Source organism: Emys orbicularis, chromosome 16 (genome assembly GCF_028017835.1).
Source record: "Emys orbicularis isolate rEmyOrb1 chromosome 16, rEmyOrb1.hap1, whole genome shotgun sequence".
Lineage (NCBI taxonomy): Eukaryota > Metazoa > Chordata > Testudines > Emydidae > Emys > Emys orbicularis.
The window spans coordinates 30,591,715-30,880,072 of record NC_088698.1 but is presented as its reverse complement, the minus strand read 5'-3'; the positions used below and the strand labels follow the sequence as shown (position 1 = coordinate 30,880,072).

Here is a 288,358-nt window from a genome sequence, read left to right as displayed (position 1 = left end):
TGATGTACGGCTTTGTTACCAGACTCTTTAAATAGAGGTTACATATAAATGACGTCGGCCTTGGGACATATGAGCATCCCAAAATAGTATGCAGTTATTATTAATGATTTGTAAAGAATGCTCCTGTTGTCTATTCAACTCACAGTCGGTGATGACTGGATACGTTTGTCCATTGCTATGAAAAACTGTGCAGTGGTGGGTACCAGCATCTTGGGCCCACGCCTGCAAACCCTCGCTCAGCCCCGACTCACGGTTCCTACTCACAGGAGCACTCGCCTTGATTTCAGTGGCTCTGAGCGCGGGCTGGCTGGGTTGGGTCATTTTCCAAGCGCCATAGAAAAGGCTCATGAGAGACAGGAACCAAATGCCACAGGGTGCTGTCTTGGCCCTGATTTTCATCCTTGCCCCTCCCCTGCATTGCCTCTCCTTTAATGGCTCTTCCAACACTTTCTGCTGTGCCCAGTTTTAACCTTTGCTGAAGCAAATTAAAGATGTTAGCGGAGGGGCCGAGTCAGCGCACTCAGTTCCCTAGAGGGGATGCTAGGCGAGGACCACCCCGGGATGTGCCAAACAGCTCCAGGTATTTCCCTCGCCCAAAGGTTTCTTAAAGCCTCGAGTGAATGTGCTGCTCACAGTTACATACCTTCTCTTCCTGGGGACGTCACAGCTATGGCAGGAGGCGGCCGTGTGACCCATTTTACTGGACTCTAGAAATCCAGTTACGGCCAGTTGGTGACCTGCTGGAACCCACAGGCTGTGCCAATACCAACATTTCTTCCAAAAAATAGTTTGTGCTGAGTAGATTAAAACATCTTTTAACTGAACATTTACCAGCATATTGAAAAACACATGGCTCCAGCCCCCACCTGTTACATGAAATCCAGATGCTAAAACACATTTTCTAAAAAAAAATCTCCTGCTTCTATCGTGAGGAGGGAAATTTTGTTGTTCACTTTTGCACTGATTTCATAAGAACATCCGCAGCAGCTGATCTTTGCAGTACTAATATAATCTGGTGCTATATTTTAATCCCATTAGGTTGCCATGTGGTTACTTCTAGTCCTCCTGGACTATGAGGAACAGATGTTCCTTAATTGGCATTTCTGCTGCCCAGGAGTTTACATTGCGGAAAGACTTTTCCTTTGTGTTTCAGGTTGACATGCAGTGTAAGATCCTGCAGTTTAGTTTCATGACCTAAAATTATATAATGGCATTGGCTGCCCTTACTCCAGTTCTCCGCCACAGCTGCTATTTGTTCTACCGTGCCAGTGGCACTAATATTCGGTTGAATGTTTTAGCACCATGAGTAGGTCATTGGGAGTTTGCTGTCTCTGGTTAGGATTTAATTGCCAGCTGTAGAAGTGTAGGGGGGAGCAAGTCCAGGAGGAGCTGGCTCCTTGCCGAGCGGAAAGGAGACATTTTCTTGCTTGAGATCAGTTTGGATTAAGATGTGAGATCTGAAGGTTGATCAGATTGCAGAAGCTGGGGCCTAGGGGAATTTGGCATCCAATTCAATGGGATCTGGGCATCTAACTACTTCAGGCTCCTTTGAGAATCCCAGTCAAAAGCTTTGAACCCGACCTTGACCTTGACCCTGCAACCCTCGTGTGTGTAAAACTCCCTTCGAAATCGGTAGGAATTTCACGTGTGCAAGGACTGCAGGACTGTCGCATGAACATCCGGTGTAATAAATACATCTCACTGCACCTCTTCCGCCCCCCAGGGGATACAGCTACCTGTGGTGGAAGCAGGACTATAAGATGCTTTAAAAGCACAATTACTTGCTCAAGCAATGTTACTCCAAACAGGAATTTAGCCAGGACACCACGATCAGCTTCACAACAGCCGCAAGAAGAGCTGGGGGAATCTTTGTGACCACAGTTAACTATAACTTGGATTTAAACAGGACGTAGCATTGCGAGAGACCTTCTGGGTCATGGCGTTCAGTCCCTGCTACCGCAGGCAGCCCCGTCAGATCCTGTCAAGTGCCATCACAAAACGAGTCAGGTTGTTGGCTTCTTTTGGGAGGCTGGTCCAGAACCTCGCTCCTCGGATGGTTAGAAACCTTCTTATGCCACCTGAAAGATGGTAGCTACCACCGAAGCACAGCACTCCCTAAGAGTAATGGGTCAGATTCTGAACACACTTACCCCAGTGTAAATCAGGAGTGACTCCCCAAGGAGTGATACTGTTGTAAATCTGCTGTGAGTGAGATCAGAATCAGGCCCAGAGGCCTAGGTCAGGCATAGCTGACAATCTGAAAGCCAATTGAAGTACATAACCCAGAGCCAGATAAACTATCCCCTACAGAGACCTGCCCCGTAGAGGACAGGAAATGCCATGGCTCCTTCTCCCCTGGCAACACTGGGATCCAGAACCCCCCTCCAGGGGTTCTCCTGGCAGGAGCAAACAGTGCGAGCGCCAGTGTAGACGGGGCGCCAATGATTCAACCTGAGTCATTCCAACCTGCCCTGAGCAGGGTTATGTGGCACAATGGTTCAAACCCCCACCACTGGAGCCACAGCAGTGGGAAATGTTCGGACTAGAAGGCTAGTGTAGACGGGCCTTCAGCAACAGACCCTACATACACTCAGCCCTTCACAGATCTCTGCTCTCCTCTAGCTAATCCCCTCCCAACCCCTACCCAAAAAAGCCACCAAGCCACCATTTTCTGCCATCCCTTTATTCACGCTGCTTGCTCTTCTGCCCCATCCCCCACCCCATGGCTGTCCGGTCTGCCTAGCCAGGAGGCTCTGTCTGGGTGTCTCTGCAGTGCCCAGTGGGCCCTGGGTTTGGTTGGCACTTCCACAGTAAACATAATAAATAGTAATAATGGGCCCAGGCCTGCCCTGGCCCCATGGACTATAAAAAGGGGCTTTGGGTGGGGTTTGATGCACCCCAGCTGGAGATCAGGCTCACTGCTTGCATGCAATGGAGACTCTACCACGTCCATCAGGAAGCTGCTCCTGTAGTTAACTGATTTCACTGTTACAAGGCTGCACCTGATTCCCAGGTTGTATTTTTCCAGTGTGAGCTTCCAGCCACTGGATATTGGCTTTGTCCCACTAAAGTGTCCTATTGCTGCTTGTCATCCTCTTCCCAGCTGTAGCACTGAGCATCGGCTTGGCTAGTACCCCAGTTCTCTCTAAGGCATGACCACCGACTCTTCCTAAGCTATTACTAATTGCAGCTTACAGCTCACTGCGTCCGTGAAGTGGGAGTCAAAGCTTACACTGGTGTTTGGTTAAAAACAACTGAACTCATGAATTGTATTGGAATAGTTTCCTTCTATCCAGCCCTGGTGTTTCCCCATCAAACCTGCCTGGAGAGACAGGAAGGCGCAGCCTGGCTGCTAGTGCTGCCGGACTAATAATTTATTTTCCAGCAAATAGATTCATCAGCTCTCTGAAAGTCATATGTGCTGGAGGGCTCTTGAACACAGAGTCCTGGGGTACAGTCAGGTCATTATTTCCCTATACAGACCATTGGTTTTTCAGATTAATAAAATATTTTGGTTTTCTACTCACTGTTTCATAATCAAGTCTTGGGGGGCGGGGGTGGAACCCCTCCCCCCCAAAAAACCTGACACTAGGGTATGGGGCAGGAGCAGCTTCACTAAACCCGTACACTACCGTTATAATCCTCTCATACATTTTAATCGCATTAAGTCTCCATGTGGCTATTTCCAATTCTGGTCTTTGAATAGGAGATGTTTTTTAATTAGCATTTCTCCTGCCTGGGCATTTTTTGTTAACATAAGGCCAGGCAATTGTAAGGCTCTCTCCCCCCCGCCCCTTAATACTAATATTAAGAGTGAAGATGGAAAGAGAGGGAACCAATGAAGCCTGACACACCAGTCTAAAACCTGCACCAAATCTATTCATCTCTGCTCCTGTTACTACAGCAAAACTGTCGGCAAAGAGGCGTGTTCAAATGTCCTTTGGCTCACTGAGGCATTAGTTCTGATTTTGGCCAGGATTTAACAATACAGCAAGCTATAAATATTAACGGCATGCTCTGATGACCTGGCCAGTCACCCCAAGGATAGGAGACATTGTACTTCAGTGTGTCACTAGCTCCAAAGAAGGTAATGGGTCCTCTACCCAAGCTGGGGCAGCGATTAGTCATGGCTCATTTCCTTTTCATGTTTAATCCTATGTTTGGGCTGCAGCATTCAAAGCATGAAATGGAAAATTACTGTCTTTGAAAAACACTTTTCACATGAACCCAGAACCATAAACAAAGGTGGATTTTATGAAAAATAAACTGAGCTGCGAATGGACACTTGCCAGGGCAGTGTGGCATTTTGACATTGTTTCTAATAATGGCCAAATATTCTTTGCTGAGCCTTCCCATTACTCCACAAGAACTAAAGCTGTGGTCTCTCTACGGTCTCAGAATCCATAACGTGTGGAGTCATACCCTGCAAACCCTTGCTCAGATTTCTATGGATTTCCCCCCCCCCCCCTCGTTTTCTCAAATCACTATCCTTAAGGAGAGGAAAAAATTAGGACTTCCTGAGAACTGGCAGCAAGCCCGGAGTGGGTTCCTTATCTCACCATCAAGATGGCAACCTGCACTGAACCCCTCCTGTTCGGCCCCAGAACCTGGGCATGAATCTCAGAGAGGTCACGTAGCACACGCAGGCAATGAGCACTTTCTCCAGCCACCCAGAGCTTGGCTAATAAACCTCTCTGCTCTCTCAAGCCCTGAGCCTCTCTGAAGCAGGTATTCAATTAGGGTTACTTATGTGGTGGAGGAATGGGCAATGGGATGAGACCAAATTTGTGCTTAAAAATCATTCATTTTTAAAAAATACTAATAAATATTGGGTTCCTTTTACTGTCTTCTGGTTTTTGAGCCAATAGAGGTCACGTTTTCAAGCTTTTCTCTGAAATCTGGAGGGATAGAAACTTGCTTTAAAAAAAAAAGAAGCAGCTGAGATTCTGCCATAATCCCATGATCCCACAGTCTAGAGCTTTAAGACAAACACCAAATATTGTGAGACGTGCAATAAAATGATGAGAGTTGAGCGCATTTTGGTGAAAAGGGCTGTTTCCTGCTGCATTTCATGTCTAAAGTGCCTAGGCTGCACACCAGATAAACTATCCCTAGTATGGTTGGAAGTAAACATTTCATATTTTAAAGATTATTGCTTTCATCTGATTGTTTTTCTGACCGGGGCTTGGTATTTAGCACAAATTCTTAACATATGGCACAAAGCAACACTCATACAAACGCAGTAAGTTTAGGCTCAAGAGACACAGCTTTGCTAAAGACAATAGAAGCCTATGTGAATACATTTGTATTGTCACCTTTCTTTTAACGAAACTTGTTTTCCCATCCAGAGAGACAATCCATCCTCCAGCTGATGCAGTCTCATACTAGTGCACCTTTCAGGTTAAAGCAAAGGCCAGTGCTTTTGACTGAAACTATTAACAAAGTGAGCAGGCAAATGGAAACAAGCAGCAGCATAGATTATTTAGTCCAAATATACATCTTGATGCACTTGATTCTGTTGCATCATCTTGCTGTTTATGCTGCTAATCAAATGTGTGAATCCAAAGGTAAGTGAAAGTGGCACTACTTTAGAATGACCGCTGGAGCCTGCCAAGTATCTTTGTATAATTATTCCACAGGCAGTTCTTGCATGTTTCTTGCTAGCTGATCAAATCCATTCCTGCACCTCTTCAGTTGGCAAATCTGGGATTTTAACAGTTGCCCAGGATTAATTTGCAGTGGCAAAACAGGCCACAGAGGGAGGGATCACCCAATGACAACTACTTTCAGCTCACCTGAACACCTGACGGGCCTGAAAGTACAACAGAGCCTTCCGGAATGTGATGAAAAGAAAGCAGCAACCTTGGAAAACTTGCCGGGGGAAGGTGGAGTTAATGGCTTGTTAAAGTTACAGGGTCACGTCTTGTCCTGACTGGCTGGTGAAAAGAATGAAATAGACTTGAGGGTCTGCGGAACAGCTTTACCCCTTGAGCCTATTGGAGTAATAGTGAAGTCACCCACCACAGGCGAGAGGTGTGTGTCTTCGGAAATATGTACAAGTGGAGTGACATCGGTATCTGCTGTTACTGACAAGCCACTGCTCTATTGGCATCCCCTCCCCGATCAGGCAGACGGTGCAGCATGAATGGGTTTGGGGGCGGGGGGGAGTCTACTGAATGGGAGGAAAGTCAAAGAGATGTAGGCTGGGCGTGAGGGGCAGGGTTTTAACCAGCTTTGTGACCAAGCTAGGCACCATCACATGAGGTAGGAAAGGCAGGACGCCAGCTGGAGGGGCAGGGAGTGGCAGATGGCATCATACTGATAAGCATGGGAGTGAGATCTTGTGCTTTTGACTGAAAAGTGGCTGAAATGCACATTTCTCTGGAACCCAGTGATGGTTTCTGGTGAGCCTGGCTCTGAGAGGCTGCACCTTTAAAACAGAGACATCTGCCCAAAACATGCTCTTAAACATAACATCCCATGCATAGGGCTAGTGGCATTCCGTGTACCATCGCAAAGCAAATGCAGAAAGTGCCCTTTGGCCATCGGCAGCAAATTCTGCAGCTACCTGGCCTTAGGGACTCCCCACCTCCCTCAGCTATGGAACTTCCCGACTACAATCAAAAGCAAATCCCTCCACTAGACGACTGAAACCTGGAGAAGGCAGCACGATTTGTCCTGTTGCTCCCCCTGAAGCTATCAGTTCTAACATGCAGCGAGTCATGGGGAAGCAAGGATGGAACTCACTGATTTGGAAGATGCCACATCCGCCTCCTGTCCAAGTCTTATTTGCAGCTAGCCCAGTGTTGTACATGTGACCTGTTGTACAGAAGGTTCCAGCTTAGCCACACAGACATACATGAATCCTTCATCGGTCATCGATTCTAAGGCCAGAAAGGACCGTTGTGAGCATCTCGTCTGACCTTGTTCACAGCACTGGCACTAAGACCTCCCTGAATTAATTCCTGGTTGATCAAAGGCAGATCTTTTAGAGAAACATCCCATCTTGATTTAAAGATGGTCAATGATGGATAATCCACCACAACCCTTGGGAAATTGTTCCAGTGGTTAATTACTCTCACTGTTAACATTTTGCACCTTATTTCTAGTGTGAATTTGTCCAGCTTAACTTCCAGCCCTTGGAGCTTGTTACACCTTTGTCTGCTAGACTGAAATGTCCTCTAGTGTCAAATTTTTGTTCCTCGGGTATGTCCCAAAGCCTCTGAAGCTTCATCTGTAAAGAGAAAAAGATGGAGTTTGCAGGAGCAAGGTAAGGAAAAGTCCACAGCAAATGAACCAAAGGTCTGTTTCAGCCCCAGTCTCTCTATACTCTGCATCCACAAGTCTGCCAAAGTTATCAGCAATGGGTGAGGTTAGTGAGCTGATCTGAGTCCCCCAAGCCAGTGACAGGTAAGGTAACCACCCCTTGTTCCCCGTGGGTAAGGATGGGGATGGAGAACTGAAGCCCAGGGAGTATTCACAGAGGGCGACAGCAAGGCAAGATGCTTCAGCCACAGGAAAAGTGCAACCATCAACGCACAGACTGTGGAGGTGTCTCTAGCAGCTTCCACCCAGGTAAGCTACAGACATTGGCTAACGAAGGCCCATTACACACCCGTGAGCCAAAGCGGGGGACCTCCTGGCAAACCAATTTACACTAGAGAGGTCTACGGGCTCTTCAGCCATTAACTCAGGTGGAGGATGCCCCTGAGCTGGGCCTGCTAACCACGCTGCATGTGGCTAGGGAGGGGGAAAGCTCACACACCCAGGCGCCACCTTGTTAACTGCATCAGCCCTTTACCTGGCCCCCTCCTGAAAATGTTCTTGTTTCCCTTTCAGCCACAGTGCCTGGCCCCATCAGCTGGAGTTTGGCTCCTAAATACTTCTGAGGATCTGGGCCTAATAGACTGGCTGACTCGATTGCTGCACATGTCCCATTCACCATGCAAAGTTAAGAAACAATCCACAGAGAAGTCCTTAGAATGAAAATAATTGAAAGCACCTCACCAGAGAGACTCCTGTCAAGAAGCCATCCCTTTGTAGGAGCTCCAGGAGGCACCTGGTGCCAACCAACACCCCACAGGGTTGCTATGGCAGCAGTGAAGGGTGTTCCTTCAGGGGCTAGGGCAGACGGGTACAGCTGAGCTCGCCCCATGGAACGGTGAGACAAACTAACCGACAGGTGGAAGCCATTCTTTTCCACCTATGGCAGCCAAAGGCCCCTGGATTTCTCGCTCACTAGCTGTGGGTCTAGAGATACTCAGCACATGCCAAACCCAAGGCAGCAATGAACAAATCCTGGGAAGCAGCACCACAGTCTCAAAGAGATGTACTGGGACATTTTGCTACTTCAAATAATGTGCCATGCCTGCCCCGTGCCTTTGAGGAAGGTGACTCAGGCAGCGTGCTGCTGGCTGCATGTTGATGTAAACTAGATGTCAGCGTTGTGGTAAGCAAACAGAAGAATGCACAGAGCAAACTAGCCGTTGCATGCAACAGCTGCTGCCCCTTCAGCCAGTCTCAAAGCCTGTCACCAGGGAAGATGTAGAACGGCCCCACGTGCCCACACCTGCCCCTGGTGATGCAGGAGGCACCTTTAGTAGACGTCTGGTTTGAAATTCTCTGGCGTGGAGCCGGCTATGATGAATGATGATACAAGATCATTTTCTGTTTTCTGACTCCAGGCAGACAGCTCAGACCCAGCTTGCATACCAATTACACCATATACCGAGCAGGGATCCTGACAGGGCCATTCCAGCTGCTGCCGTCACATGAATTAAACCTGCTCTAGAACCAAGATTCTTTGGCCAGCACAAAGGGCTTGACAGAGCTGTAAAAGGGCAATGGGTGTGAGCTGGTGTCTGGATCAGACACTTGCTCAGCAGAGCCAGAAGACAAACCTGTGTCCCACCCTGAGACCTTCTGAGGTGGCCACTCAAGGGGTGAGCCAAGCGACAACTGCTGATAATCTCAGGCCGATCAGCCCTCTCATTTGCCTGTAAATAATGAAGACGGCACAAGCAAGTGTGCTTTGAGGTGCAGTGGGCATGAAACAAGTAAGCGACAGTAACCCAAAGCCCTGGGTGAAATACGTTATGGAGACAGCGAGTAGGATGTAAAGGGCTGGGAGACACATGCTTGAATGATAGTGGATAACCAAGAGAGTTTGCTCTTTTTGCTGGCACTGTTTAGGTTGTTAGCACTGTAGAGAGAATCCCGGGCCTAACTGTGTTTACACAATGCTTGGCGTAACGGGGCTCTGATCCTGACTGAGGATTCTGGCTACCACCCCAATGCAAACAACATCATAATAACGTCCATGAGACAGCTTTCAGCGTGCAGAGCAGAACACTCCCCGTCCAGTATCTACTCTGGGGTGTATTACCTGGCATCCTGGAGGCTTTTGGAGAGTTACAAGTGTCACAGAGCTTGGTTCTTTTCTGATCTTCCCTGGTGTGAATCAGACTTGAATTTGCCTCCTTGAGGAGCTTTTTAGTAGCTAGAAAGCCTTGAAGCTATGCCCACCCGGGTGGGCTTGCCCTAACTAATGGATTCCCTGAGGTAAGGGCAGATGGCGCAACATTTGTTATCCACGTCTGTTTAAAAACCCAGCCATCTGGGTGAGGGGCCTCTCTTCTGAGTGGGTCTCCCTCCCAGGAATAGAATAGCAGCAGTGATACTACGAGGCATGCCAGGGAAATCTACAAAACCCCATCTGGGGATCAAAGACTCAGTGGCATGTGTCAGTAGGCGCAACATGTTTTGGCTTTGTTCCTTGACCGGTGCATCAAAAGCCAGACGGGATCATCGGTGCCAATATGGATCCCGGGGAAATCACGATTGCTGGGCAAGTGACAGACATGGAAGTGGGGTTGTTACAACGCATGGGAGAGGGGTACGTCAGGCAGAACAGGGAATCGGAGACACTGGTAGGAATGGTGTATGAACTGGGGGCATCCAAATGAAATTAAACCCAGGCTTTGCCAATCAGCGATTTTTTTATGGGCATGTGCCGCTCCCCTCCTGAGGCAGTAGGACTCCTATGTTCACGTGCCTAGCCCAGAACAGGCCACAGCTTTGGGAAACTCAGTTACTTGGACAACAACATGATATGAGCCCTCATGCAGCATTGTTTACCCTGCAACAGTGAACGGATGCAGGAGAGGCAGGTGGAGTAGGCGCTTGCTATCAGCGGCTGAAGGTGAGATCCCTTTGCTACAAAGCCTTAATCCTGGCACGTCTTTCATCAGTGGGGCCCTAATTCCCTCTTCTCTTTCAATGGGGAGAGTGGGCAAGAGGCGTCCTTGGAGGCGGAAGCCAATGCCGCTTTGTGAAAGAGCTGGAAGACGACGTTCGTTTAGATCCTAGAAGCCAACTGATTTCAACAGGGGCAGGCCTGGGCTTATAGCGAATGTGCCTCACCTTGCTCACCGGTGTGACACGCCCCAGATACATCGTCCTGGGGAACCAGAGACCCAGACCCACAGCTGAACTTCAGGCTTCTTAAAGCTCCATCTGTCCTTCTGCCCATCGACGGCCAATGCGACAAGCTCTTACATGCCTAAGGCACTATTGCACATGGGCCTCGCTGAGCCCTAAGCTGGATGACTAACCCCTCTTCACAGGGGCCGTGCGCAGCTACTGAGCGTCTCACTGCAGATGTGCTTGGTGACGCTTTCGGAAAGGCCACAGCAGTAAGGGAGGGGAAAGTGAACTCAGCAGCAGCACTTTACATAGGGGATAGCTCAGTGGTTTGAGCATTAGCTTGTTAAACCCAGGGTTGTGAGTTCAATCCTTGAGGGGGCCACTTAGGGATCTGGGGCAAAATCAGTACTTAGTCCTGCTAGGGAAGGCAGGGGCTGGACTCAATGACCTTTCAGGGTCCCTTCCAGCTCTACGAGATATATCTCCATATATAATATAGAATTCTGGTGTAAAGTGTGTTTGTGTTTTCTCAATGAAATCTGGGGATGGATGGGGGGGGTTTTACAACTTGGCCTAAAGCAACAGTGATGCTCCTTTTCAGCAAAGCACATTGAACAATCACGCCAATGTGCCTGGTTATTAAATAGACACAACTAAAATGTTAAGGCTCTAATGCACATATCTGTCTCAGTTCTGTCACTTGTTTGCAGCAGCAGCAGGAGTAAATCATAGGCGTGAATGAATCAGCTAGGATTAAATAAGAACCAACTCAAGTCTTCAGTGAAAACTCAAGCAAAGCCTTTTCGGAGGGCTGAACAGGTCTGAACAACTTTTCCAGCTTTTAGCTTGTTTCTATGTCCGCAGAGAACTCAGGACAGACTAGCAGAGGCTACTGCAAGCCAGAACACAGGTGCATCGGCACAGCTGGGCCAGGGGCCCAGCCCTGGAACAGGTGCTGCAGGGCAGGATCAAGGTGCATCGGCAGACGTCTGGAAGTGGTGCAGACCAGCCCTCTGGCTGAGCGAGGGGCTAAGGCTGGACTAGCAGGGCGGGCTGCATGTCAGGCCTGAGTTGCATTAGCAAAGTTGTGTGAGGAATCCTTGTACGATGCCTATCAGCATCAGGGTGGGCTCAGATCAATCTTATTAGCCACGCTCACTTTCATGAGCATCAAATATACGCCTGCATTTTTTTTTTTTTTTACAAAATCTGGTCTTAAAAACTGTGTCTAAAAGTCCATTCTGCGGGGCAAGGGGAATGGGACAAAAAGGGAACAGCGAGATCAGTGTCAACGAGACATGAAGAAAGCCAAGACAGCGGGCCAGATTCTCTCTTCCGTAAATCGCTGTTCCTCTGCTGACTTCAATCCAGCTTCACTGAGATACGCTCCCTGAAGAGCCAGGCTCCGTTTGGCTACTTACGAGTGTAGCCTCGCTGACCCCGCAGTAGAGGGTTAAACATTGCGGAGAGTCTGTGGAAAGGCAGGTGACGCCTGTCTCTGTCTTACACAAACTACCTCTGGATTATGACCTGTAGAACTGATGTCAGTGGGTTTTGTTCTTTGCCTAGATCCGGGCAGGCTGGATTTCCTTACTGAGCGTTCTATGATTTATTTGTGGGGAGGATTTGTGAGAGCTGCCCAGGGCCAGGAGTAATGCTACCCAGGGCACTGGGCGGCAGCTATTCAGTATCAACAGGGAGCCCGGAGGGAATGGCCAGGAATGACAGACTTGATCTGCTGACTTGGGGGAATGGGACACAGCTCGGAGCAAAGCTGGGTCACTGAGGATTCACGAAGAGGGTCACGGGGTCAGTTTGCTTGAAGTCTCTGAGCTGAAAACATAAGGGAGGGAAACGTGGGAATCATGTATCTGCGTCTCAGGGATGCGTCCGTAGCTGCACCGTGCAGCAGCCCCCAGGGAAAGCTGCAGCGCTAGGACTGAGAAGCAGATGAAGCCCTGTCCAAGCTGTCGGAGAGGGGGACGCCCCATCCACAGGGGAGATGGCAAGACGCAGCTGCTGAGGCTCACCCAGGATCTACAAGAAAACAAGAAGTGCCTTGAGATCTGGCTTAATTCCCCTTCACTGGCACGTGGTTAAGGGTTACGGTTAACAGCGGCGAAACGTGCTAAGGAGGAGCAATGCAGAGCAAAACCAACCGGACTCAGCATGTCACAGTTCGAGTCAGGAAGGCTGCAATCCCAGACCAGTCAGTGTTTGCTCCTACAACAGCCCCTGCAAATACCATCGTTAGTGTAGCAGTGACCTGGCCTCTCCTTATTCCCAGGGAACGAGCCAGGCAGCCAGAGTGCGCTCTCGCCAGGGCAGGGACACAGGAGTGAGCTGGGAAGCTCACGGCCATTAGCACTTTGTGCTCGCTCGGAAGGCGGAGGGGCCTGGGCCCTTCTCCTCCCCTGGCCTGTGGAGAGGACAGGGCTGGGCCTGGAGCACTGAGCTCACCCAGGGTCAATTACGAGGACAGCAGGGGCGTCTAGCCCTGGCCTAGCCCTGCTCTGCTCTGGTGCCAGCATCAGTCCTAGCCCGGCCAGGCACCCTCCTTGCCGGAGACACAGTAAAGGTTGGTTCCTGCCTCCTTCCGATGGGTGTGATTGTCCTGGGTCAGGAAACTCTTAAGGGGCCAAACAGAAACCTGGGCGGAGCATCACGGCCGTTGCCACCGTGGCCGAGGTCACCTAGCGACAGCCAACTGGAGCTGCGGACCACGTGGTGCCTCACAGCTGGAGGGGGCACTTCCCCAGCGAGGAATATGACGCTGTGACAGCAGGCCCAGTCCCCTGGCAGCCTGAGGCAGCGCAGGCTGCGTGGTAACACCAGGAGAGGAGATGCATTGCTCTCAAGGAGAGCTGAAAGAGCCTGCGCAAACAGAGAGGGGGGTCTGCATGAGCAATGGGTTGGGATCTGCCCAGGGAGCCCTCCCACATCCCAAGGCTTGTACGTCGAAGGGGAGTTTATTGCATTTGCTTTCGTTATTCAAGCTGCAAGAGGGCAGCTCAAAATGCAGTGCAACCATCCGCCCCTCCTCCAGCTCCGGACTCCCATTGGTAACAGGACAGGCCCCATTCTCCCGGGAGTGACTCCCTCCCAGTCAGTCCCAGGCTTCGAGAGCGATCAGGCCTGATGCTTCAGAGGCTCCAGAAAACCGGCCACATCGGCAGGTCCTTCCATTCCTGCTCTGCTCTGGGCTGGGGCAGGCGGCAGTGGCTAGCCCTGCTCCAACACAGCTCTCTACCAAGCAGCCATGCCAGGGTCTTTGTTTTCATCTCATTGACGTTCTCTGACCCAAGCAGGGAGGTCAGAGCGGACCCAGTGAGATCAAAGCCCGAGCAATTGGAATCCCTGGGGGTTGGGTGCATAGTCGGTCACATCCCCTGTGAAACCCCCTGCTGTCCCTGCTCAGGTCCTCGTTTCGCTGCAGACGGATACAAGATCGTTGTGGTGCGCAGGCAAGCTGGGATCAGCCCCAGGGAGGGAGACACATGCCACCCGGAGAGCTTCCGCTAGCACAAAACATAAAAAACAAGAACACCTGCTGTGTGCACGAGCTACTTCTGGGTCCACTCGGCAGCCGAGGAGCCAGCAGCTAATTAGCTCTGCCGCCCCACCTCCATCAGTTAAATAATTCAGGAGGCTGGAGAAGCGCCCGCATGCTGACAGGGAGACGGGCTAGTGGCGTGCACGGCCTGCAGCACAGTGCACGTCTGATGGCAGAAGGCATCACAGCACAGAGCAGAATAGTGACGGGGGAAGCAAAGGTTGCCAGATGAGAATGGGATTGTTGTCATGCAGGGTAGATGGGGACACCGGCCGTGGAGAACAGGGTGCAAACACCATCGGCTGGGACTCGGCGGCAGGCAGGTCTAAGGAGGTCCGTCTGAAGGGAAGGGACTCTGAGAACAAGAAGGGCTGGTTCACACCAGCCCCTCTGAATTAGTCCATCGACTCCCTCCCAGTCTTCCTCAGACACAGCGTATTCAGCTTGTGAGCAGTTTGTTCACGGTGCGGCTCTTTATTTTCCTATCATGTGGCTGTTCTCACACACAGAGGAGATGCAGTAGCAGCAGATTTCTGTATCCCATTGTGCTACAATAGAAGCAGGCTGGGATACAGAAATTTATTTATTCAGGGAAAAGGTTGTTTTCACCAGTTGAAGTGAGAAAGGCACCTCCAATTCATAGCCAAAGAGACAAGCTGGGGCAACCAGCTCCCACCCTCTCTACAACAGAGCTTGTGCCACTAGTTCCATTAAAAACTCCACTTCACAGCGTTTGCTTCCAGCAGAAAGTGTCAGCTCTGAAATAATTTTGGTTCTTCCTTTTTAGGGAAATTCACAAATGTTCATGTGAAGCCCAGAGCGAGACAGGGAAGTGCCAACGTACAACTGACTGAAAGAACAGCTGACGTTTCAAAGCAACATTTGGCCAATGATTCATTCACGACATTCCCCTGTTCCTTTGGGCATTTCCAAAGCTGCTTGTTTGCACAGGGTAGAATGGTTCTGAGGCACCAGGGGACCAGCTCCAAGACACAACAGCTGCATGAGTTCATGGGGCAAAACTCAGGAACCCACGACCATTCGACGCAAGGAACAGCAGGAGGTGGAGAGGATCGTGTGCCAGGATTTCCCTTTTTACTATCATTTGTGCCAAAACGTCACAATCAAACATGTAATCAAAGCCGGTCCCTCTGTTCCCTGAGCTTTCATCCACCGGAGCAGTGCCCAGGAGGAACCGCTGCAGGGGGCGTGAGCCCTGCCACTAACCCGAGTGCTTCACACTCTGAGTGGGTCGGCCAAAGAAACAGCAACACTGATTACGGAATCGTCTCCCGATGGCTGGGGTGGGAGCTGCCCTTTCAGTCTCTCCTGGACCAAGTACTACAGGGCACATAGTGGCTAACCAGCCCCTGGGAACCAGCCAGATGGGACCAAATGGATCTTTTCCCTTCCAAAGGTCAATGTCAGTTTTTGCTTACTATGCCGGTGGCGGGTACTCACCTCTGCAAACTATGGGCGTAGTTTTGGGGGGGAAGTAGGGGGGTATCACCCCCCCCAAACTGCAAGCTTTGGGCAGGTGCAGAATTTGCCCCCCCACGGCCCCATTGGCCTAACTGGAGCTGCCCCTCCCCAAATATAGACGTCAAACTACGCCTATGCTGCAAACGATGACAGGCCAGAGAGGCCAAGCACGACAGTGCGAAGAGAGAAACACGAGCAAGTGAAAAGCAAAGGCACCACTGAGTACGAAACAGTGGATTTGCCAACAACAGGGGACTCCTGGTTGGGACTGATCAGTGACTGTCCTGTTCCCTTTGTTAGGTGCCGCCCTGTGACTCCCCCAGCACTTTGCATTGCATCTGGAAGGGGAAGAGCGAGTAGGCAAATAAAGGGAGACATCTCCGAATGAGCCAAGTGAGACTCTCCTTCCCCACGCCAATGATGCTAATTTCCTGCTAGCCCCTGACGCACAGCACTGCACAGTCCCTTGGCTCCCACGTCCCCCTTCCTCCAGCTCCTGTGCCTGCTCCCACCTCTGATCCCAGCGGGAACGCGCCTTCATTCCTTTAGCCCCCGAGAGCCACCCGCTCTCCCGGCGGGCCCTGGCCCTCTAGCACGCACACAAGTGCACAGAGCCAGCGCCCGCCCCACGCCGCACAGCCTGCCATTAAAGAACGTGGCTTAAAACGATGTTAACGGAGCGAAGAGCTGAGGGCCGCAGCGGTGCCTCTGTAGCGCGCTTGCCATCTGCTGTCACACGCTGGGAGTATTAAGTCCAGCTGGGGAAGCCAATCGCCTGCGGAGCCACACGGCAAGAAAGGGCCATTTCTCCTTGGGGACGAGGGATTTGAAGAACTGCGACAAGAGCGGAGTTCATCTCGTTTTACAACAGCCAAGTTAGGCCCAGGAGAGGCAAGAGCCAGCCTGCCCTATCGCCTCCAGCTGCACCCCCTGCACTGGTGTCTTCCTTGGCTGGCCATCGCCTGGCATTGAACTTTGGCTGGGCTCTGCACTGGGATATATGTGCACCCAACAGACACACTGTTCCCTTCCCCCACCCCCTCGCAGTCTCAGTCGTGGCCGGGCAGTTTACACCTCGTGCCGACGCTGGTGGGGCAGGTGGCTGCAGTGTCATGTTTCTGGTCCCAATCCCAAGGGCATTGCTGGCATCTCTTATGAGAAATCCTCCATCCCCCATGTCAGCCCACCTCGGTCCTTCTCCTACCCCTCCAAGAGGCTATCCCAGCCAGCCAGGCAGCACAGACTGCATGGTCTGGCCAGTTCATCTAGCCCAGCTCTGCGTGGCTGGCCCGACCCTGGGCCGGAGGGGTCTCAGGACACACCGATCCCCTGACTGCAGAGTCTCCCAGCCCCACAGAGCCCCTGGGAGGGAGCCCAGCTGGCCTATTTGGAGCGATTAGTTATTTGCTGTTATTTGTGAAGCACCAACAACGTGCTGGATGCTACACAGGGCATGGGTATGGGGCAGGCCCCGCCCCGAGGGGCTCACAGCCTAAAAGACAACACAGACCCTTCCACTGCTTTCATGTCTTATCCCTTCCAAAATGCTGGGCAGGGAGGGCACCAGGCTGAGGTGTGTTAGTGCATGTTGGTTTCATGGGGTCTGGACGTGGATGGTCGTTCCTGTCCCAGGGCACTGCCTGGAGACGCCATGGAAAGCAGAGTGCGAGAATGAAAGCAAACGGGGGAGCCTCGCCAAAGCCGTTTCCTTGTCCCTTACCCGAAGCTGCTGTCTGGGACGGCTGTAGAAACCCCTTCAGTTGTCCATTGGCCTGTCTTGACTCGGAGGTCGGTAGAAGCCAGCTTTTCCTGAGCAAGTCAATGACAGCTCCCAGCAAGTGACGGTTATCTGCTGCAGTCAGACAACTGAAAACTTAATCAGGACTGGAGGTGAGAAATCTCGACTGGCTAATGTTATTGCTTGTATTTGTCTGGCGCCCGTGTCAGATTCACTGTGTGTCTGGCAGCGCAGCAGTAACACACAAACTGACTCTCCCTTCAGCAGTGTGACAATAAGCAGACAGCGAGCTGGTAAGAACTGTAGTGGGGGAATTCTGGCCTCAGCTCTCTCTTACGGACCAATCTCTCTCTCACGGAGAAGGACAGCAGGACCGGGGCCAGTTCTAGCAATACTACTCTTAGTCCACCCAATTTACTAGGTGATGCGGGACTCTGTGTAAGCAGCCTCTGGGGTTTCATTGTTTGTGTGATGTCAGAAGGGCAGCAAAATCTGAGTTTGTTATGACACATGAAACAGATGTTTCGCTGAATTAAGAAAAACAGTCCGAGATAAAGCAACAGAGAGTCCTGTGGCACCTTTAAGACTAACAGAAGTATTGGAGCATAAGCTTTCGTGGGTGAATGCCCACTTCATCAGACGCAAGTAATGGAAATTTCCAGAGGCAGGTATAAATCAGTATGGAGATAACGAGGTTAGTTCAATCAGGGAGGGTGAGGTGCTCTGCTAGCAGTTGAGGTGTGAACACCAAGGGAGGAGAAACTGCTTCTCTAGTTGGCTAGCCATTCACAGTCTTTGTTTAATCCTGATCTGATGGTGTCAAATTTGCAAATGAACTGGAGATCAGCAGTTTCTCTTTGGAGTCTGGTCCTGAAGTTTTTTTGCTGTAAGATGGCTACCTTTACATCTGCTATTGTGTGGCCAGGGAGGTTGAAGTGTTCTCCCACAGGTTTTTGTATATTGCCATTCCTGATATCTGACTTGTGTCCATTTATCCTCTTGCGTAATGACTGTCCAGTTTGGCCAATGTTCATAGCAGAGGGGCATTGCTGGCACATGATGGCATATATAACATTGGTGGACGTGCAGGTGAATGAGCCGGTGATGTTGTAGCTGATCTGGTTAGGTCCTGTGATGGTGTTGCTGGTGTAGATATGTGGGCAGAGTTGGCATCGAGATTTGTTGCATGGGTTGGTTCCTGAGTTAGAGTTGTTATGGTGCGGTGCATGGTTGCTGGTGAGAATATGCTTAAGGTTGGCGGGTTGTCTGTGGGCGAGGACTGGCCTGCCTCCCAAGGTCTGTGAAAGTGAGGGATCATTGTCCAGGATGGGTTGTAGATCACTGATGATGCGTTGGAGAGGATTAAGCTGAGGACTGTAGGTGATGGCCAGTGGAGTTCTGTTGGTTTCTTTTTTGGGCCCGTCTTGTAGCAGGAGGCTTCTGGGTACACGTCTGGCTCTGATGATTTGTTTCTTTATTTCCTTGTGTGGGTATCGTAGTTTTGAGAATGCTTGGTGAAGATCTTGTAGGTGTTGGTCTCTGTCTGAGGGGTTGGAGCAGATGCGGTTGTACCTCAGCGCTTGTCTGTAGACGATGGATCGTGTGGTGTGTCCGGGGTGGAAGCTGGAGGCATGAAGGTAGGTGTAACGGTCGGTGGGTTTTCAGTATAGGGTGGTGTTAACGTGGCCATCGCTTATTTGTACTGTGGTGTCTAGGAAGTGGACCTCCCGTGTAGATTGGTCCAGGCTGAGGTTGGTGGTGGGGTGGAAGCTGTTGAAATCATGGTGGAATTCTTCCAGGGTCTCCTTCCCATGGGTCCAGATGATGAAGATGTCATCAATGTAGCGTAGGTAGAGAAGGGGCGTGAGTGGACGAGAGCTGAGGAAGCGTTGTTCCAGGTCAGCCATAAAAATGTTGGCATATTGTGGGGCCATGCGGGTGCCCATGGCGGTGCCACTGGTCTGGAGGTATATAATGTCACCAAATTTGAAATAATTGTGCGTGAGGATAAAGTCACAGAGCTCAGCAACAAGTTGTGCTGTGTCATCATCTCCTCCCTTGGTGTTCACACCTCAACTGCTAGCAGAGCACCTCACCCTCCCTGATTGAACTAACCACGTTATCTCCAGACTGATTTATACCTGCCTCTGGAAATTTCCATTACTTGCGTCTGATGAAGTGGGCATTCACCCACGAAAGCTTATGCTCCAATACTTCTGTTAGTCTTAAAGGTGCCACAGGACCCTCTGTTGCTTTTTACAGATTCAGACTAACACAGCTACCCCTCTGTTACTTGAGTCCGAGATAAGAAAATTAAAAGGAGAATGGCTATTCGCAGGCCCCAATGTATTGACTTTTGCTACAAGATTGCACAGGATATCATCGTTGTCATGGCAAATCCCAGCGGGACATAACCTCCCCTTGCAGATCAAACGCCACCTGGATCAATCTCTATGCAGCTCCTTAAGATGGTCTAGTTGGACGTTCAGTCTGTGCCCGTCACTGGTGATCTTATTGCACCGCCAGAGCTTCTGTGGGTCAAGAAATCCTTGACAAAGTAGTGGCATTCCTTGGTAAATGTGCTTCATCATTCATTGATCTTCCCTCCTGATAATATGCCCATACCGAGAAAGCCATCAATACCTACCCAGTTCTGGTGGAGACAATGTCCTCAGTGCTGATCTTCTCCTGCCACTTAATGTGAAGCAGCTAATAAAGATGACGAGAATCGAAAATGCCAGTCCGCTGGTTCAGTCAGCTACTGTGCAATGGATCTGTTAAAACCAAGGCTATGGAGTTCTGCAGCTTCTTCCACAACGACTTGATGACATTCCAACACTGAACCCATTCGGCCTTTGCTTATGCTCTCAACCAACATGTTGGAGCTAAGAAAAAAGTCAGGCTACAGTTTGAGTCCTCAAACTGCTGTGAGCATCTCCTGATGCACTGATCCATGGCTGACATTTGAAGGGCTTTGGCCCCAGCACTGAGTTGGCAGCGGATAGCACCAGTCACCTAACAATGCCATTCCTCATCAGATGACCGAGAAAACAAGCCTTCAGTCTCTAATGCTTCAATGGCCGTGAGCCATTGGGAACGGAAAGCTGTCTTGTAGCTCAGCTCTAATAGGAGCTTTTGGTTGAATCAGTCTAGCTTTGGCCCATTAACTGGCTGTTGAAGTCAGAAGTACAGTTTTGTCAGCAGACGCCAATGGTCAGTGCCAAGTTCAGCACCTCTACGAACTGGTACATCCATGCTGGCTGACTGGTTGTTAACAAAGACACAATTGGTAACCGTCCTTGTGAAACCATCTGGGCTGGACCAGGTGTGCTTGTGACGGGTGATGGAAGAGTGAGACCGCAGTCACCATGTCATTGGCAGACACAAATTCCAGCAGTCACTACCTGTTCCTGTTCTTCTGCCAGCTACCAAACTTCCCAAGTGTACTTGCCCAGGTGCTGTCCCCTTTCCGACCCTCTCACTAAAAGCAGGGTTGCATTAAGGATTATCTGCTGCTGCTGGTAAAACCCATCTGCAGCTTCATCACTGGCCGTGGTGTAGGTGGGACTGTACACAGCGGTGATGGTAAGACATCCACAGCTGGTACGCAATCAGATGCTGTTAAGTCACTCAGTAATCACCCGCTAACCCTGCAATGTCCATCAGGCATAAAGCGAAGGTACAACAGCCACACCTTGCCAGAGCAACCCCTCGGGAGGCTCAGAACAAAGACCTATTGTTGCATTTCTGTTCCCAGCTTCCTGGCCAGCACACTCAGAGAGAGCTCAAACATCGATTTTCAACTGCTTGATGCGAGGACGACTTGAGTTGTTTCAGACAATGTTCCAGGTACCAATTTTACATATGCACCAACACTGGGATGGCCCTTCCACAAGGTTTCATTGGTCATTTTTGCCTCAGTGGCAGAGACAAACTCCTGGCCATTTTGGCTTCGAGGACAACTGACCAGATTGTCACAGGTTAAAAACACCCTCATGCTACGAACGTACCTAACCCTCAGGCAAACACCAGAATTTGACTACTACATGTGTTCAGAATTCAGATCCAAGCACAGCAGCGAGTGCCCATGTCAGGAATTCAGAAACTGAGAGATCGAATGGTTCAGGATATATGCAGAGATGGTACCTAATCTCTAGGATACCATGACAGTCTGCTCAGCAGCCTCCACACACACACCCGCCTCAAGAGACGGAGGGCCACATTCAGAGGTAATGCAAGTTAAATCCTCTTTATGCTACTTACACCCATATGGCTGATGGCTAAGGCAGCGTGAGTGGGTGACGTTTGCATGCCACGGCAGTAGTTGCAGGTGTTAGGAGGTGGAATCAGTTTCAACTTAGCCCTTTCTGGCTGCTCAGTGTGTAAATTACACCAACTGAGACATCAGCCCAGTGGGTGTGAGTAGCTGAAGGAGAGGGAGGGTTTCACACCACCTCTGAATGGGACTGTCTGTGTTCCAGTTACCGGAAGAATATTCTGGCATTTTAAGAGCAATTCAAGCTATAGGAATGTGCTGCCTTAATTCTTTTTAGACTATGGGGCTTTCTTGCCATGGTCCCAATTTCCCCTTTTCCAGAGTGCAGCCTTCTTGTGGAAATTGCCACTTGTTCATGTAAAAACGCAGCAACAATCTGAAGCAGCTCCCTTCCATTCCCCCAGCTCACCCCAATCCACTCAATCATCTCCCAAAGACCATGTTCTCCATTCTCCCAGACATGGTGCAACCTCGTACACGCACTTCAGCCCCTGCCCTCAGCCCCCCAGCCTGCAGGGACAGCAAGGGCCAATGGAATCACTCCGCATTTACATTGCTGCTGGGAGCACAGCTTCAATCAGCTCTTTGGGTTTTCCCTTCAGCTGGGGGAAGGCAGCAAGTAAAATCCAAACCCCAACCACCACCCTCGGTCGCCGGTGACGGGACACTGTGTTGAACTGGGCCAGGCGCTCAATAACATCTAATGTCAAATTAAGCAGCATTGGGTGAGGCTGTGGTGACACACAGTGGCCACCAAGAGAATTTGGCTTCCTGAGCAAAGACTGCATGGAACAGTTACCCTACGAAGAGCTTGTAAAGCATCAGACGAAAAGCCAGGGAGCAGGGGCCTGGCTATCCTGACGCCTTGCCCCACACAACGCTCGGGGCATGTGGGTTAGTTCAGAACATCCTGGGCTGGTACTATGTCTAGGAGGAACTCGGGAGAGCATTTATAGCTCTTGCTATTAACAACAACCCTCTGCACTTCTACAGGCACTGCCACAAGCTTCAGTTAAGTCTCACCGCACCCCGGTGAGGCAGGTAATTATTATTTTGGTCCTGTGACCAATGGCGGATGAGAAAGGCCCAAAGAGATTAAGTCAGTTGTCTAAGGCCAGTGGCAGACCCAGAACGAGAACCCAGGAGTCCTGATGCCAGACTCCTTGCTTTAGATAACACTGCTGCCAAGAATTGCCTGGATCCTGAATCTATTTGTGGGTCTTAACTCTGCTGTGAAAGTCAAATCCCTACACTTTAACTGGGCAAATGGGTTGGTTTGGAAAAAGGCCTTTCCCCCTGTTTTGTTTAGAAGCTCTATTGCATTTGATAGCCGACATACAATAATTAATATACAGAGAGAGATAGTGAGACACAGAATAAACTGAGACCTCATCCAGAGTGTAAAATATCTCCGTGGAACACAAGCAAGGAGTGATTCTACATTATGCACAGGAAAAGCCATGCTTGGCCGCACTTCCTGACGGAGCCACTACAGGGGTTAGTTCTCTCGACTTCATAGTATTATGTAATGCAATGTGATTTTGTTACTAGGTTAACTGACTGACAGGGCAAAATTCCTCCCTCGTGCAGCCCCTGACAGCAATGGCCCAGGTGAATCTGGCCTGTCTTCCAACCCTGGCTTGCATATCTATGGCACTAGCTAGCAGGAATATGCTCCAGGGTCATTCTAGGGGTGGCTCACCCTCTTCCCACTGAAATGCACAAAAACGCAGCAGCAACCAAGCTCCTGTACCACTCTGAGCCCCATGGCAGGGCTTTCGGGCCCAAACTGTGGCAGGCCAAACACCAGAACAGTCTGAGGGCATCGCGCAGGCCGGTTAATCTGCAGAGTCCTGGACAAACGGTGGCCACCGTTCAGGATTCCTATTGAATTCAGTAGCTCAGACCCCTGGAGGGAATAGCTGTAAGCTCTTGGTTTCCTGTCTTATCACTGCTGGCTGGGGGGTGGAGGTTTGGCTCCCTGCCTTTTATTCTTCATTTTCAGTCACTACTGCCTGGGGGGATGGGGGGAGGAGGAACTGACCCAACTCTCAGTGCAGGGGGTGGGGGGTGTATAATGACAAGCGCCTTTGCCCTTTGTTAATGCTGGGCCTCCACTCCACACCCTGGAGTCTCAGAGGAGCACATGGGCTCTGAGGAGCTCAGAACTAGCAGCCCCCACCAGCACGTCCCCCAGTGCAAACACAGAGAATTATTTCAAGTGTCTTAACCCCCCCACCCCCGAGAAAAAAGGTGCCTGACGCGATCGAGCGTTTGAAACTCAAAGCTTTATTCAGTTGCTTCAGCAGCAGCAGCAGAGCAGCATTCATCACGCAGTGGCATGTTGGAGAGCGAGGCCATCGGGAAACAGCAGCAGGTCACATAAAACTGGTTCTGGTTTCCTTCTCCTCCGGGCACTCGGGGGGGGGGGGGAGCTTCAGTTGGTGGGGTGAAAGGCCCCTCGCTGATGCCACTGCATATCCCGGATGCGCCTGACGGATTGAATCTGGGGGTGCTGGGCACCAAACTCTGAGCTGTCCTTATAGTCCCCTTTTTCAAACAGGTACTGGTAGCCTCTGTAACCGGGGTACTGGTATCCAACCCAGCTGCAAAGGGAAAGCCCAGCCAAGTCAGAGACTGGGAGAACCCAGGCAACAGGGAAACCCACCCGGGACAGCACCCGGTGTCTCCTCCCACACAGGCAACCCTGCCCCACTCTGCCCTGTGGGTGGTGAATCGAACTCCATTCCTGGCCTGGCTGGGGCAAGGGGATGTGCCCCGAGGGCTCTCACTAGCACCACTGCATCGGCCAGCACTGCCCTCTGCTTCAGAGCCATTAAAGCTCTAGTCAAAGCCTCTGAGTGAAAGGGCTTCCAGTGCCCAGAGGAGTCACTGCCTTGGGGCTGACCCCGCTTGGGAGCTTCCCTCCTGCCCTGCTCCATCCGGCAAGGGCACTTGATCCTTGACCCCCTCACACACCTCACTGGCCTCAGGAGGCTCCGTGCATCAGGGCAAAAGGTTGTTTATTCTCCAGCCCTATCTAGCAACTTGTGTTCTCCTGCTCAGCTCCGGGCCCAGAGCAGAGGGCTGAGCAGCAGAGATGCTGACTGCAGGACAGCAGTTGTGCCTGGAGTCTAACCACCTGGGTTAGGGTGTTGTTATGGCGACACCTTAAACTGGAGACAATTCGGGCTCTAGGCACAGAATGTGATGCAATCGATGATTCTGTCCCTCAGTTCCTAGATTCCAAGTGCAGGGAAAAGGAGACTAACAGGGTCATGTGGACTTGCCGCCCCAGGTACTTACGTGCCACTTTGCACGCGCACAGATGACACTTTTTCCTGGTAGCCATGAGCATGGAAGCTGGGCACATCGTCATCTATGATCTCAATCTTCTTGCCGGTGAAGCTGGGGTTTTCATAGAGGACGATCTTGTGTTCCTGGCTGTCCTGAAGAGAGGAGAGATGTGGGGTCAGCGTTAGCCATGGGGCCAGGCACCTTCCAGGAAAGTTATCAGGGAGTCGGAGAAGACGGCTCAAGCCTCCAAACAAAACTCAAGTGCACAGAGAGTGGGCCCAGGTCAGCCTCGTCAGGAGGAGCTTTGCCTGCTCGCAGGAGGGGGAATGCTGACTGTGAGCAGACGTGTATAGTGATCATCCTTAGCCGTTCACCAACAAACTTTGGTGGTGGCAGGTTGCCCCATAACTGCCCATTCTAGGGTTCCCTCAGACCTTCCTCTGAAACATCTGGCATTGGCTGCTGTCAGAGACATGACACTGGCCTAGATAGCGCCTGGTCTGACCTGGGAGGACATTTCCTATTTTCCTATGGACATACAACTTTTCAGTGGAGATCTGTGCACAGGTATATTCACAAATATGGCGACTGCAGGAGCTGCAGGCATTTGAGGACACAATGACTTGCCTTTTTTTAAAGTTCAGAACAGCTGGTTTTGTCCAGGATTTTGGCTCCAGCTCTCAGTCTGAGAGGACCCCGGAAGAGGCTCATGATCAGGTCTTTGCCTGACCAGATTATACTGACCGGTGTCTGACACAAGCACTCTCACCACTTTGATGGGTCTCAGGGCGCCAATGGTGTCGCTCCTCCGGCTGTTGGTCCAGGAATCCCAGCGGGGATACTCGCCCTTTTCAAACACAAACTGCTCCCCTTTGCAGTTTGCCTGTTCGTAGCCAACCCAGCTGGAAAAGAACAAAATACAAACATTGGAGATAGATGGGCAAAGCACCAGAAACTTCCATTTCTGAACCATCCCCCAGCTCCTCAGCAGACGGCCAGAGAAACGCCCCTTTTGCTGTTTGCCTGGAGGACTCAATTGGCTTCCTGGGTATTTATTTACTATCCTGGGTGTGTCACACTATTCTCTAAATTAAACACTAACCAGTATTATACTGTTCTGCCACAATGTCAATGTGTGTAAAATACCTTATTTAAGCTAACTTTAGCTATACCCAACAGGACATTAAAGGATCATATGATGAACACATCTGGTATGTATAAGCAAGCTCTGTAACCTATCCGTATCTGGTATGGAAGCATGACATGGTGTCAGAAGTAAACTAAGAACAGAAACAGAAGTAAAACAGCTACAACAGTTGCAAACCCAAGGAACAAAGGTTGCAGGATCTCATCAAGCTGCCACTCTCCAATGCCCCAGAGAACTTCAGCTTAGACAAACGTTCATAATGGACAGATGAAACAATGTTTTGCAATATTTTGCATTGGTACCAAATGCCACAAAGAAACTGGAGATATAGAGGTATCTTTTTTAATTTATAGTATGGGGAAGCAGACAGAGCATATATTTAAATATTTTGACTTTACTATAGACAGACAGTCACAAAGATGACTATGAAAGGGTTCTGGCTATATTTGATGCATACTTTATATGTGGTTTATGAAAGCATGTTTTTACCAGAGAATTCAAGAACCAGGGGAAAATGTTGAACGTTTTGTAAGAGCTCTGCATACATTGGCTGAAAACTGTGATTTTGGGGAATGCAAAACATGAAAATATCAGACACAGGCTGGTTATTGGGTTAACAGATAAAAACCTTTCACAGCAGCTACAACTGAAGAGAGTTTTAACCATAGCCCCAGCTATATAGAAAGCAAAGCTGTCTGAGCTGGTGAGACAGCAAAACCAAGAGCAACTTGCCAAACTTGAAAAACAAGAAGCTACCTTAGAAGCCATTAACAGATGCAGCTTGAGTGCTAAAAGCCATTACTATAGGACCCCTGAGGTGAGCAGAGAACTCCCAGGCTAAAAGGAACAAATTCCAGTCTACATGCACAAGATGTGGAAAAAGTTGCATCCCAAGTGATGATGCATGTCCAACCAGAGGCACACGGTGTAATAAATGCATGAAATATGGACATTTTGCTGCTGTTTGCCACACCAAAGCAGTCAGGGAGTTGACTCATATTACAGACAATCCAGAGTCATTGTTTCTGGGATCTAACACTTGTGATGACACAGAACCTGCCTGGAGATGAAACTGAATATTCATGGCAAGACTATTGACTCAGGAGCGGACATCACAGTCATCTCAAAAGGGACTTACAGTCACCTTCAAGCCCTCCCAGAGCTGAAGTCACCTGGCTCAGCTCTGACTAGCCCTGGAGGGATTCTGAACTGCATGGGCCAGTTCACCATGGAAACAATATACAAAGACAAAAACCTTGCATTCAGAGTGATTTGGATCAAAGGATCAAAGACCAATAACTTTCTCAGGGGCAGCCATGACAGGCCTAGTGAGAAAGGTGGAAGAAGTCAATGGAATATTTGGCGATACTGGACTTTGGGAAGGAGATCGAATACAAATCAACTTCAGAGACGATACTGAGCCATACAGCATACAAACACCTCTACCAGAGAGACCATGGAAGAGACTAGCTGCAGATATAGGCAAGTTCAGAGGACATCATTTCCTGGTCATTGTGAACTATTATTCCAGCTGTGTAGAAATAATGAACTTGAAAGACCTAACATGTCACGGTGTTATCAAGAAACTGAAGTGCACTTGTTCTCTATGTTAAAACGCTAGTCAGGGATAAGTCTAGGTATGGTACAGCTTGCAATTCTCTGCTTTTAAGCATGCCAGGCACCTGGGACTCTGCTGATTGGTGCAGCTCATTCCATATTGTTACTTATGGGCCAAATTCTGGCAGGCACAGTGCATAGGCATCCATCAGAACCAGCACCACCAGCAAGGAGCATGTGTTGGCAGCCAGTCCACTGTATCCTGGCTCCCCAAAGAACACAAAGCCTGCCCAGCCCCCCCCCCCCCCACAGGAGCTGTCCCGGGGATCTACAGAACAGGGGTGTTATGCAGATTTAGAGAGATCCTGTTCCTGACCCACACACGAGCCCTGTGTATGCTCCAGGCACCGAGGGACAGCGAGCGAGCGAGCTCCACCAGCAGTGGGTGTGCTCCCGCTTTGTAGCCATCACACTGACCTCCATTCGTTGGCCTCAGGGCTGTGACTTTGGAAAAGGAACTCTGTTCCCGAGGGCCAGATTTGGGAAGGAGCCTGCTCCCAATGACTCGGGGAAGGAGCCTGCCCTGTGCAGAGTGCGGCTCCGCTTCATCGCTCCTGTTTGGGGCGGAGACGACTGAACTGGGGGCGGAGACGACTGAACTGAGGGGGGAGGGATAGCTCAGTGGTTTGAGCATTGGCTTGCTAAACCCAGGGTTGTAAGTTCAATCCTTGAGGGGGCCATTTAGGAAACTGGCGTAAAAATCTGTCTGGGGATTGGTCCTGCTTTGAGCAGGGGGTTGGACTAGATGACCTCCTGAGGTCCCTTCCAACCCTGATATTCTATGCTTCTATGAACTGTCAGGAGAAAGCAAGGGAGAGGCCTCTCTTGGTGAGATTGTTTTTCCGAAGAGACCCCTGTCTTCACAAAGCCCTGCCCGACTCTGATCAGAAAGAGAAAAGCCGATACCCACCCCAAGCACGCAGGGGGGTTGTATGTAAACAAGGAAAACAGAAGGGTCTGAAGAGCTGTGCAGTAGTGGGGCAGTAACGACGGCACATTCCCTGCCCCTGCAAGGGAAGGAAAGGGAGTTGTTGGAGCCAGCTTAATGGCGGTGTTAGTTCGGGAGCCCTGGAATTCCTCCTCTCGTATAAGAAGTGGGGGGTCTTTATTGCAGAAGCTCAGTGCTATTCAGTGGAGTTCATGCTGCAGGACAGGAAATGCTGGGCACCGAAGGTGGGATTTTCCAGGCCCTAGGACTTCCCTGGCCCCAGGACTGAGCTTACACAAAGAGTTGTGCTGAGAATTGGGTTTTTATCGACTAGGTTACGGAGCCTCGTGCCCATTAGCAAGCCTGTATCTCCATCTCACTCTCGCTATGGCTGGCAGCGGGGGCGGGGGGCGCAGCACAGACAGCTGAAGTCATATGTGCAGCCCCAGGCCATCAACCATAGAGGGAAATGACAAATGATCAGGGCAGGAAGCTACTCGCTGCAAAACACACAGTAAATTTGGCCAACTACAGCAGGAAAGCCAAGCCTGATTGCTACAACTATACTGCATTTCCTGCACGTACACACACACACACACACACACACACACACAGCAGCATGGCCACAGCGGCACAGGGTGGCACCTTGGGTTAGCTGCCTGAGCAGAAACCTGCCCGGAGCCCCCAGTATGTACTTGGGCACCGAGCGCGAGCAGCCCCCGTGCTGTCCAGGTTACGCTGCTGTTTCTAGCCCACTAGCATGAACAGAGCTAGCGTGTGTCTGTCTACCCGCTCCAGGAAGCATGCGCCCAGCTGCAGTGTAGACACACCCTAAGAGAGTTAGCTAAATCCTGCTCTTAGGGACCCTGGTGTAAAACCAGTGTGAGACCACTGGAGTGAATTTGTTCACGAGGGCACCAATGAGGGCTGAGTCTGGCCCAGCACCTGTCAGTCTGGGAGGTGCTCAGGGGGTCTCTTTCCATAATTCCACCCAGAGGCTCAACTGCTGGGATGTCTCCAGGCTGAGGAAGCCTGGGGGGGATGTCCATTCAGTAACTTACCTCTTCAGTTGATCTTGTTTTACACTGAACAGTTGTTTCTGAGTCACTATCACAACTGCCCCTGCCTGACACACCTACTGGCCCAGACTCACCCACGTGCTTTCATTCCCACCGTCCCACGTGCAAGATACGTACGGTCCAGAGTGTACTAGGATGGAGCCAACTTTCTCCATTCCGGCCTCCTTCAAATTGGAACAAGCTGCGTTAAGTTCATGGCAGCGACCTTGGAAATTCTCTTGCTCAAAGACGACAATCTGACACCCAGAGAGAGAGGAGAACAGCAGCTTAGCAAAGGGGGGTTGAAGCCCTGCCGTCCATCCTGCCCGCGAGCACAGGGGTCTGTGCAGAACTGTTCCCTACAGTACGTTCTCTTGTGATTTCTCTGTGTCAGTGTAGGGAGGAGAGACTCTGGCAGCCCCATCAATTCTGTTCACACCCAGGATGGTGGAGGTTAGAGCTGGAAAAGCACCATTTACACCAGTCCACTCAGCCCATGTCCCTCAGCCAGGGCAAGATTCTTCCCTGCATCTTCAAGTGTTTGGCCCAGGCTCCTTTAAAAGGGCTAAGTGACTCCCAGCATGGCCCTGGGGGAGGGCTCTGGATACCCATCCTGAACTTTGGCTTCTTCCATTTCTCTGAGTTACAAACTACCCCAAAGAACCCGCTCCTCGGTCTTGGTCCCTGCAGAGTGTTCTATGTCTCTGTGGTTGTTATTTGCCCAAAACTATAAATGTTGGGCCAAATTCAGCCCTGGTCCAACTCTGTTATCTTTAGTGAACTCAGAGCAGGCACCACTTAGCCCATTTACCATGAGCCTCCGTCATTGGTGTTGCCCTTCTCTGAATTCCCCAACTCACCCACATCCTCCCAGCACCCAGGTGCCCCGAGCTGAGCCCATATTTCACAATGAAATGATCGGCTAGGGCTGGGTTTTCAAATTTGCCTGAGCCTCCTCAACAATTTGCTTTCAAGTCACAGATCTAAATCACCCCAACTGTGGCAACCTTTCCTTCCCAATGCAATTCAACCCAGCGAAATGAACAGGGGCTTAGGGACGGGCGTTACGTGTTAACACATCATCCAGCGAGCCGGGCTCTGCCGGCTCAGCACAGGCTTGTGGGTCAGTGGAGCAGAGAGAGGAAAATCTGTTGTGTCTGCACACAAAACAGGACGAGGCAGCTCCACTGAAGTCAATGGCAGCCTTTCCAGCCACTTCGGCAGGGGGTGGATCAGGCCCCGAAGGAGGGGAAGGCTCCCGCCGACTTGAGCAGGATCGTCGCCCTGAAGTCACAGAGGTCACAAACGGAGTCCCTGGGTCCCAAGATGAGGGTAACATGAGGTCGGGGCTTTCCCCCTCCCACATACAGGACTTGATCTAACACATGAGGTCCCACCTTTTCTCTGCGGCAGTTAGACACTGGGGGTTGGCCCGGGCCAGCTGACTCGGGCCAAGGGGCTGTATAATGGCGGTGTAGACATTTGGGCTCAGGCTGGAGCCCGGTCTCTAGGACCCTGTGAGGTGGGAGGCTCCAGGAGCTGGGGCCTTAAAGGTAAACAACAAACACCCCCAGGAGACTTGCAGTAAAATCACAAGAATTAACAACCCTGAATAGTTCTGACACCACCTTGTCCCCCCTCCCAGCCCCGCTGAAAACCCCTCTTGCTGGTATTTCTGCTGGGGATGGCAAGTCGGATCCATCAGGGTACAGATCAAAGGAAATGTTTGACACAGGCCCGGGCTCCAACAGAGCTAACCTTGGGGCACGGTCCCATTTCCTTACGTACAAGCAGGTTTAGGAATTACTTTCTGCAAAGCGCTGCTGCTGTTCGGGCAGAGGCTTTGGCTGATTCTAGGATAATTTGCAGGATTTATAGAGTTTCCCTTGGGGGTCCCCCCCTAGGAATGGCTGTTCAATAGGTCACTTGTTCTCACGCTTTACTATGAGGCCCCCTTGGACAGCTGCTTACTACTGACCTGGGAGTAGCTGGAGTGGGGAAGCCTCTTTATTTTGTCCCACAGCTCTGGATTCTTGCCTCCTGGCGGAGAGCCTCGGGGGGTGATGGCATTCGGTGCTGCCATGCATGCTAAGCAGCTGCTTATGGGCTGGCACTGGGGCTCAGAGGGCGCTGCCAGGTCACTACAACATTCCTAGCTGCTATGAAAGGCAGAGGGGATTTTTAGGTACCAGGGCAAGCAGCTGCTGCCTAGGGGAAGGCATTCTAAGCAGCTCGGCCGTTCATATTCCAGCCTGGTCCCTCAAAGAGAGGAGAGCACCTCCTGGCATGCATGGAATTGGGGGAATGGATCCGCGCCTGCACACTTTCATGCACACACTCGTTTATGTTTCTTGGGCCCATATCGCGGGGCAAACCCAGCTATTGCACAGAGCACTCACTGCACAGCGTAAAGAGAAGCACATACTGACCTTGGAGCTGGTTTGCTGTTGCTTAGAGGCTGGCATCTGATGGTCTGACGCCATTGTGAAACTGAGAGCCTGGGAGGGAAATTCAGACAGTTAAACGTTGGTCTTGATCATTATAACCGGAATTCTGTTTGGGTTCGTACACCCGCACCCATCCCCCCCAGCCCACTGCTCCACGGCGATCCTCTCCCTTCACTTGATTGGCCAATAAATGCTGGAGGAACCCACTGGAATTACCAACACTGGGGGTTTCTAAGCACGGTTTCCCTTGAATCCAGGTGGAGCAGGACCAGCGGTGCTGGAGGGTCTCCTTCACCCATCTGAACTGTATCCCTGTGATGGGAAGAAGTCCCTGGTGCTGGAATTTGTGCTAAAGCTCTGGGTTTGCCTAGAATACAATGATTCATCTGAAGCGGGGAGAGAGACCATCCAAACCGGCTGCAAAGGGATCGCAGTGGGAGCAAAGACTACAAACTGCGGCTCCCTGGACGCTATGGACAGGCTGGAGGCAAGTGCCTGTTATATTGTTGGTTCTGTATAAACGTAATTAGCGCTTGCCCAACAACGGAGTGTGCTAACCCCCCCCCCCATTAAAGTCACAAGGGCAGCGCAGTGGGACCCTGGGCGGGGGCGGACTGGCTTTTCCCTTTGGGACTCTCCAGCCTTTGTACCACATCAGCCAGGGTCCTGTATTCTTCAGCCATGAGTCTCTGGTCCGTGGCAGAGTAAGGAAGGTGACAGTCTGTGCACTGACTTGCTATGGTTTGGGGCCAAAGCCCAGTCCAGGCCCATCTTGCACCGTCAAGCAGTACAAAGTCTCCATTGGTTTCAGCTGGGAGGTCAGCCGCTGGCCAGTCTTACGCAGGCAAACTCCAGCGAAATCGACTTGCAGTTGGCCTGAGGAAAGCTTGCACGAGACCCTCCGAATTTTGGCCCAAACAATATTAACAGCAATGCAGGAGGGGCGAGCCCCGTGGGCTTTGCCTAACCATTTAAGGGCTTGGCTAATGCAGTTCAAGTTTCTGAAGCTTTTTCCACCACCCACCTCAGCAATTTAAACCCCCGGAGAGCCTAACCCGTAGGGCAGCCGGGACTGCGTGTCCGGGAAAGACACATCCCAGCTTCCCCGGTTGGCACCAATGGAGCGGCAGATGGCGTGCGGCGCACAGCCTCACCGTGCAGGATGGAGCGGCAACGCCTCCTCCTCTGCCCCGCCCGGCACAGTCTCCCCGGAAAGGAACTCGTGCCCAGTAATGGTCAAACATGAGGAATTTTCAAAGCCATCACATTTGAGTAGACTCGAAGTTACGTGAAACAAGTGATTCCTGCTAAAATTCAATGAAATAAGGGTCAGGCTCCTGACCAGTCATGAAATCACTGTCGCTGTAGGCGATCAAAACATTGGTATCCTCTCTTATTCACCCTCCTGGACGTACACACCCGGGCATCTCTTGATTGCATTAATGCTATGGACGGTAGGTTAGTCTTCAGACTATGCGGCTTTGGATTGCAATGGAAACATATCCAAAACCAAAAGAAGGACAATAAATAGAAAATTCTTACCAGTTATACCAGTACCCGCTTGAGCCAGTGAAGGGGCTGGGGCCGAGCGGCAGAATTTATACCGCGCCTCAGCAGAATGGTGCCAAAACTATTTACAAAACAGTTAAAGCATGAGACAAAGGGAGAATGCTGGATAAAAGCTCAATGAAAACCAAGGTCAGCTGATCCCCAGCAGCCATTGTCTTGCTAAACCCCCAGCTGTAGAATTATTTCATTAGCTTTCACATTCGGAGCGGCCTGCTTTGTTGGGTGTGTTGGCCAGGAGATTTAGAGTTTGCATGCATCAGCCGAACCCAGGCCAGGCCCTAGACCCTCGCTTTCAAAGAATGTAACAGCCAGCCCTGCTTCAGGATTTTTGGAGCCAGAGACTTTATCCCTGTAACAAACTGACGTCCCCGCCCCACAGTTAGAAGTACAAAAATTGCTGAAGTCGGCTGGCTGCGTGCACAATAAATAACTGGGCCTTTCAAACAAACAGTAAATGTCTGCTGTTGCCAACGTGATTACTTTCAGCAGAAAGAGAAAGCTGTGTATGTAATGCTTTAAACATAGCGCCGAGAGCACATTTCACTCATGCAAGTGGGGCAGAGATGGCTGTGGCGTGCTGTGTGTTAGGACAAGGAGGAGACTGACGTGTAGAGCTAGTACTTGCCAGTGCTTTCTGTGCCAGGATGCAAAACAAAGCCACGGACCAGATTCTAATCTCAGCGACACTGGTGTAACTCTGGAGTAGTGCCACTAAGTCACACTGCTACAGGACCACTGTGTAAGGAAGATTAGAGTCGGGTCTGCAGAATACAGGCGGCTTTCCCTTCTGCCATGTCAGCAGTGCTAGAGACATACACTCGGTGAAACACACTGGGATTCTTCAGGACTGAAGGCCCTACAGCGCAGTATATTCCAACAGCTGCCCCTTGTAATGCCACTGTACAGCTGAGTTCTTTTTAAAAAAACACTTCTTATAACTAACCGGCCTAGGAAGCATAGTAACTATGCCTCATGCTGGGTAACGTGATCTTCTTTTTCTCGGTCAACTCCTTTTTAGCCTCTGACTACAGCCTAGCAACTCCCAAAGTTCAGCACCTCTGCATGGAGCCAAGGCGATGGGTCAGTGGAAATAAACCTGAAACGCGTCCATGCGGGCGCCCCTGAACAAAGGCAGAGACCAGCAATTGCATGCACATGTCATCCTGGAAGGGCTGGCGGGAAAGCTGCCTTTCCGATGCCGACCTTTGTTTGGATACGAGTCGCTAGTGAGCAAACAAAGACGTGTCCGTGCTGGGAACAGAAACTTCTCAGGGATTCCATCTAGAAACCAACGACCTGAATCCCCTCCCTGCCACCAATGTGACTGAGTTATGCCAGCGTAAGACTTATGAGCAAGAAAAGAGCCAGTTCCCTGCCCCATGTGCTATAGCCACCCAGTGAGAAAAATTCCTATCGTAGGAGCTCAGTGCCGCCCTTTCTGCCACGTGAGAAGTGGGCCGGAAGGCTCTCAGAGGGTTTGCACAGCAGTCAACGTTCTCAGCGGTATTGCCATTAAACTGGGTGCGGGGTGGGTGGGAACTAGAGTGATGTGGTTTAAATATCTGGTAACTCATGAACTGCCTGGGCTAGCAAGACACTCCCCGGGATAGACAGGTCATTTCTGACCATCTCTTTAATGGCTCATGCCAGGGACAGACAAATACGTGGGGAATAAGAAATGGGGAGGAAGCAGGGCTTAATTGGTAAGGAAAGAGGTGCTGGGGCTCAAGCAATGCTTTTACTTTTGTAACTGGTGCAGCAAGTCCAGAGGCGCCGGGGCTCTGAACCGCCCGGCCCAGAGGCGCCGGGGCCCTGAACCGCCAGGCCCAGAGGCGCCGGGGCCCTGAACCGCCAGGCCCAGAGGCGCCGGGGCCCTGAACCGCCAGGCCCAGAGGCGCCGGGGCTCATCCCTGACACAAATTAAGCATGGGGAGGAAGGAAACGCAAGATAAAGGCACTGATATTGTAGCAGAGTTTTGTGCTGCAACACCATTCAAAACATGTCAGAGCCTTTTGTTGCCCTGTGTGGTCGCCCTTCATCTCCACAAGGGCGCAAGATAGTAATTTGCTTTCCTGTTTCTCTCAGGCGCAGGAAATCAATCTGCTTATTTAGTCTAGCAGATCCTCATGCAAGCTCAGGGCTAAGAACTTGGGAACAAGCTAAGCAGTGAAGGCAGGTGACTAGCAGGCCCGTGGAATTGTTACCGGCTCTGGATGAAACCCCTTCCTCCTTTGGGTCTCTGACATGAATGCAACTCCCCCCAGCGAGTCACATTGCTGTAGCCTGGGTCTGTGGCCCCCAGAGACAATGCTGCTTTGCACAGGAGATGTGAGGGGACGTGCCCTCCTGCTAGGAAGAGGCCACTGTGGTTAAACCAAGCCTGGGTGAGGTAGCGACGGTGCCGTATGGCGTCCCACGTGGCGTCCCACGTGGCGCCAGCGGTTTCCATGCTCGGCTGGCTGCTGCCCCGCAGGCTGGTCGCGGATGCGATGCTGCGAGGTGCCACGTTGCGCTCCATGGGCGTCGAGGCTGCTCAGCCCCTCTCGGGCTTTACCCACCCGCTCGCCAGGCAGGAAATGTGGGGTGGAGAACCCTGCCAGGCGAGGCTGTTGCCTGGCAACCTCTAGCTCCCGTGAAATTGCCCATTTTGGAGGCACCAGAACAGCCCTCACTAAGTTACCATTTCGGGTGGCTCTGCCGTGGGCTGATTCGGGCGAAAGGCTCCTCCTCCCACTGCCAGTGCACTGAGCCGCCCAGCTGCTAGAAAAGAAATGACTCACGGGCCATGTCTCAGGGGAAAGTACCCACCCCGCCACCCCATCCCTCCTGAGGGACTCCGCCGCCAGCCAGCAGGACGGGTCTCTCCAAAGGGAGCTCCCTGCTCTGAAAGGCGGGGGCACGACCCTGCTGCAGCTGGTATTTGACGGGTTCCCCCCAGGGTGCCACTTGGAACTGGGGTATCACTGAGCCTGCCTGACCCACCAGCCTGGGTTCCTTTTACACTGCGCTGCTGAAGCAGGCCAGCCAAGCCCTCCCTCAGGCGTCAGACTGCACTTTACTAGCCCACAGGGGCACGCCCAGCTGCAGAAACACACAGACTCTGAGATCAGCTCTGCGTGGGAAGAGCACAGCACTCAAGAGCTCATCCCCTCTGGAGTGTAAACCCAAAATTGTATCGTCTTGCGCTGCACAGAGACCTCCACAGCGTAAGCTCATGAAATTCACCCCCTCCCTCAATGTGGAGGAAGATATGCACAGCTTCTCCCTCCCCCATTATGAATTCCACAAACTGGCTTTAGAGGAAACAACAAGTTTTTGTTTCTTAGATGCTTACAGCAGTCATCTTGGTCGAGGATTCGGTGAAGAACAAACCCTGATTATGTCATTCCCCTGCCTTAAATAGGTTTTACACATGGCAGGAATCCTTTGTCTTCCAGTCAGTAGCGTAGCTAGTGGGGTACAGGGGAAGCAGCCGCTTCCCCTCAGCACATTTTCCAAAAGCGGCCGCCTTAGTTAGGGGTTACCATGGGGCCAACGGGCAGGGCTGAAATCCTGCAGGCAAGGGGGGGGGCAGGGGCTGGACTCTGCGGTGGGGCGGGGCAGCGCCAGGCACAGGAAGCGGAAAGCTCCAGCTCCGCGTGCTGCTGGGGGGCGGTGCCTGCCTTTGCGTGGCCTAGCCCAGGCTCCCCAGTCTGCCCACCTGCCGGCGCTGCTGGGCATGTCCACCTCCAGCGCGTCGCCCCGCGCACGGGCTCTTCTGCAGCAGTGTTTGGTCTCCCGGCTGCAGGTGAAGCCCCCCGAGCCGGGCTCCGAGGCCAAGTGGGTGGAGGTAACGTGGGCTGCGGGCCGGCCAGCTCTGGCGCTGCGTTTGCAAAGCCATCACACCTCTCCTTCCTGGCTGCTGCTGCCTGCCGCGGGGCGTGGCCAGAGGAGGAGCCAAGGGGGGGCGCCTTTTTTATGTTTGCTCCCCCTGCTCTTAGACCCTGGCTACGCCACTGCTTCCAGTGTGGTTCCCACCACTGGTCAGTGGGAAAGTACTAGTATTATTCATGGAGTCCAGTATCAAGTGACTTGCTCACATGATCTTTCAGCCATAACTCAAAGGCTGTTTGCAGTGTCCCCAAGAAGGCTTTCCAGGTATGTGGGAGATTAGCATCGTCAAAGACACATTGTTTTCCCTAATGGCCCTTCCAACCAGCAATCTAGACTGATTGCACACGGTCTAGTGGGCGTTCCCCAAGTGTAAACGCATTTGTAATAGTTGCAAGGACAATATTCCTAACTTCCGATACCAAAATGATACATGCATACAAATAGGATAATCATATTCAGTAAATCAACCTTTCCCATGATACCTCACATGCCCCATCTTGCAGAAAATATGCCTGAGTTATGCCACAATCATATTATAACAAACAATATCTCTATGACGATATGGGGTGTAAAGCCACACTGTGCTCACAGAGTAACAGCTCTACACTGGGCCGCTGGCCCAGCTGGACTTCCCCAGGCCGTGCACACCAGCCAAGCAGCTTGCGAGAGGCAGTCAGATCCTAAAACAGCCTGGGATCATTTGTAATGCAAATAGCTCCATTCTCTGCAGCCAGGTACCTCGGCTGACAGTCAGTAACTGAGCTCTGCAGACCGCAGGCCTTCCCATCTCCACCACTACGGGGGCCCCTTCCCCAGCACGGTCGCTCTATCAGCTGCCACAGCAGCTGCACTCTGATTTACAGTCACTCAAATAATTCAGCGTCGTTCTGTACTCAGGGCTGTGCTAACACAGCTGCCCTTCCCTGAAGGGCGAGACCAAAAGGCAAATGCAGGGGTGTCTGCTATGACTTTCGCAATCCTGTTTCTCTTTAGGCTGCGTTTTGCAGCCCCTCTCTCTACTATCACATGCAAAGCAGCGGTCCCGTAGCTGGGAGGAGATGCCCACAATACATCCCCCTGGAGCCGCCGGCCTGCCCTTGAGTCGGCAATGGCCCGCCGCAGGAGCTCGGGTTGCCATCTCGTTTTGCATGCAGGCAGCGTGAGCTCTGCGAAGCGGCGGCTGAAGGTGTGTTATTTTTGGAGCGCTGCAGCCGTTATGTAACAACGAGCGTGATTGTTCGTTTCTCCCTTTTGTTCCATGGCTGCTTGTTGGGCACACGCTGCTGCTGGAGCAGTTCAGAGTCTGGCCGCCCAGACAGCTCCTCTGACCCCCCTTAGGATGTCATGGAGGCCTCGGCTTACCTGGCCTCAGGGGCGTTCGGGGGCAGCGCTGGTCAGGGGGTTCACACTGTTAAATGCCGGGGAACACGCACCAGGGATTTGTCTGGGGCCGTAGGTACCTCCCACGCCGCACTAGCACCAGTGCTCACTAACAGCAGCAGGACACGGTTTTACGAAAGGCAGATCGTGCCAAACCAACCTGATCTCCTTCTTTGAGACAGTAACAGACCTTCTAGATAAAGGAAATGCGGTGGATCGAATATACCTCGATTTCAGTAAAGCGTTTGATACGGTACCGCATGAGGAGTTATTGGTTAAATTGGAAAAGATGGGGATCGATATGAAAATCCAGAGGTGGATAAAGAACTGGTTAAAGGGGAGACTGCAGCGGGTCGTACTGAAAGGTGAACTGTCAGGTTGGAGGGAGGTTACCAGTGGAGTTCCTCAGGGTTCGGTTTTGGGTCCGATTTTATTTAATCTATTTATTACTGACCTCGGAACCGAATGTAGAAGTGGGCTCATAAAGTTTGCGGATGACACAAAGTTGGGAGGTATTGCCAATTCGGAGAAGGATCGTGATATCCTGCAGGGAGACTTGGATGACCTTGTAAACTGGAGTAATAGTAATAGGATGAAATTTAATAGTGAGAAGTGTAAGGTGATGCATTTAGGGATGACTAACAAGAATTTTAGTTATATGCTGGGGACGCATCGGTTGGAAGTAACGGAGGAGGAGAAGGACCTCGGAGTCCTGGTTGATCGCAGGATGACTATGAGTCGGCAATGTGACGTGGCCGTGAAAAAAGCTAATGCGGTCTTGGGATGCATTAGGCGAGGTATTTCTAGTAGGGATAAGGAGGTGCTGCTTCCGCTATACAAGGCGCTGGTGAGACCTCATTTGGAGTACTGTGTGCAGTTCTGGTCTCCCATGTTTAAAAAGGATGAACTCAACTGGAATGGGTACAGAGAAGGGCCACTAGGATGATCCGAGGAATGGAAAACCTGTCGTATGAAAGGAGACTCGAGGAGCTCGGTTTGTTTACCCTAACCAAAAGGAGGCTGAGGGGGGATATGATTGCTCTCTTTAAATATATCAGAGGGATAAATACCAGGGAGGGAGAGGAATTATTTCAGCTCAGTACTAATGTGGACACGAGAACAAATGGATATAAACTGGCCGTCGGGAAGTTTAGGCTTGAAATTAGACGACGGTTTCTAACCGTCAGAGGGGTGAAGTTCTGGAACAGCCTTCCGAGGGAAACAGTGGGGGCAAAAGACCTCTCTGGCTTTAAGATTAAGCTTGATAAGTTTATGGAGGGGATGGTTTGATGGGATAACGTGATCTTAGTCAATAGGTCAATAACATGCCATCGCTGGTAATTAGTATCAATGGTCAATGTGGATCTGGCTAGAGAATCTTGCCCGCATGCTCGGGGTTCTGCTGATCGCCATATTTGGGGTCGGGAAGGAATTTTCCTCCAGGGTAGATTGGCAGAGGCCCTGGAGGTTTTTCGCCTTCCTCCGCAGCATGGGGCAGGGGTCGCTTGCTGGAGGATTCTCTGCGACTTGAAGTCTTTAAATCATGATTTGGGGACTTCAACTGCTGAGTCAAGGGAGAGAATTATTCCAGGAGTGGGTGGGTCAGCTTTTGTGGCCTGCATCATGCGGGAGGTCAGACTAGATGATCATAATGGTCCCTTCTGACCTTAAAGTCTAAGAGTCTATGAGGACCTGTCGGGCCAGCTGCATATGGAAGCCCACGTAGGCCAAGCTCACCCCAGAGCCGAGAGCTCTGTTAGCCTGTGCTGTGGGGCCAGTACGCATAGGGAGAAGGCGGTTCTCAGCCTTTCCCATCCTGGGCTCCCCTCACATCTAGCCAGGCCCACCTCCCACTTGGGCAGGGGGGTCATGCCCCCCAGGCTGGGAACCCGTGCTATGCCAGGAGGTAAGGAGGGCAGCTCTCAGAGCCGCTGCATTGGCGCCTGCCCCCCAGGACATGGCCCTCGCCCAGCGGCCGACTTCTGAACACAACACCGGGACAAGCCAGGCCACAGCAGCCTCCAGCTCCGAGCTTTATTGAGAAGGTTTGACACAAACGCCACGGGTTATAAATCACGTCCTCCTCCTCTTCCTCGGGCGTGGCTGCGCAAGGCGCCAGGGTCCCCTTCAGCTGGTCTCAAAGCAGCCGTGTTTGTGCCACTGCTGGTCCCGGACACGGCGCACCGACTGGATCTGGGGCTGGCTGGCGTCCCACTCGTTCCAGTGCTGGTACTCGCCCCTCTCAAAGACGTACTGGCGGCCTCGGTAGCCGGGGTATTCGTAGCCCACCCACCTGCGGGAGAGGGAGACGAGCCTCAGCACAGCAGACGGGAGCTCCAGGCAAGCTGCCCAGCGCGGGGGCCTGCTGACACAGGGGGGCAGCCCTGGCTCCCAGCCATCGGCCTCGCTGCTTCACGGGCGGGCCTGGTGCCTCTCCCGTGGCTGGGCTCTACCCGGCCACGGAGCTGGTGGTGCTGCTCCAGCCCCCATGGACACAGGGACACAGCTTCTGGGAAGCGTGGGACCTGCCGGGCCAGGCCGAGCCAGGTAACAGGGGCTGGAACAGGCTCGGGGGTAGCGACGGGGGAAGTTGGCGCCTGGACAGGGCTGCACTTGGCAGGGTTAGATGATGTCGTCTCCCTGCAGCCTCCCTCCAGCTCTGCCGCTGGGCCCTGGGGGCCAGTCGGGCCAGCCCTCTATTTCACCCCATGTCGCAAAGCGTGGGGGGCGTCAGCGTCATTCCCTGATCCTGCCACCCACGACACCGTACGGCACACCCAGGGCCTGGCAGCACGTGCCTCGCCTCAGCACCTCCCGCCTTCCTGTGTCGGCCGGGCCTTTCCCTGGCTGCCTGAGCCACTCCGAGCCAGCCTGGCACCCCCAGGGGCCAACAAAGCTGCCTGGACCTGCTGCTCAACTGCGAGAGGAGCGGTCCCTGGGAACCTGTCCGCGGCTCATGCCAGGGGACGATTAAAGGAATCAGCATCATTCCCAGACGGGCTGGAGCCATTTCCCATCGTGGCAATGACACAGGGAGAGAGATCAGGCCCGGGGGAGGCTGCCCCCCACTCGTGCAGGGATCTACAATACAAACCCAGGTCCTTCTTGCCCCCGCCTTGGGGGGGGGGGGGAGGCTGCTCTTTGCATCCACAGAAAGGCCGCGTCTACCGGCTGCTGCCCCAGCAGAGCGGGAGGCCAAGGGCCATTCCCCCATCAGCATGGCTCTGCTCAGGGCAGCGCTGTGTACACACGCCTCCCGCTGTCCTGTGCACCCCTGCGGGGGGGGCGGGGGGGGGACCACAGCAAGCACAGAATGGAAGGTGCTCAAAGCTCCAGGAGGGGACGGTGGCGTGCCTGGCCAGGAAGGGGCAGGAGGTCTGGGGGAGGTCAGGGGTGTGCGCTATGCCCCAGGAACCAGCAGGGAGCAGAGAATGGGCGCCAGCCCCCAGCCCCTACCCACCCACGTGGACCAGAACCGTAGGGACTTCCCTCTCCCTGGGCAGGCGTCAGCAAGGCAGGAAGTCACACACACACACCCGCAACAGCCTGGGGCACCAGTGGAATGTCCCCCCGCAGAGTGAAGCGTTCTCACCCACCCTGACCCAGTCAGGCAGGGCAAGGAGGCCGGGGATGGGGAACGGCTGAGATGTTGCAGCCAAAGTCTGGGTGTCCAAGGTGAAAATACCCAAGAACAGACCAGCACTGAACCCTAACCCTAGCCTCCGGGGCAAACCCAGCCAGGAAAGTCCCCTGCCCAGGGCCCGCGGCCCTGCTTTCCTTCTTCCATCGGTTCATTCAGGCTCTTGGCCCTGTCACTGGAGCACCCACAGCCAACTCCGAAACAAAGACAAAGCTGTGCAAGCCCCCCAGGGACGGGGAAAGAGCTCTAGGCACCTGGGATCTGTATCTCTGCGCCCACGCTAGGGGCTGCGTGGTAGAACACCCCCCAGACAGTTACTGCCGTGCAAAGCCTGGGTGTAGCCAGGCCCCCAAGGAGGTGCTCCGTCCAGCCTCCGGGCCATCACTGTCGGGCTCCCTCCCTGCGGGCTGCCAGACCTGGGCAAAGGGGGCAAGTTCTGCTCCTGCGTCTCTTTGGTGGCTTGCTGGGGGTTTGGGGAGAGTTTTCACCCCTGCTCACTGAGTTGGATACAGGTTGTATCAGGCACCCCAAGCCCCTCAGACAGGGGTGGCAGGTCTTTATTTGGCTATTTACTGAAACCTGCGCTAGTCTGTGTAACCATGTGTTCCCGGCCCTCCCCCCCATGCTCCGCCCACCCGCTGCATCAGGTCTGTAATCAGCACGTCACTTCTCTGGGGCAGTGTGTCTCCCCTAGTGTGTGTACAGCCCGTGCCCAGCTCAGCGGGAGCATAACAGCGGCGCTTTGGGTGCTAGCGTCACACACAGGCTGCCCCGGAGCTGGGGGCTGGCCCAGGAGGTCTCTGCCCTTACGTTCCGTTCAGTGCTTTGATGCTGGCCACGCGGTCCTGGAACCCGTGAGCCCAGAGGCTTGGCACATCGTCATCTACAATCTCCATCTTCCTCCCGTTGTAACCGGCGTTTTCAAACAGGTGGATTTTGTGGTCGTGGCTGTCCTGCAGTGGAGACATCCAGCAAGCAAGCTGCTCCCCCCCTGCCCTGCCACCCCTCCCCAGGGACCTGCCGCAGCCCCCTGCTGTGAAGAAGCCGGCCAAGCCACCCCCGCTTGCCTGAAGCCCAAGAGACCCTGCATGCCCCAGCTGTCGAGGACGGGAAGTGCCTCCACACACAGCCGGCACTGGCTGGACGGAGCAGGAGGCTCGGGCGTCCTGGCAGATGCCAGGGCTTGTTTCTGGGCTGAGACAATCGCACACGCTGCAGCGCGTGGGAGCGTCACGGTGGGAGCCAGACCGGCCTGGTGCTACCTCAAGGGATCCCAGGCTCTGCTTGCTGACAGGAGCTGGGAACAAAGCTGCCGAAGGTGAAAGAAACGCAGGGGTGCGAAGGGCCCCCACCCTTCTAGCTGGCGTGCACATCCGTGCGAGACGCTGGTGGGAGGCAGGCCCCAGCCCCCTTAGCTCGCTCCGGGTGGAGCTATGTAGGGGAATGGAGTCAGGAAACGCCATGGTGGGGGATGGGAAGGGAGGGGGGTTAAGTTGACATGAAATAGCCCTGGGGAGCGTGTCCCCTCAAGGGCAGGGCTCACAGGAGAAGCATCTCACTGAGCAACGTGGGGCCGCAGGCCCAGGACAACCCCTGGGGGCTGTTAACCCCCACGCTGTGCACCCTCGCTGCCCACTCCCAGCCGCTGGGAGCCCCACGCCTCTGGCTTGCCTTAAAGGGGTTCTCTGTATCCCCCTCCCAGCTCCGTGCCGGCCCCACTCACAATCAGCAGGGGGCGGACGGACATCAAGCTGTCACTGCTGTGGCTGTTGGACCAGGAGTCCCAGCGCGGGTAAGCTCCCTTCTCCAGCACGAACTGCTCCCCGCAGAAGGCCTGGCGTTCGAACCCGAGCCACCTGCAGGGAGGGGGCGGGACACAGACACAGGGCGTGGGACTCCCGCTTTGGGGCTCCCCAACTGCTCAGGACGGGGCCAGGTTTTTCAGAGGGTGTGTAGCACATCCCCGACACCAGGGTGGGGAGTTCCCCTGGCAGCAGCTGCCGCGGGCAGCCTCAGAGAGGGATGGAATTTAACAAGCCGAGCACCCCACAACAGCACGGATCCCTGCCTCCTAGGATCAGCCCCACGCACATGGCTGGGGGAAGGGTCTTCACAGCCCAGCTGAGCCTCCTGCTGCCTGGGGCTGCATGGTCCCTTCACTCCCAGCACCTGGTTTGTGTTTCCCAGGCTCTTCTCAAGGGTGCAGAACAAGGGCCCTGTTAGCAAGAAACTCATCCTCTTTCTTTGCCGTGGGGAGCCTTGCCCTCTCCCCTCCTGCATTTGAAGGGCACTGCCCCCTACCTCTGTGGGGCTCATCCTCCTGCTCTCTGTACTTACGGGCCTGATTCTACCTGGATCGATCCCACTTTCTCCAGCGCTTCCTCCGTCACATTCGGACTTTCCTCTGTCAACTCACGCTTCTTGCCCTGGAAATTCTCCAGCTCGAAGATGGTGATCTGAAAGGAGAGGTGATGCTCTCACACCTCCACTGACGCAGCCTGGCCCGAGCCGGGCACTAGCGGGAAGGGGAGCTGGAACACAGGCCAGGCTGGCACAGACAAGCTAAACAAGCTCTGATGTGCAGGTGGAGGCGGAAGAGGGAGGAGTCACAGCACATGCGCTTCAGGCCATTGCTTCACCAAGTCTGCTCCTCCTGCTCTGTCGCCCATGGGGGAACCCATGGCATTTCCCTTCCAGAAAGCCAGGCCTGGCACTGGCGATAACGCAGCTGGACGGACGGACGGACACACACACACACACACTTCAAACACAAACAGCAGCAAAGCAGGCTGGGTGTCTACGGCGCCTATTTCTGCCTTTGCTTGCTAGTCAGTCTCCTTACAAATGAACCTGGCCTTCCTAGTTCTGCAGCAAATCGTTCAGTATGGAGCCACTCCCATTCGCACAGTAGGTTTGAGCCATATGAGTCGCACTCCATGGTAGCTGGGCAGCACTACGACCGGTCTGAATTCCTTCCACCCTGATCAACAACTTGTTCCAATTCACAAACTGCATCTGCAGGGGGGGATGTGCTTTGCGCTTCACCTCCCCGATGGCGAGTGCCGGCATCACTCATTTCTGACATGCAGGTTCTGGCGAGATGGATGGCTCCAGTTTTAGCTAATAGCCAAGTATTGACCACGGAACGTCTATTGACAGCAACAAGGCGTGATACCTCATCTGTACTTGACTGAAACACTGACCACAAAGTGAATGCCTGTCTTCAGGATCATCCATTCAAATGCAAGACCCAAGATCCACACCACTCACTCTAACAACTCACCCGGGACTCTGCTCTGGTCTGTGGTTTCCTGCCCCAGGGGCTGGTTCATTGTAAATAGTTTCCCACTCATCCCTCTATCTAGATCCACGAGCTTATCACCTGGGTCATTAACCCCGACTAGCTCGGAATGGGTTTAATTTTCACCTGGGGTCTGCAGGGCTGAGCAGCAGCCAAACCTCAAACCGAACAAAGCTCCCCAGGGCTGGGATTTGGTAACCAATTCAGACAGAGCCTTGGGGGCTTCGGGAACCCTGAATTCCAGAGTCATGGGGTGAGCTAGAGGGTTCTGCGATGGAACCATTCACGAACACGTGGGACCGTACACTCTCTACATGGCTAATTGGGAGTTTCACTTTGGGCGTCACTCAATCCTTGGTGCGAAAGATCGGACAGACCTTTGGGAAAGGAGTCACTGCAGGAGAAGGTCCCACAGACTGAGAACCCAACACAGCTCACCCCAAATGTGCCAGCTCAACCCTTTCCCAAGAACCATCCCCAGGAGCCTCTTTCCAGCCCAAGCCGCCAGCAATTAGCAGAAATCTAGGCCCGGGGCAGTGAGAGCCCGGGGAAGGCCATTCAGCCGTCCAAGCCTTCCAGAAATGAGCCCGGTCTCCCGAACGCTGTTGCAGCGAAGGTGAACCCAAGAGCACACACAGTCTCCTGGGTCTATTCCTCTCTCCCAGCTTCCCTGGCCAAGAACAGCAGCAGAGCATTGTGCTTGCCACCCGTGTCCTCCAGCTGAGGGGAGTGTGCTTGCCACTGCAGACTTGAGGGACAGTGCGGACTGCTAGTAAGGGGTCGATTCCCTGTGTAAACAGCTATCAGGTGGCAAATGGGGTCTCTGTCTCAAAAGATGGGTAACGACTGCTTCTGACATTGCACTGAGGGCTACCACTCTAACGCTGCAAGCACATCATAATGTGCCTCTTACTCCTGCACTCCCTGTGGAGACCCTGTATCTTTCCCCCGGGTACAACACCCACACATCGACAGACCCATTGCTCTAGCATAATGTGGAACCCCCAGGGACCGAAGGACACTGCCCTATTCCTTCGCACGGTGCAAGATGGAGAAAGGAAATGCAGCACCACAAGAGCTGAAGGGCTGCGCTGATGTTCTTTATTCACAGTCTGATAGCAGAGCCGTTACCTCTGCCCTCCCACACCGGAGGGAAAAAAACACACAGCAGAAACACTGACCTGCGAGGTAGCATTTGCATTTATCATCAGGGACTTTACCACCACTCCAGTTCGACAGAATTACGCTTCCGACAAAGATAGCCAAACTCTGCTGGGCTATAGAATCTGCTTTCTTTACCAGCCAGATAATAAAAGCTAAGCACAACAGTAGTAAACAGATTACCAGGAGATTCTTTGGAACTGACAGACACAACAGAAAGCATCTCCCCTTTCCAGCAGCACGTCTGGCAGAGGTACTAGTAGTAACTCATCAGAACAAAGTCTCACTGCGTGACACTCGGAGGCTGGAAAGATCAGCTCTGGCACACAAGGAACAGATTTAGCACAGAACTGGGTAATGCTAAAACACTGTAAGCCTCCAGGCTGCTCGCTTTTTAGCCACACAAGCTACAGCATTCCACGTTAGTAAGCGGGAGTCCACTCAGAGGCCAGTTATGTTTCGAGGGTGATCTGGAGCAATACGTAACGTTAGTCTGTGACTGGCCATCGCTTTTATACCTTGTAATTGCCGCCTATTTCGCCAAGGCTCTCCCCAGCAGCCATTGGCTCGGGGGGACTCTGCGGTTCAGTCATTGTGCCTGAAAGTCCCAAATGGAAAAACGTTAACACTGTCACCCTGACAAAAGTTGTACCATTATTTTATGAAAAATTACAGCCGCTGCTTCTCTTTCTGGCTTTCATTGGGAGAACAAGCATGAGGTTGGGTACAGAATTTTGACTGGAGCATATCTGTGCACTGCATTCCTAAACCCACTGCTCCATTCTGAACATCCCATCTGGCCTCCTGCGTAACAGCCCACAGACCCTCAACCAGTGGTCCCTGCATGGAGCCCAACAGCCTGTGACTGCATCAGAAAAACAGCCTCGACGAAGATTGAAAATGATGGAGACGATCACCACAAACCCCTGGGAAGCTATTCTGGTGGGTAATTAAACTCACTGTTACAAATCCGCCTCTTATTTCCAGTTAGAATTTGTGTCGTTTCAGCTTGCAGCCGTTGTCTCTGGTTAATGCTTCTCTCTCTTCTTGTGCAAAAAGCAATCCCAACTGTAATCACAACAAAGCACAATCCCACCCGTGGGGTAAAATTGCTGGGCCCGTTGTAGGCACTCAGATGTTTCAGTGATGAGTGCGAACATAAGAACCTGGACAGATACATTCATTCTTTTCTTAAGACAGGGCTTCTGATTTGAATGTGCCACAGCTGGCTAACTTTTCCTCCCCCCACCTCCCCCCTCTGCCCTCTTTTTGAAGTAGTTTTAATTTAACAGGGCTTGGAGGAGCCAGTGGGCAGGGAACATAAAGACAATGAGTTCAACTAGTGTCCTGGTTAATTAAAACCCTGTGGTATCATTTCCCCCAAATTTTAACAAAATATCCTGTACAATAAAAGACCTTTTCTAAAACTCCTGTGCTGATTGCTAAAAACCCAGTCAAATTCAAGCAGAGATGCTGCCACTACCTCTTCTGGGGGTTTCAGTTGTGACAGAGTGTGATCAGGGGACAGCACTATTTATGAGTTGTTTCTGAACAGGGCAGCACATTTTGATGCTGATGCAGCAGGTATGTCTCCTGAATTCCATCCATTAGGTTTCACTTCAATAGCGAGGGCTTGCAACGGACTATGGAAACATTATTCAAATTTCTTCCGGCTTTCCCTTAAAAATATCCCACTCAATTTGCAAAAGATTAATATTGAACTTTGCATCAGCATGTTCCCATTGCTGCTTGCCAGATTCTCCGGAAAACTCCTCCTCTGCAGTTTATTGATGTGTTTACACTGAAACCCAGGACAGTGCAAGGCAAAAAACTCATGCAAAATAGTTACAGTATGTTTCAGGCTACAGAGCGAGGCAAGGCCTGGGGGCTCCAGCCCACACTGGCTCCGTTGTAGCTCTAGTGAAGTGGGGGCTCTTTACCCCAAAGTATTGCAGGGTATTTTGAGGTAGTGTTGCCCAGTGGATAGGGCACTAGACTGGGACTCGGGAGACCTGGTTTCTGTTCCCAGCTCTGACACTGATCTGCTGGGTGGCCTTGGTCAGTCATTTTCCTTCTCTACGCCTTTTCTTTCCTGCCCTGTCCGTCTTGTCTATTAGATAGACAGCCTCTGCCCTGAAAAGCTTGCTATCTGTGTGGCTGAACAATGCCGCTCCACTCTCATTAGGGGGCTCAAGGCACTACTGGAAGGCATAGAAGTGGTCTGGAGCCGATTTGCAGAGCACAGCGATTGCATTATACGAAATGCTGCTACAGACCTAGAACAGTGGCTTTTCGGTCCCTGGAGCCCGATGGCTCCACATGACCAGTGTGCTCCATCTAAGCAGCTGCGGCTCATGTTCCTATTCACAGGCTAATACTGCATATCACTCGGGTTGGCCTGAGCCCACTTAGAATGGAGAGCAAAGCCAGCATGGCTGTAAGGACACAGACCTTCCTGGTGCCAAAGGGACCCATCCCCCCAAGTTCCCCATGTTAACAGGCTGTTCCGTACACCCTTCCCAACCACCCGTCTCTTTGGGGTCTGTGGAGCTGCAAGGACTTCTGAGAGCAGCTGGTGGGGCTCACAGGGTTATTGGCCTTTGAGCTGGGCAAACTATTCGCAGCAAAACAACTCATGAGACAAACATAACGAAATGAATCGCTAAAGCCACTCCATTCTTTGCCCTGATCTTGGGGGGGGGGGCGGGGGGGGTTGCTTTAGTTTTTGTTTATTTGCAGAGTTGGCATGAAATCTGGGCACCAGCCTGCATGGGAAGTAGGGTGTCAGATAGGAGAGGGAAACAGAAAAGCATTGGAATAAGACACCTACTGCAGCATCTCTCCCAAGGGTCTCCACTGTGTTCATGGGAAGCATTATGGTAACGACAATATCACTAATGTACCTTAGAACTGGTAAACTTTCTGTCCGAGGCCAAGATACCATGGCAAGAAGCGTGGTCGAGGCAGGCAGACTGGGACAGTGGTCATGAAGCAAGCTGGTTGTTAGTCTCTAAGGTGCCACAAGTACTCCTGTTATTTTTACAGGCTAGGGAGAATTTCTATGGCAATATACTCCACGTGTTGGTTAATAGGAACTGATAAAGCTTAGAGTTTGATACGGCTGCCTGTCCCTGTACTATTTTAGCACCTAAATGGGCAGGGGAAGGTGAAGTTACTATTTCAAAGGTACGTCTGTCATTTCTATTTTCAATATCACTTCAGATCAGGCAACAGGCAATCACACGCAAGGGTAAAACTGGGTTGTGCGTGAGGTTACACAATGACCAGATTTAATGGGAGAATGGCTATGCTGGGAATTGTGGTATGCTGAGATCATTAAAATGTCTTAGCAAAGCAAAAGCATCCATTAAATACAACTGGCATCCAAGCTTTGTACTCTAATTTATTGTCATTGTTTGAATGCAACACATTTTGTACATGCAAAGATCCACCATGGACAGCAGTTGACTGTAGTTCACTTTTATTGCAGTTCCTTGTCACATGTTCATCTGCTTTTCTATTGATATGAAAACTCTTTGTTGTAAAATATAAAATTACTTCTATACAGAACACTCAGGGGAGGGACTGGAATGGGATTCATTTGTATCTTTTACCAAATAAGACACTATAATTTTCTCTTTTTTACTTTAAAAATATAGGTACTTTCCCATATGTTCATTTTCTTGGTAACATTTATTTTTGCAATGACTAAAGTGCCCCCAAATCCTGCTTCATTTTCCAAGTTCATGGAATATGGATATAGATAAGGCAGTTGCAAAACATCACAGAGGGTAGGGATAATATATTGTACTGATTTTTCTTTCCTAACAGAACTCAATTTCCTCATGCTGTCAGCTTCTTTAATCCCTTTGAGAAATGCTCATAGCACACTGTTAGAAAATATCATCTTTTGTAAATATCTGGCAACGCTAAACTTGGAATCATAGTCATACAAGTAGATACACAACAGACAGAATATCTGTATTACTTAGGAAACTATGTAGTACAAAATATTTTCTATAGCACAACATATTTATTCCTTGTGTGATCCATATTTACATGTTCTATAAGGCTATGCAGAATGATATAAAAGTTTTTATCTATACAATAGCTCCTTTAAACAGGCTTGATACAGTCAGCATGTTCAATATGGTAAGAAGAAAATCCATAAGCCACACAACCTTCCCCTTCTCCCTTCTCTCCAAATCCCATCAATAGGATGAAAAAATCATTTCAACACATATTTTGGTACAAATATTTTCAGCTGAGGGATCGGACAGACCAAACAGTGGTTTGAAGTGCTTCAGAGAAAGCACATTGATATGAGAAATGATTTCCAATCACCCTGGAACTGACATATTTCGCATACGGCTCATCACACACTCTCCCTGCCCTGTATCACCGTAATCAAAAGCCTGCATTGACCACACCACCTTAGACTCTGGTATCCTGGATGACTGAGGAGTCGGAATATTGTACTCATTGGTCCATATTCAAACCCGCTGTAAAAGGCAGCACTCCACAGATGTTAACGTGGTTGCAGCCAACCAGGGAAGCCTGGTCTTCACTCGGGGGGGTGGGGGGGAAGATGTGTTCTTGGCTCCAGCAAAAATCCTACGTAACTAAAAGTAGACTCCTAGGGAAGAAGTCGATTCAACAAACAAACTGCCTTGTCTTTACTAGGACTGTACTTCAAGTTAGCTAGCTTGAGTTCAGAACATATCTTTTTCCTAGTGAAGACCAGACCTTACCCCAAATCTGGATTTGTCCCTTCGTCCTTGGGTCGGGTTAATTAGCAATGCACTGTTAGCACCTTGCAAGCTTAGCTGCAGAAGTGGGCTGTGAGCTCTAAGAAAAGAGGACATACTTTGCCAAAAATAAAATAAAATAGGGGCCCAGAGTTAACATGCAGAAACAGTGGAGACCCTTTCTAATCTAATGTTTAAAGGCCAAATGCCGCCTTCGGACATTGGTGTAGATCTCATCGAACCCAGTGACAGCATCACACATGTGCCACAGGACAGAATTTGCCTTACCCACCCAGGTACTTAGCTGATCCTCATCACTGTAGTATCGGAGTGCCTCTGAGATAGGTTTAAGGAAGTGAGCTCCTAACACTATGTATGGGGTGAGTAAGGGTGAACAATATGGTCTCTTCAGTTAAACAGATGCTGTAATGTTGTATGAAGGGCAAATAGGAGAGAAAGGAGTTTTCAAGATAGTGCAGAGTTCCACATTCATAGATCATTCCCGAGTGGCCATGTTAGCATACACCCTGCCCCACAAGGACACGCTGGCTTGCTTTATATTGTTTATTGTATTACTTACATTCAAGAATATTAGAAAAGAACATTTACCTCCAGGCAGAAATTGTTTCATGTTTTAAATATGAACCTGTGCAAAAGAACTTAAAGATTGTCAGCATTGTCAGCTACATCCTTTCCCTCCTGAGACGGCAGATTCTCTCTTGCGGTTTAACCTGCCTGAACTGTCCAATTGCAGAAGTCTGGATCAGTGACAGTTATCAGTTCAGGTACAGCTCAGCCTGACTGAAGGGGTTTTATACTTCGCTGACACGGAAAGGTATTTGTATGGTAATAAGAGACACTGGGCCCAACTAGATTGACAGAGGTTTAACAGTCTATGGGACTGACCCATTTGGCCTACTCGAAGAAAACCAAATTTCAGTAAGTTAGCAGTGAACCTTTACACCCTCAGAACAGCCATAGTGAACATATTTGCATCTCCCAAATAATTACATTCCAGTGACTTCCATTATATTTTACAAAACAGACCATGCCGAATTCATGCCAATTATTTTACACAGGACACCTTCACACAGCTCCTTCTCTTATCCTATAGAACACGTTGCTTGTTCATTTCTAAAACACATTTCTATCATCACAGAATTGTAACATTTTGGACATTTGGCGCAATGGGAGTTTGGATTGATCAACTCTTTTGGTTCCAAAGATTCAAATAAAATGTGTGACAGGCCCTTCAAAAGCCAATTACACTAGTTTCCACTGCATACCTTTAATGGTATTGGGCATAGCCCTGTACATAGCCAGGATGCAAAGCGTAAAGAAGGCAGCTAACATCACTGGGTGCCTAGATTTTTAAAGGATTCCAAACTATTTATAGTAAACTTATCCTAGAATTGTTCTGATTGCTATTGTGCTATTTTGGTTCAGCAGGGCTCTCCATGTAGCAACTTCAATTAAACCACATCCACGGTTTGCTACCTTACACATTGCAGACATATTAAGTACATGTGCAAACTTGTAAAATTCATGATAAACTAATTGATAATGCTGCTCTGGATAGAATAGTTGGGCAAAAGTTTGCAAACATATGTGGACATATTAGAGAAAGTCCAGAGGAGAGCAACAAAAATGATGAAAGGTTTAGGAAACATGACCTATGAGGAAAGATTGAAAGAACTTGGTTTGTTTAGTCTGGAGAAGAGAAGACAGAGGGGACATGAGAACAGTTTTCAAGTACATAAAAGATTGTTACAAGAAGGGAGAAAAATTGTACTTGTTAACCTCTGGGGCTAGGACAAGAAGCTATGGGCTTAAATAGCAGCAAGGGAGGTTTAGGTTAGACATCAGGAAAAACTTCCTAACTGTCAGGGTAGTTAAACATTGGAACAAATTGCCTAGGGAGGTTGTGAAATCTCTCTCATTGGAGGTTTTTAAGAGGAGGTTAGACAATCATTTGTCAGAGATGGTCTAGATAATACTTAGGCCTGTCTTGAGGACAGGGGACTGGACTAGATGACCTCTCGAGATCCCTACAATTCTATGATTCTATGATCTGTGAATTAGTAGCCGGCAGTTTCTGATATACAATGCTTCTGGTAATTTGCCAGCAATTACTAGGTGATCAAAACAAAATACCAGAGTGTGGAAAGCTAAATCTCTGTGCAAGCAAAAAGCAAGTTTTTTAATCTTACACAACCATGTTAAAAATGTTAAAATGGAAAGCAGAAATTTAGCATCTTTGTGTACAGCAGGTAATACAAAACCAGTAAAAACACTGACTTAGCATATACTGTACTAACCTCAAGATACACAGCCATAAACAAGGTGAATTTGCAAAACGAATAAAGGAGAAGAAAAGGCCAATTGGCGATTCCAGTGAATATGAAATTTACAGACTTGTACTGATTCTAAAACATCAGTGGATTAAAATTCTAGGGGAGGATTCTCCTAATTTCAGTGAAAAAAGGGGCATTAATGACCAATTTCCAAGTTCCATACACCAGCCTGATTTACATTTACTTTTTGAAACTATTGATCTACTAATGCAGCTGTGGGATGAAGAGCAGATAAAACTGTGATGGTCTTAAATAAAAAGAACAAAATACTTCTGCAAAAGCACCTTGTATTCAATGGCAAATGCCAAACACCAGCTATCTCCATCTATCACACTTACAACAGGTGTTCAAGTAAAAGTGAGTTAAGAGTTAAAACTTACCAAAAAAAAATCATACATGAAGAACATGCTGCAGGTAAGAGCTCATTCCTGGCTCATATTAACAGCAAGTTTTAATCTGTGATTGTTAAAGTAAAATAGTAAAAAGTTTCATAAGCATTATTTAAAATTAAAATGGAATTTATCTAAAGAAAGAGTTTTACAGCATGTTATATGTGTAATAAATATTTATGATGTCAATAATTACATGGTGGGAACCTGGAGTCACAAGAGAAAATAGATATTTAATTCACATACAATACGAAGAAATAAAAGATCAGAAAAAACCCACTATCCCATTCAACCTTATCCTAAAGATTTTTTTTTAGTCATACATATTTAAGATTAAACATTTCTCACTAGCAGTAAAACTACAGTAAATTTCAGTGCATTGTCCATGAAGAAATGGAAACATATACTCATTCAAAGGGCTTTGCCAATATGCAAAACCAATCCCCTCAGTGTATCAAAATGCACAGCAAAAACACTGCAGCTAACAATCTAAAGAGTTTGTGGCTTTCATTTTGTTGCATCAGGAAGTGTTAGACAAAATGCTCTGACTGTCATTAAAGAGACACTATCAAGTTGCTCAATCCTAAAATTAAACCTCCCTCAGTGTTTTTATGGTCACAAGGAAATTTATCTGGGTTTTGAATATCTTAAAAAAACAGAAACAAAAACAAAAAACAAAACAAAAAAAGCCACCCACACGCTTAGCAATGGAAATTAAAAGTGACCAACATTCTTCTGTCACACCTAAAAACCCTGCAGCTAATACTGTTCAAATTGTACACGCCAACACCATCAAGAACATCTGGTACACAACTGACAAAACAAGCTGGCTGATGCATTACAAGCACAGAAAAATACAAAGCTTGCCTAAAAGTTACATTTCCAAAATAAAAACAGGTCCCACACCACATAAACAATGGGCAGAAAATATATACAACTAGTTTTAAAAAGCAGTCAACAGTGTCTCTTTAAGAGTTTGGACAAATGCGCTCCTCTGGAAGCTTTTCTCCCTTCCCCTTATGGGCGACGGGGGGAGAGGGGGAGTTATCCACATGAAAGAGGGCAGAAGTGTGACTCTGTTCGGCAGTAATATTTGAGAATTCACTGACCTGTGGAAGAAGAAACTGTAAAAGCAGTGTCTCTGGCATTGTCACCTCTCTTACATGGAGCAGGGCAAAGAACTGAACAAAGATATTTTTATTTTGAAGTGGAAAAATATTAATTTGCATTTCTATAAAATAAGGGGTGCTACTGTTAGAACTCTGATATATGGGAGAAGAGCATACTGGCCATCTCTTGACATACTGCAGTTATTTACTGAAGTACGGGCCGGGAGTGAAATCACCTCATTTGTGACTTCTTTATGATAAGAGTTGGCACATGGTTTATGGCAGCTAACAACTTGATGGATGGCAGACAAAGGTTATCCCTTTGGCTAGCAGGTGCACTGTTGTGGTAGTACCACATAAGACAAGCCTTCTGAAACGCTGAGCAGAAAAAGGGAAAATGCGTGCAAGTGCTGGTGCCTGATTTTTAACATTTAATTTAAATAACCTTTCAGCAGGAGACAAGAACTGTGTGTTTTGTTCCCACAATGCAACTATGTGCAGCTTCATCACATTTGACTGTTGAGGCCCAAACAGTTTGCCACAGAAGGTTACGAGAATAGCAGAATAGAAAGAGCTCATCTACTTTGATTCAATTCTCCTTTCCATGTCACTCACTCTCCTTATCGGAGTCCTGGGCGCGCCTACCTTACAGAATGAGCTTTTCTGTTAGCGTAGATTTTTAAAGATTTTCTGAAAAGAGCACTTGGGGAAAAGAAAGTAACTAATACATATTTTAAATACAATATCCATTTATAATTTACTTATAAATGGACTTCTTGGTTTAAAAAAATCTTGCCGATTTCAGAATCTGGATCCAAAGACATCAAAACTCTTTTGATGTGACTGTCACAGCTGTGTTGTGATGTTAGTATTATCTACATTGTTAACATACCAACATTTGGTCTTAAAGTAAAATATATAGATCATTTCATAAACAGTTGAGAAGTGAGAGATTGCATTTAGGTTATCCCACAAAATCAGCATAAAAATAAACACTTAAAATTGATATTTACAAAGGTAACTAATAAAAATATCCAGTGAGACAATCTGAGGTGCTTCTAGAATGACATTCAACAATTACCTGGAACCCTCATATTGACAAGACTATACATCCTTCTCGTCTCTTCCTTTTTAGTAATAAAAACAATATTTACATCTATTTTTAGAGAATTGGTTGACATTATTGCTTTATCGTCTTAAGAATATGACATTCTAATGATGCAATTACACTACATGCTGACAGACCAGACAATCCCAGTTAAAGAATGAAAAATTAACATTATGCTCAATCTAAAAATCAACTTGATCTGCCTGATCAGCAGATCATGTGCAAGCATCAGCCAATCAAAAATACCTTTAAAAAAATATCAGTCAAGTTTAATTTTTTAATATGGCAGTAAACATGATTTGTTCTTTCACTCTCTCTTCCACAAACTTCATTCTGAATATGAACCACTATTAGTTCACAAGAAAGATGATTTAATTTAAAATTTTGTTATTTTCATAAACAAATACAAACCCCAGCCTTTCCACTTGACACGCCTACCAGCATTCACATGCTTGAGTTGCTGAACATAGCTTAATTCTGCAGAGATGTCATCTTTGTTCGAAGGCAAGGGGACTTTTTGTGATGCGCCGTATATCCTAGAACAAATGTTACCCTCAGGCAAGACCTTCTGAAGTGCTAACTATACTGCATCATCTCTTACTTCAAGTAGTTCTAAAGTGACTATATCCTTCCCTATCTGAGAAGATACAGCTTTGTATTTGTCTATGAATATTAAGCAGCTTGCTCCACAAAGCAGGAAGGCACCATGCACATAGCAGTCGAGGCAGGAAGCAAACAGCAGCAGCATGATGTGAGAATTGTAGGTTCAGATGAGTTAAGGCTTCTGTTATACTTCTATGTCTTTTCCTAGTCATAATCAGGGTCTGAAAAGGGGGGAAAAAACAGAAGCTCTTTGAATAGCTGCAGTATGACATTGTTCATAAATTTAACCAACCCCATCACCCTCGGGACTCTCAAGTCTCTGTGATATGTGTGCACCATCAATGATGTTCTTTGCATGTTGCTGGTGCAGCAGCAGCAGCCACAAGCTATTTTGTGTTATTAAATTGCATATGAACTATTAAGAGCATCACTGAAACCAAGTGCTCCAATGGTTTAAACATCTCTCGGCAGAACCTGCCCGTTAACCAATGACAACACTTAGTAGTAGGACTCTACATATTGTTATAAAATTAGCAGACTAATGAATGTTCTAATAATAGAATTGCCTGCCGAGAAGATAATAGTGCCTTCATCTGGGCTAGTAAATAAGGCTACACAACAATAAGGGAAAGGGGGAAACTGCATAATCTGCACAGTAAATTCCAATGAAATCTGATCTGCTTCATTATGGAAATATTTTACTGCCTTGGACATGGATTGCACAGTTACATACAACGTGTGTATACTCTATGCTTGCAGAGTCCGTGTACAGACATGTTCAGAACAGATTTTCCAGTCAAAGCTTATCATTAGCATCAGCTTTAAGGGGCTTGAGCACTGCAAAGATGTGTCTGCTGCATGTCCATCCACATGGCTGTACCAGTCACAGAAAGAGCTCACCCATGCCCTGTGGAAATAGGGTGGGAATACTGAACATACATTGTTTCTGCCAGGCTGCAAGGGCTAAAGGTAACTGCATGGTACTTTCTCCTTCAGCTAAGAATCTCTTTTGGCTGAAAAGACAGGAGACTTCACAGCAAAGCAGTCACATGCAAATGCTACAGAGTAACCCCTCTGTTTTTGCTGTACTGTACCTTCTCAAACCTGATTCTCGTGCTGGCTCTGCCTCTTCTTCGATTTCAGCTCTTTCAGCCATTGAGGAGACATTTCTTCTGACCTAAGGACACAGCAAAATAAACTTTATCCTTCAATGACAATCCCTCATTACAGAAACAAAAACAAAATAAGCCATATCCTTCTAGGATCCTAGCAAGGAAGTGAACAGCTATTTCTAAATTTACTGCTTGCTGGAATTTAAACTCCTCTCTCACCTGTTCTCCTTCTCGGCACTAGAGGGCAGTACCCTGCCACCAGGAGCTCCTTGCTGGAATTGGGATTTAAATAGCTGTGCAGAATTTATTTCACTGGGACTCTCGGGCTCTTGTCTTTTCCGAAGCTGAGCCTAGAAGAAAGGTTTATTTTTAAAAAAGCTGCTTTTAGATTTCCTTGGAGGACAATCTGATCACTCAAATCATTTCACTGGCTTGTGAAGCAACAGAAAGCACAAGTCTGAAATCCATAAACTGCATACATTCATAATGGAATTTACCATAAATCTGAGCTGTTTTGAAAACATACACAAACTATTATGAATTTAAATTTCCTTCTAAACCACTGCCAATATTTCTATCAATAATACAGGGTCAATGAGAGAAAAAGCTATTTACAACATCACTATAAATTTCTTAGGTCATCTAACAGATCATCAGTTTTTCTCTTCTGAACTGTTCAAACTTCATTGCACCGTGACGCCCTTCTGACAACAAAAATTACTATACAACCCCAGGAAGGGGGACCAAAGCCTGAGCCCCCCCGAACCTCACTGTCCCCGGTGGGGGGACCAAAGCCAAAACTCAAGGGCTTCAGCTCCAGGCAGAGGGCCTGTAACCTGAGCCCCACCGCCCAGGGCTGAAGTCCTCAGGCTTCGGCCCCGGGAGGTTGGGCTCGGGCTTTGGCCCCAGCAAGTCTAAGCCAGCGACCCACTTGGGGTCCTGACCCACAGTTTGAGAACCTCTGGGTTAATGTATAAATTGCCCTTTCTGGGATTCTTGCACCTTCCTCTGGAGAGCATCTGATGGTGGCCACTGTCAATCATGGGATACTGGACTAGATGGACCCCTGACATAATCTAGTATGATTGGTGTATCTTCACCTTGAGAACAGAGTGGTCCATGCCTGGAAAAACAGGAAGCCTCTGAGGTTGCATAGCTGAGGATCTCTCAGTTTGGTGTATTTTTTCTTCCTCATCAGAATCTTCCTGTTTTGTAGATTTCTCTTCTAACAAAAAGTACAATGACCAGATGTTATTTCACACCCAGACACATTTAAATAGAAACAAAGCAAGTTGGTCAGCAAACTTTCTGTCCATGCCTTGACCTCATAACCCTCTTCCTATGTAACAATGTAACATAATAGAATCATGAAGACTTAGTGGAAGTTATTTGACATGATTTAGCACTCATACCATAGCGATGGGCACATTGTAAATACCTAATGGTAGAGAGAGACTGTTTATTAGGGCTGTAAAAGGGCAGAATTGTACACTTACATTAATTCAGCTATTGCTTCTGAATTGCTCAGTTTATACATTAAAGCATAAAAGCATGTGTGTATGTATGTTACAGTTCAGTTTACAATAGCTCAGTTCACTCACATTCACTGGCCTCTTACTTGGAAATTACTTTACTACATTTTGGCTTTGCACAATCATCATCAGAGGTCACAGCTTGAACCAAAAACAGCTGTAGCTTTGTAATATTAACATTTCTGAGTCAATGTCTTCAAATAAACACTGCATTTTGTATTGAGTCAGGTCAGTAATTGTGCATGCAAGTGCAGCTAGTTACTAGTAACACGAGAACAGAGCAGCTGGCACACTCAACCATGCAATAGCTGGGACAACTTGCTCTTCATCTCCCTCAAACAGAAACCAGCAGAGGGGCTAGTTTGATCGTACACTCTTCTCTCCCATCCACTGAGCCTCAAGATCCGTCACTGTATTCTGTACTTCCCTGGGGAGTCCAGAGGACTGCAGCCATAAAGCTCGATGCATAACTATGGTCAGCTGACTGAGAGAAGACTGTACATACACTTTGACAATCGCCTTTGGTGACGAGGGCTTGAAACTGGTCCTTCTGCTCTTGTGGCAAAAGTAAGAACATTTGCTATAGTTCATAACGTTGTACTTTGCCATTAAGGCATGATAGCGGACTACTCAGGAACTGTAGGGCAGCCAAAGAGTAGCTTTTGTGGCCGAGAAGGTGCAGGAGCTTAAGATCATTGTTATGAGGTGTTGATCTAGACCACGGGTGGGCAAACTTTTTGGCCCGAGGGCCACATCTGGGTGGGGAAATTGTATGCAGGACTATGAATATAGGGCTGGGGGTTGGGATGCGGGAGGGAGTGTGGGGTATGGGAGGGTGTGCGGTATGCAGGAAGGGGCTCAGGGCAAGGGGTTGGGGTACAGGAGGGGTGCGGGGTGCGGCAGGGGGCTCAGGGCAGGGGGTTGGGGTGCAGGAGGGTGTATGGGGTGTGGGAGGGTGTGCTATATGCAGGAAGGGACTCAGGGCATGGGGTTGGGGTGCAGGAAGGGGCTCAAGGCAGGGGGCTGGGGTGCACAGGGGTGCGGCAGAGGGCTCAGGGCAGGGGGTTGGGGTGTAGGAGGGGTGTGGGGTGTGGCAGGGGGCTCAGGGCAGGGGGTTGGAGGCTCAGGGCAAGCGGTTGGGGTGCAGGAGGGGTGCGGAGTGTGGGAGGGGGCTCAGGGCAGGAGGGGTGCGGCAGGGGCTGGGGGCGGGGTGCAGGAGGGGTTTGGGGTGCGGGCTCCGGCCCGGTGCCGCTTACCTCGAGCAGCCAGCATGTCCGGCAGTGGCTCCTGAGGGTGGGATGGGGCAGGCGGCTCTGCCACGCGCTGCCCTTGCCTGCTGGTACCACCCCCGAAGTTCCCATTGGCCGAGGTTCCTCGTTCCCGGGCAATGGGAGATGCAGGGGGCAATGCCTTCAGGCGAGGGCAGCGCACAGAGCCCTCTGCTCCCGCCTCCCTCAGGGGCTGCAGGGATGTAGTGCCGGCCACTTCCGGGAGCAGCGCGGGGCCAGGGCAGGCAGGGAGCCTGCCTTAGCCCCGCTGCGCCATGGGGCTAGCAATCCTGCGGGCCGGATTGAAAGACCTGACGGGCCAAATCCGGCCCGCGGGCCGTAGTTTGCCCTCCTCTGATCTTGACCAACGTTGCCTGCTTCTCTCATTAATGGCATTGACTACCAGAGACTTTGGGGTGAGATGGGAGAAAAGGCACTCTGAGCCCGTGGCTGGTACATAGTGCTTCTTGTCAGCCTGCAGGCATGTAGGCAAGGCAGTAGCTAGCGTTTGCCATAGTGTACGGGCTGGACGCTATAGGGCATCATTAATGGGCAAGGCTATCTCGCTTTGAGAAGAGGTATGTACAACATGCACCGGGAGTGCTGTGGTTCTTGTATCTCCTCCAAGGGATCGTTAAAGCCTCAGCCGCCTCCTTCATCCATTCTTGGAAGTCTTTGAAGTCACCCATGTAGGATGGGGGAGGGGACATAACTGCCTTGTCTCGTGAGGAAGAGGATTATTAAATTGTTGGGCCTCCTCCTCTGCCCTTAGCTCTTGTTCTTCTAAAGGATCTTCCTTGGGAAGAGGGTTCTGGGGTACCAGTGGGGACACTCTATAGAAATGATCACCAGACAGGATCCAAGGGTTCCAGAAAGCCCAAAGTGGCAGGGCATAAGGAAAGGGAGAGGGAGCCTTCAGGATGCTCTTACCAAGGCTGACGAGTCCTTAGGATACAGCACAGGAAAGGTGGTAGAATCCTGTATGGAAATGTCTGAGTCTGGGAGGAGCTAAGGGTGTCGGTACCCGTGGTCAAGTTGGTACAGGCAGTCACATTGGTACCGGAGACCAAGATTTTGTGTGAGGTTGCAGCAGCACTAGAGGGTACGCCAGTACCTGAGGGTACATCAGTACTGGCAAAATTCCTTCTTGGCACTCCTCAGGAGAGGGAATTTGGGCTCTACTGACATTTGGAGAGCCTCTTGAGAAAGAAATCCAACCAGTATCAGAGCTCTTAGACACTGATCCTCAGGTTGAGATGCGTCAAGTGGTACTGGTGAGGGTATGGATGGGATGGTCCGTACGCCCTTTATGACCATGGCTCAAGGAAGAGGTGAAAGATGCTTTCTTCAAAGAGTCCCTCCCTATGCTTGCAGGGCTCCAATGGAGGCTACCACTTGCTTGCCGAGAGACTTCTTGGTACACAGTGTGCTAGAAGCCTTTTTTGGAGGTACCAACCTCTTGGTACCAGAGGAACTATAAGCCTCGGCATTACCCATCTTGTGAGGCCAGCTCTCCTTATTTCCTGGTCTCTGGGCCAATTTCTCCCATCTGGGGATCAAGGTATTTTCTTTTTAGTAGATTTTGAAGTCTTCAAAGGTGTCCCTTCATCTCTGCTCACTGGAGCTGAAGAACTCACTGGAGTGGCCTGAGAGGCTGACTCCAGTGTATGGGTGAGGGGGTGGAAAGGTGCAGGGGAAGATTTGGCCTATGAAGTGGCGGTGGGTCTCAAAGTGAACGCTCGATAAGGAGCAACTTCAGCCTCTCTCAAGTTCCCGGATCTGCTCTTGAAGCTAAAGCAGACTTGCACTTTGATGGGATGTGAGACTCTCTGAGACTGCTGGAATGCCCATCCTTGAGAGGAAAGGACCTGTGTCAGGTCTGTCAAGGTTTGAAGCCCAGGGTTTTGGGCACGCCCAAGAAAGAAAGGTGGCAAATGAACAGGGGCCAAGGGCAAGAGGCCCTGACCATGGAACAAAAGGGGGGACCCGCTAAACCACAGAACTTGTGCTGGGGAAAGAAAATATAAAACAACAAACTAAAATGAATGAATAACATTAATAAAATAATAGGAACAACAAGGAAAAAAACAAGGCAGGTATGCTAAGTTAGTGGACATCTCTAGCCACAGGTTGAGAAGGAACTGGAGTCTACCTCTCCCTGTATATCCTCAGGCTATGTAGGGCACAAGCATGAATCTGCACACACTGCTGACAAAAATCTCTGACTGAAGATGCGCAGGCACGCACACAACTATAGTGGAGTACCCACAGGGACATTAGCTCAAAGAAGAGAAAAGATTCTATGGAGGACAAAATATATCTCCAACCCCGCAGCACCATGACTAATTATTTCACAGGACAGAGGGATACCTGTGGAGTCTTTAAACATCCAAGTGCTGTCAGTCTCCTGCATCACAGTGAGTTTGTTTTCAGACTCTATCCGTCTGCTTCTCCTGAGCGAATGGGAGCTAGGTGCCCGGTGGCGAATCCTTTTGCTGAGCTGCACACGGGTTTTCAGGACACTGGAATCCAGTATAGAAGTTTGCTTTTAAAAAGAAAAATGTTACCCTCAAATGTGGGAATTTCAATTAGTCTGAAAATAGGGTGGTTCGTTCCATAACTACTTCAGGTCTTATTTTTAAGCATAACCATATTTCAGCTTAATTAAGACTACTTTTGTTTTAATGATTATCACCGTTATTTTAAACTCCAATTAAATCAAATTCACTCAGAGTGCTGAGATGCTGCACAGTAACGGATATGGAACTACAGGGGTTTCCCATTTGGACAGTTCCCTGAACTCTGCTTAGTTCTGGATGTTTGAGCTGCATCACTGCAGAGTTATTTTTCAATAACCAACTTATGATAATCTGTGTGCTCTTACTAGGTAACAATGGCCATCAGCCAATCAGAAGGCAGGGACTTGCAAAACCATAAAGTGATTATGCAACTCTCTCTCCCTCGGATAGTCTGCTATATTTTCCCAGCTCGGATGGGTCCCCATCCTCAGAAATGTCAAGCTGTTTGCCAGCAACAAAAAGAATGAAAGTTAAATACCATGGCTTTTGGCAAAAAGGAGCTGATCAGTTATTTAAAACAATGCCATCTCCATGCACAAAGGAAAACGGAATGGATTACAGTAGAGCAAAAGTAGAGCAGTTGTATTTAGTGATATAATTCATTGCGGATTATAACCGAGTCTTTTCCCAGAGGCCCTGGGCCCTCCATTCTCCCCTGAAAGCTTCTATTTTAAAACAAATATTTTAAAAGTTCTCAGTTCAGAAACTAACCAGTCACCCAAACAGCACAGGGGCCTTCTGGACTTCGACCGTTCTGCTTGAAGTCATCACTGTTTTGAAATGGCACTGGCAGCTGCTGGGAGGATGGGATCTATGGTCCTATAGCAGAGGCCACGACAAGGTACCCTACACCCAGAATCCACTGGCAGTAAGGGGTGACACCGCTGTGCTGCACTGCCCAGGATCTGGACTATTATCCTTAGTTATGGGAATAGAAAGCGTTAGCCTCCTTCAGACATTTTACAGTGCAGTCTGTTGTTCAGCTACACTACTGCTATGCAGGTCAGCGACACTAATATGTAAATAGATGCATTGTAGCGGCTTCTGAGACACTCTACGTTCCACCTTCCCCAAAGCTGCAAATTCTACTACAAAACAAGGGGGAGAGTGTGAGTGTGAGTGTGGTTAGCTTTCTACAGTATCTGCCCCTAGCTAACATATAAGAAAGGACGAGCAACTCTTATTCAAGATAAATTCTTAATTCACAGAGACTGTACCTGAAAGGAGAAATCCACATTATCTGTAGGTATGCTCTCATGTAGCACTGAAGCGGAGTACAGTCTGCATGACTAGGCACTATATTACCAACATTCCTGTGCAATTCAGGATTCTCAATTTCTCAAAAGATTCTCTTTAAACTAAAATCATTTTAGGAACAGGATTTTTAAAAGACTGCAGAAAGATGGTCCCATTGTCAATTAGAAAAGTAGTATTAAAATCCAATATCTGTAGCTTAATCTGCATTTCTCACAGCACGGTGAAGCACCAGCAATTTGTATCACTTAACTATGTTGTCTCAGAAATGTATGGCTTCCATTTCCTAGAGACATTAAACTCTTTTTCACAGCACATCTCCTAGGAGCAGACTGAAAAATGACCAACTGAAGTGCAAACCATTGTCCCTTTGGACTCTTTTAATAGAATTCACACAGACTTAATAGGAAGGGCAGTCACAAGAACTTTCATTGTAATTTATCTTGAACTTTTCACACAAGAAGTCAATGAAGAAGCCTTAAAGGATAAAGAAGCATAGCACAAGGTTGAACATAAAGTTGGGAGAAGACATGGCATAGCATTTTGCTAACAGTATAGGTAACGTACTTGAAAATGAACAACTCTTTCCCTTTATGGAGACTTACATCAATGAAGGAGAAGTCAATGGTTTTCTCCTCAGGGTAGGTATCTGGTGGAAGGGGTCCCACAATACCATCAGTTGAATCCATATCAGTGCTGGAACGGTCCAAACTTGTGCTCCTTTGGTCTTTTGAGGAATCGTGCTGATCGATCATGGAGGCAGGTTCCGTTTGAGAAGAGAGAGAAGACAGCCGGCTATTTGGTGGCTGCTTCCTTGTTGAAACAACATTGCTTTCTGAGGAAGGAGACTCAGGCACAAAGCTGCAACACAAGAGAATGAACTCTGAGGCAGAAGGATGCATGAGCGAACATACCTGCAAGTATATTTTATACCATGCATACTCAAAATGCAATTGTGATGTATTGCATGTACAGGAACATGCATGCAGCCATCAGACTATATAGTCCTAGAACTAGTGTGCGGCTTGAGTCATAGGGATAATGGATTGAGGCTGAGGTGAGGAGGCCTCTTCCATAAGCCCCAGAGCAACTACTGTGGCCACAACTGCAGCCACAAATTTATACCAGTCCCCGTGGCGGTGGCGGAGAATGGCAGATGGATCCATAAACCACAGATCCATTGGCCCTGGTCCCAACCCAGCCCCACAACTCCCTGGAGTGCTGCACTGAAATAAAACTTTGCAAAGCTTCACAGTATACAGTGGTTGTGGACCTCCAAATCCAGCCATGCTTTCTGCAAAGGAGCAACACCAGTCCCACAAGACCAGGTCTTTGCACCGCCATAGATGACAGACGGGATGTGGCCCTTAATCATTCAGAGTGAAAGCTGAAACCACGTCTAGAGGTAATAAATGTATCATTTGGAGACACTACAGGCCAGCAGAGAGGGGTGAATCATTTTCATTGTAATAACTTTTTCACCACAAATGGCTTCACTTAGGATTCACCTACACCAGTGGTACGTGTACCCCTGGGGGTATTCAGGGGTCTTCCAGGGGGTACATCAACTCATCTAGATGTTTGCTTAGTTTTACAACAGCCTACATAAAAAGCACTAGCGAAGTAAGTACAAACTAAGAAAATAAGCAATTTTTCAGTGATAGGGTGCTGTGACACTTTTATATTTGTATGTCTGATTTTGTAAGCAAGTAGTTTTTAAGTGAAGTGAAACTTGGGGTATGCAACAACAATCTGACTCCTGAAAGGGGTACACTAATCTAGAAAGATCACTAATCACTGGTCTATGCATAAAAATGTGTGTGAACTTAAAATAGCAGGAAAGACACAGCAACTTTGCTTTTAACTTGGGTTCAACCCCAGGCTGCCCTGTTATACTTGAGCTGCTAATCGGAGTTTCAAGGCAAGTTGCCATGTCTTCTCTGCTATTTTAACCAGAGCCAGCTAATGCAGGTAGGCTAATCCGAGTTAAGGACACCCCCCCCCCTTTTTTTGTTTTGCTGTGTAGACATATCCGCTAAGTCGGTGGTTCTCAAACTTTTTTTTCCCCGTTGACCACTTGAAAATTGATGAGGGTCTCGACAGACCACTTAATCATCTTTCCAAATATTTTTTGTACCATTTTACTCCTGTAAAACACTTTGGATAAAAGTGCTATATATAAAAAAAAAAACTTTATAACAATTAACTTTTTTTGTTCTACAAATAAAAGCACACAACTCATATTTTCATATAGTAGTTTCACCTTTCTAATGTGATGGATGTGCCCTCTCTTCCCCTCCACGGCAGCCCCCGAGCTGGGAAGGAGGTGGGTCTCTCCCTCTCTCCCCCGCCATAGCAGCCACAGAGCTGAGGCTGGGAAGGAGGGCAGTCTCTCCCCGGCAGCCGCAGCCCTGGAGCTGGGGAAAGTTGCCTTTCTCTGGCCGCCGCGGCCCTGCACATCCCAAATTCCCCCCACCCCCTCTTCTCACCCCACTGCCCCCTCCTACCTACCTCCATTCCCTCCAAGGCCACCACCTCACCTTACATGTGCGTCTTCTCCGGGGTCCTGGCACCTAATTAGTGAAGCCATGCCTGCGTGGCTCCACTAATTAGGTGGGTGGCCCTTCATTCTCTCGTGTGCAGTCGCCCAGGTGCCCACCTTAGAGGGAACTATCCACGGACGACCTGAATGGAGCTCGCGTACCACTGGTGGTCCACAGACCACAGTTTGAGAACTTCTGCTCCAAGTATCAGAATTACACAAATAGAATACATACAGATAAATGTAAAATTTCAACTCAAGGCATAATTTTGTTTACAGCAAATGTCCAAACAAATATCTGTTGTTAGGTTCTGCACAATGAAGCAAACTGTCTAGCGATCCTGAACCAGGTTCCACATTAGATGCACAAAAGGGACAGACCAGATGAGTTAGAACTGCAGCACATTTGAAAAAAAAACAAGTCAGAGGGATCATGCCCTGTCTACAGGCCTCAGGAGCAATGAAGCTGAAAAAAGCATTATTTTCCTTACTCGTTTGAGTATGAAGTATCTGTATATGGATGAACATAGAGAAGTAAGCCCTAGTCTATTTTAGAGAGGTTCTTATACTGTGCTCATAATGGTAGTATCTGAGTGCTTTCCAGAAGTACATTAAATGATGTGTCTAACATGTCACGTGTTTGTTCTCTCGTTTTCTCCCCAGGGTAACAAGTGTGTGCAGGGGAGTGTTTTGTTTGGGAATTTTTACATTCAACCGCCCCCCCCCCCGCCCCCCCAATATATCTTAGACAAGGCAAGGTGAAAGAAATGTGCCTTGCACTCAGAGTGGAGGGTGGTGAGATTTGTGATGATCCTTAGCTCCGGTGGGAATTCATTTCATAGTCTTGGGCAAGCCCCTGGAAGTACCTGTACTGTTTGCTCAGTACTTAGAAAGCTCTTTGAAGGGGCAGTGAAGAGTTGGGCTGTGAGTAATTTCAGCTACTTCTAACTCAAAGGAAAGTGAAATAGTGTCAGCAATACAGTGAAATTAAATGTTGTCCGATTCTGAGCTGCTTAAGTCACTGGCCTGACCAAAGGTCAGCACTTCCATGACTCTCCGTTGTCAGGGCAGGTGGGAAGATGCTATCCTGTGATTGGGAGGCATTAAGCTTAAACAGCATTAGGATTTATTTTTTGTCTTTCCTATCTGCAATTATATTTGTTACTTAAGGTTCGATCTAGTCAGAGAAATACTGAAGGGTTGATCCCTCGATAGGCAACCATCAAGAGTTTAACCACTCAAGAAAATGAAACCAACACTGGCCTGATGAACCATAGTTGCAGAGGTGGGACAGAGGGGATCACTAGGTTAAATAAATCCTAAACTATTGTGGAATTTAGCAGTCGTAAGCAACAACTTGAACTACACCTGGGAGTAGCAGATAAGCAGGGCAGGGCACAGCATGCCAGTGTTATATATACTCATCACAGTTCGCCCCACTCAGGATCTGTATTGACATATTCTGCGCTAGCTCAAGATTCTGGGTTCTTTTAAAGAGTATCCCCTAAGTACAGCACACAAACGACTAGCCTCAAGATTAAAAAGGTGTGAATCACTAATGTGAGGTCAGTACCAGAGAGGAAGGGCCACAGACACCCAAGAGTACTGCGGAAAGGGATCTGGGGGTCATAATGGACCACAAGCTAAATATGAGTCAACAGTGTTGTTAGTGTAACACTGTTGCAAAAAAAAAAAAAAAAAAAAAAAAAAAAAGCAAACATCATTCTGGGATGTATTAGCAGGAGTGCTGTAAGCAAGACACGAGAAGTAATTCTTCCGCTCTACTCTGCGCTGATTAGACCTCAACTGGAGTATTGTGTCCAGTTCTGGGTGCCACATTTCAGGAAAGATGTGGACAAACTGGAGAAAGTCCAGAGAAGTGCAACAAAAATGATTAAAGGTCTAAAGAACATGACCTATGAGGGAAGCTTGAAAGAATTAGATTTGTTTAGTATGGAGAAGAGAAGACTGAGTGGGGACATGATAACAGTTTTCAAGTACATAAAAGATTGTAACAAAGGAGGGAGAAAAATTGTTCTCCTTAACCTCCGAGGATACGACAAGAAGCAATGGGCTTAAATTGCAGCAAGGGAGGTTTAGGTTGGACATTAGGAAAAACTTCCTGTCAGGGTGGTTAAGCACCGGAATAAATTGCCTAGGGAGGTTGTGGAATCTCCATCATCGGAGATTTTTAAGAGCAGGTTAAACAAACACCTGTCAGGGATGGTCTAGATCAAGGGTGGGCAAACTTTTTGGCCTGAGGGCCACATCTGGGTGGGGAAATTGCATGCAGGGCCATGAATGTAGGGCTGGGGCAGGGGATGGTGTGTGGGAGGGAGTGCAGGCTGTGGGAGGGCGTGTGGTGTGCAGGAAGGGGCACAGGGCAAGGGGTTGGGGTGCAGGAAGAGTGCGAGATGCAGGAGGGGGCTCAGGGCAGGCGGTTGGGGTGCGGCAGGGGGCTCAGGGCAGGGGGTTGGGGTGTGGGGTGCAGGAGGGGTTCGGGGTGCGGGCTCCGGCCCGGCGCCGCTTACCTCGAATGGCTCTGGGGTGGCAGTTGCGCGCAGCAGGGGCTAAGGCAGGCTCCCTGCCTGCCCTGGCCCCACGCCGCTTCTGGAAGTGGCCAGCATGTCCGGCAGTGGCTCCTGGGGGTGGGATGGGGCAGGCGGCTTTGCCGCATGCTGCCTTCACCTGTGGGTTCCACACCCAAAGCTCCCATTAGCTGCGGTTCCCCATTCCCGGCCAATGGGAGTGGCGAGGGGCGATGCCTGCAGATGAGGGCAGCGCACGGAGCCCTCTGCTCCCCCCTCCCCCAGGGGCCGCAGGGACGTGGTGCCGGCCGCTTCCGGGAGCAGCGCGGGGCCAGGGCTGGCAGGGAGCCTGCCCTAGCCCCGCTGTGCCATGGGGCTGGCAATCCCGCGGGCCAGATTGAAAGCCCCAACGGTCCGGATCCAGCCCGCAGGCCGTAGTTTTCCCTCCCCTGGTCTAGATAATACTTAGTCCTGCCATGAGTGCAGGGGACTGGACTAGACGACCTCTTGAGGTCCCTTCCAGTTCTATGCTTCACTGTGGCAATGTGCTACCATCACATGCTGTGGAATACCATGCTAGTTACAGAGTTTCAATTTACTTTGCTTTCACTGGGTTTTCAAATGGTTTTCACTCCAGTTCAACATTAGGAGCATTTTGCCTCTCTAATCATTCTAATAAAGAAAAACCCCTCCACTTTATTCTGGGGGTATTTCAGTGAGTCACTCACCTTGCCCCACCCCAACAAGCAATTGTTTTTTAAAACAAATGATATGAAGTTACTCATGTTCAGCAGCAGATGGCATCAGAACCTAGAATTGGAATAGGAAGGTCTTTAAAGGCAGATCTTTTTTAAAAGACACACTTTAATAAAACAAATACCAAGGTTTTGAAGACCTGTGGGTGATCATTAGCAGCAGTCACTCAGTCCTGGAAAACCTCCCCCCACTCCAACCCCAAACTTAGCTATCAAAGGAATCACTGTACATCCAGACAAAGACTTATATTGGTCAGTTATCTTGCATAACCATTGTGGGACACAGGGTTGGTGCAGCATTTGATGTGGGAGGAGAGAAGTGGAAATAAAGCAGTTTCATGGTGTGGCAAAGCTGATGTGGTGGTTTTATTTTTTTAAATGAGAAGCACTCATGGCTCAGACTCATTTCTGCTAAGAGTCCTTTATGATTAAGTACCTGCTTTTGAGAAGTTTCTAGCTAAGCTATTTTAAGAAACAAAAAACCTTAAACTGTGTGCGCGTGCGTGTGTGTGTTAAATATACATATGTGCACATTTTTGAAGAGCAGCACTCAGTACTTGGTGTGATTGACATTGATAACAATCTTGAAAGGAAAACATTCAAGAATGTACTGTTGGAAAAAAGAGTTTTTATCAAGCAACAGCAAACATGTTAATTTCCAGGTTGGCAGGGACTGGTGGCACTGCACAGGCAGAGTTTCCAGCAGATAAGCAGAAGAAAGGTCTCTTGCTTCCCTCAACAGTGGCCCTGCTCCCAGCCAATTAAGAAGTGGTGCTAATGAGCTCCAGAGGGAACCTTGTCTAGTATTCTTTATTAGGAAAGATGGTTGGTATCTGCAACTTTAAGCCTTCTGGATTCAGAGTGTGGAAGAATGCAGAAATGTGCGAAGAGAATTTTGGGACATAGCACCTTTTGTGGAATTTAAGCTACACATTTAAAAATCTTTTCTGATTTGTAAGTCTCTGGAAAAGTTCTCCCATACCACACCCTTGGACTGAAAGTGACGTAGGTGTGAGCAGCCTTGAAAAGTGAAAATGTTTTGCTTCAACAGTATTAGAAAATACAGTTGCTCTCACTGGATTAAACTAATTAGTGGCTTCCTCATCACAAACTTTTGAATAGATTCCCTTTTGGAGTTCCTGCACAATTACAACATCATTACATTCTAAATATTGTGACACAGCTCATCAATAAGAAAATGACAAAGATAACTGGAGCACGAGAATATATTATGCAGAGTAGATTTTTTTCCTCCCCAACACCACATTAAGTAAAGGAGCCAAATCAGAAATTAAAATCTACAGTATCGTTTAGACTAGATTGCAACTTCTCTGGGCTAAAAATCTGTATGCTTGCATGTTCTGTATATCACACAATTATTAAAATACCATATCAGTGCTCAATACTGTATATGCCTTTCACAAAGCCTGTCTGTTCCTCTAAAAAGTAAACCCAACATTGCCATACAAAGTGCACCCAAACGTAAGAACAGGTACCATACAAATTAAGCAATGAATATTTTATTTTCATTGTTCATGTAAAAGGTCCTAGCAATTCTCTAAATTGCTGTAAAGAATATGCTGCTTTACTCAGTGCAGGAGATTGTGTAATACCAGAGTCCGGAAGTGTAATACAGGGGACATCCTGTTTTAACTTGAATACCTTTGAAATCTATTAAAGAGTCAGAGTCAACTCTCTGTATCTACACACTGCAAATAAATAGCCACATATGATGCAAAATAATTTCCACTTAAAGATTTCAGTTACAGGATATGAAAAGGTAAATTCATGCCATTGTAGCTTACTGATATTGGATTACATTCAGTTTCTTTTCTAAAACTTTCCAGTAGTCCAAGGAAATGGCTAAAATGTTACCTGGTATAAAATCAGAATATTACAATTCCATTATGTAACTAATATGTCTCTCTTTTATAGAAGAGACTGAATTTGACTCTGAAGACTATCATTTTTAAATAATTACTGCAAAGAAAGATTGGGATAGCTCACTGAAGAACTTGAGAAGGTTTATACAAAAAATTCTCTTTATTTAAAAAGAGAAAATCTGAATAATTGAACCATCACTACCCATTTTAATGAACTATCTGCTAAACTGCATTACAAATGAGACTCTTACGCTAGCTCCAGCAGTGCCTAGCTCCACTGGGAGAGGATCTCTAGTTCCTCTCTCGGTGAAGCGTACCCATAAACAGGGCCCTGTGTATCTGTGATTTTGCAACTACTAATTTTGCCTTGGAATTCCCCTCTTGCCTCAGAATTGTGCTTCAGAATCTTCACTGTCATTAAAAAAAATTATGTTCCTAGCCCTTAAATTTGGGGAGATAACCTTGAAAACAGCAACAGAGCATAAATCAATGCAGGGATATCGCCGAGACATTCCTGAAAAGGACTAAAACAATGGCTCTTACAGAGCTGTCTTGTTCATCTGAATCAGGGCCCCATGGGGTATGTCTAGACTGCAGTGAAACACCCGCAGCTGGCCTACGTCCGCTGTCTTGGGCTGGCTATAAAATTGCAGGTTAGATGTTCGGGCTTAGGCTGGAGCCTGGGCTTTCGGACCTTCCCCCCTTCCAGAGTCCCAAAGCCGAGGCTTCAGCCCGAGCCAGAACGTCTACACTGTGATTTTCATAACCCCGCAACCCAAGCTCCACAAGCCTTAGTCAGCTGACAGGGGCAAGCTGCGCATGGACTCCATGGGAAGGGATGCAAAACCATGCTCTGAAGTATCCCTAGCCTCTGTTTGCCAGAAGCTGGGAATAGGTGACAGGAGATGGGTCACTTGACGATGACCTGTTCTGTTCATTCTCTCTGAAGCATCTGGCATTGGTCACTGTTGGAAGACAAGATACTGGGCTAGATGGACCATTGGTCTGACCCAGTATGGCCGCTCTTACGTTGTTATTCAGTGGCCACAAAAACCACCTTTTCCCTGAGATACCAAAAATTTCAGCATTATGGACACAGAATTCACCATTTTGCTGCAGCCAGGCACCCAACATTTTATTTTCTGTCTGCCTTGCCAGGACCAACCTGAAGCAGCAGCCTCTTGCTCTCCAACTTTCCCCACTTGGAGGAGGTCATTAGATTACAGTGCACGCTTCCTGCACTGTTCCTGTAGGCCAGACAGCTGGAGCTCAGTTTGCAGACAGGATGTGGGGAGAGCCAGAAGTGTAAGCTGTCAAGCTGGTCTGCCTGGAGAATTAGCACTGCAGTTGAGGTCCAGAGAGCTGGAGAGATGAGCTGTTGAAACTGGCTGCCCAAGAGGTTCCAAGCTGGACCACCTAGACAACATTGTGGTAGCCATGGCCCAGGGAGCCAGGCTGTCTGGAGAACATACCGAAAACCCCATTCTCAAAAATAATCATGGTTTGAATGTGAATGAGTATTTTAAACTGTGTCTCATAGGAGTCAGTATATATTTGAGGTCAGGCCTGGGAATGAAGGATACGATATATCACTGGACGAGAGCAAGTTACCCTAAATTCCTCAGCAGGTTTTCTTGCAGCAGAATTTGGTCTCATTGTGCCATGGAATACAGCCCCTGCCCTGGCCATAATCCCGCACCTCAAATAACTATAACTGCTCTCTACAGTTAAATGATTGATATACAATGCAACTACTCAGGTAACTCATCACCACGCTTTTGTACAAAACCTGTTCTTAAACCCTCAAGTCTTAAAAGCTTACCCAACCATAAAAATAAACAAGCCTGCAACAAAACATCCAGCAAGTTACTGAACTACATTTCCCATAACACCTTAAGGCTAGGTTAGGAGTCACACAGCCATCCCACATTTAAAAAACCCACCCCTCAGACATAGAGGCCTTCTAACTATGAGGAGGAAACAGGGTAAGACTTCTAGCTCCATTCATCATCCTGTTCCATAAACAAATACAACATTTACATACAACCCAATAAAATCTGATGTCCTTTAACAAGCACTCCCTAATTCTCCACCCCTCAGTCTCACAATGGCTATGTTTTAAGCATCTCCTTTTCCCTCAGGAATAACTTTTTACACTCCGTGCACCTTGCAGGAGCACTGGTATCTAAGCACGGCAGGAGGCGCAGCACAGGAGGCACCAGGGTGGGGGATGCACACAGATGGCCTTTGCTCTTTGTGTTTCCCATACCCTGGGCTGCTCTGGAGGCCAGTCCCCAGTGTACCCTGGAGCAGCTTTGGAGGTAGCTTTAGCTTACACCACCTTGCCCACAGCCATCAAAGGGCTACTTTGCAGCTCAGGATTGCTGGAGCACAGAGCCCTTGGGCCAATCTCCCTGCACCCAACAGCATTGTCTGCCCCCGCACTACACAATTCCCCTGGGACATTCTCTCCCTATCTGCCGAAGGAGCTGTCTAAAAGAGGCATGGCAGGGCAGGGATCTGGCCAAGAAATTAAATAAAGCCATTCAATCCCAAACAGAGAAGACCAAGTTAGCTCGTGACTCACATGATGCACAATATGTTTTTGCAAAACAAAGTAAGGTGTAAAATTAGGTTTTATACAAATACAGCTTGAACATTTGGAAGAGTGTGCAAAGTACATTAAAATAAAACACAACCAAGAAAAATTGACAGAACAAGCCCCAAGAGAGCAGGTCTCGATCAGGAACACAAACAATATGGAATTAAACATGCAAAGATGGCTGAAAACAGGCCAAGGCCTAAATCAGCTAGTTGAGAGTCGTTTGAGAGAAAACAGTGAACAATGAGGCAAGCTAATGGTTTAAAGCAGAAACACTTTCCCTTTAAGAGCAGAGAAGGTTCATATTTAAGATACACAAGCTTTTTTATTAAGTGTGAAGCAGATTGCCACCACAAAACTAGGAAACCTCGTTTCTTTATTACATCTGTACGGTTAGAGTATTTTTAACTGTCAGGCTCCATAGTACTGAACATTTCTATTAAAAGATAAACAGCAAAAGTTTCCACCATTCCCTCCCCGCCACATACCTCCCTCTAGCTCCACTGCATACTAAGAAGATCTGAATCATGAACAGAATATACAGGTAGCTTTATATCTTCTAAGCAAATCCAGTATTTGAAAAATCAACTCCTCCATCTACCTGTTGAGTCCTGAGTTTGGGCATCAGCGTTCCCCCCTGCAATGAATGATGGAATCACCCTACAGGAGAGCAGGGAGGGCAGCCAAGTGCCTAGGAGCCCATCAAGGCATTTCCCGCTCTCCTTTACGGGTGATCTCAACATTTGCTGCAGAGGAAAAACACCCCAGCATTCAAGGCTTGACAATTCAATGCCTAAATAAATTAACATTTTTAAGGTGGCCTCCTTTTCTATCATGGGTTAACCACAGCCACAATCCAGCTTTGAAATAAATGTTCAACTGGTCTTGCTTTTGAATTTGAAAGGAAGACGCCTTTGTTGTTGGAAACTGATTTCACAGAGAAGGCAGCTGCAAAATACTTAATTAAAGTTTAACTTACTGAAGAGATTTAGATGTTGGCATATCATTTTGTCAGCCCATCAGGCCTTCTCAACCATAAAGCTACCCAGCCTTAGCACGCATAAAATATTTATATTGCACCATCTCCCAGATGCAAAACATATTCTGAACACAAGTGACGTTAGAACTGCAGTAAGACTCGGCGTTAAAACGGTCATTTCTACATTGTGTTTAGCATTTAAGATATTGCACTGACAGACTGATCTGAGACCAAGACAATACCTAAACACAAATAGGTGAGTGAGCAAGCTTACAATTTTCATTCCACGGGGCCCTGGCTTTAAATGGTATTAAAAATGAAAAGTTGACTTTGATAACTCACCCACCTTGCTGCTGGGCACCTCAGTTATAACCATACTATGGGACTTAAATTCAAGATAAGCCAAGGTTGGGTACACCTTAATACAGCAGAACACCACCACTTTGACTGGAACAGAGTGCTTGAAAGCATCAATTAATGGACATGCTGCATTTACCACTGTAGAGTGTTTGGGATTTAAAGGGTTGTTATAAGCTGCTATCATCTTATTCTGCAGAATGTTTATTTAGATATCATTAATTGGTATGGATAGATACCAGAATTTATATCAAAGAAGGCAAGTAAAACAGCTACTATGCAAGTGCCTTGTGTTAGAGTAATTTGAATCGTCTTGTTAAATTAGGGTGACCATATTTCCCTATGCTGAATACGGGACACCTGGTAAAATTACTCGTATCCAAGCGAGTTCAATGGCACTCAATCAGAAGGTCAGGGGTTTGCTACAGGAGTGGGTGGGTGAGATTCTGTGGCCTGCGTTGTGCAGGAGGTCAGACTAGAAGATCATAATGGTCCCTTCTGACCTTAAAGTCTATGAGTCTATGAGAACTATGCAGTACAAACATTCAAATTAACATCAAGTTGACTGGGCCCCTGTTAAAAAGAAATACTGCATAGTTGGATTCTTTTTATTTACCTTGTTATCTTTAAGGCTGTTATCTTTAAGGCAGGGAGAGGTGAGACACACACACTCCTGTACACCTCTCTCACAAGGGGGGGGGGGGAGGGGACACCGACCAACCCAACCCTCCCTGCCCGGCACTCTCCGCCCTCCATGCCTGGCTGGGCCCCTGGGACGAATCCGCCTCTCCTGGTACCTGGCACTGCATCTTCCCAAGGCAACACGGGGGGGTACACAGAGTCACATATCCCCCTCCCCAGATTTCTGCCAGGGTTCACACCAGAATGTGGCCAGCAGCAGCCTTTCGGCGCTGTGCGGGAGGGAAGGGATGGGAGCTGCTTCCAGCCACGGGGGGCGTGATTACTTATCCTGTGTCTTTGCAGAGCTCATCTCTTGCCCCCCCCCCCCACACACACACACACTCTCCCCTGTGGCTGGAAGCAGCTTGTCCCTTCCTGCCCACACAGTGTCGAAAGGCAGCTAACACCTTCAGGCTGCTGCAGGCCACCGACATAAGCCAGCCGCCTCCTGTGCCCCAGCTGCAGTGCGGACAGGAAGGGGTTAAGCCCTTAGGATGAACTGTGCACCAGGCCCAGGGAACCTGACTGCAGGGGCTTCAGCAAACCCCACCACAGAGGTGGCTCAGCAGGCGAGGGTGCCTAGGGGACGGAGCAGCCCCACTCTCCCTGGGGGCAGGACCTAGGGCAGGGGGCTGGAGGGTGAAGAGGAAGCTGCTGTGGAGCCTGCAGGGTCAGGGCACAAACAGGCTCGAAATCGCTTCCCCCCCGTCACTCCAGGGCTTAGCTGAGGGGTGAAGAGGCTTCCCCGTGCCAGCGCTGTGTGGGGCTTTGGCACATGCAGGGCTTAGCTCCTCCTGGCCAGTGCCCCAGGCCAGAGGGTCTTGGGCTTTCTCAGGGCGCTGGCTCAGCCAGAGGCAGTGGGGGAAGGAAGGAGCCTGCCAGCCAGGCTGTTGGTGAGCTGAGAACTCTGACCAGCGCTGGGAGTGGGACACGGACTACTGGGGGGGATGTGGGGCAGCAGCGGGGCTTGGGGTGAAGGGGCAAAGCAGGGAGGACAGCAAGAGGGGGAGCACGTAAAGGGTCGATGGGTGGGCAGCAGAGGCAACACGTAACCGGCCGCCGCCTGGCGCCTGTCTGCACTCACCAGCCACCGCAACTCGCAGCCAGTGCCGTCGAGAAACGGGACCGGGGGGGAGGGGAGGGGTCCTGCTGGCTGAGAGCCCGCACACAGCGCGGGCTCTGCTGATGGACCAGCAGGGGAGTGGCCAGCCCTGCGCACTGCAGCTTTGCCCCACCACCAGCCTTGCACACCCGTCCCCATCATCGGCCACTGGACCCTCCCCCACTCACCGCTGGTGGGCAAGCGGCTGGTGAGCAGGGATGCGTCCAGTAGCAGGACCCACCAGTACTGATGTGGGGGAGACAGAAAATACAGGACAATTTGCCTGTTTTTAAGAAAAAGTCGGGACACCTGCAGGAGGGCTTAAATATGGGACTGTCCCTTTAAAAACGGCACGCCTGGTCACCCTATGTTAAATGGTCACTATCTAAATAAATGTGTTTTGCTAAAGCCAATTGCAAGATAATACATCTGGAAACCAAGAATGCAGGTTATACCTAAAGGATGAGAGACTATTTTGGAAAGCCGTGACTCAGAGAAGGACTTAGGGTCATCATAGATAATTGCCACAGCACAGCACAGTGCAATACCATGGCCCAAGGGTTAATGTGAACCTCGGATGTATCAAAGGGACAATATCAAACACATGTAGCGAAGTGATCTTGCCTCTGTACGCAGCGTCAGTAAGAGTACTTCTAGAATAGTGCGTCCAGTTCAAGGAGGACGTGGAAATGCCGGAAAGTTAAAAGGAGGACCACAGACATAATCCAGGGACTGGAAAGCAATCCTTATGTGAGCTCAATTCATACAGTTTATTGACGAGGTAACAACCGCTGTGTGTAAGTACTTAAACATGGATAAGATATCTGGTAGTGGCAGGGCTTTTCAATCTTGCTGACAAGGCATAACATGGTACAATGGCTGGAAGTTAAATTCAACCTCAAAATAAGATGCAATTTCCTAACAGTGAGGGTAATTACACATCAGCCCAGCTGACCAGGGGAGGTGGTGGACTCTATCGCTTGGAGTCTGTAAAGTGAAATTAGATGTCTTTCTAAAAAGCCATGTTTTAATCCAGCCTCTGGGAGATTTTCTACAGCCTGTGTAGTCAGACTGAGTGGTCGTGGTGGTTCCTTCTGGCCTTGGAGCCTGTGAATCCCCCTGTTCATTCCCTTCTTTCAGCAAACCCCACAGAGGTGGGGAAAACAGGAGTGCATACATTGCCCTCAATATGCTCATACCACTTGAAACTCTGCCTTAAGACAAAGATAATCAAATCTCGTGCATCAGGTCTTTAGCCCATTGCCTGCCAGGTTCGGAAGGATTTCCCCCAGCTATCCTCCCAATGCACAATTAGCCAGATGTATTTTAGGGTTTGGTTGTTTCTTTGTCTTCCTCTGAAGCGTCAGAGATTGGTCACATATGGAGATGGGACACCAGATGGGGTAGTCCAGCGCTCTGAGGTGGTATACAGAATCCTCTTTCTTAGACTCTTGCTCCCATGCTCAAGGTTAAACTAATCACCAAATTTCATAGTTTCATAGATTCCAAGGCCAGAAGGGACCATTGCGATAATCTAGTCTGACCTCCTGTATAACACAGGCCAGAGACCTCCCCCAAAATAATTCCTAGAGCAGAGCTTTTAAAAAAAAAAAAAAAATCCAATCTTCATTTTAAAATTGTCAGTGATGGAGAATCCACCACAGTTCTTAGTAAATTGCGCCAATGGTTAATTACTCTCACTGTTATAAATTTGCACCTTATTTCCAGTCTGAATTTGTACAGCTGCAACTTCCAACTATTGGATCGTGTTACATTTTTCTCTGCTAGATTAAAGAGCCCATTATTAAACATTTGTTCCCCTTATAGACACTTATAGACTGTGATCAAGTCACTCCTTAACCATCTCTTTGTTAAGCTAAATAGATTGAGCTCTCTGAATCTATCACTGTAAGGCAGGTTTTCTAATCCTTTAATTGTTCTTGTGGCTCTTCTCTGGACCCTGTCCAATTTATCAACGTCCATCTTGAATTGTGGACGCCAGAACTGGACACAATATTCCAGCAGCAGTCATACCAGAGCAAAATATAGAAGTAAAATAACTTCTCTACTACTCGAGATTCCCCGGCTTACACATCCCAGATCACGTTCGCTCTTTTGGCCAGAGTCACATTGGGAGCTCATTTCAACTGATTAGCTCCTGATCTTTTTAAGTATCACTGCTTCCTAGGGTAGAGTCCCCCATCATGCAAGTATGGCCTACATTCTTTGTTCCTAGATATATACATTTACATTTAGCCATATTAAAACCAATATTGTTTGCTTGTGCCCAGTTTACCAAGTGATCCAGTTTGCTCTGAAGCAGTGATCTGTCCTCTTCAGTATTTATCACTCCCCCAGTTTGTGTGTCATCTCTGCAGGTGGGAAGGAATTTGTCTGCTGGTCAAACTGGAGGTGTTACACCTCTCTCTGCAGCAGGGGCATGGACCACCTGCTAGGAATATCTGGACATATCTCATTAAACCAATTCCCTGCCACTGCAGGGCTCATGGGCATTGGTGGCACCTCAATCTTTCCTGTTCTCTGCATGTAGCACACAACAGTTTGGTCTCCTGAGGACTGAAATGTTTGTGTGTAACTGGGCTCAGTATAGGCATATCTGGGCAAAGTTTAATGGCCTGTGATATATAGGAGGTCAGACTATATGATATAATGGCTCCCCTTCTGGCCTTAAGCACTAGCACCACACAACTAGGTCATCACTCATCTAATTTACAACACTGAAGTCTGGTTTTGGTCTGAAAAGCAAGTACATAAAAATGGCACTATCTTGCTCAACAGACCCGTTCCCTACATGAATTCAATCATAACTGCTTGATCTACTAAATGAGGCCATATTTTTACTGCTTTTTCCTTCTGTAGTCACCAAAGAGTGTAAACTAGATTCTATTCTGGCTCATACATGAACAGAATTATTAATTTAGTTCCAGTTGCAGGATCTTTACTATTCAAGAATTATGTAACTGGTGATCATGCATGAGCCAGAAGGAACAGCTCAAATTTCTGACCCCAGTTGCAGCTTGCTGTGATAGTTTTTAAAAAGAGGTTTTTCCACTTATAAACCAAGCACATTTGATAGATATGTCATTCAGACACAAACATGGAACTTCATAATGCTATTTTTACAGTGACTGTTCACATTTTAAGGAAAAAGAAGTAATTGGATTTCTCAAAATCTCTCAGGACATGTCTACACTGGAGCTACAAGGTGTAATTTCCAGCTCAAGTAGCCATCCCCATGCTAGCTCAATCACTTCTAAAAGCAGAAGCATATCTACAGTGGCATGAGCAGCAGGATGGACCAGCCACCAAGTACGATCCCATGTGAGAGCACGGGTAGGCACTCAGATGGTTAGTCTTTCCTGCTGGGGTTATACTTCTATTTTTAGTGTGCCATCTCAATCAGAGCTAGCACAGGTATGGCTAATTGAGGCATAGCCTCAAACAGTCCACTGCAGGGGTCGGCAACCTTTCAGAAGGGGTGTGCCGAGTCTTCATTTATTCACGCTAATTTAAGGTTTCGCGTGCCAGTAATACATTTTAACGTTTTTAGAAGGTCTCTTTCTATAGGTCTATATTATATAACTAAACTATTGTATGTAAAGTAAACAAGGTTTTCAAAATGTTTAAGAAGCGTCATTTAAAATTAAATTAAAATGCTGATCTTACGCCACCTGCCTGCTCAGCTCGCTGCCAGCCTGGGGTTCTGTTCACCTAGGCCGGCAATGGGCTGAGCAGGGCCTGCGGTCGGGACCCCAGACCTGGGGGAGGGGGGGTGTTTCAGGGGTCAGGGCTGGGGGAGGGGGTTCAGGGCAGAAGGCGGAGTGTGTGTGGGGGGGTTCAGGGCAGAAGGATGGGGCTGTGGGGGTGCAGGGCAGAAGGCTGGGTGTGTGTTTGGGTGGGGGGGTTCAGGGCAGAGGGCTGGGGTGTGTGGGGGTGCAGGGCAGAAGGCTGGGTGTGTGTTGGGGTGTGGGGGTGCAGGGCAGAAGGCTGGGGGTATGGGGGTTCAGGGCAGAAGGCTGGGGGTATGGGGGTGCAGGGCAGAAGGCTGAGTGGGGGGGTGCAGGGCAGAAGGCTGAGGGTATGGGGGGTGCAGGGCAGAAGGCTGAGTGGGGGGGGGTTCAGGGCAGAGGGATGGGGCTGTGGGGGTGCAGGGCAGAGGAATGGGTGTGTGTTGGGGTGGTTCAGGGCAGAGGGGTGGGGGGTGCAGGGCAGAAGGCTGGAGTGCTCGGCTCGTGGGGGTGCTCCCAGCCCCCTGCCCTGAGCGGCTCATGGCAGGGGGCTGGAAGGGATATGCCCTGTTCCACCCCCTTCCCCCAGGGTCCGTCCCTACCTCTCTCTGCGTCCTCTACGGAGCTGTGTGCACGCTGCCACTCTTCGCCCTCCCCCTCGCTAGGGCCATCAGCTGATTGGCCAGGGACGGAGAGGAGGAGGGGCAGGAAAGCACCACGCTGGGGGAAGAAGAGGGGGAGGGGGGGAAGCTTGGCTGCCGCAGAACCAAGCTTCTGCCTCCTGCCGGGGAGAGCGGTGGGCGGGGGGGCTGAGTGGGGCTGGGGGCCGGGACCGCGGCAGGGAGCTGCGTGCCACTCAAAATCAGCTCGCGTGCCGTGTTTGGCACGCGTGCCGTAGGTTGCCGACCCCTGGTCTACTGTAAGCTAGAGAAAACATATCTAAAGGGAAAATACAACATGCAATACCCATCCAAACCACTGGGGACAACACAGTCAGCCTTCCTCAGTCCTACCTGTCCCCACTGTGGCGCTGCTCACTCCAGGTACCATATTGACTGTCAGCCTCTTGCACAAGAGTATCGGTGTCCTTGGCCTCTGGGGGTTGTCTGGCAAAGCACTGCCTCAGTTGATCCTGCAACACAATAGAATAGAAGTTTAACATGAAACCTTTACTAGTTTGGTTAAACAGTTTACTGAGTTAATTTATGCCAGCAGCTTTCAAATCCATAAGTCTAAAGCTGAACGAGAGTAAACTTATGCACAGAAACACAGTTTAACTAGTAAAATGTCTATAAACACCCAAAGGTTAGTAGGGTCTCTATGAAAGATGTGCTTTATTTTCATGGGCAAATCATTGGGGCCTGAAGCAGGAAATGATTATTTTGTTTCATTAACTCAAAGATAGATGGCTACAGTTAATGCCTCTTCTAGTTAACAATAGTTAGTAATTTTTGGAGGGCATCATGTAAACACACATGATTCTACTGAGGGAATAACAGAAGTTGTGTACTTTGTCCTCACTTCTACATTCTTCTATAGGAGTATTTCGGCAGCATGGAAGCTCCTTGAAATAAAATGATCTTGCCTGACAATTGCACCTGTTTGGCAAACATTGCTCTCTTGCTCATTCCTTCCTCACTTTTGTTTATAATGCTGCAGAATCATTTGATGGAGCGCCACTTGATCCACTTCCTTGTTTGTGCAGTACCATCATGACTGGCTCAGTAGGAACGTGCATCGCTTAGAAACTGATGTTTGTTAATTAACTGCTGCCCAAAGTCAAAGGAGGAAGCAGAAAGCTTGCTGTGCAGGTCCACACAAGAACCTATTGTTTTTACAGACTACATTTTTTGAAATATATTCTGAATCCATAGCCTTTCCTCCATATGATCATAACTATTTGAATAGGTTATATTTGGAGTCTCATTTACTTGTCAGTGTTCCTTTTAAACACTGGATTGCTATTTTATTAGCTTTTAACTTTTTCGTTATAAATCCACAAGAACATTTAAAGCTAACAATCCTCTGAGGGAGAGAAAACAAACAGTACACAGTATCACACAGCAGTGAGTTTTCTTCAGCCTTTATACTCTAGTTCCATATGTCATTAAAAACAAACTGCCGTTTTCTTTTGAAGTGTCATTTGTAACTGTGTGAAACACAGCAATAGAGTCTGACGTGAAATGACATTTCCAAGTGATCCTCAACAAGTCATTTCAACCACTTTTTCTTCTTCTCATTTCTGCACCGACTCACAGTGTCGGAAGTCATTACACACTGACATTTTACATCTGCATTGTGACATTATGTCTAATCTCCAAGTGCACTGGAAGAGAATGTCACATGTGGTTAATTTTCAATTTGAAGCCATAAACGTAGTGAGAATACTCTTAGTCATGTGTGTCATTTATTGTTCCTACAACATTTGATCACAGAAATTAGAAACAAGAGACTTAGAGACTCATCTTGTTCCTCCCTCCATCAGTGCAGAAAGTGCCCTAAAGCATAGATGAGTGTTTTGTCTTGTTAAAGTGAGGGAGGGGAGCAGGTGCCTTAGGAGGAAAGTGATATGGATGCTCCTTAGGGTGAGAAATTATTCAGCAGCATCCACCAAGTCAGTGAAAGGTGTCAGAGTGACAGCTCTGGAGCCCCAACCTCTGTCTAGCCACAGAACTGCGAGCACAGCGAGCAGCAGGAACAGTTTCTTGCCATAGCTTCACTGAGATGACACCAGCTGATGTGGAGGGGCCATCCCTAGGAGTAGAAGGATAATTCAGTCTCCAGGACCATTTAGTACTTGACCTCTCTCGAGGGACTGCCAAAGTTGCCAATCAGCACCTAACATTGAGTGTTGGGGGGGTGGCAGCTGTGTTGTGGACACTTAACCTGTATGCAGGGCCAACGAGAGGGGAGGGAAGCCGGTACAAATTACCGGGGCCCAGCGGTCCGGAAGGGGGCCCGGCTCCCCCCCCCCCGTTGTCGGCCGTTTAGCCGGTCTGCCCTTGCTGGGGGACCCGAAAAAATTCCGGAAGGGGGCCCGGGGCCCAGCTTCCCCCCCACCCCACCCCCGTCGGCCCTGTTTAGCCGGTCCGCCCTTGCTGGGGGGCCCGAAAATATTTTTTCACCGGGACCCGAACCCGCTCTCGGTGGCCCTGCCTGTATGAGCTGGATTAAGACCACCTAACTCATTTTACACGGGCCAACCAAAAGCCAGATGATGGTTATGATTGTCAGTTACCAAAAGTCTGTGTAGGATTTGAACCAGCAAGTAGAAGTGAAAGGCTCTCCCTGCCATTATCAATCTCCAGACAATTGAATTCTGTCACTTGGACAATTAGCTGCTGAACAAAAACCAAAGGACGCTCATTACTTTTTGAGCATGCTCAGCAAATACCAATATAAAAATAGTACAGTACACTGACAAAGGCAGGAAAAATAGTTTGTATAGGACAACACTTTTATGAAGATGAATGGCACATTGGTTCACTTCTATAGGAGTTGTAGTGTAGTCACAACTGTCTCCACAGAAAATTTTAAGATGTACTACGTATAAGTAATTACACAAGAGGGGATAGGAGTTTTATAACTGCTTGCAGAACAGTCAAGAACACAGTTGCCATGAAAAGAAAAGCAGCAGTAGAAATGCAAGCCCAACTGTGAGCCTTTGGATCTCTCACATTAAAAGAATACTGTCCACACGCCTCATGTTTGCACTACAGGAATCAATATAGAATTCGCCAATGGTTGTAATAAAAACTGTAAAAATCAACACATCCCAAGATGCACTTGCGTATGAGCCGTACACTGAGAGCCGTGCACAGAAATTGGTTTGTGTCCTTGGTGCGGCAGAAGATTCTCATGGACGTCTCTGGAAGCTGTGCTATATAATGAATGCAATATAACAACAGGCAGGGCTGGCGGCCCCACCCATTATTAAGGTTGCCTGAAAATTCCCTTTGTATGGCTCTGTTTTCAGTTGCTTATAACTTTGCCAAACTTTAACCCTTCAGGCTGCAGTTTTTCATGCTGTGTGTGTGTCTGTCTCAGGAATCTTGTGAAAATAAATCCATTAGCGTTAGGGAAGTATTCAGATACTCTAGAGCTGAGCCCCGTGAGGAAATAAATAATTCTGTGTTCTGAGCAGGGTTTGAATAGTGCGCAATAACTAAGACCTAGGGTCACACATTGAACAATTAGAATATTGACTAGCTGCTCATTAAGCAAGCACCATCCATCCAGTGCCCTGAATAAGGCAGGAAAAATAGTATGTGATCATGCAATTAAAGACTGTATCATAGCGCACAATGCATGCACACAAGAGGGCTGAATGATGGTTGCATGGGCAACCTTAACTCTGGCATTTCCTAACTTCTGAGAGCTTGACTTTGCATCCTTAATAATGTATTTTAGCAGTTTGTGCCTGTAATAAATAATAATAATCTCTTCTAAAACGTTCATCCATAGTTCTCAAAGCGCTTTATAAAAAAGTATAATTATCCCCATTTTTGGATGTGGAAAACTAAGGCACAGGGAGGTGAAGTAACTTGCCCAAGACTATATACGCTATGCAATATAAACTGAATGTTATTCTGGATAGTAAATGTACTAAATGATAGCAAAGGGTTCTTTTAACATTTGATTGGCTTGCTATAGGTACCCATCTTCAAGTTAGTCTTGTGAGGCACTCTGAATGGTGTTTTATGGAAAGCAGAAGTGTAAAAAAAGTCTTACATTCATTTTCAGTAAGCACTTCTCTGAGTTCCTATAAACATAGGTATAAAATTACCATATATCCCGGTTATTTTTCAGCTGAAGTCACAACACTGATTTAGTACATTCAAATATTTGCTTTGTTTTTACATTTCCTCAATTTGCTACGACTATGTACTTGGTAATGCTGTAAAAAACCCAAATGTAATAAAACAATATTTGGGATGGAAAAAGCAGAGACATTCATAACTGAAACTTCCTACTTCACTGCCTCCCAACTCTTTTCCTTGGATGGTAAAAACAAGCAAACACAAACATTTTCTCCAAGGTGGAGGCAGGAATCAGAATCTTAACCTCAACTGTGCCTGTCATTTGTTCAGTTATATGGCAGTCACAACTTCTCATTAGTCAGCAAACTCTGCATTTAATAAATACACGGGGCTAGATTCTCAGCTCCAGTTTTGTCCCCTTGCACCACCCGAGCGATACAATGGGGATATAATCCAGGCAGCTGAGAATTCCCCCAGCAGAATTAAGGGCAGAACACTTTCCCAGTAGTAGTAGTAGTGTTGCATAATGACAGATATTAGAAGGTGTTTGATAAAAAGCAAACCAGATTAAAGTGTAGCTACAATGGAATGAATTAGAAGGGTAGTAATAGATATAACTGAATATCCTTGCCTTTCTGCATTGTATCTCTCACCTTTCATTTTCAAATAACTGTCTAGTGAAGCTAGCAGGTTGTATTACTAATAGATAGAAGTGACAAATATGAAGGAATCGATCCTCTTTTGGGGTGGGGGGGAGAAATGGGTCATATTTGATGTTGTTGATATCCTGAATTTGCAGCCGACAGATGTAAAGTTACAGCTATAACATCCTACTCCAAAGTAAGCCACTCTAGTGCCTTCTGTTTCCCAGTGGCACTGAGTCATCCATTGAAGTTAGAAATTATGTATCATGTACAGACATGCTGGCTCCTTCTTGCATTCATTATCCCAAACGGCCAACAAACATTCGTATTTTCTTTCTAGGGTAGTGTTCAGTTCCATGCCATTTCCTTCAGTATATAATCCTTGAGGAGGATACCTGCATGATTTTCTGCCTGTTAGGACTGGTCTATACTGGAAAATTTTACCAGCAAAAGTTCTACTGGTGTATTGCTGCCAATATAGCTACTTTGGCAGAGTGTGTTCACATTTGGCTGCCTTTGCCAGTGCTGTATGTCCTCACAGCATCAGGCTGTACCAACACAAAATGTGTTGCGCCATGGGTAGACATCCCAGTGTACACCAGCACCATCAGCTGACGCACAACCTTGTGGGAAATTTTTGCAGTGTACTGTGGGATACAACCACTCTTATAAGGGATTGTGGGAATTTTACCCCAAACTGTCACAATTCTCTCTGCCCCATCCCATAATCTACCCTTTTGCACTAGTTTTACTCTTTCTGCCATCTGACCACAAAAGACATGGATGCCACACAGATCATTGGCGCTCTCGTCTATTTTGAGGACAGGGCAACTGATTCTTGTGTATTTGCGGAGCCACAACTACCACCACAGTGGCCAGTCATGCACTGGGAATACAGAGGTTGGGTGGATGATACAGACGGTGAATGAAACTGATCAGCTTCTTCATGTATTTACTGACTAGCTGTGCACAGTTGAGTGGTGATTCTGGGTCGATGAAAAAAGCAGCAAATGGTGGGACCAGATCATGATGCAAACTAGGGATCACCAGCAGTGACTGCAGAACATTCAGATGTGGAAAGCCACATTCCTGGAGTTGTGTGCCAAGCTCACTCCCGTTTTGCAGTGCAGACACAAATGGGAGCTGCTGGGACAACTGAGAAATGGGTGACACACTTTCTGGAGGCTTGCAACTCCAGATTGCTATCCTTCCATGGGCAAGCAGTTTGGTGTTAAAAATCTGCAGAGGGGCAGTCATCATCCAAGTGTGCAAGGGGAGGATACATCTTAATACTTTTGTTTTCATAGATCTCAATGCTTTAAGAGTAACGTTTCTGTGGCTAAAAAATTCCTTTGTTAAGCCTGCGTTGCTTGCGGTCCTGCTACATTGTCCTTAAAGGGGATAAAGCAGAAGCCTGGAGTGCCCGCAGTCTAGGTGGAGCTCTAGTGGCACATGTATAAGTGACTGGTGGGGATGGGGAGTCTCAGACACTGATTTCAGCATGTAGAGTGGCTGAGCCCCATGTCCCAAGGAAGGGTGGGGTATGGAGTCAGGTCATAACACACAGTATGGAAGGTATCAGTATGGGGAAAACAATGGACAAGCTAAGCAAAAGTGAGTAGCTGAGTGGGAAGCGTACTACCTCATGCTCCACTTAGCCATCTTTCTCCTTTCGTGGAATATACAAACTGCTAAAAAGCATAGCGGGCAGGGAAATGGAGAGTAGCTGCACTAAACAGAGGAGAGCAAGTTATTTATTATTTGCTTGGCACTGACAATATGCTTGGTACTGTACAAGCCAAATAAAGAAAGTCTCTCCCTTGGGAATTTAGATCAAAGAACCAGACACAGATGAGACTAGACAAAATGGGAGACCCAGAGAAATGTATCTTATTTATACCGGTATATGTCTTATTTATTTTAAAAACCCAACTGTTAACAATTCTAACCAAAAGCTTGATTGCAGCTAGTTCAGAATAGGTCAGCACTGTCCCCAGTTCTTAGTTCCAACCCATTGTTAAACTCTTGAGATAACGATTCACCTGACATTACGACAGGGCTTCCCATACTTTTTCCAGAATGTGAATCTCACCTTACATTGCATTATGGACACTTCCCCTCCCTCTCATGATCCTGCTGATTGAAATTGCTTAATTCCCCTGCTACAAAAAATTACTACATACTTTTATCTATCTTAACACAATTTAGCAGCCAGAAATAATAAGGGGAGAGTGAGCATGTGACCAGATGGCTCTCTAAAGACTACCAGCAAGCGCTCCATGGACTTCAGTTTAGGAATCTCCACTCCACAGCATTCAGATTTCTTCAGATAAATGCCACTGTTGTACTTCCAGTTTTCTAATCTTCTGTTTCGTCACCCAAGTATTCACTTGCTGTCTGCTATTTTCCATTTTGTGGAGGGAGTGTGGATCTGGTTCTATACTGGTCTGATTTTAACTCTGCTGAGGAGAATCCTCCACATACATATTACATAGGATTGTTTTCTCTCTACAAAATGAGGCTGCACAATAACCGCTCTCTACACTTCCATATTAAAGTTGGTTTCCCTACAACTGCTGCCCTTGCACGGAACACCCCCAAGTAACTCATACATGTTAACAACCAGCTCTCTCGCCATAAAGCTGCAGCATCTACAAACTAGTGTCATACCGCATTCTAACATCCCATAACTCCTACCAAACAAGGTTTCCACAATTTGTCAGACACTTTCTACCAAGGCCATCAATCTCTTCCTAGCCTTCCACATGCAAATAGTTTGTTTTTTCTATATTCCTAGTCACAACAAACTGTCTGTCACTCCAATCTAACCTTTGGGGGGGGGGGTCATTCTCAGTGGTTTGAGCATTGGCCTGCTAAACCCAGGGTTGTAAATTCAATCCTTGAGGGGGCCATTTAGGGATCTGGGGCAAAAATCTGTCTGGGGATTGGTCCTGCTTTGAGCAGGGGGTTGGACTAGATGACCTCCTGAGGTCCCTTCCAATCCTGATATTCTATGATTCTAGGATTGCTGAGTCAGCTTCAGAGCTTTACTTCAGTCAGCCATTTCATCGCAAGACCTAAGAACAGCAGCAAGACCTGCATAGCCCAAGTCCTTAGGACTTCATGCTCACATGTATCAGTGTCTCAATTCCATACACTGTGACCTGTGAAGTGGCCTGCAATAATGCTGAACAAAGTAATATGAATTACCTCATGATAGGAGATGAAAAAGGTTGTACAGTTGATCTAAATTTTCAACTATTTCAATGCACCAGCCCTAGATACGGAGTCAAAAGTCTATTTTTAGTCTCCAGTAAACACACCCAGCTCAGCACATATGTAGTATGAAACTGAACAGCTTCCTGCTCTGCTGTGTTCAAGTGTCTCCACAGCCTATCCAATAACATTACGATAGCAATTACTTTCCTTACTGTATGAAGTAGATTAAGGTCATGAGTTGTTACACCTTCAGCCCACGCTGTGGGTAAGTATACAGTCATGAAGAATGTATTAATTTTTCAAATATAGTAATATGGAATGTTCTTCTCCTGTCTTATGTCAGGCACTTCTGCAGCAATTTCATACAAGCCCAGGGTATTTCCTCTTAACCTGGCTAACCATGTGTTTCAGTTACTATAATATCTTTGTAGCTTCATGTTCTTGGGGGCTGAGTTAAGACTTCTGGGGTCTATTCTCTGCCACCACTCACTAGCTCTGTAACCTTGGGCAAGTCAATTCTCCTCTCTTTTCCTGGGTTTGACCAGCGGTAAAATGATACCACCACATTTATGGTAGTGCTTTCAAAGCAGTTTACAAGTACAAAGTACTCTTCTTACTTTTCTCCCCACTTCTACTCCTAGCTCAGTTGTTTTTCTGCTTGGTGTTTGCTATATAAATCTAATCATGTTCTCATATTGCATGTTAAAATAAAACACTTATGTAATCAATGTACAGAGACTGTTGATCACCTTGTAGCATTTTCTGCCCAAGACTATGCAGAGTTCATGAGGATTGTTGCAGTTGTATTAAGAGCAAGCACTGTGGAGCTATAACTACAGTATATGGCAATCTTACCAGCACACCATGTAGTTCCACAGATATTTATATGATAGCCCAGTAGCAAAGCTGTCATGGGATTCAGTATAAGGAAATCTTTCCCATCACAATACACTAAACAAACCTCCCTGACAGAGAAACAAGAATAATCTTTGCTAATAAAGTTTATGCAGCACCGAGACCCCGTCTCCAGACCCCCCACCCCTTCACTCAGACCACCCCCTATTGAGCTTCCTGCACTCAAACCCCCACCCTGACAAGCCCCATCCCCTGCAACAGCCTGAGCCCCCACATCCAGACCCTCACACCACTGACTCCCAACTAATTGCACCCAGACCCCCACCCCATGAAGCCCCACTCCCCCAGCACCCATATTCCCCCTCTGAGACCCCCATGCCCCTCCACTGAGACCCAACCACCTTCACCTGGAAGCCCCTGCAGAGTCCTATTGCCCCTGCACCTGGAACCTCCCGCCCAACAAGCCTCTGTGCATCCAGACCCCCCCCCCCAACACCTAGACCCCCCTTTGAGCTGCTTGCACCCAGATTGTCCCACACAGAACCCTCTCAACCCACACCTGGATCCCCCCCACACTGACCCCTTCACACCTGGATCCTGCCTGGTTCAGCCTGCTTGCCCTACACCTGGTGCAGAGGGGCAGGGCCCCAGGGTGTTTCTGAACCAGGCCCAGGCCTTGTGCTGTGTCAGGGTCAAGTGCAGCCTCACCGCTGAGTCCGTTTCCCAGGGGTGGGGGTGCTGCAGGGTGATCTCCCACCTTCGTGCAGCCAGTGGCCTGTGCTCCCCACAGCCGTGCTGGAGCCTCTGCATTTATTTATTGACAAATGAAACTTGCGGGATTTTGCAGAATTTTAAAATATTGTGCTCAGAATTTTTAATTTTTTTGGTGCAGAATGCCCTCAGGAGTAATTCTCTAAATATTTTGGTGCATTATATTGCATGTGGTTTTTCTTCCCTTACTGCCCTCATGTTTCAAGCTTCTTCTAGGCTCCTGTGTGCCCTTAACAGAATGGCATATGCTGAGAAGCTCAGGAAACAAAATGGAAAAGTGCAAAGGAGAAAGGGAATGGCAAGTAAGTACGTCTAATATTAAAGCGGTACTTTTGAGAAAAGTTGTTGGAAGCAGAAGATATTTGTTCAGAACAGTTAAAAACAACCAAATATTTAAATGGCAACACATGCTGAGGACTATCGACTAAATCTGTTGCCCTGCTGAAGGTTCAATAATTCTTAGCAGGTTTCTAACTCGAGCACTGACTGACAGACACACATTCACCAGTTTGGCTTAAAATTGTATCTGCTCTTTGATGTTCCTGCAGTTTTATAGACTTTCTCATGATAACATAGAAGATGTGCTTCGCACTGTAAGATAATGCTTGGTTTTAACTTAGATTACATGAAGAACAATTTTAATGGTTCTTTTGAATTTTTTTTATAACATCCATCTAAGCTCTGGGAATTTGGTGGTATAAATAAGTGAAATGGTAGTGGATTTCTAATACAGTAATTCCTCACTTAAAGTCGTCCCGGTTAACATTGTTTCATTATTAGGTTGCTGATCTATTAGAGAACATACTCGTTTAAAGTCATAAGAACATAAGAACGGCCATACTGGGTCAGACCAAAGGTCCATCCAGCCCAGTATCCTGTCTTCCAACAGTGGCCAATGCCAGGTGCCCCAGAGGGAGTGAACCTAACAGGTAATGATCAAGTGATCTCTCTCCTGCCATCCATCTCCACCCTCTGACAAACAGAGGCTAGAGACACCGTTCCTTACCCATCCTGGCTAATAGCTATTAATGGACTTAACCTCCATGAATTTATCTAGTTCTCTTTTAAACCCTGTTATAGTCCTAGCCTTCACAACTTCCTCAGGAAAGGAGTTCCACAGGTTGACTGTGCACTGTGTGAAGAACTTCCTTTTATTTGTTTTAAACCTGCTGTCCAATAATTTCATTTGGTGGCCCCTAGTTCTTATATTATGGGAACAAGTAAATAACTTTTCCTTATTCACTTTCCCCACACCACTCATTATTTTATATACCTCTATCATATCCTCCCTTAATCTCCTCTTTTCCAAGCTGAAAAGTCCTAGCCTCTAATCTCTCCTCATATGGGACCCGTTCCAAACCCCTAATAATTTTCGTTGCCCTTCTCTGGACCTTTTCTAATGCCTGTATATCTTTTTTGAGATGAGGGGACAACATCTATACGCAGTATTTGTGCAACGTTCTGTTATAAGGTTGTTTGGCTCACCCCGCTCCACCAGCCCACCTGGTGCTCCTGCCGGGGAATGGGGTTGGGGCACGGGGGCTTGCCCCATTACAAACGCCCAGTGCTCCTGCCAGGGAGCAGGGTTGGGGCACGGGGGCTTGCCCTGCTTCGCCCGCCCGGCATTCCAGCTGGGGAGCGGGCAAGCCCCTGACCCCGCTCCCTGGCAGGAGTGCCAGACGGGCGGAGTGGGGCAAGCCCCCGTGCCCCAACCCCACTATGCTCTGCACCAACCAAGCTTCACAATCATCATTCGTGAGTACAGTATTAAATAGTTTGTTTAAAATCATTTAAAACTTATACCGTATATGTATATAATGTCTTTTGTCCGGTGAAAGGAATTTCCCTGGAACCTAACCCCCCCATTTACATTAATTCTTATGGGGAAATTGGATTCGCTTAACATCGTTTCGCTTTAAGTAGCATTTTTCAGGAACATAACTACAGCGAGGAGTTACTGTATTCACGCTGCTGTAATAGTAAAGGGTCCTACAGTAGCTAAATCCTGAAACATTTCTACATCTTATCTGTAGGGAAAAGGTAAGAATTCAAATTGACTTTAACGTCTCAGAATAAAAAGTTACACATTATACACTGGTTTAGGGCCAGATTGCGAAGCCCTTATCTGGTGAACGCTGACTCGTGAGTCATCCCCATTGAAACCACGTGTCAATTACAGTGCAATAAATTCCTGACAGAAAAGATTACAAATAAAGACATTTCCCTAAAAAAAACAACCAGAGTTCAATATATAGAGGACAGTACACAGAATATTATAATGCTCTGAAAACTAACATGGATAAACAAAAACCAATAAACTTCATTTTTTTTTTATGTTTGATAAAGCTCAGTGTAATTATAATTCATTTTTATGAGCCTCTGGCACACGCAGATTCTAAGCAGGTCTGGAAGCATGAAGTACCAAAATACTGAGAGAAATTAATTTACTAGGTGACTATTTCACCGTGCACACAATCTTCATCACTCTCATCCATCTCCCTCAAAAGATCCAACTTTGTCTCAGATTTGCCAAGGGAGACTGAGGTAGTTAGGCCTCCACTCAGAGTTGGACATCTGAGTCCTTAGGTACCTCTCAGAATCCCAACATTTGTTTCTGTTTGCTTTTTCTGACTTCCCCCAGTTTTGTTTACAGACAATAAATGACACATACAAGAAGCCATTAAAAATTCAATATTTGCCAACAGTTATCAAAGATCTCTCTTTATTATAAATTTAGGAGAAAATGCCATTATTCTCAGATACCAGTGTGGAGTTAAGTTAAACACTATGTTCTCTCAACCTCCACTCAGTATAGCATCTGCTGGCATCTGCTGACTTTAATAACAATCATTCTAATACTAGGCAGACACCATATTAATTCTCTTAAAACTACAGATGCATACATTTCAATTAATTGCTCAGAGGCCCTCAGGCATGAATACTATATAAAATGAAGAGACTATATACTTAATTATGTATTTGTCTTGACTAACACTTTTCTTGGAATTACTTATTACTGTAGACCAAGAATATGAGCTACAGAAAGAACCTCAGGTCACTCACTGAACATTTTAAAGAAACAGAGTAGAGAAAATTATTTGGTTATGAATTATTAACTGTGCTAAAATGCAAACTTTCACCTCTGACATCTTAAGGCACCAAATCACACAGTACTCTAATATACCAAACATACATATTTCAGCATTATAACTTTCTGCATCAATAATCTTTTTTGGAGAAAGAACCATATAAAACATATCAATAAACCAAACGACCCCTAACTATTGCATAAGTAATGCTTAGACGATACCCACAATGCAAGAAGAAGGCATGCTGGAAAAACTCTCCCACTCACAAGCAAGCTGCCTTACATCATGCATGGGGTGAAAGAAATAGTCTATAGAATACATAAATACTGCACGTTTGTAGCAGTTACAGACTAATACAGGCAATAAGTCCACTTTTCATCCTCTATTCCCAATAAGCCTAACTGAAAGTATCTCTCACTTTCTTACCCCCTGCCAAAAGGTGTGTAAATCTCCTCTCAATATGGGATATAATACAAATGTTTGCTCCAAATGAGAGAAATAACCATTATATTTCTTTTTGTATATAAACACCACTGACCAAAAGGGTTTCCTGCAACTCACAGACCTCCCCCCTGCCCCCCACTGCTTACAACTTTTGCAGCTACAGTGTATCTACTGACATTAGAAACCGCCATCAGAAAGCTCCTTGCTGAAGAGTATGTTAGGATTTATCACCCCGATGAATTGAAGCAACAAAGCTAAAGTCCACATTCCTTCCTATACATCCTTGTACTAAAGAATCCAGAAAGGAAAACTAAAGGACTGCAGATAACACATGTAGAGAGACCTCAGGTGTAGTCATTCCCTACACAGACAGAGTGCTTGTGATGGAGAGAAAACTGAAATGTAAAAGAAAGACCCTTCTATTGTGGTTAACTTCTCTTTCATGCATAAGAGAAATGAACAGGGATTAAGGATTTTCTGACTGACAGTCCAAAATCAGTGCTTGTAAAAGTTTGCTGGATAAGAAAAGTCTCCCCAATATAACACCTCAGTAATAGTTTTTTCCCCCCTCCATATGATTTTAACAGTCTCCGTCTAACCAGTGGAGTTAGACATAATGCTTTACACAGCTTTGAGATTATGGAATTCTCCAAGCTTTGGTTTATAGCTCCACATATTTTCATGACAGGAATCATTAAAATCATTTCAAAATTAAATAAAGCAAGATGGTAAAAAGAAGACTTGCATTTGTTTCTAATTTGGATGTTTCTCAAAATATCAGACCTTATAATAATATTGGGTTTCTTATTACTTCCATCTAGAAATGTTGTTTTTGGCACTAGTCCAGGATTCATCATCATTGTAATTTCCAATCCCTGAAAGTGATATACAGATTGTATCTCCTGCCAATCAGGAACAGAAAGAAATTCTCTTCTATAGCCACTAAAGCAGACACTATCTGAAGGGAAAAGAGACAGCATTATAAACAAGCACAGAATATCTAAAACACCTTGTTGCTGTGATGTAGCATAAGGAGGGGGGAGGGATAGCTCAGTGGTTTGAGCATTGGCCTGCTAAACCCAGTGTTGTGAGTTCAATCCTTGAGGGGGCCACTTAGGGATCTGGGGCAAAATCAGTACTTGGTCCTGCTAGTGAAGGCAGGGGGCTGGACTCGACTCAATGACCTTTCAAGGTCCCTTCCAGTTCTAGGAGATAGGATATCTCCATTTAAAAAAAAAAAAAAAAAAGACATGGCATATATGAAATATTGATCGAGATGAATCTCATGAGTCAGAATCTGCACAGTTAGTAGCAAAAATATCTGACTGCAGAAGGGACCGACACACAACAAACAGCCAACATGACACCCACAGCATGCAATATCAGTAAAAATTAAAAACAAAAATCTGCTAGCATAAAATTAATGGGAGCAATTAAATATATACACAGAATGGGCTCTTTGTCATCAGTCCAGAGAGGAGCAACTCAGTTTGCCTTCTTATTACTGGAATTATAGAATGAAATCTTAATGAGTCCTTGGAAAGCCTTTTTAATGTACCCAGAAATCAGAAGCTAGCTGTTGCATACTCTGGCCAAAGTTCTGCTAGCCAGCATTGTATTCAGAAAACCCATGTGCAGTATGTAATGCTGCTGGTGGTACTGTAAAAGGCTGGAAAATCCTGATTTAGTGCAGGCAACATGAGGTGTCTTATTTACAAACCAATTGCACATCTGACCCCTTTGATTTACAGGCCTGCAAAACGTCAAAGAGATGGAGAAAGTGGGAAAGTATCCTATAATATATTAAAGTACTGTTCAAAAACCCAAGAATCTAGATGGAGACGTAAATCTACTATTTAGTGACAGTTTCATTAGAGTGGATTCTCCACCCTTAAATCAGGCCATTAGCATAAAGCATAAACCAAAGGAACCCATTTTATAATGCAGGATGCATATACATTCTTTTCAGAGTGGTAAACGTGTTAGTCTGTATCAGCAAAAACAATGAGGAGTCCTTGTGGCACCTTAGAGACTAACACATTTATTTGGGCATAAGCTTTCGTGGGCTAAAACCCATTTCATTAGATGCATGGAGTGTGCTATAATATATATTCTGCTTACTGTATTTTTCATTCCATGCATCTGATGAAGTGGGTTTTAGCCCATGAAAGCTTATGCCCAAGTAAATTTGTTAGTCTCTAAGGTGCCACAAGGACTCCTTGTTGTTTATACATTCTTTGTCCATCTGAAAAGTTACAGTGAAAATGGAGAGGTGGCTCTGTCTCCAACACACAATTGCAATAGTGCAACTGAGGTTCAGATCTCGAAGAAAAATTAATCCTACAACAGAAATCCTGGCCCAAATGAAAAAGTTCTGCCAACTATAATGCCAAACTAGATACAACAGTGTATATTTATTTTACTCTCAAAGGATATTTATGTATAATTTTACCAGTGACCTGAAGAGCTCTGTATGAGCTCGGAAGCTTGTCTCTCTCAGCAACAGAATTTGGTCCCTACTCACCTCATCTCTCTAATATCCTGGGACCAACACAACTACAACAACACTGCATACAATCATTTTACCAATGTTATTTATGTATATAGTTTTCCTTAGTACTCAATCTTCTACTTTCTGGCGTCACACGAAATTTATATACACGCCTCAAAGGGCAGATAGAATGGAAAAACACAAACCATGACCACCTCTGCTGCTATCTTTGTATGTGTAACATTTATTCTTGAAAACAAAGACACTATATTCTGCACATCAGTGATACTATCCCCCATAAATTCCCTCTCCACGAGCATTAGTGCACGGTAAAACTATTCAGAGTACAAATGCATCTTCTGAAAAGCCTAATATCACAATAATTCAGTCCCCCATAAACTTACTCACCATACAAAGAGAATTGTATAATTAATAAAGGATATTTTAATACATAAAAAGCCCAGCATAACAACATTAAATGACAAACTGCAAATTACAATATCATTTCCTTCACTGCCTCAGATTCAGTACCTCACCAACAGTTTAAAGTGTGCATGTAGAACATCCCTAATTTGTGCAGCACACCACTTAAAAACATAACATAAGAATGGCCATACTGGGTCAGACCAATGGTCCATCTAGCCCAGTAGCCTGTCTTCCGACAGTGGCCAATGCCAGGTGCTTCAGGGGGAATGAACAGAAAAGGTAATCTTCAAGTGATCCATCCCGTCACCCACTCCTAGCTTCTGGCAAACAGAGGCTAATGACACCATCCCTGTCCATCCTGGCTAATAGCCATGAATGGACCTATCCTCCATGAATTTATCCAGCTCTTTTTTTAATCTTGTTATAGTCTTGGCCTTCACAACATCCTCTGGCAAAGAGTTTCACAGGTTGACTGTGCATTGTGTGAAGAAGTACTTTCTTTTTTGTTTGTTTTAAACATGCTGCCTCTTAATTTCATTGGATGACCCCTAGTTCTTGTGTTATGTGAAGGAGTAAATAACACTTGCTTATTTACTTTCTCCACACCAGTCATGATTTTATAGACCTCTATCATACCCCCCCCTTAGTCGTCTCTTTTCCAAGCTGAAAAGTCCCAGCCTTATTACTCTCTCCTCATATGGAAGCTGTTCCATACCCCAATCATTTTTGTCACCGTTTTCTGTACCTTTTCCATTGCCAATATATGTGCACACAGTATTCAAGATGTGGATGTACCATAGATTTATATAGCAGCATTATGATATTTTCTGTCTTATTATCTATCCCTTTCTTAATGGTTCCCCGCATTCTGTTTGCTTTTTTGACTGCTGCTGCACACTGAGTGGATGTTTTCAGAGAACTATTGTGGGGATTATGTTTTCCAATGTGCATTACTTTGCATTTATCAATATTGAATTTCATCTGCCATTTTGTTGCCTGGCCACCCAGTTTTGTGAGATCTCTTTGTAACTCTTCACAGTCTGCTTTGGACTTAATGATCTTGAGTAGTTTTGTATCGTCTGCAAATTTTGCCACCTCACTGTTTACCACTTTTTCCAGATCATTTAGGAATATATTGACTCGTACTGGTCCCAGTACAGACTCCTGGGGAACACCACTATTTACCTCTCTCCATTCTGAAAACTGACCATTTATTCCTACCCTTTGCTTCCTATCTTTTAACCATTTACTGACCATGTGAGGACCTTCCCTCTTATCCTATGACTGTTTACTTTGTTTAAGAGCCTTTGGTGAGGGACTTTGTCAAAGGCTTTCTGAAAGTCTAAATACACTATATCCACTGGATCATCCTTGTCCACATGTTTATTGACCCCTTTCAAAGAACTCTAATAGATTGGTGAGGCATGATTTCCCTTTACAAAAGCTGTGTTGCCTTTTCCTCAACAAATCCTTTTCATTTATGTGTCTGATACCAAGCAATGTTTGTTTGGTTGTGCATAGCTCCCATATGCCACTGTTCACTGAAAGCAAAAGCTTCCTCTTTACTTTCTTATGCAAAATGCAGCAGATATGATACTTGTCACATTAGTCACTGAATGGTCACCTTACTTTCATTTTTCCAAAGGCAAACTCCACCACAATCTTGCACCAGTTGAGTGCATAGTTGAATCTGTCTTGTTCAGTATGTGATCAGGAAGAAGTTTCATTAGCCATACAAAAGTAGGTATTGCAGGATCCTTGAGAATCACAGAACAGTAACACAGGTGTACAACGGGAGCACAGTTCATTTCCCTTTACCATCTCTTGAAAAGTCCAGAGTTTTTAAACATTCTAGCACACACTTTTGCTGGCCACCCTATGTACACAAACACCCATGAATTTTCCATGGTGGTCCATTAAGGCTTGAATCTCTTTTTGTTAATTTACCTCTGGAGTTGGTAGGAGGAGGGGAAAGAGGGGGACTCAGAATGACCCAATGAGTTATTTAGTACAGAAATGTAATTGTAGTTTTGGATCAGTAGCAAAACTATTAGTTGAAATGACAAGAATACAGCTGTGTAAAAGAGAGGGGCCTTACAATCAATATTAGACATTAAAATCCAGATAATTTTGTACATGCACCCTAAAGATATATGCAGCAGGCTGAAGGTCAAACCCTCAAGGAATCAGAAATTCTATGACTTAAATATACTCACTATTTGATGGGCTAGTACTGTGCACAAGGAATTTATCATAATTTAACACCACCGTTACAATTGTTTCCTAGAGATCTGGCAAGAAAATCCACCAATCCAGTGTTAATTTAATTTGAAAAATAGTGGCTGATCTAGGGCAACATCCCACATGTATGCAAGCTCCCCTCCCACCCTGCATGCAGACATACACACACACACACTCTCCACCACACCCCCAACACTGCAGCAATAGATAAATAATTCCTAGAACTGTGCATATTCTTGCTGACGTCACTGATGACAAAGGTTACAAGGCTCCCAGATCGGCTCCCACAGCACTAGATACTCAGGAAGAGGCAGCAATTTCCTGGCCAGGCTGACCTCTTCTATTTGCACAGTAACTTTTCAAGTCTTACAAGCATTTTACAAACCAGGAAAAACAAATAAATCAGGAAACTATATTTAAAAAACTGCAGTGTCCTTTTCATTCCTACAACACATTATTCATCTTCAAGAGGTGGTTGACTGTAGACAAAACATTTGGTATGATTAAAATCTGACACAGATTAAAGATTTAGTAAACTGGTACAATAATGTAATTTTAAACAAAACTGCAACACCAAGACCAATGACAAAAACAATTTAAATCACACCCCTATAACACCTTAAAGACCTGCTGTATGCAGACCCTCTCCACCACCACCACCGAAATAAATTAAAATAAACACAGATTGATTTAGTACTGTAAAATTTTCCACCCAACTCAGTCCCCTACTGAGATGTAGTTAAACTTCAGAGAACCAGCAGTTTTAAAGTGGTAAATGGGAACTGCCATTTCAGGAGCACATTTGGGATATGAACATGTGAAAATATTGGCATATTAAAATTGCCCATGCCTCCGTCTTAGAATATAAAGATTTATAGTTTTATTTATTTTTATATATTTGTGGAGAACGATTGCAAACCCTAAAGAGATATGCTAATATATTTAAGTACTCCTAAAACTGTAAACAGTTAATTTTTCCACATGCAACTGAATATCCGCCAAGTCCCATGGTGTAAAGTATTCTGGCAAATTAGAATATCAACCACTACAGTTCCATTGTTGCTATGCAACCAAAAGACTGTCAGAGCCATACACATTTTTTCTCTCCACCCACTGGCATATGATAACCAGTAGAATCGCTAGTGTTAAAGATCTGCCAATATTTCCTTTATAAACCATGGGAGTTATTTTTAGGGGTAACTGGTTTAGTGTCTCAGTTTTTTCAAATCATATTGTGCTGAGTTATAGCACAGATTCAGGCATGAACCTGAATTCTAATATTTTTTCACAAAGAATGCACAGTAAAATCCAAGTACAGTAGTCTTATATTTACAGACAAAATGACCATGGTGTCACAGTTTTTGTCTCCGCCACTAGGTCAAAATGACTTGATTGTAAAATGAAAATGTTGAGAAGTCAGCAGTTGGGGCTACCTGGCCTAAGTAAAGTAAAGAACCCTAAACCTTCCCCCAACCCCAAAACACAATCTGAAATATTTCAGTCAGGAAGGAGTGATCTCAGTGCTACTGAAACTTTAAATTACTAAAAACAATGGGCCCCCAAGGTTGCTAGATCCCCTTTTCTGAGAAGAAGTGGGGACGAGGGAGGGAAGGTAGAACAGGTTATAAAGAGGGAGGGAGAAGGCTACCTCCTGAAGAGATGACATGCAACCACTGGATGACCCACAGTTGATCAGAAAGAAGCTTGGTCAGACAGAGAAGTCCTTAGCAAAACCTTCTGGGGTCTGCCAACCAATTAACTGAATTCAGGGGAAACGGCCCAGATGCAAAAGCTAGACAATGGACATACATTGTAGCTACTCTTCATTGCAAGAGCTTTTGTTTGCATTAGTGTCCCTTTAAAACAGGGAATGGTTTAATTTTAGGGTTTGGGATATATGCTCTAACTGAACATTTTAAATTAAATGGTCTCAAACCATTGTACTGTTAGTGGTGATGCTCCTTTGGATTTTAAACAAAAATGTACACAAATCAAGCTGTTTATTAATCTTCCTAAAACCTTGTTAATATGAAAGCCAACTTTAAGCAGGATAAAATGTATTGTGCTTGAGCACTGTGTTTCATAATAAATCCAACTGAAATTAATATTTTTCAGGGTTATATACAAGTGTTCTACAATACAATGTGCCATGATTTCTAAGACTACCTAAATCAGATAGCGAGTTAAATATTATCAGCCTGAATGTTCATTTTATTGCTTTCAGCCATTTAAGGTCTATCATTCATTTTGTTTAAAAATGTTCTCCATTTTAATTCCAATCAACTTATTTTAATCGTGTGACTTTCGAATAAAGCATAGTACATCAGCCACTGAAAAGCTATGTACAGTACTACAGAAAGCTTGAGTGGCTTACAGATCTTCTATCAAAATCCTTGCAATATTTCAACAGTTCACAGTGTAACACAAGTGTTCACTTGGCAATGTTCTTACCACATCAACTAGCTACATTGTTTGATTTTAATGTCTTGTTTATCACAGTTGGAATGTGTAGGGAAATTGGGTGGGATACACAATGATCAATACTGCTCTTATCCCATACTGAAAGGTGCAATCAACTGTAGTTCCAGTTTTTTGCTTTGACTTAACTTTCAACTTGTTACTGCTACACAAAGTCAAGTCCCATTGAAATCACTGGGTGCAAGGGAACCTACAGATACTGTATTGCCAGGGTAGGAATATTTGTACCTTAACTGAAATATCAAGCTGTGCCACAGCCCTAAACAATACCTTTGTTAACAAACTTCATTGTATTATTTATTTGTATTAAAGCAGTGCCTAGCGGCCCCAGCTGCAATCAATGCCCCTCTGTCCTAGCCAGTGTAAATACATAAGGGAGAGACAGTCCCTGCCCCAAAGAGCTTACAATCCAAACAGACCCGACAGAGAAGTTAAGTGATTTGCCCAAGTTCAAACAGCAGTTAATAGCAGATCTATCAGAGAATCCAGGTTTTCTGATTCCCAGTTCAGTGCCTTCTCCACTAGACCACACTGCCTTTCTAATTTGGGCTTGATCCTGCAAGGTGCTCAGCACTGCTGAACCCTTTAAGAACAGTGAGGCAGATTCCTCACTCCAACCACCACCACACACTCCTTTTACAATGGACAGAGTGGAAACTACCTGCACTTCCTTTGCTGAGCATTCCCTTGTGTTGGGGAATCCCTAGTCTGTGTAGCCCTGTTTTTTCTATGCCAATTTCCTCCTAGGTCTGATATAAGCACAGCTGGCAGAGAGCTCCTTGAGAGTCTGCTGCTCTAACCTCCATCAGGGCCAATAAGAGAATCAGGGAGTTGGCTACTGTGCCAAGCTTATCTTGGCTACAGCAGAGGATCTGGCCAAATGAATCCATGGGAATTCAGGTTCAATCAAGAATCTAGTTAACTCTGTGGAATGGGACCCAATTAAAACCTTTGCAATTATGCTTATATTTGTGTATGATCAACTTTTTTTTTATTAATTTGCTTATATTTGTGCATTATCAACCTTTCCACAGCAGTATAAATTTCAAAGGCTTCATATAGACTATCTTCAACATGCATACCCTGAAAAAGGAGTTGCTTAGACCTGCAGAGAAAACTCCTATAATTTAACAGAAAAATCAAGTGATTTTAGTGCAGGGCTGGAGACAGAAGTAGAGGGTGATACTGAGAGTGATAGAATCATAGAATATCAGGGTTGGAAGGGACCTCAGGAGGTCATCTAGTCCAACCCCCTGCTCAAAGCAGGACCAATTCCCAACTAAATCATCCCAGCCAGGGCTTTGTCAAGCCTGACCTTAAAAACCAATTCTTAAACAACAACAACAACAAAAACCTGTCTAAACCAAATGAGCATAGCATTAGAATACTTTCCCAAATCAATTATGGATAGGAAAATAGAGCAGAGTATTGGGAACAGTGGGAAATGTTTGACACATGAAAGAATTTAATAGTCCAGTGCTAGAGATCAGTTTTACTTTTCATCCTAGGGCACTAAATATCTTTATTAAATATAGATACAGCAAGTACATTGGGGAGGGGGATCTTATTCTTGTTTAAACAACACAAACTAAGACAGATTTATCATCCCCCATTAACTGCATCTTCAATACTTTTGCAGAATGTTCCTCTACAATTTATCACAATTCTTTGTAATGAGAGGAAGTAGCTATCCCTGGGGAAGTTATCACTTTAAATAGCACAGAATTACTGGGATTTCTTAAGGCACCATAAATAAAAGGCTGCAAACACAAAGCAAGAGCAAACTTTGGTAACTGCTTCAGTATAGAATTGAGTTTGTTTTATCAACAGTTATATTCTTTCTAAAGAATTCATATTCTGTTACTTAACTTTCCCAAACTGTGGCTCGTGTACATTAGTCTGATCTTCTAGGCAGCATTATTTTTTATAATTTCAACAAATCTACACTGGATATTTTTAGGGTGGCCATTACATGGAGTTTAGATTAAATTAATGCACTATAAGTAGCTTTACTAATTTGGTACATTTGTTCATTCTCTGAAGAGGCCATGAGCTCACCTGCATTTCAAAACATTAAACATTAAAGATGGATGGAAAATGGGTGAATAACATTTGCTATGCAGCGAAAACACAGTGCTGCTGGCTAATTCAGAAGGCCTGATGAAGTTAGTGGAAATAATATATGAATATGGCAAAAAATATGGACAAGTCAAAAGCTATGGTCCTATGCATGGACCCTAGGAAAACATGCAAAATTCCAATGAACAACACAGCCATACAGCAAGGGGAAGAATAAACACTTGATGAGAAGGGACATAAATCTGAAGATTAAATTTTGACTTTTAAAAACATATATTTGGTCTCTGTTAAATTACAGCTGTGAAACATGGACATTCAAACAATCGATAATAAAGAAATACAGTCTCTCAAATTATGGTGTTATAGAATAATTCTGAAAATATTATGCATAGACTACATAACTAATGAAATGTACTGGTGATGACTGGAACTTAGCAAATGCTAGTTAGAGATCTTATGAAATGAAAGATTCAACTTGCAGGGCACATTTTAAGAGTTTCAGCGAGTGATGTATGTTTATGGGCACAGGAAAGGAAAGTTGATGGCAGAACGTGAGGCAGAAAAAGTAGATATTGGATGGACAATGTGATATCCTGGGTGGAGCAAAAGGATTGTTCAGCCACAAAGAGATTAGCAGAGGGTTGTACAAAATGGGCTATCATGGTTGCAAACCTCCACTAATGGAGATGCCACATAATAATAAGAAGAAACATTAAAGAAAGTTCTGAATGGAATCATAAAAACAATTTTTAGTATGCAAGTGCTGGTGCAAAGATACATTCTTTGCAACAGATTCTGTTACTTTTATTCATGTTGACTGGTATCTTAGATAGCAAGAAGCCCTGTCAAAGTCACATTAATTACATAAAACTAGGAAAAAAACAAAAAATGGGTCATTCAGTATGTGTAATGCCTAGCACAATGGGTGCTGATCCCCAATTGGGGCCTTTATGTGCTACTACAATACAAGCGATAGTATTATTAATGCACTAGTATTCTACCAAACTCTAAGAGGGAGTGAATTCCAAAGGTGAGCACACCTCAATTGAAAAAAGTCTTATCACTTACCCCAGAGAATTTACCCTAGGAGTTACAGTAAGAGCCTCCCAGAAGTTCCTAACTCTCATTACTGGATAGAGGATGAGAGAAATACATATGTGAAGGAAAAACACAAGCCCAGCAGGATTAGAGCTGTGTGGCATTGGGCAGGCACCAGTGTCCATCTCAAAGAACTCAAACAAAATAGCACTGTATTATTCCTTCACAAAAGACTCAGAGGTCTATTCTCCCTAAAACGTGCACGTGCAAGCTCTCATTAACACTAATGGGAGTTGGCATAAAGAGGAGAGCAGACTCCCCTCACTCTCTTAACTGGATTAAGCAGGCTTATTTTATACTGTAACATTAGGAAGGAAATATGTACACTTGCATTAAAGACCCATGTTTGGGAGCAACACCTTCAAGTTACGGTATTTTCCATAAATGCTTCAAATACAAAGCTAGACACACTAAGCGATCACACTTTTTTCCTGACAGACATCTCTTTATGCTTAAAATAGGATAAAGTTTGACAAGTGTGTGATAAGTGAAAGTTCCTGACACTAATTAGCAAATACTTAGACTCCATAAACTGTATGTTCTTCCTTTCAAAATTACACACACATAAAAATCCAACATCTTGAAAGAAATTCTAAAAGTACACGAAGTTGAGGAAATAGAAAGAATGTCAAAAGTAATGCAGAGGATAGAAGCAGATGAAATATGCACAAATATTCAATGAAACTAAGAAGAAAAAAATATTTTCAGTACAAAAATATTACTGCAATCAGAATAAAATGTATTTCAACTAATGTTTCTATTTAATTCACCTTGTTTAGGTCTTGCAGCTAATTGTACATAATTGTCTGCTTTTTTTCAAAATGTGAGAGAAATAAGTCTAACTAATAACTAAGTCTAAAGACATTTCATTGTTCGAGTGTCATTAGATGTTTATGCTGTAATAAGAACCTATTAAAATTACTAAGAACACTATCCTAGGCTTGCTTGCTCTTAAAAAAACAGAATCAAACGTCTTCCAATTGATTCTTCCAATCAACAGAGCTAGAAAGACTAATAAAAAGAAATCCTGGGTACTACTTTTCTTCTACTTTACACTGCCAGCTATGTTCATGGCCTGATAAACAGAAGAAAGACGTTATTAAGAATGAAAAACCATGAACTGCTTGCGTATTGGCTCTTGTGCACCCATTAATTAAACTCGACAAAATTTACTTTGTCATTGTAAAGGTCCATTTATTTTCATAGAAAAGACACACAACTGACTCATTCTAAAAAGCACACTTTCTACAGCGGTGCTATCCTCTTTGCTTTGCAATATTTCTCTGCAAATTTAGAAATTAAATTGCAATAATTGACAAAAGTGAAAAAAATATTTTAAACTCAAGAATGATTCATTACTGTTCTTGGGGTGAATATTTTATTGGTATATAAAAATTCATTAAATACAATATTGTAAGTAGATACATTTACTATAGGTGAGCAATAATTCCGTAATTAAGTAATTATGCGCAGAATAAATAATTTAGGATAATTTGTTTTTATTTATTAGACAGTTTGCATCTTCTCCCCCCCCCCCCCCCTAAAAAAGGTAAATCGACAAATGAAACAGAGTTTCACTGTAGAGGACATAAAAGTGTCCAAGTAATTCAGTGCTCCCTTGAGTTAAATCATAGCAAGTTGATGTACCTCATTTTAATCACCCAGTACAGAACACCGGGCTAATGTCCCTTTAAAAACAAACCGTGTATTTAATGAGTATTGCCTACTCAAAGGGAATAGAGCATGCGTGGTTCATACATGCTCCAAACTTCGAAGTGCACATCACTGGGATCACAGTACACTCCTAAGACCTATGTCAGGCATCTTCCCTAAGGATGCTGCCAGAACAGTGATGTGCCTACCTATCCACGAGCTCAGCACTAGGAGCACCATGGTGCCAGACAGACGTTATACAGAAAGAGGAGGAGATGGTGCTCCACTTAAAAAAAAAAAAAAAAAAAAAAAGTTGTAAGTGGGGGAGAGGGAAGCATAAACTTCCAGTCTAAGCTGATTTTTTCCAGACATGGAGGTTGAAATTTCCACCTCTCTTCTTACTGCCTCCATTATCACCATGTGCTAATCAGAGGTATCAGGGGAAAAGGTTATGATTGGCTGAAAGTCACAGTTCTATCTAAATATGTTTATCTTCAGTGCATATGAAGTTATAAGATTGTGTTGTATGGTTGTCACTAAAACATGCTGTAAGTTGGGGGAAATCAGCCAGATATTAGCTCCCCAGAGACAACAGCAAGGAAAGTAACCAACGCCCGGGCAGGGTGTCAAACAACCCATCAACAGCCATTGTCCAGCAAGGGAGCTACAATGCAATGACTCACCTGCATGAGGCCATATCAGGGGAATTGCTCAACCTTGCCTGGGGACTCAGCAATGCCAACCAGACATGCCTGGACTTGTGTTCTCCAAGCACATGGACTAAGGGTATAAAACAGGACACGGGACCCATGCTTCACCTTTCTCCTGTCCCCACCTATGCTGCAAGCAACAAGGACACTGAGACGACTTAAGACTCCAACAGAGGAGACTGGCCCAGGTTTCAAGGGTGAAATCTGTGTACTATGAACTGCAATATCCAGTGGAGTGAGAAAAAGTGCTTAATCTAGATGTTGCCCAGTCTAATAGGGTTGAGAGTTTAGACTGCGTGCTTATATTTTATTTTATTTTGGTAACTAACTCTGACTTTTTGCCGATCACTTATAATCACTTGAAAGCATCCTTTGTAGTCAATAAATTTGTTTAACTGTTTATCTTTACCAGTAAGTTTGCCTGAAGTGTTTGGTAAAGGTGCTTGCTCAGGTTTGCAAAGGTTTGCACTTTCCATTGATGAAGTGGTGAACCAATTAATAAATTGAGCAGTGCAAGACGGTATATTCCTGAGGTACAGTGCTGGAAGCTGGGGGGATTCGGCTGGTGCCTTTCTCTGTGTGATTCATGAGTGGCTCCGGGAGCATTCATGCAATTTAGCTGGATGTGGGGCTCCACATGCGGTTGTGCTGAGTGATAACAGCGCCTGGAGGGGTTTGCTGCTTGTCACTAGCAAAGCATTGAGAGAGAGAGAGAGAGAGAGAGTATCCAGGCTGGAGAGATAAAGGGGCACAGCAGTCCCACCGTCCCAGGCTGCACCCCGGGGATCCTGTCACACATGCATTTTACAAGTTTAGCATGTTTTGAGCTACTAATAAAAAAAGAAGAAAAAAAAAATAGGCATTTAATTCTTCTCAGCCAAACAGAATACATACAAATGTTCTCTTTGGTACTCTGAGGTTTCAAAAGGAGCCCATGTTTGACTAAAGGGTGGCTTTATGGCCATGATAAATACTTATGTAAATAGAATCAACTTAAACTGCATCATTACAGCAAACACCTCAGCCGCTCCCACTCAACAATATTTTGGGAATGTGTTTAATAGTTAGTTGAGCTTGCCATTTTCACAAATGTATAAATCCACCTGTTAATTATAAAAAATTTAAGCACTATGAGAGCTAAAAGGCTTTTTCACATTGTAAACAAATGTATGAAGTGTCTCTAAACACATTCTATAAAGATTTGGTAAATAATGTATTGAACATTTGATAAATACATTTTTATTTCTAATTCTTCAATCTTAAAAAGTTTGGCAGAGGTAGCTAGGAAAGATACTGCAGTAACCAGAAGATAACACAGGCCACAGTTGCATTTTATGAAGTTAATAGCCTAGAAATACTTCTAGTAGTTACACACACCTTGGCTCCATACTTACCTCTGTTTTATTTTTAAAATCTATTATTTTCTTAACTACATTTTCATGAAGTAACCCCAACCAAAAATAACTCTATAGTAGTGTTTGCTCTAAAACCTAGTTTTTCCACTGTATCTCCATATAAAAAGTATTATAAAATTAATATACTAAATCCAGGTGCTCATGGTGAGCATTCAGACCTCATCTGCTTTGTGTGTTGCCTGGAGTATTTCAATTATAAATCAGGGGGGAAAATACAAATTTGAAGCATTACATTTTGAAAAGGTTAATTGGAATAGCAACTCAGAAGTTAAAAATCCATGGAGTTTTATAATACATGAGAAGAGTAGGAGAATAATTAAATAGAACTATAATGATATCCATTTTGTAACTAAAGGGCTTCCTGAAGAAAAAAAAATCCAATTGAAGAACGTAACAGATGTCAGTTTTCTCTTGGCCCAATGACCATCCATGGCCAGAATATGACCATTCATTCAAGAGCATATACACGTTTACATATCTAGCACCCATTTTTGAACAAAATGTATCACAGGGTGACTGGATTGCTCATGCGTTTTGTATTGAAGAATGAGCCTTTACTTTTAAGTCATCCATACAAACCCTGCTCAGATCAGTAACAAATGAAAGCAGATACTATCCAAAGTGTGGATTCTCCATCACTGACCATTTTTAATTCCAAGATTGAATGTTTTTGTATAAGGTCTGCTCTAGGAATTATTTTGGAGAAGTTTCATGGCCTATGTTACACAGGAGGTCAGACTAAATGATCACACTGGTCCCTTCTGGCCTTAAAATCTATGAATGTTCACTGGTGTATGTGAAAATTTTTGGCCTCAACCTAGTTCCTAGTACACAATAGATCTCCACGTAGACAATCTCAGATGACAGAAACTGAACCACATTAACCCTTACTGGCAATCCTTAAAGGGCAGGGTTGAGATTAATTAGCAGGGGGTGTTTGGGGAAGTCTTGAAACAATCCTATTTTTTGTATGAATGAAAGGCTTCCATTTCCAGGACCGTCCTGAACTTCATTAGCATTAAATCCAAACAAAAAAATTGCCATGTGACCACATCAATTTTGAGTAAAAAGGAACGATCACAGGAGCAGAACAGAAGAACTACATGAAGGGACAAAAGAGATACGGCTAAAATATAACTAAGGCTAAGGTAACATGTACACATTTAACAAAACATATGGGCCACTGTCAAACTGAACTTCTTCAAAAACATCTTAATAAATCCCACCATTATCCTTTCTTAAGGCAGGAGACAGAGGTAAAAAGATGTGCTTTATACAGTGTTCTGAAGGGTTAACAAAATCTGCCTTTGACATACCAAGGAGAAGAGCAAATTCCAGAGAAGTGTCACTTCCAAGAAGTATACCCTGATCCATGTCTAAGAACTGCTGGCTCAAGCCCAACAGTAAATCAAATTCTGAGGTGGTATGGAGGGATACAGATCAGTCTCTGTAAAGGTTGTCTAGATACAAATCACAAGACCACAAACATCTTGAAATGCACCCAGCCATAAACTGCCTAGAGGAACACAGTTAACTAAAGTGCTTCTTAGTCACCACAACAGTCTACAATTCTAAGAGCAGTTGGTGTTGAACAAGCATCTGTAGACTGTTAACCTGCGTGAGTATAATCCTTGCAACAACCTCAAAATGTTTCCACATATTAGTACAAACATAGCAGCAGCCAAACTTGCTGTCATTCGAGTCTCACTTTGAGCCAAGTACTGGGAAAAGCAGAGAAACTGCAATGTATGGATGTTACAAAAAAAAAAAAAAAAGTAACTGAGTAACATCTCTCAATGGAATCTAAATCACCCTCAGTCTCCCCTTTTGACTTCACGTACACATAGAGCGAGAAGATGGCACACTATATAAGAGCCAGTGGGGCAGGTAAGACCAACACCTATCTTCAGAACCTTTCAGGGAGGAAAGGTAGCCACTGAAGTGCAATTCTATTCACTTTTGCCAGGATCTGCAGCCAAGCCAACAAAACATATATACATAAAATTTTACTTACACACACACACAAAATGTTGTCATTTTATTATTACCATGATGCTTATAGGAAGTTAACTAGCTGATTATCATTAACTTGTGGGTAATTTTATGTCTACAGATAAAAATCACTTCATTAACAAAACAATGAGTTGAGATCCAAGTGACTATAGCCAAGTTTTGCAGCTTCTATTTTTTGTTTGAAAATTATCTCATATAAAATTAAGACAATGCAGTTCAAGAAGAGAGATCCAATCGAGATACATCTTGTTTACGCTGAGTTTTGGGAGCTCAGCTTTGTTTATCCCTTCAAAAGGGTAAGTGTCTTTTGACATTCCCAGGAATATTTCATAAGCAACATAATTTAGGCCCAGGAACATCGTCAGTATTTCCTCTAAGATTTTTAAGAACATAAGAATGGCCATACTGGGTCAGACCAATGGTCCATCAAGCCCAGTATCCTGTCCTCTGACAGGTGCCCCAAGGGGAATGAACACACAGGTTAACATCAAGTGATCCATGCCCTGTCACCCAATCCCAGCTTCTGCAAACAGAGGCTAGGGACATCATTCCTGCCCATCCTGGCTAATAGCCATTGATGGACCTATCTTCCAGGAATCTATCTAGCTCCCTTTTGAACCCCGTTATAGTACTGGCCTTCACAACACCCAATGGGCAACCCAATGTGTTCCCCCAAAAGTGGGAGAGGCTTGGAAAGAAAGGAAACAATACACCTGTGACTGCTGCTTTTGTTATAAGCAGAGACCAAATTATAGATGTGGCAGAGGCAGCAGGTTTTATGGGAAAGGAATAATGGAGGTAGAAAATATGGCATAGCCAATATAGTTTTGACTTTGGATGAAACCATGGCAAATCACAGGATGATGTAAACTCTCAGCAGACAAATTAAATGTGGAATAGTAAAAGTACTACAGGAAAAAAAGTCTCTCAAATGTCTTTAAAATGCTTTCTGCTGAATAAAGCCAAACAGGATATTTAGAATCATAATCTCGCATTGCGGTTTGCATTGTTTATAGCTTAGTATAAACTGGCTCTTTGGTATGACAAATGTACAGAGATTTAAGGATTCTTAGACTGGAATTTAGGGGCCATCTTTTTGTTCTGATATTGAACAGCCTCTAACACAATGGGGTCCTGCTCCATGCCTGAGGCACCTATGGCACTATGGTAATATAAATAATAAATTAAAAACATATTTGGGATCCTTATATCACTTGACTGACCCTGCACGAACAACAGTTCACACACACCCCCACACCACACACACAAAAAACTCAAAACAAATTAAAAATAAATAAATTAATCTATATATAGATTCTGTTGATTCAAGTTTGTGCTATCCAATAGTGGTCTCACATAAGGCCATCTATTCCTCTAGTTTTTATTTTAGAAATAAAGGTCTGAAATGATAATATTTTGAGATTAGAAGTGATTGCTGTAAAGTGCAAATTGGACTCACAATGTGCTCTGTATAAGGTCTTGTACCCTCATGTAAACTAAAAAACTAGATTTTGAATTAGGCATTTCCTTCCAGACTTCCTTCCTGAGGACTCTGTAGTTGAACCTCTTCACCAGGCAGCTAGAGGCAGCAAAGAATCATGTCAGGAAGTTAGTGCTGCAAAAATTACTAAATCTGAAATTTTGAAGAGATGTAAACAAAGAAAAGAGCACCGAAGAGAGGGAAGGAGATTTTACAATAAAAGAACCTAACACTTACACCAAAAACAATTTTGTTGATCTATCATGGCGTCTATTCCCTGAGCTGTTACTCTAGTTATTCCCCTTCATAGCCCAGTATCTGCTTCTGCAAGATCCAGAAAGAAGTTACTGGCCCTGATCCTCAGCTGAAGCCAAGAACTGAAGCGTGGGGTCCAAGGAGGTGAAGGTTATTTTAAGTCACCTGTACACTCCCTGATTCTGGGATTTCTCTGTGCTAGGTTAGGGTTCAGCCACATAGCCTGCACTAGCCGCACGAAGCGGGAAGTATAGGAAATACTGAGACTCTGCCTCACCGGTGGATTGCCCTAGGCTAGAAAATCTTTTAAGAGACAAGTAAGCCTAAATTAGATCATTGGAGTATTGTGAAGCTGCCCAATGGCTGGGGAGGACCTGGCCCATCATGCAGTGTTTGTTACATCAGTCTGTGGCCATGGAAGTATAGTTACAAACTCTGGATGAAAACACGCCTGCAGGGTTCCATAGGAGATAAAAGAGAAAACACGGATTTCAGTACAAAATAATTAACAAATATGGCAAAATAAAACTATGAAAAAGAAGCACACAGTCTAATGCTTTAAGTATGATGCACTAAATCAGGGATCGGCAGCCTTTGTCACGCGGCTCGCCAGGGTAAGCACCCTGGCGGGCCGGGCCGGTTTGTTTACCTGCCGCATAAGCAGGTTCGGCCGATCACGGCTCCCACTGGCCGCGGTTCGCAGCTCCAAGCCAATGGAGGCGGCAGGAAGCCGTATGGGGCGAGAGATGTGCTGGCCACCGCTTCCCGCCGCCCCCATTGGCCTGGGACGGTGAACCACGGCCAGTGGGAGCCATGATCGGCTGAACCTGCGGACGCGGCAGGTAAACAAACTGGCCCGGCCCGCCAGGGTGCTTACCCTGGCGAGCCGCATGACAAAGGCTGCCGATCCCTGCACTAAATATTAAAATTTCTCAAAATGGTACCATGAAGCAACTCACATAGCAAGAAAAAACACACACGTGTTCATTTCACAGATCAGCCTGTCATCTCCTAATGAACTGTAACATATTTTAATAGGTATCCTGTGAGGAAGGTCCAGAGAGTTTCATAGAAGGGGTTGGTACAAAGGGAAGGAGTGGATACATTTTTTTTAAGTTAAACATTATTACTAGACTGTCTTTCACTTCCACTTCACCCAAACTACTTCTGGGGGCATTCAGAACATGGTATGCTTAGATCAACTGTAATTTCAGCTGTGTAGTTCACCTTGAGTTTTGTAAGTTCCTTCGTGTCTTGTCCAACACTAAGCATTCAATCAGTACTGTACTGCAATGAAACACAAGAATTCAACTCCACCTAGAAAGAACTGGGTGGCATTCACTAGTGGACAGCTAGCTCCCAAACTAGTAAGCAAATGCTTATCTTCATAGTCATTTGAAAGTACACCACAAAAAGTATCAAGAGCAAACTTACACTACCATTGTAAAAATGATTAACAACCAAACCATTTATGATGGATTACACACGGTTTTAACTACATTGGTATTTAATAAAAATCTATTAGTGATTCCATGGAGTTACTAAAACAAACCCCAATTTCAGCCCCAGTCAGAAAGGTAAAATTTCTGTGAAAGTACTGCCAGATACTGAATCATACTGAATATAAACTCCATTATGTAGGGACTTTTCTTGTTTAAAATTGATTTAGGACGACAACAAATAAAACAAAGCTTCTACAGTAATTCTAAGTCCCTGTATACCTAGGCTATTTTGGTTAAACTGAACCATGCAAATGCTTAAGTTGGAAAATATTGATGTTATTTCAGTTAAACTACTCACATGCTTAAAGTTAAACACATGCATCAATGTTTGCAGGATTCAGACCTAAAGTGGCTCTGGTGCCTGCATGAGCAGTAAGTTCAAAGGCCACCCTACCTTTCGAGAAGATTTTCTACGCTGTAAGCCGTGGGAAGTTTTGCTGTGTTATTTCTAAATGACCTGTTAAGCAAGAGGCAGAGTCCATTCCTTTCTATTTCTGAAACCATATATTTGTATCACTTTTGCATGATAATTTTAAATTGTTTTTCATTTTGACAACACTGTGTAGTGTCACAATTTCCCATGAGGTGCTTCCCCCCCACACCCATTACATTTCTTTCCAACTAAACTTGCCTCTTTCCTGCTTTTGTGCTTCTTTGACAACACATCTTTTTCAGTTTCTTTAGCTGAGCTGCCAAACAGTAAATAAACAAGAAGTCAGACCAATAAAGTGTTGTAGGTTTTATTGCTGATGAAATATTAGCAGGCCATTCACGGTTTATCTAGGCACTAGAAATGAAGGGCTTGATCCTGCTCCCATTGAAATCAAGGGGAAACTCCCTTGCTTTCAATGGTGCAAAAGGAAGCCCTAAATCAGAAGTCTGCTTTAAAATTTGTTGAACTATTCTTTAAATGTTTGTAGCCATTTATTAAATTCCTTCCCAATGAAACAATTGTTTAAGAGAGACTTGGCTCATTTAACAAATCAGAATGAGCAGCGTGTACTACCTTTCCTTTTAGTTCACTAGGAAAACGGCAGTTGGAACTACCTGAAACATTGTGGCTTTATAATGCATAGATACAGATTATGAACTACAGAGGTTTAACTTTTGCCCAAACATTTTATGGTGATTTGTCAACTAAGCCTGGCAGAAATCGGCTAGGTAGGAACAAGAGCAGGATCCCCAATCCCCATACTACACCTCTACCCCGATATAACGGGACCTGATATAACACGAATTCGGATACAACGCGGTAAAGCAGTGCTCCTGGGGGGCGGGGCTGCGCACTCTGGTGGATCAAAGCAAATTCGATATAACGCGGTTTCACCTATAATGCAGTAAGATTTTTTGGCTCCCAAGGACAGCGTTATATCGAGGTAGAGGTGTACTTCAGAATGTCCTCAAATTGAGCTTTTATTTGAACTGGGGAATTCTTACCCCCTCATATGCATAAAAAACTCTTCCCTATGCAGTGTGCATTTCTCTTATCACCTTGTCATGCTAGTTATTTAACAAGAAAGTGTGCATTGTCTGAAGATAACTCCCAAAAAGAAAAAGACATTTAATCAAAAAATGGTTCCATGTGGCCCAAAGTCAGAGTGTACGGAGAGCAAGCCAGACCATTCTCACATGTTCTCACTAAACTATGCCCTGCAGATTCCAGTGTGGGTCCTAAATTCTGTATTTCATAATACTAACATGTTAATTATTACATAAGAATAAACAAGCTTTTAGTCCCTTATTGGACAATATTATTGGCTTACTATTAGCTGCAAGGTGACAGCACCTTGATTCTTTTTACCAGTCTACATTAATTATTTCACCTAAACCATTGTTATTAAAAATGAAAAGAACAAATGTACACATCAAGTAAGAAGTTACATTGGGCAAATGTGTTCCCCATCTGCATACCAAATACAAAGCAGCTTCAGACTAACTTTTGCCAATTACAGACTAGACCTTTGTCCTATCTTAGTTTTAAGAGAACACCAAAGTTAGTTTTTGTCAAAAACTTGTGTAAATTAACTTTGACCAGTGAGAGTTAATGGAAATTTCTATTTGCACTACAGAAAAAGCCCAGCTCATTTACAAACAGGCAGCATTACAAGTGTTTTGGAAGATATTTTTAAACTGAAAAGCTGACATGACACAGATCAGTGTTCCTGGCCAAGATGCTGCAGTGAAAAACTTCCTTCATTTTTAACGTAAGTTATCTACCTTCGGAGAACTAAAAAAAGGGGGCATTGCTTACAAGGTCTGGTGGCTCTGAACTGGCTTGCCTCTTCCTCAGGGAGGAGAACCTCTGCTGACTCCGCACTGAAAACCTTCGAAATGATTCTCTGCTCCGGGATGCAAAATGCCTGAAGGAGGAGGTTCGCTTGAAGGGAGTTCTGCTTCCACCCTCCCCGCTAGTCCGTTCATGAGCAACTGCAGTTGTGACTAAATTTAGTGCCTCCTGTAAGGATCTACGCACTGTCCCCATCCACTGGGTCATGTGAGTTTGTGCCACTGTCAGTTTGTCTCCAAGGTAATCCATTGTTCCAGGGGGGAAAAAAAGGAGGGGATCAATATTCAATGTCAATTTATTCTTTTTAATTCTATATACTCCTTACAGTGCTGTTTGTTTTGCAGAAAAACAGTCTATAATTTTTTTTCGACAGAGTCTAGTGTAAATAAATAGCACTAGACTAAAACATAGACGTCGGTATTTTTAAATAACAGAAGGTATGTATGGTGGAGGTTGGTATTTCTCAAATAAAAAATAAATAAAATGGAATTTCTTCTTTCTTACAAATCAGATTTCCAATTACCAAAGAACCTCATAAAAATAAATTTAATTTTTATCAGCCATGTAAACAAAAGAAAATTAAGGTTTAACTTCTGAAAATAGTTACTTGAAAACAGTTTGTCAATTTACAAGCATAGAATTGTTCTCTTACTTTCTCATTGCAGAACAGGAAAAACACAGCTCCTTTTAAAGCCAAGATATATGTATATTTTTAATATTAGAATTCTAGAAGGAATCTTATTCTTCTGGCCTGGCAGGTTTTCAGGCAACAGTATGTTTCACAGATTTCTGATGCTTTCATACAATCCATTCACTTGACAAAGTGATACGTCTTCTGACCAATAAATCCAGGTCTTTTACTATGAAGCCAGGTATCAGGGATCGCAGAATCCCCTTTTCACAGGTCACACTTAATCCTCAGAACCATGTTAGGAGATTTTCATTTCCGGAGGCACACAAATCCCAAGATAGTCAGGCAAAATGAAGCTGAAGGGGAACTGTGTTAAGTCTGCTGCCTTCAAGACTGGACTTGCTGGTTGCTCAGAGCCTGCCAAAAGATCTTCTGGATGACATCAGCTCTCCCCTTAGAAAGGGGCTTCAGAACGGAGGAATGTAGCAGGGAACGATAAACTGATGTACAAGTAGTCAGCAGAGACACTTTCTCCACCCCATCACAAGTCGCTACACACTTTCACTCCTCTCTCTATACCACTAGGAAATACACTCTTGAAGATGTTGTTGGCTAGCACAGCTGCCTGCAAGCCCATCTGAATCTTACAAATCAAGAGCCTGCCATGCTCTGAATTCTCCCTGAATAAGGCTCAAGAGGCTATAAGCAGATGAAAAACTGCTGCCTTTGGTATCTTATTCTGTTCACTCGGTTCCTTCCCTTTCTCTCCTCCTCCTCTAGAGAAAAAACAATGAGCTAGGTGAAACAGCCGCAGAGGTCTGCCTAAGGAAGGATCTGGGCTGGGCTTTATTATAGTACAGGCAGGATTGCCATGGCAACCAAGGGAACAGCATCTGCCTGCTGCCTGGGCAGGCAGGAGAGTTGAACAGATCTATTGGAATGATTCATAGTTTACATATGTCACGTGTACTTACAGATTTTAACCCTTCCCTAGAACTGCGATAGAAACATTTCAGTGAATGGACATTTTAGTAAACCGTCAGAGACACTACTGTACATTAAAATGCAGCAGCCTAGCAGCAGAAAACTCTAAACAGAGATCAAATTATAAATGCAGGCACTATAAATCTTAAGAATTCTAGAGTATTTGCCACACACTATTTTTGTTCACAAATTTTAAAAACTACTTTTGGCTTAATGACCTTTCTTAGAATATGAAAAACATTCATAACAGATAATGATTAACCCAGAGTATTAAAGAAAAGCTTCACAGATCTATTTGGTTTATAGTTTTCTCCATGAATTAGATTAGAAATAATGTTTTGAGTTTAGTTTTAGTTAACTGTTACACAAATTTCTATTGTTAGACAAAAACAAAGTAAGTTTCCCCATTTGACGTTCCCATATATACTTTTGAAGATTCTCAAAAATCCTGACATCAAAGGAGGTACACTAGTACTGATAGGATTTAAAGGTCATCAATTCCAAGATGTTAGAAAATGCAATTCAAGGAAACTCTAGATTCTACTTTCAAACAAAACAAGAACTACCAAAACAAAAATCTAGTGACTTTTAGGACAGCAGAGCCTTCGGATGTTTGAGGAGGGGTGTCATGTGTATACTAATTTCCACTGAATTTCCAGAAAAAAATTGGAAGACCAGTAAGCATACAGGGGACAAGTTTTGCTGACCATGTCAAATGTATGTGAAATATCCCAAATTTGTCCACTTAAGGGTTTATCTGTGTCAGATTTTCACAATCAACAATGACAGCATGTAACTTTGGGAAGTCAAATGTTCATTGCTCAGGATGGAAATTCTGGAATAATCAGTTCAAAAGAACTGTAGAAATAACTATGTATAAGGAATACTAAGGTTCTATTCAACTAACAAACTACATGTCCAAGGGCTTCAAAGTTAAGACCATAACTGTAATTCACCATGAAAAGGAAAGATGCAAGTATTAAGACAAGGAATGTGTGTTAACTTTAAAGTTTCCTTGTTTTTTTGTTTCTGCCACAAACTAGCATTCAGTCCTTCCAGGAAGATTATGAAATGCATATTTAACTGACAAACGAGCAGCTTCTGTATATTTTCCTGACATGTCTTCCAGCAGGCTGGTTCACAATGACGGAAAAATACTATTTCAACCTTTCTTTGAGGAACACTTAAACAAACAAAGCACAAGACAATGACACAAAAGGAACCAATGTGACTTATTGGGGGAAACAGGATTTCTCCTTCTTCAAAACACGTATTATTGGGACTGCATTTCAACATGTCACTTGGATCCAGCCATGTCAACCTGTTTCTAGTCTTAAACCTGTCCAGTCACAGGGATTTTCACAATACATTTATGGCTCAACAACAACTAAACTAAGACCTTGTCTACACTACAAAGTTTTGTCGGCAAAAATTGCCTTTTGCCGACAAAACAGGGGAGGTATACGCACTACAAAGCTACTTTTGGCGACAAAACAAAACCACCTCAACAAAAGGCATAAAGCTTTTTGCGACAAAGCTCAGTGCAGACTCTGCTGTTTGTTTTGTCGACATAACTGGCTTCCCCCAGTATCCCACCATGCCTGCCGTGACCACTCTGCTGGCATGCACCCCTCCCCTTTTAAAGTTCCTGGAAGTATCTGACAGCTCAGCGTGCTGCTCAGCTGGGGGGAATAAAGAGAAAATCATTAACGTGGAAGGCTCCTGTTCTGTCCTGCACAGGAGTACAGCAGCAGGCAGACTGCTGCTGCAGGGAGGCGGAGGGGGGGAGGGACGGGACTGCTGCAATGCTTTGACATTCCTCAGCACGGAGAGCTCCCAGAGCAGCTCTGGATGCTGCTCCCCACAGATGAGGAGGCTGTGGGAGAACTCGGAGGGAATCACAGAACCAATCACAGAATCACAGGCAGGCGGAGCGGGCTGCTTCAGGAGAGACCAATGTGCCAAGGAGAGCCAGGGGCTGATGTGGGGGTGGGAGGGTGTCCCCCATCCCCTGCCTCAGGCTAGATCAGTCAGCCTGCTGTCTCCCCGGCCCCAGACACACCACTCTCCTTCCCCCCCTCCCTCGCACCCCCTTCAGTTGAAAAGCAGCTGACAGTCTACTTGGATGCCCCTAGAAGGATGGGAGGAGAAACCTGCATCATGTGACGCTATACCTGCCCCATGAGGCATTGCAAACCCTTCCCAAAGCACTCTGCGGCCAGTTGCACAGTGGGATAGTATTTTTTATTTAAATCGGATTTTTTTGATAAAATGCTTTTTGAGGAAAAAACCCTATCTAAAGATCGTTTTAATTAAGATACATTATAGCTCAAAGATATCTCATCATAGATAGGGATTATAAATTCTAATTCTATAGTATGAGACAATATATTCATGTAATGTTTAAGAAAAGTTTTGTAAATGAGTTCCAATAGTTCATGGATTAGGGACCCAATCTTATGGGGTTCCAGGGGCTTCTGTATAAATTATTTAGGTTAATCTTTCTATCTACCCAATGGGACTCAGTGCTCAGTGTAGAAGATACCATCAGAGATGCTTAGTTTTGCAGTTCTCAAACTGTGGATTTGTGTCTCCAGAGGTAACATGCTTGTTAACAGCAAAAATGTTTTTAAATAAATAAATAAATAAATAAATAAATAGAGGTGAGAAATAACAGACCTCAACTCTATTGTTCCTCTGCAAATTTGTGCACACAGAGGCAATCCTTTACCTCTCTCTAACAGTGCAAAGTTTCAAAAAGTTCAATGAATAGAAGATCGTTAGGGGTGGAATAGATCTGGACAAGGAGAAGAAGTCTGGAGATAAATGTGAGAAGCGAGGGACATATGCTTTTTTGTTAAAAATATTATATGTTTGCTGTTGAAGAAAAAAAACAGAATATTTAACTTTGTTGTTTTAATTAAGTAAAACAATTTAAATGTCTGTCTGGTGATGTTCTCCTCCTAATACAGCATGGGAAGAAAATCCTCCAAATATTAATGATTAACCTGTTGAATTGGAGATAGTTCACTTCCCAATGACTTCATAAAATCTGCTTCAATTATCTTTAGTAAATGAAATAACCAAACAATCATTCATTCTCTGATATAGATGTAAAACTCATATGAAAAGTTTTCAAAATAAATCACTGTTTAAAAAGGTATAGTGTGTACCTTCTAAAAATGAAACCTACATCTATCTCTGAGTTGTGAAGAATATGTATTAAGGTTATAACAACCAACAAGAATGCACTTTTATGTAGAAAACCATGATTAAATCTAGTCTTCCTGACTAGTGATTTAAATCATAATTTAAATCAAATCCACCCTGTCTAGTTCAATTTAGTTATGCATGACTGTGTGACAATCAGTACTACAAAAATCTTTCTTTTACCTGCCTCTCCTACTTAACTAGGAAGCATGACTTAATAATACAGCCTTATTTGGGGCTGAATTTTTATTTCATTTCTACATTCTGAACTATTATCACTCTGTGAAAGAGCTTCATTAACTAACAAGTAAGATATTCGAAAATCTTAACATGATCTTAGTCATTTTAAGAACAATTGTTTTTACAAGTATTTTTTCAAGCCTCAGAACATATTAAGAATTAGAGATCATTTTAAATTTCAGAAAAGGAAAAGTGAGTGTTGCCATGTGGATTTCCATCGTCTTCATATGTTCAGTCCCAACAGACAATAGGGCCAGTAATGTCTGAAGGATTATTCTAACTATATCATGTTAATTAACAATGCTTCTCTCTTGCATACAATAAGGTAATACAATAGTACATATCTTGCCAGGAATCAGTTAAGATTTTAGATTATGATTTTAATATTAGATAAAGGACCTAATATCAAACTTTAGATCATAAGCATGAAAGGCAAATAAAGACAGCATCAGCACTATGTGATTGGTGCCTTTTACAAATAAAGTGTTTCTGTCTACCAGGAAAAGCTGATTCTTCATTCCTTTTAGTATATGTTTTCCTTGGTCTCTTCCCTTTCAGCCTTCCTTTTAAAAAAAATGTTTAAACCATGTATTTTAGAAACAAAACTTCACTACTCTGGTCATTTAACCACCCTAAGAGAGCCTAGAATTGCATGGTTGTGTGGATGCCAAGGCTATTCCTACAACGGTTTGCATGAAAGAGTAATAAAGTTATGATTACTGTGTGACTAATCTCCTTCAATTCCTCCTGAAGGCATTAGTTTATATTTGTAAGTGTACAGGCTTCATAAGAGTCGTGAAAAGTTCTATGTCTGAGGGTCATTGCTCAGTGTAAACTGAGGATTATTACTGAACTGTAATACCGATATAATTAGTAACTTACATGTGGTTATTGCACTTAATAACGCATTTTACATCTCTGACTTCCCAAAGCCAGTCATAAACACTGATTACTTTTAGGCCGCAACGAAATGAAATTGTGTTAGCAAAAGTAAGCCCCCACATCTTGGAGACCATCCCTTAACACAGCAAATATTGGGGGGTTTTGTTTATGTGTTTTAAAGTATGTTCTCATCATAGAGGTCTAATACTATTTCGGGGTTTTGAAAGACAATTCAACCTATAGAGAAAGAGCGTTCTTATATTTACATAGCTTTTTCTTTAAAACAAATTACATGTGTATGTACACTCTGTCTAACCAAAAGTTTGGGATTTTCTTTTTAACTGCACACACAAGTGTTAGGGACTAACGTGTATTACTGCCAAATCAAAAGTAAGAAGCAAAATAGTTTTTAAATTATGGCAGTAAAAATTTAGTACTATAAACACAATGTAAATTGTTGTACACAATGCAGGAACCTTACATTATTACTATACATTCTATACATTCAGTTTAGTCTAAATGCTAAAGTACAAATGTGTGGTGAATATTGGACAAATCTCTCTCCTCAGAACTCTATGTGGTGCAGGAAAGTGGAGCCCCCATCAGGGAGCTGGTTACACCTTCAACTCCCCAATTCTGAAGTTCTGCTAGAATTTTCGAACTAACTTAAAACTGCAGTTGGGCACCTCCATGTTGTATTGCTGACACAGGGTACTTAATGATCCATACACCAATGGAGGATTGGCATAGCGGTGCTGAATTACACCAAGCCCCTGATAAGCCATCTTTGCCAGTGTAGGGAAGGAGGCAGGTGCACAGACTGAGATCCAGCTCAGTCGTTTCCAGCAGAGAGATTCCCTTTGCCAGAGGAACTCTGCTGACCATTTGTGGCCAGGTTGTTGCCCCTTTCTGCTGCCTGTGTGACATAAAGGAGCTGTAAGCTCTCTAGGAAATCTGGTCCATTCTGTTTTATATTAACGCTTTAAAAATTAATAAGCTATTATGCATATTTTACTGCATTTGTCCTTAGAAATCAGTGCCATTACTGATTTGAGAGTCTATCTGCAACACTGAATTTAGAATCTTTTAACTGTGTCATACTGTGACACCCTGTACCCCATGTTCACCATTTTTATATGGTTTTGATATATTTTGTACAAAGTGTGCTTTGTGAGATATCATTTGAAAACTCATAATCTGCTGATTATTATTATCCTGTTGAAATGTAACATCACTGCATGTAAAATTATGAGATTTTGCTATATGGTTATTACTGAAACATGTCTTAGTTCTGGGTAATGGCCACAAACCAGGAGAGTATAAACAAATAATTTACATTTCAACACAGAAACACTTCAAACCTCATGTACACGGGAGGCTGTTTGTCTGCAGCCCGGGACAGGGTAACCCTCATAAAAAGGAGGAGGGTATAAAAATAAGAGACATACCTCCACATCACCGCTCCTTCTCAATTTCTACTCACAGCAGCGATATCACTTGAAAAACAAAAGCAGCATTATTGAACTGGGGGAGTTTTCCAGCCAGAACAGGCTGCAATAGGCTTTTGGTGAGAAAAACTACTTTCTTGCTTTTAAACCTATTAGCCTTATTAAAGTTTAGGAATTAGCTTGCGTATTTATCCTTTTATTTCTTTTTAACCAATTCTGAATTTTATGTCTTATCATTTGTAATCACTTAAAATCTATCTTTCTCCAGTTAATAAACTTGTTTTATTGTTTTATCTAAACCACTGTGTTTTGGCTGAAGTTCTTAGGAATCTCTACTTAGGTAAAAAAGCCTGGTGCGTAACCATTATCCATTGTTGCAATGACATGACTATGAGCTTACACTGTCCAGGAGGACACTGAACAGTGTAAGTTGCACATTTCTGGGGCAGCGACACTGGAACTGGGGATATGCTGGTGTCGCCCTGTATGTAATTCATGGATGGCAAAGCATAGCATTCATGTATTCCGCTGAGAGTGAGTTTACATGGAGGGGTGGCTGTTCACCAGCAAAGCAGTGTTCAAGGCATCAAAGCCTGAAGAGCTAAGGGGACACAGCAGTCCACATTGCACCCTGGGGAATTTCACACATACGAACACATTACTAGACATAATAGTGTACTACTCCCACATATGCAAGAACTAATTATTACCAGAATGTAATTAATGGAAGCAAAACTAAGCAAATGTCTTAAACAACTAGGTGTTGACAGGAAGTAGTCCCAGAACAAGCAACTGAAGCTTCTATAGCTGTCTATAAAAAGTCCTTTAAAGCAGTGGTTCTCAACCAGGAGTCCGGGGCGAGGGGGCGTGAGCAGGTTCTAGGGGGTCCACCAAGCATGGCCAGTGTTAGATTCACTGGGGCCCATGGCAGAAAGCTGAAGCCCCACTGCATGGAGCTGAAGCTTGGGGCCCTGAGCCCTGCCACCCAGGGCTGAGGCCAAAGCCTGAACCATTTAGCTTCGCAGGGGCCCTCGTGGAATGGGGCCCCAGGCAATTGCCTTGCTTGCTACCCCATAACGCCAGCCCTGGCTTTTATATGCAGAAAACCAGTTGTTGTGGCACAGGTGGGCCTTGGAGTTTTTATGGCATATTGGCAGGGGCCTCAGAATGAAAAAGGTTGAGAACCCCTGCTTTAAAGCATATATGTAACTGTTTCCAAGACTTTATAATTCATTTTACTGCACAGCTGGTAGTGTTTAGGTCTGTATAATTACTATTAAATAAGCTTTAAAAAGATCAAGATACACCAAACTCAAATAAACAGGGGTAAATTAAAATTATTGCAGTGAATCGCCTCACTCAAGTAATTAAAATGTGTTAACTATCCATTTGTAATATACTTTAATTTCCTTGGACATTCTCAGGAGGACATCCTCACTGTTGGGGAAGACACATCCAGGTTAGTGCTTGTACCTTAGTAGCTAACTGGAAGTACTGTATAAGCTCATAAAAGCTCAACATATTTCCTCTGAGTATCAGGTGTTTCCACTGCTTTCATTACGGTAGAAACAATTTTACAAGATTCTCTCTCTAGAAACAAAAATCAGAGAACCTCTTTTGTTCTGGTTTATATAAAAATGTATTATCTTCATCCATGTTTTATGCACAGAACACAACAGGGTCATATTTATCTATTTCAGGACACCTCCATAACTCATGCTATCATCATTACATAGGAGAATGTTTACTAGCGTCTTAGCCTTAGTTAAAAATAGTTGGTGTACAAGAGAATCTATTCCTATCTATAAGCAAACACATACAGTGAGAATGAAACGGCAATCTTTTAATAGAGTGGTGTTTTGAAACTGTGGAAATAGTCTGTAGAACTAAAGTAGAAGCAGTATCTTATTGCTACTTTAAAGATGAGGGAAAAAATGAATTAAATCTCAAGCAGCAGATGGAGCACAAAGTGTACTCTATGCTTGTGTTTAAATTTAAAATTAAATGCATGATTTGGAGTTTAATTCATGGTCTCAGTCTCCCTCCCAGCAGCATGTTCATCTTTACCAGTAAAAATAAGTAATGAGGGCTAATGCAGGCAGATCAGATGCAGGAGTATTTCAGTATCTGAGTAAATATGACGCTGGTTAGAGCATTCTAGTGACATCTAACTTACACTGCACTATATGGAGTGGAAGCATAACGCCTTCCTCAGAAACATCCACCACTTGCCAATGCCAGCGACAGGACTGATCCTGGCAGTGTTTACCTTCCTACATGGATTGCTTTCCCCTCCCATTCTAGTTAGCAAAAAGATGCAACTGATCTTGAAAGAACTCCACTACATTAGCCAACCAAAATGCAACAAAGCTTCAAAGATATAAATGAAGAGGATTTTGAAAGCTGTGATTTTCCATACTGGAAGAGACATAGGGTAACCATTTATGTTTTTAAGTTATGAAAAACACTGAACCAAGCAAATACATCATATGTGCAAGAAGCACACAGGTCATTATTAAAAATAGAATTTAAGAGAAGACGGAAAACACCTTCACATTAAAGCTAATAATATATGGAATTAATTATGAGAATGGCATACCATAAAAGTGTATTGATACTGAAGGGGCAACAAAATACGTTGTGCTAGCAACTCCTTATGTGTGCTTCTCAACTCAATTAAAGCCATTGTTTTGGTTACATGCATGCTTTGTTTACTTTCCCTTTGGTCAATCTACACAAGCTTTCTCTGAAGCTTTTTCTGTGAAGTACAAGGCTTGCCACTCTATAAATCCTCTGAGAATGTCAAGTTTCCAGCCTCCAAACATTTCAGTACAGAAGTCTCTTTAGCTAAGTAAGGAGTTGTTCCAACACAAGTAGTACTGCACAAGATGATTATCTCATGCTGAAATCACCCTGGATTTGTCAAGGGTCTGCAATTCCAGAAAACACTTTCCATGAACACGCACTTCTAAATAGCACAGTATGACTAATTAGCACAGTAGTGCAAGTGACTATATTATTCAGACATTGTTGGATACCCATTTTTCTTTTAACATTTATTCCACCTACAACTCACAAATACAACTGTGTGCAAAGAAATAAGCCCCACTTTTTCTGCCCACAGTGCAAACAAAATTCTAGATATTTGAATTACATTTTTCCAAAAGCTGCTTTCAACTCTCAGTTCTTGCACGCCTTCAAATATGGGCAATTATGTTAATGTTTACACAAAGTTGGAAGGTCAGATTAGAATAGGCTTGCGTACAGCACAGCATGCGATGAAACATACCAAAAATATAAAACCTCAGTGGCTGGCGGAACTCAGATACTCAGCTTTTGTAGCATGTGTAAGGGTAAAGCCAGAACTAAAACCATTCCCCTGCTGTTTCCCCGGTCATGACCCAGAATTTCACCATCAGCTCGCTAGTTAGGTAAACAGCAGTGGCTAAACAATTAATTTATTATTAATTATCTATCTACTGTTTAAGCATTTTCCAAGGTATTAGCCTGTCTCCAAACCTTAATTTTGTGCTGAAATATTGGCAAAGACCACTTCCATCTTGGTTCTGTTTGTTTCTTTGACTACATTACATTCTGGCTCCAGAAACTGTTCAAGACCTAAATCTGCCCTTGTAAGGCTGCAGTGATCTTGCATTCCAGACTGATTCTGGTTCTCTGTAATTAGTAATGGTACTTAGTTTAACCAGCTGCTTTTGACACTGCAGACTATTTAAAAACAATTAGAACACTGTGCCAGACTTTGCAGCACAGCTCCTGGTTCACTTTGCATTTGGCACACACTATAGCCAGTTTGTTACATATGCAACAAATCCTTAAGTTAACAGATATTTTGAGGTGCCCCTTATTTTTGGCACTCTGCTCTTCCATGTCTACAAGATACTTTGCATTCTGCATTTACGAAGGAACTGTCAATACTGTTGACAGTTGTCCCGGGTTAGATTTAACAACAACAACAACATATAACATCCCATAATGTTAATATTTGCCACTCTTTAAGTCGTTATATGAATTAAAAATTACTTCAGTATTCTGACAAATGAAATAAGACTCCAAATATTTTAGAAACTTTCAAATGGTCTGAAATTTGTGAATAGATCTCCTTTCCCTTTCACAGCCTCATTTTTATTTCTTGTTCCTCATACCTGTCTGACCACTACTGCTCACCCCACATGTGCATATATCCTTTCACAACAGTGAAACCTGCAAAACTGCAAGAACTGCTGGAGAAACATAGTTCAAGAGTTCTGTTTTTCAGTCCACACCAAAAGGCCTAAATTGCTTTTAAAAAAAAAATCTGAACAAAACTAGATTAATGTAATATAATGAGGGCCTGTAGCCAACATGTGATGGTTTTTCTTCTATGTCAGATGTATTATTCAGGTTTTTTTAAAATTATTATGCTCTCTTGCTAATTCTAATGCTCTGTTTTTTCCTCAACCTGACAGGCTACAAAAATCAGGACCACTGAGAAGAAGTCTCAGAAACCTCTAGGTTAGGGGAAGCTGTTTTGGCCAAGTTAAGTAAGTACACCACGTTTTACCAGGCTATAGATGCCAGTAATATAAATGTCTCCAAATGTTGGGTCTAATGCCATGTCATTGATTAGAAACTAGGCGCTTTGTAGAATTACAGAAGTTCTCTCCATGGCTAACAATGTAAGTCTGATGTGCTTTCATGATTTTTTTAAGATGACTCACTGATCAAATAAACAAAGGTTTTACCTGTCCATGTAGCAATACTTTCTGCAAGTAGCTGCTCTGTTAAAATTTTCAAGCCTGAGTTTGCTTGCTGTTAAAGTTAGCCCAAGAGCTACACTTAGGCCCAAGCAATTAAAACATACTGGAAATATTGTTTGTGATCCTGCATTTTCAGGCATCTATACTTGTCTATTTTCTTTTTCCAAACAGAATTCTGACTCCTTTGCAGTGTCCCAGGTTATACTGACATAAAAGAAGAGCAGTTTCACTTACCCTCCTATCTAGACTAATTATCAGGGTGGTCTTTCTCCCTGTATAATGACAGGTTTCAGAGTAGCAGCCGTGTTAGTCTGTATCCGCAAAAAGAACAGGAGTACTCGTGGCACCTTAGAGACTAACAAATTTATTAGAGCATAAGCTTTCGTGGGCTATATGCATCCGAAGAAGTGGGCTGTAGCCCACGAAAGCTTATGCTCTAATAAATTTGTTAGTCTCTAAGGTGCCACAAGTACTCCTATTCTTTTCTCCCTGTGTTTGTCCTATCTTCAGTTGTTTACACTACCTTGCTCATTCAGACACCAGGAAGGAATCCACAGAGTTCAGCACAGCCAAAAGCTAGGGGATCTTTTCTGTAATGCAACAAACACTAAATATACACAACAAAATAGGACACACACCAAATTATTTTTATCTATCTCCTTGTCTACAATTGCCACATAAAACAAGTGACAACGCCTGCTCAAGAAAGGCCGAGGAGTGGAACAGTAGTGGTGTTTTCAGGTCAGAATTTGAGTGCAAGGACTTTGTTTAGCACCTACCTGCAATGGAATCTCTTGTGTAAACTGAAATAGTGGTTATCTCTGGTAATGTTTAAACAGAATGCTTGTTTTCGATTTCTATTTAGTTTCCTATTGAAGATTTTAGATTTGTGGTTTTAGTTTTCAATGATGCCCACTTGGGACATTTTAAATCCAGTTTACTGTCCTTAAAATGGAAAAAAAAAAAAAAAAAAGGCTGAATACACTGCACTAATGCACCTACAATTTTTTTTTTTTTTTTGGCACTCAATTACAAAACAGAGGCAGCAGTTTCTACTGATGGCTTTGGTTTTCCTCCCCCATGTGGTTTGTTTTTATTATTATATTCTACAGCCAGCATCTAAGTGACCAGTGGATGAGGAGAGAGTGTGTTGGCAACAGGTTATGAATCAATGTTCAGGAATCTTGCACATCTACCCATTCATACAAATAAATAGCTGAAAAGGAAAGGTGGGGAAATATTTTATAAAAACAACTAGCTCTTTCTAATTACAGGACTTTTTTTGAATAGTTATTTGGAGGGCTACAATAATACTCCCTAAGGTATTCGCATCCCAAAAAGGATGTAATGGAGTTTAGAGTGATCATGATAAAGCTTTTCAAAAGGTACAGGAAATGGCTTATATTTAAAAAAATGTAAACATCATTAGCTTACACTCAAATACTTTAAAACGTTTACCCAGATTACCAGAATGCACTTTCCTCTAACACTTGAGGGAACCTGTACTGTAATAGCAATACAACCCTATATAATGGAATTATCGTAGTGTAGGAACACTAATTTGGGATCTGACGGCTCACATGATTTGTAATAGCTTACAAGAGATTTCTTTTCATAACCATCAATTCAAACCCAAACCAGGACATCAGTGGCCAAAAGATTGTTAAGTGTTCATCTGAAGTGGTCCAGTTCTTATTAGGCAAGATACTTGTCCACATACAAAATACCACCTCAGACCAGGCACCCTTGTTAGCAGCATCAGGAGATGGGATAAGGACTGGAGCTGTCATTAACCAAACTTTAGAGGCATTAGCCGTAGCCATCACTGGGCATGCCTAGCTATCATTCTGTAGCACAACATAGTACAGGGCCTGCCTTAGGGAAAATGGCGCCCTGAGAGAACTTTCTTTGGCACCTTTAAGTACTGCTCCCCAAGCACCGGGAGGCCACTCAACAGATGGAACAGCAGCAGGTGGAGTGGTGACCATAGTGCCCTTGGTGGTTACCCACCCCGTAAAGCCTGCTATGTACATGGGAAAGGTCATTTGAATCCCAAATATCATTTGCTCCCAGGGTAGGCAGAAATGGAGAATGCCCCAAATCAACACAATTCCTCAGGTACAGTGAAAGGGGAAGGAGGGTTTTATCCTTTGCACCAGTGGCCACTAAATTGCTACTTTTGGGAGAAGAGATAGAGTTCCAAAGAAGTCTCCTTAATGTGGGTTGAGACTGTGTTCCATTTATGTGTAAAAAAAGTGGAAGGGAGTTGGGGGGGGGGGGAGAAAGGAAGGAGGAAGAGTTCCCTGCTAGAGGCAAAGAAGAACATCAAGCAAACTCCTCACTACAGGGAGCAATTGCAAGGCAGACATTGGTGACTTTAAATACAGTGTTCCTGTGGTCACCACCCAGATTTGGCTGCCATATCTCACTGTGATTAGGCATATTTACAGGGTTATCAGATGGAAATTAGAGGACAATTGAAGGAACAAGGAGTGGCAAGACAAAAGTAATTAAGGAAAGAAAAGAAGGAACAGAAAACAGCAACACTCCTCAGCTCACAATGAGAATCACTACCAGTCACAGTAGGATTAACAGTTAAGAATATCAAGAGTTAAAATATTAAAACTGATAAGGACCTTCAATGCACAAGTACCAGAACTGCTTCCACATTTGAAGAGCTTCTACTTTTCTCTCCCTTGCCTCCCCCACCTTTCCAAAAAATAATACAATGATCCAGCGATGGGCAGCCAGAGTGTTATGCATCACCATCTTTCTATTTTACAAGTGCACCTCTACAGTTATACACACCCAAAGGGACTAGCCAAGAAAACAAAGGTCAGACAATGGGCCCTGCAATCATCTCCTTCCTCCCCACCCCCCCAAAGTTGCTAAAGAAATGCATGTCAGCATACATGAAATGGGTGCATCTGCGTCTAATGCTTAGCAGGAAGTTGTCCACATCACAAAACAATCCACCATCACCAACACTAATTGGCAAACTGTTACCAAAGTACATACTACAGAATTTCAGTGTCCGTGACTGGCAATTCAACACTTCACCCCAGCACTAAATTCACTTAAGAATTTTTAGACTCAGTCTCTGGGAACGGGAAGCAAAAACACCTAGTTGTAAAGTATTTCCTAGCCTGAAAGCACAACCAGTTATATGGTCTCCTGACTGAAGGGCTGGCACAAACGAAATCAAAGATGTTTGACAACTGGCTGGGAACAAATCAGAGAACATTCTTCTTGTTTAGTTACATATTGAATTTCTGTAAACAGATGAGAAACTTTTCTTTTAAAAAACCTGTTGCCTGAGCATTTTTCTACTTTCTTTTCAAAACTTTCTGAAACAGTTTTCCAATCAAGTTTCATTTCTGTGCATGTGATATTCTAAGGGGAAGCTGTTGTCATATGAAGTATTATTTGATAAAACACTCAATGTTGTGTCTTTCAGTAAACATTTATAAAAGAAGGCTACTTATGTCAAAAATATGGAATTTTTGGAAAACATATTTCTATCTTAACTCTAGGTATGATTTATTTACTTTGGCAAAACAAATAAAGGTGAAAGCTGATAATGTGAATGTCATTTGGGTCATGGTGGGAAAGCTTTATCAAAAAGGAAAGTTTTGTAGCATTTCCTAAAGACAGTCAGACTCTGGATTCATCTAATCTTCTCTGGAAGTTCATTCCATAGCAGGATTCCCTCAACTGTGAATACTCTGTCTCTGCCTGTCACACACTTTGCTCTGTGTTTTGTGATCTGCAACTCTGCCTTCTGCTCCACCCCCACCCAGCAACCACCACCCTTCCTGATGTATGTTGTAACCTCATTTGCCTGTTAAATCCATTGTTTAAATTATGAGATCTTTGAGGCCAAGATTTGTCTTAGTGTTTTTGTGAAGCATATCTGGCACACTTGTGAACACTACAAAATACAAAGACAACCAATCACCACCACAAGTCAAGGAAATTAAATACAAACCCTATGTCAGAAGAACATTCTAGAATACAGCATTTTGAAGAAAGCCACACTGGATTTTAAGTTAACTACTTCAATTGCTATAATGCTGATATTTAAATCCCAGAACTGGAAATTGGGGTGTTTTGTTAAATAAGAAATTCTGAATGCACTAGAAGTCTAAGTTTACTCTGACTTGCTCAATATTAGATGGAACATCCCAACAGAAGTGTGGTTGTCATGACTCAGAAAACATTAATATGAAATGTCATTCCTCATTTTAATTACAGGGATATATTTGTAATGAAATAACACCTGTTGCTTTCAAAGCTGAATAGTCTTTAACTTGTCTACACTTGCCAAAAATGTTAAACAAGTTTTTTTTGTCAGTGTAAAGCATTCTTATTGCTTAACTGTTCTGTATTCATTTAGCTATTAAGATGAATGTCTTGAAGTTTGTTTATAAGAGGTTAAGATGTCCAGACAAATTTAGTTATGCATTTTTTCCGCTGGTCCAAAACTTGTCTAACAAAATGCACTCAGAACAAACATTCTTTATGAAATCTCCAGGCTTCTTTGGATTGTTAGAAACCATTTTAACTGTAAATATTTCAACTGTATCTCCTATTTAGTCAGCTCACCCACCATTAAGTGTTTTGTCCAAGAGTGTACATACAGTAACTCCTGACTTAAAGTCGTCCCAGTTAACATTGTTTCGTTATTAGGTTGCTGATCTATTAGAGAACATACTCATTTAAAGTCACGCAACGTTCCCTTATAAGGTTGTTTGGCTCACCCCGCTCCACCTGCTTGCCTGGCGCTCCTGCCGGGGAGTGGGGTCAAGGTGCAGGGGCTTGCCTCATTCTGCCCACCCAGCGCTCCTGCCAGGGAGCAGGGTCGGGGAGTGGGAGCTTGCCCTGTTCCACCCACCTGGCGTTCCAGCTGGGGGGCAGGGTCGGGGTGCATGGGCTTATCCCACTCCGCCCGCCCAGCATTCCAGCTGGGGAGCGGGCAAGCCCCCGCGCCCCGACCCCACTACGCCCCGCCTCAACCAAGCTTCACAATCATTGGTGAATACAGTATTGCATAGTTTGTTTAAAATTATTTAAAACGTATACTGTATATGTATACAATGTCTTTTGTCTGGGTGAAAAAAATTTCCCTGAAACCTAACCCATCTCTCCCCATTTACATTAATTCTTATGGGGAAATTGGATTCACTTAACATCGTTTCACTTAAAGTAGCATTTTTCAGGAACATGACTACAACGTTAAGTGAGGAGTTACTGTACAAGTGAGAGTGAACAGGAGTGTGATCTGGAACTAGAGAGATGTGCAACAGCCAAACAATGCAACCAGGCGGCCTTACTACCCCTCGCAGTCTTCCTTCCAAGCTTCCCTTCATTGGTTTGTTACACTCACTTGCTCAATCTTGTTTCAAATTGGTTTTAAGTTCTTAGGGCAGGGACCATATACAAAGAGGTCTTGAACCTGTCTGGGGCTTTTGGGAGTTTCCATAGTACAGATAAATAAACAAACAAACAGGAAGCACATGAGCCACCCTTCAATAAATGAACAATGTTTTGCATAGAGTGCAGTGATCACATAGAACTCACATCTACACTGAGAACTTCCAATCCACAGGAACATGCCCTCGACATAAGCCTTGATTGTGTGGTACACATCTACACTTCCCCTGTACATATATCCAACGTTCCAAAAATACTTAAATACCATAGTGACGGGGCAAGATAGCGGGGGGGGGGGCACTCAAAAGTTAGGAAATGCCACAGTTAAGGTTATCTGTGCAACCATAATTCAGCCCCCTTGTGCATATGCATGATGATATAGTCAATGAAGGAAATGACAATATTTCAGTTAAGACAAAATAAAAGCTTCCATCACCATAGTATTTGGGCTCCTCGCAAGCTTTATTTATTGTCACAAAATCCTGCAAGTTTGGAAATTGCTATTATCCCCAGATGTTACAGATGGGAACTGAGGCACAGAGATACTAAGTGACTTGCCCAAACTCATATAGGGAGTCTGTGGAAGAGCAGGGTTTGCATTTGCTTTCAGATTTCTATTAAGTTAGAGTTATCCTAATTTCATAGAAGGAGTTCCACTCCCGTTTTATAATTGCCCTGCTTGGTGAGATCATTGCATGGCATCCACTTCAAATTACCAAAAGAAAGACTAGTGAACAGATACTTTGGGCCTTATTTCCTTTAAATGTCAGATCTGTAAATGCAACAGAGGACAATTTCAGAAATGTTTATATTTAAGAGATCTAGCCTTATATTCACATTTTGAAATACATTGTTTCACAGAGATCTGCAAGTGTTTTTATTGCTGTTTGTGTAGGTAGGAGTTTTTTATATTAGCACTTTGCTTTGGTAAATCCAATCTCTCCCCACAATAGTGGGTTGGAAGCTGCAAGGAGAAAAAACAATCAGATTTGAACATTTTCAAGGCCTCCCTTTTGTGTTATTCAGAAAATGCACACAGCATTAATGCATCTTGATTCAGCATAAAGAGACTACGCTGGAAATTATAAATAACTCACAGGTTGAGATACATCAACACACGTCATCAAGAAATACAATACAAGATTTACAGGCACTGAAAGAGCTATTTGCATAAGGAACCTATACAAAGGAATGCTGAAGGCCAAATTCTGCCCTTGGCTACAATTGATTACAACAGGGGCTGAGCATGTTTTTTGGAGGGCAGAACGTGGAACTAAGATTAAAGAATCCTCTTCCTCCTCCATCTCAAGGAAAGCTAACGATGAATGAAAAGACGAAACAGCAGTATCAATTACTTCTGTTTAAAACTACAACAGAAGACAAAAGGAGAAACTACTAAAATGATTTGCTATACACATAGAGGCTCAAGGTCAAATCATCTCAATAAGCAAAAGGAGGACAGGAATGCAAAGTACAGTAGCATCATCTCAAGTTGATTGATATGAGTCAAATATTATTGCTAATTCAGGCCCATGTAGTAACAATCATTAAAAATCCCTTGACAATTTTTTTTTGCAATTGAAGGGATGTTAAATCTGGCATCCAGGGAAAATTCCAGTTTGGACTATTACACTCTGTCTCCCTAAAATTCCATCATGTCGTTTTGATTTATCTAGGTTATCACTTCCTGCCCTGAAGTGTTTTGTAGTGTTATTGCACTGTTAAACAACTGCTGCATTTCACCACAGAAACAGTCAATACAAGTAGCGAGCAGGTGGTTTGGAAGTCACTGGGCCCACCCTACAACAACTGGAAATTCCCCAATGGCAAGGGATTCCTTACTGTAGACAGATAAGCAGATGTTGTTGTGGCCAGGACCTGGCCTACACATGTATATGTAAAAGTATTAAATAGGCCTTTGAACAGATAGAGTTATAGCTTGAATAATGGATAAAAAAAGCCAATACAACTCATGCAACCTGCATAATCCTCCCATCTATTTCAAATAATTGTTTTCCATGGAGCAATAGGACGTACAGCTTCAAAGTGAAATTTCATACAATTTATTGCCCAGCTTTAACTACTGGTTGTTCATCATATTGCAAATCCGCACCAGTGTGCATATAGTAAATGTATTGAAAAACAGCCTACTCTTTCCTCAAGGAATATTGACAATTCATGTTTATTTCTATGACACAATCATGGCTTAACCTCAAGCAGTGAAGGATAAAAGATAATCTTGCACATTTTATTGGAACAAGCTATGTTATGTGATGGTTTGGACATAATTACTGAAAACCAGTCAGCCAAAAAAAACCCACCAAACTTTTAAACTGCATTATTTAAGAAGCATTAAACCTTCCTTGATATCAAGACAAGAAGTGGGACTTTTTATTGCCATCTGGCTGAAGAATTTGGTATCACTCTCTCATACACATGTACAGCCTCTGTCCATGGAATGCTCACCATTGCTGGGGAACGTTTTATAATTACAAATGTTTTAAAGAAAGACTTATTATATGGAAAAAAGTCCAGCTGGGGTAGATTGATAACATTTTCAAAAGTGACTATGTTTATGTCTTTTAGGATAAGTACATAGTTTGCTCTGATGCCTGGGCCCAATATCAGTTTAGAAGGCTATTCTGCTTACTGAAATTCTTCCAGCATTTTCAATTGGATAGGTTTTATTTCCTTTCCTCAACTCTAAGGCAGTCACGTTAAGCAGTATGAAACAGATACTATGTGCTGCTTCAGATGCAGCTGCATTAATGTCTGTTCTGTATTTACAAAATGTGTTAAGTACTTGGTTACCTATTATGAACTGTAATTTTATATAAGCAAGCTATAGGAATATACCTGACATTTATTAACGTCTGCCATGCTTTGTGAAAACTGCAGTTTCATTTATTTATAAACCAGCCTGTTTTTGCAAACTTCACTCAAGGCTCCAGGATCTGGCTGAAGTTACATTTTCAGGGCAACTTTGCATTACGTTATGAACTTTTGTCATATTTTGAGGAAAGTCTAATACAAAGAATTACTTTAACCACGCTCAAGTAGCTCTCTAAAATGCCATTTCCTTTCATACAGTAAACATGTACTGGCTGTATTAACAAGTCACAAATCTGCTGAGAGAATAGAAACAATAGTGGGAACTTGGCTGTCTCCCAGCATTAATGGCACAGACAGCAGCCTGGGAAAGCAGAAAAAGAGTCAAAACAAGTTTAGATCAAAGTCTTAGTTGAGGAAATCAGGTTACATAGATATCGAAATCAGGTTAAATAATTCATTTTTTAAATTTGTTTCAGGATAAGAAGTGTGCTCTTAATTTTTTTTGTTTTCCAATCCTAAAACACTGAAAAAAGAAAAACAAAGACACATATACTTTCTCCTCGTCTCTAGTTTACAAACCAACATTCTAGTTTACAAACATTTATCTTATTCAATGTAAAAACTGTCACTGAGTTACACAAAACTCTCACAATATACAGGAAATTATACTTAATATTGTTCCCAATTATAGCAAAAAGGCTTGATCCTCCATTTTTACTTATGCAAATTCCGCAATTAAAATAGACAATGAGTTGAACCCTGCCAGCAATGACATTAGTTATTGTAGCGTAACAGCGCTCTCTTGTGTTCTAATCAGAAAATGTTTTTGCTTAATAATTAAATAAGTTCTACACAAAAATCTATTTTTATTTTTAGCAATGACTCGGATGTCTTCCAAGGATTCCACTTCCTTCCACACCACCTTTAAATCACTAGCTAAGTGTTGGAAGAGGGATTTTACACAAATTAAAGTCAGCTGCCGTTAAACAGTTCCTAAAATTTAGTTTGCATGACAGTGCTTCATTTAATCATATTTATGTGAGGGGAACCTTACCTCTGTTGGCACTATTGTCTTACTAATGCCAATGATATTGCCTTGCTATATGGATATTGATAATTGTATATTAGACTTAAACATGAGTCTCCTATCTCAGCCTTCAGTCACCCTGCCATCAAAAGTACAGCTAACAATAATAAAACCGCACACACAGGAAACCATAAGCCAGCAAAAAAAAATGCAGAATAAAATCTCCCCCACCCTTAAGATTCTTACAATAGCCCCACCCCCCAAAAAACAGCTTTTTAAAGAGATGGGCTAGGCAGTGTGCCCAGAAGGTCAACAAATTCATACTATTCTGGACAAGTTGGGGACAGGGACAAGAGAGTGAATTCCAAAGTCAAGGGGCTCTCAGAGAACACTCTGCCAACAACTCTTTTATGTACCAAAAAAGCTCCAGATGAAGACTTCTGCGCCCAAGTGTAGCAGCTGTGCATAGGGAGAGACACTGTCTCTCTTGTAGGAGAATCCAAGGTTAGGTTTAAGCAGAGGCACTATGCTCTATACTGTACCAGCCACAAATATAGGGAGAATGATTCACAAATACAGTAGGCAGCCCAAATGAACACCTTAATTTTGAAGTGTGATCTAAATATCGGAACATGTTCAAAGTCGGGCCAGTAAATACATACACAAAAAAGACATCCCTACGGGAATGAGAAGCCTTCTCTTCTAATTTAGTGGGGGAAGGGATGAGTTGCAGGCTTTGGGAGGCTCATTGTGGATATGTACACTACGGCTGTTGCTAAGTCATGAATTTGCCATAGAGCTGAGCTGCTATTTTCTTAAAGCAGGGATAAAATGGTTTCCCAATCAGGCGAAGAGACAGGGTGACATGAGAGAAAAGACAGGTAGGAGAGAGACAGATACAGCAGCGTGGAGAACAGACATCTAGGGATGTAGGTGACAGAACTACGTTTATTTTATAGGATTGAACCTCCTATAATGAAAAAGCAGCTTAGTCAGTCTTTATAACACAAACCAGTAGTAGTAATATCCGCAATCTCTGTAGCCGTAGCTATTATAGATGGCATTTTACAAGGGCTGCACTTTTCTATATTATGGTTCTAGAACAATGACTCTTTGGTAGTTTTATTTCTTTTAACATATCAAGATGCTGTCATTGTAACATGTAGTGTAAGCATGCACCTTAACCAGCTGACTCTCCCTTTGGGACCATCTGAAGAAGACATAAAGGTTTAAAAAGAAAATTACTGTAAGGTCCGGTGGTCAGAACACACTTTGGGTTATACTTCACCCCTCCCCCTCAAGTATTATGTAATTCATTTCGTTTAACAAGATGCTCAATTTTGCAATATTAGTTTGAAAACATTAGTTTAAATATGGAAAATCCACCCCCACAGTGACGTAGTTATACCAACGTAAGTTTGTAGTGTAGACGATGCCTAAGCTATACAGGTCACCAAGAGCACATGCTCCACTCACTACACTGGCTCCCTGTTGAGCGCCAACTCAACTTCATGTTTTAATCTCCAACACTCTGCATGGATTTGGACTAAGATATAGTGACACCTGCCAAGAGCAAACACTCATGGGAGTTAGAAAAATAGTCACTTGTAAGAGGTGGTCTTCTCTTCAAAGGTTTGCATACCAGAGAGCAGTGGTGTTCCATGGCCTCTGCAAATAGTCACTCATGACAGGTGGTCTCTCTTCACAGGTGGTCTCTTAAGCAGGTTTTACTGTACTTAAGAGAATGTTTCTCTTTGGGAACACCACCTCCCACATCAGCTATGTTTCTCAGGAACCTAGATTTGTCAGCCTTACTACATTCATGAGTGTATTTGGAAACAATTTCTTGGTGGCTGGCCCACCAATCGTTCCTCCAAGTACTCCAAGTGACCATGGACCTTGCTACATTCAGGAAAAATGTAAAATGCATTCTTGACAGCTTTCCCACGCATCACCAAAACAATAAATAAGAATTAAACTTCCTGTTAGATGGCAAAAGGGAGGGGAAGCAGTGATTAGACCAACTGAATTTCACAATTGTTACTTCCATAGAACACTCAGTTATGATGATTCTGCCACTAACCAGAAGTAATTACACCAAATACACACACACTGGGAGAAACTGCAAGTAACTCTTGGATCGTACCTTTTAAAAAATGTGATTATACAAGGATTACAAAAATAAAAGTTATGACTTCTTAAAGTAGGTCACCTTATGAATAAATTATATCAGTTCCCTAAAATGGATTAAATAACTCTACACAAAGCTTGACAACTAATTCAGACATCTCCAGTTACTCTTGATTATATACAAAGAGAACCGACACATTATCTCTTTAGTAGCCTTCACCTGTAACATCAGCAGAAGAACTGTGTGAGAAATTATCATGATCTGCATTAGATGTTTAGTAATAATCAAAAACAAAAGTATAATTCTCTAGAAATTAAATAGGTGTAGAGAGTTGTATGATTAATGTGTGTAATAAATTACACAGGAGGAAGAGCTTTCTGATAAAACATCAGCTTAAAATACATTACATTAAACTTGCTTAAAGAAATCAAATATCTGTTCTTAATAGAGTATAACGTAATAAACTATCAAAATATATATAACAAATAATGCATGATATCTATGGTAACACAGATATACCCTGAAAATACAATGGAGGTCTGTTTTACTGCAAACTAAGGTTACATGTTATGAAAGCTCTCCCCCACTTTTTGGATTATCTAAAAATCAGATTTATTACCCTATTTTGAGACATGCGCCACGCATTTGCAAAAGCAAAGCCGTTCACACAAATCTATTAGCTTGCCAGAAATGATAACTATAAAGGATATCCACCTACTTACAAAAGACTATTATAGTCGTCCAACTTTTTTAAGCATGCAATTTAGAGAATGTTTGATTTTTAAGAATCTATAATTATACAACTAAAGAACTAAACCAAAGAAATATTTGAAGGTCTGCATGCTGTATTGTGTAGCAATGCCTATCAGAAACAAGCTTGCAATTAGTGCTTCACACAGAAAAGGCCCACTTTTGCCATCCTTACTTCCTTATTCAGTTGCAAAGCACTTTCTGACAAAAGGTAGTCCCCACTCAGCTACTCATATGGGCAACTACTACTCAGCATATATAAAAGGGATTGCTGAATTAAACCTTAAATGAGGGAAGCAAATTCTCTGCTGCCTATTTCTAAACAAAGTTTAACTCAATAAGCAACAAACAATCAGCAGTTTAACAGATCAGCATCTTTAACAACATATTTAGATCTACAGCTGAAAACATCATTAGGTTAAGGAAGACAGTGCCATGTATACTAATCTATAAAAACAAATGAAAAAGGTGATGCTTTAAGGGACTAACTCTTTGATTAAACATACCATTCTGTTTGATAATATATTGGTATAAGTTAAAAAAAAGCCTCAATGTTATGTTAGAATTTGCATTCCTTTGAAATTGAGTAACAGGCTTATCTCAATAATTAACTCCTTTTATTCAAACACTGTCAAACTTGTAAAAGGATAAAACAATTAACAGTTAGAATCAAAGAGCAAAAGCAGCCGTTTAAGGCAAGTAGAATACCACAGTAAAAACAGCCTATTAAAATTTTATTGAATAGGTGTTTAATGAGAGCATGAAAGTGAATTTAGGCCTTAATGACTTCACAGGGAAGAAACCTGTTAAAATACAATGGTCAAGTGCAATTCTACACCCAGCAGCACTGGCCATACCATAATATTTAAATATTAGGCAGTAGCCATGCTTGGCAGCTAGAAAAGAATATTTTTGAAAGCAATATTTTTAGGAGTTTAGGGATAGCTTTTAAGTAAGCAGGGAGGAATGTTTATGAATATTCAATTAGCAAAACTACGTTCATGGATAGTTTCAATATTAGACATAAACAAGAGGTAAATTCCAGTTACTAAAGCATTTGCAGAATCATTAAAAGTGCATATAATGTCTTATTTTATCCTTTAATTTCCAATTAGGAAACCAAATTTTCAAATAAAATAAACAGAGATCTCCCCCAGAACATGAAATATTACTTTCCAGTCTATCTGAAAAGTAACTGTTCTCTACAGTTTAGTATTTGTAGGGGAAGTTTTTGGAAATTAAATTAAAATGTCAAACTAAGCACCAAACGTTTAAACTAAAGAATCCACTCACCCACAGATACCGAAGCGACTTTAACAAACTCGGACAGTAATAGTACTCCATTCTTTCAAAGCACATAGTTACTGCAACACCATCTTTATTGGTTTCTGTTTTCTCTAAGAGTGAGACTTCCCTTCCTCCAATAGAACTTAAAAGCAGACCAAACACATTAAAGGCAACCTGAATAATTTACAAGGTCTGCGTAACAGGATATAAACTACCGTATGGAGCACTGTGCCTTTAACAAGCGTAGTAGCTACTTTTAAGCAGCAGCTGAGCTACTGAAGTCAGATGACTGAACACTTGTTATTAGCATCTAACTGCTCGAACTTTTCTGATATAGTTAACTCACAGCACAAGTGTTAGCCTAGAATTAGTAATAGTAGTTTGGATTGCTCTTCACAAGAATAAAAACTTCATTTTGAAGGGAAAAATCTAAAAGTATGCTGTTTAAGAGGCTCAGGTTATACAATGCTATTAATGCCACAGTAGTGGTTTGGATTGCTAGCTGACCTTATTTTCCCTGTGCTGTATGAGATGCAGGTAAGAGAAGACCATGGTTTTAATATAAAAAATGCTCCTTTGAGTGAGAAAATGGGCACTCAGATTCCACAATGTATCTTTTTACATACTACTGCATCACTGCCAGCATCAGTAAGCCAATGCTACCAAAAAAGGAAAAAAAGATTGGATACTAGAAGTTATTAATCAGCATTTTCAGTCACTAGTTCTAGAAATGCAAGAGTAAATGGTAAGCACATTTCTCCCCACTAAAACTGAGTGAAGTCAGAGAACAGCTAGAGCAGGAGCAATTAATTCTCAACAATTTTCTACATATCTGTCTTATGCCCTTTTTTAAAGTAGGGAGGGGAACCAATCGACAGGAACCTGCACGAGAAGGGATTCCCCCAGCTCCGCTTTACACTTCCTTCAAAGCCCTCTTCAGACGGAGTTACTGATGCTCCTTCATTATCCAGAGAGGTGGAGTTAGGGTGACCAGATGTCCTGATTTTATAGGGACAGTTCTGATTTTTGGGTCTTTTTCTTATATAGGCTCCTATTACCCCCTACCCCCCGTCCTGATTTTTCACATTTGCTGTCTGGTCACCCTAGGTGGAGTAGAGGGATCACAGAGTGGTATTAGACAGCTTTGCAAATGTCTACTCACTTCTTTGCTTGAGACACTTTGATTTTGGATGGGTTAGTAAAATATCACCAGTTTTTTCATTACAACCATAAGAACAAACAAGGGCATTTTTGTGACAGAGCTGGTAAATTGTTCTGATTTTGCAAGACTGATGCAAACTGCTCTTTTAGCCCAAGGTGTCGCGCTTGCTGCATCCAAAATCCATTTGGTCCCAAGCAGTCTGGGAGAGAAAAACGGCAGTCAAGAGAGACTAGAGATCTGAAGTTAAACACCTGGTACAATAAAGGGAGGGAGAAATGGCTCCCCTAATGGGGACACAGGAGAGAACTTTAGTGGCCAGGACTAGAACTGGAAGGGATATCCATGACAACCTGAACTATGAGGGCATCTGTTCCATTTCCAAAATGTACACCCTCTTCCCCAAAGTACATTCCCCAAAACTCTACTAGATTCAGAACTGATTCAGGTCAGTTCATGACTTTTTTAAACTAGCTGAGCCATCCCTACCTATATATTATAGTCTCAAGTAAGTGATTTCTTTAATCATTTTACTTTGGACATCAGTTTTATTGGCAAGGGACTGTAAAACCAACTATCAATTAGATAATAAAAATATAACAAGAATTCAAAGAATGACTACATACAGCCAGCCTCACTACCACTCCAGACTCCACCCAGAGCCTGCTTCTGTTTTTACATGCACACTGTGTAACTAGTGTTGATCAGAAGCTACTCAGTCACCAGAGGTGACTACTAGGCTGTTCACTCCTAAGTGAAACAGCAATTACTTTTTTTGGTCTGAAATACATAAGACTAGATCCATTAGGAGAACCGGGTTGTACAGATTATTAATTAGGCCACAAACCCTGATTGTTAAAATCAGGTAAATAATGACTTCCGTCACTTGAGAAAACATCTTACAGTTGAAGCCCTTGTAACATTCAAATGGTTTATCGTAATACTTCGCAGTTATAGCATATCTTTCAGAAGATCTCAAATTGCTTAACAAACTCTAAACCTTACGACCTCGCTGCAAGATGAGCAAGCATCATTAAATGCACTTTACATATAAGCAAGCAAAGGGGATTCAGGACTCAAGGTTCTTCACTTTACATGCAAAGTCTAAAAAAGGAGGGCCCAAATGCACTTTAAAACTTGAAGCTATGCTATACAGCCTGGGTGTTTGTGGTAAGGCACTTGCCAACTATATAATCCAAAAATCCTAGTTTTTGCTAAAAATGAAGCAGCAAAAAGAATGTAAATGTAAGCAAATATCTAATATCCACAATATATAAAACTTATTTTAGGCCTCTAGATACTGTCACGTACGCCATTGTGTCAAACGCAAGATTTAAGAAATCTATGTATAAAATCTAAGTTAATGAAGAATTAATCTTTAAAACAGGGTGGGGGAAGTTGCTAATGAAATACAGATGGGAAACTGTTTATCTGCTTAAATTAGAGCCTTTCGCTTATCCCCTTAGTAGAAATTTTCTTAATCCAAAAATTATTTAATTTGTTCCAATATAATAAATTATTTGGTCTGTATTTACCAATTGCAAGATAGATTCAAGAGGAAAAGGAAGAAAAAAACATGCTATATTAGAATACAGATGGGAGTTTTAGTGCTAAGAAAACTGCAGTAAGTGGCTGTATTTAAGATCTGATTGTGTATGTAACAGCTGTTTCCCAAAAATAACAAGTTGCTCTACAGCAAGGTATAGGATCACAAACCTATACTGACATCAAAAGAATATGAAAACAGAAGGGTTCAGAGTACCCTTCTGTACAAGAGTTATAAGGAAACATTTTGCTTTGTTGCATATCTCAATCCTTGTCGTTTATGCACTGTACACACTAAATTACCAGAAATAAAGCAACTTGGAGGAATCCTTATATCTCACCAGAAACCAAATAAGTGACTCTCACTGTAGTAAATTGGTGCTGTTTACAGTTGACCCTTGCTCAGAAGAGGATGTCATGCTAGAAAACAGAGGTTAGAGATCCATACAGATAATCAAAAGTGGTACAAACACTCTGCTCTGGAGTTTCTAAATTAAAACAGTAGAACTCGGACCATTGCTGTAATTCTCTATTTTTAATAGTATGGAATTTCTAGCAAACTAAATCTTTTGTAAATAGTAATAATTTCCTGCATGAATCACTTTCCTTATTTCATAGGCAGATACGAAACTTACACTGATTCCAACTAACTGTTTTGCCAATGATTAAGTTACATGCAAAGCTGAAATTAAACTCTAAATACCGACAAACTACTCCTCTAAGGGTACGTCTATACTTACCTCCGGGTCCGGCGGTAAGCAATCGATTTTCTGGGATCGATCCCGGAAGTGCTCGCCGTCGACGCCGGTACTCCTGCTCCGTGAGAGGAGTACGCGGAGTCGACGGGGGAGCCTGCCTGCCGCGTGTGGACCCGCGGTAAGTTCGAACTAAGATACTTCGACTTCAGCTACGTTATTCACGTAGCTGAAGTTGCGTATCTTAGTTCGAAGTGGGGAGTTAGTGTGGACCAGCCCTTAAACTACAAAGAAGAAGAGGACCCATAAATTAGATTACTTTGCTTCAGATTCACCCTTTATTTGAGCAATATATTCTAGTAAAAATCAAAGAAAAATTAAGACAAAAGTAACCAGTAACATCTTTAACAAAATATTTTTATATTATATGTATGTATCAACAAATAAAAGTTCCATAGCTTTCTAACTATAGATGTAGAAGCTAGAGCTGATTTAGATTAAAATTATAGCTTGCATAATGTTTTGAGAAGTATCTGAAAAAACACAGAGAGAAAAGCCACATGGAAATGCTAAGTAAAACAAGAAAGAAGTTACTATCAACAAAGTTAGCAGACATGTATTTCCTCAGCACTTGAGGAAAGGTTCACACACAAACCCTGGAGAGCTTTTGTTATTCATTGCAGTTCAAAGCTATTACAAAACTAATGCACAACAAAAAACCTTTGCAGTTTCTCAAACTGTTTCCAGAAGTCGAATTAGTATAGATAAGTGCAAGCTCCTCAGGTTCAAGCAGCAGTAGCAGAATGTCGTGAAAACCATGTACAATATATTCATAAAGTTTAATGCTAAAAGAGACCAATACACCATCTAGTCTGACACAAACCATTATATTTCGCCCAATTACCCCGAAAAACAAATGTTTTAAGAGTTTAAATGGTAAGGCTATGAGGATACTACCAAGGTTAGCAGGCCCAAAATTTGCCCTATGTTTTTGTTTAAATGTATATATTTCCAAAATCCTGACAAATTTTCCTCCTAACCATCCCTTCCACACCTCTCAGCATTTTAAGATACCAGCTACCATCCTCCCAACCCCCTTCTCAAAAGCAGTGCCTAAAGCAATTACTGAAGACGCTTCCTTGTCCATTCTATAAAGTTCAGTTTGAGACTCACATTGTAATATTTAAGACTTGATTTTCTAGTTTTCTGGAATTCATATTAAAAAGTTCCTTTTCAAAGACATAATGGGAAGTAATTTAGTTTGGCTTTTTCTCTTTATTAAAAATACAACATGAAAGAATCAGATGATTTTTAGTTGTCTCAGTGGTCAAAAAAAGTCAAACAGATCCATAGCTATGCACTGCATTGCCAATAATTACACAAAGAAACTAGGATCTTAGAATGGATGTGATGCATTTAGTCACCACATGGGGGGGTATTATACAAACAGGACCAATGAATACTGGGCTCTAATCTTCTGATGATAGATATGGTTCACAGTATCAAATGATAGCAGCTTTTGTTCATGTTTTACCTGTGTACGTATAACTTTGAAAGCCTGGATCTCCCCACATCTTTACCTCAAAGTGTAGGTATGCAAACATGAGATTATGAAAGAGAGGGTCATGAGATAGGCTTTCTTTTTCTCAAAAAGGCACGTGTCTATTGCCTTAATGAATTAAAAGCTATTTACATTTTTCAATAAATCATTTGCAGTTACTCAACAAAATGTTTTCACAGTAAGGGGACACTATAAAAGTTCAATAATTGAGACTATTTTTCAAGCTCCAGTGTTGTATTCAATTACCATTTTTAAAAAAGCAAGCAAGGGGTTCTTTGTTATTTATAAACTTTCCCAATCCTTTCTTATCAGAATATAGTGGAACACTTGAAATTTATGGGGAAAAGATTCCAAGGGCTTTTGTGTTTGTTTTGTAAAAGGCAAGTATCACTACGAACACACTGTTGGTTTGAGATACTGAATAAGTAATTCAGTATCTCAAACCAGCAATGTGTTCGTAGTGATGCTTGCCTTTTACAACAGCAACAGGATGCATCTGAAGAAGTGGGGTTTTTACCCATGAAAGCTTATGCCCAAATAAATCTGTTAGTCTTTAAGGTGCCATCGGACTCCTTGTTGTTTTTGTGGATACAAACTAACGCGGCCACCCCCTGATACTTGAATAAGTAAAGTACCATCCTGATGGATGTGAACAAGTGTACCTTTCTCCTTCCTCACAATGTAATCAGGATCCTTATGGGTATACCTACACTGCAATTAAAAACCCACAACTGACCTGTGCCAGCCGGTTCAGGCTTAAGGACTGTTTAATTGTGGTGTAGACGTTCGGGCTCAGTCTTCAGCCAGAGCTCTGGGACCCTCCCACCTCACAGAGTCCAAGAGCCTGGGCTTCAGCCTGAGTCCGAATATCTATACCACAGTTAAACAGCCTCTTAGCGTGAGCCCCAATCAGCTGGCATGGGCCCCCCAAAGGTGTCTGTCTGCAGTGTAAACATACCCTAAGATGCTATTTCCAGATACAGTATATTCTGGGGATTTGACCCCCAGAAGTCCTACTGACTTTAAATGGGAGGTTACTTGAGAGAGGAACTTCCGATTTGGCCCTGTAAGACTGTGGAGAAGCATTCTTGAATCAGTTGTGACTCCTGACACAACTAGTAATCTAGATGATTTATGCAAAAAAAAAATTAAACCAAACATTTTCAGCCCCTATTTTAGAAGTGGTGGTGGTCTGTCCTTACAATTCTCTGAATACGATTATTTAAAGCAGAGTTCTGCTCTGAAATGTAAAAAGAACCTCTACTCAACAGATCAGCTTCTGGAGAGTTGAGTTATACCTTACTTCAATACCAAAATCAGTTTGTACTCCTGTTAGCCCTGAATACCCAAGACAGATAAGAGACTGTGTAGACTTTTGCTTGTTGTGTATCAGAATTCTTTACTAAGTTCTGATTGGTTACACTTAAGCAAGCCTACTGAGGACATTGGGATTTTGCAGGTATCATTTAGGGTGGAATTTGGCCTGCACAATCTTTACTAATAGGCAATTAAGCACAAGTAGGAATAACTCTGCTTCATTTTCAGATCACACGTTGAGTTTGCAGGGCTGGTGATTAGAAATCAGTTTGTGAACTAATCACATTTAACATGGAATTGAGAACAAAGATGAACTCATTATACCATGTTTACTGAGTCATTTCTCAGCGCGAAAGCACATTCTCAGAAGAAAAAGAAATAGCATGTGGTTCAAGAAAAGTAAACTGGTTGAAAATCTAAGATTTTCATTAACAAAAAATCCAAGACATCTGAAATTGCAAAACGTGTCTAACCAAGAAATTTCCCCTCTTTAACTGCAATGAAAGAGAAATGTAGACAAGGTCACAGTTCATAAACTAAGTAATTACATTTTATTATACCGTCTATAATCTTAATTTAAAGAGCAATCTTGGTATCAAAAGGCTGCTTTTACTCACTTGGGAAGAATGTAATGCAGCAAAGTGACCTTAAAACCACTTCCACTGGGTGGAGCCGAATAATAAGAAACCTCACTCCTGGAGAGACTCACATAAAGCCAGACATTTCAGAAGATATCAGATACTTGAACAATCCCAACACAAGTCTCTGCTATTCCTACATACCACAGAAGTTGCTTCTGTGCCAGCTGCACATAGGCTACAGAAAGCAGCACTGAATTTATGAGCAAAGGAAGGATGCTGGATCCAGAGTTATCTGAATTCAGTAGCTGATTACCTTCAACATCGTGTGCACAGAGAAGTGCTTTAGCCTGTTGCCTGCCCCTAAAGTGGTGGTGTTGGGAGCTGGAGAGATGAGGAGGAGATTCACCCCCAAAACTTACACTTAGATCTTGACAAACAGCTTGTTTACTTTGGCTTGGTGGGGGGAGAAGGAAAAATTTCACCCTTAAAACAGATCTTATCATGACAAGAATACCACATTAAAAACAAGGAAAAAGGTGAATCAGCTTAATTAAGACAAAGATTAACAAAGATGTCAAGCACAAAGATGTAAGGACAACCATCTTCATTAGGAGAAACACACAACATTGACTGAGCAATGGGACAAGGACACACCAAGTTTTTTCAGGAACTGTTCTCTGAAACTGACATTTTGGTAAAGTTCACAGCACAACTGCAACCCTATGCTTAAAATTTTATAATCTGGTATCATATGGATGAAACTCAACTCTCTGCAAAGGGCCAGCACAAGGCCTATAGAAAACGTGGACTCACAGACTTTAAGGCCAGAAGGGACCATTATGATTATCTAGTCTGACTTCCTGCACACTGCAGGCCACAGAATCTCACCCACCCACTTCTGCAATAGGCTATACCTCTGGCTGAGATACTGAAGTTATCAGATCTTGGTATTGCCTTAAATAGGATTTGAACAGTATATGGCCTTGTGCTGGCCACCTGCATGGGGTGAATTTCCCCAATATGTAAATAACCTGGAATTCCATTTTGATCAGGTGGAAACTAAACTAGAAGTTACAGGGACTTCTAAAGTCAAAGGAAAAATTGAACAGATCTTAAATTTTATAAAAAAGATTTCAACCCTGCATACAAAAAAGAATTAAGGGCTGCATGATGATCTTGGAGAATATAATAGGGACCAAGAATAGTTAGAGGGTTAAGCTCCTTAAAATGGTGGAATCAGATGGATCCTGCATTTGTTGTACTAAGAGGTAGTGGGTGGCCTGGTGTACATCGGGAAGCTTAACGGGAATGATAAGAACATCAAATACTAGCTACATGGAGAATCTGAGTACCATGTACCCATATGTATATCATTTCTAATTTTCTTAATCCAGCTTTCAAAAAAAAGTGTCTCATTTTAAAAATCAATCTATTTTTGTTCCAGTTATTAAACATGGGTATTTTTAACTTCCATGACATTTTTTATTAAATTTATGAAGAAACAGGGAGGGAAAAATGTAAAAGAACATATTCTTAATATACAATAAGAAACTATGAAGGACAATTCTAAACATCTGGTATGATTAAAAAGCAAAGTTCAGAGTAAGTACATGTAGGGGAGTTTCAAAATTAAAAACTATTTTGATCAGCTTAGCAAGACAAAATTTCTCATTTTTGCATGTCAACTGGCATTTTACTTAGTTCTGCAGGTAGATATGTCCCCACAACAGGGTAGCAGAAAATGATTCAAGAAAGGAAAATAGGTGCAAGATGTATCTGACCACATGGGAACCCACGCTGTCCATTTGCCAAACACAACACTGCACAATGATGTCCTTAGGCAGAACATCTCAACTTTTTTTAGCCAGTTTTAATTTAAAAAGATAGTCAAGTGTCAAACTTCTGGAAAAAGCAGGTTTGTAAAAAAAAAATATTGTCAGTGCTATTAGTTTGTTTAGTTGTTGTATGATGTTAAAAATAATGCAGGAGTCACTTACTGGTAAAAAAAATAATTTATGAAGCAATGGAAATAGAAATTTAGCAGTCATCTGGATTTTTACATTGTGTAATTTCTGCTTGCTGTATTCTAATTTTTCATTTTCTTTCTTACTTCAAACTCCTCCCGTCATTGTAGTCCTTAAAAACATGCTCTTGAGTTGGTTGACAAACGAACATGGATATTTTATTTTACATTACATGTACTTTATAATAATTTTATATTGATAGCATTATGTGCATCAAATAACATTTTATTTTAAATGGACACTCAACTTCAAACTGACCCAAAATTTAATTTTGTAAAAACAGGTTTTAAAATCCTAAGAACAGAAATGTTTCCACAACTTTTGTTTTTAAAATTTCAACAAAACAGTTTTGAACAAAAACACCACTGTAGTGTTTAAAAACCAATACTGTACCACTGAAAATGTGAAATTAAAATGGACTACAAACAAAAGTGAAAGTTACTTAACTGATTTTCATTGTCCATGCTGAGAAATAAAAGGCAAACAGAGACAAAGAGTAACTGGTGACAATTTTTTAAAAATCCATTTACTTTTAAATAATCCAAGGTTTTATGAGAAATTGGTGTAAAAGTTGCAAAGTGTCCCTTTAAAATCTAGAAAGGAATTCATTATGCACTTTACATATATTGCATGATTTAACACAAATGTGAAAGCAGTAAGATACCCCATGGGAAAAATAACATTACCCTGATGTAAAATTTTGCACAGGAAGTTACAAGTGTATTTGCTCCTACTGCTGTGAAGTCCTGATATATTGAGTAGTTGGTATTTCAATGTCACAAAAAAAGACAACTGATTATGAGTGGAATATGCAAAGAAATAATAGCCTACCGTCCAGTTATGTGCTCTTCGGTCCTTATAAAAACTATGGCTTCTTCTCTGGATAGGAACTACAGTCAAGTCTTTCCCACCTGATCTGTCAGAATTCTGCTTGGTCCATTCTTTTTCAGAGTCCTGTTTCAAAGGAGTACATAAAAATACCACTTAAAATGTTTGTTTACTTCAAATATGAGAACTACAGAGAAAGCTCAAAGTTGGTTCACAAAGCAGACAAAACAAGGAAGGCTAACTGAAGCAGAAAAACTTTATTCTATGCAACATTGACATGGGCACAGTGAGATTGGAACAATTTTTATAGTGGGGATGCTGAGAGCCATTGAACAAAACTGTAAACCCCGTATATGATGTAAACCATTTCAAGCCAGCAGGTGCTGCTGCACTCCCAGCACACCTAATTCCAGCACCCCTGCATGGGCATGTGATGCACATTAATTCCTTTTTGTCAGGAGAACCCTTAGTAGGTTTCCCTCTGCCAGCACTTCGAGAACAATAGACCACAAAAGCGGTAGCTGGAAAGGAGATTGGGGGAGGGAAAATACCAACTCATCTATAAAAAAAGTTTTTCCCTTCACTGAAGCAAAAACCCCAGCCCAGTTGAGATGCCGATTCAACACGTTACATTTATTGACTTATAAAGCTGTGACTAGAACGATTTAACAAATAGTGCCTACAGCATTAAGAATTCAATTTATAAACAATACTTCTACATCAAAAGAAAGCTGTAGTTTAATATTGTCCGTAAGTAATTTGCCACATTTTAAAGAATACTACAGATCTACTACAGTATTGGCTCTTAAAGGAGATATTCCCTGTAAGGAGTAATATATGATTTTTGAAATTAAAGAGAAAAAGAATATTCAAAAAGCCAAATCCTCACCTGGCATCACTTACGCTGGCACCAATATCTACGGAGCAGAGCTGATTTACGCCAGCTAAGCATCTGGCTCTAACACAGAAGCAGCAAGATTGAAAGCAATCATGACAAAATATCTTCATCACTTTCACAGTTATAAGAGGTGCTCTAACAAATGCTGCCTTGTAAATACCTTTTTATTTTCCTGGGAGAAAGATTCTTGTTGATATGCACTCCTCTTTTTCAGTCTGTTTTCTTCACTTTCCAATGGGAAGCTTTGCCTGAATTGGTGCTGGTCCCTTCTTTCCTTTGTTTCTTGCATCAGAGGCATGCTGCCTCTTGCTTTAGCAGGACGGCTCTTTTCTGAGTACGATCGTTTTAAATCTGGCAGTGCATTTCCAAAACCAGATGTATCGTCATCCCACTCCGCTTTGCTCTTCATATTGGAAAAGTCACTCTCATGTGAGGTTTTGTTTGCATTCTCTTTGCTCTTATTTACAGAGCTCCTCATTATATTTTTGTGCCAGTCATCATCCACAGACATCTCTGTGAACTGCTGTTTTGTGAACAATTTCTTCTGTAATAAACCGCCGCCGCTACCACCACCATCGGGGGAAGAATTAGAAGCTAAACTGACTTCCAGTTTTTGGTCCACACTAATAGGATTTGCAGGCTGTACCTTGTTATATGTGTACTTTGCATTTTGGAGCCTAGATGTTAAATTGTTCCCTTGATCCTCATCAATAATAAACGTTTTTTTTCTGGTACCAATAGTGTCAGCAGGTGAATTTATAAGTTGATCTGAAAGTGAACTAGGCTTTCCCCAATGGGGAGGACTGAATTTTCTGTCTTTGGACTTTTGCTTACTCCATTCTTGGCTACAGGACTCCAGTTTCTCTTTGCTGTTTTCATGTAGAGTTAAGTTCTCAGGCCTGCGGTGTTCTTCTGCACAGGTACCTTGTTTAGTGATACTAGCAGATTGATCCAAGTTCTTCCAATCTTTCCAGTTATAGCTGTGTGGAATTTTATCAGCCACATTCTTTTTGTACTTTGACTTCTCCCAATAAAACATACTCTGATCTTCAGAGAACTGGTCATCTTTTTTTTCTTGAATGTCACTGGCCTTTATGTATTCCTCTTTATATTCTGCCATAAGAGCATCGATATCAAGAACTCTAGATCTATACCGGTCTTCAGTCTTTACTCTGAACACATCATGACTGTTTTCCCCAAACTTCTTTTGTGTAAGTAGTTCACTGTCTTTGTGAAAATGTCTGAAGTGTAGCGTGGATTTTGGCTCATGATATGCGGAGACTTTTCCTCCACTACCTTTAAGATCAGTTTGAATAGTATTTTTCAGGCCCTGTTTTAAGAGGAAAGCATCAACATCTATAATTTTCTCTTTAGCATGATCCAGCCCTCTCTCACAAGACCTCCTATTATCATCCTCTCCAAGCACTGGATATATTTTTTTTAAACTTAGAATATCTTGTTCTTCCTCTTTAACCCAATGCTTGTTAACACATTCCTCTAGGGACTTATCTTTACAATGTGTACTCGGTACATTTTTATAGGATTGCTGAGATGTAGAATTGGACCTTCTGGAATAACCAGAGTTCAGATTAATTGGTGCACTTTCAACCGCTGTAGTAATTTGGTTATTTTCATTTGCATTAACAGTACTTACAGAGCTTTTTTCTTTTTTATCAGGAATCTGATACGTAACTGCAAAATAGGTTGCCTTTGGTTCAAAGGGAGAAACCTGCTTCTTCAAATAATCATCAGGACTGACTGAAACTGTTTGGTTCACCTCTTTTGATTCTATCCCATCTTTGTTTCTTTTACTTTTTTTCTTTATTGCACCTTCATCAAATTGCAATGAATCTGTTCTATTCAGCCTTTTAATACTTTCTTGAGTTAGTGGGCTAACTTCTTCTAGCTTGCTAGAGTCCTGAGGCAAGGTCTTCCTTCGCCATCTTTCTGAAATTTTAAGGTCAGAAACACTACTACTGGTTCTTCTGACTTTTTCTTCTGGTTCTACTAATCTGAGTTTGTCTCTTTCATTTTCAAGGGCTGCAACATCTAAGCCTAAATCTTTTCTTACACAATTTGAGTCTGGATATTTCCTTAATCCAAAAATTCTGGATTTCTCTTTATCAGCAGTTATTACTTCTGTGCTAGGATGTTGGTCCACAGAGGGTTTATACAATTGGCTATATCCAGGCACTGAAATCTGACTCCCATGTTTATTGGCACTGGTTGAAATAACATCTTGACCCAAGTCAGCTCTGGATTCATAGCCATCTGTCCTAACTGGTTTTATACCAGCTCTCTCAGAAAAGTATTTGGTCACGTTAGAGCTCTCTGTTTTATCTGTGCAAGAGATTTCATTCTTTTCTTTTTGCATTTCAGGATGCAGTTGTGTCATTTTTTCATTTGCTATCCCCAAATCCTTACTTTTGTTTGTAGCATAAGAGGATTTCTCCGTTATAAATACCAGTTTGCTCTGATTTTTATTGTACTCTGTTATCTGTTCATGGAAAGTACATTTGCTGTTGAAGATATCTTTAGGTTCCCTAAAAGTAAACTTTTTTGTAGACGTTTCCAACATGTCTTTAGTTTCTGAAATAAAACTACCTTCTTTCAATGGGTCAGTTTTATTATCTAGTCCACACAGCTGATCAGCAGGTAAGACATTCCCATCAGGTTTTCTCTTCTCTTTCACAGAAGATTTTCTAGTTCTGAGTGTCACAGCCTTATCTTCGGGAACTACTGTAATAGCTTCACTAAGTGCTCTTTCACCAAAAGTCTGCAGGATTTCATATCTTGGCTCTATTCGTTGGTAAATTAGAGAGTCCTCTACATGCTTAGGAGTGGGTTTTTCACATTTCTCACATGAAGAATATTTTTCCACTGGAACTGCATGAGCAATTTTCTTGTCTTCATTTACATAAATTGTTTTTCCACGTTTTTCTGCATCTGCTACATATCCTGATACATCAGACTGATTGTGATACTCTCTCTTTGAACTAGTTTTCTCCTGTAATTCTTTTTCCATCCCAGATCTTCTGTTATAGCCTAGTAAAGTCACAACATCATATTTGCCTTCAAATTCATTAGTCAGCTTTCGTGTAGGATCAATTACAGGGTGACCAGGGGCAACATTATGCCTCTGGACATTGTGGTCAAACATGGTGGCTCGGACAGTTTTTAAATGGGTCTTTTCTGCAGGAGTGGTGGGTTTTAATTTTTTTTCAATGTTATTTGTGGCTGACACAGAGTTTTCACCCTGCAAAGAGAAATTTTGCCTCTCTCTCAGAAAGCTTCCTTTTCTTTCGATCTGACCAGCTTTCTCTGATATTTTTACTGTCTGTCGTGGTTTCCACTGATTCCCAATAGCACAGGTCTCAGTACAGTCTGTTCCAGGAGGAGGCTTCATCTCCTTACTCTTAAAACAAAAAAATTCAACAGTTAGAAGTTGATTTAAAAAAAAAAAAAAAAAGATGAATTGCAACATCGTACTACCTAGTCTGTATTTATGTATCTAGTATGTATTATATACACACACACACACACACACACACACACACACACACACTCTATTCCCTAAACTAACAAACAGATTCAAATATTGGTGTAAGGTAAACTTGCAAACCCCAGGATAAGCCCTCTTTACATCAGAATCTCTTACCATTTGATTGTTTTTAATATAACAAATTAAAATTAAATGCATGAAGAATTCCTGGATTCAGACTTTCATGGTATATTTTAATCTGCAGTGATTACTTGAAGCCAAGTTATACTCCAGAAAAGGCACTGCCACTCAAAATACAGTAGAATATAAATATTTATCCCATATTTTGTAAAAGCCAGCTTTTCCCAAAAGATATGGTATTACTGGCTAGCTAAATGAATAAATGATTAGTACTCCATACTGTCATGCAAGAGACCTCAGGAAGCTTGGGTATAGACCATTAAGGGATGGAAGGCTCATGAATGATAGTCAGAACTTGCTAGTAGAAAGAAATAAGGAGAAAGAAAGATGGTCTGCCTAAGCCACAGGGATAGGACTCAGGAGATCTGGCTTCCATCCTCAGTTCTGCCACTGACTTCCTGTGTAACCATGGTCAAATCACACAACCTTTCTGTGCCTTAATTTTTCTTTTTAAAAAGGGAAATAATAATTCTCTCATCAAGGTGTGGCAAGGATTAATTCATTCTTGTTTGAGAGACACAGATACTATGGCAAAGAGCACTTTACTAATGGCTATAAATAAAAAATAAAATAATCAGGAATTGCAGTTTGAGGAAATAATGAAGAACAGCTGCTACAGGCTGTGGGGGGCAAGCAATTCTGAGCACATTTCACAACTGGAGCCACTGTTAGAAGAGGAATAGTGTTAAAGAAAAACTAAGTTAGTTAAACAGATTTGGGGGTGCACATGTGTATTTTCAAAACAATTTTAGGGAGATCTGACACTTCCAGTATCTACATTCAGTGATTGTATCTATTGTAGCAATAAAGGCTACATTTTAGTAATTTTCACTGTGGAAGTACATGATGATAAATAGAGTAAGTCTTTCTGCCCTATGAAAGCAATGAAAAAAATTAGTTCTAAAATTTTCAGTTAACCCTTTAAAAAAAGTTTTAGTTCAATGAGCTAAAAGAATTTATACGGTGGAACTTATTTATAAATCTTTTAAACTTTCTGATTTCTTGAGTTTTCTAATTGACAAAGCAAATTTATTCAGTCCTACTTTAGGTCAACTTGTGAAGAGAGTAGCTTCCCATTAACCAAGAGAGTTATAAAAAAGTAAAGTTTGGATTTTTTGTTCATTGTTCAATTACTCTTCTTCAAAATTAACTCATTAGACTCTTATATCAAATTGGCGTTTTTCTTTAAAGTAGTACTGTGCTGTAACCAGGTCCGAATAAGAGAAGAAGAAAAAAGATCCATGCCCAAACATCAAGGGACTCAGGAAAAATATGCCTAAAATAACAATATTAAATCTTCATATACACAACGATTTTATAGTTTTAAGCAGAAAAGTTATATTTTGCACAACTTAAGTATTATGCTTAGAAACTAAGTTATTGTATATATTCATCAATTTTTAAAAGTGGCCAGCATAAGACACTCCAGATTCTTTATGTAGCACTATGTTGTCATAGACCATTAGAATTAAATGTTACAGGAGGAGTTGGTAGAAAATGCAAAGCATGTTTAATATAATGAGATATTATAAAAGCTTGAATTAATATAGGATACTTCAGAAGTTTCATAAGAAGTTAATAGGTGTAAGGCTATTGTCATGGTCTATAGTTTTGCACGCATATATATTAACCAAACATGTACATGATTTCTGTACATTACCAGGGTGGCCTAAAGAAGGAATTACCAAAATAAGCCTATTAAGATTATGCTATTCTGAATACTCACAATGGCAGTTTCTAACTCGTTGCTTTCTATAGCCATATGTGACACAGCATAGTGCAAAAGAAATTATAAATACAATTCTGTTTGGAAGACCAAGTCTGTTAGTGCCACTTTCTTACCTTTTGATTTTCTTGTGTTTCACTAGTAACATCACTATTCAATTCAGTAGGTTTCTCAGGTTTAATTTCATTGATTGATGCTGGGCTTGAAAACCTGTTGCAAAAATTTGTTATTTCTTTTAAGTATGGATGACATTAAACAACTTTAGTTAGTTGCCCAATATGCATCTTTTTCAAATGCACAATATTTGACATATTTCTTTTCAGATAATTTTAAAATGCTCCAATTAATTTCTTATACATGCTATTGGAGAAATCACATCATTTCACAGCACAAATCTTATCTTGATTCAATGGTTTATGTATGCCTGAACTATTGGCAAACAGCCCAAACCTTCTCTACAGTTAACAAGCTAGATATAGTTTATTTTCTATCTTGGGAAAAAAGGATCGAGAATTTAGGACATAATTTAGTTAGCAGACTACTGAAAAATGGGTTGAAGTTCCCACTGTCTCTTGCATAAACTTTACTGTTACGTTAAATTCTATTTGGTTCAGGCTCTTATCCCACACTCATCATTGCAGTATTTGAGGACCAAATTCTTCTGAAAAATTATACAATCTCCAATGTTCACATTTTCATAGTGAATAGCCTCTGGGAAGATTTCCTCTATTACCCTAGTTTATGCTGCACTGATTACATCAAGTATTTGTGCCTAATATTGCCCTTTTCTCAGACTACTTGAAACACTTTTTTTTGTCTTGTACAGAATCTGGACCATTCGATTGGTATTGCTTTGTGATTTTGGCCTTGGGTTCAGGTGTGTTGACTTCGCCACACCCATCCCCAACCCTAGTGCACTTCCCCACATAAAAACAAATCAATAATCATCATCAAAAATCCAACTTTATGCTGGAAAGCGAATTTCACATTGGAATATGTACTTCAGATTTATTTTTGTTAAACTGTACCACTTGAAAATTTGAGCATATAAAACCAGTAAGATATTCTCTCTCAATAATATTACAAGCACTCTATTTAGGAGAGCAAAGCAAGATCTATAGGGTTTTAACTTCCACTTCTTAGTGGACTGCCTGACATGATGTAAAGAGGCATGGACCAAAGAAGTAGGCTTCATCAGTAAGAAGAAAGGCACCCGGATTCATCAAAATAAAGTCTGTGCCAAACTGGGATTGCTATGTACTTCTAAAACTCAAAAGCCCTGTTTCCTTTACGATTATTATTATTATTTTTATTATTTCAAATAGTATTCTATACCACAGATCTCTGCAGTGTCTGCCTGCTCTAAACAGGCAAAACATCAGTTGGAAGGCACTTAAGCCCTGCCCTGCAAGTAACAGCTCTCATCTGCTTCCTCCAGAAAAAGATGCAGAATCATGGATCTGTGGACCTTGATATGAAGGTGAAATAAAATTCCAATCTGGCGCAAAACCTGACAGTATATAGTGTCACTGAGGCGACACTGATAAAGGTCTACCCTAATTTGTGCCAAATGCAAAAAATTATTTAGAAGTATTTTGAAAATAAAATAAAGCAAATAGTAAGACTAACACAATGGAAGTGAAAAGAGCACATTAAACAAATGAAAACTCGGGTTATATTTTGAATCTTTGGAAATACATGACAGTGTGAACTATATTATTCATACCTGGATTTCAAAACATGTAAATAAAACTCAAGCAGTGGTGAGAGACTGCTAAGGTAGCATGCAAGAATTAATATTACTGACAGTGTATTTTTGCAGCCACTGTCAAGATAAATTATGAGCAACGGATTAAGCAGAATTCTAAGAAAAATTATGTTTGAAAATTACAAGCGAGGAACTGTGATATCTGACTTTTTTTATTTGTACTAATTGAAAACTTGAAAACGTCTCTTCTGTAACCTACTTCTTTGTTAAGTCTGCAGAAAGTGGTCGCGACTTAAGTGATCTGCGTAGATTTCCAGGCTTAACATCTGTATTTTCTGTTGTCAGTTCTCTGATTCTCTGTTGGATGTTCACATTTCTGTTTTCCCTCTCAGTGGCTGCCGGGAGAGGCTCGGTATCCATTGGAGTAGTGCTGCTTTCTGAGCCAGCAAACAAACGGATGTGTTTTTTAACGCTCCCCCTCAAGGTCTTGTTTTCTTTTTTTGAGGAATCTGCAGAATTTTCACTGGCTAAAACTCTGGAAGTTTCCTTTTGATCCAATATTTCCACCTCTTCAATTGTTTTGCTTTTGTTATTAGCCATCTCCTTGTTTTTTTCTGATCCATGTAAGTTAGTTACAATGTCCATTTTTTTCTCATTTTGTTCATCTTTAGATTTCTGTTTAGTTTCCCAAGGATATTTTTTATCTTTTGAAGAGATCTGTATCAAGTCTTTTGTATAATTTGGGCTGGATGAGTCTAAATCTTTTGGAAAGACTTTCTGGTTTTGCTCACTAGATTTGTTTTTAACATCAAGAAAGTCAATGTCCTGATTGTTACATTTCAGATTTGATTTAGAGGGATCACCTTTATTCAATTCTATTTCTTCAGCTTTAGACCTCATTTCAGACTGTTCTTGACAGCCTATATCAGTGAAGTGAATTACTGGTACATTCTCCTTAATCTCATCAGATGGACAAGTTTTCTTGCACAGAGAAAAGTCTTTATTTTCAAATTTGGCAGTTAGATCCATGGACAAAGGCCTTGGTTTTCTAACCCATGATTTCTCTGTAGGAGATTTTTCTTCGGAGACTTCCAAATTGCTATGCTTTTGATCTTTTAACGATTCCAGAAAAACAGCAGATAGTGGTCTATGTTTTAGCTTTCGTTGCACTTCAGTTAATAAGCCAACTTCGCTGTTGGCATATTTTGCAACATCGTTGGTTCTCTCACCTATAGGATCTTCACGTGTGTCTTTTTTTTCATCAGACTGGTGAGGATTCCAGGAGACTGGTCTGGGGTCTGATGAAAAAGATATTTGCCTATGCAGACCTCCTTCAGGTTTTCTGGAAGTCACTGATGGCGGAGATATCATCTCAGGCTTTGCATTACCTTGCCACTCTTTTGTCTGTATAGTGCCAAGCGTTCTGTGCTCATCAACAGATATTTTACCTTGTGTTAAATTTACCTTGGATTTCTCAGTGCTAGCTGTTTCAAAAAGAATCACAGTATTTCTACTGGGACTGGAATAAAAGGCCACATTTGTGACTAATTCATTGTTGCCTTTACTTTCATTTTCAATTAGTTTTTGATCTACTAATAGAGGGACATCTCCACTTAACACCTTAGCAGATGTCATTTCTTCAGTAGGCTGTCCATAAACAGAGAACTTGGGGACAAAATTACTTGGTTTGAGAGCAGTAACGGGAGGTTTCACATTCGCAAAAGTATCTGAAGGTTTCTCCTTAGAAAATGGCTTTGGAGAAAGCCTTGGCCTTGATCCAGGAGTAGGCATAGTTGCTGGTCTCCAAGTGCTCCCAAATTTGTTTTTTTCTTCAAGAATTATTGGTGCCGAAGGATTAGAAGGTTGACCAGCTTTATTACTTGCATCCAAAAGAGGGTTGATGTATGTGCGTTGTGTTTTATCCTCACTTGTAATTTCATTTAAGTCAGGTATTGTTGTTAAGGTTGCTAGAGCAGAGTTGATCTCTACTCTTGTTGCCATAGCTATAGTTAAACATCCAAAAGAACTGGAAAAATCCAATCAGGAAGAACAAGCTATAAAAAAAGCAAACGTAAGTGTTAATATATGTAGTCAGCATGGACAGCAAAGTAGAAATTCACTCAAATTCTAGTTTAGAATTATAAATAGAATAATAATTTTAAATAGAATTTTAAATTTTAAATATTAAATACGTTAGAATTTTAAATTTTAATTTCTAAATATTTGGGCACTTCAGCTATCTAGTTTACAGTATGCATCATACAATCAAATGAACTGCTTCCAGACAGTAGGGAGAATGTAATGTAATTGATATCCTAAAAATCAGAGAACATAGTGCTAATCCTAATTGGGCAGCCAGACAGCACTACAGATTCCAGTAAATTAAGTAAATTTCTTCAAGTGTTGAAATATTAAATTAACATCAGGAAACGTGATTGAAAAGGAACTGCATTCCAATATCACAGCCTCAGCCCTTATTTTCTTAAGTCTTCTGATGGGTTAGAATGGAAATGAATATTTAACATAAAGAAAAGATAGCGAGCACAAGAGTGAACAGATTCTTAAAATTTTATTTGGCTGTTACTAGTTAAGAGAACTGACAAAATATATGAAGTAAATGTTTTCTACATCAAAGCCCGCAAGTTTTGATAGCACTTACCCTAGTTTGCATTGTCTGCTTATAGATATGTAACTGAAGAAGCATGTAAACTGAAACACTTTTCATTCTGAAGAGTAGTTTCCTTAGATCTCATGAAGTACATGGACATATAATCACTTCAGTGATCTGTACTACACCTGACCTGTGAATAAACAGAGGGCATTCAGAATCTAGGGTGGCAGAGCATATACTGTGCAAGTATATATACTGTACATTCAGGGCAGGTCTACACTACACAGTTAGGTTCATGTAAGGAAGCTTACGTCAACCTAATTATGTCAGTGTCTACACTACAGCCTTCCTCCAGTTGATGTACGGCCTGGTCTACACTGGGGAGGAGGGGGGAATCGATCTAAGTTACGCAACTTCAGCTACATTATTCACGTAGCTGAAGTCTACGTACTTAGATCTACTTACCGCGGTGTCTTCACTGCGGTAAGTCGACGGCTGACGCTCTCTCGTCAACTCCACCTGCGCCTCCTGCCCTGGTGGAGTACCAGAGTCGACAGGAGACCACTCGGCAGTTGATTTATCGCGTCTAGACTAGACGCGATAATGGACCCCCGCTGGATCAATCGCTGCCCTTCGATCCAGCGGGTAATGTAGACAAGCCCTAAGTGCCCTCCTATATCAACATAATATCTCCACCTCCACGAGAGGCATAAGGCTTATGTCCGTGTAGTTAGGGCAACGCAGTGTCTGCGTAGACACGGTGTTACTTACATCCTGTCTTGTCAATTTCACGGCAGGCTCCTGCCCTGAAATTGACAAGGAAGTTGGGAATCCAAGCCCAGCTGCACCCCACTCTCCTGGAGAGCTGAGCAGCTGGACCCTCCTCCCGGCTGGGAGCTGGGGCAAGAAACCCGGGCAGCAGGACCCCGCTCCCAGCTGGAAGCCAGGGTGAGAAGCCCTGGTGGTCCCTCCACCCCACCTCCACCGCACGGTCTCCGCTGGGAACCAGGCAGCCTTGTCAATTTCACAGCTCCCTAAGCAGTTAAATTGACAAGGCTGCCCGGCTCCCGGTGGGAATGTCCCTGGCAGCGTGATCTCTCACACACAGTGTATGGAGGATGCCATTTTGAGAGAAAAGTGGCATCCCCCATCCGGCAAAAGTGCCAAAATGCCATCTGGTGTGTTCTGGCCCTGGCTCAAGGGTCAGACCCTGTATAACCCATGGAGGAACCACAGACTGGGAACCACTGGCTTGAGTATTATTTCCAAGTTACCTCCTAACAAGGCAACTCTACAGCTACTAAAGCGGACACGTATAGCCATCAGCAGTAAATGGGAATATTTTTAGTAGCAACATGCAACCTATACATTTTCTATTTATATTAAAGACATTTTAAGCTAAAGTAAACTGTATATTTAAACATACTTAGCAGATCAAAGCCTGCAGGTTCATATTTAGTCACTGCAAAATAATTTGTTCCCCTTAAGGCCATCAAATTCTGCCTCTTCAGAAGGTGTCTGTAAAGTGACTCTATTGCCAGCTGCAAAAAGTGGCATCAGTGAAGTCGTCTCTATGTCTCTCTTCCATCAACAGTCAGACAGTATCTATAGCAAAGGTGTCAGTCACCAACACATTTTGTATATTTTTGTGACCCACGTGGTATTTTTAGATTCTGCAGAATGCAATGCTTTTTTTGGCAAAGCAACCCTTGAAAATGTTGTGTAAGCAAAATGAGTAACAAAAGGAGTGTAACTAAAACAACATTGCCTTCCTGAGGCCTGGTCTACACTACGAGTTTAGGTCGACTTTAGCAGCGTTAAATCGAATTAAGCCTGGACACGTCCACACGACGAAGCCCTTTCTTTCGACTTAAAGGGCCCTTTAAACCGGTTTCTTTACTCCACCTCCGACAAGGGGATTAGCGCTAAAATCGGCCTTTGCGGGTCGGATTTGGGGTAGTGTGGACGGAATTCGACGTTATTGGCCTCCGGGAGCTATCCCACAGTGCTTCATTGTGACCGTTCTGGACAGCACTCTCAACTCAGATGCACTGACCAGGTAGACAGGAAAAGCCCCGCGAACTTTTGAATTTCATTTCCTGTTTGCCCAGCGTGGAGAGCACAGGTGACCACGCAGAGCTCATCAGCACAGGTAACCATGATGGAGTCCCAGGATCGCAAAAGAGCTCCAGCATGGACCGAACGGGAGGTACGGGATCTGCTCGCCATATGGGGAGACGAATCAGTGCTAGCTGAACTCCGTAGCAGTAAACAAAATGGCAAAATATTAGAAAAAGTCTCAAAGGCCATGAAGGACAGAGGCCATAACAGGGACGCACAGCAGTGCCGCGTGAAAATTAAGGAGCTAAGGCAAGCCTACCACAAAGCCAGAGAGGCAAACGGAAGGTCTGGGGCAGAGCCGCTTCTACGCGGAGCTGCATGCCATTCTAGGGGGTGCAGCCACCACTACCCCAACCGTGTGCTTTGACTCCGTCAATGGAGAAACACGCAACAAGGAAGAGGGTTCGGGGTACGCGGAAGATGATGATGATGATGAAGACAATGAAGATAGCTCACAGCAAGGAAGCGGAGAAACCAGTTTCCCCAACAGCCAGGATATGTTTATCACCCTGGACCTGGAACCAGTAACCCCCGAACTCACCCAAGGCGTGCTCCCAGACCCTGAGGGCACACAAGGGACCTCTGGTGAGTGTACCTTTGTAAATATTACACGTTTTAAAAGCAAGCGTGTTTAATGATTAATTTGCCCTGGCAATCGAGGCCAGTACAGCTACTGGAAAAGTCTGTTAACGTGTATGGGGATGGAGCGGAAATCCTCCAGGGACATTGCCAGAAAGCTCTCCTTCATGTACTCCCAAAGCCTTTGCAAAAGGTTTCTGGGGAGGGCTGCCTTATCCCGTCCGCCATGGTAGGACACTTTACCACGCCAGGCCAGTAGCACGTAGTCCGGAATCATTGCATAACAAAGCATGGCAGCGTATGGTCCCGGTGTTTGCTGGCATGCAGACAACATCCATTCCTTATCTCCCTTTGTTATCCTCAGGAGAGTCATATCATTCACGGTCACCTGGTTGAAATGGGGTGATTTTATTAAGGGGACATTCAGAGGTGCCCGTTCCTGCTCGGCTGAACAGAAATGTTCCCCGCTGTTAGCCACGCGGTGGGGGGGAGGGGTGAAGTGATCATCCCAGAGAATTGGGTGGGGGGGGGGGGAGGTAGTTGGATTTGTGCTGCATGTTAACCCGGAAACCCCAGCCCCTCCTTTTACATTGCAAACCCATTTTAAATGGCCAACCCAATGGGTCCTTGGTATGGGAAATGAGGGCGCTACTGTTTGAAACCATTCCCACATGTTATGAAGGTTAAAAAAGCCGAAAGACTGGGGCTTACCATGGCTGCCTGCAAGCCGAATTCTGTTGCCTGGCACTGCGTGAGTGATCTCTCACACCAAATCGGCAGGCCCTCAATATAAGAGGAAAAATGCGACCTTGTAATGAAAGCACATGTGCTCTGTAATGTGAACAGCAAAATTTAACGTGAAAGAGTGTACCCATTGTTCTCTAAAATGTGTCTTTTTTAACCACCTCTCCCTTCTCCTCTACCAGCTGCAAATGTTTCTCCTTCGCAGAGGCTAGCGAAGATTAGGAGAAAATGGCGGACTCGGGATGATATGTTCACGGAGCTCCAGATGTCCTCCCACGCTGAAAGAGCACAGCAGAATGCGTGGAGGCAGTCAATGTCAGAGTGCAAAAAAGCACAATATGAACGAGAGGAGAGGTGGCGGGATGAATTGCGGGCTGAACAGAGCAAGTGGCGGGCTGAAGATGATAGGTGGCGTCAGCTTGCAGACAGAAGGCAAGAGTCGATGCTCCGGCTGCTGGAGCATCAAACGGATATGCTCCAGCATATGGTTGAGCTGCAGGAAAGGCAGCAGGAGCAGAGACCGCCGCTGCAGCCCCTGTGTAACCAACAGCCCACCTCCCCAAGTCCCATTGCCTCCTCACCCAGACGCCCAAGAACACGGTGGGGGGGGCCTCCGGCCACCCAGTCACTCCACCCCAGATGATTGCCCGAGCATCGGAAGGTTGGCCTTCAATAAGTGTTAAAGTTTTAAACTGCAGTGTGTCCTTTTCCTTCCCTCCTCCCACACCCATCCCGGGCTACCTTTGCAATTATCCCTCTAGTTGTGTGATGAATTAATAAAGAATGCATGAATGAGAAGTAACAATGACTTTATTGCCTATGCAAGCGGTGCTCGAAGGGGGGAGGGGAGGGTGGTTAGTTTACAGGGAAGTAGAGTGAACCGGGGGGGGGGGGCGCAGAGGGTTCATCAAGGAGAAACAAACAAGTTTCACACCATAGCCTGGCCAGTTACAAAACTGGTTTTCAAAGCTTCTCTGATGCGCACCGCGCCCTGCTGTACTCTTTTAACCGCCCTGGTGTCTGGCTGCGCGTAATCAGGGGCCAGGCGATTTGCCTCAACCTCCCACCCCGCCATAAATGTCTCCCCCTTACTCTCACAGATATTGTGGAGCGCACAGCAAGCAGCAATAACAATGGGGATATTGGTTTCGCTGAGGTCTATCCGAGTCAGTAAGCTGCGCCAGCGCGCTTTTAAACGTCCAAATGCACATTCCACCACCATTCGGCACTTGCTCAGCCTATAGTTGAACAGGTCCTGACTACTGTCCAGGCTGCCTGTGTACGGCTTCATGAGCCATGGCATTAAAGGGTAGGCTGGGTCCCCAAGGATAACGATAGGCATTTCAACATCCCCAACGGTTATTTTCTGGTCCGGGAAGAAAGTCCCTTCCTCCAGTGCTTTTGAAACAGACCAGAGTGCCTGAAGACGCGAGCATCATGTACCTTTCCCGGCCATCCCACGTTGATGTTGGTGAAACGTCCCTTGTGATCCACCAGGGCTTGCAGCAGCATTGAAAAGTACCCCTTGCGGTTTATGTACTCGGTGGCTTGGTGCTCCGGTGCCAAGATAGGGATATGGGTTCCGTCTATCGCCCCACCACAGTTTGGGAATCCCATTGCAGCAAAGCCATCCACTATGACCTGCACGTTTCCCAGAGTCACTACACTTGATATCACCAGGTCTTTGATTGCCCTGGCAACTTGGATCACAGCAGCCCCCACAGTAGATTTGCCCACTCCAAATTGATTCCCGACTGACCGGTAGCTGTCTGGCGTTGCAAGCTTCCACAAGGCTATCGCCACTCGCTTCTCAACCGTGAGGGCTGCTCTCATCCTGGTATTCTGGCGCTTCAGGGCAGGGGAAAGCAAGTCACAAAGTTCCATGAAAGTGCCCTTACGCATGCGAAAGTTTCGCAGCCACTGGGAATCGTCCCACACCTGCAACATGATGCGGTCCCACCAGTCTGTGCTTGTTTCCCGGGCCCAGAATTGGCGTTCCACGGCATGAACCTGCCCCAGTAACACCATGATTTGCACATTGCTGGGGCCCGTACTTTGTGAGAGGTCTATGTCCATGTCAATTTCCTCATCACTCTCGTCGCCGCACTGCAATCGCCTCCTCAGCTGGTCCTGGTTTTGCTTTGGCATGTCCTGGCTCTGCATATACTCCAGGACAATGCGCGTGGTGTTCATAGTGCTCATAATTGCCGCGGTGATCTGAGCGGGCTCCATGATCCCAGTGCTATGGCGTCTGGGCTGAAAAAAGGCACGAAACTGACAGAGGGAGGGAGGGGCGACTGACGACATGGCATACAGGTACAGGGAATTAAAATCAACAAAGGTGGCTGTGCATCAGGGAGAAACACAAACAACTGTCACACAGAATGGCCCCCCCAAAGATTGAACTCAAAACCCTGGGTTTAGCAGGCCGTTGATTTCACAGAGGGAGCGGGAAGCAAATGAATACAGAACAAATCTGGTCCATCTATTTTTTACTTCTTAAGCTGGCAGCAGACGGTGCAGCATGACTGATAGCCCTCGGCATCTTCTGGGGCTTGGCAGAAGATACTGTACTACGACTGCTAGCCATCATCGTCAAGACAGTTCAATAGGACTGCCGGCAGGACTGAGTCTCCAGGAGACAAAGCATGTCTGCCCAGGTGCCTCTGATCGAACTGGAATACGACGATGACGGATACCAGTCGTAATACACCATCTACTGCCAAAAGGCAAGGGGCTGCTGCTGTGTAGCAATGCAGCCCCACGTCTGCCGGCACCCAGATAGCCGATGAAGGCTACCAGTCATACTGCACAGTCTACTGCCAAAAGGCAATTAGCTGCTGCTGTGTAGCAATGCAGTACCACGTCTGCCGGCACCCAGATGACATATGGTGACGGTGAGCTGAGCTGAGCTGAGCGGGCTCCATGCTTGCCGTGGTATGTCGTCTGCACAGGTAACCCAGGTAAAAAGGCACGAATCGATTGTCTGCCGTTGCTCTGACGGAGGGGGAGGGGCCTGATGACATGTACCCAGAACCCCCCGCGACACTGTTTTGCATGATCTGGCATTGGGATCTCAACCCAGAATTCCAACGGGCGGTGGAGACTGCGGGAACTGTGGGATAGCTACCCACAGTGCAACGCTCCGGAAGTCGACGCTAGCCTAGGTACTGGGGACGCGGTCCGCTGACCTAATGCACTTAGAACATTTTATGTGGGGACACACACAATCGACTGTATAAAACCGATTTCTATAAAACCGGCTTCTATAAATTTGACCTAATTTCGTAGTGTAGACATACCCTCAGTCTGCAGACAATTTGAAACAATGAGAGAGCTGTGAACTCTTCTACCCCCATTAACTTCATTTGAGTGTTAACTCAAAAATCCAATAACAAACACTTGAAATGACAGCATTACTCATTTCATCACGCACCAGTACCGTGGATGAAGGGGGATAAGGAGGAAGCAAAGAGGACACATGCAAAGAGACAGGGACAAGAAAAAAAGCAAGGTTGTGAAGGAAGGGAAATATAGGGCTGAAATAGCACTGGTCTTAATGGAGAAAACATTTTCTCACTGTGTAATGCTGAATATGTTAAAGTGCAGAACAGGTAATAAATAATGACAGCTTAAAGTTTAGTTAGTACATCAAGTCCATATTCTACCCTTGATCTGTAGCAATCCTTCACATTGATATCAGTGAGATTCTGAGATAATCTCCTCCTTTAAGAAGAACCTGATCTCTCTCATATAAAATGACAGCACATTCAGCCACTACTTGATAAGTTTGATACCTAGCACTTCATAAAATAACCAAGATAGCACATAGAAAGGAAAAAAAGTATAGAGAACTAGGAAATAAAATATATCCAGTTTTAAATCGTGTCCCAAAAATCCAATTAGTACCTATATCCAGCACTTCCTACTATTCCAAACATGTCTTCAGCTCTCAGCCAAATTAGTTTACTCCGTTAACTTTGGCAGTTTGTTTCCTATTCCAACCAGCTTGTGTATGAGGAAATTCTGCCTAAACTATTTATATACTATGCTAGTCCCTTCCTCAAGTTGAGTCCATGACCTCTTGCTTTCAAAATAGTAACTCTCTCAAGCAGCTTATCAGAATCAATCTGTTCCTTTCAGGATCTTACAGATCTCAGTGAAATCATCCGTGTTCTTTTTTCTAACGAACACAGTCCAAGTCTGACTAATATGTCTCCAACATGTAAATATTGAAAAAAATTATGTGAAGAGCAATAAAATTATTTAAAGTCAATCTAGTGGTAATAATTTCCCAAATAAGGGTGAACTTGAAAAAGAATATTCCAAATGTGACATTAAAAGGTCTTTTTACAGTGCTGTCTCTCAATTTGATAGTTTGATGTATACTGAATTGCATATATAATACACTGGGTATTTTATTTGGGAGTGAGGATGGTTACTGCTTCTTAAAAGGACTAGTACCTTATCCTCACCAGAACACATGGAGAGGTGGATTGGCAGGGAACACACATGCAGAACATAGTGCTCATGATTATTGTTTAGGTCTATTTCCTGGCCAACATTCTTACACTGTGATTTCGCTCCACTGATTATTTTTGTTCTCTTTATGCTGAAGAACATGATCTTTGTGTAAGCCAATAAACCTAATCTAGCCAAGTCAATTTCCAGGGCTTGACATTCTTATTACTCAGATGGGATACTTGGCTTAGTACAAAAAAAAATTAGAAAAAAATGAGAAACAGCTGCTGAAAAAGGCACGTATGCTTAGAAGCAACATGATCAACAGCTGTTTATCAGGCATGTGATTTTTTTTAATAACAATTGCTATACATGTAAACAGGAGATTCTTACTGGAGTTTATTTCTTAATTTTGAAATATCTTACTTGGTTCACCAGGCTTTATTGCCCTCCAGGAACTATACAGCTCTCCACAAGCTATCTAGCTCAGTGGTGGACAACCTGCGGCCCATCAGGGTAATCCACTGGCGGGCCACCAGAGCATTTGTTTACATTTGCATAACTGCCCGCAGCTCCCAGTGGCTGCGGTTCGCCGTTCCCGGCCAGCGGGAGTTGCGGGAAGCGGGAAACTTTTACAGAATATTTACCCTCCATTTCCACATTCAAGTTCCTGCTTCTTTTTCTGGTGACTTTTTAATCCCCTTGATACAACTATCAAGCACCAGTCCAAAGCAAACACAAAGCCAGGAAATGCAAACTGCTAACAGTGAACACACGAGAAACTGAAGTCTGAATCCTGCCAGAGTTCAGATTATAAACTGTTTTATGATGCACCAATTAAAATGCAACCAAACGATTAACCTGCAACTGTAATAAATCTAGCTCTTAGATGATTTAATATACAGTGTGTAAGATGTTTTCATATTAGTAACTTATCTTCAAAAATGCACTTTGGCATGGCTCATTAGAAATAAAAATACAATTATTCACTCAACAGCAGTTTTTGCAACCTATGTACTGGCACCCTACAAGCTCTGCCTTTGGGCCATACCAAGGCCTTGCACCACAGGAAGTATTACGAGGAACCTGCCACAAAGTGCATTCGGCATGCCATATATTATCCACTGTTCACACCCAACTCCCATTTACATTAGTGGGAACGCTGTGCACAGCTGGTGGGCAATAGGAACATAAGACTACACAAGAATTTTTCCATCATGAATGATATGGTTATTGCCAGCTGCCTACCTTATTTCTGAATAAGTAGGCCCTTAATACGATGAATACTAAGCAGTATAAGGTTTATTCTGCCTCTGCATTTCAGGGCAGATATAAGTCCTGCTCATTTTTGTAAGGATCTGAAGTGGAAAGAGTGATCAAATAACAATTCCAGGGAAAGGATGTCACTCCTATAATAGAAAATATTTCAAAATGGAAAGGGACAAAAGTAAAAAGCTTCTCAGAACTGAGTAACCATTAAAGCTAATCTGATGAAAACAAACGTAACAAATGAGCAAAGGCAAAACATGAAATAGATTTTTTTTTTCATTCTTTCTATGAAAGTTTTGCACCATTAAATACACATTAACCTTAAGCATTCGTAAAGTAGCAGTAGTTTTCTTTTTCATGCACTTTAAAGACAGGAAATGTTAAAAATACTGTCTCCAGGATCTCATTTTATTTAGGCAACTCATCCTTTTATTGCTTTCTACATCACTTCCTGCAAATTGCTGATGGGATCGGGTCAGTTTATTCTCATTTAGCCCAATCACCATAGATGTGGGAAAGACACAAAAGACAGATCAATCTAAGAATGTGTGGACAGTTTTAAAGCCATAAATGTGAACCTATTACAACATGTGACCTAAATTATTAGTGCAATCAGACAAAATAAACATTCCACAAATTAATTTAAGTCAGGCAATTCAAATGAAGTCAGTAAACATATAAAGTATTTTCTACTTAGATTTGAGCCTGAATCATGTTATTACATTACTCATTCACTGAAATAGGATACATCAATTATACTAAAATTGGCATTATCAGCTGTTCTGATCTCTCCCCTGGTAAGAATTGGGCTAATTAAGTCACTCTTGCACTGGCCTTAATTTTAAAACATTCCTAAAAACCTTTACCCACAAAGTAGTAGCACCTAGTAATGAGCTCATGAGTAAATAAAATCTGGATTGTCCCAAATGCAGATGTATAGCAATAGCACCAAGTTCAATATAACCATACATATAAAAATATAACAACTGGTTGTTATAAAAAAGAGTCACATTTCAAATCCCACAAAACAGTCAGCCAGCTAAATATTGTTTGCTAATAATTTTCCCAAGTATTTCTACAATTTGAAAGCTTCAGTTTTCTTCTATTTTTCTCATATGTCTACGTGGAGTCTACCAGCAATAAAAGGGCGGTGTACTGTTTTACAAGACAATAACTGGCTCCCTTATGAGGATAAACTACTCCACCCTCAGGTTTCCCCTCACTGGAAAACAAGATTATTGTCTTGTTAAACAGCATGCCGGTTCTATTAATAGTAGCTTTTACAAGCACTTGTAAATCTGTCCTTGCTATTGCCTGTGCAAATCTATAACTATGGTACATTGTTTAACTATCACTCAGATACACACACAAGAATGTGAATATGTTCAACTAGACCTCTGGTTATGAAACTAGAGTCTTACCCAAATAAACCCTCACACTTTACATATTAATACCCAGGGTTTTAATCATTTAAATGTTGTAATCCACAGTTATAAAGGTAAAATAGCTAAATAGGTAACATTAAAACTACAAAGCACTACAGCTAAGCAACATTAAATGCCCAAATTAGTCCCAGAAATGCAACAACATTTACAATTAAGGTTGATATTCCATCTTAAATACACTGGTAGTGCAGCACATCTGATCGAGCCTGTAAAATTAATCACAATCTGGAGACCACCATGCTACAGCAGGCTTATCACAGCTACTAAATATTCGTTGAAGAAAACATTTGTAGTTAATTTAAAGGAAAAACACTAAACTGCAGAACAAACCCTTTCCTTCAAATATGCAGTGTTGCTGTAGCCACGTTGGTCCCAGGATATTAAAGAGACAAGGTGGGGGAGGTAATATCTTTTATTGGACCAACAGAATGAGAGAGAGAGAGAAGCTTTCCTTTCCTTAAAAGGCATATATGAGCAAAACAGGTAATTAAACAATACATACTTTAGACAGCTTGTAAAAGGGCATCCACAAATCAAGAGAGTTAAGAGAAGAGACAAAAAACATTAGAAAGTTGGGGGAAATCATTTATGAAATAATACCCAAAAAAATGCAAGTGCCTCCTCCCACTGTATCTGTCTGTCCCATGTAGATTTCACCATCAATGTTGACATTCCGTTTATAAAAATCATCCCTACAGATTTAATTTTACAAATCTCCATTATTTAGTCTCACTTCTATTTCTTATTTCCCATAATCCTTCAATTTGTTTATACAGGTTTTAATATACCACTATTTGTCTCCTTTCTGAGTTGCATAATTCCAGCTGCCTTGTATTATACTTTCAGTTTACAGTGTATGTCTTTTTTGTCAGGGTTTTTTGTTGTTGTTGAACAGAAAACTCCCCCCGCCCCACCCTAACTAGTTTAAAGCCTGCCTAACAAGACCTCCCAGTCTTAAACTGAAGAATCCAGTACTCTTCCTAAATGAGCAGATTAACATCTCCAATATTCAGCGAAGGTATTACATAGTGTTCTTTGAAACCAAAGTCCTTTCCCCTATACAACCAGCACATCAATTTGTTACTCTCCAACATCAGTCATCTCCCGTCTTCAATCTTGCTTGGCAATGAAAATATCTCTGAAAAGATCACTCATGTTTAGAGATTCTTTAGAGATCCTTGAAATCATCCTATTGAAACGGCCTTTATTAATCTAGTTTATTCCCGCACAGACAACAACTGGAATATAATCTCAACTGTAAATCCTGAGTTTTCTACTCCTGTCACACATCCTACCCTAGCACCCAGGAGGCAGCATACGGTATCTATCATTACATTCTCCTAGTTCGATCACAGATATTTCAGGCCAGATTCTGCACTCATCCATCAAGATTACTTACTTCTCTCTCTATAAAGGCTCCCATTCAGAGCCTGCTTCTTGATCATGATCATTCTTCTGTTAGTTTTTAATTCATTCCTGCTCTGTTCTCTTCAAAAGCAAAACACCTGTTGTAGTTAACTAGACTGAAAGGGCACCACAGACATTTTCCCTGTGTTATTATTTGTATTATCATACAGCCTAAGCTCTAGCCGTGGCTGAGAACCCTATTGTGCCAGGTGCTGTACAAACACAGAAAAAGATGGTCCCTGCCCCAAATAGCTTACAAGTTAAGTATAACAACAAGAGTCAACAGAAGTATACAAACAGACCAACAGAGAGTACAAGGAAGCCATGAGACAACACTGGTCAGCAGGATAGGTAGGGGTGTCAAGCACACCAGCAGCCTAACCGTTGTCAAGTTTTTTGTAGCCACCCTGGCAAAGGAGAGTTTTGAGGACAGGGTGGAAGGAAGACAATAAGGTAGCTTTGGAAATGTTTAGGGGGATTTCCTCCCAAGCATGAGGAGCAACATGCTACCCTGTCTTAGAGGTCACATTCTTCCACCATCTCATTTTCTCCTCCATAATTATTTCATGCATAGATTCAAGTTATGATTTCTGATGGTGCCTTCCTTTAAGCTTCATCTAGTTTGTCTCCTCTAGTTTTAATCAACTGCTATTTGACTTCCATGGAGCAACTTAGCACAGTATCTGTAGTGGTTTCCATAATCTTCTCTTCTCTTTCTGTGTTTGCTACTTAGAGATTGCTTAATAGGAAAATTTTTCTGTGTTTCCCTGAAAATGTCTTTGTACAGTAAAAAGAACAGGAGTACTTGTGGCACCTTAGAGACTAACAAATTTATTAGAGCATAATAATAAATTTGTTAGTCTCTAAGGTGCCACAAGTACTCCTGTTCTTTTTGCGGATACAGACTAACACGGCTGCTACTCTGAAACCTGTCTTTGTACAGTAAGGTCCACAGATCAGTTATAATACATACACTAGCCTGTTGGCAGCTTGGAGGCAGAACCAGACCTGTCATGTCACAGGCAGGATGAGAATACCTCATCTCCTGACATTCCCTCCAATTGGGACAGCTTCCAGAGCCAGGATAATTCCATCCCATTTTCCTACATTACAGATTGTTAACTATACTTTGAGGAAAGAGCACAACTATTTCTCCTATTGCAAAGTATGAGGATAATTTCCTCCTAATGCAGAGGTGAAAGTAAGCCGGTACGGTCCGGTACGGCGTACCAGCAAGAGCCAGCCGTGCCGGACTGCACTGGCTTTCGCGGAGGTGATTTAAAGGTCCCAGGGCTCCAGCCGCTGTGGGGAGCCCCGGGCCCTTTAAATCCCCGCCGGAGCTCCGCAGCAGCCGGAGCCCCAGGGCCTTTAAATCTTGAAAGGCCACGCCTCTTCCAGTTGAGGCCACGCCCCCGCTCAGGACTCCGGCGTACCGGTAAGTCCTTTAAGTTACTTTCACCCCTGTCCTAATGAAATGAACTTGAATCTTTGAATGTCAATTTCCATCTCTATTCTGGATGATCCATTTCTCTTCAGGTTGGCAGGATGTGTGTAGACTTTATTACTTCAAAAAAGGAAGTTTTCAGGTTTGCATAGATAAATGTTCCTATTTTTCAATGTACTAAGGTCCACAGATTCATTACAATGGGAATTTCACAACAGCGTGCCTCCAGGTAGGGAAGCAAGTCATCCTTAAATGTGGGCATACAGAATACAGGACATTATACATCCTCTCTTTTCACCTGAGCGCTGAAGCACGAAGACTACTTTAGCTGAAAAATGGCTAAAGACTGGATGACCAATATGTACAATTTGGTGAATTTATGCACTGATGCCACATGGCAGCAGGGCAGATCTCATTATAGGAGACATGATTTCTCTGTCCTGTGATTGTCAGTGCTCCTTAGGACTGAAATTTGATGCACAACCAAAGAAGAATTATTCTTAAATTTACTTAGGGAATGAATGCTCGGACAACTGTGAGGACTACTTGTCTGAATTAAGAGTGCAATGCTGAGTGTCATCTAAGAAATTTCCAAACTTCATAAACTTGACTGATTTAAGATAGTTATCAGGAAGCTTCAGTGGACAGGAAAAAATGAAGACACCTACCAGAGGAGCTAAATCTGGATAGTGCTGTAAAAACCAGAATAAGGTTCTCAGTCTGTGTTCTATACTACCTTGGAAAGCTAGAATCAGAGTAGCTGCCCTAGGAATACTTTTAATGTTGGGGCTTATACAAAATGTCCTTTTCTTGAACCTTCCGAGAACATTATAATACAGAGACTTGACCACTTTCCTTGGACATTCTCTTACACCCACATTAGAGCCATCCTGGAGGATTGAAAACTATATTTCACTTGTTTAATGTGGCAGTTAAAATATGGACTTTGCTTCAGCCAGTAACTTCTATTTGTTGATTTCTTACTAGGACAATGAGTGTGATAATCACTTCATCCAAATATCCATTTTCAATTTGCATCATGCTAGATGGAGAATTGGTTTTTGCAATAACAGACCTTCTCTGTAAGGTAGGCACGTTGAAAGGACTACGTTAATCGGGCCTGAGAACCACAGCCTCTTCAGCCAGACAGACATCAGCAGTATCACTGGCACTCTCTCCTTCCTGTTCTGTATTATTCCTGGGAAGCAGTGGAAAAGTGGGAAGGCAAATAGAAATCTCGTCTTGCAAGAGAGCATCCATCACCTCATATCCAGAGACCTGATGACATATGGAGAAGCCAAAGGTGCTTTGTTGTTTCCAGATGCAAAGAGGTCGATCGCCAGCCCACCAAACTGATTTACTATGAATGAAGATACTTCTTTTCATTCTGCTTAATCTAACTTCTGCCTTGTGTTCATCATATCCTGGAAGGGTAGTGCGTATAGAAATAGGAAACTCTGCTCTATCCAGGAATGGATATGTTGATTTTCTCTCTGGGATCAGGCTGATGGCGTTCTTCCTAGGTTTGTTTTGAAAATACCATAAGACACTTTGACTGTCAGAACCAGAACAAGTCTGTTATCCACGGGAGGAAGAGTGCTCTGAGACATCAATAAATCACTATGTTCCAACCAGTGGATGCTGTGCTTTCCTCTTTCTTGTACCTGAATAAGCCCTCTCCCTGACCACTAGAGAAGACAGCCACATTGCCTTCAGTAGTGACACTAAGTTGAATTTGGCACATTGGAGAACCTTGTGGTGTTATAAAATGAAGGCCAGGCAGGCTAGAAACTAGTAAATGGTAGTCCAAGAGGCCCCTTACTCTCTTCTTGTTCTTCCACATCTGGGCTGTCCCCTCCATGGACAGCTGTTGCAGGGTGGAGATGGAGGGACAGGGTGAAGCATGACAGCCTGCAGCAGCTGGTTACAACAGCCTGGACATTAGGGTATGGTGACACACAGTGGCATCAAGGGACAAAAACCCAATACTTTCCTGATCTTTTATGTATGGGAGGAAAATGCCCAATTCTCTATTATATCATCTTCTCAGGGAAGATGAGAAGGGGCAAATAGCTATAGCTTGTCTAGGGCAACTCTCAAGCAGAGTTTCATAGTACTCAGTACTCTGCCTGGAAGAATCTATCCTCTGGTTAAGATATGGAAGCAGGGGGAGGGAGCTTCGGCTCCCCAGCTACAGGGCACCCACCAGCACTCAGAGACGAGGACACTACAGCTGGAGCGCAGGGGCCAGAGCTTCCGGGAGCCCAGGGCAGAGCTGGAGCCAGGTAGCATGGCTGTCCTACAGCAGAGCTCCCAGTAGCAGAAGGAGGCAGGGATAGTATATGCTCTGGGGGGAATCAACCCCAGCCTGGGCCTCTCCCAGCTCCCTCACTGCCCCCATCTTCCTTCCAGCTCCCTCCACCCAAGCAGTACTACAGAGGCTCCCGTCTCTTGCAGTTACTCCCCCTTCCTCTCTCCACCCTAAGGGACCAAAAACACTGATTACACAAATGAGCATGGGAAACGCACTGCTCGTTCAGATAATCAGGATTTTCAGTTAGCTGAAATTCCGATAAACAGACTTCAATGGTATTTAATTTAGAAACTTTTAATTTAAACACACTGGAGCTAGACTGTGTTGATACATTTCAACTTACAGTTGTACACTTTTACTCAGGTGCTTAATCAGATCAGATGCTGATGCAACACAAAGCGATCAATGTCCTTTCATTAGATAACAAACACCTGAAGAGGCCTTTGGCCCTACAGAGTGCCCTTTGGCTGACCAAGATTTGGGCATTGCCTTATCCAGCCCTCAAGAAAATATAACTGAATACCACTGCCACACAGTACACAAGCAGGCTTCTTACTGCTGAATGTTCTCCCACACCCTGTCGGAAACCAATCCTAAATGCTCCCAGTCTGGAACAGAGGGTCAAATAGAATCTGCAAGCACAGCAGAAGCAAATGGAAGGGCAATTCAGATAAGTGCACCAACAGCATTAGCATAGTGCTCACCACACACAAGCCTATTTCCCTGACATTCTTGTAAAGATATAATTCAGACAAAGCCGAGAAGCATTAGCAAAGCTGGCCTGTCATTGACAGAACCATGTTCCCTCATGTGGTGAAACTTGTGGTTTGGGGTGGCTGAAGAAGAGTGTTAGGGCAAGAAAAACTTCCACTGCCCAGTCAAGTTTAGTGTGAATAAGTCAGTTGGGTGCAAAAACCTGTTCCACAACCTTTGGTGAATAAAGATCACTTTTCTCCTAGGTAAAATTCTATTTAGAAGCGTAACAAACAAACTGCAGTTCTACTATAATCAGATAAATTCATTTAAACTCCCATCACCTACATGCAGCGAATGCTGAGGAGTGGGCAGCTACCTTTAAATACAACAAACATGCATCTTGTTATTAATTTGTTAATCCTCTTAAATTATATACATTTAATATTAAGCTAAGTCTCCAAATTCAAACAAACATTCTGTGTGTGTAATATGGTAAAATAAAAACGTGGGTGTTATATCATAATCAGTTTATGTACAAAGCATTAAATATGTCTATTATTCTTTGTGATGACTGTTGCTGTCAGGCTGAATGTAATATGCAAGGAAAGACATTATATATATATCAGTGTGTGTGCTGCAAGAAGAGGATGGTATTAGTGAATGTATCTTAAATAGAATGCTAATAGAAACCTAAGGCAAGACTACATTTATATTAAATATCCAACAAGGATTAATACGATTCAGGTTCTGTCATTTGACAGCACATAAAAATGGCGTTTTTTGTAAAACCCACCAGGAAAAGAGCAAGCCATCTGGGCTGTAGACTCTGAGCATGAAAGGCAATTATAAAACAAAATCTGTGTCCATTTTGTTCCATGAAGAAATGTGAAGGTTCCCATGAAAATCAAATACAGCTACATTAGCCAAAAGTTCAGACCACGTGTAAAATGTATGACAGATTGGCAGCTGCAAATGCATTTATTAAGAATGAGACAGCCATGTCCTTCTAAAGACTTGTTTTGTTGACTGAGGGCTAGTCTATACTGGCAATGTTAAAGCACTGCCGCGGCAGCGCTTTAACATGGCTTGTGTGGTCGCAGCAGAGCGCTGGGAGAGAGCTCTCCCAGTGCTCTAAAAAAAAAAAAAAAAAAAAAAACCATCTCCACGAGGGGCGAAGCTCCCAGCGCTCGTGCACTGTCTACACTAAGGGCTGGTCTACACTAACCCCCCCACTTCGGACTAAGGTACGCAAATTCAGCTACGTTAATAACGTAGCTGAATTCGAAGTACCTTAGTCCGACGTTACCGCGGTCCAGACGCGGCAGGAAGGCTCCCCCGTCGATGCCGCGTACTCCGCTCGCCGAGCTGGAGTACCGGCGTCGAAGGCGAGCACTTCCGGGATCGATCCGGGGCACTTCCGGGATCGATCCGGGATCGATTTATCGCGTCTTAACCAGACGCGATAAATCGAACTCAGAAAATCGATTGCTTACATCCGGACCCGGATGTAAGTGAAGACGTACCCTAATGCTTTACAGCGCTGAAGCTTGCTGCGCTCAGGGGGGTGTTTTTAACACGCCCAAGAGAGAAAGTTGCAGCGCTGTAAAGTGCCAGTGTAGACAAGCCCTTAGTGTGAGGCATACAAACATCCTTCCAAAATTTTGCCCAATTTACGCTCCCCTTTGAAAGCCATTAATGCTAAAACTGACTTGTAAAAGTTTGAACTCATTACCACTACTAGAAAGAAGATGATTAACAAAAAACTTGAAGACACTAAACACATAGTGGCATTTAAATTCCTAAGAACTGAATAAGTTTATATTTTCAGATTTGTATCTCATGATGGAATGAAGCAATTATCTACAAAAACAGACATAGATTGTGGATCTGAATACAGACCAAGACCCCTTGTTGAAATGCACAGAAGCAAACAATTGATCAACATTGGGACTAGAAAAGCAGCCATTGTGAAAAAGTAATCACACAAGAAGAGTTTCCTTTGTGTGCAGCAGCAGCTTTGTTTGCATCAATGAAAGTACAATTCATGTGTTAAATGCTGCAGCACACTCAAATGTTCCTATATTTTTGATGTGTCTTGCCAAAACAGTGGCAAGTCTTCATCCTCAGCAACTAGGCGGTTTTTATATTAAAAAGCTATTTCTAGGTAACATTTCCATGATAGATGTAAAATTGTCAAGATATTAGAAAAGCAACAGTTTCTTTTTAAGTTCACACCTAAACAGATAATAAACAGGATAATGCATTAAGATTGGCCATTCATCCCTCATGTAGCCTATCCGATCTAGGGATTGCAGCATATGTGGTATATCACTTCTGTTATTGTTTAAACAAGAGTTAAAACCAAATGAATCCTCTATTGCTGATTTCTTATATACTCCTCTTTTATACCCAATGCAGAGTTATTTACACTCATGTTAACTCCTCTTCCTAGCTTGAGTAAGAGCAGCCACCCTGCAAAATAAGGACTTTTCCACAAGGGGAGATATTCCTCTTTGACTCCATGTGTGGACACTCTTATCCCACAATAAAAGTGTCTTATTCCGAATGAGCTTAATCCACTTTGGAAGTTGATTAAACTAATTCGGAACAAAGCATTTTATTTTGAAATAAGCGTGTTCACACATGGAGTTAATCAGGAATTGTTAATATGCTTTAAAGTCATGCCCTACCTTATTCTGGATTAACTTTCATGTGTAGACAAGCCAACTCAAGCTGCACAGAGTGCAAGCATTATCAGTTGTGTTGTGAAAACTCAAGCTATATAGCCTATACTCTCTGGCAGACCAACTAACTCAAGTAAAGAGCGCCACCACATTTGAGTTACGAGTTTGTGTGAACGGACAGGACTCAAGTGAGGGGCAACATTCAAGTTGTAACTTTAATTAACTCTGCAGTGAACACAAGCACAATGAGAGGTATACAGAAACTGTAACCATGTATGAAATGCTTACTGTGTAATGAAATTTCTGTAAATCATCTAACATATGCTCATTTTTCTACACCTGAAGACTGATAGTTTCATGCATCCAGTCAAATGATTAAGCTTGTGAAATTTATAGTTTCAATTTTTTTTCTTATGTGCTGTAACAAATTTATTATAAATCAAGATAATTAATATTGTGACTTGTTTCAAAGTGTAAGAGTCTTCAATGTATCCGGTTTAAGAAATTCATTATAGATTTGTCATGAGCGAAAAATGAAAAATTTGAACTTGCTCCTGATAACAGATATCGCAAGTGAAATCCTGGTCCACTGAAATCAATCGGAATTTTGCTATCACTTCAGTGGAGCCAGGATTTCACCCCATAGGGCTAGGTGCATGTATCAACAAAAAACACTATTGATTACACAGCTATAAAAACCAACCAGGATTATGTCAAACAGACAATTCTCTGGAATCTTTTGAGAATCTAATTTTTCCTATACATCACAGAATTGCCACTAATATGCTTGTTATAAAATAATGTATAGAAGCTCACCTAACTAAAGTGTACAATGCACATGAGGAAAGTGATTTATGCACAGTACATAAGACACAAACTACCATTTTAAAACATAAACACTCCAGACAGGTTAAAAAACTGACTAATGTTCAAAGTCATTTCCCAATCTTAACATAACTTTAAAATAGCAGTAGAGGGGATTCTAAGTTAGTTAGCTGTTTAATAGTTTCAGATCATGAGAATGTACTATAGAGAATAATGTAAAATTTGTATTATGATCAAAAGAAATTAGGATCAAAGCCCCAAGTGAGTTATGCATGTCATCCCTAACAGTACCAATAAAAACTTTGTTTATACATATACTTTTAAAGATTTTTGTTTTAAGGAATCAGATACATGTTTATTACTTTTGTCATATGCATCCCACAAGCCAGGTTCCTCATCATCAGCATAACAATCTCTATAAATTATATAAAGTAGCTTTTCTATAAATCAGTTAATTGGAATTGTAAGGTCCCATATCTTGTGAGCTGCCTGATTAATGTTATGTATTACCGGGGCACAGGGAATCCCAGCTTTTCAATAGTACAAGATCATGTTTCTACCCATGGGGTCATAAGTTCAGACTGTAAAAGGGACAGTGTCAACTTGGGGAAAAAATAAACATATCAGAAAATAGTGTACCTATTATGTTAGCAAGTATCACCTCAGATCACTATAACAAACTATTATATGAAACACTTTGATATTTCCCCCCAGTTTGTACATCTGACATCACTGTGTCTAATCAGTTTCACCCCTATAATCAGTTAGGTTTCCTCTGCTGGAAAGATCCTTAGAAAGATCACAAGAAGAGCAGGAAAGCCCTTGTTAACATTCTGTTTCAAAGGAATTTAAAAATCTTCAGAACTGTTATTTAAGGAGTCTTCTAACAGAAATTGGATTTTTTTTTAATTATTCAACTTGCCAGTATCCCTTTAAAACTACCCACGACAATGTAGGGAGTCACTTTTAGAAGTTTAGCTTCCAGTAACACGCATTTTCAGCCCAAGCAGAACTCAGTCTAAAGCAATCAGATCAGCCAACTGGATTTGAGTAGTTACCTGAACCCTGTATTCCTCTCTTACAGAAGTGCATTTCATGAAGTTCATAATAGGCTGAGTCATTGGAGACCAGGCCAGTAGATCCACCTCAGCTATTAAATATAACAACATTCTCCTGGTAACCAGATTTTGAGGTCTTACTGACAGATCTTACCTGGCTGCATCATGAAACGTTACAGCTAACAACTAACTTCAGTTAGGCCCCCACTTTGTTTTGCTATCCACTGTTGAAACATTACTGGTAAAGGATTCCAAAAGAAAGCGTTCAGATAATTTGGTTTGTTACTAGTTCAGTATAGGATTAAATGGGTCATTCTTCAAGTAAGCAAAATTCTGAAGTATGTGGTATCCTCTAAACCTGTATAAAAGGTTAAAAGTATTAAGGGGATCCACTCCCTCTCCACCACCTTGAATCAATTTACTGTTCTAACGAGCATGTGCCATCTGCAACAAAACCAAGATCAAAGCCAGCTATCCGTGCTCATTTAACTTTCTTCATTGATACTAGAATGTGAAAGTGCTGATCCAGCAGCTATTTCTTATAAAATTGTAGGACGAGTCAACATATCCAGCTGCACAGAACAGAAACAGCACATACATCTATCTGCATCTGCACATGTATCCCGTACATCGTCCTGCAATTAAGTGATTAACAGTTAGGATTCAAGATTAATTTGAATTAGTTGTTGAGGGAAGTACTGTTCAGAGCTCTCTTGATGCTATTGTTTCAGTTTATCTGACTGCAACTCAAGACAACCATGCACTAGTTTACACCGTGAAGACCATCTTTGCAACTAGAGAGGCTACAAACTTCATTTAAATTTAAAAAAGCTTAGATCTCAGACAACAGCAAAAATCCATGATTTTTGTGGCTTTTCCACAGCATGGTTCTTTATATACAAAACAAATATCCAAGATATTACAACATTCTCAGAGTGTGGTCACCCTCATGTGTCAAAACAAAAGCAACAATGAAGATCGCATTCACAGCCTATCACCAGGGGCTTCGTGTCTGGGCTTGCACTTCCAAGCAGTTTTACTTCTCATTCATGCGTCTACAAACTGACCTTTGAATACACTATGCTTTCATTCTGTGAAGATCTGTCTGATTCAAAGTAGGGTTTAAATAAGTTCTCCTGGGAGTAGTTTATTATTTAACAATTAAACACTAAGCCAACAAATTATATATCCACCCCAGGAAACCAATTTAAGAGTAGACAGTAACAAAAATATGTAGCAGGATGGATAAAAATCAATGATTTAAAAAAAAAACACGGATTTTATTTAAATTGGATTTTTTTGATAAAATGCTTTTTGAGGAAAAAACTATCTAAAGATCGTTTTAATTAAGACACATTATAGCTCAAAGATAGCTCATCATTATAAATTGTAATTCTATAGTATGAGACAATATATTCATGTAAAAAGAACAGGAGTACTTGTGGCACCTTAGAGACTAACAAATTTATTTGAGCATAAATTTTCATAGCCCACGAAAGCTTATGCTCAAATAAATTTGTTAGTCTCTAAGGTGCTACAAGTACTCCTGTTCTTTTTGCGGATACAGACTAACACGGCTGCTACTCTGAAACCTATATTCATGTAATGTTTAAGAAAAGTTTTGTAAATGAGTTCCAATAGTTCATGGATTAGGGACCCAATCTTATGGGATTCCAGGGGCTTCTGTATAGATTATATGGGTTAATCTTTCTATCTACCCAATTGGACTCAGTGCTCAGTCTAGAAGATACCATCAGAGATGCTTGGGGCTGGTCTACGCTGGGGGAGGGAGGGGGGGGGGGAGAATTGATCTAAGATACGCAACTTCAGCTACGTGAATAGCGTAGCTGAAGTCGAAGTATCTTAGATCGATTTACCTTGGGTCCTCACGGCGCGGGATCAACAGCTGTGGCTCCCCCGTCAACTCCGCTACCGCCGCTCGCTCCTGTGGAGTTCCGGAGTCGACGGGGAGCGCGTTCGGGGATTGAAATATCGCGTCTTAACGAGACGCAATATATCGATCCCCGATAAATCGATCGCTACCCGCCAATACGGCAGGTAGTCTGGACGTACCCTTAGTTTTGTGGATTTGTCTCTCCAGAGATAACATGCTTGTTAATAGCAAAAATGTTTTTAAATAAATAAATAATATATAGAGGTGAGATATAACAGACCTCAATCCTATTGTCCCTCTGCAAATTTGTGTACACAGAGTCAATCCCTTACCTCTCTCTAAAAGTTCAAAGTTTCAAAAAGTCCAATGAATAGAAGATTGTTGGGGGTAGAATAGATCTGGACAAGGAGAAGAAGTCTGGAGATAAATGTGAGAAGGGAGGGACAGGCAGTAGAAACAAAAGTGAAACTATTTGAACAGCATATTCCAGAAGTCTTGAGCCCTTTCTGAGTGTAGACTTCATTGATTTGAGATCTACCATACCATTCTCTCACTAGAAGGGAAAACCTATAATGGCAACAGGCCATAAAAGAGACCCAGTTTGGGAATATTTTAATGAAGTTCCCCTACCTGTGGGTAAGACAGGCATGCGTGCAAAATGCAAACAGCGCAACAAAGAAATGCAAGGCCTGGTTGCCCGAATGAAACAACATCATGAGAAGTGTTCCTTCTCAGGAGGAAGCTGCGTTGAAGATGATCAAAGGAACATGTCTGAACATGCAGGATCTTCAGATTGGTAAACTTTTTTATTTCATATTTCTTTCTTAAGGACTGCCTGTCTTCCTTCGGGACTATTCTTGAATTCTCATGTTTGATCAAAAAATATAGTTGCTACTCTATGGTACTATCATCTTAGATGCAGTTGTGATAAAAAAAATAAATAGCTGAAATAGGCAGATCTTCCTTTTACAATTTCACCTTTAAAGTAGTACTGAGTGTCAGTGAATGCAATGAGTAATACTAAATGAGCAGTATTGTAATAATAATTAAATAACTGCATTGACTTATTTTGTTTAGGAGAATCCATCCTCAACATACAGGATTCTGAAGACTATCCACCTTCAAAATCACCATCATTTTCTATAGTTTCAGAGTTATCTGCCAATGACAGTGTTTCAGTCACATCGTGTATGTCACATAGCCACAGTAGATCACCTGTAGCAAAAAGGAAAAAAAAAAAAATCTTATCACAAACTTATCTATGGTTGTTTCTGAATGATGGAGAACCAGCATTTTACAAAAAGAGGTAATTGATGAAAAAATTGCCCGGTTTGTTTATACAACAAACTCTCCTTTCTGTACGATTAAGAACCCACACTTCATTAACATGGTTCAGTCATTAAGATCAGGATACAGTCCACCCAACAGAGCCGATGTTGCAGGCAAATTGCTGGATAAAGTGTATGAAAGAGAAATTGAGCAGTGTGCAAAAGGTCTAGAGGGTGAAATTGTTAACCTGAGTCTTGATGGGTGGACCAATGTCCACAATGATCCTGTTGTATGTGCTTGTGTGACAAAGGAAGAAGGGAATGTCTTCCTTACAGAAACAACTGATACATCAGGAAATGCACACACAGCAGAATACTTACAAGAAGTAGCAGTAAAAGCTATAACAAACTGTGAAAAAAAAAATCAAATATCTCGTACGCAGCTTGGTCACAGACAATGCTGCAAATTTATGCATCCGAAGAAGTGGGTTGTAGCCCACGAAAGCTTATGCTCTAATAAATTTGTTAGTCTCTAAGGTGCCACAAGTACTCCTGTTATTTTTGCGGATACAGACTAACACGGCTGCTACTCTGAATGCTGCAAATGTATCCAAGATGAGTCCCAAGCTAATAACATACGGTTGCAGTGCTCATTTGATGCACCTCCTAACCAAAGACTTCAGTGTTCCAGAAATAAAGGTTAATGTTGTTGAAATTGCAAAATACTTCCGTAACAACCACTTTGCAGCAGCTGCTCTGAAAAAGGTGGGAGGAACCAAACTAACGCTCCCACAAGACGTGCAATGGAACTCAGTAGTGGACTGTTTTGAGCATTATATCAAGAACTGGCCTAATTTGATGACAGTTTGTGAACAAAATCGTGAAAAAATAGATGGCTCTGTCACAGCCAAAGTTCTCAACACCAGGCTTAAGAGAAATGTTGAACACATGCTGAGTACCCTGAAGCCTATTTCTGTAGTCTTGAACAAAATGCAGGGAAATAGCTGTTTTATTACTGACGCTGTTGAAATTTGGAAGGAACTGAATGAGATCTTAAGGACTATCTCCAGCTCATTTTCTTGCAAATATTCTCAATACTCGGTACCAGGGTCAAACCTTAACTGCTGAAAAAAAAGGGGTTGGCTATGACATGGACATCCGGCAATTATCCTTCCATAATGCCAACTATAATAAACTTCAGAGCTAAGGGTGAACCATTCAAGAAATAGATGTTTGCTGATGATGTTTTAAAGAAAGTCACACCAGTGAACTGGTGGATGGCACTTAAGTACTTGGATTCAGAGACTGTTGAAGTGATAATCTCACTTTTAACAGCAGTAGCTTCTTCTGCTGGTGTAGAAAGAATATCTTCTTCCTCTGCACTAATTAATTTGGGATCTGAAAAAGCAAGAAAGCTTGTTTTTCTTTTCCAGATTATGAACAAACAGGAAAATGAAGGTGAAGATGACTGAGTTAGCTGCAGAAGCCAATATTTTAAGTTTCTCATGTTGACCTGGCTAACATAGACTATTTAATTTTTGTTTGTTTTTTTAAATATTTCATTTAACTATTTTAGTTAAAAACAATTTTAACAAAAACAAACTTGAATGTTAAACTAAATTCAAAAATTCATATGCTTGTTTTGTTAAAATATTATGTTTGCTGTTGAAGAAAAAAACAGAATACTTAACATTGTTGTTTTAGTTAAGTAAAACAATTTAAATGTCTGTCTGGTGATGTTCTCCTCCTAATACAGCATGGCAAGAAAATCCTCCAAATATTAATGATTAACCTATTGAATTGGAGATATTTATGAAGTCATTGGGAGGTGAACTATCGGCTTTAATTACCTTTGGTAAATGAAATAACCAAACAATCATTCATTTTCTGATAAAGCTGTAAAACTAATCTGAAAAGTTTTCAAAATAAATCACTTAAAAAATGTATAGTGTGTACCTTCTAAAAATGAAACCTACATCTATTGCGGAGTTGTGAAGAATATGTATTAAGGTTATACCAACCAACAAGAATGCACTTTTATGTAGAAATCCATGATTAAATCGAGTCTTCCTGACTAGTGATTTAAATCCATGATTTAAATCAATTTGATTTAAATCAAATCCACCCTGATAGGTAGGACAACAAGTATCTCCATTCATTTATAAAGCATCAAGTACATTTACAGTACTATAGAAGTGAAAGAAAGATACTGCCAACTTGTTGTAAACGTTTACACTACGTCTCTGAATTGCCTTGTTACATTCCCTTGATATTCCATTTTAATTATGGAGGGAAGGAAACTAGTATTTACCCGATTTACAGTTTCAGTTATTAGCTAATCATTTTTAACAAAAAATGATAGAAACAGGCAACAGGAGTCTCATCCTCAGCCAGTGTAAATTGTCTTAGTTTCCTGAACTTCAGTGGATCTACAGCAATTTACACCAATTGAGGAGCTCTCCTTAGATCACTAAATACAAGTACAACTTCTACAATAGCTTCTTGAAAGTACACAAGAAAAGTACCCACCTTGACAAGACACTCCAGGCCAGGCCCATGAGTTCTTATGGCCCCAATCCTGCAAAGTCTTACATACACGTTAACTTCATTGCGACTACTCAAAGTGCATAAACTGAAGCACTTGCGTAAGTCTTTGCAAACTCTGGGTTTAAGAATGTAATCTGCATAAGTGAGCAAAACAAGTCTATTCTCAGACCCCACTGCAGGAAACTCTGTTCTACATAAAAAGACATCTTAAAAATAAGGAAAGAATGGCATTTGAGATAAACTGAATGAAAACTCTTATTTTAAAAGTTACATTATTACACACTAATGACATTTATGACATTTTAAAGAGTTAACAAACAATGCGTGACTTGCATTGACCTGAAAAGTTCACTTCGCCAATGGAAAACATTCCCTAGTGAGCAGGGCTAATCTATCAATTTCTGTGGGATCTATATTAGAAAAAATGCTATTCTAACCCTTATGCTCAAAGAAAAACTTTCTGCTATGACTATACAGTACTGTATTTCTGAGTCTTCAGAAAGCTCTAGTGCCTTTAATCCCTCTCAGCTTTCCCAAGCATCCCTAACAGTGAAATTATCAAAACTCTGGTAAGTTTCATGATTACTATTTAGAAACCCATGAGCCACAGGAAAATTGCCAAGAATCATATTAGTTTTACTCTAATGATGCTTGTGGAAGCTACCAGAAGATGCAGCAATTAAGTTATTCATGGGCAACGACCACACAAAAAGCTTGAGAAAAATGTAAACCAGTGATGATGACCAACTGCAGCAGCTAAGAGGCTTGGGGCATGGGGAGAGAAAGCTCCTTGCTCCTTTTCAGCAGCCCAGCTGATGTGAAAGGAGAGGGAGGAGAGACAGTGGGTTCAAATTTATCTGCTGGCCAGGCTGATATGCCAGAAGGAGCAGAGTCCATGAACAACAGGTAGGCAGGAATCCCAGAGCCCTACCAGCAGCAGGGGAGATGGGAGACCTGGACTTCTCACCTACATTCCATCTAGAACTTGCTGGTAGGCTCCTGCATCTCATTTTTCATATCAGTCTCTAGTGTATAGCCCTTTGGCTAATAAGTATCTTGTAAATTTTTCAAGCACTGTCCTTTCTATATGGCAGGGGTCGGCAACATTCGGCACGCGGCTCGCCAGGGTAAGCAGCCTGGCGGGCTGGGCCAGTTTATTTACCTGCTGACGCGGCAGGTTCGGCCGATCGCGGCCCCCACTGGCCGCGGTTCGCCGTCCCGGTCCAATGGGGGCGGCGGGAAGCGGCGCGGGCCGAGGGATGTGCTGGCCGCGGCTTCCCGCCGCTCCCATTGGCCCGGGACGGCGAACCGCGGCCAGTGGGGCCGCGATCGGCCGAACCTGCCGCGTCAGCAGGTAAATAAACTGGCCCAGCCCGCCAGGGTGCTTACCCTGGCGAGCCGCGTGCCGAATGTTGCCGACCCCTGCTATATGGCATTCTTCCTTGCAGAAAAGTTATTTGCAAATCAGAACTGGAAGCTTTAGAAAACACCTATTCCAGAAAAAACAAAGCTATCCCAAAAGATATCATAATTTTCAGCATTTTCAACAGAAATGCCAAAGACAGAATAAGCATATATACCTATCTCATAGAACTGGAAGGGACCTTAAAAGATGATTCAGTCCAGTCCCCTGCCTTCACTAGCAGGACCGAGTACTGTCCCTAACAGGGTGTTGGTTTGTTTTTGTTTTTTTTTCCTGATCCCTAAATGGCCCCCTCATGGATTGAACTCACAACCCTGGGTTTAGCAGGCCAATGCTCAAACCACTGAGCTATCCCTCCCCCAAGCATGTAGAGTTAACTCCCATCTCAGGGTTAGACATAGTTATCAGAGGTAAAAATGTCTGTGCCCTGTATACACACCACTTTCAACATTGCTATTACCAGAGGAGTTGCACTGGTGCAGAATTACATGTCTGATTTGTCCTGATTGTTGGTACCTAGTTTATTGTGAAGGCCCAGACCAGGCAGGATGAGAGAAACAGGTATGGCAACTCTCTAGCCTGTATCTATCATGTGGAAGGACTACAATCTTCAGGGCTGCCAAACAGGCAAGGACCTTTAATCAGTACTAAACATATACTATAAATAAAAAATGAGGTATCATGCTGAGTGCTCCTCTCCCATGAATTGTAGATTTTAAAAAAGATTTTCTATGATGTTATTCATAATGGTATTCAGGATTTTCCCAAATAATCCAGAAAAAAATGCATCTATAAAAACTCAGTCACTCTCTTCTGCACTTCTTTTATAACACAAATGGAGAAGTGAAGGTTGTGGGCAATATTATCTGTAGTAGCTGGAATATCCTTAGCAGGAAGAAAAAATGTGATGAAAGCATTAGTAAATTACTATAGCTAATACTAGGAGCAGCACGAAAAACATTTAGTTCAATCAGTAAACTCAGGTAACCACAGAGGAAAACAGACTTGATAACCTGAAGTCTTTGAGTAGGGAACCAAGCTTTACATAATTTTAATTCATATTGTACTCTGGAAGGGCAAAAACTATTTTTGCCTACAATTATGTCACAGGTTACATTTTCGGTCTAAAAAGCAATTTTGTCAACTAACTTATTCCAGCTAAGGAAGGTTTTACAACTTTGTTTCTATTTTATGGATAAGTAGTTTTAGCTCAATATACACTAAAACAAATCCTGTACTATTGTTATTGTTTTACCATAACCAGTATCAGTTCTTAGAGAAATTGTAGAAAAATAAGTGGATTATGTTACCAGTTGACTTTCCCATCTTTTTAAATCAGGCAATTTCTTCCATGTGTTGTCTACTTCTTTACTATGTGCCAGAATACTGTAGAAAAAAAATCTTAACCACTCTGCTTTAAAAAGGTGTGACCCTTCCTGTTTTGTGGCATAAAGAAAAAACCTCTATTCTGAAGGGGGGAAAACCCAACAATATCCATTCCTGTAAAAAAAGGGTGTCTGAGGCAGCTGATCTAACTTCACAGTTACCCTGGTAACATTGTTTACCTCCTCTGCTTGCCATGAAAATTGCCTACAGTTGCCACAGGAAAAAAGTCTGTTTTGACAGAACATCAATGGCCATATGTTAGAGTTCCTTTAGCATGATACCAACATTTTACATTGTCACATGCAGCAGATTATCTTGAACAGATTTATACCATTATGCTTTCAAGAATCAAATCCAAAAGAATACAAACTGGTTACCACATTACATGATGGCATAGATTGGCAGATGGTATGCTGCCAAACACAATTTTCCTTCATTCCATTCCATATTGAAAAGTCAAAGTCACATAGATAATGCATCAGAAACAAATATCAAATCAATACTCGTGTTTACGCGATTAATTACTTAGCTTCTCAGAAAAGGAAAGTATAGTAACAGTCCTGCAATTAAATCCACACAGGCAATTTATTACTAAAACTGAACATAATAAATAATGCAGGGAAAAAAGTGGATTCACAGACTTGGACTTCCATCTTAACAGATATGTTTAATTTGCAGCTTTAGGACACCCAGATACTGATTCTCCTCCCAGTGAAATCAATTGCAGGCCTTCCACTGACTTCATGGCAGTGGGATTAGACCCCATTACTTATGCTCAAGTACATTACTTAGACAGATTACTTATGCTCAAGTACAACATAAACCTAACTATACAATGTCCTTGTACTCACATATGCATTACTGCATGTTTTTCCAATTCTGGTATAAAATAAATGTTAGATGCACCAAATAATGACAAAATATAAATCTTTTCTCTCCATCCAGATCCTTTACAATTTCAATTTAGCACTGCTAAAATTGCAAATACATGGACCAATTTAGCCAAAAACAAGCTATTTGCATCCACAATGCACTGGAATCATGAAGCCTTGCACTTGTTTCCAGTTACACCAAATTTACAAATAAACGTAAAGAGAAAGAGAATAAACAAGGACATTAAAAATGTAGTCCAACCAAGTCTAATCATCTCAAGTGCTATACAACAAATTATGGATGTCAGTCTCTTAATTATCCCATGAGGCTTTAATAAGATTTAAATACTGTGGAATGACACAGGTAGTAGAGAAGGAAGTTATAGCATTAACATTTTCCTTAGGCATTATTATTTTTATTTTTAGCAAGGAAACAAAACAAAACCAGTGTTAGAACAATTTAAACCAAGATACCCAGCTGATATTCAGATTAGGCAATTATTTATCCTGTTGACAGGTAACTAATGAGGGGAAAGGAAATAGGAACAGTGAGGGGAAGAAGGGGGAGTAGGAGTCTTATCTGTAGCTACCACTATAGATTGTTACACTTTTCCGAACAGCTTTAGTGTTTAATCCCATTAAAAGGGATGCATTATTCCCAAAGAAATGGAGACCATAACAACCACCACCAAAACAACAAAAAAACAAGGGAAGATAAATATCTGGAAGCAGCCAGTTTTGTACATTTTTATGCAAATACTTTATGCATGAGAAGTTACCAGTGTATCAGTTTAACAAATCACGGAATGTCAGAGAGAGGCACAAAAAGCTCCTCAGGATTTCTACAGAAGCTGTACGGCTTCAAAGCGATTTACAAGCACCAGCTGAGCAGAGCTCAGACCCACAGGGAAGTTGTCAGCCAACTTTGGGAACAAGTCCCGGACCAACATTTTCAAACTCGGGGACCTGAAGTTGAGCACCTAAATCCAGAGCTAGCAGCCCGACTTTCAGGCGTGCTGAGTACCCACCGCTCCCCAGTCCCTTTGCAGCTAGGGTGCTCAGCGCTGCTACAGCCCCCTGGCCTGAGCGAGGCGCCTTGTCTAGAGCGAGGGGACTCGGAAGGGACGCACAGGGGGCCCAAGGCACGTGGAGCAGGGCTTGGCCAGGCAGTTTGAGAGAGGCGAGGGAGGGTAAACAATGAGACCAGGGTGCCCCTGGGCGGGGGGGGAGGGGCTCAGAGAGATGGGGGCAGGGCAGGGTGCCCCTGGGGGAGGAGAGATCTGGGGGGCAGGGTGCTCCGGGAACGGGCCTGGGGCAGGGTGCCCCCGGGGAGAAGTTTGGGGGGCAGGGTGCCCTCGGGGAAGGGAGGTCAGTGAGGCGGGGGGCACGGTGCCCTCGGGGAAGGGAGGTCAGTGAGGCGGGAGGCAGGGTGCCCCTAGGGAGGAGAGGTTTGGGGGGCAGGGTGCCCCCGGGGAGGGGGGCAGTGAGGCAGGGGGCACGGTGCCCTCGGGGAAGGGAGGTCAGTGAGGCGGGGGGACAGGGTGCCCCTAGGGAGAAGAGGTTTGGGGGGCAGGGTGCCCCTGGAGAGGAGAGGTTTGGGGGGCAGGGTGCCCCCGGGGAGGGGGGCAGTGAGGCGGGGGGGCAGGGTGCCCCTGGAGAGGAGAGGTTTGGGGGGCAGGGTGCCCCCGGGGAGGGGGGCAGTGAGGCAGGGGGCACGGTGCCCTCGGGGAAGGGAGGTCAGTGAGGCGGGAGGCAGGGTGCCCCTAGGGAGGGGGGCAGTGAGGCGGGGGGACAGGGTGCCCCTAGGGAGAAGAGATTTGGGGGACACGGTGCCCCTGGAGAGGAGAGGTTTGGGGAGCAGGGTGCCCCCGGGGAGGGGGGCAGTGAGGCGGGGGGCCTGGGTGCCCTGCCCTGTGGGGGGCGGGGTCCCGCGGGGGTCCGGTCCATGGCGCCCTCGGGGGGCGGGAGCTGAGACAGCTCGGCCCCTCCCCCCAGAGCGAGTCTCAGCGGGTCCAAGCCCCGAAGGGCCCAGCCCCCCCGCGGAGCCCCCACCTGCGTCCTGGGTGTGCGGGCTCCTCTGCCCCAGCGCAGCGCCTCCTCCCGCGGCCGCCGGGCGCACAGCGCAGCCTAACCTGCTGCCGGGGAAGAGGGGAGGGAGCCGACCGCTCGCGCACCACAAGAGCCCGCCCCGCCCGGCCGGGCCCCGCGCGCAGCCCAACCTGCTGCCTGCCCCACGGGAGGAACCGAGGGAAGCGCCTCTGTTACCATGGTGACCGCGAGCTCGGCGGGGCCTAGGCGAGGCGCCCCCCCAGCGGCGGGCGGGGCTTTGCCCACGGAGGGGGGCGGGGCAGCGCTGCTCCACCTGTAGCGCGGCGAGCCAGGGGTAGGGAGCTCGCTAAGCGGGCTGCTGCCTGGCTCAAGGGGCGTTGTACAGGGCTGGGCCCTGGGTGCTCAGGAGCCTGGTGGTGAGGCCAGAGGGGCTGCTGCACCCCCTGGCTCCAAGTGGCTTCCATCCTAGGCAGGGCTCACCGTTTGGCTCGCTGGCTCGCAGCACCCTCACTGCGCACGCTGTGATTGTGACAGGGCCCTGGGGGAGGCTCCTCCGCTGAGGTGCCTTGTCTGGGGTCGGGGTGTTTGCTGGGACTTGTTGTTTTGGGTGTCTGGCTTCAGTTGGACACCTTGGTGCTCAGGGCGCGCTCGGGGCTGTACGAACCCAAAGCCAGGGCCTGGAGAGCCCAGCCCTGATGGCTTTCTCCACTTGAAGCCAGCTGATTTTGTTCCATGCTGGGTACAAGGTTTTGCAGCCTCAGCCCTGACAGGTGAATATTTCACACAGTGACGCCTTTTATTTATGAGGGACCTTTCGGCAACCTTCACTGCAGCTCTTGCGATAACGTGGTACAAATGATAGTACCGAGGCCTTTCCAACGTAACTCAAAAGGCAGAGACGACTGGCAGGGGAGTCTGGCTCTTTGAAGCTGTATAAATTAAACCCAACACAGGCACTCTAATTCCCAAATTAGAATGCACACATGGGGATTCAGACCAGAATAACTCGGATACCCCCTAGGAGATCCATGAGAATCTCCCCTGCCCCTCTGCCACTTTTAATTTCACGCAATGTTGGAGCTGTGGAAATATGACACTTTGCCATTAAGGAAGGCGTGGTGCTCTATAAAAAGTGAGTCCAAAGTAGCAATGAGGCAGAGTGACACTCACAGGGTCATGAGTCACTGTAAACAGAAAATGTCTGCATTGAGATGTGGAGATAAAGGGAGAGTCCAACCTTCAGTATCTAGAGGCATGCTCTTGAAAGACCAGATGAGAGATGTTAGTCTTTTGTCTCTCAGCAAGACAGCTCTGTACCCACACTGTTAGAGTACCCACATAAAGCAAAGACACTGAGGCAAATTCATCCCTCATTTGCTCCTGTGCGATGCCTTTGATGTCAACAAAAGTCACATCATAGTAACAATAGAATTTGGGCCTGTGACTAAACTGCTATGCTGTCGCAACGTTTCAGAACATTGAGGACAACATATCCACCACACCTGTTATTTAGCACTCTATATTCCATTGTTGTATTCAAAGGAAAATGGCAGCAGCAGAGATGCTCTGGTGTTTTGGTGGAAAGGTGCAGATCCCAAGTCCTGGCAAGACCCTGAAGTGTTATGCAAGATTCACTCTGAGTAATCACAGATTAAATCCTAGCAGGGAAGGCTGCTGTTATGGTTAAAGCACTTGTCTCACCTTCAGGAGATCACGCTTCACTTCCCATCTCTGCCATGGGTTTTCTGTGTGCCTCAGTTCCCTATTTGTAACATAGGGATAATACTACTTTCTGTCTTGACTCCTCAGATTATAGACTCTTTCAGGAAGTGTTGTCTTTTACTCTATGTATGTACAGCACCTACTACAGTGGGGTCCTGATCACAGTTGGAGTGGTGTAGTTAATAACTAAATCATCACATTATTGTTCAGGTGTCTGCCTCAATGGCATCTTCCTCCATAGAGCCACCTACACTCAGCAACAGAGCCAGTCATGAGAGACCTAGCCAAGCAAGGTATCCGATCCTACAGTCTTTCCAAGACCCCATGATTGCAGTGGGTACCACTCAGAGCTATTTCACGGAAAAGCAAATATTCTATTCTGTAGACGCTGCTGAGACTCACTTGTGGCTGCCTGCTGGGATTCCCACCATCTGAGGGGAAAACCCCAGCTGTAGCTTTTAGAAGTTTTGAAAATGAAAATGCCCAAAGAGATGACACTTTTAAAGCTTCAACTACAGCCATAGGAACTCGCTTCTCAGATGCTTCAAGATCCAGCGGGCTGCTGGCACCAACTCCATACATAATGCCACAGGTGTACATAGCACTGTAGGATAGGTGAAATAGCACAAGCAGGACTCGATGCTGAAGTGTTTACAGTCTAAAGGCAAGGGCCCAAATCCTATCCCCTCCCTAGCCCTTGTCGCTTGGTGGGGACCTGACCACAGGGGGGAACCAATGCAGTTCCAGGGGCATTGAGGAAGGAGGATGCTGAGATCCTGCCCAGAGGATCTGAGTACTTTGTACATGGATGAGCAAAGCTGGAGCCGTTCACAGAGGTTTTGGAGCCAGGCTGGAGTGGCACCAGCATTCGCCTACCTTCCATGGGTGGAGTGCAGTCGCTCACGTAGAGCAAAGTTCCACTGTCACTGTGTGGCATATGGGAAAGGATTCCTTCCCCTCATGGTACCCCAGTTCCTTACATAAATCCCTCCTCCTCAGCAATGAGTATTTGATTCATAGGGATTAACTGAAATCCCTGGATAATGTTAAATATTGAGTCCCATCCTGTGTACATAAATTAAAGCTGTAATTCCATACCAGAGTGGTGACAGCAATAGCAAGCGGATACTGCAACACGCAATGGACACAGACACTTGAACTTTGCACCCTTGGTTTATGATTTCACCAGAAATCTCAATGCAATTATACGCAAGTTCTATTCAACTCAGAACGTTACCCCTTATACAAATAATAGAACTAATTAATCTGTGCATTTCTGGTTTTTAAAAATAATACAGAATTTACCATCAAAATAAAGAACACGTCTTAGCAGTTTAGGATGTACCAATATATCATTGGCACTGCTAGTTACAGTCCTTTTACTGATAAGTGAACTTTGTTTCTGCTGTCATAATAACCACACATAAGATCCAATAAATTATGAGTGTTTTCAGGTTGTTGGGTTTTTTATCAACTTTGTCAGACTTTACAGCCTGAAAAGAGATCACACAAAATGAAGTTGTAAAATGAATAACATGAACTGTGATGGAGTATCAAACACTATTTCAACTAGGATCTGTTCCTCCAGTCTTGTTTCTCTCATGTAGTGTATCAGTGCCCTGCAGTGGAGAAATAGGTTAACTGCAGATGCCATAGATCCAAGTACTGCCCTGCCAGTGACTGGGCCAAATACAGATCTGAGTTACACTAGATTCAAACACCAGATTGGACCATTGTGATCATCTGATTTGCCCTCCCGTATAACACAGGCCAGAGAACTTTCCCAAAATAATTCCTAGAACAGATCTTTTAGAAAAACATCCAATCTTGGTTTAAAAGTTACCAGTGATGGAGAATCCACCATGACCCTGGGTAAATTGTTCCAATGGTTAATTACCGTCAATATACATGATTCAGTGTCTGGCAGTTGAAGGTCGACAAATTCAGACTGGGAATAAGGTGTAAAATGTTGTCTGCTAGATTGAAGCACTCATTATCAAGTATTTGTTCCCCATGTAAGGACATATAAACTGTAATCAAGTCACCCCCTAACCTCTTTGTTAAGATTAAAAAATAAGGTTGCTGGATATCACTATAAGGCAGGTTTTCTAATCCTTTAATCATTCTTGTGGCTCTTCTCGGACCCCGCTCCAATTTATCAATATACATCTTGAATTGTGGACACCAGAGCTGGACACAGAATTCCAGCAGTGGTCACACCAGTGCCAAATACAAAGATAACATAACTGTTCTGCTGCTACTTGACATTCCCGTTTATGCATCCAAGGGTCGCATTAGCTCTTTTGGCTACTGAGTCACACTAGAAGCTCATGTTCAGCTGATTATCCACCAAGACCCTCAAGTCTTTTTTCAGAGTCACTACTTCCCAGATAGAGTCCTCCATCCTGTAAGCATGGTCTACATTCTTTGTTCCTAGATGTATACATGTACATTTAGCCACATTAGAACACATATTGTTTCCTTGCCTCCAGTTTACCAAGCAAGCCAGATTGTTCTGAATCCTGTCCTCCTCATTTACCACCCCTACCAATTTTTTGTCATCTGTGAACTGTATCAAGGATTTGATGTTTTCTTCCAGTGTCACTGATAAAAATGTTAAATCGCATAGAACTAAGACCTGATCCCTGTGGGACCCCACTGGAAACACCTGCTCAATGAGGATTCCCCATTGACAGTTACATTTTGAGACCTATCCGTTAACAAGCCTTTAATCCAGTTAATGCGTGCCATGCTAATTTTATAGCGTCCTTGTTTTCTAATCAAAATGTTGTGCCATACCCAGTCAAACACCGTAGAGATGTCTATTACAATCGATACTATTAACTTTATCAAGCAAACTTGTAGTCTCATCAAAAATAGATATCGTTAGTTTGACAAGGTCTATTTTCCATAAACCCATGTTGATTGGCATTAATTATATTACTCTCCATAATTCTTTATTAATCAAGTCCTGTATCAGCCTCTCCATTATCTTTCCTGGGACTGATATCAGACTGACAAAACTATAATTACCCAGATCATCTGTTTACTCTTTTTAAATATTAGCACAGCATCAGCTGTCTTCCAGTCTTCTGGAACATCCCCAGTGTTCCAAGAATGATTGAAAATCAGTATTAATGGTTCAGTGAGCTTTTCAGCCAGCTGTTTTAAAGCTTTTGGATGCAAGTTATTTGGACCTGCTGATTTTAAAATATCTAACTTTAGTAGTTGCTGTTTAACATCCTCCTGAGATACCAGCTGAGTGGAAAGAGTGTTATCATATGACATGACTACATCATCCGTTTTTTCCCAAATATAGAGTAGAAATATGTATTGAATACTTTGGCCTTTTCTGCATTATTATTGATGATTCCACATTTCTATCTAGTAATGGACCAATACCATTGTTAGATTCTATTTGTTTCTAATAAACTTTAAAAACTCCTTGTCCTTAACACTGCTGCCAACAGATTTCTCCTTGTATCCCTTAGTTTCTATTATCAATTTTCTACAATTTCTAGCTTCTGATTTAATTCATTACTATCAATTTCCCCTTTCTTCCATTAGTATTAGTCTATTTTCACTTAAGGCTTATCTACACTAGGGTTTTGGATTGCTAGGTATCTCACTGTAAAAAAACAACAAAACCCCACCTTTTTTGCAGTGAAGGCATAGCAAGGGCCATAACTATACCCCGCACATAGACAAGCTCTGAGTCACTGGTGCTATGCCATCTGTGCCTGGCCATTGCAGCAAACATGCCCCAAACAGTAAACACAGTAAGGACTAATTAACTGGAAGGTTTCTTTTAATTAAGCCACTTTTAGCAATAATGCAGTGGAAAAGCATGGAGCTTTGACTTATGAGGTTCTAACCTCTATACAATGTTTTTTTTAATTTTTTAGAATTTTTGGTTTAAAATGTAGAATTCAGGCCAAGAGGGAATTTACTCCTCTCCCAGTATAAGTTTCGACATTTGAAAACATGCTACCACCCCACCAAAAGCAAATGTAATTGGTGGCACTAACTACCCTTCCCTGGTGACAATGGACATGGTTCTCCATTTGCTTCTCCCAGTTGCACTCTAGCATGTGCATCATCAGAAAGAATTGGAAAGGCCACACTAAAAATCTGGAAATACAGATTTCTGTAGATTCTGCATAGCTTAAAAAGCTACTGGCCCTCAAGTTTACAAGGACAAATGCAGGCAGCTGGTGATTTACTCCTGGCCTCTGAGCATAGATGTCTTGCTCTCGCCTTGTCCTGTTTGTAATATTTGCTGATAGTCTCTCTTTGCTCTGAGTGCACTGCAGCAAGAAGGCAAAGGCACCGCAGCCCCTTTAAGCCACTCTGGCAGACTATAGGGACTATAAAGGGGGCAGAAATGTCCCCTGAGAAAACCCTTCATTAAGAAGTTTCCTCACCTGGCATAGAATGGCCACAACAACCCTACGTCACCCCTCAACCTCAAGCATTAAGGGATATACTGGGAGTCGGGAGACGAGAGGGTATGTTTGCAGCACACGGCATTCTGGGTATTCAGGGCTGATGGCCCACCGAGGGCCTTTGCGGCCAGAATGCATGCGAGTGTCAGAATGCAGTGTCACTCATTCCGAAATTAGCTCCACAAGATCCACAGTGGCATCACGTCTGGGCAGTTTTCTCCCTGGCCTTGGCCTGCATTTTCAGCTTCAGTCTGACATCCCCTGCGTGAGTCAGAAACAAGCCTACGTCATTTGGGGTCTTTACCCACGGCTCTTGGTCCTCAAAAGCTCCTGATACGCAGATGTGCACCATATACAGGACTCTAGAGAATATCCCTGCTGTTTCCTGGAAGGTACATGGTCCACAAGATACGCAAACAGACAAGCACAACCCGTGCCTGTAGATTCCTCCCTGATGTGACTTGTTTGACTCACCTCCTGGGGCTCAAACCAGAGGGATATTTGGCCCTTTTGTTCTTTTTCCTGTTAAAGAACCAGTAGCATTATTAACAGGTAATTAGTACTTTACTTTATAATGTTCAAAGTACTGAATGTTAATAAATTAACCCAATTAATGTTGCAAGCCGCATTTTCAAGTGAACCTTTAGTTTTGTGTCTGTTTTAACTACAGATACAAATTTGCAGATGCAATTAACTGCTGGCACTATAAGGCCTGAGAGGTCACATCCATCAAGCAGGGGTGGGAGTGGCCAAGAAAACAAAGACCAAGAACCCAGTGCCTGACTGTATTTCCCTGAAATCTAGTTCATGTGCAGTTGGTCCCTTTGCTTGGCATTTTAAAAATATCCAAAGGCACTTGTCCAGCTTGCAAAATAAAGGGCTCCAAAATTCCAGCATCAAACCTGGAGCCAGAAGCACAGTGAGCGCTCTAAATCCACTAGGGGCTGCTCCACTGATTCCTCTCTTGTAACTGTAGTGTTCAGTATTAAAATATACCTGCCAATAGCAGAGACCCACTTCTATTTAGTCTGACACATTCCTCAGAGGTATGGGGACTCCTTAAATAGCTGGAGGCTAATTTTAACACCAAAAGGGGTAGTGGGCCTATCTATTGCCTAGCAGAGGTGATAATGTCATTCCAGTGAGGAGTCTGGCAATCAACACTATATTCTAATGTTCTAGATCCACTGTGACGGGTTGGATCACAGAAACCCCCTTGGGAGCTGCCACCCAATGTGCAAAGACTACCCCTGCTTCTGTTTTCCCTGCCAGCTCAGGACTCCAGCACCCTGTCTTGCTGAGCCAGACACTCCAGTCTGCTCTAACAAAGACTCAGGGTCTGGATCGCTTGTCCCAAAGCTGCAAGTTTACCTGAAAACCAGCTCACAGTAGTGTGCTTGTCCTTAGCACTCAGATGCCCAACTCCCAATGGGGTCTAAACCCAGATAAATCCGTTTTACCCTGCATAAAGCTTATGCAGAGTAAACTCATAAATTGTTCGCCCTCTATAACACTGATAGAGAGATATGCACAGCTGTTTGCTCCCCCAGGTATTAATACATACTCTGAGTAAATTACTAAATAAAAAGTGATTTTCCAGCTTCCATCCAGGACACACCACACGATCCATTGTCTACAGCCAAGCTCTAAGATATAACCGCATTTGCTCCAATCCCTCAGATAGAGACAAGCACCTACAAGATCTCTATCAAGCATTCTTAAAACTACAATACCCACCTGCTGAAGTGAAAAAACAGATTGACAGAGCCAGACGAGTACCCAGAAGTCACCTCCTACAAGACAGGGCCAACAAAGAAAATAACAGAACACCACTAGCTGTCACCTTCAGCCCCCAACTAAAACCTCTCCAGCGCATCATCAGAGATCTACAACCTATCCTGAAAGATGATCCTTTACTCTCACAGATCTTGGGAGACAGACCTGTCCTCGCTTACAGACAACCCCCCAACCTAAAGCAAATACTCACCAGCAACCACACATCACTGAACAAAAACACTGACCCAGGAACCTATCCTTGTAACAAAGCCCGATGCCAACTCTGTCCACATATCTATTCAAGTGACACCATCATAGGGCCTAATCACATCAGCTATACCATCAGTGGCTCGTTCACCTGCACATCTACCAATGTGATATATGCCATCATGTGCCAGCAATGCCCCTCTGCCATGTACATTGGCCAAACCGGACAGTCTCTACGCAAAAGAATTAATGGACACAAATCTGACATCAGGAATCATAATACTCAAAAACCAGTGGGAGAACACTTTAACCTGTCTGGCCATTCTTTGACAGACCTGCGGGTGGCTATCTTAAAACAGAAAAACTTCAAAAACAGACTCCAACGAGAGACTGCTGAGCTGGAATTGATATGCAAACTAGACACAATCAACTCAGGGCTAAATAGGGATTGGGAATGGCTGAGCCATTACAAACATTGAATCTATCTCCCCTTGTAAGTATTTTCACACTTGCTTCTTATCAAACTGTCTGTACTGAACCATCTTGATTATCACTTCAAAAGTTTTTTTTCTCTTACTTAATTGGCCTCTCAGAGTTGGTAAGACAACTCCCACCTGTTCATGCTCTCTGTATGTGTGTGTATATATATCTCCTCAATATATGGTTCACTCTATATGCATCCGAAGAAGTGGGTTGTAGCCCACGAAAGCTTATGCTCTAATAAATTTGTTAGTCTCTAAGGTGCCACAAGTACTCCTGTTATTTTTGCGGATACAGACTAACACGGCTGCTACTCTGAAACTATATTCTAATGTTCTAGGACTACCAAGCTTTTTCTTGAACAAAGAGACCCATATTTGGTTTCAGATTGCAGCTGTGTTGCTTTTTGGAGGTTGGATGCTGCTAGCATTTGGAACAGTTCTTACCTTGTCTTGGATTTTTTATCCCAGGGACTTTGCCAGAGGAGGGTTATCTGCAAAACATCTGCAAACAGCTGCAGGTATTTACCTTTCAGAAGATGGAGCTGTTCCTTCGGGTCATTACAACTCTAGCCTCATTCATATTGTCTGTCACTCATGCTCCTGAAAGCTCCAGTGACACCCACAGGTTAGTGGTGGTGTCCAGCAAACTGAGCCAACGTGGCAGCGATAATGATAATGAGAGTTCATGGATACATCTGCCTGTGTGAAATCCATGCTCACCTCTCTTCAAGTCTTCTGTAGCCAAGTCTCCCCTCATCACCCCTCCAAAAAATGAACAAACTACTTTCTGAAGCAGGATCTTCACTCAGTGGTTTCCAACTGCCTGTTATCTGATGTTGGAAGCTCTGACATTTTTTGCACTGGTATAATTGCAGGCTTGCTTGTTTTTTACCTCCCGCCAGTGATTGGCACAATCTTGGGACTGCTGATTTTTCCATGTAGTTTGGATTCTGCATTCGCTAATGAAATTACATACAATGCTGGGAAATATAAGCTTGGCTGGGACTACATGGTGGCTATCCTGGATGTCGTACTACCATGTTAACTGCCAGTCATCAGCAGATACAATTTAAATGAGGTCAAGTCCAAGATCTTTTTCTCTACTGCTACAGAAAGTATAATTCTAGTAAGAGAAGATGAACAATAAAATCCTTCAGTAAAACTAGTGTTTTATGATTGACTGCTCCATGGTTTTGTACAGATAAACAAAACCAGGGCATAGCCTTTTCTTACCCAACATGCACCAGGCCGCAAGGAACCCCCACCTTAATGCTAGCAGAATGGTGGGCCAAATCCTCAGCTGGTGTAAATCTGCATAATTCCATTGAAGTCAAAGAGCTACACAGCTGGTAGCTGAGAGCCTGACCCATTGTTCCCATAGCAGTTGGTAAACTTTGTCTCCTCTTCACCCAAAGCAGCTTTGTTTCATTCTTTACAACGATCAGTTTCCATTGTCTGTGCTGAAAAGGAAGGAATGGGCAAGGGGAAGCTCAGGGGTGACAGCACTGGGAGTCCTGGCAGGCAGACCCATAGCACAGCAGTAGCATAGAACAGCATCTGGCTGAGGCTTGATTAACGAGCACTGGCAGACAGCATCTGTCCAGTTCCAGATAATGATAGGGTTAGACCAGACTGGAGACCAGAAAGGGGCAGGGAATGGAGAGAAAAAGGCAGAGCTGTAGCCAGGTACAGGCTAGGCAGTGGTGAAAAGGGGAGCAGATGGATCTGGCAGTGAAAAGAGGGGAGCCCTACTGCGGGTGGGATGGGAAGAGAGATGTCCCTGGCAGGAGAGGGAGTTAAAGAAAAAGCAATGGGACCTTGAAAGCGGAGGGGAGAGGCAGGAAGTTCTGGAGAGATCAAACAGGTGCAGATCTCCTCTGACAGACACCTTCAGCAATAGAATCATAGAATCATAGAATATCAGGGTTGGAAGGGACCTCAGGAGGTCATCTAGTCCAACCCCCTGCTCAAAGCAGGACCAATTCCCAACTAAATCATCCCAGCCAGGGCTTTGTCAAGCCGGGCCTTAAAAACCTCCAAGGAAGGAGACTCCACCACCTCCCTAGGTAACGCATTCCAGTGCTTCACCACCCTCCTAGTGAAATAGTGTTTCCTAATATCCAACCTAGACCTCCCCCACTGCAACTTGAGACCATTGCTCCTTGTACTGTCATCTGCCACCATTGAGAACAGCCGAGTTCCATCCTCTTTGGAACCCCCCTTCAGGTAGTTGTAGGCTGCTATCAAATCCCCCCTCATTCTTCTCTTCTGGAGACTAAACAATCCCAGTTCCCTCAGCCTCTCCTCATAAGTCATGCGCTCCAGACCCCTAATCATTTTTGTTGCCCTCCGCTGGACTCTTTCCAATTTTTCCACATCCTTCTTGTAGTGTGGGGCCCAAAACTGGACACAGTACTCCAGATGAGGCCTCACCAATGTCGAATAAAGGGGAACGATCACGTCCCTCGATCTGCTGGCAATGCCCCTACTTATACAGCCCAAAATGCCGTTAGCCTTCTTGGCAACAAGAGCACACTGTTGACTCATATCCAGCTTCTCGTCCACTGTGACCCCTAGGTCCTTTTCTGCAGAACTGCTACCTAGCCATTCGGTCCCTAGTCTGTAGCTGTGCATGGGATTCTTCCGTCCTAAGTGCAGGACTCTGCACTTGTCCTTGTTGAACCTCATCAGGTTTCTTTTGGCCCAATCCTCTAATTTGTCTAGGTCCCTCTGTATCCGTTCCCTACCCTCTAGTGTATCTACCACACCTCCTAGTTTAGTGTCATCGGCAAACTTGCTGAGAGTGCAGTCCACTCCATCTTCCAGATCATTAATAAAGATATTAAACAAAACCGGCCCCAGGACCGACCCTTGGGGCACCCCGCTTGAAACTGGCTGCCAACTAGACATGGAGCCATTGATCACTACCCGTTGAGCCCGATGATCTAGCCAGCTTTCTATCCACCTTACAGTCCATTCATCCAGCCCATACTTCTTTAACTTGGCAGCAAGAATACCGTGGGAGACCGTATCAAAAGCTTTGCTAAGGTCAAGGAATAACACATCCACTGCTTTCCCCTCATCCACAGAGCCAGTTATCTCATCAAGAAGGTTCTTGCTTTTTGTCTCTGTGATTCCAGTTCACAAGCAAGAGGGCTGGTTTTCACCCCCTGTAACTCCTCCACAAACTCACCCTGGGATCTAAGAGTCAAGCTGGTCCCATTCCATCTTGTGCATTATCACCAGTAGTAAAGGCAAATTGGGCCCAACACTGGTGCAGCTGATGTAGCAAAGGTGCAATTGACTGGGTTGTAGTGAACAGTTCTGCTGAGGAGCAGGGCCGGCTCTGGCTTTTTTGCCGCCCCAGGCAAAAAAGCCTCCGGCCGCCCCCCCCCAGCGCGGCAGGGGAGGGCGCGGGGGGGAGGGCGGCCAGAGCCCCGGGGGGAGGGCGGTGAGCCCCAGCTGGGGCTCCGCTCTCCCCGGCGGCCGGGGGGAGGGCGCCGGGGGGGAGGGCGGCCGGAGCCCCGGGGGGAGGGCGGCGAGCCCCAGTCGGGGCTCCGCTCTCTGCGGCGGCCAGAGCGCCGGGGGGAGGGCGGCGAGCCCCGGTCGGGGCTCCGCTCTCCCCGGCGGCTGGGGGGGGAGGGCGGCCGGAGCCCTGGGAGGAGGGCGGAGTGCCCGGCCGGGGCTCCGCTCTCCCCGGCGGCCGGAGCACCGCGCTGCCCCACTCCAGGTGCCGCCCCAAGCACAAGCTTGGTGGGCTGGTGCCTGGAGCCGGCCCTGCTGAGGAGACACCACTGTGTTGCTGGGTACTCCAGCGCCATGAAGAGCTCTGGATTTGCATGAAACTGAAAATCTCAATCCTTGAGCTACTAAAGCCTACATATGGCACAGACATAAGATATTTAGATCTAGTCAGAATACTTGTCACCAATCCTACCTTATTAAGAGGAAGCCACACCTCTGAGGCAATCCCATTTCCCAACAGAGTATTACTGAGATACTGATAGGAAACTGGAGAAAACACTGCACAACATGATGCAGGATATCATTAGCAGTAATCATACTGCTGTAAATATACACTGCGCTTTGCAAAAGAGTAAATGTATTCCCTGCTACAAAGAGTTGGAGCTAAAAGGGTTAAAGCAAGAAGTGCACTTTTAGAGAGTCCCAGACATTGCAATGATTTTTAGATACACATTGGAGACTTCCCTTGTCAACAGTTTAATAAGCCTAAACATGCCTCATTGAAGATTAAAACAGTTTGCACCACTGCTAATTGCAATTTGGATAACACAAGCATGTGTTAGTTTCTCTCACACAGCAACTGTACAAGTTCTTTCCAGACTAGGAACAAAATATGTTACAGGAACAACTGGGTAAATCTTCTGAGATTTTCACTTTTGGATTATATTTGTGGAATTATGGTATGGTATAAACAATGAGTTGTTTTGATGACTCTTCATCTCTCCTGATGGTGCAGTAATGAAAAACCCCTTTATAAATATCTAGATGCCCCCTTAAAACACACACAATTAACAAGAGGCACCAGAACAAGCATCTCTGAAGATGTTACATTCCAGGATTCAGCAGCGAGCTCTATTTTGATTTGATGTCCTCTGACACTCTGAGGCTGTTTATAGGCAGAATGAATGTAATGCACGAATTGTATGTTAGGGACACCTGTTGCTAGTACAATTTTAAAAGATACTCTGGGCTGCCGCTCTTTGTATTCAGCTTCTTTGGGTTCAGGGATCTGAGTTGGCAAGTAGTTGGATGTTCTGGTCAATAATGTTTGGATTATTTTGTTAGCTGGGAGATTTATCCTCCCAGGAAGGCCAGGTGGGAGGTCTGGAGTGGTATGCGAACTGAGTGACGCACCAGTCTGCCAACGCCACAAAGGCAGGAGATGAGGCAGTGAGTAAGAGCTGCTAGGCAAAGAGTGGGTGTTTACTTCTGTCAGGCTGTAACCCACCTTCAGAGCAGCGCTGCTGGTGCTAAGGTGGGGAGGAAGCTGCACGCATGAGTGGGACAGCACCAGCAAGATGCATAAGGCATATGGGTTGCTCCTGTGAAGTGCTGAGTGCCCTCAACTCCTATTAAAGTCAAGGGGAGGTGTGGCCTGACGGTGCAAGATGCTGAATGCCCCACGGTCAGAGGTGCTTGCAGGAGACCAGGCCACAAAGGGTGGCTGCCCACAGCAGGACAGAGAGCTTGGCAATACAGAAGCAGGGTGAAACGCACAATGTTTTAAAGCTTGGAGCATCACAATTTCGATTGGAAGCATTTTAGTAACATGCTTCCCTGCAGAGATTTCTGTATCTAGCTAGCTCTGCAGCTCTCACCATCTGTAACTCTGTTTAGATCTATTTCTATCTCTGCATTCACATGGATCTGTAGCTCAGCTTCCAAGCTTTGGAAAGAGACTAAACCTGAGCTGTAATTCCAAGATGCACCAGAGACACTGGTATTTAAACATCTGTCCCTTTCAGCATTATGTCATTTGTGTCTATTCTTATCTGAATGTTTATTTTCACGTTTTCCAAACAAAACATTTCCATCCAGTATTTTGAACTCAGTCCATAGTGCCACTCACATACTGCTGCTGATGCGACACATCAGACATGCCTAAGGGTTTTATAATTCTATCCTAATCCAGGTCATTCACTGTCAAGATGCAAAAGCAGGTGATATGATGTGGTAGTTGAATTCTGCTTCAGCATTAATCAGATGGTATCTCTATCTCCCTAAGCAAGTACATCATACAAGCCCCAGATGGATTGGCAATTGGATGCATCATTCATGCAGTGTTCCTGGACAACTAAGAGCTTAGAAAACCTCTCTCTTCATTCTCTCCTCTCCTGCCCTTCAACCTGAGCAACAACCCAAAGAGGACTAGACACAGCTGCACCAGTAGAGGAATTCTACTTCATCTTCCAAAAGGGTACAAAGGAGAGAGAGACGAGCCTGGTGATATCCACCACCTTTCCTTGGCTAATATTTGTGTACAAAGGGCCAGATCCAGAGTCCATTGAAGTCAGTGGAAAGACTCCCACTGCCTTCAATGGTCTGTGATTCCGGTCCAAGTTGAGTGGGTTTCCACCTGCCAAAGCAGTCTTTGGGGGTTTATGAAGGACACAGGGTGAGAATGACAAATGTTTTGCATTTTTGCTAATCACTCCTGACTCCCCACAAGAGTGATGATCTTCACTAGCAACATGTAATTGTCCCACCGTGTTCTAGGAGGACGCACTTCTAAGACGACTTTTTCTTTTCTATCCATGCTGCTGAAACAGCTTCTAAACCAGTGCCAAAGCTGAAAAGAAATTGCTGGAGAGAATTAGATTGTGCATGTGCCGCACAAGAGATTCAATTATCCAAACCTCCATTTCCAACCACCTGCCAACCTGTTTCCCTCTTCTACTGATTCCTGAACATCTCAGTATCTTCGGAGCGTTGATTAGGATTCAGCTGTATGTCGCTTTCCTGACAAGCTCAAAGAGTTTTTTGAAAGAAAGGAACTCAGTTCAAGCATTGATCTTTGTAAGTGACAAGACCCACCATGTACATTTGACCCATGAAAAGCTTTCTTGTCAATGAGAGTTGTGACTACAGATTCAGGTTCTGATTCTCCACTTCTTTGATCCTGCATCATCATTGATACCTGTGAACAGTAAGACTGCATCCTGTGTGTAAAACATTATTCCATTTGATAACATTTGCACAGGTGTAACTGATGGCAAAAGGCAGTGAAGAATCTGGCTAAAAGAGATACAAAACTTTCCACAACTCCTTTCTTAGTGTCTCTAGTCAGTAAAAGCACAGCAATAAACAACAGCCAGGATTTTATTGATTTGAAAATACATTTAACCATAGAGAATATAGTTTTAGTTTGTCTTTCTGAACAACAGTAAGGAACAATTTACAAAGAAAACCAAAAGCATGAGTAAAATATAACAGTGTGAAGTTGAAATATGCCAAGACAGACTTTAGCAGTACTTCTACAAATGTTATAATAAAAGCTACAATGCTCATTAATCTCATATAGAGTGAGTCCCAGAGACCAAAATGGCATCCTATGGGTAAAAGCAGCAATTTGTTGTAGGGCAACATAAGGTTTAACACCAGTTCATACAGTACATTCATAATCCTGTTAAATGTAATTCTTTTTCCAACACATCCTTGTGGTAAGTTTATCATTAATTTCCCAAATGTAAAAGAGGTCTGTCTTCTAAGGTTTCCCACTGTACTTAGCAAAAACTAAGCTTGGTACTATATGTTTTAGAATTATATAGGTGCCAATCATGGGTCCATAGTGAAGGTAGAGTTACATTTTGTACATAAAGCCGGGATGCAACCTCTGTTTATGAAAAATACAGATTATTCTCCCCAAACTCTCAGCACTTACTCAGAGAAGAATGAATTTTCTGAGAATTTACAAGTAAATCTGTTAATTAATTTTAGGAGTAAATTAATTTGGTAAAAATGAGTCACTTAAGAAATGTAGTATCCAGTGTCAGACCTTTTTATTTAACCTCAATTATCTTATTAAGGAAACAACACAGACTTCAAATTTCTCATACAGTTAGAGCTCACTGAGAACTTGTGCATAGACTAATATTTGAAGATTTTTATTTATTTTTCAGATAAATGGTCATTTTAAACTATTGCTGAAAGTCCCTCCCTCCGCAGGAGCTGGAGATAAAGTTCTATTACAGAGAATTCCATGAAAAATTGCCCTCTTTTGAATTGGCTGCTACCCCCTATTGTTCTGAATGGGAGTGAGTTCACATGCTGCCCTCAGCAAAGATGTCCACTGCCTCCATTCAGCAAGCTCCTCATGGCGCAGAGAGGACCACTGTCTATACTCTGAGGGCTTCACGGTTATTGGAAACAATGGGAGGTGGTGGACATTTTGAAAGCAGGCAATTCTTTGAGATTTTCTAAATAATTTTATGTTCCAGCCTCTGCTGAAGGAGACACTTTCGGTTATGAAAAGTAACAGGAAAAAATGACCATTAATCCTAATTATTTCATTCCCAAACCAATCCATTGCACTAGATCTGCCCAATAGAAAGGGCACATGGGTGGGGAACTAGGGTGAAATGCGGAGGGCAGGAGGTAGACAGAAGCTGGGGTATAAATGCGGGTTACTTCGTGCTGATCTGTCAATGCACAACAGTTGTAAATGCAGCTTAACTAGCCAGTAAAGTCTGGCTACTTAGTGCTGCTCCCAAAACCCATAACGCAGCTAGAACCTACTGGGAAGCCTGGCCCGAAAAGTAAAAATAAAACACTTAAGTCTGATACTTCATATCTTGAAATCATTAGCAATATCACACTGTAACATTCTCTTTGGGCTTCTCGGTCAGTGTTCATGTATGAATTTTTAATATTTTTTAAAGGAAACACTCAACAAAAACTAGAGAACGTACATCACTAATTTAGGGTAAAATACATTACAAGGATGGTGTAACTATTCAAAACACAAGCATTATAAACCCAGGATATTCAGCGTTAAGGTTAAGCTTAAGCTTAAAAGAAATCCAAATACGTTGAGCTATAGAAATGCAAGTTAAGGCACACAAACAACCATAATTCTTGTCCTTAGTGACACCAAAAAAAAAAAAAAAAAAAAATCTAATGTGTCTTTAAAAATCAGTTTAATCTAACCTGGGACTGAAAAAATAAAAAACGTTTTGATCATTAAGGTATGTTTCTTGCAGGTTGTAACTACAGGAGAGAGTTAAGGTGGTTTGGGTACCCTAAGTAGGAAGACAGAAGAGGCAAGATTCAAAGGGATGTAATGGAAGGTATTTGGGAGAGGTCCAATATTATACAGGAAAACACCATCTTTATCTACTGCAGAGTTTTAATGATTAGTTCTAGCAATAATTACCAAATTTCTATATTGCTAGAAAATGTGCACTTCATAAATAACAAATTGTGCTCTTTCAGTATCTACATGTGCTCAAGAAATATGGGAAACATTACTAGAACTGCTGGTTTTAGCTAAAATTCCAAAGCAGACAGATAAATCACAAGGATGCCTTTTAAAAAAATCTCTCCCCTTTATCTCACTGATGAAATTGGCTCAGAGACTATCACTGGCTGAACAGGGAAGCTACAATACGGGAAAAACAGAGCAGCAACTCACACTGCATATTTTCAAGTCACTTAATTTTTTTTAAAGAAAATCATATGTCGTGTGTGACAAGGGTTGTGGAACAAGGGTTCTGTATTCTTTATAGACTATCCCTAAAGTAGCTCCCAACTCAGTGAAATCAGTCGATTGACAGAGCAAGTGGGGACAGAAAAGACAGTCAAGCGTTTCTGGAGCAAGAATGACATATGACAGTTAAAAAAAAAAAAACAGTCATAAGAAAAACAAAAGTAGGAGTGAAATTCCCCCCTGGCCTAGGCCCACAAAGGCCTACGTACCTCTCAAGTGGGACTTAAGTGGCTTGTGCCTGTCCTCTGCTGAGAGGTGAATTTTACCCAAACAGAAGAGCTAAAATTATGCTGTCTACATTACAGCATCAGGAACAATTGCTTCCCTTGAGATGGCTTTTAAACCACCAGTAAAAATTATCATTAACATCTGTACTTCTATTGCAGTCTTCAGCTACAGCAAAACCAAAATTCTGTATGGTAAGAGGCTGCTAAAAAATAAAAGGCTGAGTAAGAGTAACACTTTGCAGCATCGCAGCCTTCAATGCAATCTTGGTCTTGGGAAGAAAAGTCAATCTATATGAGAAGTGTTTATAGAAAGGCCATCCAGAGTCTCAACACAGGAAAAAAGAAAAACCTCTTCTAAAAAAACCACATTCAGGAACAAAGACCACTTCTAAAATGTTTACTTTAGTAATGCTGAAAAAGATGGATATCAAGAGTCGTTTGGTGGGTCACATCTGCAGAAAGCTCAAATGCAGGCAAAGAATCCATTAACAACCCCCTTAGGAAAGGATCAGGGTTGGAATTTGTTTTGAACATTAAGTAGAATGTATACAAAGCAAGCTGATCTGAGAGCTAAGTATACAGAGCGAAAAAACCTCCCCTCTCTGCAGAGGGTCAACACATGAGCTCACATGGGACTTTAGAGGTGCAAATTGCATCCATATGGAGTTGCCGGAAAGAAAATATTCATCTGGCTCATCTAGTTTGCCCCATATCACAATAATTGTCTAATGCATTTCTCTGCCAAAGGCTCTATCCTAGTGTCAAAAGTCAATTTGTCTGCCTGCACAATGTGTAGCTTCCCAGGGAAGAGAAGGGAAGGGAAGGGAAAGGAAACAAAGAAGTAATACAGCTCTGTTCTCTCAGAAAACCCAGGGTAATACTTAAATGTTAGGGCCTCTACGACACAGGTGCACACTCAGGCAGAAAGGAAAGGATTGAGGAGAAGGAAAAAGAGGTGCAACAGCTAGATAAGCAAGATCCTACTCTTGTAACTCTGGGTAGCTTTGTACCGACCCGGACCCCTAGACTTTTAGTGTGAGAATATGTGCTTGTTTTCCACTGGTCTCACCACGTCCTTTATCCTATTATACACATAAGCAAACTCTTTCCCAATGGCCACCCTCCTAACTCATTCTGTTTAAATAGGGTTACCATACGTCCGGTTTTTCCCAGACATGTCCGGCTTTTTGGTAATCAAACCCCCGTCCAGGGGGGGAATTGCCAAAAAGCCGAACATGTCCGGGAAAAGTACCGCTGGCCGGGCACTTCCCCTCCCACGGCTGCTGTGCTCCCTACCTTGACTCTTCTGCTCTATTTAAAGCCGAGCTGCCCGAGCGCTACCGGCTTCGGGCAGCCCCCATGCTTCTGGACCCTGAGCCGCCGGCCGGGCACTTCCCCTCCTGGGCTCCAGCTGCTGTGCTCCTCCCCTGACTCTTTGGCTCTGTTTAAGAGCCGAGCTGCCCGAGCGCTACCGGCTTCGGGCAGCCCCCTTGCCTCCGGACCCCAGCCGCCGGCCAGGCACTTCCCCTCCCGGGCTCCGGGGGCGCAGGGTCCAGAGGCATGGGGGCTGCCCGAAGCCGGTAGCGCTCGGGCAGCTCGGCGCTTACAGAGCCCAGGAGTTCAGGGAGCACAGCAGCCGGAGCCTGGGAGGGGAAGTGCCCGGCTGGGGGCGCAGGTTCCGGAGGCAAGGGGGCTGTCCGAAGCCCGAGCACTACCGGCTTCACGGTTTGCCGGGCAGCCTCCAGACCCTGCGCCCCCGGCTGGGCGCTTCCCCTCCCGGGCTCCGACGGCTGCTGTGCTCCCTGAACTCCTGGGCTCCGTAAGCGCCGAGCTGCCCGAGCGCTCGGCCGGGGGCGCAGGGTCTGGGGGCTGCCCGGCAAACCGTGAAGCCAGTAGCGCTCGGGCAGCCCTTTTCACGTGGCTGGGAGGGAGGAGGGGGAATGCGGGGCGCTCAGGGGAGGGGGTGGAGTTAGGGTGGGGACTTTGGGGAAGGGGCGGGGAAGGGGCGGAGTTGGGGCAGGGTCGGGGGTGGGAAAGGGGCGGGGCCAGGGCCCCTGGAGTGTCCTCTTTTTTAAATATGGTAACCCTAGTTTAAATCACCAAAAGGAAACCACTCAATGTGTGAATTAGATGTCACATACACAAGGCTTGCGGAGTGCTTATCAATTTCAATGGCAACTGACATATTATGCATGGATTACAACACAAATTACAGTACAAGCCTGACTTAAAAGATGGCCTCCACTTACCGGCACACACAGTTTACGCACTGTCATTTGTGCACACAGAACATGCTAATGGATATATACATGGGCACAAAAATTGTGTGCATTCAAGTGGATTCTAAGGGTAGGTCTACACTGCAATTGGAGACGTCATTGCAGCACACGTAGTCATAGCTGAGCAAGCTTGAATCTAGCTAGCTAGCTTGGGGACTAACAGCAGCAGCACAGACTAACTGCCCAAGCACAAGTATGCACTCAGGCAGCTCGCCCGTGCTGCCATGGCTTTACTGCTATTGGCACCTGAGCTAGCTCGATTAAAGCGATATCGGGTACGCCTTCACGTACTGCAATCACCCCTTGGATTGCAGTGTGGATATACCAACTTACAGCCCCTGGACACACCTAGGGTGACCAGACAGCAAGTGTGAAAAATCGGGACGGGATGGGAGGTAAAGGAGCCTATATAAGAAAAAGACCCAAAAATCGGGACTGTCCCTATAAAATCGGGACATCTGGTCACCCTAGACACACCAGGCCCTGGGTGCATTAGTTGGAAGTCATGTGAGGTCAGTTCCCATTCATTACACTAGAACCCCTATTTTACAACTAATTAGGGATTGAGGTGTTCAGAAAATGGAACATCTCAAATTGAAGTGGTACGGTGCTCGAGTTGCAGTGTGATACTCTGTGTCACGTTCTTCTTCTCTGCCAAACTGCTCCAAAGCGATTTCCAATGCATCAAGCCATTAGACTGTCGACTCATTTTTCAGTGACGCCACTTTCATTATGTGATTTTTTTTTCCCCCGTCAGGAAAAATGGGTTGTATAACTGGCTGTTTGTAAGACTGGTGTTCACAAAAATCACGGTTCTAAAGTATTTAAACCACTGATGGATGGGTGGGGACATCATACAGTCACGTGATCTAATTCATGTTTTGGTTTTGGAATCAATTTGCTCACAATTTTTTTATTTCAGACAGACAAGCAAACGCCCCCTTCCCCCCTTACTGCTCTCTGAGTGTTCTGTTGGAACAGTCTCTGTTTCCAGGGGCTCTAATGTCTCTATGAAATCCAAACTATCCCACAGTTTTTCAGGGCCTTTGTGACTCCAAGTCCATATTCTATGGACACACACGCAGAGCTGAGCTAGGACCACGTATGACCAAAAGCTATGGAAATTTGCCATGATTACAGTACATCTTGACTTTCTAATATGCACTGTTTATAAACCCCACCAATCAGCCAACCTGCCTGCGGCTGTGCACGTGAATTAACAACCTGGCAAGATATCAGAACAAGAAATGCATTCAAAGAGCAAAGCACTCAAGATAAGACATCCACCTGACCAAATTCTGCTCTGAGATTTGCATGCACAACTCCCACTGGAATATCTGAGAGCAGGATTTGTTCCACTGACTTTAATGTATGCTGGCAGCTCCCATTTGAATGTTACATTTGGTGCATTGACTGCAATGGAGTTACTCTGGATTTACATTCAAAGTGAGAGTAGAATGTATCCCTCAAGCTCTCTCTATGGACACTTTTCATTATTTTTCTGGAGAGTACCCTGGGATCAGTTTAACGTTCATACTCTTAGAGCAAAATGGATGCAGTGTTGCTTTAACTGCAGCCTAATATATTACATTCTTGGGGGAATCTAATTTGCTGCAATAAAACACATTAGGCCCTGATCCTGCAATCACTTCTACCCAGGATGACCCCAGTGCCTGTGCAGAGCCCCACATAAATCAGTGGGGTGATAGAGGCCACCTGTGGCAATTCCATTGAGGGAACAGGGATAAAGTTGTTACCTCTGTTTCTGTTCCACAATTTTTAATCAGTGCTAAACCAAGCAAAGCTGAGGTCAAATGGTTTCTTAACCTGCATTGAGCTTTTTGTTGCAGTAACAGAACAATTCTCACAGTACAAGGCAAGTGACAGATTGGCACATCATTGAGTAGGTGCTATAGAGAACCACGTAGTTCTTAGAAGCAAAGATTTTTTTTTTCCCCCTCAAAAAAATAATACCCCACTTAAATCACATTTTTTTCTCTATACTGTATATATAGACACAATTTTCTGGTAAACATTTACAAGATATGTTTGCAACATTGAAAGATATATCTCCATTTGCATAAAGAGTCACACTCACTGAATTCAGTATACAAGGACACACAGTAATGTACAATCAATAGAATAAATAAATACTTTTTTTTGTTAGAAGTTATTCAAAAACACTGCTATCGATGGGCCCGAAGACACAGTCAGATAATACAGATAGCTGATATTGTGCAGGATTCTCAGCTATCCATTAAAAAAAAAAAAGCCTGAAAGCTAGTGTCATCAGAGTTGTTGCTTGATAAAATACTACTATTTATGCCTATCTAATGGTTATTATTCCTTAGTTTTGCTATGTGAAGGTGTCACTTTGATCCCTTCCACTTTAGAACAAGGTTACTCAGATTATTTCTCCATTCTAACATCTGAAAAGCTACAAGTCTAAAATCAGGAGCAGGTCACCAGTGTAGGCGTGAGATTTGCTCTCTGCTTTAGGAAAAGATGAAAGATTCATAGTCGAACCTGAAGGTTTAAAGCCCAACTTCTTCAGTTTCCATGCAGACTATTTCAGATGCTAGTGCGGACTGTTTTCTCCAGTAAATTAAGCTCTTTTTGGCTTTTAATACAGCAGATTGGCTCTAACCTGGGCAGAAAATGGCTTCAGAGGGTTTCCTACCTCATGTGGATCAAGTACAAATAGCCTGCAAAATAAGAAATTAGAGAAGACAGATTTCCTCTGCTTTCACCTCGCGCTGTATTCTTCTTCAGCAAAAGGGTTCAGCAGGCCCTGCCCTTCCCTGGTTTGCAGTTACAGACTCTGCATCCCACTAGTACAGAGGGATGAGCTGATTTGTTCACATACTGCAGACTGGCTCACTGTACTCTGCAACTGATTTCTGGAGCATGCACTATTTTCTTCTGGGTTTCTTCTGCAAGCAACGTCTGAGACACACAACACACAAATACAAAATACATCAGTACAAAGAAGGGTTCTGCAGGAGGAGAAACAGAGGAGTCCCTTTCCCCTTCTGGTGAACACCACTCCCTCAGCACAGAGGGCTCTGGCCTAGCCCTGCTGGGGGAGCTGAGTGGAGGAAGAGAAAACACATTTATCACACATTTCATGGCTGGCAAACAGATTTTTGCAGCACAATTTGAGAGCAAGTACCCTTGAAAGAGCTACAGCAAAGCATTTTCCCAGCTGCCAGGAGCAACCACCGACTGGTTTAGCCATGACAATGACCTTCCTAGGCAGGTGGGAACTAACCCACTAACACAACCCACTTCTCTCCTTTTCCTCTTCTACTTTTTTTTACCTGAGTTGAAAAATAAACCCAAACTCTTGGCTGCACTAACCTCACCAATTACCCTGCAGCTCAGTTTTCCTGCTGCTCTTGTGTGGGCCAAGGTGCTGCACGCCACAGCACCAGTGGGGCACAATGCTAGTGCCACTGCAGGGGAGCTGCCTTGGAATTGCACCACTCTGGGTACCCAGAGCAGAGAATGCTAAGCTTGGTCTATTGTCCTCCACAAGCACACCGATGTCCAACTGGAGTCTTTCCATTGACTTCAATGGGCTAAGGATCAGGTTCCAGAAACACAAGAGACTCCTCTGGGCACAAACTCTGAATTTTCAAAAGAGCTCAAGGCCGGATTTTTCAAGTGCTCAGGACCCACAGTTGGAACCAGACTTTCCAGGAGAGCTCAGCTCCTATGTTGGCACTGAAATACTTGGCATCCTGAGTTCTTTTGGAAACTTAGCCGGAGTTGGAACTCCACATGCTCTGATCCTGGGGTGAGGAGCAAACTGCCAACCCTAGGGAATGGGAGGGAAACAGAGCCCCAAACAAGGAAGAGGGTATATCATAGGAGGAACTTCTCTGATCAGAGTCTCTCTGCTGAAGGCACAGCCTCACGCTCCTCCCACAGAGCCGAATGCTGAGAACACCCTCGTTTTTACTAGCTTGAGAGGGATGCTGCCTGGCTTTCTTGTCACGTGGGGAAGCTGCTTCTTGGGAAGTGCTTTGTTCCCCTGCAGTATATGCTGCAAATTCAAAGGTGGACCCAAGGGACAGCAGAGGCATAGTCTGCCTGTAGCCCACCCTCTTTGAGAAAGCTTTGTCTGGAAAGTGCTCTTGCTAAAGATGGGAACCAGAACTGCAATAATCCCACCAAAGCAAAGCAAGGCAAGGCAATGTCTGCCCAGGATTTGCTTCCAAAGTAGAAATGTTTGAAACAAAAAATAAGATGCAGATTTACAAATCTTTGGTCAATCACTGAAAACGAATGTTGAACTGAAGAACTAAACCAGGGGACCCTTCCCCTAATGTCTAAGCTCCACAGCATGAGAGCAGAGATAAGGGTACTTCCATTTTAGAGAGCAGCATGTGTCAAACTACCAAGGTTTTTTTGTCACAGGTGTGGCACTTCAAGAAAAAGGAGATGGGGAAGGAAGTGTTGGACGGGAGTCCGCGACGTCTCGCCAAACACCCCACCCTTCCCAGGCCTTTCATTTATTCTCAATCAGCGTCTGGACTTTGTACACGAGATCCCGGGCCAGCTTCAGGAGCTGTTTGGTGTTGTGTCGCTCGGCCATTTCTGGAATATGGAAGGAAAAGGAATTAACAAACGAAGGCTAAATAGCTCCCAGTCCTGAGAAAGTGGAGAGCCCGTCAAAGGTTTGCATCTCTCTGCCCATGCCACGTTTTAGGAAGGGGCTGAAGCTATTCAGAGCAGTTGTGGGGCCCTGATCATGGCTGTGTCCAGAAGCACCATATTTAATATTTATGAGAATCATTATTAGCTAAAGAATCGCTGGGGGACTGTTCTCTACCGGGAAGCGTACCGTGTAACAAGTGGAGAATCTGAGGCACAGAGCAGCAAAGCAACTGCCCTCAGGCCACAGAGGAAAAGCAGAGTCCGGATTAGAACCTACAAGTTGCTGGCTCGCAGCCCTCTGCTCAGGACATCAGCCTAGTGGCCTCTCATAAGCAATCTTGCCCCATTCTGTTTCAATAAACGCTAGTGATTAGTATAGACTAACCTACCCTAACCACAGAGACTTGCTGACAAAGACTGAGTACCTGCCCTAGATCCAGCCCAACAAAACGCAGGACGTACCATTGAAGAACTTGATGATATCTGTAAAATCCATGTTATTTTCCAAAATGATGTCCCGGTACATTTCCACCAAGGCCAGGGCTATGAAGAGGACATAGTGCGAAGAGGAGACGCGTGCAGCTGCCCAGATTGTCTCCCAGACAGAGAAAACATCATCATACACCAGCTCTGGAAAAGAGAACAACAATGGCTAAGCCAGGGCGTCGTTTAGGATGGGTTCAGGACCTGGAATGGGGCTATGGAGAATGCCTAGCAACAATGGCGAGTCCCTTCTTTGGAAGGTTGCAGAATTATTTTTCAAAGGGGATTTTGTTTCCGACTGATGGTTATTTGATATGGAAAGTTGTTTTTATAGATGGAAAGTAATCAGACTCCTGCCAGAACTTAAGGACCTAAGTGTGGCCTGACTCTTATCTCACATCACTTCACTAGCCACTGGAGTTCTATGGGGGGACATGACAGAACAGTCAGTCCCAATGCAAAAGGTGATCTTAATTGGAGAAAGGCAGAACAAGAGCCAACGTTGGGATTTAGCATCCAGCCAAATTCAAATTAGAAATAAGGCACCATTTTTTTAACATTGCGGGTGATTAACCGCTGTAACAAACTCCCAAGGGAAGTGGAGGGTTCTCCATCTCTTGATGTCTTCTAATCCAGACTGGCTGCCTTTCTGGAAGGTACTTTTGCCAAACACAAGTTATTGGGCTCAGTACAGAGGGTAACTTGTGAAATTCTCTGCCCTGTGTTTTCCAGGAGGTCAGACTAGATGAGCTAATGGTCCCATCTTGCCTTAAAGCATGTGACTATAAAACATGACACCTCCCCGTGCCCAGATATTAGTTATCCACATTATAGACTCTGTCCAATACAAATTATTTTCCCAACATACTAACATTGCTGCTCAAACATTAAAATACAACGAAGTAGAATGTTGTGACTGAATTACTGATAAATAAGGGATGACACCACCATAGCTATCAACAAGCTTAGTGTTCGCTCTGCTCACAGAGCTCGCTCCCCACCAATCTGACATTCCAAACCTACAGCCCGCCTACACAGGAACCTCCCCCCGCGCTGACTTTTGCTGTAGCTTTGTGTAACTACCTATGGAGACTAGGATGAAGCCAGTTTATTGTCTCTTCCACACGTGAGCGAAGGTCTCCAGGGGGCGAGAGGAGAGGCCATTAGATGAGTGTGTCACAAAGCCCCACAGCGGAAACTTGTTTTTAAAAAAGTAGAGTCAGTTGTTGGCCCTCTAGGCTGTAAAAGCTTTGGGACTGGGGATGTTTTGCATGTATTGGCTCTGTAGAGAAAAAAGTCGGCGGCTGGGGGTGGGAGGCAAAAGGGGCAACAACAGGCAACGCTTTAAGCAGGGTCCTTTGCCGTGGCAGCGCTTTAAAGTCAGCGGGGTACAGGCCGGTACTGGTGGCCACTTTTTACCGGTACACCGTACCGGCCCGTACCAGCTTACTTTCACCCCTGGCAGGAAGAGTCCCTGGACGAGATCCCTGTGGGATGGGGGGTGAGCGGAGACTGGAACGGAGTCCCTGAATTTGCCTCCTCCCGCACCCCAAGGAATATCTGAATTTATGCCACTGCTTTTAAGGTAGAGGCACCCTGGGACTTTCCTGTTGCACTTGGTTCATCAGAGGCCTTGAGGACATGGCCAGGTCACGCCACACACCTCGCTTGAAGTCCAGGAGAAACCATCGATAGCAGAAGTAGAAATGGGTGTAGTCCCCATTCTGGTGCATCAGCTCAAAGAGCTCAGAGTCCAAGATCTGTCCAAAGAAAGCAAAGGGAGTCCAGAATCCAGTTAGTGTACGAGAAGGCACCAGCTATTGCTCCCATCCGGCCTTTCTGCCCTGTCCTCAACCACCTCCACAGCCCTACACATGCTCCCTCAGGCCTTCTCTTCAAGCTCCTCTGTAGCCGTAACACTCCTTCATACTGGGCGTTCCCCCACAAGCTCCTCCATAACCCTGCCCCCCACACCAACGGTGCCTGCTCCAGAACCCTCCCCACTCCCCCTAAGAGTCCTTCTAACACAACAGGCGGATGAGGAAAAACCTTCCTTTGGCTGGTCTGAAGCGCCATCACCTTCTCGCTATGAGCCCCAGGCCCAGTACCTGGATCAGCGACCTCATGTTAGCAAAGTGGGTGTCCATGGCTCCCCCATGTGGGAAATTCTGGTTCATCCTTTTCATGAGCTCGGTGAAACAGCTGAACGCGAGCGCCTCTGCACGGGATAACAGAGAGAGTGTCATGCTCTACTGCACTTATGCGTTCATGTGTGTACACACCAATTACATACAGGCACCTTGACATGGGTGTCTGTATGTACACATCTGCTCACACACACGTGCACACACCCACAACTGAAAGTAACCAGCCTCCGATGCTGAATCTCCACAGCAGAGAGCCAGGATGAAATGGGCCATGGAGACAGAGCTTCTCCCCCCGCACCCAGAGGGGTCTCTCCAGGCAGGAGGCTGCGTTGAGGAAGCGTGGACTCGTGCCGTCCCTGTTTGGGGGACAGAGCCAGACAGGCCTGGACACACCAGATCTGTGGGGCTGACTGAGCCAGCGAGCTCTCCCCACACCTCCCCTCTTAAATACTCAGCTAAACGCACTCCCTGGAGCTGCCGGGACCCCACCCACTCACCATCATCCAGGATGACCAGGAGAGGCGCCAGCAGGTCGCACATTCCCTGCACGTAGCCGATCTCAATGTGCTGCCAGATGTAGCTGGGGAGAGAGCGGGGAAGACGGGCTGTGAACTCCCCAGAGGGGCCGGGCCCAGCGTACTGCTCGTCTCTTGGAGGGCAGCCCACCTTCCTGTGAGCAATGGGATGGAGTACTTGGCAGTAGCCTGCCTGCCCCACTGATTCCATGGGGCCAAAGTCTGAAGCCAAAGGGCTCGATTCCCCGGTGCCGGGCGCTGTCATTACTGACTGGGTGGCAACCCACACAGCAGTGCCTGGCACCAGGTGGGGGAATCAGACCCCCCGGATCCCCAACGACAACAGGCAAGTGAGGCCAAGTAAAACTGAGTGACGATGTGGCCCCTGGAGGGAGGGGAAAAGGCACTGCTCTAATTAACCACTAGGCCCAGCAGTACAGTGCCTCTGGAAAGGACCTGCCAGCCCCACTATCGCTGGTGGCTAGGCCCTGGAACATCCTTCTAGATGGGCCGCACTCGGAGGGTGCCGGGAGAGCCGCTGGGTTCCTGCATGTTCCTGACAGAAATACAGTTGGTTCAGGGTCTGCAGAGCCGTCTGCTCCCTCTTTTCTCCCTAGTGGGGGTGGAGCAGGGGGCGTGCTCTGTCGTTCTGGAAGAGCCTGGAGAATACGTCTCATTCCACACTCTACCCTGCACCCCTTCACTCCACCGCATGGAACAGCCATCCTTCCACGGAGACAGACTGGGCCAGCAGTGCCACGGGCAATCGGCCACAGCGACACAGGCTCACCTGCCCCTGCAGCTAAGGAGGCAGCCTGGGCCGTGAAAGGAGGGCCACAGGGCTCAGCAAGGAGACATGAGAGCTGCCTTCACTTTCCCCTGCTAATCCGACCCTCAGGTTTGCTCACTCGTTCCAGCGCAGCTAGCCTGTAAACGACTCACTTGGGCAGGTGAGGGGATAGGTGAACCATTACATTCGTGGTGCACATCCCAAGTCAATATCGGGCAAGAACCAACTCAGCAGGGACCAGCTCAGGAGCAAGTGAAATCAGAATCAAGCAGTGCCAGGGGCAATGGTGAAAACAGTGAAGAGTTTAACACTAGTTTGTAAAAAAAGACACACGCCTCTCCCCTCCAGTCCGTTCTCTGGCCCCCAAGAAAGCCTGTCGGAGCAGAGCACCTGCTGCTGCTTCTTCTCCCTCCCTGGATCAAGGGCTCCTGGAGAGTAATTAGCCTGGCAAAGATCACATGCCAGATTTGGTAATAAATCAAAATTCACTACAGAAGGCCGCAAAAACCTATTCGTGGCATAAGGAAATCATTACTGAATAACCCTATCCATCTTTCCAGATGCCTGCTGCATTGTAGGTCTCATCTCAGCCAAGATCTTCCAGGCCTGCCTATGAGATTGACAGCTCTAATGAAATCACTTCTTTTCCTCATATTATTGAGATGTGTAATATTAACGCTTCAGCTATCACTGCCACTCACACAGCTGGGTCAACAGAGCCAGAGCTGTTTGTGATCTGTGAGAGTATCTACAATGACCTCTCCATGAGATGACTAATCAACAGAAGTCAGAAATCCACCCAGATATTTCCGTCTCTCCAGGTACTCCTACAGCCCTCACCACCGTACTGTTTGCAATAATATGCACATGTAACGAATGTCTGGCATTTGCACTCCTCATTAGCATTTGAGTTCTGCAGGGTGAATCCTCATTAAAACTCTGCATAACCAGACAAGTGAGTGGGCTGCACCGTGTTACCCAACGGGATGCTGGACGTGGTGAAGCAGTGTCTGCTGCTGTCCTGTGGGACCTTGCTGGAACTGAAGAGTGGAGCCCACCTACTATGAGCTACACAGCAAGCTGGTCCGGGCTGGATTCATACCACAAGACAGAACTGTATCACTGCTGGACCTGAGGTGACCAGCAAGAGCTAAAGGCTATTGCCATTGCTTCCTCTGCTCTTGGGGGTGGGGTCTCAGAGGCTAGATTCTTGTAGCCACAATTCCCTGTCTGATTACGAGCTGCACTAGGACACTGGAGCCTTCTAGGGGGAGAAACAATAAAACAGAGAACAAATGGGTTTGGAGCAACACTGGAGCCAGCACCGTTGGCTTGGGGTTTCCCGTTACATTCACACAGGTGGCCCTATTCATGAGTAGGGTGCAAGTCAGCTCCTGCCCTAATCCCACAGGTCGCTACCTGCACATGACGTTGCGGAGCTTCTCGAGGTTGGCAGGTGTGAAGTACCAGTAGTTCCGGTCACATCTCTGCACATCCTTCTCAATGCGATGCAGGTTCACGGTGTACATGTCCAGGAGCTCTGGCTACAGAAATGCGGACCAAAATAATACAGATGAATTCATCCAAAAACCCCCAAAGGAATGCTGCAAAGTCAAATGAATCCCTGTGCACCGCACTCTGCTCAGAGGTTTGGTTGTGAAGGAGGTAGCCAGCATGCATGCAACTGCAGAATTAACATGGTGAGTCGCACAGAGCAACTGGTGAAATGCATTTGAAAAGGGACTTACAGACTGCTGGGTCCCAGCCCGAGATGGAAATTCCTAAGCAAATACTCACAGAATAGGTGACCCCAGTTGAGGAGACGGGAGAAACTTCATTGTTAGCCAAGTCAGCCACAGCTAGTGAATCCAGCGGTGGGTACAAGCTTTCCATCTCTGGTTCCTCCGACAGATTGTCCTCACTCCCCACCAAGCTGCGCTTTTCAGCTTCACTATCAGCCCAGCTCTCATCCACCACGGAAAGGCCCACCGCTTCGTTGTCAGGCAAAACCGCCGCTGTGCTCCCGCCAACTGGAATAAAGACTTCTAAGCTTCCATTGATGGGACATTCACCTTCCAGGCTGTCCTGGCCCTGCAGATCCTCCCCCGCCAGCTTATCCTCTGACAGTGTATTGGCTGAGCTCTGTGGTTTCGGGGCCTCTGCCCCACTGGCTTTCCCTCGGTGGCAGGCCCCGGTTTTGCTGGATTCCGTCGCATTCTCGTCAGTGCTGAAGCTGTGCTCAGACATGCTGTAGAAAGTCTGGGAAGAGGGATGGCCAAGCTCAGGGGAACATGTGCCATTGGCGATCGTCCCGTTTAGGATTTTGGCTTGTTTGCCGTCTTCGAGTTGGGCATCTGCCTCGGTCTGTTCCACATCCTCAACTGATTCAAACACCTGTGCAAACAATGAGCAGAAAGCCCCCTTAGCCCAGGCAAATGCCCTTTGCGTTCACCATCAACCCCTAACTCTTTGGCTGGTGACACAATCCCTGGGTTTCATGCCGTGGGGAGAAAAGTGAAGTTCTGCTCTGAAAAGTGACACCATCCTACCCAGTCACTGTGCGCCCTGTATCCGTTCAGAGTCAACCAACGAGCAGCTTTCACTGCTTTCAACTCCTGCTAGCTCTGCAGCACCAAAGCCAGCCGAGAGAAAGCTGGGTCCTAGTTTGGCTTGCACATCGTCAACAGAATGTCACCAAATCAGTTACAGCCGTGCAACCCCACAGGCAACAGACAGTGGGGCAGGACAGGTGTAACTGAAGGCAGAGTCTTTACGGTGCATGACAATGGAGGAGCTAGAAAGACCCCAGCATGCCTCTCAGATCCCAGGATGAGCATGCAGGGCTGGCAGCTGGAACAAAGCACGATTTTGCCCATTAGCTGAGTGGGTTGACGTTGAAGCAAGGGGCTCACAATGCCATTTTATAGTCACTTCCCAAAGCCATCGTGAATTTTTGAGCATATTAACTTCAAGCACAGCCCACAAGATGCTCTGCCGACTGGAAGTGACCTAGACTCATTCACGTCACATTAACAACAGTTTAGGGGCAACGATGTTGCACAACATTCCGCAGCGCATTTACGTTCGAGTCTAGGGGCCGTCACAAGAGGGGGCAAGAAATGGGCTCGAATACTCGGCTGCTTGCTTTGGATGCTCACGCAGTTTGTGCGGAGTCAATGCAGACAAGCTGTGCACGACTCCAGTGCCTTTGGACCTCCTCTGGGGTAGGAGTAAGAGATGGAGCCAAATTCAGGCACCGCGTAAGACCTACTCCAGCTAGAGGCAGAGCACCTGCAGCTCCGTTCTGGTTATAGCCACTGCCCTGAGGAAGTGTCACTCCACAGAGAAGGGCCCACACATCTTGATTCTGGCTCTGTTCTAGCTGCAGTATCCATTCAGGATGCTCCAATACATTTTCTAGGATTAGCTGAATTTTATTTTGTATGTCACCAAACTGCAGGTCCCTGCCACGGACCTGGCCATGTAAGACGACAAAAACGTCACCATGTGTTGTGTCCACTGAAGCCTCAGCTTCAAACATCCAGCCTCATTCGATCTAGCCATACACAGTTTCTGGTTATTTACAAAAGGCCCTGCCAGTACTCCTTGCAGTGACCGCCTTCTACGCTGTATTTGAATGCAGAAAGGCACTGTGTGTTTAGCAGGGTTGTAATTTAGGTACACAAATGGCTGTTCATATGTAAATCAGCTCATGGCGCCAAAGCAGGAAGCTAATGAGGTCCAGGTTGGCACATGCACAAAGTTTGCAGAAAATGGGGCAAATCTTTCATTTGGAGTCCAGGCAGGAGGTCTGGCTGTCAAGTCCTATCAAGCGACGCTCTCTCTTGATCTCCGCAGCCTTCAGAGTAGCATGCGGGCTGCAGTGGAGTGAGCCACTCTGAGCTCAATTAACTGTATTTTGGACACCCCTACTAGAAGCATGTTCAAAACTGGCGGATAAAGCTCTGTGTCTCAACCCAAGATGGAGTCACATGAGAGGGTGTGGCAGCTACTGAGCAGGCACCAGCCTGCCAAGCTGGGAGGGTTACCTGTGTGCTGGAGCTGGAGTCACTCAGCAGCCGGGCGTGGCTTTGCCTGCCAGAGCTACAGCTTTGGGAAGACTGCAATAGAGAAGAGCGGAACAGTTCAGGGAAAAAAGCAAAGCACAGGCTTATACTGTCCCCACCCGGCTCCCCAGGGTGAAGCTAACGCAGCAGCAGCAGCACTGTAACCTGCACATCTGCACACAAGGATTGGGGGGAAACTGTACCTGATAAATCCTCATATTTAAATCAGGGAAACAACAGATTTACAGGACCTGGGATGTGTCCTACTGGGTCAGGTTATTGGTCCTGAGTTCAGCATCCTGCCTCTAGCAGTGACTAGTGCTTCTTGTTAAAGGAGCGCTGGCAATTACGAAGAAAAAATGACCCGAGCTGTCCCAGGTGAATTGTTCAAGGCCGTACATTTGAGGATGAGCTGAGCTGCTTTCTTCTGGCCTTTGGGGAGGTCAAGCTGCATCCCCGAAGTGCCAGAGTCTAATCCTGATCCTGAGTGAGCAGTGAGCTGATTAACCGCATCGGAGTTTACATAAGTAACCAAACCCCAGGCCATGACTCAACCCCTCCTCCCTACGCACCCTCTTCGGTTTTTAAAGTATTGTAATTTCAGAGAGACTCTGTCGAGACTGACGGACTAAAGAAGCGACAGCAGCATTTTCTGACTCCAAGCTGAAGTGGAGCAGGCTGCTTTCCTGCTATGGATCTGTAATGAACCATCCAATGCTTTGCTGCTTTGTCTGTTGACCAGCAGTTCATTGGCATTGACTTCCACAGCTAAATTAAGGCTTTGGGGAGAACTGTTTGCCCTGCTCCTCATCTGTCCATAACTCACACAGTGATATTTTTTAGAGTGGAACCAAGGTGCTATTTTCACTACATGTCAAAGTGACATATGCAAGTGGTGTGAAACTTAATGGTATGTGATGCCGCAATGAAGTTTAAAGAAAAAAACCTTTCAGAGCCAGAACAGGAGCAGGAAATTGCAGCCTCCTGTGCCCACCCCGGTGTTGTACTTGTTGGCAGGGTCCCCAGCGGGGAGGGGACAGGTGATCGCTTTCTCCATAATCGCGGGAACACTTTGCAACAGTAGATTTCAGATTTAAGGTAGGGAAGGGGTGATCCTCTACACTCATGGGCTCTGTCAGGGCCCCTCCCAGGAACAGAGAGATGGGCCAGGTGTAACTCAGCCGCACAATGGAGGCACCACTGAGATAGGAATGATTCACTGAAATGCAGTAAATGCCAAATTCTCCGCCCACTCGCACCTGGCTCAGTGCAAGAGCTGTGTCAGCTTAGCTCCTGCAAGCAACAAAGGGATATGCGCACTCCCTGCATATCCCCTACTCCCCCACCCACAGCATATGGGTACACAGCAACCTTCATCTCTAGCCGACAGATTCACCAACCAACACACACACACACACACACACACACACACACACACACACACACACACACACACACACACACACACACTCTTTCAGGAGGAAGACAGATAAAGCCGCAGTGGAGCAGAGCTGCAGCTCAGATAGCCTGACCCAGGGGTCTTTTTTGGCCTTCCTTGATATGGTTTTTGCTTCCAGTGGATGAGGTCAGGTGACTTGGCTAGTCGCTTGTTCTGTTGCACAGAAAACTCTCCCCCTGGCACTGCAATGCCCTGATCTGCAGCTGGCACCTTCCCAGTTTCCAAAGTCCTTGTATGGATGCCCTGCTCCAGTTTTCCTTCTCAGAGAACAAAGCTGGATTGAAAGCCCTCACACGTGTCTGTGTTCAAGGCTGTTTCCTTTAACAGACTCTGCCCTCCAGCCCTTGGCGCTTGTTCTCTAGATTTATTTTCCTTGCCACATGCCAGTCCCGCAACAGCACGCCCTCCCGAGGGCCACATCTAAACCCAACAGCTTCCTGCCCACCTGCCTATTCCTGTGGGACCAGTTCATCGCTCTGATGCAGAGCGGAATCAAAGGCACTCAGCTGGGTTCGGCAGCAACAAGGCAGAAAAGGAACAGGGATCCAAGTGAAGATTTCATGTCTTCCAAGACCTGTCTGTCAGCTATTCCCATAGCTTCTGACCCCTGCAGGGCCTGAGTCTCCTCCCTCTTACACCAGTTCAACACAGGTGTCACTCCACTGACTTCACTGACGTTATTCCTGATTTACACCAATCTGAGTGAGAAGAGAAACTGGCTCTAGGTTACAAAATATCCCTTCCTTTCTCCTCGCCCCCAGGAACATTGGTTGGGCCCTGTGCTGTGGGGCGGGTGTTTGTTCATGGTGACGTGCTATTGAATGCTGGGTGTTGGGCTCCCTTCCCCTTTTAATAACTGTTCTCTTGTTACACAGACTCCATGCTTGCGAGTGGGAAGTGTTGCCTCAGAGAGGTGCCCGGGGTGGTGTTTAATGTTCTCATGTTACTGGGGGGAGGAGGGTCGAACCTGTTCTGTTTTGCATTGTTAAGAGGAACCCTTAGATATTGAAGCCAGTTCTTGTAGCTTCAGACACCACCGGACAGAAAGGTCACACCTGTGTACACCTGAATGAGACCAAACATGGGCATGGCCCTGGGCGTCAATCTATGGGCTGATCCCCCTGGGCATGCTGCAGTCTGCACCGATCAGCCACTAACTCAGAAGGGAACAGTGGGCTCCGTTCCCCTGCACCACTGCCCCCCTCCCCTCTCTCTGACACTGCCCCAGACAAGCCCCTAAACCTCCAGGCTAACTGCCCAGCTCGGTGCATTGCTGCAATTGCTCGAGCGGTGGATTCTCCACCTACCAGCACACACGCTAGCAGGAGTCAGCCGATTCATCTTCAACCCCACCCTTTAGATGCCAATTAATGCAGACAGAACCTATTTTAATACAATATTGTGGTGCTGGCTAACCAAACCCAGAGGCTGGCTGGCTGGTGTGACTGCAGCGCAGGTCTCGGTACTTCCAGGGGCATGGGGATCACAGAGGCTGATGCTCCTATGGGGAAGGCAGAGGCTAGAAAAAGACACAGCTCTATTCCAGGGCCACAGGCAGCACCGTGAGCAGTACAGGCCCAGGGAGGCAAAGGGGAGAGAGACACCGGAGAGCAGGAGTCAGACCAGTCTCTCTGTCTAGCTGGGAAGTGAAACAGTCATTGTGAACAATGTTTGCAGAGGAGCAGAAATGGGGAGAGGCAAAGAGGGAGGGCAGGAGAGAGAATGGTGAATGGGCCAACAGTAAAATACCAGGGAAAAGGAGCCCTCTTCCCCCACAGGGCAGATGGGGGGGCCCCACTCGGCAGGCCCTCAGCCGGCTCACCTCGTTGCTGACAGTCGAATCCCTGTGCATCATCCTCTGAATGTGGGTGTCTAAGCTCACCCCAGAAGAGCACTTGGCCAGAGCCGCAGCGTGGGATTCCTTCTCCCTTTGCCGAACGATGGCCTCGCAGCCCAGCCATTCCGCCATGATCTGTTCGTAGCAGGCCCGGATCTGATCGTCAACCTGCAGCATTCAGAGAGAGAACGAACCCACCAGGACAGTCCGAATGCGGGCGTGGCTGCCCCTCTGCACGACTCCACCCCAAACATGCTCCCCACACCCCGAGCACGCTTGGTACCCAGGCTGAGTGCAAGGCTTCTGATGTCTGCTCTGAGCTCCGGTGTGGCACAGTCAGAGAAGCTCCCCCCGTCAGGCACCACATCATGGAGAAACTATGAGCCAGCTTCTTCCCTCCCCGAGAAGCTGCCAAATGGTTGAGCAAAGTGCTCTTGGAAGGGGATCAGCCTCCAGACAGACAGCAGCATTTCAATCCCTTGCTCATCCTGCTGTCTAGGCACTCAGACCTTTCCCCAAGCACTGCCCAGTGGGAGACTGACCTCTCTCCTCTCAGCTCCCGTCATCCCGAAGTGGTAGTGGCCCAAGAGGAAGGGCCAGACGGCTTTCCTGATCTCAGGCTGGATCCCACCGTAGTAGATGAGCCGTAACAACTCCTGCTCCTCGTAACTCTGCGGGGACAACTCAGCCAGTTACTGAAAGGCCCTGGGCAGGACCGAAACCAGTTGGCTGGCATTTGCAACAACAATCCTTGCCCTTTTGCAGCCCCTGACAGCGCCCCAGGATCTCTGGGACACAACTTTCCCATAGCATGCACTCCTTCTGGGGGCCGGGCTTGGACACCCAGGGCCTGAAGTTTTTCCAAGGTGCTGAGCACCCCAAACCCTGAACTCCAGCGCTCAGCCTGAAACAAAACAGAGGCACCCGAAGCTAGGGGGCACTTGGGAAAACGCTGGCCTGGAAGGGCCTTCGTTAAGCCAGGCAGGGCCCCTGTGCAGCAGCAGCAGCCCTGTTTCAAGGGGAGGAAGACGCGACACAAAAGAAAGTGATCTGGCCAAGGTCATTCTCGTGCCTTTGCCTGGCCAACGATGCAGCTCCAGAGCAGCAGCCCCGGGGCGGAGTTCGCACCTCCAGCACCACATCACTCAACCCCTGCGCCCCGTCTACACTAGTGATCCCACCATGGCTACCCCTGGCTGAGCTGCCCCACTGGCAGTGGTGCAGACAAGTCACAGCAAGTCAGAGTGAGAGCTGGAGACGGGGCCATGGCTCCTGTTCTAACAGGTCTAGTAGGTAGGGCTCCTGGGCTCTGGCACAGAATCGTTATGCAGCCTTGGGCATGTCACTTGACCACTCTGTGCCACTCTTGCAGCATCTGTGAAACGGTGATAACAGTGCTCCCCTTCGGGGGGCTGCGCGCCTGAATCAATTCATTATCGTTTGAAAAGTGTTGTGAGACACACGGGAGTAAAAGGCCATACAGATGCACAGCATATCATTAATGATGACTGGCCAATGCACAAGTGGTGCAATAAATAGAAAATGTAACGGAGGGAAATAAAACAGATGTAGAAGTCAAAAAAGAAAAAAAAATGTCAAAAGGGCTTAGGCAGGCATCCCGTATTTTAGCCATTCAATGCGGCTAGGCTTTTATCATGCACCCCATGAGTGCCCTTCTGGGGAACCTGAAGCAACAAACAGCAGACCGGATCTGGATCATCCGGATCCCAGTTGCAGTGGTTCTTGAGCAGTATTACACAAGCAGATACAGCCCTGTACTAACACACAGAAGAGTCGCTGCCGGAGATGCTTACAATGTTGTCATTAACCATTGGTAAAATAACCACAGAGAAGCTTTGTGTTGCAGTAATTCTTGCCTAGGCCGCGTTCTAGCAGTCTAACTAGAACGCTGGTCCCTACCGTGCTATCCTGCAGGTATTTTTGCCATATCTCTGCAGTCAGTCCACAGCTGGCATTACATGGCAGGTCAGGAGACACAATGTTGTGGTTAACCAATGCGGACAGGTGGGTTCGCACGGTGGAGAGATGTCGACAGTACGCCAGCCCTGTCAGGTGGAGCAAGGATTCGTTCAGAACAAGGCGCTTGGGCAGCCCCAGAAAACACAGATGGAAGCCCAGAAAAGACCCGGAATGCCAGTGAGTCCGTCCACCCATCGGCCTCCAGTGCCGATTTTCTAGGGCTTTTTCCAGTCTAATTCTCAAGAGTCACAAACAAGGGGTCTTCCTCCTTTGGGAGACATTCCCCAGCCAGATACATTTCACTGCCAGGAGGGTTTTCCTGATCATAGGCAAATGGCTGCTACTCTCTTTAGCTCACTGGGCCAAAGCCTGTGATTTGGAGCCCCAGTCACGGAGCAGGACCCCGTTGTGCTAGGGGCCGTGCAAACACAGAACAAAGAGAGTCCCTGCCCCGGAGAACTTACAGTCTGCATTTATATATGGACAGACGGGGGAGTACATCAGCACGGCGGGCTGTGGTTCTGGCACACGAGCAGCCTAACCCAAATTCTGGCCCCAAATTCTATTCCCCACACTACGTGCATGCAATTGGTTGACAGCACTGGTGTGTGCACATGCCCTGCGTACGGTATCAGACTGATTCCCTGGGCCAGCTCTCCTCTCTGTCACAAGCTGCAATGGAGAGGAGAATCTGAGCCGTCCTATCTTCGAGGTTCAGACGGAGGAAGAGAGCACTCACAGCCATAGAAAGCCCGGGAGAGGATCTGGTATTTCATGTTGTCACACAGGAGCTTTAGTGGGGTTCTGCCAAGAGAGAAGAAAACCAATCAGATACAAGAGAGGAATGGCCCCCATCATGGCCCCAGCCATCACACAGTGTCCTGGCCCACCCCACAGCACCAACTGCTCATGTGCAAACACCTGGAAATGCAGCCTCTCCTCAGTAATTCTATCACAGAGCAACCTGCCCCGCTCTGTGACCAAAGGGAGGGGGAAGGGGTTAACTTTTCCCCCTGGTTTGTTTACCCTCTGATAATTGTTCCATGCTAGAGGTGGGCATCTGCTAAGCAGGGAAGGGAGAGAAGGGAAGAGCCAGGAGGCTCCGCTGCCGCAGATGCAGCAAGTCAGCTCGGGTTTTTTACAATTGATCAAATGTTTTGTTCATTCTACGTTTTCTACTCCCACTGCCTGACAAACGCTGACCCGTGAGGGCTGGCTGTGCTTGGGAATAAGGCAATTTAGAATCAATGTGAATATTTACAGATGGGGAAACTGAGGCAGAGCACGTAAAACTGGGATTTGCAAAGACCCCACGGGAGTCAGGCATCCAACTAACTCCCTCAGTCTCGTCAGAAAATTCCAGCCTACACTACCTGCCCAAGGCGGCAATGGGAATACATAGGAGAGCTGGGATCAGAAACAGGGAGTCCCGGCTCCCAGGCCTGTGCTCAGATCACTAGGCCATGCCTGTGAGGAGATTACTGTACCACCATTAACCCATTCTGGACAGTCACTCCCATGACAGGATGAGCCCACTTAGGACACAGTAATTTTGCTGCTGAAGACTTTTCACTTCTACTTGGGCTACAAAACTGCCTTCAGGTCCCTACTGCAAATTAAGGGTTCCCCATTTTTAACATCCACCCACGCCCCACCTTGGGAACCCAAACTGGCCCTCAAAAGCCCTTTTTCATTCCTAAGTGCCAGCCTGAGCATCCCAGCCTGAGGATTTAAACATACAATGAAGGTGTCCCCATTTTAGCAGTAGCCGAGGGGGGCAGACACATGCCCTGGAGTGTGACCTAGCCCCGACTTAGAAAATGGGCCCAGTGTCTCCCCCATCACTGGCCGTCAGTCACACTGACGCGCTCTGGGGATCTCAGCTTGGTTCCGGTGCATGCATTCCTGCTGTTGGGACAGGCAGACCAGCCACATTAACACGGCTTCCATTGGTTGTACCTTTCGTGGTTGCAGCCGTTGGATGGGCCACCATCGGAGGAGCTGTTCTGGGAGCACGAGGAGCAGGAGGACTTGCGGGTGCTAGGTTGCCACATGGAAGGCAGGCTGCTGGCTGGTGTGTCTATCAGCTCCTGGGGCACTGCGAGGGCAGGAAAAGACATCACTGAGCAATTGTGATAGGAGATAGATGGCTCACACGCCAGATGAGAGAGAGGGGGACAGGAAAATTCTGATTAGAGAGATCAATAACCCATGGTCTTCCCAAGCAGATTGTATTAAACCACATGGGTCTGCTGCCAGCCAATCACATTGCTGAGTAGTGATGCACTAGCAGGAAAGGAAAGATCCAGGGTAGCTCTGGTGCATTCAGTCAGCTTGCTTGGGACGGCTGAATGCTGAAAAAGACCCAGGGACCATATGAAAAAGGGGAGGATATCAGAGTCATGCCTGAAGAAGAAACAGTTTGATTAAGATGCTGCAAGAGGTTAACCAGGGCAGCGCAGGCAGGCCGCTCCCGGGATGTTGTCATTTGCTCAAATCTCTCTGAGTGGGCTTTGAATGGTCACTTGCAATGGTTTGGGTTTGAGATCGTGAGCAAATTTAGTCTGCTGCGTGTTCCCAAGTAATAGGCCAAGCAGAGGCTAGCTTGAGCTTCCTGTTCAGAGAGCCCTGCACATTCTGGACAGCCTCCCAGCAACTCTGCTGCTGTTCTAGCATGACCATGCCCTGACGCTCCTCTGCCATTTCTATCTGGGGCCTCTTTTGAACGATAAAAAGCGATAATCCAGTTCATTTGCATGTAGGAGCTAAGAGAGGGTAGGAATTCAGGCCTCCAGATGGCAGAGGCTTGTGCATGCCCCCTCGGCACCTCCTAGCCCTCCCTGCTTGTCGTTCTTGAGCAGCTGCTGGTGTTGGCGATGGGCACCAGGCGAAGGGATACGAGGCCTCACCAAGGCCTTCTCCCTTCTGATAACTCAAATCAGGAAAACTGTAACCCAGACGGGGCTGCTGCGCCCAGCACGCAAGGATCCACAAGTGACATGGCCCAGGCAGCAAAACGAAAGCAACATGGGTGACAGCAACATTACGCTGATGCGGTTCAGTCCATGGCGCAGTGAGGGGTCTGGCCAGGAGGCTCAGAGAGCGTTTGGGGATCACCACAATCTTGCTTGTAGCAGGAGTCCTCGGGGTCATCTCCCTCCCAGCGGCGCCGGAGATTGCAGGGGAGGCAAGGAAAGGACGAGAATGACTGGTTACAGGAACTAAAGACGTGGAGACAGGGCAAAGGCACAAATGTGTGAGGGGAGGAAGAACCCGGGCAGGAGTTAGAGCCTTAGGGGAAAGTCCTATATCATGTGACAGAGGAAGATACCCCTGCCAGAGGAGCGGTCAATCATTCATTTAACGGAGAACTCCCTGCACGAGGGAACGGTACAGGAGGGTTCGAAACAAAACGATAGAAAGGGGCGTCTCTTCCCTTTGTTTTACTTTTAGGCTATGTCTACACTAGCACTTTTGTCGGTCGGGGTGTGAAAAAACCACCCCCCGACCGACAAAAGCGCCGGTGTCGACAGCGCTATGTCGGCGGGAGACGCACTCCTGCCAACACAGCTCCCGCCACTCGCTGGGGGTGTTTAATTACGCCAGCAGGAGCACTCTCTTCCACCAGCTACAGCTGCGCAGCCGGGCCACGGTGCGGTCCAGTGTAGACACAGCCTTAGGCAGAGTTCTTCTGTGCCTCGTCACACACAAGTTACTGGGCAAGATACAGGAGTAACTGAGTGAAACTCTCTGGCCTCCATTATACAGGAGGTCAAACAAGATGATCTAATGACCCATTTCTGTGTCAAGCAACCCAATAGGATCATCCCCACCTGCTCCGGGGAGGAGGGGGTGGGGCAAAGTCAGCTACGCCAGTGTGAATTTTCTCACAGGACATCGTTCTCCCCGCTTTGTGCTGCTGGAGTAGCATAGAAGGGACCGAGGTCGGCCCAGGATCTGGCCCATTGGGGTTAGTGAAGTGTTTCCTGATTTGCACCAGTGCGAGAGGAGAAGTAAATTCCCAATTAACACATTCCTGGCCACCTGGTTTTGCAGCGAGGGTGTCCAGAAAGGCTCGTGAACGCAGCCAGAGCAGGCTCTCGGTCAGAGTCCGAGGAATATTTGGGGAAGATTCTTTGCAACATTCACGGAGCTCTCTTGTACGGGGACCTGGGACCCTTCTCCAGCTATGAGAGCAAAGGGTTCATTGCTGCCCTCTCGATTGAGCAACGGGTAAATCCCAGTGATGTTGAGAAGGCAATTCTCCCCCAGACAAACCCTGTCTTGGAACGGTTTTCGGCAGGGACTTGTGCTGTGCGTTTCCAGCAGTGCTGGCGTCGGGCTATTCCCACTCCAGCAACAAGCCACGCTGCATGTCATTACTGAGTGCACCTACCAAACTCTGACTGCGTGCCGGGGTAGATTATCCGGAAAACGTAGTCCGTGGCTTCATCATCTTCCTTATCAGATGCCGACTCGGAAGAGCCCTGGGGACTTCGCTTTCTCAGCTTTGGAAACACCTTCCCCTACATAAATAAGAACTCCTGTTTACAAAGCCAGGCTATGTGTTTACATTCAGGGCAACCTCAAATGCCACTTTGCCACTGAAAAGGTTGTCTAATGCAAGAACACACACGCCCTCCCGCTGACCTAGGAGTTCACACATCCGCAGCACTCGCTTGGCTGGAAGACCCCCGTGCTTTCGATTACATTCCCACAGAGAGAAAAGTTTACCCCCGAGGTAGGAGCCATGAGACGAGCTTGTACCAGAGTCTCTGAAACAGCAGAGCCCCAGCCACCGTAACTTGCATACAGAGATGGGGTTCATAGAGCCTGCAGATCCCAACATGCAACGTGGCCAGACTCCTCGCTCGAGACAGGGCATCGCATGCTAAGACCGATTGCTAGGTCTGTTGTAGGGCATCAGTATACCCGTGTGTTAAGGTAAGAGCATCTGCGACCTGCTTTATGTTATGCAAGTTAGATGTGACCCTCCGGCTGCAGGAAAACTGCCCAGTGGCATAAGACAACAGGCAGAGCCTGGTCACTCCCATCTTACATGAGTTTACTAAATAAGGGGGAAATACATCCCTGTCCAGAAGGGCAGCTCAGGGTAGCACAAGGTACCCAGGTCTGATGCTGGCCTTCTGGTCCAGGGGTGCATTTTACCCAGGGTACTGACAACTGCATGGATAGGAGTCTGCCTGAAATAAAGTGACACCTGTTGTATTCAGCAAGCTCCTGTGGGGACTGCTCTTTCTTGGTAGCTGTGGTTGCTGGACAATGTGTGAGATCGGGCGTTTTCCTGCACTGCCGTTAGCCCGCACTGTGGCCCAGGAATGTGTGTCCATTAGCAGGGTACATTTATAAAGGGGACGCACTGAGATATAAGGTTTCATTTTTCGTAGGCTGCAGGTTCCCCTCTACTGCATGGCCTTCCTTTCTACAGGGGGTGCAGATCACGTCACCACCCGCAACTCCTGTCCAGTGCTGGGCTTCTAGTGTGCTTGGCCCCAGAGACATTCACACCCTGGGATTTTTCAACTGTAGCTGCCACTAAGTCCGGGCAGGTACCACTCTGCAGCACCAGCACCAGCCAGGAGCCCACGTCGGCGAGGGGGGAGAGCACAGTTACTGAGCCTCTGCATTCCAACCCACACGTCAGCCAAGGTTCCTACCTTCCCCCTCTGTGACCAAAGAGGTGGGTCCAGCTGTCCATGAGGGAGGAGACCATTTTCTAGGCAGGACAGAAACTGAAGCAGGTGCCCTCCTTTGGGGAACCTGAGCGGAGGCCTCTGAATTCCATCCTGACTCACCAAAACTACTGTCCCACCGCTGTCTACTATTAGCAACAGGAACGAAAGCAGAGAAGATACACAACACAGAAGTTAGGGAAACAGGTGCCAGAGGTAACCCTACCAATGTGAAACCCCAGGGCACAGCACAGCGGAGCCATCCAGAGACGCTTCCAGGGGAGAAATAAATACAGAACATGTACATGCAGCTCCAGGCCACGAGTTATCTGAACTTTCCTCCCACAGGTGGGACTCCATCCCAGGCAGGAGGCCTAGGCACCACTAGAGCCCCACGTAAACTCATAGGCTCTGCACTAGGGGGAAATTCACCCCTACTGAACGCATGGAAAACTGCCTGCAACCACAAACGCTGTGGGGCTGGTGTGCGTATTACTGCACCTCGAGGGGTCAGTAGGGATGGTTAATGACAAATCAGCTGAGCCGAGATTAACAAGGATTCAGACAAAATTCCAGCTGTACAGGCCTGGGATTTGCAATTATAAACTTGGCCTGAAATACTAGCAGTGAGTTTGTTTCTGTTCCCCTGCATAGGTCTCTGTCCCTAATGAACGTAATGCAGTGATTCTGCAGGAAACCTGATCTCTAGCAGGAGAGCGTTATTGCTGTTAGCACTAGGGCTGTTAGTATGATGATGACTGTTGCTGTTTCATGGCCACCATGTGGAGTGCTGTATAAAACAGGAGACAAGCACAGACCAGCCAATCACACCTCTCGGCAATGACAGACCAAAGGAGTCTCCTAACACCGTCGGCCCAGGTTGCGTTCACTTGAGAAGAGGAAGGGAACCTTCTCACACAATATACATTTCTAGAGAAGGTCTTAAAGCACTTTACTGATTAAATATAAAAGGCACCACTGTAATGCAGCCACCTGTATGGTGGACAGCGGCAGCCAACTGGTTTACTGCACCCTGAATAACCGGGATTAGAGGGCAAATTTTGCCACTGGGGCAGAAAACGTATTTACATTTGTTATGATAGTGCTTGGCAGCCCCAACTGGGCTTGGGACCCCGTTGTGCTGCGCACTGGGGAGACAGTGTAAGGACAGGCTCTGCCCCAAAGCCTGCACACTCGGAAGAGACGGGACACAAAGGGAATATTGTTACTCACATTTTACAGATGAGAACTGGAGCCCAGAGAGACTGAATGACGCCCAGGGAGTCTATGGCAGAGCCAGCAACAGAACCTAGGTCTCCCGCGTCCCAGCCCGTCGCCTTAACCACAAAGGCTCTTCCCTCTCTAGTTACACTAGACCCAGGGGCTCCAATCCCGGAACCCCCTTCACAAAGTGCCAGAGAGTCGTCGCTGCCCAGCCCAGCAGGCAGGCCCTGCTTTTAAGGTCCCCCCTGGAAGAGCCCCGTAAGAGCAATCGCACAGAGCTCAGTTCATCTACCTTGGGAGCGTGAAGGGGCGACTCAAGCAAGCTGGGATTTGAACCAGTGATTCCACAGAAACTAGGTATTTCAAGACTTGTCCCGGGCGCTCTCTGCCATCATCACATTCTCCAGGAACCTGCTGCAGCCCTCTGCAAGCAGATGGCACAAGCTGCCCTGGAGAGAAAGCAATGCCCGCCTCCCTTACCCTGCTGGTGACAGTGCAGGTAGACGATCTCCTCGAGGCGAATGGTCATGGCATAGTCCCAGTACACACTGGAAGGAAAGAGGAGAGAGGCCCCGGTCACTCAGCAGAGTCCTACGCCCCACAGGCTTTCAACCGTCAGAGAAGCCCCTCCGGCCATGCAACTCGACAGCACCTTCAAAGCCATCCGATGGCAAGAGTCCGGGCCCAGTCTTCCGTGGGTGTAAAGGGCACAGACCCAGGGGAAGCTGCTCCCATTTACATTGGCTGAGGATCACCAGAACCCCCCTGACCCAGCCGGGAGCTATGGAGGGACATGGGGGATGTGAGCAACAGCAAGGCGCCTGCCGTGGGAACAGCTTGGGGCAGTGGGAATGTCCCTGCAGAAATGCCTTGGGCCACTTCTCTCTGGGCTTCCTAAGTAGTTCAACAAGACTAAGCTGTGTTAAACCCAGGTCTGCTAAACCCACTGCTGCCTCAGCATCCTTCCCCGTACACGGTCGCACGCATCAACCACGTGTGCAGGGAACGCACACTGCACTGTCGGGAGCCCTGCACAGACCCTCTCTCTGAAGCTAGCCACCCCATACTGGGAAACGAGTAGCTGTGTGCTAGCCAGTGCATGTAGGTTACGCCCCCCATATTGATAGGTATTATGGGCATGGAATTAGTGGGGGGGCCGAATGGGGGGGGAGAGTAATCATGCTGAATTGTACTCAGCTTCTTCTTGCTCCCTTATGCTAAGGCATATATCCCATGATGCATTGGGGCACAGAGCTCAGCACTTGGCTTAGGCAAATAGAAAAACGGTCCCGAGCTAGATGGACGCGCGCTATGAAACAAAGGTACAACGTGGTATAATGGAAGCTGCATGAATCCTTTGCGTTCGGGTGTAGCTCCATGCCCCCTGATGTTTGGAATTGAATATCAGATGGGAAAGTGCACAGAGGCATCCAGGACAAAGCTGGCACAAGCTGGACAGTTAAACCTCAAGTGCTGTGACCAGTGTAAACAGCCACGCTACACCAGACGGCTAACTTAAGGGGGTGTTTGGGCAGCACCCCTTCTGCGTAAGGCAGACGGAACACACCGTGTGAATCTGCCTCCTGGGAAAGAATGGTGCTGTATTAACTCTCTTTCCTGTACTGTGCTGCTTTGTCTTCAGACAATACATTTGGCTGAGCTTGGGTATTTGGTATTTTCAAGAGCGAACCGCGAGGTCATCAAACCGTCGGCTGCACCTTTTCATCAATAGGCCAAAGGGGCTGAGAACAGGGAGGAAGGGAAATGGTTTCTCATATTTACGCTCTCGTTGTTCTGAGCGGCAGAACCCCCCGATCACACCAGACACGTCATGGAGGACACAGCTTGACAAAGCCTGAACGCTGCTTTCTGCCAGCTGGACGGTTTGAATTTGGCTCTTGAGCAGAAGAAGCCAAAACCCAACTCCCGCCCGAGCCAGAGCAGAACGTTTCTCCTCTGACCCAACAGCTGCAACCCCCTGAAACCTCCTGTCCCCTCTGCTGGGGAAGCTTTGCCTCCACACCGGGGGGGGGAGGGAGGGAAGGAGAAGAACGAAGGCAGCGCGCCGCTTACATCCCAATTAAGCCTAATAGGATCTGAGAAGTGTCCGGGCCCCTGCTGGCCGTCTGTGGAGGGAAACTTTCACCAGGCTGCTGAGCTCCTGGGCTCACCCCAGGGGCCTCGGTGCTTCCTGTGCTGCTGGGTTCTCCTTTTACTTCCGTAATGACACTTCTGGAAAGTGGCTGAACAATTTTTCATTTTAAATTTCCTTCACTGTTGCTTTTAAGGACAAACAGAACGAATGTCAAGTCGAGTCCTGCAGGCCACAGTCCTCAGCCTGATCCGAGGGGAGCAGGGTCGGGGGACAGCTGATTGACAGGGCAGGGCCTGGCACAGAGATCACAAGAGGAAATGGACATGGAATTAAAAAAAACACCCTGTAATGGGTCCATCAAAAAAAGTTTCATTTTCTTCTCTCAAAGACAATGCCTCAGAGAAGGCAGTTTCATTTCCAGGGAGGACCTGGCACAGGATGAAATCTCTATCCAGTTCTTTAAGTTAAGGTCCAGGTTTTCAGCAGCAATAGCTGTCATTTAGAAAAGCTGTGCTTAAAAAAAACAAAAAAAACAAAACAAAACAAAAAAAAGCACAGGCATTCCAGCCACCCTGTGAAAGGCCCAGAGAAAGACACGGGGTGTGGGTGTATGTGTGCAACTGCAAAACCACCCCAGAAGGAGGCATACTTACTTTGTGGTTTGACCTCTCTCTCTCTTTGTCTTGCCTGGACACTGGGAAATTTTAGAAATTAGCCTGAGGACCAAGTCAAGAACTCAGCAAAGCAATACAGAGATGAAAAGAGGATTACAGCAGGGTGCCAGCCATCCCCGCCAGCAGCATAGAGAGACCCCCCCAAGAGTACACGGGGGTGAGAGTGGAGATGCCAGGAACAAAGGCAAAAAAGAGAGACAAGTATAGAGAACAGACAAAAATGAAAATGAGTTACATGAACAATTATGTTTATCTCAGCCCAGGGGACAATGCTCAGTTATTTCTGCCCCTGGGTTTCCTATACTATTTATTTAGATGATTCTCTGTTATATTTCAGGAGAACTGATCTACTGCTGGAAAGCACTTGGGAATTCTGTTAATGGTTATTGTTCAATCCAAGCCGTTATGCTTATGTCAATAGCGAGCTGCTGGAAGGAACTTTTCTGAGCGGCCCGAGGCCTGCAAAGGCCTGGCCCAGTTTCTTAACGTTAGTTTGTAAAAGGGAGTGTTGCAGTCAAGAAAAACGTCCCCAACGCACATGGCAGATTCCAATATCCACTTCATCGGGGAATGCTACCCTGAGGGGAGCTCGGAGCCCATGAACGGAGACGTGCCAGAGACTTCCTGGAGTCCACTAGGGACTTTGCTATTGGTTTTCTGTGGCGGTGCTCAGATACAACGGGGTGGGCAGCAGGATAAGGTCTAAGAGAGAGAAGGAAGAGCTACCTGCCTCAGAGCCATGTCATCCCCTTGGCCCCAACACACCTCAGCCACTCCTGTGTACACGACCCATTGCCCAGCGTTGTTATTCTGGAAGCTGCTCGCATCTTTTCTCCTTGCACATGGACTTCCCTATTTATCTGCTCTGTGATTCCCTAGATCCATCAGCAGCATTAACAACCCCCCAAAAAATACTGTTAAGAGCACACGTCTCTCCCTGGGAAATCACTCGGAGGGCAAGAAAGCAAATTGTTCCACACCCTTCAGCATAAACAGCCTCTCCGATTCGACCGGCTGAACGCGGCCCTCAGGAGACGGATTCCTTAGCAACGTCTCCTCTCTGTTCCCACAGCCCCTTCCCGCTCTCTGTCCCGAAGGCCAATTGCTCTCTCTGTTATTGTTTTCAACTCCTGCATAATTGCTCTGTTCTGCTCAGGTGAGCATTTCCTGAATAGGCTGGGTAAAAACTGGCACCCACCCAAAGCACTGAACTGGATTCCCCAGGAGGTTCAGACGAGGACTTTTCCCTGTTTACATTATACCTCTCAGAAAGCAAGAGTGAATTCAGACGTCAGCTAAACGTCTGGGACCTGCTCCAAAGCCCACGGAGCTCTGTGGAAGGATCCCCACTGACCGCAACAGTTGTTCCATCAGGCCTTTTAGAAGCACCTAACATGACGTTTTTGCCTTGAATGGTTCATTTCCCTCTTGTTCTCTGGCCAACAGGCTCGTGCATATAGAGCGAATCACCTTTTCTCGTAGTCCAGATCTCCCACAGAACCGTTCATTAGCTGGTTGGGGGTCCATTTCAACGTCATGATGTCTGCAGTCTGATGAAGGGACAAGTACCCCGGGATCGCCTCCATGTCGTCTCTCTTTACAAAGAGAACAGAGACAAATTACATTACTGGCCCGCAAAAACAGCACGGACGACACTGCAAGGGCCTGGCTCTTGGGATCAGTGTGGCTCCAGTCTGCTGAAAGTACTGCTTGACCGACCACGCACCCTGGCACAGCTCTGCCCAGCACCCAGGACCGTGCGCACTTCCTGATCCAAGCACCAGGAAGGGGGATGTAAAACTGTTCGTGCAGTACTGATCTGCTCCCATGAAACATCACCGCAAACCTGGGCTGGTCGGAGGGCTGGGGGCAGAGCCTCAGTTGGGGAAAACTGTCACAGCTCCAGTGAAGCAGTTTTATCTCACTCCCCTTACAGCCAAAAACGGCCAGAAAGGCAGACTCCCGAGCTGGAGGGGACTTTTGTGCTAAAGAAGTGAGCCCCACATCCTGCCCTAGTTCCCTCCCCCAGATCTAGGGCTTAGCAGTCCAGACCCAAGCATGCGCACTGAAATCCCTGCTCCCGGAAGCCACGGCTTTGATCCTCCAAGGGGTTAGGATGGCGTGGAAGGGCAGGGCCCAAACTCCACAGGGTCAGCGCTGCAAAACATAAGGCGAAAAAATCGGAACTGCGGTTCCCACCTCCGAGACCATCCCCGCAGAGCTGGGTCACAGACTCACAAGCACCGTACCTCCTAGAAAGGGGCACTCCCTTCATTACCATGCTCTGCTCTTGTGGAGCCACTGGAGGAGCGTCAGTCTCATTAACAGATGGACACGACGGCTTGGATCTGTTTGCTGGGCTCAGGACAAAAGGACGGGCAGACCGTGACCTCTCTCCTCTCCTGGCTCTCACCATTAATGCTCAGTGACAGGCCTTCAGAAGTTAGCAGTGAACGTTCCTCAAGCTAGCCTGGCAAGAGCCTGATCTCTAGTCATGCAGCTCAGGGTTTATCTTCTCCTTCCCTTGGGAGCCGTTCTCAACACAGCCCTCTCTGCCTGCATCCGGCTCCGAGCTGTGGGGCCCACTGCAAAAGCGGAGCTCCCCCACAGGAACGCAGGGTGAGGAAGGATGGCAGAGACACGCTGCCAAGCTCTGCAAAGTTGTAGGGCTTGTACCAGGAAAGGGCCCAACTTATCCAAGTGGGCCCCCCACAGTCACCTCTCACCCTGGGCTTGACATGCCTCTTCTAGCCCAACCCCCCACCTTCGCTATAGGCTGTCAGCTGTGCAGTTTGAACTCCGGGCTCCAGCTGCAGCCAGTGGATTGCCCACTGCAGCACCCCCCCCCCTGTGTCCCCCATGCGTAGCCAATCTGCCGTGCAAGGACACGTACCGGCCGCAGTGCCGGGGAAGGAATGGAGACAGCTCGTCGGGCCTGCGTGCCTCTGGGCGAAGAAAAAGGGGACCAGTTCCTAGTCAAAGGAAAGCAGAAGTCCCCCCGCTTCTAGCAGGAGGATCCCCATCTCCTTAGCTTTGAGAAATGGAGCTCAGCTATTTCAGTTCCCGAATTATGCACTTGCCAGTCACCCTTTCTCCCAGCCTGGGGCCGGGCTGGATAAAAAGAACAGAGCAGTGTTTTTAAGTACAGATTTGCAGTCACAGAAAGGTCTTGGATTCCTTTATCCACTAGCTGTAGCAGTACAAGGGTTATGCCCCTTGTGGGATGCCTGCCTCCATGTGGACACACACACACACACACACACACACACACACACACACACACACACACACACAAGCTCTTCAGCAGGTCTGACGTTCCAGCTAGCAAAGACGGGGGTGACACCCACTAGCCAGTACATCCAGGAGAGCAACTTGGCTTTAAAGCAGCTGTGTCCCAAGTTTCACCTGCTTCAACCTTTCCTCGCACACAGGCTACTTACCGGCTGCACCAGGACGTTGTTTTTGCCGTAGAGTAGCGTGGCTCTGGAATTCTGATGCAAAGACTCCACATAGTCTCTGGCAGACAGTGACGGCCGGTCGTCCATGCTGCCACTCGAATGCCTTTTCTGAATCTAGACGGGACCGGCACAGGACACCTCTGTGAGCTGATTTCACCGCCTCCTGCCCCAGGAGAGCCCAGCATGCAGAAGGGCTTCAGGCCCACCACAGCAAGAAGGGTCACTCTCTTTTCTTTGTCTTTTTCGCCCTCTAGGTCACCAGTTTGACACTAGCCAAGGTCAGCCCTGAACCCATGGTATGCCCAGGGCTGCAATTCATTTGCATGAAATGCAGCAGACTGCAGCTGCCTTCATTTGTAATTTGGAGTTGCCCCCCAGAGAGATCTCAGAATGCAGTGCTCCATCTTGCTCCAAGCAGCCAGTAGCCTCCATAGGCTGAGTTTTGGATCCTGCTGGAAGGATCCTGTTGTTGCAATGATTAATTTACACTTCTCCAGCCTCTTTCATTTGCTGATCTCAGTGCACTTTGCAAGCCAACTAAAGAAGCTTCAATACCACCCGTCTCTCCCCCCTCACCACAACGGGAGCCAAGTGAGACGCAATCCACCCCAGCTGTCCGCCAACACTCACACAGAGAGCAGGGCGCTTAGTGGGAGAGTCCTGGCGACAGTATGAGCTGTGAATGCGATGCCTCTGAACGAGTTCGTCAGCGGAGGGGTCAGTCCAGAAGTGATCCGCCGTCTTCATCTTGGTGTACTCCAGCGCGCAAGGCCCCACTGCACAGGGGGGAGATTTAAAGACCAAGCAAAGGGCAGAATCATAGGGCAACATTTTCCCTCTTGGATCCTCACAGTGAACGCCTCAACTCCGACATTTTGGGAACAGAGAAGGTGCATCCCAGGAACCCGAATGTGACTCCAAGAGACACAGCTCAATTCCTGGCCTGCTCCAGGGGCCGTGCAGCGGTGCTGGGTTATAAGGTGACTAACCAGCTGTACATGATACTATCTCGTATAATGTGTGTAACCCCAAGAATAAATCAACAGCTCTGAGCGTGGGAAGCCGTGCTTAGGTTACAGCATTCCTTCCAAGTCTTCATTTGAAAATGGTACTTGGGCACATGGAAGATTTATTAATGGTCAACATTTCAATAGCTAAGAGAACCAATGGCAGCAGCTATTCAGCATACGCCATTGGTGGCCAGTCGGCAATTATTTCGAGTATGCCTAACATAGTGAATGCTAATGGGAAGGGGGTAGGTTTAGCAGATAAAATAAAAAAAGAACAAGTTAAAAATCACTTACAAAAGTCACCAGGGCCTGATGAAATGCATCCTAGAATACTCAAGGAGCTAATAGAGGAGGTATCTGAGCCTCTAGCTATTATCTTTGGAAAATCATGGGAGACGGGAGAGATTCCAGAAGACTGGAAAAGGGCAAATATAGTGCCCATCTATAAAAAGGGAAATAAAAACAACCCAGGAAACTACAGACCAGTTAGTTTAACTTCTGTGCCAGGGAAGATAATGGAGCAAGTAATTAAGGAAATCATCTGCAAACACTTGGAAGGTGGTAAGGTGATAGGGAACAGCCAGCATGGATTTGTAAAGAACAAATCATGTCAAACCAATCTGATAGCTTTCTTTGATAGGATAACGAGTCTTGTGGATAAGGGAGAAGCTGTGGATGTGGTATACCTAGACTTTAGTAAGGCATTTGATACGGTCTTGCATGATATTCTTATCGACAAACTAGGCAAATACAATTTAGATGGGGCTACTATAAGGTGGGTGCATAACTGGCTGGATAACCGTACTCAGAGAGTTGTTATTAATGGTTCCCAATCCTGCTGGAAAGGCATAACGAGTGGGGTTCCGCAGGGGTCTGTTTTGGGACCGGCTCTGTTCAATATCTTCATTAACGACTTAGATATTGGCATAGAAAGTACGCTTATTAAGTTTGCGGATGATACCAAACTGGGAGGGATTGCAACTGCTTTGGAGGACAGGGTCATAATTCAAAATGATCTGGACAAATTGGAGAAATGGTCTGAGTTAAACAGGATGAAGTTTTACAAAGACAAATGCAAAGTGCTCCACTTAGGAAGAAAAAATCAGTTTCACACATACAGAATGGGAAGAGACTGTCTAGGAAGGAGTACGGCAGAAAGGGATCTAGGGGTTATAGTGGACCACAAGCTAAATATGAGTCAACAGTGTGATGTTGTTGCAAAAAAAGCAAACATGATTCTGGGATGTATTAACAGGTGTGTTGTGAGCAAGACACGAGAAGTCATTCTTCCGCTCTACTCTGCTCTGGTTAGGCCTCAGCTGGAGTATTGTGTCCAGTTCTGGGCACCGCATTTCAAGAAAGATGTGGAGAAATTGGAAAGGGTCCAGAGAAGAGCAACAAGAATGATTAAAGGTCTTGAGAACATGACCTATGAAGGAAGGCTGAAAGAATTGGGTTTGTTTAGTTTGGAAAAGAGAAGACTGAGAGGGGACATGATAGCAGTTTTCAGGTATCTAAAAGGGTGTCATAAGGAGGAGGGAGAAAACTTGTTCACCTTAGCCTCTGAGGATAGAACAAGAAGCAATGGGCTTAAACTGCAGCAAGGGAGGTCTAGGTTGGACATTAGGAAAAAGTTCCTAACTGTCAGGGTGGTTAAACACTGGAATAAATTGCCTAGGGAGGTTGTGGAATCTCCATCTCTGGAGATATTTAAGAGTAGGTTAGATAAATGTCTATCAGGGATGGTCTAGACAGTATTTGGTCCTGCCATGCGGGCAGGGGACTGGACTCGATGACCTCTCGAGGTCCCTTCCAGTCCTAGAATCTATGAATCTATGGTAAGAGTTCTTTTTAAATGTACTCACGCAATTCCATCTGCCCACCCCAGCTGCGGCAAGACCCATTAAAAGTCTGTCGAGTTCTCATGAAAAGATGGTATTGCGAGTATGCAAGGGGGGGAGAGGAGGGTGTTGGCCTGCAAAGTCAGCTCTGAGAGTAGGTTAAAAGATAAAGTTACCCAATAAGGAAGCAAGAATTGGTCCATCTACGGGATCCATCAGGAGAGCTTCTTTCTCATAGTATTTACTAGAAGCAAAGAAAAAAAAACCATGTCGCTGGCATATGTGCTAAAGACAGACAGGGCTGTTTTAGCCATAAATTGCCCTATTCTTTCTGCTCCTCTGTGTGCTGCCTGCATCTTTCTGCATCCGCTATTGCTGATGAGAAAGGACAGCAGGTCGTTCTCCCCCTCCAGAGTTAGGCAGCCCTCCTCCAGCCTCCATCTCCATCTGACACAATCCGTACCCGCCCCCTGCCTGGCCCAAACTAAAACATTAGGAGCCCCAATGCTCAGGGTCTCTAGGGTGGGCGATGCCCAGGCAGAGCCTGGCCCCTGGCGTTCTCTCGCTGACAGCAGGACTTAAAGACTAAATGAATCCTGCTGGCCTAGTACTAAACCCCTCTATTTCAGCAAGCATGTGGGGGAGGTCACTGAGTCACAACCCTTGACTACCCCATTAAGAACAGGGTCTGAATTGCAGATCCTGGGCCATGGTTGAGCTGAAAGAGAGAAAAAAAATATTGCTTTGTGCTTGTCCTATGGTGCCTTCTGATCAGCGAGGCACAGGAAAATGAAGCCAGCAATACTGCCAGCCCCGCCCAGCCCAGCCCAGCCCAGCCCAGGGGATGTTGGCTTTACGGCGGGCATGGCTGGGGAGCAGCTAAAAGGAAACAGCTGGCCCCCCGCCAGCACTCACCTGCTGTTTTCTACCAGGTAATGCACGATTTTATCCAGGACCTTTTCGAAGAGGGCTGTGCGGATCCAGAGGTGCTTGATGGCCTGGGGAGACAGGTTCGGCAGCTTCTGCACTTTGCGCATGTTCTCCTGGACGCCTTGTACCTGGTTTCGTCTTCAGAGACACAAGGCAGAATACAGCATTGCAGACTTCCCTTCCAAACCAGAGCAGCAAGCTGAGCCATGGGGCAATGGGCTCCCTGCTCCACAACTAGTGCAGGGCTGGCCCGCCTGCCCTGCCCTGCCCCGCCCCCATGGGCAGCTAAGACCTGGCAGGTTGGCTGCCTGGTGTTGGCTGCCTGGTGGGGAAAGCCCATGGGAAAGTCCACCTGTGCTAGGGACCATCACTTGGTGACAGATCCCTGCAGCTGGTCCTCGTGTTCTTCTCACTCCTCCTTTCCAGGGAGCCTGGGTCAGAGTTTTTAGAAGTGACCAGTTATAAAGAAACGGAACTGAGACACAATACCAAGGCCCAAGAACAGCTGCTGACTTAGGCCCTGATTCAGCAAAGCACTGAATAGGCTTGGAAGGTTTTTATCGGTACGTGTCGGTAAACGTCAATTTCACCGTACACACAAACCAATTAAAAACTATTTCCATCAGTAATCATCAACATTTACGGAGAGGCAAAGAAAGAAAAATGCTGTTTGAGAACTTCTTAGAGTTTGATTTAAGAACATAAGTACGGCCATACCAGGTCATGCCAGGCCATCCCAGGTCAGACCAATGGTCCATCTAGCCCAGTATCCTGTCTTCTGACTGTGGCTATTAACTTTGCAATGTGATGTTGACAATTTGTGTTTCAATGGTTATAAAGCTTTAACGTTACGAATCTTAATGTATATGGTCATTAAATGATTATTGTCTATTCCCCCCACCAACTTCCCACAACCAGGAAAATGTAAATTGATAAGAATAGAAAAATGCTTTAAAATAACATTGCTATTATCCACTGAAATAATAAAATAAATACAAATCAAACTGTGCCAAGCCTGCACATAAGCAAGCCCAGTCGAGCACCCACATGCCACAGGTCTCCAAGCTCCATTTTTGAAGGTGACTCCGACACTTCGGGGCCTACGTCTCATTGAGAGGCTCTAGGATTTGGGCCTAAGTGCTTTGAACACAATCTTTGTAAATCCTTCATGACCAGCTTCTGGGGAACGTTTCTGGTTTTTGTCGCCACTGAGGCTCCAGAAAGCAGATGGCCTCTTTACAGCCCGGGCACTGTACCTCCAACCTGGTCCCCAGCTCCTCCACCAGGGCCAGGATTCTCAAACGCGGGGACCTCCCGTTAGGCATCTGACTCAGTGACCTGACTGTCAGAGGTGCCCTGCACCTCCAACCCCCACTGGCCTCAGCACCTCTGAAAACCGGGCTCTTGTGAAGATGCCAAAGCAGAGATGTTGGTGCCTAACTTTGGGCCCCCAGGTTTGAATATCGTGGCCCAAGTCTCCACCCAGCACAGGTGCAACCAGGCAGCACCCAAGGCGCTGAGGCAATGGCAAAAGCCTTACGTGTTCTCGATGAGCTGTTCCAGATCTTGGACCTTTCTAGAAAGATCTTCTGCCGGAGGGAAGCTCTTGCCCACCTTCATGAACAGGGCTGCGATCTTGTTACTGCGCAAGAACCCGGCTGCTCTCCGCTTCAGGCTGTGCAGGACGCAGGCTTCCACGGCAGCTGCAACAAAGCCAGAGGGTTACCCAGCCCATCAAAAGCCCCCCAAACAGCCTCCCCAGGAAACTAACTGGCCCGTAACTCGTTGCCTCGGATGTTTCCTGCAGCATCCGTGGTCTCGCCCTACAGGTGGAAACCTTCCCTGAAAATGAATCCGACTCTCACATTCTGTCCCGCGTAAACAAAGGAAAGATCCAAAGACATGCACGTCTGGCACAGCAGCAGGGACAATCTGGCAGCTATGCCTGCAAACACACCCATTTAAAGAGAACGTATGGGACTTGTGCTGAAGTGAGAATGTGCAGACTTCCTTCCTCAGGGCCGGGAGATGGATTAGACCAGTGGTTCTCAAAGCCAGTCCGCCGCTTGTTCAGGGAAAGCCCCTGGCGGGCCGGGCCAGTTTGTTTACCTGCCGCGTCCGCAGGTTCAGCCGATCGCGGCTCCCGCTGGCCGCAGTTCACCGCTCCAGGCCAATGGGGGTGGCGGGAAGTGGCGGCCAGCACATGTCCATGACTTTTACTAAAAAAAACATGACTAAAACGTAGCCTTAATTATAGGCCAACAGCTGTGGAGAACTGGGAAATTTCTTATATATTTTTATGAAAAATAGGGGTGACTTGGTTTCCCCTCTCACCTTGTATTGTTACCCCTTGGGAGGGAGGGGGTTAATTTTTCTTGAAACAAGACTAGCAATGCAGCAACTGAGGGGAAGTCAACTGAAGCATGAACCAGCTACTAGAAAGTGAACCATGGGGAGGGGGCAGTAAGAAGGCTGCAGAAGTACCAGCCCTTGGGTGCACTGGCTGGTTTTGACAGGGGTCCAGTGGGGAGCAGACAAAGAACTGAGAAGCGTAGCAAGTGGCAGCCGGGAGCTCTCTCTGGCTGGATCCAGGAACTGACATGACACTGACCAGAGGGTGTGAAGGACTCTGGAACCTGCCAATGTGTTCATGAGGAAGATGGATCACCCCAGGTAAGTCAGGTGTTCATACAAGCTGTGTATGGTTTCCAAGGTAGGCTTTTGTTCTAAACAAACACCTCGCTTTCCGAAGGCTGGCGGGTCACCGGCGCACCCTGGCATCGCCCCGGAGAGAGAACAGACGCTAGGTGCTGAACTAAGCTCAGGCTTGCTAAGGTGATCAGGGAGTGGCAGGAGGAAATTGAAGCTTAAATCCTTGGTCTGCCAGGATGGACCAGGTGCCCACCCTGAGAAAGGTGGTGGCTAGAGTGGGGTGCCCTAGGAGGTCACAAAGTGGTCAACGGTGCAGTTACTTCAGGCACCGTGACAGGGTCAACAGATGAAAAGTGCAGCCAACCCACTGGACAATACACAAGCCCATTCAGTGTCCCTGGCCCTGGCTGCATTGCTAGCAGCAGGCTGGGTTCCCTGCAAGCAGGCAGAGCGTTTCTGTATGTTCAACGGGGGGTTTGCTTCCAGCTCTCCAGTTACCCAGGTCACCATTACCTATAAACGTGCTGGACTCTACATAGACGCAGATGTTTATACAGTGAAACATTTGTGGCTCTCATCATCTTTTATGTGAGAGTCTCACATGAAACAACACGTTTGGATTTACACCAGTTTCAGCCGTGCACTGGAATGAGCCGGCTAGTGTCGGTCACCGCTGCCCTCCACTGGACAGAACCAGAACTGCTTAGCTAAGTGTCATGGGCACCGCAGGGCATACAGCTAACCGGGTACTCGCCTTTGGCCCCAGTGGTGTTTTTGGAGCAGGAGAGCCAGAGTTCCAGCCCTGCTCCCACTGTGAAGTTCTCAGTGGCCAGCTCTCACGGACAATTCGTTAAGTCCTCGGCGCTTATAGGTGTGTTACAATATGAGCAAGGGGCACACGGAAACTGAAGGATTTCCACGGTAATACAGCAAATTGGGCGGTTTTCTAAATACAAATCACAGTTCTCTGAGCTAAGTTGGTTCCTATAGTCTACAGGTAGGAGAGACTCTAACTACGTGGACCCCAGTAAGGCCAGATTGGGTTATTAATTCAATTGGAATGAAGTGGCCTTCTCCCCAGCTTTAGTGACTCACTTTACCAAGGCAACTAGTGACTTGTATTGCAGCAGCTGGTGCCCAGCCCTAACTTCTCCAGGACAACTCCACGTAACACGTGCGGGTCCGGTTTTGCTGGAAGGGGATGTTACACACCAAACAAAGCCCCCAGAGAGAGCTAAGGAGAATCTGCCGGTTCCTGCAGCATCCCAAGTGATGGAGGGCACCCCATGAAGTGGTTCACAGCCCTCACGCTGACCCCTGGCAAAGGGGCAAATTAATCCACAGTGACTCCTCAGAGAACAGTGCACCTGGACACTGATTTCACTGGCAATTTACCTGTTTGAGCCTCTGGGGATGGGGGAATCAGGATAGATGGCTGATGTCAAACAAAAAACTTACTCAGTAGGCTGATCAGACTGCTGGAAAATTACACAACCCCACCATTCTACAAGCTAGTGATCGGGGTGCGGATGGGACAAGCTTTCTGGCAGACACAGACCGTTCCTTCTCTCCAGGAGGACACACGACAGAGCCAGCCGCACTAGGGATATTCTGCACCAGCTAAGCAGACGCACTGTGTGCTTCCTGTGTTTGTAAAAGAGGTGGGTTTTTTTGAATGGCTGAGCAAGTCTACGGAGACATGCAAGGCGTTTCACGCAGACCTGTCATCGTCAGCTCCCAGGTGGCTCCCAGGGCCGTGAAAGGAGGCGTCACGTTATCTCAGCCTTGCTTAGCACTGCATCTGAGCTCACCACACGGCGTAAGCAGGGAGTTTTCAGCTGTGCAGGTGTGTGATGTACTGTCAGTCCTGATCTGACTGAACAGATAAAAGCACCAGACAGGAGACCGGCCTAGGCCCGTTCACTCGAGAGAGCCACTCAGAGCAGCTAGCTGGATTTCGGATATTTCAGTAACGCACCGTATGAATTCTCCTCAAGTGCAGACAGCACAGACTGAGCTGGGAAGGATCCCACTGGCTGACTCTAAGGGTACACCGCACTCAAACACCCACAGCTGGCCTGCATCAGCTGCCTTAGGCTCACGGGGCTCAGGCTGTGGGGCTAGAAAACTGCACTGTAGCCATTTGGGCTCGGGCTGGAGCCCGGGCTCTGGGACCCTCCCCCTTGCAAGTCCCAGAGCCCAGGCTCCAGATCGAGCAGGAATGTCTACACTGCAACTGGATAGTCCTGCAGCCCAAGCCAGCTGCTCCGGGTGTTTTATGGCAGTGTGGACAGACCCGAAGGACAAGCTGCAGTTTGACTGCAGGGTAATTGCTTCAAAATAAGACCGGCTTGTGTTATTGGCTTTGGGATCTAGACGATCTAGAGGGCTGTAAAACCCTGCCAGTTTCCCTGGCATTCATCTGCAGATGCCGGGCGGCTCACTACATGCAGGACAGTTACCCACAACTGGCCCTGCAGTGCCGTCTCCACCACCTGTCTTCATTGTTTTAGTCCGGTTTCATTTTCCTGTGCCCAGCTGGCACTTCACACAACAGGGGAGAGAAAAAACCTCTGCAAAAAGCCCACGCCCCCTTGTGGCCTCAGGTAAGCCTGCAAGTGGACCCTTGCCTCAGTTCCCCCTTCAAGGGTCTTTTTAAATAAACTCCACACCGGCTTTCATGAGTCCAGTGACTACAGCCCTCCTGCAGGTCGGATTTTATTCACGTGAAGTTCACAAATTAATACAAACGTCTTCCAGCCCAGCCATATGCTTCCCCCCTCCTCCCCGAGAGCTGTCCATCCCCCACCAACCCCGCAGCTTCCTGCTGCCCTTTCTAGGGGAGTCAGGCGGTCCAAACGCAGGTGGGCCTCCTTAGGAACTGAGGTTGGCTGGCCCCACGCCTGCCCCAGCCCTGTTACAGGCTGTACGAAGAGCCTGCGGCTATTCAGATTAAGCAAGTGCATGTTATGGTTCAGTTCGGTGTGTCTCTATTGGCTCACTCCCGGCAGGTGACACAGCTGTGAGGGAGGGGGCAAGGGCCTGGCAAAGGGAGATCAGAGTGCGCCACACGACATGCTTCAGGACACATGGCATAGGGCCCAGAGGCAGGAAGCAGATCCCAGAACTGGGACGATGTCTCCGAGGCACTTCACTGAACATGATCAGGCAAATCCACGCACCTGGCTGAAGAGGAAGCTGCTTGCACCTGGCTCAGAGCACCCTACAGCTCTATGCAGGTACTGAGTGACCTGCCAGTGACCCACAGAGATGCAGGTAACTGCTACCAGTGACTTCATGCGACAGGCTGGAGCCCTGGACAAATCTCCTTGGAAGTGCTAAGTAAGCACAGACCAAACGGATCAGGCTGCTGGGGCTGGGAGTTTCAAAGCAGCCGATGGGAGCTGAGCTCCTGGCCCCTTTACACTGTTCAGAGCTGGGTCCTCCGGAAGTCACTTGCAGTGCACTACGGTGTTATTGGTCTTGCAAACTTCTGGCCAATGTTTCATAATTGTACGTGCCAGAAGCCTACACTCCACTGACTGCCTGTATCACACACAGGCATCCGGACATCTTTATATGGAACTCCAGCTACAGGCACCGTTGGAAGCCCCCGCCGGGACACACAGCTTGAAAGCGACCAGACTAGCATTTGAGTCACACGTGCTCCGAAGACAATGACTGGAACTGCAGGGGGGGCGTCTCCGATCATCGTAACAGCCCCTTGGAAACTCAGGGCAAACCCCCATCCCAGCTGAAACCAAGAGGATAAGTTAGCCCTTGTGGACGCATGCGTCTCTGCGGGACGAGACTGCCCCTCGCAAAGAGGGGATCTGGCCCCGCTCCCTTCGTTACCCCACCAATGGGGACAGAAATTCGACTCCTCGAGACCGGCAGCGCGCAGTCACCCAGTGCTCTCTGCACGGGTCCCCCAGCATCCGGCCCCCGGTGCTCCTCGCATGCCATCCAGGGCTCCCAGCATTCGCCAGCACTTCTTTCACTTATTCTCTCCTTGCTCTCTGACGCAGAGTAGCTTCCATTTCACATGCCAGCCCGGCTGCGCTCCACCGCTCACCACGAGCAGCTGGGCACGCGAAGTGCTGCAGAGAGCAAATTAGCTACATCGGCTCCCTAGTGCTTCCAGCTCTGGCAAGTCACTCGTCAGCCAATCAGTCACGCCGCCAGTCAGCTCCTTAGCGGGGCCGAGCTTGACGCCTGATGTCAAGGGCTCATGGGAACAGGCACCGATCAGACGTGGGGAAATGGTGCGTCTGCTTGGCAGGAACAGAGCAGTGGACGCTCTCGCACCAAGGAGAATTACAGACAAACCTGGCAGGTGTGCCACCGGGAAGGCAGCCGGGAGTGATTTCCACCTCCTCATAGTACAGGATGCTTTTATATAGAAGAGATGTCGGGGTGGGGCGGGGAAGTCTGTGTATGTGTAAATAGTTTGTTAATAGGTAACATGCCAATAGATGGAGCTCACGGACACGCCCACAATGTACCTGGGTCCTGTGAGACTGTAAGCACACGTCCACTCCTCCTCTCTAGGGAGCCCTCTCGTGCCTGGACGCAGCATTGCAAGGGACCATCTCAGGTGCCCCGTCCCATGTTATCCCTCGGACCGGCAACAGCCTCTCTCAGCCTGTGTCTCCTCCCGATTCCTTCCCTGGCTGTTTTGTGGCTCAGCTCCCCGGCCAAGTCACAGAGAAGTCCGAACCCCTTCCGGGGTAGCACAACCCAGGCCAAACACAGCTTCAAACAAATGCGGCTTCTGCCCCGCTCAGGCTTCACCACAGCTCCCTCGTTGGCCCTACCTCAGGGCTTTCCTCCAGGAGCCTATCCTGTCCCTGTAGTGTGCTTCCCCGGTTGTATCCTGCCTGTTAAACCACAGCCCAGGGCTTCTCTCTGCCAGAGAGACCTGTCTCACCACGACCTCCCCAACTGAGCTCCCTCGGTCTATTTATAAGGCCTAGCTCCGCCTCCTCTGGCCAAGGGCCAGGCAGGAGTAACTGTGGTTCTGCCCCTTGCCCTGCCCCATCCCAGTGAGGGACCAATAACATGCTCTGTATCCGCGCACTGCAAATCGTTTCCGGCGCACAGCGCTTACACCTCTGGCCTGTGCTGAACCCTTCTGGAGTGGCCCACCCTCAGCTTGCACAAGAGGGATGCAAAGTTTTGGGGTTGCTGAGGACCCTTCCCCTCATGGCTGTTCCAGTGGCCCCGCTGACCAGCCCCCACATCCCTCACAAGAGAAACTCTCTCTGGCATCACCAGCTCTGCAAGTCCAGCAGGCTGGGAACATGGTCAAACAGGAGCCATCGCTATGGGTGAGCAGTGTCCTCGTCACTGAAACGGGCTCCTTTTCCCCTTGACAGGGAACAGGCTTCACTGAAGACGAGGATTTTAAAGAACAAAACACCTTCCCACTCTTAATATCACTGCTGCCGACGCTCATAATTTCATTGCAAATCCTGCGGTATTTGCTGTTTTTCATGAAGCCCCAGCTCCTGGAATCACAAAATGGTGTGCGAATCTCTGCTTTCACTGGGGGAGGAAAGGTTTTACCCTTATGGGTATGAAGGAAAGCTTGAAAATGTGACCCGAGTGCACTCGAAAGATTCAAAAACCAGAACTAACAAAACAAAACATTTTTGAAAAGTCTTATGATGTTTTGGGCTGACTCATGATTTTTGAATGCTTGGGATTGGTGTTACTGTATTCATCTAAACAGCTGAAAATAACTCTCCTTACATCTCTCTCTCTCACACGCATGCGCACACGCACACTCCAAATGAAGTTTCACGATAAATACATGCAAAAGTATATTATAAACTACAATCTCCATCCACCCCCAGAATATAATCTGCAGCAAAACACACACACACACAATATTCATGTTTTGCCCATAAATGCTCAAATATTGGGCTAGTTTTAATTCCTAGTGAAATGTTACGAGGGAGTTACCCCAGGTGGGAATCTGGCCTGGGATATTTATTTACTCTGAACAGCTGAGCAATTTTAATGTCTTCCTACTGAACATGGAATCTGACCACAAGAATGGTTTACACACAGGACAGCCATTAGGAACGAGGACTCATTTTAGCTTTTGAAGGGAGCGTGGGACTTGACAGGTGTCAACATAGATTTATCTTCCCCAAACCTTGCAGCTCCATAATTGGTAAAACTGGGCTGCTGGGATCAGCTGCCCTTTTCTGTCACCCAGAGCTTCATTAATGGGGATTTAAGTAAGAGAAGGAATGGGAGGGCTCCGATCGCGAGAGCCAAGTCTGAGAGCCCTGCAGAGGAAAAAGGGCAGCGCCACATGAAAGGCATTTTGCTGATTATGAAGACGGCGTTCTTTATAAAGCCGCCTCCTCCCACAGCACTCGGGGAACCGCACAGAATTGAAATTGAAATTGCAACAACAGACGGATGCTATGCTGTGAATACCCAGAAGCCACTGGCAAACCCGGCGGCATCATTAAGGTAGCCAATGAGCCCTTCTCCTTGCCTGGATGCCTCAGCTCTGTGGTGCAGAAGGTTATAAATAGTTCCTGGCTGTGACGCCTCGCACTGTCCCGAAAAGCAGCGAGTGAGTCACACCTGGCAGTTCTGCTCTTTCAGAGCCCCTCTCTGCTAACAATGCGTTCAGATACCTTGGACTGGAACAACCCACCTGCCTTGCATCCTGGAGGAGGGGGGAAGGGGAACAAACAGACCCCGATTGCTTTCAGAAGCGAGAGATGGAGGTTAGGCTGTGGCCTCTTTTTTTTTGTTTCTATAGATAGCAAAATCTGTAGGAAAATCTCCATTCAGTGGTGACAGCCACAATGCAGGAATCTGAGCATTGTATGTGCTTAGCAGGACCATGATGATGCCCTAGAGAACATGACAATAAGCAGCTTATGTAAGATACACTCTGCCCCCACAACCCCCTACTTTTCTAGCCCTGGGCCTCCACACAGCTCTGCATTTCAACTTGACCTCCCGCATCCTCTATTATTCTATTCCTAGCATCCCCCCAAAATCTGTGCCAATGGACCTCAGCCCTGACCCGCAGCACCGCCTGTTACTCCTTTCCTGGGCTCCCTGCACACAGCTCCGCAAATGCACCTTGGTAATGACCTCCTGCATCCCCTGCCCTGATGCTGTTTCAGCCACACATCCTTGTCCCAACAGCTTTGGCTAAAGACCTCAATCCTGAACCAGTGGTGTCAAATTCTGCATGGCCTTTCTCCCATGAAGGAGACATTAGAAGTGGCTACACGGCTGAGGGCCTGGCAGCTCCCTGGACGAGCTTTGCTTTCCTGGCAAGATTAGGCTGCAGTGGAGCTGGTCTTCAGATAGAACCTGGTCTTCCCAGACACTCTGGGTTTGATTCCATGGGTGCCGAGCCACCTCAGAGTCCACTAACATTGACTGGAGCCGAGGGTGTTCTGCTCAGCACTTCTGAACCTCTGGCCCCGTTTCCCTGGAGCGAGTGCTCTCGTTGGTTTGCAATCGTGCCAGTGTTCAGAAGAATGCGGTACCTTCTCAATGGGTCCCAGTGCAAAAAATGGAGAGCTAAGTTGCTGACACAACCACTGGCCTAAGCCTCCCCTGGCTTGGCACCCGACGCCCAGCACTGCACACGCAGCTTCTCACAAAGCAACGTCTCCGAAAGCAAGAGCTCATCATTCACGTTTCCTATCATTATCCTCCGGGCACCCCACGCTAACCGGGATGACGCTCAGCTGGTTTATAAACCACATCAGACTCTGCACACTGGCTGTCTCAAGGATTCCCACACAAGTTGTGCTCAGGTTAAAAGCAAAAGGCTGTTCCCACCCACCCCCCTGACAGTCCCACAAATTCACCCTGGGATCTGACAGCCAAGCTGGGTTTTTACCATCCTGCGCATCATCAATAGTGGCAACGGCTCTGCAAAGCAAGTTATTTCCTTGGTGACATCCAGACCCCTCCAGTGCAAAGGTGCAAGTGATTGGAACTCAGTAAACAACCCTCCGGAGGATGGACCAACTGGAAGAGACTCTGCAGCTCACAATCTCAGCTGGGTTGGCTACCCAGGGGAGTTAGCAGATCTCACTCTGAATGCACCCAGCAAGCCAGCCAACCCCCACCCCGATTCTCAGCTGCTCCTGCTGAACAACACAGCTCAAGATGAGTAGCATGGGGCGAAGGGGGTGGTGATTTTAAGACATTTCTGCATCCCCCGAGTTAGAGGCACAGTTTCTCTAGGTTACGGTGTGTTGAAGAGCTCCCTATGGGCCCTACATCAGACATTCTCTAATGGGGAGAGCCAAGAATTGAGCCACGGACCAGGCCAGTTCAGTTCAAGAGACTAATTCCCCGAGAAACAAGGTTTCAGTGATTTTTGTCCTTAAAACCCAAGTAGTTTCCTTAGGACCCAGCTACCAGAACCACCTTCCTCTCTGCAAGAACCCGAAGAGTTCGGACCGTCTGAGCAGCAGCCTAGGACACTGAATGTCATTCCAGTCTGGCAGTGCCTTTCACGGCTCCCCTCACTCCGGATGATAAACCGCCCCCCTGCAGGGAATGCTGGGCCTGGGGCAGGGCCTGCGGGGCAGGCTGGCTGTCAGGTCAGGAGAAGCGTGACAGCAAACAGGTTTGAAACACAGATGAAGCTGATGTGCCGCTTTCCTAGCACTGGAGAATAGAATCATAGGACTGGAAGGGATCTTGAGAGGTCGTCTAGTCCAGTCCCCTGTACCTGGGCAGGACTCAGTATTATTTAGACCAGTGGTCACCAACCGGTTGATTGTGATCTCCAGCAGCCCAGGTGGGCTGCCGCTAACACAGGCTCCCTGCCTGCCCCAGACCCACGCCACTCCCGGAAGTGGCCAGCACGGCCCCGCGGCCCAGGAGGCAGGGGTCTCCCGCCGCACATTGCTCCTGCCTGCAAGCACCGCCCCTGCAGCTCCCATTGGCCGGGAACGGGGAGCTGTGGCCAATGGGAGCTGCGGGGGCACTGCTTGCAGAAAGGGGCAGCGCGCAGAGCCACATGCCCCCTGCCCTTCCTCAGGGGTCACAGGGGCGCTTTGGCCCCTTCCGGGAGTGGCATGGGGCTGGGATAAGTAGGGAGCCTGCCTCAGTGGCAGCCACACTGCACCACCGATCAGGAGCCGCCGGAGGTAAGTGCTGCCTGGTGGAAGGTCGCACCCCAACCCCAAGCCCTGAGCCCCCTCCCCAAGCCAGAATCCCCACCCCCTCCTGCACTCCAACCCCCTGCCCCAGCCCTGGCCCCCCTCCCAGAGCCAGCACCCTGTACCCCCTCCTACACCCCAACACTCTGCCCCAGCCCTGACCCCCTTCCCAGAGCCAGCACCCTGTACCCCCTCCTGCACCCCAACACTCTGCCCCAGCCCTGACCCCCTTCCCAGAGCCAGCACCCTGTACCCCCTCCTGCACCCCAACACTCTGCCCCAGCCCAGAGACCCCTCCTGCAACCAAACTCCCTCCCAGCGCTTGCACCCTTCAACCCCTCCTGCACCCCAACCCCCTGCCCCAGGCTCAGCCCAGAGCCCCCTCCCACACACTGCGAACTTCTCGGATCCAGCCCAGAGCCCGCACCCCCTCCTGAACCCCAACCCCCTACCCCAGCCCAGTGAATGTGAGTGAGGGTGAGGGAGAGCAAGTGGGGCGGGACTTTGGGGACGGGGCGGGGTAGATCCTAGGTTGCCCTTAAATTCAAAAAGTGATCTTAGGCGTAAAAAGGTTGGAGACCACTGATCTTGACCATCCCTGACAGGTGTTTATTTGACAAGTTGCCATTTCAAATTTTTTTGCAGAACAAAATATTCCAAAAAGACTTTTCATATGGAAGTGTAAAAACATTTTGTCCAGGCATACCCAATAAAATGTTTCATCATTCCTGATATCAAAATGTTTTGGTTTGTTCAAATGACTTAGACGCTTCATTTCGAGTCAGCTGAACATTAAACTGCATTTTCCCATTGTGGCACATTGCCTCATGGGAACTGTAGTTTGGGAGCCTGATGCCCTATTCTGCCCTATGGGCCAGGCTCCGAGGCCATTTCATATCTCCCATGATGCATCCCTAATCATGTGATTACCATTATATACCATACAGCGGTCAGAGAGGAGTCAGTGTTGCATTATTGGTGATGTAGTCCTCCAGGGAGCCTGGCCTATAGAAGATGAGGGATACAAACTACAACTCCCATGAGGAAATGCACTGCTAGGGAAATGCAATGTAATGTTTGGTTGAACTGATTCAAAACAAAATGTTTCAGGTCAATTCAACAACAACAACAACAACAAAAAACATACATTCCAATTTGGGTCAAACCAATCTGAAACAAAATATTTGCTTTGATTTTCCTCAAAGGAAAATTTAGATTCTGTGAAAACTGCTTTTCCATTGGAAAATTATTCCAACAGAAAATTTCCAACAGCATCTGCTATTCAGTCTACAGGGCTGTCGATCTGGTTCTCCACTCAGCCTGCGTCACTGTCTGGAGCCCTTTGTTTAATGTCCTTGCATTCCCTTTCTGGTGTTGCATTCTTTCTTTGTCCCACCTAATTAATTGAACCTTGTTCTTCTGTAGCACTTCCCCCTCCCTAGTTTTGGTTGAGTTAGCTGCTTCCCTCTGGGAAGTCTCCACCCATCTCTACAGGGATCAAGTGGGTTGGTTCCCTGTTTGGTGGCCTCCTCTGGAACCCTGGTTCTGCCCTATGACTCACACCCTACCTATTCTCTCATCCTTTGTCCTCTGTAATTAATTGATTTTGTGGCTTAGGGCTCCTTCCCTCATCTGAGGGAATGGGCCTTGCAGTGCGCTGGCAGGCCTCTCCCAATGACTCGGAAATAGGCCAGCAACTTTCAGCACCAGCAATAAATTCAGTTCCAGCCCAGTCCGGACCGGGCACTGCTGAACAAAGCTCCCACTGACTGCAAGCCACAGAATGTTTAGAGGCCTGTTTCTGTGACGCATTTGTGGTCAGGCACAATCCCACTGAATTCCCAGGGTTTCGTTAGTCAGAAGGTAAGGGTGGAACAGGTGAATGGCCTACGATGTTTTGATGATAATCTGTTTAACTGTGAGAGAGAGAAATGCAGAGCTTGCAGCCGAGGCCAAAGGAGCCTGAGACGTGGGCTGAGCGACCTGTTTACTGATCAGACCCCACGGCTAGAGGTTGCTGCTACATGGTGCTGGCTTCTCTGCACTAGGCACAGCGGAGCAGGTAGCCTGCTCTCACCAGCGTGTGTTGCCATAGACACCACTCCGGGAGTCCTGCGGCAGAGAGAGAGAGAAGCAGCCATGAAGGAGAAGAGCCGCATGAGTAGGATGAGAACGCAGTTTCTTAAGGGTGGGTTACAATGCCTTTTAGTGGCTCTCTCTTCAAGGGGTGCATGCTGCGTGGAACAGGGACGGGGCAGCAGGGAGAAGATAGTCACAGACTCCCCGAGGCACCGCTGTGCACAGCTATAGTCAGAAGGGAAAACCCTGCTTCCCCCAAAGAACTGCGCTGCCTTTGTGTCTGTACCACGGAATCCGAAACAGGAGAGCACCAGAACATCCTGCTCTGCACAGCACACCTAGTGGGCCAGCATAGAGATGGGGAAATCCCCACCCCTCCCTGCCCAGGGATGAGATACATACACATTACCAAACCACGCAAAGCCAGACAATCAGCGAGCACCAGCTTTGTGCAGTGGGCTTTGGCCCCGAGAACTGCCCTGCAGGATTTCCAGAGGGCTGTTCACGCTGGCGCGGTCACATGGCACCGGGACCTCCTGGCAGCCACAGGACGCTGCTACAACACCAATACAAACAGGTGCCAATGCTATGGGGGGCCAGTTTCCAGAGTAGTAATAGTTCTGCTTTTAAATAAAGAAATGCCTCTAAAAAGGTGATTCCACATTCCCAGCAGATAGACGGAGGAAGGAAAATCCCATCTCACACGCCATCAGAAGCGCTGGCAATTGGATAAGAGATTAGGAGCCCTGCAAAATAATCCAAATCCAGTGGACTATGCACTGACTGTGACAGAAAGAGAGGACAAGGGCTAAGGCCTCTGTGCCAGTTTGAGAGCGGAACCAGGAACCCCTGAGAACAGAGGTATCTGACAAGATCCCTGATAGATTCAGCTATCATAACAAAGCTCTATACAGACCACGTGCAGGAAGGGAGTATAAATAGATTCAAAGAGAGGAGTCTAGAGGAAGTTGTTACTGTGCAGTTCCGCTCCTAGCTCAGGGAAGGACAGAGAGCCTATATTTCTTGCTCTTATGTTCTCCAGGGCCAACGGCTGAGGCAAAGAGGTAGCGAAGGGTAGATGGGACTTTATCCAAAATATTGCAAAGCTTTTGGGGAACAGAGCTTTTGTGTGTTTGTTTGAAGGGTTTGCCAAGTTCAGATTCCACCCTGCTTAAAGAGGTGTGACTTCACTGGCTTTTGCTGAGTTGCACCCACTTACACTTGGGCTGAATTCAGCTCTTGGTGTCTAGGTTTGCCCTTCCCCCAAAGGGCACTTTCCGCTGTCCATCAGATTTCTGGGTCCTTGCCATGGCTGCTATCAGCACCACTCAATGGCCTGGACAATCCAAGAAGCTCCAGGACCTGCCTCCCAGACAGCCTTAACAGCATTGCCTCCCAGCATGCACCTGTTTTCTATTAGCTCAGAGGGCGGGGCTTCAAAGGCTGACTCCACCCCCAGGACTCCCACATACTGCTGGTGCTCCTCCTATGCCATTGGCTGGGCTACACTTCTGTCAAACAGCTTCTCTTAAAGGAGCCAACCATCTGTGACAGGAACCAGGTATTCGCTGCCCCTGCCAGAGGCCCCACTGCCTTGGCACACCACGCCCTAAGGAGGTGCCCTGCTGGAGGGCAAGTGCAGCGAGTTCAGACCTCCAGGGGTTGTCTAGAGAGGTCTCCCCCATGAACAGCTGTAGGCAGAATCAGCAAGAGTTAGTCCTCCAGCACCTAGAAGGGCTGGGAGCAGGCACAGGCCAATCAGAGCCCAGCAGGGCAGGTAAAGACTGGCTGCTTCTACCGGGGCCTGTTCTGGGTGAAGCCAGGGCAGGGAAGGAAGACTCTGGCTCTCCCTCCCTAACCCAAGGAAGCTGGCCCAGAAAGGGGCCTAACCTCGACAACACTGACCTTGGGTCTCTGAGGGACTAGTGTTTATATTAGGGACTTTAATGCCCAAGTGGCTAATTTGAGTTAAGATTTAATTTGTTTCCAGTTATCTCCAGAGGGGATCCGGCCAGCTGGAGAACTGACCCAGCCAGAGCATTAGGCCACAGCGGCGGCAGCCCATGGCAGAGCCAGGACACAGGAGTGTCAGGGAGGCAGAGTCCCTGCAATGCCTCACCCGGACACAAGGTGGGGGTGTGCTCGGATAGCAGACGCACACCAGTACCCTCCATTCCAGGCACGTCCTCTTTGCCCGTCTATACTGGCGGGATCGCCCTTTGGTCCCTGTAGCCTGAGACCACAAGCTATTCCTGAATTCTCAGCAGAGAGAGGGTCCAGTCATAGGGTGACCCGATGTCCTGATTTTATAGGGACAATCCCGATATTCAGGGCTTTGTCTTGTACAGGCGCCTATTTCCCCTCACCCCCGTCCTGATTTTTCACGTTTGCTATCTGGTCACCCTCTCCAGTCATAAGAGAAAGAACCAGTAAACAGGAATAAATAATGGGACGCACCCGTAGAAAAACACCCGGTTTTGCCTCTTACATCCCTGAAGCTCATTTCTGATTAGCAGCAGCAATGCTGCTAGAACCACCCCCAACATCCCCCCATTCCAAAGAAAAGACATGGCAGCAAATGTACTGACCTATCAGCAGAGTTATTTGGTTTGAGGCAATCACCCAGAAACCTCTCCAGCCCAGAACTGCTAGCAAAGAGGGAGTGAGGCATGCTCCGCTGAGTGCGCTTCCCAGCCACTGGCTACTGCAAGGGGCTATTAGTTCTGTCTGTCTGACCTGCACCCTGCTCATTAGTGGATGCCTGCAGCGTGACAATTTCCAGCCTGATTATTTTATCTCCCAAGCAGCATTTTGCCTGGTCGGCTTTGCACCACACAGTTAGAATACAGACAGACCTGCAGTCATCCAAGGGGAAGGGTTAATGAACCAAAAACGAGGCAGCTTACTTCCACTGCTCTACTGGTATGTGCAGAGGAAAAAAAAAAAACCCATTGGTAAGGATGCTCCTAAAATCCCTCAGAATTTCTGTTTCACAATTCCTGCTGCAAACTCACCTCCAGGCTCATGTCTCACACCCAAGCCAAGCAAAATCTTTAGGGCACTTTTTCATGCTTTGCCTGACAGTTCTTTTAACTGGCTGATTCCGGTACATGTTTTCCAAATGCCAAAATTGTCACTACACCTGGAAAAAGCCAGGTATTAATAGACTGAATACAGAACCTTGTCAAAGACCAGATGCCGAAAACTGAACCAGCAGAGGAGGCTGGAGGCAGGTCTCCCATACAGTCTCACTAACACGATTTAAAAGGATTTAAAATCTTCACCACACATGCTCCCTGTTCCAACATTCCCACCCCCATGCATACCATTTATAAACAGTAAGCAGGTGCTCGCCCCAAGCTCTGGCTCTCATTTCCATACATTAATAGTCCATAACAGTAAAATATTCAAATATCAGATAACAGGGCCTCTGTTCAATCCACTTATAAACGAATAAAAGACACTAAGTACTCCAGGGCCTCGTCCGCCTGTCTTTTTTGTTTTTGTTTTTAAAACTAGACAGATTACATCCGTGTCCTCCCCTCTTCCGACACCGCCAATCCATTTCATAGTCCCAGGGGATAATTTTGTTGACAAAAGGATTCATTTCTTGGGACTGACACGTACTGGTCTTAGCACAAGGTGCCATAGAAGAACTGAGCTAAAATGGAAAGTTCTCAGGCCAGCACTTTGCTGCGATGCAGCAACAACCCAACATGGAGACAGAGCTGGGCTGTCAACTTCTCAGAGACCGTTTCTTTTCTGCACCCTGACCTCGGAGACTTACCACAGAATGATATGATGTGGCTACTGTCCTCGTGCACAAACTTCCTTGTCACAGCTTCCTCCATAATCTGCTTCACCTGTCGAACAAGGAGATAGTTAGGAAAAAACCTTTTTACACAAGCAACATAACTGGGGCAGAACAAGAGAATTACAGACAGCTATACACCGGAGCAGGTCTGACATGTTCCATCCAGCAGAGGGAATCAGTGAACATCTGCTCAACATCTGCATGGGCCAAAATCGCAAGGCTCAGAGAGCACCAAGCTATTTAAGTGCTTGAATTTATAACACAAAAGATAAGTAAGGAACTCTCTCTCTCTGCTGTCCTTCTCTGATGGCCACTAACAGGCCCCGTGGCCACACCCAGGTTGCGTGGTCTCGTGGGAAGCCACAATCCATTGGCCTGCCAGGCTCCACACAAGCCACTTGAAAGAACAATGCTATAACAAATGAGGCAAATGATTTTTGCTTCATTTATAATTTTCTGAGAGGCCTTAGACCAGGAAAAGGGAGCAGAAAATTAAATCCAGGAATTGAATGGCATTCAGTTAAAAAGAATCAATCAGGGTTACCAAATCCAGCTTTAATACATTTATGGTATTTTTTATGCACTCCTGTTTTATGTGCATTTGACAAATTTCATGCCATGCAGCTGGCCTGAACAACCTGGAACTAGCCCATCAAGCCAGACGTCAGTGAATCAGCTCTTATCAAATGAGACTGGGACGGAATTTGCATACCAATGTAATCAGTGCTGAACCTGAGTGACTGAATCTCTATTGCCTGTGACACATTACTGGCATTCTGTTCAGTTCACTTCATTAAAGGGAACCTGTCAAGTAGGTTGGACATTAGGGGCAGGATATTAAAAACGGAACCCACATAATTATGAGCAGATTTTGAAGGCACAAAATGGGAGGTCAGATGTAAAAGTCAGACCTAAAATATTACCCATGGTACAGTGCCAGGGGAGCAGATGAGCGACTGCGGCAGATCAAGGCACTGGCTTGTCCTAATGGCTCCAGAGGCTTTAAGAACTACTGAAGTTGGCAGAACTAGAAAAGAAACAGCCCATACATTTAACTGAGGTCACGAGAGTTCCCTGTCTCCTAAAGAGACCACGGTCACCAAGTGCCAATGTTACAAGAAAATCCCATAGCTATCAATGTGTCTCGGAGCTAAAAGAGAAGATTCTTCAGGCCTGTCTCCAACACACACTGGGAGCCCTGACATACAGAAATAAGCCATTGTGGAAAGTGATCATAAATGTATAAAATCAAGAAATAAGGCCAACACATCAGAGCACAGTCCGAAACAGAGAGTGTTGGCAGGTCTAGCTCCTACCCCTTTCCGAAGGGAATCTGTGCTCACTGTATTTATTCTCAGCTTCCTGAGGTTGGACCTTATTGGCCATTCAAACAACGATGGAAGAGTAAACTTCAGGTCACTTTCTCTCTATGCTTCGCTTTTCCTAGGATTTCCCTGGAGGAACCTCTCTGTCTAGACCCTAGTCCAGCTTCTGCCTTGGTAGCGATGCCATGCAATAACCACAAAATTATAACTAAAGCATTTATCTTTGTGCTCCTAGATTAGATAAAACCAATTTTAAAAAATCTAATGTGTCTTTAAAAAATATTTGTCCCCTTCATGACATCACTATTGACCAAAATTAAGGTTGTTTGGACACTTTCGCTATGCATTTCCGTACAGTAACATGGTTGGATTTCTCTTAAGTATAAACTTAACTCTAAATTTCATGGGTTTAGAATGCTTGGCTTGGGGATAATTACAACATTCCGGTCACACTTCTTACCCTTAAAGTTCCTATTACACGCGCGCGCACCCACACCCACACCCCTTTTCACTACAGATTTGACAGATTGTTCATCTCCAACATCCCTGTAAGCACAAGAAGTGGATTTGATATAGGCTTCCAGAGGAGATGAAAATGGGGGAGGGGAGAGAAGTCCGACTCCAATTTAGGGCGCATTCCTTTTTGTGAAATTCAAAATAATTATATGCCTTGCACCACGTCCCAGAGCAGGGAGATTGTGGTCTTGTCAGGCTTGCCAGATGGGAGTCTTCACAGCAGAGAGCTGCTTATTTTCAATCTCCCTGCATTCAGACTCCACTCCCAGCCCCTACCAATCGGACTGCGGTTCTGTTGGCCGTTTCCAAGCAGGTTTATTTTTGTGACAACTTCCTTCCCTCCCTCCCTCTCCCCATGTTCCCCAGGAGTTGGTTTCCCTGTGGATGAGTAGGTGGTTTCTATGAAATGCAGTTACTCTGATCAGAACTCTAATAGGGAAGAGATTGAAAGGAGCCTCTGAACAGATGCTGCTGCTAATGAGTAGTGATGCCCAGGTGTGTGCTAACACCAGCACAGGCTCAGCAGGGGGTTCCCAGCCTCCTGCTGCTCACGTCTAGGGGATGAATGTTCGCAGACCTCAAGGTGACAAACCAAAACTCACAGACACAGAGCTTTTCCTTTTAAACTGGAGGTGAATGAAGAGCCGTTGAAGGTAAATAACCTGCCCCGACAAACAGGGCCTCGGGTTGTACAACTGTTAATAGCCCAGTGTCAGAGCCCTGGTCTCGGAATACAGAGTGGTTCTGTTCCCACTGAGGTTCCTGATTGCTAAGTCCCTCCCCTTTCTCTGACTCAGTTTCCCCTCTCTTGAATGATGAGAAGTTGAGCACAGACTTTCTTCACAGGGGTGCTGCAAGGCTTCATATTTGTCATGCGCTTTGAGACTCTTGCTTGGAAAACAACCGTGTGAACAATAATAACCAATGTGTTATTACTGAAATAGAAGCAACCCTGGATGAATGAGCACTGACCGCTACCCACAGCCAGTCTCACGCTATAAGTCTTGGCGTTCACTTTCCCCATTGGTGGTTTGCCCTCCTGGCGTATCATTTCCTTGCAGTGGTGACATAATGTCACACCGAGACCTCACTTGGGAGAGGCCAGACCCTGCCAGCTGATGCAGCCAACTAGAGGAACGGCTCTCACCGTGCATCCCCCAGCACCCTGGCTCCCACCAGGATATGCCTGGTGCACATGCCACAGCTTCACCCAGGGAACTCTAGGAAGGTCTGTCCCTGCCAAGTCACAGAGGAGCTCCCATCTCTCTCTCACAGCTCAGTGCAGCTTTGATTTACGCTCAGTCGCCACAGCAGTCAATGAAGGTTCAGCTGGGTATCTGGCCCTTAAAATCTGAAATTATTTCTTTTTAACAACTTCCAAGCCACAGATTTTCTCTCTTTCCAGTTTTTCTAAAGCATCTTGCTGTTCACTATTCAGTGTTATGACACGCAGTAAAATTCACTGTATGGTGCTTATCGTGTGCATGAAATGCTCCACTTACAAGAATGCTTATCTCTAGGATGGTCTCTTAAGAAGCTTTTTAAAATTTTTATTTAAGATTTGATCGAGCAAAGCCTACATACACTAGACACTTAATGATTACCATTCGGAAAAATTAAACTCCTTCGGAAGAATTACCCAGGGTCAACTGTGCATAATTGTCAGCTTGACAGCGGGAGTTCTTTTCTGAATACAGATATTAAATAAAATCTGTAAAGCCAAATCCACCCCGGTCTCTTGAAGCAAAATGGGTCAGCTCTCAGTGTGGCTCCGTCTCCTATGTGCTTGTGACTAATAGAGGCTGTTCTTGAACCCAGGAGGAAGCAGGATCTGTGAAGACTGATTATAGCTGTGGCCCAGGTGGTTTAAATTGGCTGACACTGAGTCAGTTACTCTCAGCAGAAAACGTAACATAAATGAGAAGACAGGCCCTAGACACCTGCATCCAACTCGGTAGCTAGCACTTCTCCCTTTCCAGGAGCTCTGAGGGATCGCAGTCTCAAACTGAATTCCATGGGTCCTCAGGCAGCCCTAAGACCACATCCACCACCTCACTGGTACTGGCAGGGAACGCGGGCTGGTGGACCCTAGCTCACCAGAGGTACCGCCCATGAAGCTCCTGATTGGAGGAGAGGTCCGGCCTCTCCGATTGGCTCAGACTTGCTATATAAGCCAGAAGGCGGCACAGGAAGTTGACTGTGCAACTACGTGAATCCCTGGATGGCTGCTACATTGGACCCTGCCTCCCTGCCCTGCTCCTGGTCCCTACCTTGTTCAACTTCCCTGCTTCTATACCTCTAGCATCTGACTCGGACGCTGACCCTTGGCTTGACTCCTGACTCTGGTTCCCAACTCCTGCTCCAAGCAGACCTCTAGGCCTGAGCACACTGCTCTGACCGCCTACGTCCCAGTCCATGACAAGAGCCAGCGTCGGCTCTCCCACCACAACAGGAAGGGTGGTCAAGACACTGGTCCTGAAACTTGGATTCAATTCCCAGCTCTGAGGCAAAGTTCCTGCATGACGGTGTCTCTGGGCCTCAGTTCTCCATCTGCCAGAGGGGGAGGTTCACCGTCCCTTTCTTCCACCCTTTGTCCATCTTCTCTCTCTAGATTGTTAGGGTTTCTGGGCCTGGACCATAGGTACAGCACCTAACACAATGGGGCCTAGGAGGAGGATGGCTGGGGCAGCTAGACGCTAATAATGCTGCTGCTGCTACACCTGCAGTCCCGGTTGGTCTGAGAGGATGAGGAGACAAACCGTTAGGGCCCAGATATATGAAATCAGGCTTTACCGTGTATAGCGGACTCAAGGCTGCAAGACAATACCCAGGACAAGAAGAAGCTTGAAATGGTGGGAGATTTGTTTCGTTAACTTACAGTGCATACAAATGTCCAGACTTTCAGTTTCATGACTCAGCACTTCTGATGTCAACAACTCACAAGAATGAGCAGCGAGAGCTCCCTGGGTCTGCGTAGGACTGTGCTGAATTCGAATTTGAAGGGAGCCATGCACATCGGCCTGAGGGACAGGCAGGGCTTCCCGCTCTCCATCCAGAGATAATGAGCCATGGGGGGAACGCATGGCCGGCCTTCAGATGCGATGGATTCTGCTCTGCTTTGAGAGCTGCTGCATTTACAGCATGTTGAGAAGCAGCTAATCTGAATGCAAAATGACCAATGTGCATACGACCAAGCATCCAGCCAGTCTCCCTTTAACCACACTGCAGCCATGGCGTTATAATATAATAATATATGGAGATATACCTATCTCATAGAAGTGGAAGGGACCCTGAAAGGTCATTGAGTCCAGCCCCCTGCCTTCACTAGCAGGACCAAGTACTGATTTTGCCCCAGATCCCTAAGTGGCCCCCTCAAGGATTGAACTCACAACTCTGGGTTTAGCAGACCAATGTGCAAACCACTGAGCTATCCCTCCCCCCATTCACAAATGCAACAAGGGTTCTTCTCCCATTCGGCTCCGGTCACTTTGCCACACCCCACACCCTCATCTCTGGCCAAAGGCTGCAAATTTCTGTCCTCGCTTTGAACCTAAATCTGCCCCCTTCCCTGACAGTGAGCAGTACCTGCCTCGGACAGCTGTCCCTGGGAACACGGCACTGCTGGCAGAGCATGACATGAGGGGAGCAAGGCTGTCAGCGTCCAGCTCTTTGTTTAGTAAGATCTTGGATGTGGAAGCCTTGTCTGCTCTCCCAAGTGGCCCAGCAGTAAACACAGCAAGGACAAACCAGGTGTAACCTTCATTCTGCACTTCACTTCCATTGCTTCAAGAGAGCTTTGTTCAAAGCCTCGATAAAACAGATGGCCCCACGAGACCAGAATGGGGTGAGACGACTTACTAGAATGGGAAATGAGGAAAGTTAGCCAAGAAGAATCTCTTCAATAGTCTGGATATTAGCCAGGTTTGGACTTTGACTCTTGCCTAATCAGCGAAATTAGAGGTGGAAGAGGCCTATTAGGTGCCAGCCAGTCTCCCAGGAACCAGTACCCGGGTGTCCCTAGAACAGACGCTCTACAGCTTTGCCCAGTTTAGTTTTAAACGTCGCTAGCAATGGAGTTTCAACCTCTTCCTGTGAGACATGAGTCACCAGTCTCAAGGCTCTCACCACTCCATTTTTCCTAATATATAGACAAAAGTTTCTTTGTCCTAATTTCATCCCTTTGCTCCTAGTTATACGCTCTTGCCTCAGCCCGGGGTTATATACAGGCCTCTTCCCTCCTCCATATCTGGAGTATACAAACGTTTGTCCACCTCCTTCTAATCTCAGGTGTATTCTGACCAGAGTATTATAGACGAGGGCTACTGACTTGCCGTTCTGTGCTCTGACGCCCCTACGCACAGTGTGTAGAGTACACACACAGTAAGCTGGAAGCTCTTTGGGGCAGGGAGGGACTGTCTTTTTGTTCTGTCTGTACAGTATCTAGCACAAAGGGGTTCTGGTCCATGACTGTGGCTCCTGGGAGCTACCACGATGCAAGTAATCATCAGCAGCATTTACAATGCACAGAAAAAAGGCTCCTGGAGATGCAGTTTAGTTGAAAATTACAGAGCCGTGAAGAAAAATGGCAGAGTATTGCTTGAGCTTGTCAAGCTAAACAATATCAACCAAAGAAATGTTTAGTGAAACAAAAAGGAAAAGGGTGTGAGAGACTGGGGCACTCAGGGGAGAGAGATGAAACCCTGAAGGGTAATGAGAGCAGCAAGCCAATGAACGCAAGACTCAACTAACTGTGCAAAATGAAATATTCATGTGACTGCACGTAAAAGAGAAAAAATTCAAGGCAGAGGACTGAAATTCTCAGTGCTTCCCTGACCGCAAAAGGCTGAGAGGGGGTTTGCGATCCAAATCCTGTACGAGTGGATTATTAAACCACTGTAAATGGACCAGAGAGAGCAACAGAATGGAACAAAACCTGCTGAGGTCCCTTCCAACCCTAATATTCTATGATTCTAAAACTAAGAGAGAGCCAAAACAAGAGACACAACCACCGGGCCTAGAGAATAATAGACTGGAATTAGGATGGTCAGTTCAAGAAGCTTGCTTCCTAACTAGCAGATGCAGCACCATACGACTGAACATTTTTGGTGATAAAACAAGCAGTATTTAACTGGGCATTCTGTATCATTCTTATTCAATATTCGGGCGGGATGGGAGCTCTGCTACGATTGTACAGCACCTAACACATGATCCTTTAAACAAAGTAATTGCCCCAGCAAATCCAACTCCAGTTTTGGATGTGTGTAGAATGGCCCCACTGAGCATATTTTGGTCTGAAGCAGAAAACCTTTAGAGAACAACCTGTTTGACAGGTACCCAGCAAGTCAATAGCATTGGCACAGAACCTGAATCGTAGCAAGGACTGGCTGAGTACCTCAAACAATAACCAGGCAGGTGAATTCCTCTTTCCCTGCACAGTAACTGGCTGCGTTGTGAGTTCCTATTGAACCATTTCTTAGAACACCAGCCTAAGGCTAGGAATGCATGACAGTTATGTATCTGCCTAGTGCCCCATCCCAGAGCATCCCAAACCCCTTGACACACTTAAGGAGTTCTACAGACTATAAACTCAACAGCAGCCACCTCTGGGACAAAGCCAGGGGTAACCAGTGCACAGCAATAAGGCACCACAGTTTAGGATGGGAACCAAACAATATATTTGCCAATTGATGCTGCTACGGGCATTTAGGGAGGCAGAATGCAATTATTCACACAGGAATCTGTCCAGGACAGCTGGTTTAGTACAGAGATCCAGAATGACCACAATGGTTAGGGCTTTATCCAAAAGACACCACATCCAGCATCACTGCACCCTCAACACCACTATGGACAGGTCTTTGCACTAAGTCGGCGCAAACAGTGCTCCTTATTGAATTACCAACACCATTTCCCCATTGTGCGTGGATGAAATAAGAGATTCCCTGCCCACGTACAGACCCAGCCCAATGCTGCCTAGCTTACAGAGTCTGACAAGATCACAGCCCAGGGGGCTACGGCTGCAGGTTGTTTATGATACTGTAATAGAAATTGCACTTCACCAACTGATCCTCTGATAAAGCTGGGAAAAGTGCAGTTCTGACATTCCAGGGGCAGGGTAGGACAGATACCCCATGTTTAGCCAATATTTACTGGAGAAAATACTTGAACTTCCACTACAAATTTTGCAATGCAGCATTTTTATGCTAATCCATAACAAAAATCACACAAGCTCAAGACCTATATTAATTTCTGGCCCAAAATGCTAACAGCAAATACTGCCCACTAAAACAGACTATGTCTTCTTCCAAATCACTGGTTCACACGGCGCAAACCCGTGATCGCCACACAGCCAACATCCAGAGTTTAAGCAAAATAACTATTTCATTTTTTCACCCTGTCCTGTTCATTCCATGGTCCCTATTTATCACTTTTAGAAGTTGATCGATATCCGTCAGGAGACCGAATCTTTAACCAACGCAGTCTAAGAGATTAATCAGTAATCCAGACACCCATCCATCTATAAGGCTACACTTTGCAAAGGGAGGGGTCACTTTTCTGGCAACTGAGCTCTCAAGAGGCCTACAGAGAAATGACCAAGTGAACTCCATTAACACTGTAGAAATAAAACCCTTCTTAGTCACTGTTAGGGTGAGAGAGCAAAGCCGTGCCTGACTCGGGGCCTTATTCCAGACTCGTTTCTGCAACTTATTTTTATGCCTTTGTATCCCTCACACTTATTTGCTCAGGTGTATGGAATTACTACTGACTTCAGTGAGTCTGCTCATCTGCATCAAGTTAAGCATGTGAATGTTTACAGAATCGGGGCCTGGGGCTGTAGGCAGGGAAACGGGCTCCATGTCAGATAACTGGAGACCACTGCAAGCACATATCTCAAACCTGAATTCCAAACCTAGTCAGTGCCGAGGGCCAAACCTGGGCCTGTTTCAGCCACACCCAATCATTAAAAACCAGACTGCACACAGGGATTCAGGCTCTTGTCTCCATCTGCTACAAAATGCCCAGGGTCCCACATTGCCTCTAACCATAAAACCCCAAACCAAGTTGTCGCAGTCATTTGTCTGCATGCCGCTCCTGGCCCCCACGATCCTTGCTGTCACTGCTTCTTCAGTGTAACACTGAACATAACAGCAGTTAAGACAACAGCTGGGGTGCAGGGACCAGAAGCTAATGAATAAATTCCAAGTTTAATGAGTCTAAGCCAATATTTACCCATAACATTGCCTTTCACTTAGCTAGGTTTTTCCACCTAACTAGCCGCATGCTATTGCAAACAATGTGCCTTCTATATTAAATTAGATCTGCATTCACAATTTCCTTTTCAATAAGGATGGCAAGGCTGTATTACTGATTACACACATGTGTACCAAGCACAGTCTCTTCCAGCTGTTTGGCTATGTAGAATAGTTTATACTAAGCTAAATGTGGACAATCTGAGAAGTATCATACAAGTAGAAACATGCACTGTTCACTTTGAATTCAGAGCTAGTTTCAAGTACCAAAGGGGTAGCCCTGTTAGTCTGACATCAGGAATGGTAACATACAAAAGCCAGTAGGAGAACACTTCAATCTCCCTGGACACTCAACAACAGATTTAAAAGTAGCCATTCTTCAACAAAAAACAGACTTCAAAAACAGACTTCAAAGAGAAACTGCAGAACTGGAATTAATTTGCAAACTGGAAACCATTAATATGGGCTTGAATAGGGACTGGGAGTGGCTGGCTCACTACAAAAGCAATTTTCCCTCTCTTGGTATTGACACCTCCTCCTCAATTATTGGGAGTGGACCACATCCACCCTGACTGAATTGGCCTTCAACACTGGTTCTCCACTTGTAAGGTAACGCCCTTCTCTTCATGTGCCAATATATATTTATGCCTGTATCTGTAATTTTCACATCATGCATCTGAAGAAGTGGGGTTTTACCCACGAATGCTTATGCCCAAATAAATCTGTTAGTCTTTAAGGTGCCACTGGACTCCTTGTTGTTTTTGTAGCGCTAGTTTCCACTCGTTCAAAGGCAACAGCACTTAAACCTGACACGACAGCAGCTCTCAGTTTGTCTAGCGTCCTGCCCTTCAAGTGAATATCCTTCAGCCACGTCCACACACGCAGGCTGGCATTTCTGGAAGTCAGGGTCAGCATTTTGCAGAAGGCTGGCTCCGAGAGTCTCTGCAGAGATCATGAGCTTTCCGCTGGGTCTGGCACATCCAGATCAGTTCAGCAGGAATCTTTGAAGGATGTTGATATGGATACGGCTCTGGTCTGGGGCTCAAGAGAGCTGGGGTCAATGTCTGGATCTGACAGACTCCCTGTATGACCTTGAACAAGTCACTTCATGCCCCAGTTCCCCATCTGTAACATGGGGATAATACTGCTGTTGTTCCTATGTCGAGCTGTAGGAGATGTCTGTGGCCTTGCACATTGGCTGCCCGGTGACAGAGAAATCAGTGACACAGTTAAAATGTACTCCAACAGTGCAACCCCCTTTATCTACACATCAGCATCCGTCCTAGAACAGAGGTGGTCACACAACATGCAGGCAATCCCTTCTCCCAAAGATCTCAGCCCAGCATCAACGCCCGGGTCCCAGGGAGCCACTCTGCTTTAAGAAACTAGTCTAGTTAGAGACCAAAGCAGAGAGCAAACTCTCCTGCTGCACACACAGCTCCCTCTCCCAGAGCCTTGAATAACAAGAACACCACACAGCATGTCTTCCGGAGACTGATTTTTTCTTTTTTTAAAGGTGCAAGTAAAGCACATCTTGGAAGACTGGGCAACAGCGCCACCTAGTGAGACCTGCCAGAACAACACTTCCTTTCTGCCACCTCTTGCCTGCCTTGTACATGTCACCTGTAAGCTCCTTGGAGCAGCCACTGTTTTCCCCCCATGGGTGTATACATTGCCTAGCACAGTGGGGCCTCAGGCTTGGCTGGGGACTGTAGACACTACTGTAATAAACAGAATCATAGGACTGGAAGGGACCTCGAGAGGTCATCTAGTCCCGTCCCCTGCACTCAAGGCAGGACTAATTATCTAGACCATCCCTGACAGGTGTTTGTCTAACCTGCTCTTAAAAATCCCCAATGATGGAGATTCCGCAACCTCCCTAGGCAATTTAGTCCAGTGCTTAACCACTCTGACAGTTAGGAAGTTTTTCCTAATGTCCAACCTAAACCTCCCTTGCTGCAGTTTAAGCCCATTGCTTCTTGTCCTATCCTCAGAGGTTAAGAAAAACAATTTTTCTCCCTCCTCCTTGTAACAACCTTTTATGGACTTGAAAACTGTTATCGCATCCCTTCTCAGCCTTCTCTTTTCCAGACTAAACAAACCCAATTTTTTCAATCTTCCCTCATAGGTCATGTTCTCTAGACCTTTAATCATTTTTGTTGCTCTTCTCTGGCCTTTTTCCAATTTGTCCACATCTTTCCTGAAATGTGGCACCCAGAACTGGACACAATACTCCTGTTGAGGCCGTATCAGCGCAGAGTAGAGTGGAAGAATTACTTCTTGTGTCTTGCTTACAACACTCCTGCTAATACATCCCAGAATGATGTTCGCTGGACTCATATTTAGCTTGTGATCCACTATGATCCCCAGATCCCTTTCCGCAGTATTCCTTCCTAGGCAGTCATTTCCCATTTTGTATGTGTGCAACTGATTGTTCCTTCCCAAGTGGAGTACTTTGCATTTGTCCTTATTGAATTTCATCCTATTTACTTCAGACCATTTCTCCAGTTTGTCCAGATCATTTTGAATTTTCATCCTATCCTCCAAAGCACTCGCAATCCCTCCCAGCTTGGTATTGTCCACAAACTTTATAAGTGTACTCTCTATGCCATTATCTAAATCATTGATGAAGATATTGAATAGAACTGATCCCTGTGGGACCCCACTCGTGATGCCCTTCCAGCATGACTGTGAACCACTGATAACTACTCTCTGGGAACAGGTTTCCAACCAGTTTTGCACCCACCGTATAGTAGCTCCATCTAGGTTGCATAATACTAAAATGCTGTTATAAAAGGAGGCTCTCTGCAGCTTTGCCAGGGCTATGGCTGGTTATCTGTCACCCCAGAGGGACGTGCACACTGGACCAGATTTTTAAAAACTGGCCTCCAGTTTTGCATCTGCAGTAGGAGCACATTGATGACGGGGGTGCCATTTTGCCCCACTTGGCCCGGCAGAACAACACGATCTCATGGAAGGAAGCTGTGATGACCACTGTAGTTAGGATGCCAAGATACCATTCCCAGCCAACGCTGTAATGGGGTGTGGGTGTGGCTCGCCCACTAGCAGAACCTGTGTGCACACACAGAGCCACGCTCTGCAGCCCTTCCTCAGCCCACTGACCTCTGGAGTGAGAGCAGCAAGATGAGGCCCATGCCGCTGAGATCATCTCCCGAAGAGCCACAGCTGGCGTCTCACAGGAATCGAAGGGGACACCCCCATTCAATGGCAGTTGGGTGGCTAACGCCCACCGGCTCCCTGGAGACGCCCAGCTGGAAGGAGTTCAGTGGTGAGGCTCTGGGCAGGACAGTTCTGCTGCAGCTCAGCAGCGGCCATCTCCCCCGCTGCCGTACCCCAGAACCAGAGGGCACTGGGATGAAACCGAGTGAAGGCGTCTCCTCGGAAGAGGGAGAAGGTCAGATCCTCCTCCCACTCAGACGACCAGAACGATGGGACGGGACGAGCCCAGAAGCCTCTTCATCGGTCCTTCTGGTCAGCCAGGTTACACTGCATGACGCTAAATATAACCACTGATGGTGGCAGCCGTCTGCTTACTATGGGCAGACTGTCAGGCAGGCAGGTCCCCAGAGACGAGCTCTCCGGAGGCGTATGGCACAAAGGGTTAACACGGAGCAGGAGGTGCAACGTAACTGAACCCCTGGGGGCCCTATTACAAAGCTACACCAGCCTCCTCTGCAGCTCCCTGCTATCCAGAACAGCCTTCAAGCAGCTCCGTGCCCCAGTGTCACATCCCATCGCAGCACAAAGCATCTTCTTCGATTTGCAACAGAGCAGCCCAGAGGCCCCTGGAGACGGCAGGGCTGCCCAGACACGCAACGAGAGGAGTGACAAGAGTGGGGAGGAAAGAGAAGCAAAGAGAGGGAAAGCGATTTGCCGAAGGCCACACGGCAGGTCAGTGCTGAGCAGGGAATAGGGTCCTGGTCTCCCGAGCCCCAGTCCAATGCCCTTACCACTAGGATAAAATCAGTAGGAACAACGCTGTACAAAATAAGCCCGTGTTGTATCAAATAAGTGAGATCCTGGAGAATAGCAAGGAAACCAGATGTCTGTGTGAAATCTAGAATCACTGTTCAGAATTCTTCCAATTTTGCAATTGTGGAAGGTTTATTGTAACTTTTATTCCAAGCCCATTGTCTGAATGTGTCTGGGGCTCCCGTTTCTAAATGTCCACACCTAGCCATGAACACAAGTAATCAGGAAAGTCGCCTTTCAGTGCCATCTCCAGTGCATGGCAGGCTGACAACCCCCTGCTCAGATCAGCGATAACGTTCGTGCCTTACATAATCACGGGTTTGCTCATGCAGCACCCGAGGGGTCGCTCACAAGCAGAAATTACAGGAAAGCCCAACCAATGAAGATTTCCACAGCAATGATTATACCCTGCACTTGCTGAGTCACTCTGTTTTAAATGGGAATGAAAGGCAATAAAAAGTCTTTGATTTAATAAATATCCCACTTTTTGCCTTTAATTTGTGAGTGAATTTAATATTCATGAGTGTCAAGATCTAGTAGTGCTGGCCTGAAGCCATGAATAGGACAGCAAAATTCTAGGCACGCACTCCCACTCAGCTGCCTGCGCACCTCACTTCTGACCTGCAACACCCCCAACCGACCCAGTTCTGTCCCAGGCATAGCTAGGCCAGCACACATCACCCTGCTCTGCCACGCAGCTCTCTGCCGGTGTTCCTCAATCTTCACCTGCCAAGCCCTTCCAGAGTGGAGGGCCAATTGGGACCAACTAGTTTTGGGATATGCACCAAGCGGGATTCCAGTAAAAGAAATCTAATGGTCACTGGACACTGAAACCAATATTTGAACCTAGTTCTCTAGCAAACTCCCAGGACCATCCAGCTTTTTTGCCGCCCCAAGCAGCGAAAAAAAAAAAAAAAAAGCCCGACTGAGCTGCCGCCGAAGTGCTGCCGAAGAGGAAGAGAGAGTGAAGGACCCGCCACCGAATTGCCGCCGAAGACCTGGACGTGCCGCCCCTTTCCATTGGCCGCCCCAGGCACCCGCTTCCTCCGCTGGTGCCTGGAGCCGGCCCTGCACGTAAATGTCATTTATCTGAGCCTCACCATTTCCACTAGAAGCCTGCGCTCAGATTTTCTCTGCTCCCTTTCTCACGACAGAGACAGCGACTTTCCTTCCCCGTTACATCTGAACATCACATTCCTTTCAAACGGTCTTCCTGGGTTCATGTTTCAGGTGGCTGCGGATTCTGGTTTCCCCTTTTCACATCATTCACCCTCGCCCTCTGCTTTAATGGCCCCTGTCTCTCTCATATTTCCTACCCAGGGCTGGCTCCAGGTTTTCTGCCGCCCAAAGAAAAACAAAAAAAGCCGCGGCAGCGCAATCATGCCGCTCCACTCTTTGGCGGCAGGTCCTTCACTCTCTCTCTTCCTCTTCGGCGGCTCTTTGGCGGCAGCTCAAAGAGGAAGAGAGGGACTGAGGGACCCGCCGCCGAATTCCCGCCGAAGACCCAGACGTGCCGCCCCTTGGTATTGGCCCCAAGCACCTGCTTCCTACGCTGGTGCCTGGAGCTGGCCCTGTTCCTACCACATTAATACAAATAGCCTTATCCCTGGCGGTTTGGCAGCTGAACAACCCAAAGACAGTGTCAATCCCAATTCTTTACTGTAACAAGAAAAAGCTTTTATGTTCCTTTTTCCAATAACATTTAAAGCCTGAAGTCCGTGCCCGTAGCAAATATGGCAAGTATCTGCTTTAAACTTGGGTTTGTTTTTGTATGTTTACTTTTCGGGTTCTTTTATAGGCCAGTATTTACTCTCACTTCCACTGCAATCTTTTTTTCACATGGTTTTGATCATATATTTAATGAGTTCTTCCTTGAGACATTTTAACTGCTGGCTTTGGTGCCTAGAATGTAAGCACGGTGGGCCCAACCCTGCAGTCCTCATTCAAGTCTCGATTCAGCAGAGCCCTTAAGATGAGACATAAGGACATGTTGAATTTTAAGCACATGTTTAAATGCTTTGCTGAATTGGAGCCTTATTCCTTTCACAGCAAAAGTGCCAGTTAAAATCTAGAAGAGATGGTCCAATGGAAGGAATGCAGCATTTCTCCATACTACGGCATTAGGTTAGGATTTCATGTGCCATAAGAAGCTAAGGAATCTTCAGGGAGACAGAGGCCAAATTAAAGCAACTGTGGGCATGTCTACGCTAGAAACAATTGGAAATTAGTTCACCAGCAGCACAGATCAATTGGCGGCAATGCAGCTGTTTTCCCAGCAGGTATTTCTCAGTGATAATGCTGCAAGACTGGTTTACCCCAGGAATAGAAGCCATGCTGGTAAGACACCTGCACCCTAATTAGACAGAGCCCTAGAGACACTCTCATTTGAAAATGTCCATGTATTGAACTGGTCACTGGATTCAGCAAGCTGAAATCTCTCCTGGTTTTCACCTTGTTACTTGAACAGATGTAACTGTCTACATCTCTGAGACACATTCTGGGTGCTCTGAAACCAGGGGTAAAGTCTTTCCTTCTACATTATTTGTGAAGGTCTCAGGAAGGTTTGACTCAAAGGAACAGCAACCATGTTAGCATAGCCAACATCTCAATGCAATCAGAACAGAGAGGCTCCAATTCCCCTCCTCCCCAGGTTTCACACCAGTGCAATTTCACTGGAGTTACCCGTGATTCACACAGGGGTACACGAGAAGAGAATCCGGCTCAGTGTATAGTTCCCATTCGTACCTTCATTGGGTTGATCTGCGACACACACGTTTCCACAGGATACATGTGGTCACCACTAACATTTGCAGTAATACAGCGGCTATAATTCATGTGTCAAGTATTTTACCTGTCAGAGAACACTAGAAGTCCCAAAGAAGGACCAGTTTGGTACACAAACCCTGCAGCAAAAGTCCAGTGATGTAGGGGATTACAATCTAGCCCACTCCAGGAGTGCAGCAGAGATTTACAAAGACAGGCACGCAAAACAGCTCCAAGGATTTCATCTGCAGATTTTGCCTCAGCATACTGACTAGTGAGCGTTCAACTCGATGGAGCAGGATGGCTCAGGGGTCAGCTTGGGACACAGACCTCTCACCTCCAGGGCGCAGCAGGTATGAATTCAGCCTAGATCAATCATTCCCATCTGAAGACTGATTGGTGGCCAATGTTCAGAGTCTCTGTTCAATTCCTAGTAGAGAACTGAAGACATCACAAAACCCTTCATAACAAATATCCCTCTACCAGAGAGCTTCTGAGGAGACCCAGGATGGGATGACCCTGGAGACTCTCTGGGTCCGGACTGAGGCCCATTGGTGGGGCAGTGCAGGGAAGGGAACAGTTGTATTATCATAGGGCCTAGAAGCCCCAGTCACGGACCAGGCCCCCATGGTGCCAGGCACTGTACAGACACAGAACAAAAGACAGCCCATTCCCCAAGACGCTGACAACCTAAGGTAAGAGACAACAAATGGACGCAGACAGGGGAGTACAAGGAGACAGTGAGCCAATATGGGTGACAGGAAGTGTTCACAGCACAGCAGCACGCTGTCGCGGGCCAATGCAGGACTTCAGTCTCCACGGGGCTGTCAATCCAACACACCTTTCACGAGCACTAGATTTGCTTTTACATTGAAGAGACAAAGGCAGTGGAGTCGTTAATCTGGTTCCTTTAGAAAACAGAACCACAACATCCTGTTTTATCTGCCTTCTTTATAACGTTCACAGTATCAAGATGTGGGTGCTCTTAATAACAGGTTCATATTCTTTCCAGAAATGAATGGTCTGATTATCCCAAGGGCAGGTGCCAAGCAGACCTCTCAAGCACCCTGCGAGCTGCAGCCAAAGTCTGCCACTTATCAGCTTTAGAGTTTACTAGCTGACCATTAGATAAATAACCTAATGAATGTGTGCGCTGATCTGTTAGAACGCTGCCAGCCCCAGAGCGCACACACCATCTGTACCTGGAGAGTGCATGGACTCTCTGTTCAACATTGCCGCAGGGTCACTATGAACTGTTCCCAGTGAACTTCGGCATAGTCACCAGGATACCTGCAAGAACCACTTTATGGACAATCTGAAACTACAGAGTTATCACTACCACGCGCACTCCAGAGACTAGGAAATGATCGGCATTAACACATGTACACTAGTGCATTGAGTCGGTAGGCAAAATGCTGCCCCCAGGCATGCTAGGGTAAACCCGAAGTATCCATGCTTAGTTCAATGGACTTACAGCAGATTTGGACTGGTACAAGAGAAAGCGATGGTCCATGGGACCAGATCCTCGGCTGGGGGAAATCGGCACAGCTCCACTGAAACCAAGCAGAGACTCTGGCCCTGCGTGTCTAACGTTCACATACTATCTCCCCATAACTGAGAAGCTGTTTGCTCTCACTACCTCAGACTAGCATGAGTATTACATTTGAAGTGTGCACCGGATGGGTAGTTCCCAGGCTCACATAGATCTGTTATTTAAACAAACAAACAAACACGGACACATAGGTACAAATTCTACTTTCAGTTACATCAGCGCAAAACCACCGAAGAAAGAATTGTTACTCCAGATTTACATCAGAGAGATCAGATTTTGGCCCATCCTCTCCACGTTATATTTAACAAATAAATCCTTCCATATGCGGTCTACAATTCCAATAACCTCAATGACACATTGAAAAGTGTGTTTCGCTGATAAGGGAGTATTCAAACAGCCAACCCAAGAGCATATTAACAGAAGCAAGATGCTGAAGAATAAATATTCTGGGTTAGCCACAGCAGCTACGTCAGTGGGAACAGTCATTGCTGTCATTAATTTTTCTCTTGCTCCAGTGACAAGGAAGCTTAAAAGTTTCTTTGAAAGAGAAGCACTGACAACCAAAGGTAAAGAGAGAAAACAGCACTGCTAACCCAAGCAATCAAAACTCCTGAGTCAGACCCGAGAAAATTTTTTTTGATTAAAAACGTGTTTCATTCTTTTTATCAGCCTTCAGGGTTCTGATTTTCTGGCTTTTCTGCACAAACAAAGGCTGAAAACTTCAGTTTTTTTTAAAAAAGGAAATTATGTGAGAACGTCAATCACATGACTCAAGGAATGAGGACTTCACAGTAAAATCCCAAGAGCTGGCAACGCAGATTAAGACATAACATACTTTGAAAAGGCGTCATTTGTCCAGTCAAACAACCCCCTGCCCCAGCCCCGGTACACTGCTGTAGGTGTTCTACTGAAGGACGACTTACAATTGCTTTTAAAAATTAATTTTAACAGTAATTGTCCAAGTTAACAGACCCAAGAAATGCTCCAAATCAGAGGAAATAATGCAGAGCCAGCGAGCCAAGAATACTGGCCCAAGGCCTGCCCAGGAGCTGGAGTGAATCACTCCAGCCCAGACCCCATCACTGCCCCAGACAAAGGGCCGATTCTCTTCTCACTAACCACTGTAAGAGTGTTGGGCCAGACTCATTGCTGGGCACAACTCCATTACAGACACTTTGGCCAGCAGGGAATCCAGCCCACGGATTTCAATGGAGTTGCGCCACTGAACCCAGCCAGTACCAGGGCACTCGGGTTTTAGATGGGAAGGGTGACTTCCATCCACTCTGTATAACGAATCCAGCCGTCTATCTCCGTGGGCAGAGACCCATCCTAGCACTGTTCTCAGTGCACCAGACTGTTTAACCACATTTCCATTGCGAGATGCTCAGCCGCTCCATATTCTTGTAGTCAATGAACCATCAATTTCAATCCTATTGACTCAGACCTTTGGCGTTTCTAGAAGTGTTATTTAATTATTAATCGCCACTTATTAAATACAGCATAAAACCTCCTGCTGCTGCACCATAAATTCCATTGCTGTCCATGGGT

At 45.5% G+C, this 288,358-nt stretch overlaps 5 protein-coding genes across 7 annotated transcripts; 1 reads left to right on the top strand and 4 right to left on the bottom strand.

Annotated features, from left to right (window-relative positions):
- Positions 1-23,911: 23,911 nt before the first annotated feature.
- Positions 23,912-32,010, bottom strand: CRYBB2 (crystallin beta B2). Of its 2 annotated transcripts, none has more exons than XM_065417821.1 (5): positions 31,951-32,010; positions 29,660-29,778; positions 25,541-25,673; positions 24,781-24,923; positions 23,912-24,080 (listed from the first exon to the last, which is right to left on the bottom strand). In XM_065417821.1, the coding sequence occupies exons 1-5, from the start codon at positions 32,002-32,004 to the stop codon at positions 23,912-23,914; spliced, it is 618 nt and encodes a 205-aa protein (XP_065273893.1). In that variant the 5' UTR covers positions 32,005-32,010. The 2 variants fall into 2 exon arrangements, with proteins under 2 accessions (XP_065273893.1, XP_065273891.1); XM_065417819.1 differs by lacking the exon at positions 31,951-32,010 and adding an exon at positions 31,500-31,604.
- Positions 32,011-40,918: 8,908 nt separating this feature from the next.
- On the bottom strand, positions 40,919-47,486 carry CRYBB3 (crystallin beta B3). Its single transcript, XM_065417787.1, has 5 exons — positions 47,412-47,486; positions 44,769-44,887; positions 44,155-44,287; positions 43,242-43,384; positions 40,919-41,084 (listed from the first exon to the last, which is right to left on the bottom strand). The coding sequence occupies exons 1-5, from the start codon at positions 47,484-47,486 to the stop codon at positions 40,919-40,921; spliced, it is 636 nt and encodes a 211-aa protein (XP_065273859.1).
- Positions 47,487-57,343: 9,857 nt separating this feature from the next.
- Positions 57,344-196,502, bottom strand: KIAA1671 (KIAA1671 ortholog). Its single transcript, XM_065417914.1, has 12 exons — positions 196,474-196,502; positions 161,633-163,427; positions 159,782-159,875; positions 154,418-157,672; positions 153,363-153,485; positions 83,141-83,259; positions 65,555-65,810; positions 63,487-63,661; positions 59,417-59,541; positions 58,536-58,666; positions 58,299-58,381; positions 57,344-57,425 (listed from the first exon to the last, which is right to left on the bottom strand). Exons 2-11 carry the CDS (start codon positions 163,372-163,374, stop codon positions 58,303-58,305), a joined length of 6,099 nt encoding a protein of 2,032 aa, XP_065273986.1. The 5' UTR covers positions 163,375-163,427; positions 196,474-196,502; the 3' UTR covers positions 57,344-57,425; positions 58,299-58,302.
- Positions 196,503-202,978: 6,476 nt separating this feature from the next.
- On the top strand, positions 202,979-206,249 carry LHFPL7 (LHFPL tetraspan subfamily member 7). Its single transcript, XM_065417992.1, is given in 3 exon segments — positions 202,979-203,029; positions 205,488-205,620; positions 206,005-206,249. Coding segments are annotated over 3 exon segments (429 nt in total).
- A 15,101-nt stretch (positions 206,250-221,350) lies between these two features.
- On the bottom strand, positions 221,351-269,457 carry SGSM1 (small G protein signaling modulator 1). 2 transcript variants are annotated; one of them, XM_065417732.1, is made up of 23 exons: positions 269,388-269,457; positions 253,243-253,405; positions 251,688-251,840; positions 250,949-251,016; positions 248,552-248,697; positions 247,904-248,035; positions 245,934-246,058; positions 242,175-242,242; positions 240,456-240,619; positions 239,174-239,303; positions 236,737-236,875; positions 235,517-235,581; positions 234,718-234,863; positions 233,340-233,468; positions 232,783-232,965; positions 229,484-229,555; positions 227,232-227,828; positions 226,854-226,978; positions 224,627-224,709; positions 224,091-224,200; positions 223,646-223,742; positions 221,962-222,129; positions 221,351-221,439 (listed from the first exon to the last, which is right to left on the bottom strand). In XM_065417732.1, exons 1-23 carry the CDS (start codon positions 269,449-269,451, stop codon positions 221,351-221,353), a joined length of 3,216 nt encoding a protein of 1,071 aa, XP_065273804.1. In that variant the 5' UTR covers positions 269,452-269,457. The 2 variants fall into 2 exon arrangements, with proteins under 2 accessions (XP_065273804.1, XP_065273805.1); XM_065417733.1 differs by lacking the exon at positions 232,783-232,965.
- Positions 269,458-288,358: the final 18,901 nt, after the last annotated feature.

Excerpts from the sequence above, each read along its gene's own strand:
- SGSM1 (XM_065417732.1), bottom strand. The coding sequence starts at position 269,451 with ATGGAGGAAGCTGTGACAAGGAAGTTTGTGCACGAGGACAGTAGCCAC. Across the intron at positions 226,979-227,231 it reads CAACTGGGGTCACCTATTCT|CCAGAGCTCCTGGACATGTA; the intron begins GTGAGTATTTGC and ends GCATTTCTGTAG. Across the intron at positions 223,743-224,090 it reads ACATGAGGTCGCTGATCCAG|ATCTTGGACTCTGAGCTCTT; the intron begins GTACTGGGCCTG and ends TTCTTTGGACAG.
- KIAA1671 (XM_065417914.1), bottom strand. The coding sequence starts at position 163,374 with ATGGCAACAAGAGTAGAGATCAACTCTGCTCTAGCAACCTTAACAACA. Across the intron at positions 63,662-65,554 it reads TTGACTTCTCCTTCATTGAT|CAAACTTCTATACTGGATTC; the intron begins GTAAGTCTCCAT and ends TCTTTTTAAAAG. Across the intron at positions 58,667-59,416 it reads TGGACCACTCTGTTCTCAAG|GCTCAGCTTCGGAAAAGACA; the intron begins GTGAAGATACAC and ends CCTTTCTTCTAG.
- CRYBB2 (XM_065417819.1), bottom strand. The coding sequence starts at position 31,604 with ATGGCAGCACCGAATGCCATCACCCCCCGAGGCTCTCCGCCAGGAGGC. Across the intron at positions 24,924-25,540 it reads CCCTGAGACCCATCAAAGTG|GACAGCCAGGAACACAAGAT; the intron begins GTGAGAGTGCTT and ends TCCTCTCTTCAG. Across the intron at positions 24,081-24,780 it reads GTGCGCGTGCAAAGTGGCAC|CTGGGTTGGATACCAGTACC; the intron begins GTAAGTACCTGG and ends TTCCCTTTGCAG.
- CRYBB3 (XM_065417787.1), bottom strand. The coding sequence starts at position 47,486 with ATGACTGAACCGCAGAGTCCCCCCGAGCCAATGGCTGCTGGGGAGAGC. Across the intron at positions 44,888-47,411 it reads AAATAGGCGGCAATTACAAG|ATCACCATCTTCGAGCTGGA; the intron begins GTATAAAAGCGA and ends CTCTCCTTTCAG. Across the intron at positions 41,085-43,241 it reads ATCAAAGCACTGAACGGAAC|GTGGGTGGGCTACGAATACC; the intron begins GTAAGGGCAGAG and ends CCTCTCCCGCAG.